The sequence below is a fragment of the Chelonia mydas genome, chromosome 14 (genome assembly GCF_015237465.2).
Source record: "Chelonia mydas isolate rCheMyd1 chromosome 14, rCheMyd1.pri.v2, whole genome shotgun sequence".
NCBI lineage: Eukaryota > Metazoa > Chordata > Testudines > Cheloniidae > Chelonia > Chelonia mydas.
In genome coordinates this window covers 22,961,729-23,249,477 of record NC_051254.2, presented here as the reverse complement: position 1 = coordinate 23,249,477, position 287,749 = coordinate 22,961,729, and the positions used below count along the sequence as shown (strand labels likewise).

At 48.5% G+C, this 287,749-nt stretch overlaps 4 protein-coding genes and 1 long non-coding RNA gene across 9 annotated transcripts; 1 reads left to right on the top strand and 4 right to left on the bottom strand.

The window, feature by feature from the left end:
* The first annotated feature begins 14,519 nt into the window (after nt 1-14,519).
* Nucleotides 14,520-17,510, top strand: LOC122462827. The gene is made up of 2 exons (XR_006285652.1): nt 14,520-14,652; nt 17,085-17,510. It is a non-coding gene; the product is annotated as an uncharacterized LOC122462827 (long non-coding RNA).
* A 39,497-nt stretch (nt 17,511-57,007) lies between these two features.
* On the bottom strand, nt 57,008-63,473 carry CCDC42 (coiled-coil domain containing 42). The gene is made up of 7 exons (XM_037915131.1): nt 63,397-63,473; nt 62,269-62,374; nt 61,900-62,004; nt 60,385-60,582; nt 59,606-59,827; nt 57,785-57,943; nt 57,008-57,211 (listed from the first exon to the last, which is right to left on the bottom strand). Exons 1-7 carry the CDS (start codon nt 63,471-63,473, stop codon nt 57,113-57,115), a joined length of 966 nt encoding a protein of 321 aa, XP_037771059.1. The 3' UTR covers nt 57,008-57,112.
* Nucleotides 63,474-106,407: 42,934 nt separating this feature from the next.
* On the bottom strand, nt 106,408-168,281 carry LOC102930909 (bMERB domain-containing protein 1). Of its 2 annotated transcripts, none has more exons than XM_037914237.2 (7): nt 166,845-168,281; nt 148,870-148,987; nt 125,225-125,298; nt 121,020-121,134; nt 115,937-116,010; nt 114,978-115,136; nt 106,408-113,441 (listed from the first exon to the last, which is right to left on the bottom strand). In XM_037914237.2, the coding sequence occupies exons 1-6, from the start codon at nt 166,921-166,923 to the stop codon at nt 115,018-115,020; spliced, it is 579 nt and encodes a 192-aa protein (XP_037770165.1). In that variant the 5' UTR covers nt 166,924-168,281; the 3' UTR covers nt 106,408-113,441; nt 114,978-115,017. The 2 variants fall into 2 exon arrangements, with proteins under 2 accessions (XP_037770165.1, XP_037770164.1); XM_037914236.2 differs by having other exon boundaries at nt 106,408-113,438.
* Nucleotides 168,282-177,720: 9,439 nt separating this feature from the next.
* Nucleotides 177,721-189,815, bottom strand: MFSD6L (major facilitator superfamily domain containing 6 like). 2 transcript variants are annotated; one of them, XM_037914550.2, is made up of 3 exons: nt 189,594-189,815; nt 186,291-186,351; nt 177,721-184,209 (listed from the first exon to the last, which is right to left on the bottom strand). In XM_037914550.2, the coding sequence occupies exon 3, from the start codon at nt 184,177-184,179 to the stop codon at nt 182,218-182,220; it is 1,962 nt and encodes a 653-aa protein (XP_037770478.1). In that variant the 5' UTR covers nt 184,180-184,209; nt 186,291-186,351; nt 189,594-189,815; the 3' UTR covers nt 177,721-182,217. The 2 variants fall into 2 exon arrangements, with proteins under 2 accessions (XP_037770478.1, XP_007072638.3); XM_007072576.4 differs by lacking the exon at nt 189,594-189,815 and having other exon boundaries at nt 186,291-186,665.
* Nucleotides 189,816-199,287: 9,472 nt separating this feature from the next.
* Nucleotides 199,288-260,648, bottom strand: PIK3R6 (phosphoinositide-3-kinase regulatory subunit 6). 3 transcript variants are annotated; one of them, XM_037914253.2, is made up of 20 exons: nt 260,198-260,648; nt 240,258-240,378; nt 232,211-232,294; nt 228,412-228,503; nt 224,027-224,095; nt 222,722-222,854; nt 220,992-221,061; nt 219,767-219,950; nt 218,146-218,293; nt 217,200-217,286; nt 215,579-216,035; nt 214,287-214,386; nt 212,098-212,220; nt 211,195-211,305; nt 209,672-209,762; nt 208,675-208,745; nt 207,179-207,269; nt 206,355-206,425; nt 204,148-204,260; nt 199,288-202,450 (listed from the first exon to the last, which is right to left on the bottom strand). In XM_037914253.2, the coding sequence occupies exons 2-20, from the start codon at nt 240,268-240,270 to the stop codon at nt 202,294-202,296; spliced, it is 2,265 nt and encodes a 754-aa protein (XP_037770181.1). In that variant the 5' UTR covers nt 240,271-240,378; nt 260,198-260,648; the 3' UTR covers nt 199,288-202,293. The 3 variants fall into 3 exon arrangements, with proteins under 3 accessions (XP_037770181.1, XP_037770180.1, XP_043383679.1); XM_037914252.2 differs by lacking the exon at nt 260,198-260,648 and adding an exon at nt 256,634-256,981; XM_043527744.1 differs by lacking the exons at nt 232,211-232,294; nt 260,198-260,648 and adding an exon at nt 256,634-256,963.
* Nucleotides 260,649-287,749: the final 27,101 nt, after the last annotated feature.

Genomic DNA, 287,749 nt, shown 5'->3' with positions numbered 1-287,749 from the left:
TCGTGTAACAATCCGAGCTCTTTGCCATGGTGGAGAGCGGTGGGAGGGAGCGTCATGGTCCCTGTTTTAAAGGTGGGGAAAGTGCAGCACATCTGTAAATGGGGGGCTAATGCTCCTGATCTGCTTTGGAGGGTGCTCTGAGCTCAGGGGGTGGAACGTGCTAGGTAAGAGGTAGGAATTGGTATTATTATTATTCAGAATTAAAGTGGCCACCCAGCCTGCAGGGATGAAGACAGGTTGTGACGTTCTAGCCTCAGCTACTCCACGGACTCCCTGAGCAGGTTTTTCCAGAAGGGCTCAGTGGCAAGGCCTATTGACTTTCAGTGTGATTTAGCACCTAAATGACTTAGGAGCCCTTTGAAAACCCCTCCCCTTGCCACAATGTGCCTCAGTTTCCCCATGTAATAAACAGAGCAGATGAAACCTACCATGAGGATAATGGCATGGGATGGAGCCACCTGTGTGCTAGGAGTGAAATCATCAGCTCATTTCACGTAGCTGTCATGTTGTGCTACCACAAAAACAATCCGTGTGCTTACAGCTGTCCATGGTCTGATGTAATGGCTGATTGCCCCAGGATCTTACAGCCTCACAGCTTTTACCTTGGGAATCACAGCCCCAGTCAGGCGCATCTAATGCAACATGAACTTAGGACCCGAGCCTGTACGGTGCTGAGGATTGGGCCCTTGAGGCTTCCAAAGGCATCTTCAGCCTGGCTGAGGGGTGGCTGCCTGCATGTCCTGGCTGGAGTGCTGGCTGAGCATAACAGACTGGGATTCTGGAGGTCGCTGTTTGCTGGAAGTGGTGGTCACCCTTGTGAATTACACCCAAAGGAGCTGCTGGCTCAACAGGAGCTGACTTTTGCAGAGAGTCTGCATGCCAAGGACACACCCCGGTGCCCCAGAACCAGACAGACAGCAAAAGGGGGCTGTGCCAGCCCATGGGGGATTGAACCGGTTCGCTAGTGCCAATAGCATGAGCAACTCCAGCTCCAACTAAAGGTCCCAAGCTGGGGCTGTAATCGACTCATAGCATCCCTGGACCCGGAACAGAGGGGACCTGGAACAGACACTAAGCAGTGGATTTCATCGACCAAAGCAATTAAAGGGCCCTCGAGCTGCATTAATTGGGGGTTCAGATCTAGGAGGACAATGGGGGGATGCTGCCACCTGCCAGTGTGCTTTGATGACACGTTTCAGCTCTCGGGAGCTGGTCTCGGCATTTGGCTTTCAGGAGACAAATGTACAGAGAAAAGGTGGGCAATGAGAAGGGCATTCACCAGCCTGCTCCTGGGGGAGGCTCCCTGCCGCCCATCAGAGGGGCTGTTTGGTCCATCGAGGGCAGCAGAACTCACCTAATGACGATTCTGTGTATTCCAGTAGCACGTAGAGCTGGACCCCGTGCGGAGTGCTGCACAGATGCACACACACAGATGGCCCTTGCCCAGAAGAGCGTGCCGTCCGAACAGACAAAGGGCGGGAAGAGAATCAGAGGTCCCCAAAGGGGAAGTGTAATGCGCCCCAGTGGATGGATGATCTTCCAGAGCAATGGAGCTGACACAGGGGCTGTAATGCCACTCCCCGCATCACTGCTGTAGCGGGGAAAAGAGGACAGGGCTAGAGAAACGGGGCCTGGCCAACAGCACCAAATGGATTGTGCAACATGTGCCTGATGCACCAGGGAGCCAGTCCTGCAAGGTGCTGAGCACCCTCCCATCACACCAGGGACGAGGTGCTCAGCATCTTACATGATGAGGCCCCAGGCTCACAATCATGCTGCCTTGTGCAAACTCCATTCTATGACTGGCAATATTCCTGTCTTGGGTGTAAGGAAAACTGCCCTGCACCTCTGTTGTGCACTTACACGAATTTGCAGTTGGGAAGAAAATCTCTGGCTCGCTTGCTCTCTCATGGCCTCCCTTGATCATTATTTTAGGCCAGACCCCCCACATACACTTGTTTGGTTTAACCTGGAGTTTCCTATTATCCAGACTGACTGATATGTGTGATGACAGAATTTCTGCTGTTGGGTGAATTAATTTCCCTTGGGCTCCCGGTCTAATATAAAACCAACATGATTTTACTCAGCTGAAAATAAAATAGCTCCAGCTCAAGTTTTTTCCCTGTGTTTCCATGAGATAACGTGGCAGCTGGAGTGTGAAGTCCCGGGTGGATCCCATTGTTTCCCACAGTCCCTGTGGGGGTGTGAGGCCTGGGCTGTGCAATATCAGCTTCTGATTAGCTCTAGTCATCCTTAATGCATGGTCAGGCCAAATCAGCTGGGTGGCTTTGGGAACAGGGAGAATTCTCTGCTGGGAGTCCTAGTGCCAGTAACTGGCATGGTCCTGCCCTGTCACCAAGAGAGGCAAGCTGTGAAAGCAAGCCAAGGCATAGTCCTGCTGCTGCCCCCTCTGTTGGCTTTGGTCTCACTCGAGCAAGTAGCTGCAGTACCACAAGAGAGGGACAGGTGCAGTTCCTAGGCTCAGGCAGGCGAGGGAAGCAGGATGGCAGAAGCTGCATGCTGAATCCCTCGCTGTGATATGGGATTAACGACTAGCTGCTCACCCCTGAGGAGAAACCACCTCCTGAGTAGGTGGCAAGTGACACGTGTCTCCTTGCTCCATTGGATGGACTGGTGAGACAATGGTTTGGGGAATGGTTTTCTATACTCCTGTCTGGTGGCTAGAGCAGAAGTCGAGGGGTCAGGATCCATGTCCTACCTCTGTGTGAGCTGGTCTAATCCACCCCTGCTGCCCTAAGGCACTTTGGTGTCCAAATACCCAAGACAGGCAAGGATGTAACCCCAAGCTACCAGAGTGCCTCGCAGTTGCTCTCTAGTGGCTACGCAATGTATGGAAGTTTGATTCTGGTACTGCCTGGGACATTGGCGACAAGGACCTATTAGCTCGTGCCATAGAGGCTTGTGTGTTCTATCCTGAGGGCCTGGGTTCAGTCCTATAAATCATCCAGCCAGGGCATGGACTTCTCTCCCTGGTGTTTTGCCCTGTAGAAGGGGATGCCAAGAGCTATTTAATCAGTGAGGTGGAGTTGGCCAGACCCCTTGTCTCTAGCCCTGCCCCCTTCCTCCTGGTGCAAGGACAGCAGTGATAGTGAGTGGCACCATTGCTCTGGAAGATTGTCCTTGCTCTGCGGTGATCCTCTATGGCCTCACTAAGCCAGTTGTATGTCGAGCAGGGGCACTGCGCTTGATAAGTTTATGGAGGGGATGGGATGATGAGACTGCCTACAGTGGCATGTGGCCCATCGGTAACTGCTAGCAGCAAATATCTCCAACGGCCAGTTTTGGGACACTAGATGGGGAGGTCTCTGAGTTACTACAGAGAATTCTTTCCCAGGTATCTGCCTGGCAGGTCTTGCCCACATGCTCAGCGTCTGACTGATCACCATATTTGGGGTTGGGAAGGGATTTTCCCTCAGGTCAGATTGGCAGAGACGTGGTGGGGGTGGGGGTTTTGCTTTCCTCTACAGCTAGAGTGACCAGATGTCCCGATTTTATAGGGACAGTCCCGATTTTTGGGTCTTTTTCTTATATAGGCTCCTATTACCCCCCTACTCCCTGTCCCGATTTTTCACTCTTGCTGTCTGGTCACCCTATCTGCAGCATGGGGCACTAGTTACTTGCTGGTAAATGGTGTGTAAATGGTGGATTACTTACTAGTGTAAATGGCGGATTCTCTGTAACCTGAAGTCTTAAAATCATGATTTGAGAATGTCAGTAACTCAGCCAGAGGTTAGAGGTCTATGACGGGAGTGGGTGGGTGAGGTTCTATGGCCTGTGATGTGAAGGAGATCAGACTAGATGACCATGATGGTTCCGTCTGACCTTAAAGTCGATGAGTCTAATTATGCTGATGGGGTGAGACAAAGCAGCCTCAATGCCCTGGAGAATCTGGCCCTTGCATTTCCCAAGTCTGCTCTGCTGAAATCCAGTCCCCATTCTGCATTTCCAGAAGCTGAGTTATCAGCCCACGGGAGCATGTCTAGCACGGCATATGGATCTATCTACCTAGCTAGTATCTGAGCCTCTCCCAGACATTAATGGATTTTTCCTCACTTCACCACTGTGAGGCAGGGCAGTGCTGTTACCCTCATTGCACAGATGGGGAAACTGAGGCACAGGCAGCCCAAGTGATTTGCCCGAGGTCACACAGGCAGTCTGTGGCAGAGCAGGGAATAGACTCCAGAATCTGTATCTGAAACCATCCTTCCTGGTGTCCGGGGTAAGAACCTACCGGCCTTGGCTTGCCCATGAGTCAATTTACTCACAAAAGACACCTAGAAGAAACAGCCATTTTCCTTAATATGTTTTATCTGCCTGATATCAGCTATGGGATTTCTATCAATAGTTTTTGTTACAGTAGCACAGAGGCCCATGAAATGTCAGGGTCCCATTACGCCAGGTGCTGCACAAACACAGAGTGAAAGAGAGTCCCCACCCCAACGAGGTTACAGTGGAAGTAGATAAAGCAACTTGCCTAAGGTCACACAGCTGGTCAGTGCTTGGAACAGAACCCAGGGCTCATGCAGACTAGATAAACATCCGATCCCCTAGGGTACGTGGACATCCTGGAGCGCATGCAGCACCCTTAGTCTCTTTGTGTTTGTGAGTTGGGTAAACTTTCCCTAATCCATAATGGGAGTATTTTAAAGCTTGGGGAGAAAGGCATACCTAGAGTCCAAAGAGGGAAGCTCAAGCCAGGCAAATTCCAATTAGAAATAAGGCACACATTTCTGACAGTGAGCGACAGGAACTATTGCAACATCCCCCTCCCCAAGACTGGGGGCCTTTTTGGAATGTGTGCTTTAATCAGACACATATTATTGGACTTAATATAGGGGGAACTGGGTGAAATGTAAAGGCCTGTGTTATATAGGAGATCAGACTGGATAATCTTATGGTCCGTTCTTGAATGAAAACCTATGAATCTGTACTAAAGCTGAAGAGCTCAATCTACAAATGTGGAGTAGACCCAATTTCTTTACAGTATCTTGATTGCCTGGAAAGTCTCTGGGGTACGTTACTTTGCCTTCAATTTGTTCTTCAGCTCCTCTCTTAGGCCTCGTCTACACTACTGGAATGATGGGATAGAAAAAACTGCATCATGGGATGTTGAGCACGCACCCATGATGCACTGCCATCCACTCCGCCTTCCCACAACTCCTAGTTTCAGAAGGTGCCATGTAGCACAGTGGGATAGCTACCCACAGTGCACTGCTCTCTCCGTCAATGCTAGAGTACCAACTGTGGACGCGCTCTGCCAACAGAAGGAGCATTGTGTAAACATGCACAAGTGATGTAATTATAGCGGGTTTTGATCATCGGTGTAACTTGCTTCAGCAAAACTCTGTCATGTAGACAGGGCCTTAGAGAGAGAAGGTGGGTAAGGTAATATATTTTACTGCACCAACTTCTGTTGGGGAGAGATAGGAGCTTTCAGGCTACACAGAGCTCTTCTTCAGGGGGGTTATGGGTTACAGATTGTTGTAATGTAATGGCATATTACAACAACCTGTAACCCACCTACCCCTCCTTTTGTCCTATGACTACAGGGGTGTTAATGGGCCACTTCCCCTTGAATGGTCCCTTAGAATAGGGGTTCTCAAACTGGGGGTCGGGACCCCTCAGGGGGTCATGAGGTTATTACATTGGGGGTCGCAAAGTGTAAGCCTCCACCCTAAACCCCACTTTACCTCCAGCATTTATAATGGTGTTAAGTATATAAAAAAGTGTTTTTAATTTATAAAAGGGGTGCTCTCAGAGGCTAGCTATGTGAAAGGGGTCACTAATACAAAAGTTTGAGAACTACTTATGCTAAACCAGGGGTTCTCAAACTTCATTGCACAAAGATCCCCTTTTGACAATCAAAATTAGTACATGACCCCAGGAGGGGGGACCAAAGCCTAAGCCCACCCAAGCTCCGCAGCCCCGGTGCGGGGGCCAAAGGTCCTGGGCAGCAGGGTCCTGTAACTTGCGCCTCGCCACCCATGGCCAAAGCTGAAGCCCTCGGACTTTGGCTTCAGCCAAAGGTGGTGGGGCTCAGGCTTTGGCTTCAGCCCCGTGCCCTAGCAAGTCTAAACCAACCCTGGTGACCCCATTAAAACAGGGAACCGCTGTACTAAACTATCTGTTCCATCTTGTATTTAGCTGTCACTGTGAATACCTTTCCTAGGACCCAGACCTGTAGAAAAGGTCTGTGTAGCTTGAAAGCTTGTCTCTCTCCCCAACAGAAGTTGGTCCAATAAACCCACGTTGTGTCTCTAAATATATATATATATATATATTGACAGAAAATGCTTTTTTCACCAAAATGATTTTTTGCAAACTTTTTGCCTCTCTGATTTTTCTGTTTTTCAGTGAAAAATTTTGATTTTGGGGGGGAATATTTTGGGAAAATATCACTTTTGCTTCCCCCTCCCCCCATCTTTTTCCCCAGTGGAAAATACATTTTAAAAAATGAGAGGGTTTTGTGTTTTGTTTTTTAATTTACCGCTGAAACAAACATTTGATTTTTTTAAAAAACCTAGAAAATATCCAACATTTTTATATTTTTTAGACATTTCATCAAAAACAAATGAAAATATTTCATGGAAAAATTTGAACACAAGAAAAACTCCTTTTCTTTGTAAATGGTTCCCAAAATACAGTTACTTTTCTTTTGTGGGGGGGCCAGTTACAGTTAAATAAGTGCCTGTCTCAGAGCCTGTAGGATCCAAGCGCACTTTTAGCAAGTAACTGACTGAAGAGGGAGAGGCTGTGAGCCAGCATTTGAGGTGTATGGAGAAGTAGGAAAGAAGAAGACAAAGGTGGGGTTCAAGGCTAATGGAGCTGAAGGGGAGGGGAAAGATTGTAAAAAGAGTCCAGAGTACTGATGGAGGGCAAGGGGTGTCCTGATGTGAAGGGCTCTGATGGTTTTGAGCATCCGTAGCTGTTATTTGGCTTGTTCTCTGCTGTGGCATACCTCAAACAGTATAAGAGAGTTCCAATCTGATTGACATTGCATCCAAACTGTATTCATCTATGCTCATCCAAAGTCTCCACTCACCTGTTAAGAAGATCTGCACTTCAGTCTGTTTGCCAGAAGCTGGGAATGGGCGACAGGGGATGGATTGCTTGATGATTACCTGTTCTGTTCATTTCCTTTGAAGCACCTGGCATTGGCCACTGTTGGAAGACCGGATACTGGGCTTGGTGGCTTTTTGGTCTGACCCGGTATGGCCGCTCTTATGTTCAGTGAAAGCAGTCACTGCAGCTCAGAGCCCTGGGTACGTGTTGCTAGTCCAGGCCGGATTCCGTGCTGCTGTGTCTTCACTGCTACTTTTAGCCATGTTAGCTAGATTATGCCTACCTGATCTGCAGTCACACCTCCGATTACAGCGTGGACAGACCCTGCATGTCCAGCTTTATATAATGCCACTGGTGTAGCCCAGTTGTATAGTGAATGCTTTGGGATTTCAATGTAATGTTCAGCAGGTGTGTTGGATTCTTGCTCATATTTCACATTGAGCAGGTAGGGTGTTATTCAAGACTGTATAAGATTTGTATTGTAGTTTTCTTCATCTGTTAGCTGTAACTGCTGGCAACTAAGGTTCTGGCTACACTAGAAAGTTGTATGGCTTTAACTATACTGGTGTACAATGCCTCTAGTGCACTGGTATAAAGATGCTTATACTAGCATGGCCTACTCCCATATGGGAATGGGAATAAGATATCCCACTATAACTGCATCTTCAGTAGGGTTGTACCACTCTGTGAGGAGCTCTGTTGATTCCAATGGGTGTTTGTGTAAAGTAAGATGCTGTTTACTTTGAGGAGGGTTCTGGAGTCTAGGCCTAAATGATTACACTCAGCCACCATGAGCTGGCAAGCTAGGAGAAACTAGCTTTTTAAAATAATAGATTAATTGCAAATAATATTTGTTGTGAATTTTGCCCTTTTTCAATTTGTGGGTGGACCCTGAATTTTTTTTTAGGTGCGCTCATTTATTTGTAATTATTCATTTTGTAGTTTGGGGGAAGAATATTCAGCCTTTGGGCTGTTCATATTGACTGTTGTTTGCAGTGTCTGATTGGCCAGCTGTGTCACATGGTATTGACTATGCTCTCCAACTGGATGAAAAAAATTTTTAAACGGAAGGTTTGGTTAATGGCAAACAATGAATAACACGCTTTCTGGTGTACCTTTCTGGCATAATAAAGATTCATTCTCAAATATATGAAACGGTCATGAATACTCCATTGTCATCCCAATGATATGAAGCCGTGGACTGAAGTTCATAGAATCACAGAAAATTAGAGTTGGAAGAGACCTCAGGAGGTCATCTAGTCCAATCCCTTGCTCAAAGCAGGACCAACACCAATTAAATCATCCCAGCCAGGGCTTTGTCAAGCCAGGCCTTAAAAACCAATAAGGATGGAGATTCCACCACCTCCCTAGGTAGCCCATTCCAGTGCTTCACCACCCTCCTAGTGAAATAGTTTTTCCTAATATCCAACCTAGACCTCCGTCCCTGCAATTTGAGACCATTTCTCCTTGTTCTGTCATCTGCCACCACTGAGAACACCCTAGCTCCATCCTCTTTGGAACTTCTCTTCAGGTAGTTGAAGGCTGCTGTCAAATCCCTCCTCACTCTTCTCTTCTGCAGACTAAACAAGCCCAGTTCCCTCAGCCTCTCCTCATAAGTCATGTGCTCCAGCCCCCTAATCATTTTCATTGCCCTCTGCAGGACTCTTTCCAGTTTATCCACATCCTTTCTGTAGTGGGGGGTCCAAAACTGGATGTAATACTCCAGATTTGGCCTCACCAATGCTGAATAGAGGGGAATAATCACTTCCCTCGATCTGCTGGCAGTGCTCCTACTAATGCAGCCCAATATGCCGTTAGCCTTCTTGGCAACAAGGGCACACTGTTGACTCATATCCAACTTCTCGTCTACTGTAATCCCTAGGTACTTTTCTGCAGAACTTCCGCTTAGCCAGTTGGTCCCCAGCCTGTAGCAGTGCATGGGATTCTTCCGTCCTAAGTGCAGGACTCTGCACTTTTCCTTGTTGAACCTCATCAGATTTCTTTTGGCCCAATCCTCCAATTTCTCTAGGTCACTCTGGACCCTATCCCTACCCTCCAGCATATCTACCTCTCCCCCCAGCTTAGTGTCATTCACAAACTTGCTTGCTGCTGCGGGTGCAGTCCATCCCATCATCCAGATAATTAATAAAGATGTTGAACAAAACCGGCCCCAGGACAGACCCCTGGGGCACTCTGCTTGATACTGGCTGCCAACTAGACATTGAGCCAGTGATCACTACCCATTGAGCCCGACGATCTAGCCAGCTTTCTATCCACCTTATAGTCCATTCATCCAATCCATACTTCTTTAACTTGCTGACAAGAATACTGTGGGAGACCATGTCAAAAGCTTTGCTAAAGTCAAGGTATATCACATTCACCACTTTCCCCATATCCACAGATCCAGTTATCTCACCATAGAAGGCAATCAGGTTGGTCAGGCATGACTTGCCCTTGGTGAATCCATGTTGACTGTTCCTGATCACCTTCCTTTCCTCCAAGTGCTTCAAAATGGATTCCTTGAGGACCTGCTGCATGATTTTTCTGGGGACTGAGGTGAGGCTGACCAGTCTGTAGTTCCCCGGATTTTCCTTCTTCCCCTTTTTAAAGATGGGCACTATATTTGCCTTTTTCCAATCGTCCGGGACCTCCCCCAATTGCCACGAGTTTTCAGAGTTTTCAGCCAACTCCCTTGGCACCCTCAGATGCATTAGATCCGGCCCCATAGATTTGTGCATGTCCAGCTTTTCTAAATAGTCCTTAACCTGTTCTTTCACCACTGAGGGCTGCTCACCTCCTCCCCATATTGTGCTGCCCAGTATTTAGCTTTCTCGAGTAAAACCTGTTTTCTTCCAACATTATGTTAAATGTAGAACTCAAAAGATTTTGCAATGAAACAACAACTTAATTGAATATAGAAGAAGAAGAACAATAGCTACTCCGAGAAGCCAGTAAATAGTCATTTACTACAGAGAGTCCAGTCAGGGCCTAATTCTCCACCCCATTACACCGGTGTAACTCCATTGCAGTTAATAGAATTGCATTGGTATAAACCTGGGGTGACAGGGTGCAGTATCAAGTTCACATTATGTAGTTTTTGTAGTGGACCCATTATGAATCACCTAGGCCCAATCCTCAAAGATTTTCACGCACCTAACTCCCATTGACTTCAGTGGGAATTAGGTGCCTAAATTCCTTTGAGGATTCAGGCCTCAGGGACAGGCTGGGACTGACTACACCAGTGCTGACCCAAATGGATGCATTCTGGGGTGATTCTAGTGAAGGAGGATTTCAGAGTGGACCAGCAGTTCTCTAAAAAAGCTAAATTTTTAAACTAGACCCTGTCTGAGCAAATCATTCATAACCAGTCATTTGCTCTGTGAATTTCAGCCTGTTCTGTCCATGAACAGAGTGTGACTTTTCTCACATTTATTCAATATTCAGAATTACTGACCAGATCTCTTCTGTAGATAATTCTTGGTTTGCATGTTGCTTGTACCATTGGGCATATTTGCATGCTTCCCTTCTCTCCTCCTTCCCCATCCCACCTCTCTCTGCCGTTCCCCGGCCTTTCACTTTTCCCTCCCCTTCCTTTCCTGCATGTCCCTAGATAGTGTGAGTAGGTGACTGATGGATAGGAAAGCTGATTATAGAATTGCTAACCCCAAACACTCAGAAATCATGAGGCAGGCCCCAAAACCATTTTGCTTATAAAACATGAGATTTTGTTTAGAGGTAATAAAATTGGCAGTCTGTTTATTTGTCTTTGGTATCTGAGCCTTTATGGTGCATTCACTTTGTGTTTTCAAGATGTTCTCTGTAACCATGAGGGCTAGAAACTTACTCTTTTTAAATTGAAACTGAGAGTCTCATGCCATCTCTTTATTCCAGAAGTTGGGCTTTAAGAAAAACACCAAATATTGTTGAGGGACACATGTTAAAATTGCGAGAGCTATGACTGGATGATGATAGACAGACAGACAGATGAGGTAATCAGATTATAGTTATCCCCAAACCGGGTGCCATAAACCCAGCTAAGGTTACATTTAAAAGAAATCCAAACTTGTTAAATGCACAGATAGGGCACCCAAACAACCTTAACTCTGCCCTGTAGTTACACCACAAGAAATTAAAAGGAAAAAAAAAAGAAAAAAGAAAAATCAAATATGTCTTTAGAAATCAGTATAATCTACAAACAGTAAAATACTCGAAACAGAATAATGTGGTTATTGCAAAGTGCCACTACACAGCAGAGTTAAGGTTTCTGATGGAGGAAAAACTTTCAATTTTGAAGAATATAGGGAATCACGACCGGCACATCCATAATATTACTACTGATTTTATAAGCTGCAAACAGCAGCCCTAGTGGGCTGACTCAGTTGTGTCCTAAACAGCCAGAATGCAGAGATTTGTGGCTGGCCCTTTAAACAGCCTGTGATTTATGGGGAAAATATCTGAAGGACAGTTGAGCCCAGGGCACAGCATTTGGGATCCAGATCTGAAGTTCCAGCACTCTCCAGTTTGGGTAAGTTTGGATGTAGCATTTTGATTCAGAGGAACATCCTCATCACGCCCCCAATTCTGCTTCCTAGTGAAGCCAATGGGAGCGTGGCTGGGACCGGACCATAATGGTATAACAAGACAGCAGACAGAAGAATATGGTGTCGGAGAAGAGGAATGCAGCTTCAAGCAGGGCAAGAGGAGGGCTCGAATGAACATCTGGCTCAGAATCTGTTTAAGCGGCTCTGCGGCTTGAGAGTGTATTTAGGGTAACAGCAGAGCCAGCCAAGACTTCCAGAGTTTTGTAAACTAGCTAAAACAAGGCAATATCGTGGCATCAACTGTGGAGAAGAAAGGAATGTTGAAGGAAACAGAGTTTATTGATCTGACATCCTGCCTGTCAGGGATGGCAAAACAATTCTGCTTCCGCCATAAATCACAGGCTATTTAAAGGGTCTGACCCAAATATATACATTGCATTCCGCCTGTGTAGGACACAGCTGAGCCGAGAGGAAACTCGAGCAAGAGCAGTTGGGGGTTAATTGGAGATTAAAGCCAGCTAGTTTCTCAATTCGTCCCCTTTGAAGAGCCTGGCCTTCTGGATGGAGCTCCGAGGACCAGCCTGCCTTGCTTTAGGCTTTGCTTCTATTGTTACCTGAGCTGGTTCAGGTCGGTCTACACGTGCTGCCATCACACAAAGGACTTGCCCAAACTTAGACAGGAAGCCTGGGGCAGAGGAGGGAATTGAACCCAGGTCTCCCACAGCATCTAACCCCTGGGCCATCCTTCTACACCAATGTCAAGCACTTGGGCTCTGTGGAAATCACAAATCCCAGTATGGTCTGCTCACCCCTTCATCCTTCTGAGGTAGGGCACCTGGGCCAAAGCCAGAAGCAATGTGTAGGTTACAGCCCTTTAACTCAGTGGCTCTCAACCTTTCCAGACAACTGTACCTCTTTCAGGAGTCTGATTTGTCTTGCGTACCTCAAGTTTCACCTCACTTAAAACTTACAGAATCAGACATAAAAATACAAAAGTATCACAGCACACTATTAGTGACAAATTGCTGACTTTCTCATTTTTACCATATAATTATAAAATAAATCAACTGGAATATAAATATTGTACTTACGTTTTGGTGTACAGTCTATAGAGCAGTATAAACATGTCATTGTCGTATGAACTTTTAGTTTGTACTGACTTCGCTAGTGCTTTTTCTGTAGCCTTTTGTAAAACTAGGCAAATATCTAGATGAGTTGATGTATCCCCTGGACGACCTCTGCGTACCCTCAGGGATACACATACTCCTGGTTGAGAACCACTGCTTTAGCCCTATTTATACTTGCTTACTGGTACCGTGAGAGTATCAGGGAGCCTAAAATGTATAATATACTCCTAGAGAAGACCAGAAGAACCTGTAAATTATGTCAATTTAGCCTCACTTCTGAAGCTGACCCACTGACTTCCAGAGACAAGGTGGGTGAGGTAATAGCTTTCATTGGACCAGCTGCTGTTGGTGAGAGAGACAGGTTTGGAGCCCCACAGAGCTCTTCTACAGGTCTGGGAAGTTTACCCGGAGTGTCACAGCTAAATACCAGATCAAACAGATTATTGAGCATAAGAAGTTAGCACATATTCTATGGGACCATTCAAGGTGAAATGACCTGTTAACACTCCTGTACTCATAGGACAAAAGGGGTGTGGGTGGGTTACAGGTTGCTGTAATAAGCCATAAATCTAGTGTCTTTATTAAGACAATTTTTTTTTAGTGTCTAGCAGAGCGATGAATTTAAGCTCCCAAGCTCGTCTTTTGAATGTGTTGTGCAGGTTTCCTTTGAGGATGGGGACTGATGGACCTTCTCTCACTGATATCCTGGGACCCAAACGGCTACAACAACAGGGCATGCAACCGCTGAGTTCACTGTGTGAGCCTCCCTGATGAGCCCTAAAGAATCCACCATCTTGTGCACTGTGCCTGGCCCCTGAAGAGACTGGGGCATTTCTTCATCGAAACAGAGCTTTGCTTGGACATCGTCCCCCAAAACATCCCCTGCTGGCGCTGTGTGGTGGTTCTGTGTGGTAGCTCCCTCCCCCGGAGAAGCTGTGTGCGTGTGGACATAGGCAGAGGAACTAAGGGTGCAGGGGGTCCTGGTCACTGGCCTCACATGCCCAGGGTCCTGGACTCAGCTCTGGGGAGGGGGGATGGACAGAGGGGGGCTGGCTTTCAGCACCCCCACTATTAAAAATTTTCCAGCGCCACTACATGAGGAGCAATCTGGGCTCTTTGAGAGGCATACAACCTCACTGGGCTCAAAGGGATGAAAAGGCAATTGTGGGCACAGATAGCCCTGCCCCTCTGACTGGCGAAAGCCCAGGCAAAGGGTGGTGGCCAGGCTGCAGGGGAGAGGAGTTCTTTGCTGGCCAGACAGAGGGCTGAGCCTGAGGGGGGAGCATAGGGGGTGAGGCCCAGATATGGGTGAAAAGCTGAAAATTCCTGATTGAGGGACAGGAACAGGCACCTCTACCGCCCTGACAGAGAGGCAAGGGACTGGAAGCCAGGTCTACTACCCACTAGGCCTCCCAGCACCGTATCGCAGGGTCTTTCGAGGTGAAACTCACGTTGGAATTGTAAAGCAAGCCTGGAGAACAGGACATGAGTTAGATCTACAGCCCGAGCTAGGCTCCTAACAGGGCAGAGACCCCTTGCAGCAGCATTTTACAGCACATCCGGTGAGCTCTGATGAATCCAGCAAAGCCCATCGCAGCTAAACAGCCAAGCCAGCTGTCTGGGCAGGTTACAAAAAGCAGCACTGTGTGTGATTCCCTCCAGCTGATGGGAGGAGCCAGAGGCCAGGGAAGTCATGATCAGCTGCCAATTAGCAAAAGCACTGGGAAAGCCCTCCAGCCAAAGGTTAAGTGCAAGGTGAGAAGATCAGGGCTAGACTGCCTGTGTTGACACAGGTGTGCTGTGGGGGTCTTCCCCCTTAATGAGCCCATCTATGAGCCTGGCAGAACAGCAGTTACACATTTGGGGGTATGGCAAGGCTGCTATGGCCCAGATCCTCAAAGGTATTTAAGCTCCTAACTCCTCCTTTGAGGATCTGGCATATGTTCCTATCCTGCCAAGGGCACATGGTCCCCCAATGGGGTTGCGGGGGAGGCAGGGCCAGGGTTCAGCCTTCATGCACCTGCAGAGCTGGCTGCTTGTGTGTGGAAGCTCTGTAGTGGGAGCTGCTGGAGGCCCAGTGTTTCCCTCCAGCACCTCCCAAGAGGCCCCTTCCCATGGTACAGCTGAGCCTGTCCCCTGGAGGAGGAAGTGAGGGGCTGGTTCCAGGACCCCAGGAGAACCTGTGCAATCAGGGCAGCAGTGCAGAGTGCCCTGGGGTTCAGTGGCATGGTGCTGAGCTTTACTCAGAGCAAGGGCAAGCACAGTGGTAATGGGAAAGGCTGGCACCACTGCGAGCACTTGTGAGTGGTGGTGTGGGGCTGGATAGGCGTACCCAGGGGATCCAACTACCTCTGTAATGTAGACCAGCCTGTAGGCAGTTGTGTTACGGTACGACTTCTTTTTGAAAACCAGACGCTCTGCTCCACCTCTGGCCCCATTGCCTGCTCGGCCTCTTCCCTTGAAGCCCCACCCCCACTTGCTCATCTCCCCCCTTCCCCCTCCCTGGATCCTCTCCACTCCCACCCTTCCCCCCCCCCCCCCCATGCCCCCCTTGCTGGGCTCCCTCTCCTCCAGGGCTGGAATGGGAGCTGCAGCCTGACGCGGAGCCTGCCTGCAGGTAGCAGGCGGCCCCAGCTGAGCATGGGATGGTGTGGGTTGATGACCCAACACCTTCCCCAACCTGCGATAATGAGACTTCTGGTGTCCAGTCAGTATGTCTGACCGGACACTGTCAGGTCCCTTTTACGACTGGACTTTCCAGTTGAAAACTGGGCATCTGGCAACCCTATGAATGGTATTAAATAAGCCCACAGTGTTATTGCAGTGGTCCCCTATGGATCACAGCCTTCACCCAAGGAACTCAACTAGGGTTGGGTGTCCGCTGTTCGACCAGAACGCCTGGTCAAAAAGGGACTCTGGTGGCTCCGGTCAGCACTGCTGACTGGGCCACTAAAAGTCTGGTTGCTGGTGCAGCGGGTCCAAGGCAGGCTAGTCCCTACCTGTCCTGGCACCGTGCTGTGCCCCGGAAGCAGCTAGCAGGTCTGGCTCCTAGGCGGGGGGCACGGGGCTCTACGCGCTGCCCCTGCCCGGACCACCAGCTCTGCACTCCCATTGGCCAGGAACCACAGCCAATGGGAGCTGGGGCGGTGCTGGCGGGCGAGAGTGGACCCGCTGGCTGCTTCCAGGGCGCAGCACGGAGCCAGGACAGGTAGGGACTAGCCTGCCTTAGCCCCGCTGCACCGCTGATTGGGAGCTACCTGAAGTAAAACCCGTGCCCCAATCCCTTGCCCCAGCCCTGAGCCCCCCCCAACCCGGAGCCCCCTCCTGCACCCCAAACGTCACATCCCTAGCCCCACTCCAAGCCCACACCCCCAGCTGGAGCTCTCACTCCGTCCTGCACCCCAACCCCCTGCCCCAACCCAGAGCCCCCTCCCACACCCTGAACCCCTCATTTCTGGCCCCATGCCAGAGCCCACACCCCCCAGTCATAGCCCGATACCCCTCCTGAACCCCAACCCCTGCCCCAACCAGTGAAAGTGAGTGAGGGTGGGAGAGAGTGAGCCACCGAGGGAGGGGAAATGTAGTGAGCAGGGGTGGAGCCGTGGGGCAGGGGCAGGGCCTTGGGGCACGGGCGGGGCTAGGGTGTTCAGTTTGTGCGATTAGAAAGTTGGCAACCCTACACTCAACCAGCTTTGTAACCTGATTGTGCTTCCTTATTGCTGCTGGGCCTGAGTCAAGGGTCCCGGCTGTGCTGCATCTCGAAATACCTGGGGAGTGGGAGAGGCTGAACAGGGCTGGTTGGGTTCCTGGTGCGAGTCAGAGCTGCCTGAGGGCTGGTACAGCTGATGGGCCTGGCCAGAGCATAGAGACACCCCTATGCTTTCCCTGCCCTGGGGGATGGGAAGGGTGGTGCAGGGCCACAATACCAGCTCCCCACTAGTCAGGGTGCCCCCGCCCCCTACTCTGGAAGAGCTCCCACCTGGGCATCAGGTTTCCAGCCCTTGCGCACGGGGGGAGCAGCACAGGCTCTGCAAAGAGTGGGGTCCTTTGAAATCAGGGGAGTTAGATGTGCAGTGAGGCAGCAGAACAAGCCCCAATTAATTAACTTTCAAAACACCCCACTGAATTTAAAACAATTATCCCTCTTACAGAAGGGTAAACGGAGGCACAGAGCAGAGCAGTGCAATGACTTGCCCAGTGTCATACGGGGGTTGGCAGAGCCAGGAGTAGGTCTCAGGATCTGCTGGTCCCATACTCTAACCACTAGACCGTCTCACACGAGCAAAGAAAAGGGCTGTGCTGCCTCTCACCATCCTTTTCTTTTTTTCCCAAGGGATGAAACCCGCAAGAGGGGGCTGTAGCAACACCACAGCACATGGATCCTTTCGGATCCCACACGCGGACTGGCTTTCACGGCACTGCCAAACCCACCCGGTCCCAGCTCCGGCCTCCAGCAGGGCCTGCAGCCCTGTCAACGCACCCATCTGAGTTTGTTGCTAAAAAGAGACACTCCCTGCCCCACTTCCCTGCCCTTCCCTGGGACAGCAGCGGGGCTGGGGCACCCCGACAGCCAGGGTGAGGACAGCGGGGCTCCGGTGATCTGAGGGTGTGTCACCCAGGCACTCTGCTTTATAACCATATATGTAGAGAATTACGGTACCTGACATGAGAATTTCTATGGGTGTTTGCTGTGTTTGATCTAGTATCTTGGCATTAGTCAATTTGTTCTAATATCCTGGCACAAAGGCATGTGCATTAGCTATTGAGTACTGTCTTGGGCAAAGCAGATCATTAAAAGTTACTGATTGCTGGAATCAATTATGACATTAACTTTTCAAGGTAAATTTGCTTTTTCCCCTCCTTCTTTTTCCATTGTTAAGAGGCTGTCACGCTAGCAGCCCTGGAAATTGGAGTTATTTGTCCTCCGAAGAGGTACAATATGGGCACTAATGGGGGAGAGACATGCACCCTGCACTGGACTTGCTGCCCCTAAGGGAGAGGAGGAGTTCATTTGCCATGGTCCGTTCAATTACTTGGCGTCGTTGCTGAGATTGCTAAGGCAGGTGGAAGTGGGCTCTTGTGATGTGGACATCTGTCATTCTGGAGTAGCAACACCCATGTTGGCCACCAGGCCCCCTATAGACAGCGATGACGCTAGGGCCCAACCCTGCAAAATTCGGCGCTCTCTCAAATCCGGAGTCCAGGGCACTCAGAATATAACAGGAGATGCTCAGCACCACACAGAATTGGATCCTGAATCACCGCTAGGTCAGAATTAACCCACTGGGCCTGATTCTCCCTTGCCTTGGAGTTTGTGCAGCCATGACACTGACACAGCATGAGTGTGAAGTGGATGTGCAATGTCACCCCTGTGGTGCGAGTGAGTGGAGAATTCTGACCGGGTGGCCATTTTACACCCACTTGGGACAGGTGTGTGTAGCACATGAGTTGTAAGGCAGGAGGCCATCGGGTCTGTTGGGTTTTGACTGAGGTTTGTGCTGATCCTCATGGCAAATCCTGGTGAAACGAGCATGCCGTGCCACGTTCCCAGAACTCTGTGCTGGCCCCAGGGCCAGTGGCACGCTGTATCCCTGCCAGCAGGAAGAGAGAGGAAATATCTTGTTTGATGATTGCATCCTGTGTTTCTAGAGGGCTTGCCATCTATGATAATCCAGATGTTTCCTGTCTCCCTGCAGTTGGGAGCAGCTATTTGCTGACTGGCTGGAAGTACTTCCTAATCCTAATGTGTCAGTGGGGATTTCCCTATGGAATCCGAGGGAAATTAACTTCCAGGCAGATTCTCTTCCCAAAGCCCTGATGACCATTTCCCCCTCTCCCTGAGGATGAGTGCCTTCTGAAGGTCACGTAGCCCAGCACCTTTGGTTGGGAGTGGAGCCTGAGGCCTCTAGTTCTGAAAGCACAAACCTCTACTGCCCGAGCTGCAAGATCCAGTTCCGTTAGGAGAGGCTGTAGCCAGCTGACCAACCTGTCTGTGAGCCCACCGCCACTAGCGGGGACAGAGCGCTGCACTGAGTGGGTCCCAGTTATTGAGCAGTGAGGGCCCCACGGGCGCACGTCCAGTGGATTCAAAATGCACCTCCCATGCCAATGTGTCTGGGGGCTTCCTGGTGTGTGAATGAGACATTTCCTAGGATGCTACCCTAGGCCATGACCCCTTGCATTTCATTCAGTGCCTGAGCTCAGGTCTGGCTGGTTAGTAAGGAGTCTGGACACCAGAGTGACAAAAGGATCCAAAATCTATAAACAAAAAGGCAAGAGGTGTGTGCCTAGATTTACTGAACCTGGCACAGGTGGTAGAGAGCAGCCAAGTGAGGCACTGACTGTTAGATACTACCCGAGGAGCCATGACAAGGCTTTGTCTGCTTCTCCTCTTCCTTACACCGGTAAAAGAAGTGGTTCTTGTAGTGCAAAGGGGCAGTAAAGGTGCTCAAACCAAGAAGCTGAAGATTGCCCCAGGGGCATGTCAGAGGGTATGGATAGGGGCCAGAGAGCTGCTCTGCTCTCGTGATTCCTGGCAAGTGGAAAGGCCCTGTGGGGGTTGTGACTAGCTTGCATAAATTAGCGCAGCCCCAAAAGATGCCCCATAGAACTCAAATTCATCCCCATCAAACTCGTATGCTATAGCTTGCATCTGTGTGTACCTCTGAATGTTAGGCATGGCACTGTGCTGCTATGGTGCACTGGCTGTGTGCCTGCCTCACATATTCACATGGAGCAGGGGGCGGCTGTGCTGCTCTCCGCATCTCTCCTGCATCCAGGCATCTGTGTCTACCACATCGAGCAGGCAGCACTGCCCCGAGCCCCGTGCAGCTTGCCACCTGCTGCCAGGAGGGACAGCGTGGGGAGGTCAAGAGGACAACTGGCATCTCCGGGTGCACTGTAGCTGGGGTGACCTCGGGGGCTCTGTGTCAAGAACAGCTGAGGGATTTCTTGAAATAAATAGTTTGAATGACTTAGAAAAGACGACGTTACATTGTAACCAGGGCTGCTTATAGCACCCCAAGCCCAGTGCTTTAAAATGAAGGGAATTAAAGCTAAGGTTCTTCATAAATCACCATTTGAAAAACCCAATCTGCACATTTCCCCCTCCCACCCCCCAGGATTCCAAGAAGTGAAATGAGGTGATCTAGAGTAAAATATTCAAAAATGCCTCAGTGACTTAGGAACCTATGTCCCATTTTCAAAAGCGTTTTAGCACTTGGAACCAGATTTTCAAAGCTATTTAGGCATCTAAAGATGTAGCTAGGGGCCTAGTGGTGCTGTCAAAAGCAACTAGGAACCTAAGTCCTATTGAATTAGGTGTCTAAGTACTTTTGAAGGTCTGCACCATAGGCACTCTTGAAAATTTTATCCACTAAAAATGTAATCCATGCCTCAGGCTGCTTAATCTCTCATATACAGCCTTAAGTACCACTACAATAACAGATAAAACAATTCCCTTTATCTGTAATGTTACACAAACACGCTGTGTTTGCTATAGGGAAAAATGCATTCATTTACGGTATCTTGTGTATTGTTTGTTGGAAAGAACCTTACGTAGTCAATGTAGTTGTTTATGGTCTTGCATTTTTTAAACACATTCACTTTTCTTAAACTTTTGACATTAATTTGATAAAAACCTAATTATTAAATATGTGGTTCTGTGCTAGTGTAACCCACACACCTCCTGGGTGTGGTGTGAGTGAGTGAGAGAGAGGGATTGGATTGGTTTGAGATTATAAATCTGCTCTACAGCCGTAGCTAACAGCCATATGGCTTTTAGCTCATGTGGTAGAGGCTCATGCACTAAACTCCAGAGGCCCCAGGTTCAATCCCACCAACTGACGTCCGCGGTCCATCGACATTTCACTAGTAAGAAATGTAAGTGAATGTCGATAGACTTCATTTCATCCATTTACTTTATTGTGTAGTCTGTGGTATGTATATCACATACAAATTTTGCTTTTCAATAAAATAAGTGGTCATAATTAAGGCTGTATAGGACAATTTAACACCATAGTAGAGAAATTAATTACAGTTTTAATAGAAAAATGTGATTATGTCAACTTAAGTCTTTACCTTTTTTCCCAAAAAGGATTCAATTTTCCAAATGAATAGTTATGAAAAACTTTAACTTTTAATTTCTTTCATTTTTAAAGCATTGAGTTTGTGGTTTTATAAGCAAACTTAACAGTAATTTCACATAGTTTCTTGTAAATCATGTTTCATATTTTCATTCATGTTGATCTTTTCATTCAAAGTAATTTTTTGGTCTACAATCAGATTGAAGGAAATAGACCATACACTCATGTTTCTTAGAGAAAGTTGTCTCTATTCTTCGATAGATTTTGTAAAGGGGGTATGTAAACATTTGCAAATTCTGCAGCACTGGATGGAGTATATACATTTGTTCATTCTGTGGTTGTACTTCAGAGACTATCAATTGCTTGAGATATATATGTTTTATTTCTATCTGTCACACTTATAAGGACCCATTACAGTAGTATCTGAGGACCTCACCAGCTGAAATTTGCTCATTGTTTTCCTTTACTCATTTGAACTCCAAGGAAATGTGCTTGCATTAAATAAATATGGAAACTATTAATAACTTCTATGCAACATTATATAACTTCTGTATCATATATAATATTATTAAACGAAAACACTTACTTTACCTTCAGTGGACTCACACTGATCCTCTGCTGATGTGTGCCCTTTTTCAATATATTTCTATTCAGATCTGCCTGCAGTGCCTCATGGGAGTTGTAGTTTGATGGCTTTATGCCCTCATTCTCTCTTACAGGCAGCTCAACTACATTTCTCATGATGCACTGCAGCCTCCCTCTGACTCAGCCATGTGGTGCATCATGGAAGATATAGTACAGCCAGTGAGCCCCTCCTGAAGCATCTGAGCTACAGCTCCCAGGAGGTACCGCGGCATCTGAGGCATTTGCAGTTTAATAGCGAACTGATTCAAAAACAAATGTTTTAATGTTTCCAAATCAAAATGTATTAGAACTTTTGCATTCTGTACAGAAGTCAGTATTTTGACTTTTTGTCCCAATTCAGGATGAAAACAGAGAAATGTCAGACTTTTTTCTCATGGGATGCAGATTCCAACATTTGCTCAGCTCTAGTTCCCAGCTAAGCTGCCTGCCCATATTTTATAGCATGAAGTGAATGCCCTTGAGTCTCCAACCTTCCCCCTTCCCTTCCCCTCTCACATCTATCCAGCAGAGCTGAAACCCCTCTGCAGCTCCAGCAGGGTTTCCTTCTTTGCCAGGGAGACTGGGGTTGGCAAGTGGTCCCCTCTGCAACTGCAGAATCACTGGCCTGGGCACCATGGTGCTGTGAATCCCTTGACAGTGTTTTATCTTCCTTCAGGGTCACCATATGGAATTCATTCAGAGGAGGCATGTGCAGAGCAGAGGATGGGGAGGCGGGGGTGGGGGGTGGCTCTCTTCCAATAGTCACTGCTCTATCTAGGTTTGTCAAAGGGACACTAGGGGAGAGCGGGCACCTGGCAGCCTGCTGGGAAGAAGAGCCTGGGTTCAGCTGATGTTTCAGTGAAATTGCTTAAGAACAGCTCATCCGTGGAAGAGTCTGATCGCGGCCAAGCTGCCGAGGCCTGGGTAGACGTGCTGCAGAAGTGCTGGTAATATGAGTCCCAAGTGTCTGTAAGCTGCTTTCCCTGGCTCCACTGTTCTCTCTCTGATTTCAGAGAGTCTGGGAATGGGGGGGAGGGGGGCTCACTCTCAGCAGAGCCAGTTTCCCTACTCCTCCCTTTTTTCAGTGCAAAGGTGGCTCAGAGCTAGAGCCTGGAGAGTGTGAAATCGGCCTATGCCTCCATCATCCTCAATCCAAGCAAAGAACAGTGGACACTGGCTAGTTACTGAGCTGGCTCTCAACACCTTGGTATCAGAGCGCTTCCCCAGTGGTTCTAAAGAGACAGACAGTGCCGAGAAACTCTCTATTCCTCCCCCAATTTGTGGGAGGAAAGTAGGATGGTGGATTGTTTCCTTACGTCTTGTTTCTCTCTCTCTCTCTCTTCTTGTCACAAATGCTGAAGGATCATTAGAAACAGCTACATTGTGGCACACGATCAAGCTGTCTGAACAGCGGGCAACAACACATTTATTTGGTAAGGTTCACCCCGCTTCCTGCTGGGGAATTGTCTGAACACGTGCCAAGAGTGCCATATTGCTGTGCTATTCAAGGGGGCTGCATGATTTGGGGAGAACAAATAGCCCCTGCTTTGTGTCCGAGCCAGGAAGTGCAGGGAGGCAGGAAAGGAGAACAAAGGAGGGACCCAGACTGTTTCCAACTGGTAAAGAGAATCCGCCAGGGGCTAAGTTTTGGGTGATGGTTCCATTCCCATGGGTTTGGCCAGCCCCAGGTCTCACTGATCAGCCTTTGGCACGTGAGAGAGGAAGGATGTTAGAGGTTGTCTCTGCCACAAAGAGCTTGCAGTTATGCTTTATTGCTTGGATCATGCAAATGCCACAGTCTTCCCGTATCCTTTGCAGGGGGTTAGTCAGGGAAAAGGAGCCGCCTCTCTCACTCTCTCCCTCTGACTACATGGTCTCTGGGTGCACAACGTGGGCAGTGGGAGACAGTAGGATTCTGGGGTACACTGGGAGCTATGGGTGACATCAGATGCATCCCTCTCCAGCTCCAAGGGCTCTAGTAGTATTAGACACGGGCCTTCTTACTGACCAAATCCCATTGGGAGCCTCCCTGGATGGGCTAAACCTGATTCTCCAGCTATACTCTGCAGCCTTGGGACAGAGAACATGGCCAGTCACTGGAGCAATAAAGGTACAACCGAGACTGCTGCACATCAGACTGTCCTCCTAGCTCAAAGGAAGGCAATCCTACCAGTATGGGAATGGTTGGCGAGGGTTATGGAGAAGCTCCTGACCTTTCAGAGAGGAACCTTGGTAGGTTTCTTTGGCAACCTGTTAGCTGGTGGGTTCTCAAAAAGCACTTACTAAAAGGGGAGAAGGGAGCTGGAATGCGGTGGACCCCCCGGGACAGTTTTTGAGAGGCAGGTGCCCTCTGAGTGTCTGGTCATAGGCCTGCTGGGAATTCAGAGCTAGGATAGCCGGCCTGTGAGATTGGTGATATACCAGTCATATATTTATGACATCTTATTTTGCAAGCAGTCGCACTGATTCTAGGGAGACTGGCCTAGAGAGAAGGAAGCTGGAGAAAGCACTCCTGGGTCCAGAGCTGAGAGTCGAGGCTGTCGTATGGTGGGGGTTGGAGAATCAGTCAGACCCGCCAGAGCAAGCCCAGGCTGGTAACACCAACCTGGGTGCTGTGAGATATTAGTACGTAATGTGCTGATTGCCCCACTGCCCCAATTAGCCTTCTTCTGTCCCAGAACTAACCCATCTGATCTTTCAAATGCCAGCACCTAGAAACCAGCACAGTCCTCACCAACTCTCCTGCAAAGGGGCTGCTTCTCCACCTGCCCCAAGAAGCAGGACAGCTTCTTTCTCCTCCTCTAATCTCAACGGAGGGGAAATGCTTCTCCCATCCGTAGCACGCCCAAACCTCTGTAAACAGCAGAAAGATCATGGAGAGAGATACTGGTTCTCAGCGCAGGCTGGTGCTGCCTCTTGCCAACCAGGGTGTTAGAGCTAAAGCTGGGGGAGAGGAGAGCTGGCTGTAGCACAGGCTCAGCATATAGCCGTGAGCCAATTATTTATCCTTTCTGTGACTCAGTTTCTCCACTAGATTTGGGAAGGAGAAATGAGGGAATGCTCATAAAGCACGTCGCGAACCTCTCCTGGACAGTGCTGGAGGGGGCAAAGTTTTATTATTATTAAGGGCGACAATCAGTTCAGTTTCATTCCACAGTTAAGCCCACCACGGTCTCACCTGAGATGCACAGCATGGATCTCACCTGAAGGCCAGTCAGATGACCTCTTTGGCTTGATTTCTTTTTAAAACGTCTGGAATAAAAGGAGAAAAAATACTATCCTCCTACATCATGTCTGGTAACACACTCGGGATGGGAAAGTGGCACAGCGCCACCTACAGGAGCAATTCAGACAGAAACAGTAGGTCCAACTTATAGGCCCGAGGAAGGATTTTCTGCAATGGGTTTGCTTGTGACAGCATCAGGGGGTGGCAGATGCGCTCACTGAAAGGATGAATTGCGCTGGGGAGAGTGGGAAGTGGTGGGGCTGCAGCTGGTCTTGGGTTCTGAGGAGGAACTAGGGAGAGATGCAGTCTCTGACTGAAGTGTTTCCTAGTCATTCCCCGACCCCAGAGTGAAAAGGGCGAGCCGTCAAGGGGTCTCGTCAGAATCTGAAGCGATTTCTCTCTTACAAAGGGCTTGATTCTCCTCTCATGCCATTCACATGGGCACATAGCTCCCTCAGGGGCTTGACTCCTGATTTACACTGGGGTAAAGAGAAGGATCACACCTCAAACCATTATCCTGACCAGTCTCCTACCTTCCTACTGCATTTGCTCCAATCCCTCAGACAGAGACAAACACCTACAAGATCTCTATCAAGCATTCTTAAAACTACAATAGCCGCCTGCTGAAGTGAAAAAACAGATTGACAGAGCCAGAAGAATACCCAGAAGTCACCTACTACAGGACAGGCCCAACAAAGAAAATAACAGAACGCCACTAGCCATCGACCTTCAGCCCCCAACTAAAACCTCTCCAGCGCATCATCAAAGATCTACAACCTATCCTGAAAAATGATCCCTTGCTCTCACAGATCTTGGGAGACAGACCTTGCTTACAGACAGCCCCCCAACCTGAAGCAAATACTCTCCAGCAACCACACACCACACAACAAAAACACTAACCCAGGAACCTATCCTTGCAACAAAGCCCGATGCCAAATCTGTCCACATATTTATTCAAGTGACACCATCATAGGACCTAATCACATTAGCTACGCCATCAGGGGCTCGTTCACCTGCAGATCTACCAATGTGATATATGCCATCATGTGCCAGCAATGCCCCTCTTCCATGTACATTGGCCAAACCAGACCTTCTCTACCCAGAAGAATAAATGGACACAAATCTGACATCAGGAATCATAACATTCAAAAACCGGTAGAACACTTCAACCTCTCTGGCCACTCAGACTTAAGGGTAGCAATTTTGCAACAGAAAAGCTTCAAAAACAGACTCCAACGAGAAACTGCTGAGCTTGAATTCATATGCCAGCTAGATACCATTAACTTGGGTTTGAATAGAGACTGGGAGTGGCTGGGTCATTACACATATTGAATCTATTTCCCCATGTTAAGTATCCTCACACCTTCTTGTCAGCTGTCTAAATGGGCCATCTTGATTATCACTACAAAAGTTTTTTTTCTCCTGCTGATAATAGCTCATCTTAATTAATTAGCCTCTTACAGTTGGTATGGCTACTTCCACCTTTTCATGTTCTCTGTATGTGTATATATATATATCTTCTTACTATATGTTCCATTCTATGCATCTGATGAAGTGGGCTGTAGCCCACAAAAGCTTATGCTCAAATAAATTTGTTAGTCTCTAAGGTGCCACAAGTACTCCTGTTCTTCTTCCTTAGCTGCGGTGCTTCTTCCGAAAAACCAGCCATCCCCAACAGCAGGTGACCCTGGTCTGATGCGTGGAGAGCTGGCATGGCCTAGTGCTTGAAACCCTGGCCTAGCACCCAGCTGTGGCAGCCTCAGAACTGGCTAGGAGGAAGATGCCTCCTCCCTACCCGTCTTTGCATGAACGTTTGTGGCAGCAGCTGACAATCAAAATTGTTGCCATTGCTGACTGTGCCACCCCCAGAGCCCCAGTTCCCGCTGCCCTCTGACAGCTGGTCACTCCACACTGGGACTAGGGCTCAGACCTTGGCCTTACCTGCCCTGTGGATAAAGAGCCCCCTCTGTTCCATATCCCCAGCCGTGCAAAGGGGAAAACAACCAACATCAGCATCGTGACCGTGCAAAACTAAAAATGAGCCTCTCAGAAAAAAGGGGCTTCAATGCCAGAGCCAAGGCCACAAACAAGCAAACACCACGAAAGCCATCTGGAAGGAGAAGCGGGAGTGCTGTGCTGGGAATGTCCTCTGATCTATTAGGAGGGGTCTGGCAGCACATACCCCTCGGGGAACAGAGCAGAGAGAGTTTACAGCCAGCTGCTGTTTCATGATAGGCCAGCCATGAGTGTGGCTGCTAAAAGTCCTGTGCCCTGAATGCCATGGTATGCTATTCGCAATGGCCGTGGGAGGGCAGTATTGCTTGTGCATGTAGCTATGGAACTGTGGTGGTTTTGTTCTCTGGGTACACTGCCTTTAAATTTCAAAGCCCTCCTCCAGTAGGCAGAGGCAGCAGCTGATTGGTGATTGGTTGCCATTTACAAAGGAGCTGCACATGCTGTGCTCTCTCCTGGTGACTTGACACGCTTCCATAGTCTAAAGCAACAATTGTAGGCGGGAGTAGATGCTACTGAGACTCGCTGGTGAGTGTATCCCAGAAGCCCCTTTGGGGATGATCCACAGAGGTTATGAGTTGGTTACAGTCCCGCCTAGGGAGAGTTGGCATTTTAGCTCAAGCTGCAGTAGATTGTGAGTTTAGCTCTGGAAGTTGCTGGCCCAATTCCTGGGGCGTCAGCCAAGGGTAGTAGCTCCCACCTTTGCTTGTTGCAGAGAGGAAAAGATGTGCCTTTTGGCAGTGGGATGCTTTGATGCTCTCCTCCATGCAACTCTTATTGACAAGCTGCTTGGTGGCCAGATCAGGCCACATCCCGATTCCACAGGGAATTTTTTCATTTGAAAATGTCAAAACGAACCATTTTGGCAATTTCCAAACTTTTCTCTTGACTCTTGTGAGTTGGGCAGTTCATCAAACCCAGCCCCGTGTCACTCACTCTTTCACTTCTGACACATCGGCATTTTCTGATGACGAAACAATTTGTCGGCACATTCCTTGCCAGTTCCAGTTACAGACAAACGACCTTCCGTGGCTGCATGTGCAAACTATCCCAGGCACCAGGGGAACACAGCAACCCTGGATCAATTCAAGTGCAGAGCCAGAGCCTTGGTGCTAATCTTTGGCGTCCAGGTGAGCCCAGTAAAAGCAAGGCTCAGATATTTCCGAATGGTACTCAGCACCCCAGGCAGGGAATCTCCTGCCCTGTATGTTGTATGGGCTAGATGGGATGGACGTGGTATGTCAGCTCCTAACACAGGACGCCGTCCTGCTCCTGTTTGAGTCAGTGGGAACTCTGCCAGTGCCTTCAGTAGGACCGGGGAACTAGATCCTGTGATTTTCATGCTGCTGCAGTGCCCTATTCACAGGGGGTGCCTGGGCTTTTCTGTAGTCCCTGTGTGCATCCCAGCGTTGCAGCTCAGTGAGTTGCATCTGCCACTGGCTTTGCTTGCTGGTGGTGCATTAGCAACTGCACCAAATGGCAGAATCTGCACAAGCAATGGTAATCTGAGCCCACCACCCCGCACAGTGTTCGGCTAACGTGCCTTGCCCTTCCGCTGCCTTTGGGTTTCCTGCCGAGGTTCGCCACAAAGGGGCCGACTGGTGTCAATCGACAGTGGCTTTTGTGATGTGGACACAACTGGACCGAGACCCGTCATCTCCCGTTCAGAGGCCAGCAAACAATCCTGTGCTGGCACGAATTGGTGATGTCAATATCATGATCAGTTCTCTGATTCCTCCAGTTCCTCTTGCTCAATCGTCTTTCAAAGACAAACTTTAAGCGTCTGTTTAAGTTTTGCCCCTTAGGAGACATAAGCCAGTCAAAGCCAAGAGGCCAGGGGAGAATTTATTTCCAGGAGATGTAGCATCTACTCCCAGTCTATAACATTCTCTGTTCCTCCAGGGAGCTGAAACATGCATGCCGTGGGCTAATTCAGCGCTTTGGCAAGTCCAACGCCCCCTTTCCATATGGCTCTTGTTCTGCTGCTGTCATGTTAGTTGGTGGGGCTGAGATGAGTCGGAGCCAATTCAAAGAACAAGCATATTTGAAATGTCACTGTCTTGGTCTCTGGGGAAATAAGAAACGTTGACTCAAAGCCCGTAAACAACATTCCAGATTAAAAATGTATTAGCTTGCTGTTTCCTTGCTCCCATCAACAACTCAGAGTCGTGTGTCTGTTTGGACAGGCTCCCAGTCACCCCTCAGCACAGGAGAAAGCAACTCACTCATGGGACAGCTGCTGCCTTTGAGGGAACTTTCAGCCCTCCAAGGATTTTAGGACTTTTTAAAAATTTTGGCTGCTTCTCTGATCCCCTCCCCTTTTCCCAGAGTCCCAGATACCGAAGAGCTGGCAGCTGGGTCACTGCTAAAGAACGTGGGAACGAGCAAAGAGCTGGTGTGATCTACTGGACCATTGGTGCCTTTGTCTTGTAGCGAGACAAACCTCAAGTGGTTTGGATGGGATCAGCACCCCAGCACATCCCTGCTTCTCCTAATCTTAGCTGATTAGTCCATAGGCGCCGACTCCGTGAGTGCTCCAGGGCTGGAGCACCCACAGAAAATAATTATCGGGTGCTCAGCACCCACTGGCAGCCAGCTTCCCCCTTCCCCCCAGCGCCCCCGCCTGCCTGCTACCCCACCGATCAGCGCCTCCCCCTCCCTCCCAGTGCCTACCGCCTGCCGCAATCAGCTGTTTTGCAGCATGCCGAAGACTCTGGGAGGGAAGGAGGGAGGGAGGGAGGAGGAGTGGGGATGGGTCATGCTGGGGGGAGGGGGCAGAACTGGGCAGGAATGAGGCAGAGCATCATGAGAAGAGGCGGGGTGGGAGTGGGGACTTGGGGGAAGGGGTCGGGTGGGGGCAGGGCCGGGGCCTACTTTTCGGGCGGTGGGGGCGGGCAGAGGTCAGCACTTCCAGAAAATCAGGTTTCTTTCAGGTGGCCCTGCTTGAAATCACTGGGCATTTTAAAAAGTCTTGCCCCAGGAGAGCAGCCTCCATGGTGTTTCAGCCTGATTGGGGCCTAGCCCATGGCGGGGAAAGCACATGAAAAGGAGGTAGAAGTTGACCAGACTTGTTCTAACCCCAGAACAAAGCGGGACCCAGGTTGTGGGGAGAGCTTTTGGGTAGCGTCTTCTCTTGTTCAAACTGCTTCACTCGTTCCTACGAGTAACGGCGAGAGCGTCTGTGACTCTGACGTGGGGACTGGGCCTTAGGACTCATGGGCTTGGTTCCCAGCTCTGCTCCTCATCATGCTATCTTGGGCAAGGCCCTGCTCTGTGCCTAAGTTCGTAAAGTGCTTTGAGACCCTCCTGTGAAAGGCGCGAGAGAATGCGACGCGCTGTCCTGAGCGGCATGACGCAGAAGGCGCAGCGTTGGGAACCTTGGGCATGTTCAGATTTAAGAGGCCAAACATAAGCTCATCTCGGTCCATGTGCCCCTCCCTCCCCCGTTCGGAGTCTTGTTCTGATGAGCAGTGCTCTGCTATGTTGTCACCGAGAGCCATCCCCCTAGTCCTGTGTAGGTCTGCCCTGCAAACTGCAAGACCAGCGCATTTTGGGGACAAAGGAATGTGTCGTCGGGGGGCAGGCTGGTGGGATGAGAGTGAAGGATGTGGAGTTAGCCGGCAGTCGGGCCTGGCTGGGTCCCTGCACTGTTCGTTCCAGACTCTCTACCTTCGGCTCTTTGAGATGCATGGAATTATCTAGAGGAAGTGCCACATTGGGCCGGCACAAGCGGGGCCCTGGACTCTTTTGGAACAGAACAGTTTTGCTTTGGGAGTGGCCTGTCTCCAAAGTCCCTACCGCTCTTAGGGGGCACAATATATGGAATCAATCACCAGATTTAACAATATGTGAGGAGCCGGGGCAGGGGCACTAGGGCCTATTGGAGGGCCATGACAGGAACGACAGCCTATTGGAGACGGCACAGTGGGGAGCAACAGCCGTGCTCCCTTGTTCTGACCCCATTGGGAGACTGGGGGAGAAGTGGGAGGGCGTCCTCGGATTCTAGCCCATCCCTGGCTTTTTGCCCTGCCCCCATACATACCCGGAGGCGGCAGTGCTGGATCATACACATGGCTCTTGCGACAGGATCAGCGATGCTAGAACCAGGATTTAGAAGTAGCCTGGAGTTTATTACTGGAAATACAATCGCCTTCTTTATTCTCCTAAATTCCTGGCCCCTTTATGCTGCTGAAATCCTGGATGTACATTAGCACTCAGCAAGGTGAAGGTGCAGTTTTCTTCCTTTGCCTGAGCTAGTCTCTCCCTGGTATGCACATTTGGGAGGCACAATCCCCAGGGCGCTCAAAGGTTCATTTTCTTAGCCGCTTGGTGGAGAGCGCTGCTGTTCCAGGGACTATTTTCTTGTATAATTACCAACGTTTTCCAGCTGTAAATACGCCCAGGGGCTTCCAGCTCTGGGAGCTTGTTTGTTAAATAAAAAGAAAAGGAGGACTTGTGGCACCTTAGAGACTAACCAATTTATTTGAGCATAAGCTTTCGTGAGCTACAGCTCACTTCATCGGATGCATGCTTCCGATGAAGTGAGCTGTAGCTCACGAAAGCTTATGCTCAAATAAATTGGTTAGTCTCTAAGGTGCCACAAGTCCTCCTTTTCTTTTTGCGCATACAGACTAACACGGCTGTTACTCTGAAACCTGTTTGTTAAATGTGGCTGTAAATCAATAAGTGCGCACAAAGTTGGGTTGCATGACAGCTTGGAGATCACCCCCCTCACCTGGGATTGTGAAAGGCAGGGGTTTGTGTTGATGTCCAGGAGAACAAGGCTCTGGCAATCGCACCAGCAGCTGGCTGGCGAAAATGGCCTGATTTAGGTGCCTTTTTCTGTGCCATTGCACGGTTTGGCTGGCCCGGAGGGGAGTGGGCAGCTATCTGGTCGATCCAAAGGGGAGTGGGGCTTAGCTTCCCAAGGAGAAAGGGGGTGTGACAAGCCTGCTGAGCAGTGATAATGTCACACCCTAGGTGGGTTGTCACCAGCTGGGACTGAACCTGGGACCTCTTGATCTTACTGTGGGGCCATCTGCTGCCTGAAATAAAAGGCCCAGCTCTGTTAGCTTAGGCTGTAGTGGCTCATCCACCTCTATACGTGGCCCAGCCACCGAGTTCTCAATGTAACTCTTGGCCCCCTCCCCATGATGGGTCGAAAGAAACTCCTAGGTCCAGGCAGCCTAGGGTTTTGGCAGCATTTAGAGGGAGTCAGAGCGCCACCCGGAGTGGGTGGAGGTTCCTGCACCATAGGGCAGCAGCGGGGAGGGGCTCTGTGGCACTTGGGAGGATGCTGGGGTTCGAGAGTGTCAGGCCACCTTCGGGGAGCAGGCATTTGGAGGTTGCTGGGTTACACAAGCTGGCATGACGACGGAACAGCTGCCCTGGGGTGACGTTGTAACACTGGAGGGTTGAACCCATGGAGGGTTGAACCCATGGCCTCTATGAATGGCTGAGCCTCTTCTGCCTGAGCTAAACGACCCACCTCTGTCAGCTGAGGCTGTAGCAGGCTCGTCATCCTGTGTCTGTGGCCCAGCCACCTCCAGGGCACAGAGCGCGACCCGGAGTGGGTTATGCATGCACAGCTGAATCAGCTGCTAATGGCAGCCACTGCCTCCGGGCAGGAAGACAGTGCAGGGGGGCCCCGATGAGGCATACCGTGGAACTGAACTGTGGCCAGTGGGACCGGCAGGGATCCCCAACTATTCCTAGGCAAGGGGACCACCCAGGGACCAGGGGAGGGGAACACTAGCCAGAAATACCCCCCAGGGCCAAACTAGGGCAGACTCCATCATTGTAGTTGGTTAAAGGAGGGAGCATTTTACCTGTGCTGTGTGTAGCTATGAAACTGTCTTGTATGACCGCTACAAAGCCTTTTGTTTTCTGGGGGCTGCATCTTTGAATGTCTAAGGCAGGGGTAGTCAATAGGTGGATGGTGGGCCAAATCTGGACTGCCAGATGCTTTTGAACAGATCCCTGTGACACTCTGCACCCCATATTCACCATAGTGATATGAGTATGATATGATTATGATGCATCTTGTACAAAATATGTCATAGAATAGAATATCAGTGTTGGAAGGGACCTCAGGAGGTCATCTAGTCCAACCCCCTGCTCAAAGCAGGACCAATCCCCAATTTTTGGCCCAGATCCCTAAATGGCCCCCTCAAGGATTGAACTCACAACCCTGGGTTTAGCAGGCCAATGCTCAAACCACTGAGCTATCCCTCCCCCCTTGTCATGTGAGGTGTCAATGGGAAAGTTGTAGATTACTGAATACGATTATCCTATTTGTGAGCATGTATCATTTTTGTATCTGGAGTTATGAATATTGACTTTGCATCTGTATTTCAAATGTGTTTGCTCCTGGATAACTCCCACAAAGTACAGTCAAGCAAGCACATTATGAATGAACTATTCAAGATAATGACCCATCAGAGAAAACAGTGGGCCATGGGAACAGCTTATCCTCACCTAATGGTCTTTCCTGTGAACATTCTAGCCAGAAAATAGGTAATGGCCCCTGCCATGACTCATTGAAGCATGCAAGGGCATGTGACTAAGTCATGTGATACTGGACTCCTGTACTTTTTCCACAAACGGTGCTGGGGACTTTGCTTGGAACAATGAAGTTCCCACCACATACAAGAAGCTATAAAAGGGGAACGTGACATCACCACAGGGCCTCACTCCTCCTCCAACACAACACCTAGGAACACCTTAGGAACAAAGACTGAACTAGGGGAGGTGGTCCCAGGTGGGAAAAAAAGGAAGCCCAGCCTGTTTATGGAAGATTGGTGGACTCTTTGTACCATCAGGGTGAGACACTGCTTGGTTCAAATCCTGTCTGGTTTATAGAATTTAGATTGCAATTTTGTTTATTTCTTAGGTTACCCAACTTTGGTCTGTACGCTGTCACTTATAATCGCTTAAAATCTATCTTTCTGTAGTTAATAAATTTGTTATCTATTTTTTCCCTAAAACAGTGTGCTGTTTGAAATGCATGAGAAATCTACTCAGTGAACAAAAACTGGTGCATGTCCTCTCCACATTGAGGGAGTGGTGGACTGGGTAATAAACATACACTGGTCAGGCTTTTGACCAGGGCGGGACGGTACAGTTCCGGGGTCCTAGGCTGGGAAGCTGGGGGGGAATTGGCTGGAGCCTCTCTATTGTTAGTTCACGAGTGGCTAAAGGAAGCATTCATGTAACTGCAACTGGACATGTCCATGTTTGTGTTCAGCTGTGTGAGTGCAAGTCCTGGAGAGGACTGCAGTTTGTCACAGCCTCACAGTGTGAGAGAGGACCCAGACTGGTATGCCAGAGGGCTCAGTGGTATCCCAGTTCCAGGTTGCACCCCGGGGAAGTCTGTCACAACCCTGAAATCTTTTAATTTACTTATTATCATTATTGTTATTATTTGTATTATTATTTACTCTGGAGTCTGGACCTTGACTATACCTTGACCGAGAAATTTGGACCTTGACAAAAAATAATTGACTACCCCTGGTCTAATGACCAGTGTGACCTCAGAGCTTCTGCAGATTGTCACAGAGGCCATGCACATTTTGCGCTTGCTCTCGGGCGTGCTCTCTTGGAGGCTTTACTTTTGTTCTTTCTTGTTGTTTGTCCTTCATCCAAAATTCAGATTGAAGTACCTGTTTGCTCTTTGTGTGTGTGGCAAAGCAACACTAGGAAAACAGTGCGCAAAAGGGATGTGCTACCTGCCTAGCACAAGACAGACATCCATCTGGCCAAAACTCCTTACATTGCAGGGTTGGGAGGTCTGGATGGCCAAGGGACTAGCCAAGACAGAAGGTGATGGATGGATGCACCATGAATCCCAGTTGCCAACAGCGGGCACCTGTGGGCCAGGGGGAAGCAAACACCAGCCTGCAGTGAGAGGGAGAAACATAGGTTTTTGATTCCAGACATCAGCTCAGCACCGCTGGGATGTCTGCCAACCACAGTTGTATTCCCTGCTGCTTCCCACTGGGTCACCTGCATGGTGAGTTAGGTTGATGATCTCTATCCTACCTAGCCCATCCCCGATGAACTTTCCCTGCCTGTTTCCATTTCCTCCTGCCCGGCCCTGTGGCATAGCTCCGTCCCCCACTGATCACTGCTTGGCTGATTCCTGAGGTTGTGGTTTTGCAAGAGCCTCTAGCTGGCCATCGACCTTCACATGCTGCACCTGCTGGTGCCTCTTCCCTGGCAGGTTGGGCACCCCCCATGTGGCAGAGGGAAGGGATTGATGGGTCATGTCCTGGGTGCACACTGTTCTCGTGTGTTTTTTCTTAGCATATTTTCCCTCCTTGGAACCATGGGGCTCCATAGCAATCCAGCAGCAGTAGGAGAGGGGAGGGCTAAAAACAGGACAACTCATCGCTTCACACCCCTTTTTTAGTATTCAGCAGCTGATTTGTTTTGAAACAATAAAAGTCCATTTCCCTCTAGTGCCCAGCAGAGGGCAGCACATGCATGGTATTGCAGGCGGCAGAGCCCTGTACCTATGGCTGTAACAATAGGGGTGTTTCATATCGCGATAGCTATTGCAAGTTAGAATCCTAGTGGAGACACGGCTCTGGAGAATTTACCCCAAGGGAGCTAGCTGAGGGCTGACCTCGACTAGCTACATCAAGGTCAGATTACCTGCACTAGGCCTCTTCGGGGGTTGTACATTGTCCTAGCTATCTTGGGGTAAGAACACACCTCTTTTTTGCAGTGAAGGTGTAACCTAAGAAAGTGGCAGAACAAGGGGAGCGTGTGGGGATGGGGAGGTCAAACCTTGGGGAAATCACCCTTCTTTCGGCTAAGGATGGAAGAAGCAGCCTGGGTACAGCCTGAGCCAGCCGGAACCGTGAGTTTCTCTACTGAAGTGCAAAGTCCATTGAGTCACTTTTCCTTTCCTGGTTTTGATCACGGTCTCTGCACATGTGTGCTCCAGCTGGGAACAGAGAGTGGAAAAGAAAACCAGATCCACACATAAACTTCTCCATTTCAGCACCCTGCTCCTCTGAGTATGGGGCCATACATCAGTCACGAGGACGGGGTGGGCATCCGAATGCACGGAAAGCTCCCCAGCGACCATCAGCCATTCCATTCGGAAGGGCCTTGTTCACTCTTTGCGCTTTCTGACGTTGCTGTTTTACATAGTTCCCTTCATCAAATCAGGAACGAGGCAAAAGGCCGTGTGATCAACCACGCACAGCCGACAACGGAGCTGGTCGCAACATTTCAAAATCTGACATTTCGATGGAAAGCACAGGATGAACTTTGACGAGAACGTTCATGAAAATTTGGACCTGTTTTTCAACCAGCTCCAGCAGGTGGCTGGTGGGAACTTTCCAAGGCGGCGAGGGGGGCAGAGGGAGTTGACTTTGACCCCAGCGTTTCGGACAGTTTTGGGGTGGGGGGATGGGGAGTTGTGAAGCAGGAAGCCAGGGCCAGAACAGGAGGTAGCAATGCAGGCAGAAGAGGGTCTGGGGAGCATAACAACGGCCGTCCTGGGTCACACCAAAGGTCCAGCTAGCCCAGTGTCCTGTCTTCCGACAGTGGCCAGTGCCAGGTGCCCCAGAGGGAATGAACAGAACAGGTTAATCAAGTGATCCGTCCCGTCGCCCATTCCCAGCAGGGTGAAGTTTGAGCAGGGGGACAGCGAGGAAAGGGTGGGTTCTGGGGATTTAAGAGGACAGACGTGACTGGGTGTGCAGTGCCAGGAAGGGGGAGCAGAGCCGGAGCTGGCGGTGAGAGTGCAGGCCTAGGTGGCTTGCCATGGTGATGGCTGGAGCGAGCCAACGTTCTGCATGAGCATCGAGCTCTTCCTTGGGGTTCGTCACTTGCTGAAGGGATTTTCTTGCCTTGTCTTGGCCTGACTTTACCAACAGGCTGGGGACTTGGATTCCTGCTGTGCTCCTAAACCCAGCGTATCGTTTGCACTTCCTCCCTGTGATGCAGGGGACAGGCCGAACCTGGCACAAACCTTGAGACCTTGGGCACACAGGCCAATGGCTAAAGCAGCACCTCCCCTGAACCCCCACTTTCTGAGGTGGGTATGGACAGAGTCACCAGTCGGCTGCGTCAGCTCTGCATGCAGCCGCTTTGCACTGCCAGAGCATCACCAAGCTGATGGCACTTTTTGGGGAATCTGGCCTGCTGATGACAGTCAGCCTGCATCACCCTGCTCAGACTCCATTGCGGCCACATCTGTTTCCTCACCACGTGGGTCTCCATTGCAACGTGCGTGAATGTCAGGTGCCCCCTTGCCAGGGCCCCGCACTGTGACCCCAGATTTGTTAGTTATACCCAACTGCTGTGAGAATGAGGCTCTTGCTTTTATTATTATTACACATTATTATTCATATTACGGCCCTTGCGCTAGGCGCTGGACAAACACTGACCCAAACGAGTTCTATTTCATTCATTTATTTGTTTCTTAAATGGCTTTTTAGGCAAAATGGAAAATTTTTTTTTTGTGAGAAACTGCCCTTCTCATTGAAAATGGTCGGGTTTTTTGTCCAAAAAACTGACGATCTTTTCCTTTGGATTTTGTTGAAAAAAGAAGGTTTTTATGAAAAGTGTCATTGAAAATGAACTTTTTTCCTTTTGGTTTTGGTCAGAAGTTTTCATGGGGATGGAAGTCATTGCCTGGCCAGCTCCGTCTGTGTGCACAGAAAGAGACAGTGATGCTTGGGGTTAGCTCTGGGGGGCAGGAAAGGAAGAGCTCCCCCCTCAATGAGCTGCCACATCTCCAAGGAGATGTGTGCGGCACCCTCTGCCCCCACCCTTCCTTTATGTGAGAGCAGACAGATGGGGTGCCCCCTGTAGGCAGCGCACGTCCTCTCCCATTGCACAGTGAGATCACATTGATTTCTCTGCACCAACAGACCAGCGGGGGAAATGGACCAGCAATGCATCAGTTTCTTCTTCCAGTTTCTTATTCTCCTCTCTGCCTGATCGGGGTCATTTTTCACCCTGATCCTGCCGTGCTCAGGTCAGAAAAACAGCTCTGGCTGCTTCCAGCAGGCGAGGGCTGGTGGATTGGGCCCTTTTGGCTTCCTGTCATGGGAACATTCTGCTTTTGGGAAAGAATTTCCCACTCGCCCATCTCACAGATAATTCAAGTCTCCAAATTGGGAAACCTCTCATGGGGAGAGGAGAGGGGAGCTGAGGCCAGAACACTGAGGATTGAAGCAGAGTCTCCGTTTAATCTGCTTAGAGATTAGACAAATACAGATTTTGACATCAGAGCCAGAGGGGTGATGAAAGACTCCTGCGTTCTCACTGCAGAGGAGCCAGATGTTCCATGGGAGCTGCTTGGACGGGTCCAAAGTACACGGCTCCTTTGTGCAGCCGGCCCTGGGGCTGCAGCCTGGGGTGGGAGAGGGGATTGACAAGTTCACGTCACTGGCTGTAAGGAAAAGGATTTCTGCAGCTTTCCTCTCTGCCCTGAGGAAACAGACATGGCATCTGCCCTGGGGGTGTCAGGCTGGCTCTGAAACTGACTGGCGCTTGTCAGTGCTACTTTGTGCCATCATGCCATTGTGAGTCGGGCCCAGCTGAGACTGTCCCAATGATCCCAGCTGAAATGCCCGCACTGAGGGCCAGACGCCTTGCTGCGTTTCTCCAGTGTGACGCTGCTGAAATGCTGCTGGATGTTGAGATCACTGGGGCTGCAGGGTCTAAAGCTGAAGAACAGCGGTGGGGATTCAAGCACAGGGCATGAGCACAGAATCAGCGCTGGGACTCCCCCTGTTCTAACCCTCCCTCTGCCTCAGGCATGTTTCTTCGTCTGCCTGCACCATGCCTTCCCCCTCTGCAAATGAGGCTACTGGGCCAAATTTGGCTGTTACAATGATGTAAATGTGGAGTAAGTAGAGTGGGCTTGAACTCCAGCTGCACTGATCACAAGGGGCAGGAGGCAATGGTGGGTCTTAGGCACCTTTCTGCTGGGAGCCTAACTGGTCCCTGGCATACGTTAGAGTAGCCACAGGGCTGCTCTAACTTACAATAGGTGGAATGATCCCCTTGGCAGCATGTCCCCAGAACACAGCATGCTCTAGCCCCAACCCCATCACACTCCCTCCCTGCCCCCAGCCAGCCCCAGAATGGGGGGGTGGGCAGATGGTGTAAACCTGACTGTGCCCCTCAGGGATTCTCCAGCAGCACAAAAGGGACTGACCCTGGGCCAAGGATCTGGTCCATTGCTTCCGACTGGCTGACTTTGGATTTATAATGGTGTAAATGAGTTTAAAATGTCATACAAATGTAGGGCTGGAAGGGACCTCGGGAGGTCATCTGGTCCAGACCCCTGCACTGAGGCAGGACCAAGACAACCTAGACCATCCCTGATGGGTGTTTGTCCAACCGGTTCTTAAAATCCAGTGACGGTGATGCCCCAGTGGTCCAACACAACCTCTGACTTTCCTACATTAGCTCAGCATACAGGCAGATCTCTGGGCTGGTCAGCCAGCCGCAGCTGCAGTCTCCATGCTACCGTTTTACGAGGAAGGGCCATGGCCCCAGTCAGCAGAGAGCAGCCCCCCACCCCAGCGTACCTCCATTGTGCAGTAGGGAACTCAGGAGAGGTCTGTATGGCTTGTCTTCTCCGCCCCATGCAGAGCTGTGTCTGCCCCACATGAGGTAACCTTGTGTTATAAGCCTCTGATCCCGATCCTATTGAAATCAGTGGAAAGAGAAGATTCCCCTTGACTTTGACAGGCCCTAGATCAGCCCCTGAAGCTCTGGACCTCTCCGCTGACGGCCTCCTTTTCAGTTTTATGGATTGGAACCGTCTCATTGTACTGTAGCGCAAGAGCCATGCTGCTATTTAATTAAATTTCAGCTCTCAGCATGAGCGCCCATAAAGCCGCATTAATGGAGTTAGAGCTCATGCTCACACTGCTAAAGAAACCGTTGTAATGTCTTTAGCGAGAGAGGAAAACATCTTGCACACAGCACACCGGGGTGGAGGTTTTTACTCCGTAAAGATGTTTAAATTGTTCCTTTAATATTCAGTAAAATTAAGTCATGTTGGGAATTATTGGCTCTACACTACTGATCTGAACTCAGCCGCACATATCCAGGATCACATCTGCAGCTGAAGGAAACTGATTTGTCGTCTAAGCTGATACAAGCCACGTCAGCTGAGCATTTGGTCTGTAGAGAGGAGCTGGAAACAATAAACCCCAATTCTCAGCTGGTGTAAATTCGTGTGTATCCACTGACATCAACAGAGCGACATCAATTTATACTGATTGCACCGGGCTATAGTGCTGCAGCTTCAGCAAGGGACATGAGCACCATTTGATTAATGGTCTAGTTCTCTTAACAGGTCCCCAGTACGGACATGCTACGCAAGAACTCATGAGTATGCCAGTGTGCGTGGGGGGGGCGGAGGGGAACTGATGTAAGTGCATCTTCCATGTGTATCTTTCGTGAACAGCAAGTGATTTCACTCTCTGGCTCACAGGCACACTCGGTAGTACACACAGCAGTACAAGATGCAACATGATGTAGCCAAGGAACAAGTGTGTGATGACATGAAGGCGATGGACCGTGCTGTCAGCAGTGTCGAAGGGCCAGATTTCCAAAGGTAGCGAGGCACCTGGAGACTCAGAGAGGGGCCCAGTGGGATGGTCAGACGTGCCCAGACACTAGCCCCTATCGATTTCAGCTGGGTGAGGCACCTGGGCACATCTGACCATCCCACTGGGTGCCCACCTTTCAAAATCCAGCCCTAAGCGCCTAACTCACTTGTGGAAATGGGGCTTTTAAAAATCGCATCCTGTATTCTGAATCCACAGAACCACGCGGCGGGGACGCAGTGCGGGCTGCTATGCACACAGCATGCCAGATGCCGAACCGCAAAAGGAAGGTAAAGTTAAGGCACCTAACTGTACATACCCTCGTCTCCACTGAGACACACACCTTACTATCCCCTCAGTTACCGTACACCACATTCTCAACGCTGCCCCCATCTCACCCATCGGCACACACCCCTGTACCAGGTGACTTCCCCCCACTGCTAGCCGTTGTGGATGTTTGGAGCAGTAGTGGATTGTGCTGGGAGAGGGTCAGTGGTGGAGCCAGGTTTTGCCACTGGGAGGGTGATGGGTCATTGGTGGCAGGCAGCAGTGGCTCCTGTCCCCTGGGGCTGGGCCGGTTCCCTGCTTCAGGCATTTCAACCTGGCATGGGGGGTCGCAGCACCATTCACATTTGGCCCAGCTGCCCCTCCATCATGACAGAGGGGCAGCTGAGTCAAACCTGAGTGGTACTGCGACCTGGCACATGGGGTCACAGTGCCACATGACCCTGTGTGCCAGGTCACAAGGCCTGGAGCAGGGTGCCGGGCCCAGTCACCACTGGCAGGTAACAGCGGGGTGGGCTCGCTTTCCAGCCTCATGGGAAAACTCATGTCATGCACCTCCTAGGGTCAGCTGCATAATATGCTAGAACAGACACCACACAGAGACCTAATGGCTGGGTGCAAGGGAGGCACTAGCCCCCGCAGTTCCCTTATTAGCTAAGCCATTGGATAAGGTAGCGTAAGGCCATGATGGAAGGATGGTACCCTTAGGGGCCAGAGTATTTGCACCTGCCCACCCCCATCAATTACACACACGTCCAATCAATTATGCACCTGTACATCCAGCCCCATCACTTAGTTTTGTGTGCACCCAGCCCCCTCCCCCATCCATCAGGTTTCTGTGCACCTAGCCCCAATCAATCAGGTTTGCATGTAACTGGCATCAATCAGACTTGTGACAGATTTCCTGCAATTTCCTGCAGTATCCTGGACAAGCCTTATTGAATTAAGTGTAAGGATCTTGGGAGTTCACTGTATTAAAAATGCAAATATTTCTGTATTGTTGTTGGGAGGCTGGCAAACCCAGAGGGGGGGAGCCAGGAACGTAGGACAAGGCTCAGGTGGAAAGCAGCAAGGTGTGCAGTAGGCCAAACCTTGGTTGCTGATGAGAGGGCCCCTGAGCCGGGACTTGGAGTAGAGGGTAGGCCCAGGTCCCCTGCCAGTCACTGGCGAAGTAGCACCGGCAGGGCAGTGAGCAGGCAGACTGCCAGAGCCCATTTGTCAAGAGGGACTTTGATACCCTGGAAGGGTGGAACAGCTATGGTGACCTGGCCAGAGACCGAGTCACGAAGAGGAGGCTGTGGTTCCTGGAGTGAGATCAGCAGGGCAAGAGGGTGACGGGAGAGATGCAGGGAGGGCACAGTGCCTGGCCAGAGCTAATGCCCAGGATGGCCAGCAGGAGGCACCACCAGTGGGGTGTGAGCCCCATGACATGGACGTACAGCCAGCTGAGTATGTGTGCGTGTTTGCTCTGTGCATGCAAAGGTGTGTGTGTGTGTGTGCACGGGGTGAGTTTGCACTATCTGAACGTGTGCATGCACACTCTGTGAGCGCATCTGGGTGAGCATTGGTGTGTGCGCACTGTGAGTGCATACCTGTGAGTGTGTGTGTGTGTGTGTGTGTGAGAGAGCATGTGTGTACTGTGAGCCGGTACAGGTGAGCACGTGTGCACACAGCCTGCATGACCACGTACAGCTGAGCGAGTTGTACAGGTGCGCACGTGCTGAGCCTAGGTACAGGCACGTTGTGTGGGCACGTACATGTGAGCCTGCACATATGAAGGCATGTGTGTGAGCACGCAGGGGTGAGCATGTGTGCATGAGCGTGCACTGGGTAAGTGCATAGGGAGGATCACCTGGGGATTTGCATGCACATGAATCAGTGTTTACTGAAGAAGCAGGGGTGTGCACAGGAATACAAATTTGGCTGCTTTTGGAGGGGCACTTTCTGTGGCCCCCTGCAGCCGGAGGCGCTGCCTCTCCCCTCCCCTCAACCGCAGCCGGAGGAGCTGCCTCTCCCCTTCCCCCACTCCCCCTGGCTGGAGTAGCTGCCTCTCCCCCCTGCAGCCCCAGCAGAGCTGGCTCTCCCCCAGCAGCTGGAGGAGCTGGATCTCCCCCCACAGCTCCAGGGTCAGAGGAGCTGTCATCTTCTCTTCCCCCCACAACACCCCCCCGCCCCCGGTCCTGCCCCAGGGCCAGAGGAGCTGGCTCCCTGACCCCCTTCCCCAGAGCCGGTGGAGATCGCTCTCCCCTGACGCCCGGAGGAGATGGCTCTCCCTCTGTGGCCCCGGGGCCGGAGGAGACCAAGCCCCTGCTTGCCCCCCTTGCGCACATCCCTGTGAAGAAGCCAATTTCACCAGAATATTCCCAACCAGCTGTAGTCACATGTCCTAAAACACAAAGGAGGGTCAGAAAAACATTTGCTGAAGTGCTGATAAAGCGATCAGTCGGTGCACAGGGCCCAGAATGCAGAGCTGGGCAGGCAGAGCAAAGGAAAGACTGGGGTACACATCGAACTCTCATTTAAAATATGACTGTCTGCAATTTCTCAAGTCAGAGCAGATTCTGTTAGTGAACAGGGAATTTAGCATATCCTCAGCTGATGTAAACCGGAGTTTGATTCCATTGGCACTACATCCATTTACACTAGCCCTAGTTTTCTCTAGGTAAACCTAATCTCTTTGCCTTCTACTCACTCACTCTGAGACAGACCCGCTGATATGAATGACTGTAGCTCCATTGAAGTTAATGCAGCTCTCTGACTGTGGGGCTGGTGCTATGCCAGCCCCAAGTAGATTAGAGCAACTTTGAGGCTGCTCTACCTTGTGCCAGCTGGTAACAGCCCCCAGTGGTCTGTCTGCCAGCTAGAAATTGCCAGTGCATAGTAATACTCCAGCAGCCCCCAACACAATCCGCACATGCCCCTTTAGGTGGGGGACCATGGCGGGAAGTGGCGTGGAAGCTGCCTACGCTGGCTTTATTCCCTGCCAAGGGAATGCACTGCCAGAGCAGTGCCGAGAGACCAGAATGCATTAGAGAACCTGGCCCCATACTCAGCACCTGAACTCTGTTCACTGTAGAGATGGGTTTGAACCAAACTTCCAGATCCAAACGCCCTCAGACTTGGGAAGAATCAGGATCAGGAGCTGGATGGGAGAGTTGCACTTCGGACCCATCTCTACTTTACTCCCCGTATCGTTGTCCATTTAGGATGGGCACCGTGGGCTCAGGGCTGCTGAGATATTGGGGCATCTGGCAGAGACATGTGAAAGAGAACAGATAAACTGAACCCAGCTACTCCTGTCATTTAGGCTGTAATGAGGATTAGCATTCCAGCTCCCCCAAAGTCTTTAATTTAAAAATAAACACTGCAGCAATTAGTTTAGCAGCATGGTCCCCAGAAGTCAGCTCACAACTGCGGAGCACAAGAAACATCAAAGCTTGTGCCAGTGACTGGTTTTGAAGAGCTGCCGTAATTGGATGACTGCAGTGCGATCAGGGGGAGCTGCTGACGCAGGTTCATTGAGGACCAGCGGAGCAATAAAAATGTCTGCTCTCTGGAGGCTGCGATGAGTCATCCCGGCCTGCCGCGTTGGATCGGGAGATGCAGGGGCTCTGCACTCTTGGCACTGCTCATGGGGAAGGAAATACACAGTGGCAGCTGCTGAACGGGCTGAATTCTGAGTCTGCAGTGAGGCTGTGGGGAACGGGAGGGAAATCTTTCCCATTGCTACAGCACCATGCGCCCTAGGGACCCCAATGAGCTTTGCAAGCCCTTATACAGGGCCTGCTTCGCTCACCACTGAAAGGGGCAGGAGACTGAAATCTAGCCCAAGGATGCTTCCTTGACAACTGATGTAGCCTTCATCAAGGATTTGGAAGGGATCTAAGCCCTCAAACTGTCCCTTGGAGCAAGTTATCCTATAACAGCCTCCTATGGCGTTTCCTGCACTGTCCTTTAAAGCTGACTACTGGACTAGATGGAGCACAGGTCTGCTCCAGGCTGGCGGTTCCTACATTCTCACTTGCATTCTCATTTTCTGCTTTCCTTAGCTCTTCAGAAACCAAGGAAATTCCCCACCAGTGACTCTGTCAGTGACCTGCTAAGGTGGCAGAGTCCTTTGCATTTCCTATGCAGTTGTTGTCTGGTTTCTCTTTATATATTTTTGACAGGCATTCTCTGGATCTGTGCTCTGGCTGTGCCCGTGAACCTGACTGACGAGCCTCCATCAGCCTTGTCACAGTTCAGGGCACCTGCCCGGCATCCCCCTGGGTAGCCCTGGGCAGAGACCTGCATCTGTCTCCTGACTGGTGTTTTTCCTGCCTACGCTGTGTTATTCCCCAGCAAGGCAGATGGCCTTACCTGGCCAGCGTCTGCACTTTGCTTTCTCTCCAAGACTCTGAACAGCGTCATTACCCACAGTTATGTTACCACCCAGCTCCTCCCCACAGAGCTGTGACTAAGCATTTTAGTGCCCAGGGCGAGCAATCATATTTGTGCCCCCTAGAGATGACGTGGGGGTGGGAAAAGTTACATGCCCCTCCAGATTTCTGCATCCCATTTAGCACAGAGGTTTTCAAACTGTGGGGCACACCTCCCTAGGGAAATGCACCTCACAGTTTGAAAACCATTGCTTCCTGCCAGGAGTCGGGTCCCTGATTCTCCGCACCATGGGATGGGGGGAGCTGGATGGCTTCCAAACACACCTCCCTTCACCCAGGGAGCGACTGCAGACTTCTTCCCTGCAGACCCCTCTGTTGACAGCTTCCTGGCTTATATAGGCTTCACCTGTTCCTGCTGTGCTGAGCCTGTTCAGTGGAAATCCCTGCTCCCTGTCTCCTTCTCCAGGTGTAGCCTGGGCAGTTAATTGGCCCACTTAGCCATCTTCCCCCCTCCAAGCCTTGTGTGGGGTGAATGCCCCATCACAGTACACACGCAGGGCACATACATCCACATGCTCACCCATACGAGCATAGGGAACACCCCCCATGTTCACCTGTATGCGCATGCGCACACACACACACACTGTGCACACACACACTGAGCACACATGCTCACACACACACACTGAGCACGCACACACACTCACGCTTATGCACACAAACACAGCGCACACATACCCATGCTCACATATGCCTGCATACACATACAAGCTCACACACACTATATAAGCATGGCGTTGCAGTCCTGGGGGAAGATGGGGTGGGGGTTGGGGGTGGGGGTGGGGGAGACAGGTTGCTTTACTCTCCATAGCTGCACCCAGCATCAGCCTCTGTCTGCTAGAAGAGAATCACTAGTCTCCCAACCCATCCAAAGCCATCCGGCTGCGTGATCACCAATACAGACGGATCAGCCTGCTCATATGAAGGATGGTCAGGATCGGGGTGCTCAGCAGTGTGCCCGCCAGGCTGCCTGACAATGATTGGACAATGGCGCCAGCTCTCAAAAACCAGCTGGGGTGGCTGGAGAGAAGTCATGGGACTTGTTTAGTTTGACCCAAAGTCCCAAAATTCCAGTCAGTTCCAGTAGGCATCCCACCATGTACTGTGAGAAAGCCCCAGAATGCATAGGGCCTCATGGTGGAACCGTGCACCATGGGATAGCTGCGCAGAATGCTGCTCGGCAATGATTGCCAAGGGAAGTAGCTTTAACCGGCAGAAACAATGCGGAGTGGATGCACTGCTTTAGGACTTTCTCCCTCATTACTTACAGCAGAAAAACATGGTCTGAAAACACTTTCGTATGCAGCCAATCTGCTGCTTCTCTCCCCAGCTGCTGGCCACTAGCAGCACTGCAGGACGCTGCTGCCTGTATTCTCCTTCCCTTGCCTTCAAACCTTTTGCTATTTTCCCTGGAGGCTGAGGATGGCATTACTGCCCCATTTATGTGGCTTTGGGGCGAGGAACCCGCCGCACACGCAGAAGCTCACAAAACTGAGGGTGCTGTTTTCAGCTGAATATCCTGATGGCTCTTTTGATGCAATACAGGGATGTATGGCTCGCAGGGTCCCATTCAGATCTGTTTATTATTAGTCATTCTGTTCAGAGTAGCAGATAATTGCTTTATAAAACCCAGAACCAGCCCATGGCCCTCACCCTGCAAATAATCACAGTGTAACTCAGACACACATAGCACACGAGGCAACAGTTCAGTGTCTGATCCCAACTCCCTGAGCTGAAATTCAGGGTATTCACAGCTCAAACCCCCCATTTTATAAAGGGACCGAACCAAACTCCGGATCCGAACTGCCCAGAACTTTGTGGTGCTTGAAAACTGGATCCAGAGTTTGTGGCTTGTGCCCATGCCTGGTTTGAAGAAAGTTTCACCTTAATCAGAGAGGAGGCCAGTGCAAGGGGTGTGCTGGGGGAAGTGTAGCCAAAGGAGGGCTTTGAACAGGAGTGGTTGTGCACTAGTCACATGTTGAGTGGGACACCGTTATTGACAAAAACGTGTAGCCAGTTGTTGTTTGACTCCACTCGCGGCTCATTCTCAGAAGTGTTCGAGAGCCCATATAACCAAATGTAGCCAAATTTATTGTTTAAAGAGAAAGCAGGACAATATGAAAAGGAGACACACATTTCCCCCTTCTGGGAAGCAATGCTTAGCACACAGCATGGTCACCTGGCACAGAAGGTGTGCTTCAAAGACACGCGTTTCATCCAGCCATATTTACAGGATGATTTTACAAAATACAAAACTCTTTACCCATCACTAAAGTCCAACCCCCCAGTTCGTTACAGTTCTGTAACTGGTTGTTTTGTTCTGTACCTTTTTTACCGTAGGTTTCTCTATGTTCAGGCCATTCCCAGCCTGTGCGAGGCCTCACCAGTTATGTATCTTGGTTTTGACAGGCTTCTGTTTTCTACTGCCAAAATGTTGTGGGATACTTGGCGTGGGTGAACGGACTAGTGGGGAGAGCCTAATACATGCAGGTGACAATCCCAACACTTTATCTATCTATAATGCATTTTATGATGTTAATTCCATGCCCATAGCACTCATTCATGTGGCGTATACAACCCCAACATGTATGTATTGGCCAACACGGTTCACTGCAATAACATACATGTTATTGTACAGCCAGCACATTCAGGGCCTGATCCTGAAGGGTGCTGAGCACCAACAACATACAGTTCCTGGGAATTAGTGGGAGCTGTGGGAGTTCATCTCCTCAGGATCAGGTCCTGAGGGCTCTGGATCAACCTCTGGAGGAGTGAATAATGCATCCAACTTGTGAGTGGGAGCCATGATCGCACCAGGGTGAGTGACAAGTGAAAATAGGTTTGCTGGCCTTCACTTATGGTAATTCCTATCAAGCCTCATCCCTACCACACATTTCAGCACCTGAATCCCTCCTACCCTTCAGATCCCCTCCTGGGCCCCTTACACTCTGTTTCCGACCCCCCCTTGCCTCCCAAACTACTGCAGCGGGACCTCACCTGCATCAGGAACTCAGGGTCTGGCCCATTAGTAAGTCCCCTCTGTCCTTCAGTTTACCCACCTGTAAGATTACTGAGCCTCACCCCAAAGTCCATGCTCAGCGTTTCCTCCAGCAAATCCCCCATTGTTGTCAATGAGATTTTTGCCCAAGTAAGGAGTGAGTAAATACTATTGAGGATTGGGCCTATGATCATGTAGGAGTGAATGCTGAGAGTCACAGGGGGACTAGCTCCTGTAAGAGAGAGTCGCAGCATGGCTGGGACTTCTCAGCTGCCTCCCAACTGGGCTTAAGGGAAGGCACCTGGGCCACAGGAAAAGGGAGGCAGGAAAAGGGCAGGTGAGAGCTGCCTGAGGAAGAAGGGAGAGACTCAGAGAGAAACAGCAGCAGTAGCAGCAGCAGAGCTGCGCTGGACCAGGGAGCTGTTGGGAAGAGCACACGGTGAAGATACTTGTTGGCGAGGAATGGCCAGAGCGGCTGAGATACAGGAGAGCTGGTGCAGAGGCCCTGAGGAGCCAGGAGAACCAGCCTGGGGTGGGGAAGCGGAGCCCAGAACAAGAGGGTTGATGCTGGAGGGTGGATCCCAGGAGCAGGGGTCAGAGTCACGGGCAGGGGTCCTGTGGAATAGAACACTGTGGGGAGAGGCCTTGTGGCGGAGGAGGACTGTGAGAAGCTGAGCCCAGGGCCCGTGGGGTGGTTGTGGTGGGATGTTCCCCGAGCAGGGGAGGACTCACAGGCGAGGAGGCCTATGGAGTGGAACACTGTGGGGGCCCCTCTCATGGGAGACCTGACTTGGGGCTCCCAGAGAAGTGCTGTGATAGAGAAGCGAATCTGGGATCTCTTGGGCAGATGGCCTGGAGGGCAGAGCCCTTGAACAAAAGCAAAAAGAGGTGGGGAGCAGGCAGGAGATGGCCTGTGGGGAGAATGAGTGGAGATGAGGTCCCTGGAGCGGGATGGGAATTGCTGTGATCTGTGGCACTTTAGGGTGTGGGGAAGAACATTTTTATCACGAGGGCTCTGCATATTATTTCACATGCTCGTGAATAAATTATCCCCAAAGATGGGGCTTTGAATGGACCCTGGGAGAGACTGTGTTCCCTTTTCTAGGGAAACTGAGGCAGGCATACTGGTTGTGCCACGGCCTGCTGCAGCTGGGGTGCTTGAGGTGGGGGCTACCCTGTTACAGTGAGGTCCCTATTGCTGGCCTCCTGGAGCCACTCCATAAGCGGCATTCTTAATAATAAAAATACCCAGGCTCCTGAGTAGCTGCTACCTCACTGCCGGAGCTCGGGCCTCTGACCTCTGCTAGGCCCACACCTTGCGTGGCCTCCTGGCATATGATCTTTGTCAAGCCTGAGTTACCAATAAGGTAGCGCTGCAGAAAGAGCATCGCTGGCAACTCACTTCACCCTGGGGCTCAGATTCACTCTTCCTAGAGTCATATCAACAGTAAATGCTACTGCTGAACATCGCCAGGAGCACGCTGGGCCCAGCAACCTTTTCTTCTTGGGCTAATGCACACTGTCAAATGCACCGATTGTTGCCTTAATTTCACTAGCAATACTCTTCTTCTCCTGAGCAGGCCGATTCCACTTGCAGAGATAGACCCTTCCCTCCCCCCACTCTCCCTTCCCTGCAATCGCTACACCAGGAACTGCAAGAGAACAGCTTGATGTTGTGTTTTAAACCAAGGACCTATTGATGTTGATTCTGGGGACATGGTACAAGCCAAGGGCCAGGTTGTGATCTCGCTTGCACCGAGGTAAATCTCCAAGGGTGTCACACCAGTGCAAATCCCACACAAGTGTGATCTGAATCGGGGCCTCGGCAGGTGAAAAGAGAAAATATGCACTATACATGCGCACGGATAGCAACATACAGACATTGATTTAACTACATTAAACCCAAAGACAGGGGCCAGATTCCAAGATCAGACTCCCAGGACATGTAACAGTCCTAACAGACAACCCTACACTAACAATCCCTTGTGGGTGGACGTATGCATGAAGGCAGAAGTGTTGTGGGCAAAGCATTGTTAGAAGCAGCTGGGGAAGTCCCATGTTCTCCCCTCCCCTTGCACTATGTGAATCCTGTTGATCTTAAAACCTCACAGCTCCAACAATCTCAGGGCAGTCACCCTGCACCCAAGGACCTGCTCCCTCCATCATCGTCCTGGTTCCCCAACCACCTTGGAACACTCTGTCCCCCTTTGCACACTAGCAGCATTAGTGTCCTTCACCAGCCCAAGCTCCCTGGGCTCTCTACCTATGAGACGCCAGGTCCAAAGAGACAAGGGATGGATGTGGTGGGGAGACACACATAGGAAAGACATGGGATGGAGGTAGTGAGGAGACACAAATAGAAGAGACAAGAGATCGACTGGAATTTGTTGTCCACTACAGCGGCTGGGAACATTTTAGATGAAATGAAATTTTGCCGACGCCACCATGTTTCGTGGAGACACAGCAGTTGCAATGACCGTTTTGTTGGGAAGAGGGCATGCTCTTCTCGTACTCCATAGCCTGGTTGTTGGTGCAGTGGCCTGGGATGTTCCAAAGTCCCTGCTTTGTCTGAATCATGCTGATCTGGGATGGAAAAACTCTGCTATGGAGCAGGGATTTAAACCTGGGTCTCCTACATCCCAGTCCGGTGTCCCGGCCACCTGCCCCAAATTGAAAAGCTCAGGTTTTGATATAAAAAAAATCCACCCCAGACATTTTGACACAATCCCATTTGGGTGAACATGTTCAAAAGGCTTTGGTTTGTTCCCATCCGAACAAAAACAAGTTTGGAAACCTCGAACGGTGCCACAAAACCAGGCTTGTCCCACGGCCGGCTCTAGTGGCCACGCATCCCCGTTTGGGACCAAACTTGCTATGCCATGTGCTGGGCTGGCCCAAGCTGGCTGTGGAGGGCGAAGCAGCTCTGTGCACCGGGGCGGGGGAGAAGAGGAGCAATACTGAAAAGGCCCTGGGAGGCTTTTCTTGACTGTCGCTGGGCCCCAGCCCCCATTGTCCGGCCAGCAGCTTGGGGGCGTTCAGAGAGGAAAATGACATCGGATAATTTGTAATTAGGCCAGTCCTGTGTCCCAAGCTTTTGAATGAAATCAGGACAATGCTGGGGCTCGAGGAGGATCTTTACTTTGGTCTGCTTGGACTTGCGTCTATTGCTCCTCTTTTCTAGTCAGGGTCATTATCACAGCTGTGGTGCCTGTGAATGTGGCATCCCCAGTCAAAACTCCAGAGATTTCAGGGGACAGTCCTGAAGCGACCTGAAGCCCCCCAAAGTCTGAGATGAGGCAGGCAGGGAGAGCAAGAACTGGATTGCTCTTCAGTGCCACCCTGTGCCTGACTCAGGAAGCGCCATTGACTGGACAGAGGAACCCTTGCCCTCAGCCGCCAGTGTGATGCCAGGACCTGTATTTAACTAGGGGTGGGGAACAGCAGAAGAAGGGAAGTGGGGTGATCCTGCCCTATTAAGAGGAAGAGCAGAGACTAGGAAAGAAAGAAATGCAGAAACAAAGGGAAGGGATGAGGAGACTGGCAAATATCAAGGGGTGCAGAAAAGTGACGCAGAACGGAGTAGATGAAAAAGGAGCCCCGGGACTGAGAAGTGAATGAATGATTTGGGGTTGTGTCTGAGTTTCTCTTGGTTACCACCTGCATGGGCTGGGAGCTGAAAGCATCTCCAATAAGTGTCCCATTCTACAGCTTTGTAATGATGCTGGTGTGTAGCAGGGGCAGCAGGCAAACCCTGGAAAGGGAAGGCAAGAGCTTATCAGGGACTATTTGAAACCAGATGCCTTTGAATTAGAAGAAGGCATGATCCAGCTCATTACTTCAGCAAACAGTTCGATCCCCTGAGGGTCGGCTGATTTTTATAACTGGATCAAGTGATTATTTGGCGTTTGTTTATAAAAACTCATTCCGGTGCTGAGCCTTTCTGCAGTTATAAACACTTTGAAATGTGCCCATCCCTAGTGTCTGCAGGACCTTAACTCACCTGTTACTGGCTATCTCAGGGCACAGGGGAGCTCCCGAACTCGAGACTAGTTCGCGGTTAGCTGCATGACTAAACCTCAGTCATCATGTCTGCACTGTAGGAGTAGCCACACAGTGCTCATTAAACTCCTAAAGTCCCCTCCCAGCTTGCATGGGTTCTGTGTAAAAACTAGGGCCCCGATCCTGCAAACACTTATGCATGCAAATATTTTTAAGCATCCGAGCAATCAGGCAGCCTGCAGTGGCGCTCCTCACGTGCTGAAAGGTACTCACCTGTTAGTATCTGCAGGCTCAGGGCTTAGGATGGATCCTCTGAGGCTGGTCTGTACCATGGTTGGCCCAAAGCCCTGGACAGGAATCTGGAGGCAGTAACCCAGGTACATAGATACTGCCCTCGTGTCTCACTGTCCACACACCCACGCGCCCTACCCCCACCCCAATTTTAATAACTGTTTCAGAGTGGTGTAAATGAGGCCACAGGGCTTGTTTTATCACTGGTTCATGTGCTGTTGTTGCAAGGCAGGCATGGATCACACACACAATGCAGCCCCTCCCCAGCCCACCAGCCCAGGGCTCACACAGTGAGCTGTTTGTTAGTATTCCACCTTAAAAACCAAAAAGGAAGAACACATGAGGTGCTTTCCTTTCCCTGTGGGGGTTTGCCGTCTCTGATCGATTCTCTGACATTATCCAAAGAGTAGGCTCGCCGCCTTTCTAAAAGCTTCTCTCGAAAATAAAGATTCATTTAATTCCCCCTGTTACTGCTAGGACTTGAGTTTAAAGCACTCCCATTACGAGAGCTAAACCAGTACTGATTTCAGCTCAGGCTGATTTCAGTTGATTGGATCCCACACACCTCCGTCTCCCTTACTCCTGGCAGACTGATCTGAATTCCAGGGCCTCAGCACAATGGTTACCAATGCCTAGAACAGGGAGTGAAGAGCCAGGCTTGCCTACACAGGAACATTATACAAGTATAAGCTAAGGTGTGCACCCTGCTCAATGGTATCAGAGGCCTTTATTCACTTTAGCTGATGTCACTTGGGAAGGAGTGTAAGCTAAAATGAAAAAAAGCCAATCTTATACCAGAATAAGGTGTCCACACGGAGGCTATACTGGCACAGCTAGATTGGTTTAACTTCAGTGTAACTAGTAAAATGTTCCTGTGTAGACAAGCCCGCAGGCTGTTGCTCTGAAGAGATCATCGTCTGAGGCCAGTGAAGTCTGAATGGAAAGTGCGAATGATAAACAACTTGTTAATCCTTGGCAATGTTTCACAGCTGATGGGGAGCCAAGTCCCTATGTTCTCTTTCCTGCCACATGTCTGCCTTGCCTGGAGCGCCCCCTGCCCCCTTTGGCCTAGATTGGTCTGCCCATACCTTGGCAATTATGGTCCCTGCTCCCACCTCCCTCCCTTGTCTCTTTCACTCACCATGTCCCATATTAACACTTTCCCTGGTGTCTCCTATCCAGCTCCAGCCTCAGGCCTTGTAGCCAATTATTTCATTTAATAGAGGTGTTGTTGTGGTTAAGTATAATTAAGTCAGGTGTGATGGAGAGGTTTACGTAGGATAGTATTGTAGGAGTATAACATTAGGTATATCAGTAAGTACTGCAAGGCCTAGAGGATGAAGCCTGTCAAATTTCAGTTTAGCCATGTTAGGTCTCAGGCGTATAGAGGGTTGACATAAGTGACCCAGGAATAACTGTGGATCAGTAAAGGTACAAGATTCCTGTAAAGAATGTGCCCATGGGTGATGTTCAGGAAAATATGCCACAATGTCTAGACTGCAAGATATTAATGTAACATCATGGGAACTTTTGCAGGAACCTCAGGTCACCATGGGGATGTGTTTACATAGATGCATAATGGAAATAAAGTAGGGTTGCCAAGCCTCCAGGGTTGGCCTAGAGTCTCCAAGAATTAAAATTAATCTTTAATTAAAGATTATGTCATGTGATGAAATCTCCAGGAATACATCCAACCAAAATTGGCAACCCTAGAATAAGGGGAACTAAGAGGGTAACCTGTGGAAAGCAGGGCACCCCAACCTTCATGGGGTGCAGAAGTACAGATAAGGAAAAGGGGATTGGAATTCTTGTACGTATGCATAAGGTGGTGGGTTTGGTTATAACCCAGGATAAAAGGGTTTCCTGCCCTGGTATGGATAAGGTGGGAAGGCCCCATCAGGAGACCCCCCCCACACCAAAGGATGGCCACCTGTTGAGAGAGCCGTGAAGCTCTCTGATATCGCTGGGTATGTGAGTACACGCTGCTGGGTATTGCACGGGTTAGCTTGGTGTTGTTTGTGATTGTGACATTGATTGTCTGTGGAGTGGAACTTGTAGTAAAGACACAATAGCTCACTTGTAGCTGTGTTTGTGGTTGCTGTGTTCGTTCTTCATCTGCTCCTAGAACCTCCAGGGTAAGTCTCACCCCGCTGATTGTAAAACTGGAGCAGCCTGGGAACAGACTTGCTCTCTAGGGACAGTGCGCTTTAACACAGAACTATTAAGATGCCAACTCAAACTGAAATAGGGCAATAGCCTCAAGCCATTGTTCCTTACTTTGCCCTCTCCAGAGGCTTGGAATAATCCCCCTCCTTTATTTAGATTGGACGATGGTGGGTATTTGTCAAGAAAGACCCCATACCAGCCCAGCAGCCCCGCTCCCCCAAAACCTCCATGCCAGCCCGGGAGATTGTGACCCAGCGATCTCTTGGTGCCACCTGGCAGAGGGCATGGAGTGCCTAAGGGTTAGAGGGATCCCCTGGGTCTGGGATCTGCATACTAGTTCACTCATGAATGTCATGTCTACTGAAAGCTTGTGTCACACTGATCATCACCATCATTGCAAGACGTATACAGGAAAACTATGCGAGGAGTTATGTGTATAGTGTAAAAACAGTGCTCGGTAGGATTGTGTTTTAAGGCAGGTCACCAAAGGGTGATGCACATGCTTCTCCCAGGCAGGGGGCAGAGATGCTTCTCTCTTTGGCTGGCCACGGGCAAACAGAATATTGTATAGTTCTCAACAGATGCCCATCTACAGTCAGAGCCAAATGCGAATCAGTCAATTGCTGGAGCTGCAGGAAAATATTAAACCAGCAGGGGGTAGCCTGTTTAGGAGTTAAGATGATGAACGTTTGAAACTATATCTGGGGAACAGAGGAATCCCCAAGGATTCCCTGAGGAAGTGGCCTGACAGTGGGATTTGCTTCAGGACAGAGGGACAGCCAGGTTTGGCTGAACATGCTGGGAAGAAAGTTGGGTGAGAGAAACTTCTCTAGGTATGAGGATAACTTGGGGGGTAAGCTTAGGTCTAGTAAGCACATGGTGATTTTATTTTCTATGTAACCATTTGTTTCCAATAGTCTTACTTGGTATCATTTGAATCTCTGTCCTTTGATAACAAACTTACTCTTGCTTTCACTAGAAATATGGCTAAGTGCTGTGTGCTGAGCGGATCTGTGGAAAGGTAAAACTTGTAAGCTGTGGTGCACCGTTCCTTTGGGAACGGTGGGCTGCGTAATTCTGGGGATAGGGGCCTGCGACACTACAGGGGACACGTGGAGGACCCAGAGGCTAATGTGTGCCTATCGCTAACCTGTACAGAAAAAGCCGAGCCCACAGCAGCCAAGGGGGAATGTTTGTGTTGCCAGTAACTGGTGGTGTCATGGAACTGAGCCCGGGCAGCTACGGACAAGGCTCCCTCACGCTAAGGGCAGGTGGTAGCGAGGTGCCTCACAAAGATGGGTACTCCTGGGCAGCATCACAGAGACCTGCTCCTCCCGCAATCCCTCCTGCCATCCCAGAAGACTCTCTCTCTTCCCCCCAACCTCTCACACCAGCCTGGGACACCAACTCCCCCAAACATCCCCCCAACCTGGGAGACACTCTCCTCCCCCAGCCCCTCAAATCTGCCCCTGCACCCACTCCCCTCCCTGAATTCCTCACCCCAGCCTGGGGGACCTGTGCCCCTCCCTCAGCCCCTCAAACCAGCCCAGGCACATGCTCCCCCCTCTCAATCTCTCACACCAACCCAGGGCACCCGCTCTCCTCCCCAGGCCTCCTGCCAGACTGGGAGAGCTGCTCCATTCCCTCCATATCAGCCTGGGGGAATTTTTACCTCAGGAAAGTGACCTATCCCTGAGTGAAGTGAAAACGCTGTAACCAGTCCCTGGGTGCAGGGGGAGGTTCAGGGAATCAGATAGAGGGGGATGCATAACAGTCAGAGCAGTCTCTGCCCTAGCCAGAATGAGGTGTTGCTGGGAATGAGACACAGACAAACCCAGTGGGTTGACCAGTCTCTGGCCCAGCCTTCTCATTAGTGCCTTTCTGGGGCTGGGTTCGCTGGGATGTTCTTTCTCCATGCAGAACATCCCACTCTCTCAGTACCGAAGAGGATTCGTGGCTGTGATACTGGGGGAGCGATCATCCCCCCTGGGAGAGCTGGGCAAATAACTGGTTTCTTTAGTCGTCTACCAATTCCGAAAAATCAGATCACATATTAGTTTTGGGTCAAGTTGATAACTAAATTCCCAAAATTTTTCCACAAATCAAAGAGTTCACTTGGTGTCGAACTAAGCATTTTGTCTGACCCAAAATGGAACATTTAACTTTGGTTTTGAGCTTTTTTTTTTTTTAACATTTAAAAAAAATAATAAAATGGAAGGAAACGTCTCATGGAAACAGCATGTTTTGAATCAAAAGAAATGCTTTGGTCAGAAAATGTTGAAATGAAACGTTTGGAGTTTTGGGAGATTTTTGGGGAATTCAGGAAGAGTTTGCGAAATATCTTGGTTGAGCCAAATCTATAGTTTTCAGCAACAACGTGTAAGTGGAGAAATGCCCCCAGCTCTATGTCAGGGCGCTGTGGGGTGGTTTTTAATGTAATGTGAGGAACAAACTCCATGAAAATGACGTGGCATCTTAGAATACATTGTCTTTATAACACAGACAGTCTCCGTTTGCCCAGGAGCTCAGAGCCAGGAGGACGGAGAGCACCGAAGTACAGTCTGCAGCATCCATGGGAGACCCTTTCCTTTCCTGTCTCAGCTGGCCAAGCCTTCCCTTGGCAGAACAGGGGCAGCTGGTGTTTCCCTTACACGTCCTTGACCACAACTATCATTGATCGGCTTTGGATGTCCTTCTTTCTCACCTCTGCCCAGATATCGGAGAGGTCCTGGATGAACTGCTGGATCTGGGGTAGAGAAGAGAGATGGCAGGGCTGGAGGTTTAGGACTGCTTGGAATGGCTTTTGCAGCGTGAATAGCAGCTGTTTGTCTCCTCTGAAAGGCACATTTCCCATGGCTTTAAATTGGTCTGCAGAGGAGGAGGACTGGACATTTGCATCCCCAGCTCAGAGCAAGTGGGATGGCTCTTTGGGGGCCAGTCTTTGAGGGCAGGGAGCCAGCTAATGGAAGCGTGGAGTGATGGCCCAGATACACAAGGGATTTGTAGCCAGTTCAGTCACCCGTGGTCCCAATTCATCCAGCCTTCTGCCTCCACAAATAGACCCTCCCTCTCCTGCCCTGGCCCCTCTCTGGAGCGAGAGGGGGCAAGGATCAACTCAGACACCATGCTCATTTATTGCTGGTGTTCACCCCCCTCTGCTCTGCCAACAGCACCCCAGCTCTGTCCTAAAGAGTCCCCTCCAGGGTGGGGTGAGGTGCCTGATACACTCTGTTTTCTCCAGGCCTCTCCTGCAGCTGGGGCAGGTGCTGCTCTCCTTCCCTGATCTGGGGGTGAGGGGTGGGCATCACCCTGGCTGTACCATGTCCAGCTGCTTGTGGGTGTCCTCCACGGGCACGCTCAAGGTCTCCTTCAGTTGCTTGCTCACACTCTGGAAGAGGTTCAGGGTGGCCATCTTGATGGTGCCCAGCATGAGGGTTTTCTTGGCGGCTGTGTTCTGAATGTGGGCCCAGCGAGACTCCTGCGGAGAGAGGAGAGGAAGGCAGAGAGCATGGAAATACGGTGCTCAGCAGAGAGGGTGGCAAAGCACTAGAGATACCAACTTGATAGCGGCCCATCTGCCACCTGGGCAGTACCCACCCTCCCCCTGGACACTACACAGCACGGATCTGTCCTTTCACTTCCATTCACACCTGGAAAAGTCTCGGCTCGGCTCGGGATCATGAGCCATAGCTGGTGATCATCATTATGAGAAATCAGCAGAGTAATGGCAAGTTCCCAGAATGCACCTGCACAAGCAGGTCAGAGTTCACAAGAGCTGGTTTGGGGAGCTAAGTCTAGTGAGCATGGTGCAGAGGGAAGAGGTATGGACAGTCCGGGAGCACTGGAAAAGGCCGGGGGAAACTTAAAAAACACCCTGCTAAAGGGGCAGCACATTGTAATGCCGCTGGGAAAGAAAAACAATTCACACCAGCAGCAGCAGCCAGCGTGCCTTCATCAGGGAATGTTCAAAGAGGTAATGATATAAATACTGTATAACAGTACTAGAAATGGGGAAGGAACCAGAACCAAACAATAAGACAGGATGCGTCGCATTTGGAAGGTTTTCTTCACTTTTCTTGTGATTTTAAATGAAAGCTTGGATTGCAGAGCACAGTTCTGCGGCCACTTCTAAAACAGGGGGAATTATGCAGCTATTTACACAGTCGGGTCATCCCATCATTCACAGGACCCTGGCTACCAACCATGAACCAGGAGGACCATGACAACTATCTGCAAATCTCTGAAGGGTATAAACAGAAAAGAGGGGTGAATCAAGGGGTATAAGGGGTATAATTTGGAGTCATGGATTACAAAAGGACAAAGCAAAGGCTGAACAGCTGCAAAACCATAGCCATGCTGAGGTTTCTGAACCCCTGGGATCCTCATCCCAGGGACTGGGGAAAGCCCCAAGACTTGAGGCCTATACAGCTACATTAGACAAAGCCATGGAGGCCCTCCTGTGGGGAACAATCCAGCCCTGGCCCTTGGGGATAGATTGGATATGACCAAATAGGTCTCTTGTATCCCAACAGTCTGGTCTAAATGAGAAAAAATGCACCCACGTCATGCCATTGCTTTATTGTCACCCCCAGGCACCTCCTAGCGTAGATGCAAGGTGACCCTGACTCAGCAAGCTATTCACACCTGTGCCTAACATGACGCGTGGGCAGAGTCCCACTGGTCCCCAGTTCAGTACTCCGATGAATCACGGCCTTACGCTGGGTTAGGCCTCTCTTAAATCAGTCTAGCTTCGGTCGCCATGCAGAACCAACTCAGGCGAGACTTAAATTGTGGCAAGGGCAGCGGCATTTGGGGTTTTCCCTGGTATAGACAGACAGATTTGAAATCGACCGAAAGGAACTCTCCTGCTATGCACAAGGGCTAACGTCTATGATTCTGTGACCCACCAGTGCCCTGAAACCCAGGGTCTGTCCTTGGCCCAGTGCAGTCACAGATTGAACCCTGGGATGACCCACTGGGTCAGGGGTGAGGCACCCACCCAGCAAACAGGGTGGCAGTATCCTGCTGCCTTGCCAGCCTCCTGTCCCACCACTGCCCAGCAAGCTGGGAGAGTCCCCCGCCTGTGTCTGCGGAGAGGAAGAGGGCTTCCCTGGGGCACGTGTATGGGGATCCCCCTTACCCAGACGATGACATCACTGCGGGCTTGGTCAAAGCGCGTCTGCAGGCGCGCCAGCTGGTTGTTGTGCTGCAGGATCTCGTCGTCCTTCTCCTCCGTGTAGTGCGACAGGCGCATCTTCGCCTGCTCGATCATCTCCAGCCCCTCCTGCGCCGACTGCATGAGGTCCTGGTGCATGCCCACCAGCGTCTTGTACCGGCCAATGACTTCCCGTATCTCCTCAAACTGCAGCACAGTGCACTGGGCGTTACTGCCCCGTAGCCCTGCACGGCGCACGGGAGCCTGTCACACTGCCACTTGGTGGCACTGATACCCAGCCCAGGCAGGGAAGGACATCCCCTCCCCTCTAACAGGGGAGAATAGCACATCTGTCCCAGAGTATCCTTACCACACCAGCACTCTCCTGTGACCCAGCTTCGTCATCACCCCTGCCCCAGGAAAATATCACACCTCCCCCTGGCCTGAGCCTCCCACGCACGCATGGGAGGGCCATGCTCATCCCAGCCTCACCCTCTGTTCCCTGGGCCAAATCCCTGGAGTCCCACCTCCACTTTGCTAAAACCTCCAGTCCCTTCCCTAGGTCCCTGCCACACAGCCCTGCTCCTTTCTCTGGGTCCTTTCTAGCACAAGGGAAACCCATCTCACCTCCTCTACACTCTCTGCACCCAGCTGCAGGGAACCCTGGGCCCTGCCTCATCTCTCCCTGAGACTTTTGCCCCTGCCCATGGTCCCATCTCAGCTCCCCATCTCAGCATGTGGGAGCCCCTAGGGTCCAGGCTCACCTCCGACACCTCAACCACCGTCTCCAGGTACTTGTTGAAGATGGAGTACTGCTGCAGCTTGTTGGAGAGCTGCTGGTGCTCCTGTTTTAGAACCGCCATGTCCAGCTTGGCCTTGGCCAGCTCCTTCACCCTCTGTTTCTTCAGCTCTTTCTCCTTGTTGGCTTTCTTCAGGGCCCTGATTCGCTTCAGGTCATTTTCCTAGCAATCCCCCCCCGCCACCACCCCAGAAAGGAAACCCCAGACAAGAGATGTGGGAGGTTAGCGATGTGACCACATCATAAGGAGATGCCTCCTATCCAGCCCCACGCCCCTCCAACATCAACAGTACTTGGAAAAGGAGAGAGACTATGGCGGCATGGAGGAGGGGAGGGGAGAAGAACCCTGAATGAGCCATGATCACGCCAATGGGCAGCAATCGAGCTAGACAGTCACCAGCAGCTGGCATGGGGTCCCATAGCTTCCACAGCCATTGGCACCTGGTCCTAAGGAGGACTGCAGAGAACACCCTGCTACCAGCACTAAGGGAAGATGTTGGCTGAGACTTTGGGATGGATGCCACTTAAACTGAGCACGACAAAGCTGGTGTTGAAGGCTCATGGCAACATAGAGCAACTCACCCCTGGCCAGCCCCTCCTGAAACCTTCTCTGGCAGAGATACAGAGAGAAGAGGCTCTGGGGGAGGAGCCCTGGCAGATAACATCATGGCTACTGCCCTGCAATGTTCATTCCTGTTCTATGCTGAGAAGAGAGTTGAGAGGGAGGGAGTCATGGGTGTGTGCAGGTGTATCATGGAGGAGCCCTCTACACATAATGGGAACAGGCGGCTGTGTTACAGCTCAGGGGGGTGTGCGGGTGTACCACACAGGAGACGTTCACATGGAATGGGAACAGGCGGCTGTGTTACAGCTCAGGGGTGTGTGCGGGTGTACCACACAGGAGACGTTCACATGGAATGGGAACAGGCGGCTGTGTTACAGCTCAGGGGTGTGTGCGGGTGTACCACACAGGAGACGTTCACATGGAATGGGAACAGGCGGCTGTGTTACAGCTCAGGGGTGTGTGCGGGTGTACCACACAGGAGACGTTCACATGAAATGGAAACAGGCGGCTGTGTTACAGCTCAGGGGTGTGTGCGGGTGTACCACACAGGAGACGTTCACATGGAATGGGAACAGGCGGCAGTGTTACAGCTCAGGGGTGTGTGCGGGTGTACCACACAGGAGACGTTCACATGGAATGGGAACAGGCGGCTGTGTTACAGCTCAGGGGTGTGTGCGGGTGTACCACAGAGGAGACGTTCACGTGGAATGGGAACAGGCAGCAGTGTTACAGCTCAGGGGTGTCTGCGGGTGTACCACACAGGAGACGTTCACATGGAATGGGAACAGGCGGCAGTGTTACAGCTCAGGGGTGTGTGCGGGTATACCACACAGGAGACGTTCACATGGAATGGGAACAGGCGGCTGTGTTACAGCTCAGGGGTGTGTTATGTGAGTGCCGCTGGACTGGTTGTACCTGTATGAACTGCTCAAATTTCTTTATATAAGCCTTCAGCTGAATCTCCTTGGCCCCGAGCTCCTCCCATCGGTTATTCAGGGCTTCCATCCTCGTCCGGAAAGCCTACAGGGATCATGGAGAAAGGCAAAAGGTGAGCCAGCTGTTCTGACTCAGTGAGCCCCCCTTCCGGTGCCAATAGTCGGTGCTCCCCGACCCTGACCCTCCAAAGCAGGGCGAGAGGCCAGTGGGACAGATTTTGCACTGTGCCTCTCAGGGGGTGCCTGAGGAGACTGGACCCAGCAGGAGGTGGAGGGTGTGCAAGAAGCCTAGCTGGTGTTGTGGGTCATAGCAGTCATGGCGGGGCTCCCTCATGCACGCCTCTCTCACCTCCTTCTGAGCCTCCATAGCCCTGTGCACCAGTGTGGCCTCTTTCTTCTTCTCCAGCAGCCGAATGGATGGTGATGGGGATTGCTCCTCCGCCACTGGGAATTTCCTGCCGCAAAGATACAAAAGCGTTCCCTGTGGGGCTGCCTGTGGCTGCGCCCATGAGCTCAGTGCTGCCTGCCCATCACAAGGGAGACGGCCTCGCCGTTCGGTCGGCCTGTGCCCTGTTGGCTCTGAGCTACAGGGCTAGGGCTGGGGTGCCATGGCAGAGCACCACGTGTGGATGAAGCCCAGGGCTCCATGAGCATGGAGACTGAATTCTACTTGTGCCCAGGGAGAAAGGCAGGATGGGAGGGAGATCGAGGGATGTGATCATTCCCCTCTATTCGGCATTGGTGAGGTCTCATCTGGAGTACTGTGTCCAGCTTTGGGCCCCTCACTACAAGAAGGATGTGGAAAAATTGGAAAGAGTCCAGCAGAGGGCAACAAAAATTATTAGGGGGCTGGAGTACATGACTTAGGAGGAGAGACTGAGAGAACTGGGATTGTTTAGTCTGTAGAAGAGAAGAATGAGGGGGGATTTGATAGCTGCTTTCCACTACCTGAAAGGGGGTTCTGAAGACAATGGATCTAGGCTGTTTTCAGTGATAGCAGATGACAGAACAAGCTGTAATAGTCTCAAGTTGCAGTGGAGGAGGTTTAGGTTGGATATTAGGAAAAACTTTTTCACTAGGAGGGTGGTGAAGCACTGGAATGGGTTACATAGGGAGGTGGTGGAATCTCCTTCCTTATTGGTTTTTAAGGTCAGGCTTGACAAAGCCCTGGCTGGGATGATTTAGTTGTGGATTGGTCCTGCTTTGAGCAGGGGGCTGGACTAGATGACCTCCTGAGGTCCCTTCCAACCCTGATATTCTATGATATTCTATGAGGGGAAAGGTGGAGGGAGGGCAAGGGAAGGTGGGAGAGGGAGAGATGGTGGAGAGACAAGAAGGCAGAAGGGATGTGGGAGAAGGACTGGATGTGGGGGAAAGGAGAGAAGGAGGTGGGTGTATGGGACAGAGGAGAGTGAAACAGTGGAAGGCCATAGAAGGCGGGGGACGGATGGGATGGGGAGGGGAGCGTGTTACTCACATCAGCAGCTTCAGGAGCTTCTGCCCATACTGCATGCGGAAATACTCCGACAGGTCCTCTTCCTCCATGGTGGCCATTGTGTCTGCTCCCCCCGGCGAGCCCTGCTCTGGCCCCACCTGTGCAGCCTCTCCCTGGGGCCCAGCTCAGCTGCCCTATGTAGGAGTTAGCGGGCTGGCGTGGGACGCACCCACAATCCTTGAGTACCTCCCTCCTGCTCTTCCCAAGGCCCTCTCTTCCCCTCCCTCCTTGTCAGAGCCCCCAGCAGACAGAGGCTTGGTGGCTGGCTCCATGTACCGTTGGAATCCATGGAACCCCAGCAGCCAGGGTTGGACAATGCCAGGTGGTTACTTAGCAACCTTAAAGCTCCTGTCCCTTAAGGGGAAATTTGTTCCTATCTGGCTGGGCTGCAGGGAGCCATCGCCCCAGGCCCCAGCTCCACTGCTGCATCCTCCCCTTCCCTTCCACGTCCCCTCTGGGAAGGGAGGAATTGGATGAGCCCCTCGGGAGGTCCAGGTCAGCAGGGCTGAAAGCCCGGTGCACAGCTTGTGCTCCTCCTGCTGGCCCCCGTGCACCGTGCCGCTAAGCCGATTGAGTTGGCAGTGGCCATGACATGAGAAAGGGGAGGAAGAGGGAAAGCTGTCAAAGGTTTAGCCATAACATACATGGCATCTTTGTAAAGACGGAGCATTATTGCTGCCAGGGTTCGGGGGACGGCAGGGGGTTCCCTCATGCTGCACAGGTGACAATTCTCCAGGGTCACCTCTCTCTGTTTCCTTCGCAACCATTGCAGTATTCCCAGCAGGAAAGGCAGCTCCTGCGTGTAGGCAGGTGTGTCCAGGAGGAGGTGAGCATCAGATCGTTATAAAATTCGATATATGTATGTGTATGTTAGTCACAGTTACAAGCCATAGCACCTCAGTCTTTTAGTTCTGGAGGTTCCCAGTTCAATCTGTGTTGGCCAACATGGGGGCAATCACACACACAGAGTAGATCTAAGATATTTGTTCAGAACAAAACATAGAGAAGCCCTGTGAAGACTCATGCTGTGATAAATAATAACATCCCAATGAGATCCGAGCCATGCAAATGGAGCATTCTACTCCCTGACCGGAGAACTGTAATCCCCAGGTCCTTTTCTGCAGAACTGCTGCTTAGCCAGTCAGTCCCCAGCCTGTAGCAGTGCATGGGATTCTTCCGTCCTAAGTGCAGGACTCTGCACTTGTCCTTGTTGAACCTCCTCAGATTTCTTTTGGCCCAATCCTCTAATTTGTCAATGTCCGTCTATATCCTATCCCTACCCACCAGCGTATCTACCCCTCCTCCCGGTTTAGTGTCATCTGCAAACTTGCTGAGGGTACAATCCACGCCATCCTCCAGATCATTAATCTGGGGTATACACTGAGTTTGCCTTGCAAGATGTATTTACAGCAGCTAAGCTGCAGTTAGTTACATTTGTGCCCTTCTCAGTGCAGCTTGAGTGACCTGATCCCTTATATCAACTAGGGAGGTTTCCTGCCCTTCACATGCTGCCCAAAGGAAAGAGGCAGGCTCAGGCTTATTCCTAGTGAATGAACAGAGAACTGGCTTGGATAAACAGTCTTTAGGGCTGGATTTCAGGCTTCAGGCTCTCCGAGGTTTGGTTCTCTCTGATACAGGTTGGAGATGGACGTCTCTTCCTGACAGTCTGTTGCACTTTGGCCTTGTCTACACTGAAAACTATTGTACCCCTTCCCAGCCAGTGGCTCAGCAGTGCAGTTTAAGTGCCAGTGTTCACATGGCTCAGGCATCTTTACTAGAGCTCGGCAAAAAGTTTTGACTAAAACGTTTGTTCAGCAAAAAAATGCAGATTCAGTGACACTGAAATCTCTTGCAAATTTGTGTCAATTTTGCCAAATTGTTTCAACTGAAAAAAAATCCCCCAACTAAAATTCTGAAAAAAATGACACATTTCATTTTGACATTTTCAAAATGACTTTTTGTTTCAAAATGTCCTTTAATTTTATTTACGTTTTTTTAAACGTTAAAAAATGTTCAAAGTCAAAACAAAATGATTAATTTGGGGTCGAACCAAACACTTCAATTGACCCGAAATGTTGGTTTTTTACTTTTTGATTTGCCAAAAATGTTGAAACCCAAAATGATTTCTTTCAGTTGTTCAGAATTGTCTGTGAACCAAAAAATCCATTCTTTGCCCAGCTCTAGTCTTTGCCACCTGAGAGCTCTTTGTCCCCCTCTAGTGGCTAGAGCTCGGGTGGCGGGTTGTGAACCTGCTATTGCCACTCATCTACCAGGCCAGGCCATTCAGCTGAAACAGTAGAGATCTCTGCTTGTACAGCCAGAGGAACTGAGGCCAGTCCTCAGGGCCGTCCTTAGGATTTATGGGGCCCTACACAGTATTATTAAACTGGTGCCCCTATGCCCGACGGTAGCCTGGGCTTGCAGCCCGGGGCGGGAAGGGACGAGGCAGCAAGGATACCGAGTCACCCGGCCCACCTCACGGTGGCGGAGAGTCACAGTTCCCCGCAGAGATCCCCGTACCTTCTGCCTCATGCAGAATGCGCCACACTAGCGCATTTGGTTCTGTGAATACGGCCCCTGCCTAAGGAGACTGCAGCGCATGCTGGGTGTGTGGAAGCCGACCTGCTCTTACCTGCTGTCATGGGCGGTGGGTGAAGCTGCCGTTTGGGGAGGCTATAGGGTGACCAGATAGCAAGTGTAAAAAATTGTGACTGGGGGTGGGGCGTAATAGGTGCCTATATAAGAAAAAGCCCCAAAATTGGGACTATCCCTATAAAATCAGGACAGCTGGTGACCCTAGGAGGCTAGCTCCCCAGCCAACCTCTTCCGCCTGTGGCCCCGCCCATATTCCACCCCTAGTCTGCCCAGGCCCCACCCTCTCCCCACGGTCTCCCTCCTCTTCCCTCCCACTCCCTAGTCCCTGCTCACCCCCTTCCAGCCAAATCCCTGAACCCAAATGAAGCAAATGATATTAGAAAGAAATTGCAGAAGAGTGGTTTTTTTTTTTTTAAAAAAAATGGAGCATGTTTTACACTCCATGCCAGATGGTAAAGACTGGACATGCAGAAGGTAAGGAGTAATGGTCTCAAGTTGCAGTGGGGGAGATTTAGGTTGGATATTAGGAAAAACTTTTTCACTAGGAGGGTGGTGAAACACTGGAATGCGTTACCTAGGGAGGTGGTGGAATCTCCTTCCTTAGCAGTTTTTAAGGTCAGGCTTGACAAAGCCCTGGCTGGGATGATTTAATTGGGGATCGGTCCTGCTTTGAGCAGGGGGTTGGACTAGATGACCTCCTGAGGTCCCTTCCAACCCTGATATTCTATGATTCTATGATTCTAAGGTACCTAATTAAAAGCACTAAACTTGGGAATAAAAATGTCAGTCACGGGGATTTTGATATACCCTGAAGTTTGTCAGAAATTTATTTGCAAAAACTTTGTAGTAAGGGCAAGTCAGCTGTCCTGCTGAATACAACATTAAATATTATGAAATATATGATGCAGCTCTTCTCTGTTTTACATTTTCTTAATCAGTATTTCTACGCTGATTTTATATTTTAAATGTACTCTTAAGCCTTCATAAAGTAATCATTCCATATTACTACACATGTAACTCACTGAAACAAAGACATTATTGTAATCAGTCACAGAGGTTTAGTGTGTTCATAACAATATTCATTGCTTTTAGAAAAAGGGAATATTAATTTACTTTGTGTGATCTCCACAACAATAGACATGTTTATGAAATTTCATCAACTTTAAAAAAATGTTTCCAAAGATTTTAGGCATAACAAAGGATTTTACATCTTACTAAGGTACTGATTTTGCTAGAGGGTTCTCTTAAAACTAGTTCATCAAATAGTCGGAAGTAAAGAAAGGGAAACTCGTTTGTCCAGCTATCTGGAACAAAAGGGGTGTTGTCCCTTTAAGAACTCTCTTCAACAGGGGGCTGAAGGGAGAAAGGGATGGACAGAAAGGACAGGAAGACTTTGGAAGCAAGTTTTTTGCACTACAGTAATTAAAATTAAAATGTGTATTTTAGATAAGGGTGGTCTTTTGAAGGATTTGTTTAAAAAATTATATGTCTGAAGATCCAAGCATTTAAGGCTAAAGATGAATACTCAAATTGTGCATCTAAAATATGCAAGGATTTTTTAGCGATGTGATTTTATAGTCTTCAGCAACACACTAATGAAACATTTTAAAGCAAATTTTAAACTAAGGTGCTGTAGACTAACATGTTCTGAGTAAATATTACAGTAATGCACAATTGGTTTTGTCAGTAAATTCAGAAACTGACAGTATATACCTAGGTTTCAGAGTAGCAGCCGTGTTAGTCTGTATTCGCAAAAAAAAAAAGGAGGACTTGTGGCACCTTAGAGGCTAACAAATTTATTTGCGCATAAGCTTTCCTGAGCTACAGCTCACTTCATCCGATGCATTCAGTATATACCTAGGAGTTGGCAAATGCCTGTGAAATGGCTTCATTACCACTTGAAAGGCTCTTTAACAGTTTCAGTGTTGTGCGGGCTGGAAGGCTTTTTCACTTTTAAGTTACTAGATCCCCTCCTGAGGAAGACTCCCCAGGCTGCAGCAGCTAGCTGTGGGAGCCTGCAGGAAGGGTCAGAACAGGGATAGGAAGAGGTGGGAGGGTGGACACTAAGAACCAGTTGGAGAACACTTCAGTCTCTCTGGTCACTCGATTACAGACCTAAAAGTGGCAATACTTCAACAAAAAAACTTCAAAAACAGATTCCAACGAGAGACTGCTGAATTGGAATTAATTTGCAAACTGGATACAATTAACTTAGGCTTGAATAGAGACTGGGAGTGGATGGGTCATTACACAAAGTAAAACTATTTCCCCATGTTTATCCCCCATCCCCAACCCCACACTGTTCCTCAGACGTTCTTGTCAACTGCTGGAAATGGCCCACCTTGATTATCACTTCAAAAGGTTCCCCCTCCACCACCACCCCCCACCCCCCGCTCTCCTGCTGGTAATAGCTCACCTTAAGTGATCACTCTGGTTACAGTGTGTATGGTAACACCCATTGTTTCATGTTCTCTATGTATATAAATCTCCCCACTGTATTTTCCACTGAATGCATCCGATGAAGTGAGCTGTAGCTCACGAAAGCTTATGCTCAAATAAATTGGTTAGTCTCTAAGGTGCCACAAGTCCTCCTTTTCTTTTTGCGAATACAGACTAACACGGCTGCTACTCTGAAACCTGTCATTATGCAAGGCATTGAATTTAGCCGTATGGAGTGGAAATCTATCGACTTCATGAAAAAACTCATACAGATATAGACAGACATCATCTTCCTTTCCAAATGCAAACAGATGGACATCGTACCTAAAGGACTGAAGGTAAAAAATCCATGACGATCTACATACCACACAGACTATGCTGACAGCTTGTGCCACACGCTCTCAAAGAAACTGTGGAACCACCTAATAAACATCCTCTACAGCAAACAGGGAAAGATTAAGAATGAGCTCTCAAAACTGGATACTCTCATAAAAAACCAATCTTCCACACAAACTTCCTCGTGGCTGGACTTTACAAAAACTAGACAAGCCATTTACAACACACACTTTGCTTCTCTACAAAAGAAAAAGGACACTAAACTATCTAAACTACTACATGCCACAAGGGGCCACAGCAGTGGTTCCCTTAACCCACCCAGCAATATTGTTAATCTATCCAACTATACTCTTAGCCCAGCAGAAGAATCTGTCCTATCTTCGGTCCTCTCCTTCTGCCCCTCCACCCCCCATGAACATGATACAGTTCTGTGGTGACCTAGAATCCTATTTTCGACGTCTCCAACTCAAGGAATATTTCCAACACACCTCTGAACAACATACTAATCCACAGAGACCTTCCTACCAACACTACAAAAAGAAGGATTCTGGGTGGACTCCTCCTGAAGGTCGAAACAACAGACTGGACTTCTACATAGAGTGCTTCCGCCGACGTGCACGGGCTGAAATTGTGGAAAAGCAGCATCACTTGCCGCATAACCTCAGCCGTGCAGAACACAATGCCATCCACAGCCCCAGAAACAACTCTGACATCATAATCAAAAAGGCTGAAAAAGGAGGTGCTGTTGTCATCATGAATAGATCGGAATATGAACAAGAGGCTGCTAGGCAGCTCTCCAACACCACTTTCTACAAGCATTACCCTCTGATCCCACTGAGGGTTACCAAAAGAGACTACAGCATTTGCTCAAGAAACTCCCTGAAAAAACACAAGAACAAATCCGCACAGACACACCCCTGGAACCCTGACTGGGGGTATTCTATCTGCTACCCAAGATCCATAAACCTGGAAATCCTGGACGCCCCATCATCTCAGGCATTGGCACCCTGACAGCAGGATTGTCTGGCTATGTAGACTCCCTCCTCAGGCCCTACGCTACCAGCACTCCCAGCTATCTTCGAGACACCACTGACTTCCTGAGGAAACTACAATCCATCGGTGATCTTCCTGAAAACACCATCCTGGCCACTATGGATGTAGAAGCCCTCTACACCAACATTCCACACAAAGATGGACTACTAGCCAACAGGAACACTATCCCCCATAATGTCATGGCAAACCTGGTGGCTGAACTTTGTGACTTTGTCCTCACCCACAACTATTTCACATTTGGGGACAATGTATACCTTCAAATCAGTGGCACTGCTATGGGTACCCGCATGGCCCCACAGTATGCAAACATTTTTATGGCTGACTTAGAACAACGCTTCCTCAGCTCTCGTCCCCTAACGGTCCTACTCTACTTGCGCTATATTGATGACATCTTCATCATCTGGACCCATGGAAAAGAAGCCCTTGAGGAATTCCACCATGATTTCAACAATTTCCATCCCACCATCAACCTCAGCCTGGACCAGTCCACACAAGAGATCCACTTCCTGGACACTACGGTGCTAATAAGCGATGGTCACATAAACACCACCCTATACTGGAAACCTACTGACCGCTATTCCTACCTACATGCCTCCAGCTTTCATCCAGACCACACCACACAATCCATTGTCTACAGCCAAGCTCTACGACACAACCGCATTTGCTCCAACCCCTCAGACAGAGACAAACACCTACAAGATCTCTATTGAGCATTCTTACAACTACAATACCCACCTGATGAAGTGAAGAAACAGATTGACAAAGCCAGAAGAGTACACAGAAGTCACCTACTACAGGGCAGGCCCAACAAGGAAAATAACAGAACGCCACTAGCCATCACCTTCAGCCCCCAACTAAAACCTCTCCAACGCATCATCAAGGATCTACAACCTATCCTGAAGGATGACCCATCACTCTCACATATCTTGGGAGACAGGCCAGTCCTTGCTTACAGACAGCCCCCCAGCCTGAAGCAAATACTCACCAGCAACCACACACCACACAACAGAACCACTAACCCAGGAACCTATCCTTGCAACAAAGCCCATTGCCAACTGTGTCCACATATCTATTCAGGGGACACCATCATAGGGTCTAATCACATCAGCCATACCATCAGAGGCTCGTTCACCTGCACATCTACCAATGTGATATATGCCATCATGCCATAAGCTGGGAAGCGAACGGTCACATCCTTACATTCCAACCTAGTCACATTGAAAGAAGGTGCTATTGGGCTGTTAGGAATACAGTCCTGTCCTGATAATGCCCATCGCCTCCAGAGAAAGGGAAGTGCCTAGAAAATGTAAAAGGAAACTTAGTTTGATAGCATCCTGTCTGGCAAGAACTCATTTATCAATAGCTGGGATGTGAAATCCCCATTTCTGTGTTGTTCTATCATTGTAGTCCCCATTTCCCTATTGTTTGTCTGTATAATCTCTGTCTGGTTCTGTGATTGTTTCTGTCTGCTGTATAATTAATTTTGCTGGGTGTAAACTAATTAAGAAAAATTGGAAAAGTCCAGCGGAGGGCAACAAAAATGATTCGGGGATGGAACATATGTCTTATGAGGAGCGGCTGAGGGAACTGGGATTGTTTAGTCTGCGGAAGAGAAGAATGAGGGGGGATTTGATAGCTGCTTTCAACTACCTGAAAGGGGGTTCCAAAGAGGATGGATCTAGACTGTTCTCAGTGTTAGCGGATGACAGAACAAGGAGTAATGGTCTCAAGTTGCAGTGGGGGAGGTTTAGGTTGGATATTAGGAAAAACTTTTTCACTAGGAGGGTGGTGAAGCCCTGGAATGGGTTACCTTGGGAGGTGGTGGAATTTCCTTTCTTTGAAGTTTTTAAGGTCAGGCTTGACAAAGCCCTGGCTGGGATGATTTAGCTGGGGATTAGTCCTGCTTTGAGCAGGGGGTTGGACTAGATGACCTCCTGAGGGCCCTTCCAACCCTGATATTCTATGATTCTATGATTCTATGTGCCAGCAATGCCCCTCTGCCATGTACGTTGGTCAAACTGGACAGCCTCTACGTAAAAGAATAAATGGACACAATTCAGATATCAAGAATTATAACATTCAAAAACCAGTTGGAGAACACTTCAACCTCTCTGGTCACTCGATTACAGACCTAAAAGTGGCAATACTTCAACAAAAAAACTTCAAAAACAGATTCCAACGAGAGACTGCTGAATTGGAATTAATTTGCAAACTGGATACAATTAACTTAGGCTTGAATAGAGACTGGGAGTGGATGGGTCATTACACAAAGTAAAACTATTTCCCCATGTTTATCCCCCACCCCCCACCCCCCACTGTTCCTCAGACGTTCTTGTCAACTGCTGGAAATGGCCCATCTTGATTATCACTGCAAAAGGTTTTTTTCCCTCCAGCTCTCCTGCTGGTAATAGCTCACCTTAAGTGATCACTCTGGTTACAGTGTGTATGGTAACACCCATTGTTTCACGTTCTCTATGTATATAAATCTCGCCACTGTATTTTCTACTTTATGCATCCGATGAAATGAGCTGTAGCTCACGAAAGCTTATGCTCAAATAAATTTGTTAGTCTCTAAGGTACCACAAATACTCCTTTTCTTTTTGCGAATACAGACTAACACAGCTGCTAGTCTGATAACTAAGAACCAGGGGTGCCCCAAATTTTCGGGTGCCCTACACAGTGGCGTATGCTGCGTATGCCTAAGGACAACCCTGCTAGTCCTTACAAATGTTTGCACCTACACTAGCACGTAAGCTCTGATGAGCAGTGCAACGTACAGTTGCTGGAAAATTGACACATAGCAACAAGCTATTAATGAAAATCATTCAAGCTTAAGCAGAGCATGTCTTCTTTCCTGTCCTAATTCAGCTCCGTTCCCTGCTGCCAGCTGTCTGAGATGACAGCTAACGTGTGTGTGTGGGGAGGGGGGGAATACCAAAAACAATCTACTGTCAACAGCACACTGGGAGCCTTAGCTAGACTAATTAAGCCCTGACTGTGCTTGGTGCTAGAAGAGACGTAAAAACGTCTCGGGTTAGAAGCGCTGGTGGGGGAGGTGAAAGTTAGTGGACTTTTAATTTTGTCAGAAAAATACCATCAGAGCAACCAAACAAGTTGCTTTGCATGGCCAATGCCCATGGTTGGCATAGGTGATTCTGGAGCATCTGGAGGTTGGGGGTTCATAGTTCCTTTCCAATGACTAAGTCTGTTTTGAAAATCCAGGGGTGCTTTAAACTCTGAGATGGTTCCTCATTTGCAAAGTCCTGTCCATGAGTAACTAAAGCCAAGACGGCCGGAGGCGGGGGGGGGGGGGGAAATGGGCCCAATTCTTGGAAAATTTCATTTTCATTTTTGACACGAGTCCAGCTTTCGTTAGGAAATCTTTTATGGTCACATCCTTGCGACCCTCTTTCACTGTAAACGGGAGTGAGATGGGAGAGCCGGCCAGGCATTCCAAACCAAGAGCAGACTGATGGGCTCGTTTGTTATTATGAGATGGCTCATTTAGAGACAAGCGACCCAAGCAAAGCAGAAGAAGTGCCTGGCTTTTATCACTGGCATTCAGACTAGTCATGTCAGCAAACAGCCATTTGCTTCAGGGTCAGCAGAAACTGCTGTCTAGTCCTTTCAGGCTCCGGGGGTCCAAGCAGAAGAAGAGCACCTGAGATATTCCTAGGGGGGTGTTTGGCAGCAACAGGGTTTCTTTTAGCTCAGGGGCCTTGGCTCGTGTCTGTCTTTATAACCCACCTGAAGTGGGTTTGGTGGCCTCAGGGGTCCAGGTCCCCTTTAGAAATGCCCTGCAAAGCGTCCTGTCCCACTGGGAGGTAGTGCTCAGGAGTAATCAGGGTGCAAAAAGAATTGCTTTCCAAGAATGACAGCTAGGAGTTAGGTCCCTGCCGGAGCAGTGTGTGTGTGTCGAGGGGTGGGGGGGGGGGGGGCATGTTCAGCAGCATGGGACCCTCACACCCTTCGGGGGCAGGACTTTTCCCAGTGATGCCACCTGAAAGAGCACAGAGATTCATCCCAGGAACAAAGACCGGAGGAAACAGCAAGGAAGCTCCCGTAGGTCCGTGGTGATGTTTGTAGCTATGTAAACGTGGGGGAGATGTTCCCATTCTGCTCTCTGTGTCCATCCAGCACCTGTAACTATAGAGGGATGGATGCTCCGCTGCCCTGCGCCTTGTGCCATCAGTTAGAACAATGCACAGTGAGCATGTCCAGCGTGGCTAGACCGAAGTGGGAGTGCTGCTTTCCCTGCAGTGTGCACTGGGGTAAATGGCTGCGTGAGGTGCAGGGCTTTTGTGACTCAGGCACAAAGAATCTCCCTGCCCCTCCTGGGGAGCCCAGAGGGAGAAGTGCTGTCTGAGTCAGTCCAAGATGAGTGTCACAGTCTGTGCTCTTTCTCATTGAGACTTTACATTTGTTCTTACTTGGTTGTTTTCCTTTATTTCCCCAGACTGGACAAGTGTTTTACTCTCTGTGAGCCTGATCCAAACCCGCTGCAGCCAATGCAAAGACTCCCGTTGTTCTCAGTGGGCTTTGGGTCAGGGCCTGTGCAGACGCACTCCCTCACACTCATACACACCCGGGGGAAGATACTGCAATTTCTCCTTCACCTGTTGCATCCTTAGCCCCTTCCCCAGGCGAGCGCCTCTGCCCGGAGCGCTGGGTACAGATACTGGTGTCCTAGAGATACACCCTTTCCCCTTTTCCCAGAACAGCAGGTGAAAGTGCAGGACAGAGAGCCTGGCCTCTGCGGAGGAAGCACGGGAAGGATCCTGGAGCACATCTGACAAGAAAGCCCCCAGCCCAGCTGCCTCCCCCTTAAGAGTGAGGGGGAAGCATCCCCATGTAAATGAGTGTGCACATCTCTCTCAGGCCACCTGGCCAGTCTCCAATTCATTACTGAGCCAGAGGGTTTTATGGATCCCGTTGAGACAAGGCTCCCTACTTCCAGCTAATCACAGCCGGAGTCCTGCAGCTGCCAGCGTGTCACCTCCTATCAAGGCTTCATCTGTCTCTGCTTCTCCATGCTGGGCTCCTGGACCTTTCTCATTACTGAGGATATGGGCATCTTCTATTGCTTTCCCAGCACTGCAGAGGAAAATACAAACAGCAATCGTAGCAGCCAAAAGAAAGCTCTCCCCCCACCCCCGAGGGAATGAACCCGGGCGGCAGCTCATGGGCAAATCCCTCTCGCTGTCTGCTGGGCACCCATCAGCATCTGCTACAGCACAGGAATAGCCAGGCTGGATCAGAACCGAGGTCCAGCTGCTACCGTATCCTGTCTCTGACAATAGCCAGCACCAGATGCTTCAGCAAAGGGTCCAATAAACCCCACAACAGACAGATATGGGATAATCTTCCCCTGTAAAGTCTCATCCAAATCCCTAGTGGTTAGAGATTGGTTAATGCCCTGAAGCATGAGGCTTTATGTTCCTTCCAAAACACTTCTTTTAGCATGAACTGTTGTGACTCTGGAAATTTCTGTTATCCATATAACCATTCAATGCCTCATTGAATCTTGCTAGATACTTGGCCGCGATGACTTCACCTGGCAGCAGGTTCCACAGTCACTTTTCCCACATGGTGTGTAATTAATTTCCTTTCTCAGTTTTGAATTTGCCACCCTTCAGTTTCATGGAAAGTGCCCTTGTTCATGTGCAATGAGGCAGGGGTGAACAGAAGCTACAGATCGCCCTTCTCTAGACCAGTCTGAATTTTATATTCTTTTACTTTATAACATTGATTAGCCCTGGAATTTGTGCTTCTGCTCTCATAAATAAAGGCTCACTGAATGTTTGTGAATACCAGGGGCCAGGAAACTCAGGGAAGTGGGCTGTGCATTGCACTCAGGAGGATATTCACAAATACGGGTTTGTTGTAGAGCAGTGGTTCTCAACCAAGGGTACGTGTGCCCCTAGAGGTTCTCCGAGGTCTTCCAGGGGATACATCAACTCATCTAGATATTTGCCTAGTTTTACAATAGGCTACATAAAAAGCACTAGCAAATTCAGTACAAACTAAAAGTTCATACAGACAATGATTTTTGACAGTGACAGTGACAGTGTTTATACTGCTCTATATACTATACACCAAAATGTAAGTACAATATTTATATTCCAGTTGATTTATTTTCTAATTATATGGTAAAAATGAGAAAGTCAGCAATTTGTCACAGTCAGCTGGGACACTTTTGTATTTTTATGTCTGATTCTGTAAGTTTTTAAGTGAGGTGAAACTTGGGGGTACACAAATCAGACTCCTGAAAGAGGTTCAGTAATCTGGAAAGGGTGAGAGCCATTGGTGTAGAGGCCTGGTTCCCTGTGTTCTGGGAAATGGGGAAAGGATGTCTCTTTAGGACAGGGGTATCTGTACCCAGTGGTGCAAGTAGAAGTCATTTCTTGCTAGTACTGCACTCATGGGAGGGACAGAAGGGGAGGCATGTGACCTCCCCATGTGACCCTCCATGTGACTCCTTACTGCCCCACCCCCAGCCTGGGACTCCACCCTCTGCCTGTCCCCTCTGATACCCCTCTTTGTATATACAAACATCAACATGCTTAACTACTCACTTTCCCCCCAAAAATGTAGTAGTATTCGGTCTGTTTATATGGAATATGGGAGTTGGGTGAGGAGCCATTTCAGCATATGTATGACTTATTAAAAGACAAATTTTAAGTAGAACTGTATCCTAAACTGCTTTACGGTATTGTACCCAAACACTGCATTGCAATGGGGGATTCAACTTGCTTTACAGGAACAAACTCCTGAAACTCTTACCAGCCCAGAAAGGTGGTCCATACTCTTGCAAATAGTCCCATTGTCTTCAATGGGATTGATCAAATGATTAAGGGTTTACAGAATTAGGTTCCAAGTTTGTAAATTGTTCTGGATTAAACGCCTGAGCTGTCAGATCAGAAGGAGCTTCATTCAAATAAAGGTGATAAGTCTTAGCTCCATTGCTAAGATGAGGAACATATTTTCAGCAAAGTTCTTGGCAGATTCCTGAGGCAGCTGGTTTAAGGCTGTCAGTGTCCGGCATTATAATCTTCGCTTATAGTTCTCTCACCGACGAAGCTGGAAAATGAGACAATTGTTTTCTTTGTTTTGCTGCTCCAGTTCCAGTTAACAAAATGCATGTTAGGCTAGTTTGGCTGCAAAGAAGAATTCTAGGTACACTGGGGACAATACCTGATTCCCATCAGGCTGCAGAACTGGGCTGACATCAGAATCCAGACACCCTCTGGTCAGTGCAAGCAGAGGCATTCCTCTAATGATTTGGACTTGATGTGCTGCAGTATGGATGTCATGGATAATTCAGACCAATGGGGAGAAACAGAATCAAAAACACTGTTTAGACACCTTCTGTCCCCCCCCCCCCCGCCCCACACACCCCCCACACCCTATCTCTCTTGAGGACTCCTGACCAATGTAACAGCATAATACATACGCTAACAAACTTAAACAAAGCCTTTGTTTAAATTTGTTAGCATATGTATTGTGCTGTTAAAGCCATATAAAGAATGAATGTCCTCCCTCACCACATTCTGCTCCTTTAAGGAGCAGAGTACAGCCCCCACCCCCGGAGGGGAGGGGTTAGCCCCAAGTCTTTCCGGTACCCCATACCCGCTAAAAATCTCTTGCCGGTACTGCGTACTGGAGGGTACCGTCCTACTTGCACCCCTGTCTGTACCCAGCACACATAGCAGAGACACTCACCTGGAACGGATGAAGGAGCGATTGCTGTACCTTCTTCTGGGTGTGTATGAGTGTGAGGGAGTGTGCACAGCTCTGTGGGCATGAAAAATTTCAGCCTGAACAGATAGTTTGTCAAAGTTTTACACAACTGAAAACAGGGTCTTATAATGGGAAGCAGAGGACAACCTTAATAACAGGCAATTTTTAGCAGCCCCACCTATAATGACAGTAAGAATAGTAAGAACTTGTAATATAAATGACAGACACAGTCTAAAGGACAGAGGATGCCTGAACTTTACAGCCTCTTAGATCACTGACTGTATGTTTGTTCTTAGTCACTGGAACCGACACACCTACAGCCACACTGCATACTCTTTAACAAAAACCCATCGAAGAAACTTCATCTCCTGTTGCATTTGGCTTTGCTGTAGTTCTGCTGGTCCCTAGGATTTGTTCATGCCAACCTGAGCATTGCAAGCACGGCCTGTAATGGAATGCCAGCTGTTTCCATTTCTTGCTAAAATACCCTCCGGGAGCTGTTAGCTCAGTGTTCACGTTCAGCTCAGTCCATGCTGAATATTTTCAGCGATGTTCTTGCTCACTGCAAATTTATGAATGAATGAGAATTCATTGTAGTGGATTTTATCCATACTGATCAAAGTAAGTTGCCCCAGGGTCACGGTTACTGGCATCCTGGTTTGCTCTTTCACAGGTCTGTTTGAGTGGGAATGTGATACAGTGGTAAGGTTACCAAGTAGTGACTCAGGACACTTGCATTCTAGTCCTGGCCCCGTGCCTCAGTTTCCCCATCTGTAAAATGAGGGTACCTGCTTTTTTAGCCTGTTTGAGATCCAGGCTCTAAGGATGTTGCTATCCCTGGCTCTGCCACCGGTGTGTTGTGTGTGAGATCAGGAACAGCACTTCAGTTCTCTGTGCATCAGTTTCTCCTTGTGGAAAATGAATCTAGTGATACTTAACTGCCTCCCAACCCCTTACTGTCCCCCAGCTCCTTCCCCATTTACATTTCACAGGGAGGTTGTTGTGAGGTTTAATTCACCATATCCCTAAAGGTTCTTGAGACCCTGGGATGTACAATGCCATAGACATGTGAAGAGTCCCTCTCTCCGTCAGAGCATTGAGGGCTAGAGGCCCTGAGGGAGAACCTATGGGCACTAGCCTTCCGAGCTGACGGACTGAGGAGCGTCACCTCCAATGCAAGTAGCGATCGTCTGGGTATTTCATACTCTATTTAAATATCTGAGATGCAGCACTGGCAGCAAACACACGGAGATGGGGTTCTCTGCGGCCTTTCCTGGGTGTGTTGAAGCACAGCTTAGGACTGGTCTCCTTCGGCTCTTGGGGGCTACTAAGAAATAGCTCTCGCTGTCCCTTATAACATTCTGTTCATGTGACATCGGAGCTGGTGAAAGGTGCTAGACAGGCAGGGCTGGGATTGCTGAACTCTTTATCTACAGGGCAGGGGCAGCAGCCATGGGAGCTTCCTATGCCCCACCAACATGCTTCAGCCTTCTGTCTTTCCCTGCCCCCACTGCCAGCAGACACCCATCATCCATACCCTCCTGTCCTGGCCCCCACCTCCCAGAACAGGCCCCCTGACGTTCTCCTTTCCCACAGCCAGGTGACAGCCCCTCTACCATATCTTGCATCCTGGTCCCCAGCCTCCCAGATCTTCCCCCACTACATCCCTGCCCCTTCTGCCCCCCAAAGCCTTCTCCCAAATCCCCCCACCTCTTTACCCTTTACACCCCATGGGATCTGTGTGGGTGGGAGTGATTTTGGGGAGCTATCAACTTCCCATCCCTCCCTTGGACCCCTCTGCCCCATATCTCCTCCCAGGCCTCCACAACCCTCCCCCTCCCCAATGACTCCAAACCCCACCCCTGAAATCCTGCTCCAAATCCTGCAGTCCTTATTCAACTACCCCAGCGGCCGCTCTGAATATATACAGGGTAACTGAGCTCAGAACTGAGCTTGGGGGCACTTTGAATGGGTGGACACCAAGAAGGCCTCAGGGTATGGCTCTGCAGTATGACGGGACAGACTGGGATCTCACTTACGGTGGCACAAATCAGTGGAGTTACAGCGGATGGGAGAGCCAAGGCAGCACTTGCAAGGGGAGGAAGAGGCTGCTGATGGGGGCAGTTTTGGTGTTTTTTACAGTTGCCGTGAAGGAAGAAGGAAAGAAAGAGCTAGACTTGGTAAAAAGGAAAAGCGAAAGTGAAGAAAACTGCTATGCTCCAGGTATGCCATGTGCCACAGAGCCTCCATCTTGATAACCCCGTCTCCAGCACCACACTAGGCTGGATCTGATTGAGACAGTGATGCTGGCCCCTGTAAGGCACCGCTAATCATGCCAGGTGCTTGTCTGGTGTGCGCTAGGTTTAAAATCCCCTGTAAAATAGCTCTTAAGTTCCCAAGATGCAGACGCAACAGACGGTGATGCTGAGAGTTTTGCTGCCTGGTAGGGAAGAGATTCCCTTCAGCGATTTATTTCGTGGAGCTGCGGCTCATGCTGCCCTCCATACGTGATGCAAATTGAGCACAGGGCTTTACTGACTCTGCTGATGTTCTGTTTGGTGGGCAGGAACGGGGCAGGGATGTAAAGCCCTCTGAATCCAGCCTGATCCTGGGCTCCCCAGTCAGGAGTAAGTCAAGAGTGTAAGTAAGATCAGGCCCCTGATTTCTGCTCCGCTGCTGTGAGGGAGAGGAGGGTTTTCTTGGACTGTCCCTAGTCACCATTTGCTTCTTTCATCCGCACACTGTGGCTTTCGCTCTGCTCCTTTGTCAAGCGCTTTCCTCCTCAATAGACTGAAGATTTCTTTTTAAAAGGGTTTCTATCATGCTCTCCATAGCAACTGCATCAGCTTGCCATGAATAAATTACCTCTGACGTGACATGGCTTATTAGAATATCGAAAATATCATTTCTGAGTCAGATCTTTCTAGTGGGAACATTTTCAGTTCACCCTCCCCTCATCCAACCCGGCCTCCACTCTCTCTTTCTAAAGAAAACTGCATTTTTAAATCCCCTCTGCAGGCTGAAGCTGCCAAGGGCTGATTAAAAGCCAGGGTAAAGTTTCCTTTCCTGGCCTTCGGGGGCTGCTGGAGCACCGGAGAACATCTATGTAGGTGGATAGCTTGTCAGAACAGCAGAGCTAGGGCTCAGCGTTGGCATTAACCTTGAAGTCTGTTGTCCTGGCATCTCCTCTTCGCACTGTTGTTTCATGTATTTTTTCAGTTACCAGCCTCCCCTCCACATTCGCTGTCTTGGCTGCTGCAAGTTGAAAGGACGTGGGACGAATTCTTCTCACCTTTACGTTGGCTGTAGCCCTTTGACTCTGGATTTACCCCAGCGTGGATGAGAATGAGATTTGGCCCTTTGGAATCTGTTTATTTCAATTCAGATAGTTTCCAGTGGGGAAATCCACATTCACTTTCTTTCAAATGAACTGGTGTCTCTAATGCCACAGTCATAGCTCGGATGTTAAGGCTGTGCCGTTCGAATGAGGTGCGGGGTGTAATGAGTTGGGTACAGATGGGCTTCAGGTTTGCAGCTCAACCCAAGCAAGTGCTGAAGTCTTGCAAGCTTGGATCCCACACACTGCACGTCTCCTGCCCTGCACCTCTCCCGAGATCAGCTGTTCTCCTGAGATCAGCTGTTCTTGCAGGAGACTGCTTCTATAAGCTGCACCCAAAGCAGATCAGGATAACAGGGCCTGGTCCCTTTAAGGGGGCATGAGTCCAGTTCACCTGTAACTAATTAGCCACCTCCCAATGCGGCCAGGTCGAAGGCAGGTTATATATAAAACCCCAGGCAGTGGGGAGGAAGACAAGGCAAGATGAGGGAGGGAACTGTGTGAAATCCCCCTCCCCCCAGGGAGCAGGAGCTGCTGTGGGGAAGAGCTGGCACAGAGGAAGAGCTGTCAAGAGCTGGTGGGACAGGACTGTCTGGAGCTGGGGGACCCTACTGAGCTGAAGGCTCATGTGGTAGCCCCTGAGCAATGGGGAAGATGCAGATCAGCCAGAGGCCGGCTGATCCCAAGAGAAGAGGTCGTCTGGAGGAGCTGCCAGGAGTGTAGGACTTGCAGGTAGACAGCCCTGAGGTGAGGGTTGTGGGGGAAGAGTTGTAAGGAGCTTGGAGAATGGCCAGCAGGGTGGGGGCCCTGGAATGGGAGGGGGCACAGGGATTACTCTCTCTCAGGGAGGTAACTTGCAGAACGTGTGTCCTGCAAAGGGGAAAGCAGAACTGGAGAACTGCTGCCTTTTTAACTTTGGGGTTGGTGACCTGTTCCACTCTGAGGTACCTGTGAATAGAGGCACTTGTGTTAACCTATAAACAGGACTTTTATTAAACTCTGGGAGGGACATTGTTCCTTTCCTGGACCAGTCAGATGACTGCTGGCCTGGATGCCTCAGGGGACTGAAGGGGAAATTGAGACAAGGTGCATCTATTGCTCTGTGGATGGCCACTTGAGGGGGTTCTGGTGGGGTGAGCCCTATGACAGGGCCTCTGTTGCTTGGGATCTGACCCAGCCTCCAAGGCACAGGGGCAGCTTTGGATCAGGGGGTTCACATCTGGGCTTTCACTTTAGGTCCATCTCTCATTTTGATTCCAGATGAGCTTAGAAAGCTGGGTGTGGGTTTCGCAGAATCTCCTCAGAACCAAACCCGTCCCAAAGCCTGGGGCAGTTGAACACTGGTTCCACTGTGTCCAAATTGCTGAATTTCTGGAAAGTTCAAGATAAAGGTTTGGTCTGGGGCCATTTGAACATTTCTATTTGACTGAAGAGCTTGTGTGCAAAGCCTTGAGTTTGCTGAGTTCTCTATTGTCACGCACAGGCTGAAAGGGATCTTTCCCACCCTGTGGCCATCCATGGAAATCTAGAACTCTTTGGAGCTCCACTACTTGGTGATTGCAAGGGAACGATGGGCCAGCCGCAGGAGGTCCAGAGCTTTGGATGGGTTTGGAAAAGCACCTAAAGCCAGATCCTCAGCTGGGGTCAATTGGCATAGGTCCATTGACTCCAATGGAGCTACGGCAATTTGAATCAGTTTAGAATCTGGCCCCTAGACTTTTGGGTGCTTCTCCAAACTATCTACATTCCTTGGGCCTGCAACATTCAGTTGGACTCTGAAGATAACATGCTCTCTCCTTGCATTTCTGATACTTCCTGTTGCTGTGCCAGGCAAGTAAGTATCACAGGATCAGCCTCTTCGACTCTTGGCCTGAAGCAGGCCATGCACAGTCCGCTGTGGAAGTGGAACATACTGGGCTGGAGGGGTGAGACAGTTAGCTGAAGTCATTTCCCCCCTGAAAAAGGGAGGGGCTCAGACAGAGTTTGTTGCAGGTTTGTGGGTCAGTGGCGGGGAAGGAGAGCAGCCTCTTAACCTAGCTGCTAGGGTTAAGGATCTAAAAGTTCTGCTGGTTTTCTGGGAGTTATTTGAAAATTCCTCAGACTCTGAAAATCCTGGGATACTTCTGGTCTTCCCTGGCTTATCTTCACTGCAGTGTTAGCTCGAGTGTAACTTGAGTGTTGCCCTAACTCAGATCCCTGCCCAAATCTCTGGCTCCAGTTAAGTGCTCTTTTAAACTCAAGCTAGCTGGCCCAGCGGCACCATGGGTTAGACTTGCTTGCTGCTGATGCTCCAGCTAGTAATGCAGCGGGGATGCGGCTACAGACTGCAGCGTAACTCGTCAGCTGCTAATGCAGTGCCTCTGGGCAGCTCAAGTGCTGTTTCGCTGTGTGGATGCTCTAACTTAAGGGGACTAAGCTGAGCTCGCTGTTGCAGTGCAGACAAGCCTGTGTCGTCACTTCTGTTCACGTCCCAGCCTGACCTTGGAAGTCACCGGTGCAGTATTACTATTATGTACGTTCTGGTAGCACAGTTGGCCTAGCTGAGGCCAGGATCCTGTTGTGGTGGGCTCTCTAGCTGTAGAAGGTAGCCCCAGCCTCAAAGACCTTTCAGTCTCAGTAGACCAAACCAAGGGTGGGAGGGAAAGTGGGGAAGTGACTTTTCCAGGGTCACAGAGTTGACCAGTAACAGGACTGGGAACGGAACCCAGCACTCCTGATCCCCAGCCTGTATCTGAGCCACTAGGCCACACTGCACCTGCCTCTCTGGTGCAGGGCAATGAATTAAAAAGTTAAAGGGATGTCTTCCTGCCTCAGATCCAGTGTAAGTGGGTGATGAGTTTGGTTTTCTCCAGACCAGCTCCCCACACCCCAGTCTCTTGCTTCAGTCTGGAGACGAGCCTGAAACAAACCCCCAAGTTTGAGCAGCCTCAACTCAAACTTTGGGTCAGGATCTGGTTACGAATGTCCTGGCAAACCCCTGTATCTGTGATGGGCCAACCCAGAACGCTGACTCTAACCCCCGAAACTTTGACGGGGAGCCACTGGGGATGGGGTGGAAGAAGAGGATTAGGAAGATGGGAGCTGAGTGACTTGGCTGCCATCCCTTGCCTGGGAATCTTCAGGCTGAATATTCTTGTTCTCAGGAGTTTTAAGGGTTAAAGGAAAATTCCGCAGTGCTCCAATGGCTCAGTGTTGTACATGTCAGGGGAGCACAGTGAGCGCATCAGAGCCTGGGGAGGGAGACGTTGTACAGATTAGTGGTGACGCAGGGCCGGCCTTGCTCTCCAGCTCTGCAAGATCGTATCGCTTTCATTTCACTTTGCCACTGTAGAACAATAGCGCAGACACGCAATACAGCAACAGAAAGGGTTCTTCTGTTGCTGTAGTTAATCCACCTCTCCGAGCAGTGGTAGCTAGGCTGTGGGAAGAATTCTTCCATTGACCTAGCAGTGTCTACAGCAGCGCTTCGGTTGGCTTAACTATGTTGCTAAAGGCTTGATATTTTTCACAGCCCTGAGCAGAAAAGTTAGGGCGACCTAGCTTTGTCGTGTAGACCAGCCCCAAATATCTTTCTGAAGGTAAGCCTTTTATCCAGCTTCAGGGGAAATTTTGTGGTTGTGTTGGGTGGTTGTGGTGGTCCCTTCTGGCTTTGTTCATCCCCTTCCTTCATGGGCCAGGGGGAGCAAGGTATCACCTTTATTGCCCTCAGCATGCTCCTAACACCTGCCTCTCTGCATTAAGCTAACGATGACTTATCAAATCTCATGCTTCAGGACTTCAGCTGCAGGGGTCAGGAAGGACACACCACACCAGAGCACAATTGGTCAGATATATTCTGGGCACAAGGGGGTGTTTCACCTTCCTCTGAAGCATCAGAGATTGGCCATGGATGGAGACAGGCTGTCAGATGGGATGGAGTGGTGTTCTGAGGTGATACAAGGAATCCTTTCTGCATGCCTGGCTGGTGGATCTTGCTCACGTGCTCAGGGTCACCAGATTTAGCGTGAGGAAGGAATTTCCCCCCCATGTCAGACTGGCAGGGACCCTGGGATTTTTTTCATCTTCCTCTGTAGCATTGGGCATGGGTTGCTTGCTGGCATCAGCTGGGTATGGCTCATCTGATCAGTTCCATGCCTTTACAGGGGTACATGGGTCACCTCACTCTGAGAGTGGCACACAACACTGTAGCTTCCTGAATACTGAAATGTTCAGGTCTAACTAAAGGCTTTGGGTGTAATACAGAGGTCTCTAGGTGAAATCTCCTGGCCAGTGGTTAGAGGAGGTTACAGGAGATTAGAACAAATGAGCTGATGGCCTTAAACTCTATGAAAAGTGCTGGGCTTCCTGGTGAGCCTGATTCACGAGTGTTCACTAAACAGTGCATTCCCTGCATGGCTGAACTACCCTTTACAGCCTTCCCTTCCACCCCAAACAAAACAACTTGTGTTTCTTGGCGAAATAAGTTCCAGGGCCTGCTTTCGATGAATATTCAGACAAACAAAACCGTGCTCAGACAAGCATTCACCAAGAAGGAAAGAAGAGGGGCTGCAAACAGAGAGAATCTATGGCTTTTATTTGAATGAACAGCCATTCATATATTTTAACATGCCCCCAAACAACAACCACTATCCCACGGGAGATGGTGAGGACCAGTGGACAGCACATTGGACTTGGACCCAGGAGACCTGGGTCTTATTTCTGGCTCTGCCACTGGCCTGCTAAGTGACCTTGGGCAAATTATTTTCCCCTCTCTGCACCTCAGTTTCCCCATCTGTTAAATGGAAATAATAAAACTGACAACCTTCACAAACCACTCTGAGATCTACAGATGAAAAGCAGTAGGTTTTTGGAATCTGATACTAATTTATAATTTATTGAATAATATTTTTCAATAGTTTGGTAACCATTTCTTTAACGTTAATTAATTCATTAGTTAATTAGACTCAGACTATCATGGGACCATCATGATTATCTAGTCTGATGTCCTGCACATCGCAGGCCACAGAACCTCACCCACAAACTCCTGTCAGACCCCCTAACCTCTGCCTGAGTTACTGAAGTCCTCAAATCCTGATTTAAAGACTCCGCCATTTACACTAGTTTAAAGCTGCAAGTGGTCCATGCCCCATGCTGCAGAGGAAGGCCCTGAGTGAGGTCATCCACATGGGGGTTTAACAGGGTTTAACTTATGCACAGCAACTTCACATCTTTAGCTGATTCACCCTAACTTTCCTGAGTGACCCTGTGTAGACGTGGGCTCAGTTCCTTTTAATGCTGAAGCAGCTGAGTCTGAGTGCAAAGTTGCCATCCGGGTGCGGAGTTTCGGCTGTCACCCTAGGAGACTTCAGAACTATTACTACATTAGCCAATTAGTTATAGGCATGGGTAAAATGGCTGTTTGCATCTCTGATGGCTTCCCATCCAACTTGCCACTGGGACAATGCCCTAAATGTTTTAGGGAGTTTCCACTAGAGGCTTGAGCTACACTTCTAGCTATGCTAATACAGGTTTTGTCAGTCAGGGGCATGAAAAAGCCAGCCCCCAGCTGACAGAGCTATGCTGACAGAAGAGCGCTTCCTTGGGCATAGCTAATGTCAGTCAGAGGGGTGGTGGTCCTACACCGGCAGAAACACTCCTGGCAGCATAGACTGTATCTAACTTAGGGGGCTATGCTGCCCTAGCTGTGCCAACAGTCTATGCTCCGGAGCCTGTCTTTGTCTACACTGGCACTTTAATCACTAAAACTTTTGTCACTCGTGGGTGTGAAAAAACACATCCCAAATGACAAAAGTTTTAGCAGCAAAAAGCACCAGCGTGGACAGCACTTTGTTGGTGGGACCTGCGCTCCCGGGGATGAAGCTACCTCCCCTTGTTGGAGGTGGTTTTATTTTGTCACTAGGAGAGCTCTCTCCCGGTGACAAAGAGTGACCACACAGCACACCTTACAATGGTGCAGTTGCAGTGGAGCAGCTGAGCCGTTGTAAAGTGGACAGTGTAGACGGAGCCTATAGCCTGAGAGTATTGCAAAGTGGTTTACAAGCATTCCTGTATTCGGCTTTGTCTACACTAGAAGGTTGTACGTCTTTAACTATGCTGGCACCATTTCTAGCCTCGCTGCCCCCTCCCAAAAGAAGGCAATAGATCCTGGACTTAACAGAGCTATTGAACCAAGGCTTTTAATCCTCCCTAAAGTCAGGGGATAAGTATCTGAATGCACAGAAGGAGCAGATCTGCTGTGCAAGAAGGTGTCAATTTACGTAGTCACTGTTAGACCAGAATCCCACTCAGGGCATTAGACATTGTTAATATTTTTCAAACACACACACACACACACACCCCGCCCCAACCCATTCACTTTCCTGAACCTCCAAGATTTGGAGCTTTGCTTTGGTTGTGTGATTGTACCCCACCAGTTCCCCCATCCCTGCATTGCCCTGCATAGCTGCTGCGTTAACTCGTGTGAAATTGTCACCGCACTGGTCATAGCATGGGAGTGAAAGCAAAGCTGAATGGTTACTGCAATGGAAATTGTAATAACAATAGGAAGATCTTTGATCGGCTCTGCCAAGACAGCATGGGAGGTAATCCAGGCCCAGCCGAGCCTGCAGAAACAGCCTGAGGCATCCAGACTGCACAGGTGATGCAGAGCCAGGGGATCTTCTATAAACCCTGTTTTAATTTTCAATTTGGCAGCTCATTTTCCCACCCGGCTTTCATCTCTTGTGAATTTCCTGCCATTAATGCCAGCCGCTGACCTCCATGGCCTGTCTCTTTCTCACATCCTCCTCCAGCAGCACCACGGAATCTCTTTCTTGTTATAATTGGGGTGAGCAGCCAGTTCAAGAACATTTTATTTTTAAAGTACAAAGAAGACCCTTGCCCCCGCCTCCTTGCTCCAGTCAGAAGGATCACAAATTGGAGCCGTGCTGGAGATAATCGAGCGTCTGATAGGAAACTCACGAGCGCTAGGCAGCGCTCCCACAACAGCAGGCACCTCTGCACCGCATGCCTGGCGCTGAGTGTCTCCTTCAGGAGGCATTTCCTGAAGGGACACTTGGTTCAATGCAGCACGAGCACAAGCAGGGACAGAGTAGCTTGATTGTTTGTTAGTTTCTTTTGGAGCTGACTGCAGAGGCTCAAGGATCTGCTTTACAATGGGTCAGTTATTCGGGCAGCAGCAGCTGCTGTGCCGGGTAATGAGCGCGGCAGGGAACGGGTATTTTATTTTCTGAATACCCTAGTGGGTCCGAGCCTGCTGCCCTCAAAGACAACGGCAATGCTCCTGCTTGGCAAGCGTGGGACCAGGGGTGGGCCACGGCGGCTGAATAGTGTGGGCTAAGTTCAGCCAAGGTGCTGCAGGGAGGTTTGTCAGTGGCACCTGTAACTGACCCCACTTCAGGCCGTGGCCATTGGATGCCCAGAGGGGCTCAGTGCCCACACATGGAGCCGCAGTTTCAGCTTGCCGTGTGCGCGTTGAGGGCTGAGCACAATGGGAAACCCAGCTCTTACGTGAGGTGCCTAGAGGGAACCCCCTGGGGGCGGGAGGGGGGCGAAGAGCTGCTCTCTGCACCACAAGCTCGGAGGCCAGCGCTGTGGGCACCCCCAGCCCAGGTCTCTATGGGCTCCAGCCCTCGGGGGGGGGGGCATTAGCACTCGCACACTCTGGGTAACAACCGGCTGCTTCACCAGGGCTGCCAGCAACAAAGGATCAAAGACCCTCAACACAGCAGTTTCACCGCTTACAGCAAAATGTACCTGCCCAGCCCCTGGGGAGCCCAGCCGAGGGTACGGGGGTCCCTGTGTCTCTGCATTGTCCTCCTGCCAGCAGCCACTGCCCTCGGTCCTTCCACTTCAGCTACTGCAGCCCTGCCAGCAGCAGGGTGCATCTGCTCAGCTCCCTGGCTCCTGCCCTGCTGCTCTCACGCTGCCTCTGGCTCCCTCCCCAGCCTGGTCCCCTCTGGGCTCAGCATGTTCTTGCCATGTGGTGGGCACCATGGAGCCCTCCACTGGTTGGGTGTGGAGCTGGGTAACGCAATCCCCCTGCTGGCTAGATCCATCCCTCCAGCTCATTTGGGGAGGGGGACGGTACCCAGGAATGCTCCAGCAGGTTCATTACAGGCCTTGCTCTGCCGGGCAGGAGCCCTGTGCCTAAGGGGAACCGACCCCCATGGAGGGAATGTGCTACCCTCCCCCCACTCCCTCAGGGTCTCTGTTAAAGGAGGGAGCATCACTTCACAAGCAGGGCCCATAGCCGCTCGGGGGCCAAGGGTGCTCAGAGAGCTGGGGCAGAGACGCTCACTCTCTCCAGCTGAGAAAGCTCCCAGCCCACATCTCGAAGGCCTCCAAGGAGTTCTCTGACAAAGGAGGAAGGGCAAGACTTGCCGCTCCTCCTCCCTCGGTAATGCCAATGCCCTGGGTGAGTCATCAAGAGGGATTGAACCTGGCACCTCTGCACCTCTAGTGCCTGAACTAACCAATCTGGTTCCATTAGCCACAGCTGTAACAAGCTTATTAATGTCTGTATGGCCCAGCCACCACTAGACGGGGACAGAGCCTCCTCCCCCCCACCTTGAGTGCGTGGGGCATGTGCTTCCAAACCAGATAACAGAATCCCTCTTCATGCCGGGAAACGTAACAATCGGAACAAAGCTACCAGACTTCTGGTTTCAAGATCAGCATCATGCTTTGCAACAGACCTGTAATATCCTAAACAAACCTTATGGAATTAAGATAAAACGTTACTGAATTAAGTTAAACCTTACTGAAATAGCGGTAATACCTTTGGGGAACGTGTGTATGTGGCATAGTTCTCTAGTAGGGAAAGGGGGATGCTGATGAACTTCCTCTATTTTCAGCCTCTGAAGCTACCCATCTCCTGGGAGAGATATGCATATACTAGTTCAAACTGGATTCTCCAGCAGAGACCAACAGACAGTGAAAAGTCTTTTGGATAAATAGCCTGAGTTTAAGCTGATTTGGGACCTTCTTCTTAATCCAGCCAGTGGACTGGACCCTGGTCCACAGAGGGCCCCAGTCCTTAGGGGAGGATTGGAAGGACTGGGCCCACTGAGGCCCCATGAGACAGGGTGTTTGTTCTGAGCTGAAGTGATGAGCTTGTAACCACAAGGAAACCCCTTAGGGTGGGGTGTTGAAAGATGGCTCCTGCCAGAGCCCATGTGAGAGTTGGAATGAACTCTAGTGAGCTTGTTACCACGTGTATAGGTTCTTTTACTGTTTCTAACATGTTTCCTCTGGAATGCTTGTCACCGTAAGAATAAAGTAGGCTTGGTTAGAAAGAGCTGTGTGATAACTTACAGCTGTAGCAATCTCTGGTATCAGTCTCGGAAGCGAAAGCAGGCAGGTCTGTTTAGGCAGATTGTCTTTGCTGGGAATAACACAGTGAAGGCAGGGAACTGTTCAGCCTGGAAATACCCTAGTCAGAAAGAAAAGAGAGGCAGATCTCCACCCAGAAAGGCAAGGGCTGGGGAGCTGGAAGCTGGGAGTGGGTGCACTTGCCGAACCACTATGGGGAAGTACAGGTGCAATTGCCCTGAACTGTGACATGCTTTTCATCAGGCAAAAGCCACAGTGACATAACTCCATCTCCTCCTCTGTTAACTCTCAGTATTACGCAGTCCATTCAACTTCAGCCACCCAGGGCCACATTTGGTGCAACTCCACAGATTCGTGCCTGGTCTGACACTGGGCGTTCTGCCTTACCCTGCAGGTTTCTGTATGTCATACAGCTGATTGCTCAGAATTATATTTCATTTTTTGCAGCACCAAAAAGCAAGCAGGTAACTTATTGCAAGTGTGTGGTCGAATGAAGTTATTAGAGCAACCGTGGAGCCTGTTGTTCCCCTTTGCATCCAGATAACAAGAAAACATGTGACAGCAACACAAAGAGGCAGGGCTGACGTTCAGAGACGCCACAATGCTGAATAGCGTTTACCTTGAAAATATGCCAGCCATTCTTTGGCACTAATGTACACAAATGTAAAAGCACAGAACTGATAGGCCAGCAGATATTCCCGTTCTGTGCTGTAGCTATTCACAGACTTCAGTCGCCAAGGCTGTCTAGCCAGAGCCAAGTATTTGGCTTTACACAGGTGTTAACTGGAGTTATTCCTGCTTTAACCCAATGAGATAGGAGAATCAGGCCCAAATGGCACTCAGGGCTCAGATTTGAGGTCAGCGCTGAGTGATAGAGCAGATACAATGTTCACTAATGGCCTCGTAACTAACCCCATCAATTCTCTTCCATTTCCTAGGGAGATAGGGGGTGGGGGTCCTTAAGCTGATTCCCCTCCTCCCATTTACCACAGTAAATCAGATGCAGCTCCGTTAAAGTCAGCAGAGTTAGGTGTGAAAAGTGAGCTCAGAAAGGCAGGGTACCCTCTCCTACACACATGCACAGGAAGGTGGTGGAGCTCAATCATCAAAGACAGCCCAACATATACAATATAATCTTTTTTTCCATAATCACATGAATTTGGGGCAATCTTATGATCTTTGGGTTAGCAACATTGGGGATCCCTAAAGCTTCTGTCTCTCAGCTGCACTGCAGAGACTTTGTCTAGAGCCTTCCCCAGGCCTATCATCCCTAGGACAGGATTAAAGACAGAGTACACCCGATACTACCAGTTCCTTTGCTATTCCCAGTCTGTCAAGCCCCACCTCACTCCTTTGCAGAGCATCACTGCCAACTGTTAGCCTTTATGTACACTAATGTGGGGCCAAACATTTCCAAAATTTCAGTCTTGACAAAAAGTTTCAGCCACATGTTGCCCAGAATTTTTGAAAAATCTTTCAACCAGCTGTAATAAATGTGACCATTGCACTGCGGCAATTCCCCAGCCAGTCCAAGCTGTGATGGCTTGCAGTTCCCCTAGCGTTTGTAAGGGAGGAAAGAGGGTTTTCCTTGCGAAGTTCCTATCATTGCAGACAGAATCATGGAGGAAGCTGATTTTGCCATGACTTCCTTCCTTCCATAGTCTGCTGTAGATAATATCTATAAAACTGACCGCTGGCGTGCTGACACCACTGGCTATCACACTAGGCAGTATTATCTCATTATTTCCTTGTGCTCCCTCTCTCTGTGTCCATAGCCCTCTGTTGTCTCTGGTTTTATACTTGAAATTTAAACTTTTTGAGGCAGGGTCTTGCATTGTGTTCTGTGTTTGTACAGCACCTAGCACACTGGGGGCCTGGCCCATGAATGGGACTCCTAAGAGCTACCACAATACAAATAATTAATACATTATTAATAATAATAATAGTGACAGACCTTCACCTGGTGTGTGGAGTCAATGGAGCTACACCTACTGAGAACCAAGCCCATAGCAACTATTCAGTGGGGCCAGTTGTGCTCAGCCAGGGAGATGGAGTACATGCAGTCCAGTAGGACTTGTACCTCTCTAACTCCTGGAGGTCTTGTGACAAATGACAGAGATGCCGGCCACACACATGCTGAGCCAGATTCAGCTCTGATGGAGCAGCTGTAACCCCATTGATTCAATCTGGAGTTAAACCCACCTGGGACTTGACTATCTTGAATAGTTTTGTATCATCTGCAAATTTTGCCATCTCACTGTGTACTCCTTTTTCCAGATCATTTATGAATATGTTGACTAGGACTGGTCTCAGTACAGACCCCTGGGGGACAGCACTGTTTACCTCTCTCCATTCTGAAAACTGACCATTTATTCCTACCCTTTGTTTCCTATCGTTTAACCAGTTACTGATTCATGAGAGGACCTACCCTTTTATCCCATGACAGCTTACTTTGCTTAAAAGCCTTTGGTGAGGGACCTTGTCAAAGGCTTTCTGAAAATCTAAGTACACTATATCCACTGCGTACCCTTTGTCCACATTCTTGTTGACCCCGTCAGAGAATTCTAGTAGATTGGTGAGGCATGATTTCCCTTTACAAAAACCATGTTGACTCTTCCCCAACAAATTATGTTCATCTATGTGTCTGACAATTTTGTTCTTTACTATAGTTTCAACCTGTTTGCCTGGTACTGAAGTCAGGCTTACCGGCCTCTAATTGCCAGGATCACCTCTGGAGCAATCCTGAACTCTGCAGCTGTGTCAGTCTGGAGCTGTCTGGATCCATTAGAGCAGGTGACACTAAGAGGTCAGAGTGCCTGGGCTGGAGGGGGTTGGAAAGGCAGCCCTGGAATGGACTGGGTAGATTTATGGCTCAATTCCTAGCCCACTGGGTTACAGCTACTATCCCTGTCAGGGGAGGGATCCTGCAAAGCTGCACACCTGCGAGGATTCCCTCTGACTGCTCACACAATTCAGGGTTTGCAGGCACAGGCCCAGTTCAGAGCCCTGGCCTCAGGCCTAGTGAGAATTTCTACTAGCTCACAGCTAGTTTCCACTCAAATAATGCATCTGAGCCAGTACAGATACTGGGTGCCCAGAGGGATCACACATTCCCAGCATGCACTGGAGGGGCGGGGGGGTTGGCATGTGTCCCCACCCCATACAACCAGAGATGTTAGTTAGAAATGTAAAATATTCTTGCTGGAAGGTTGCAACATAACTTCATTTCATAGAATTCAGAATAAGAAAATACACAAAACAGACAAAGCAGGCTGCTCCCCGAGACAACAAGGCATAACCGTAGGTGCCAAATCCATGGGTGCTCCATGAGCACCCACGGGGAAAAATTAATGGGTGCTCTGCACCCACTGGCAACCAAGATCCCCTCCCCGCCCCACCTCACCTCACCTCCGCCTCCTCCCCTGAGCGTGCTGCGTCCCCACTCCTCCGCCTACCTCTCAGCACTTGCCACTGCAAAATAGCTGTTTTGCAGTGTAACAAGCCCCGGGAGGGACTGGGGAGGAGCGGGATCACAGCGCGCTCAGGGAAGGAGGCGGGGCTGGGGCAGGGATTTGGGGAAGGAGTAGAATAGGGGCAGGGAGGGGGCAGAATGGGGGCGGGGACTTTGGGAAAGGGGTTGGAATGGGAGCGAGGCAGGGGCGGGAGGGGGCGGGGTAGGGGTGGAGTCAGGGCGGGGCTGGGGGCAGCGGTGGGTCAAGCACTCACTGGTGCCAGCAGAAGTCAGCGCCTATGAGCACAACCCACCTCACCTAACTCTAGGCTGTCTGTCTGCAGACTGACTTTGATTGCATGCTTCCCTACAGAATGCCCTGCCTTCAAGCAGGACCAGGAAAACCACTGAGAATTTAAAGTGATAAATCACATTTTTAACACAGTTTTCAATATACCACATCTATAAACAGGAAGATAAATGGAGTCTGATGAAAGGAAGAGCTGAAACTTTCCTATGAAGACATCAGAGAATATTCATTGACCATTGACTACAGATAGCTTTCCATTTTTAAAACCTTTTTTATTGAACAAATAAATGTAACAAATGTATTGTAACAAATAAGTTACAGAGGACGTAATGTACAGTTTGTTCATGCACAAGCTTAGAGTGGTATGTGGAACAAAAGGATAAGAAAAAACAGCAGGGACCAAAAGCAAAGTACAATCGGCACCCAGAGATCCTGACGGCAGAAATAATCCTTGGAGTATATTAGAATTTATATACACGTTTTCACCTAGACAGACAATAGATTCAGCTCTGCTTAGAGAAACATGAAGATGGCTGATGTAGTTTATTAAGGGTGAATCTGAATCAAAACTTTGGATGTTGAACAAAGTCAAACTTTAAAAGCTAAATTGGCTCTGGCTCTGAATTCTAAGACTGCCCTTTATACAGAATATTTGTAAGACGCAATCAAGCTCTTTTAAGGAATCAGGTAGCTGAAACAATAGGAGCCTCCTCCTAAAACATAGGCACATGGCAAGACTTGAATAGAAGCTGGACCATGTGGCCCAAAGGATTTCCCTGGAGAATGGCATAGCAAACACTGGGGCTGGGACATTGGTTGGTGGAGCTGTGTGTGTCTGTGTATGGGTGAGAAGCAGCAGAAGGATACAGAGAATGAGGAGAGAAGCCCCAGACACAGCCAGGCAAGTACTGCAGTGTGACTCTGGGAAAAAAGTTAAGAGAGATTTTGGGTAAAGTGCTGGCTGAGAAAAGACTTAGAACTGTGAGCAAAGAAACAATCTCCTGTTGTTTGATTCCTACTGTGTCCAGGGAAACTGGACTTTGTACATTATTTCTTTGCAAATTAACAGGATTGCCTCAAAGAAATGCCTGACTCCATCATCAATTTCTCCTACCCACATTCCCTGAAAATTGGCTAACCGCTTGGGTCAAAAAGGAATAATGATAGAAATAGAATATAATGCCATTGCTTTGTTTGTTAACAGAGCTGATTGACTAGTACAAAAAATGATTCACAGATGTTTTCAGGAATAAGAGCACTCAAGTTTGACTGCTCCTGCTAGGGTCTTTATTCAAGAACCTACACACAGCCAGGGAGAGGTGTACATGACAAAATTCACAAGTCTTCAGTGTTTCATGAATTCTCGCACAAATGTTTCATCAAAAACTTTGAAGATGAAAGCTTGTTATTTGCTATTCCTTAAATGTTTCATCCATCCAATCAGGGAGCAGAAACAACAGCATGTGTCATAGGTGACCAATGGGAATAATGAATAGTCGCTGAAGGTCAATCAGTGAAGACTTAACAAGCAACCCAGAGTCATGGGTAGTGCGTGACTCCTGGATTTGGGGAGGCTGGAAGCAAGTGCCGGAAGCTCCCTAGACGTGGGGAGGGCCACAGGTGCACAGACAGTAGCCCTTCCCCCCTGCTCTGTCCTGAGACCCGCCCCTGCTCAGCCTCCTGTCCCCCGAGACCCCACGCACACTCCACCCCAGGCCCCGCTCCGCCCCCTCCTCCGAGCCCCCCCCAAACCCTCCTCTCCATCCCTTCCTCTGAGGTCCCCCCCGTCCACTGCTTACTCCTCAGAGAGGGGGTGGAAAGGAGCGAGTGGCGGGCGGGGGGTTCTCGGGGGAAGAGGCGGAGCAGGGATGGGAAGAGGAGCAGCGCAAGTGGGGACACGGGGGAAGAGGATGAGCGGGAGCAGGGCCTTGGGGCAGGACCACAGCTCAGGTGCCCTTTCCTGGTTTCCCAGGTGTGCTGCATCCTGTTTGGGGAGGCTTAGCCTCTCCAGCCTCTTATACCTGCCGCCCATGCCCAGAATCTGGAAATGGTTCATCTCTCCCCCATTCAGTGAATGCTTACAACCAATGAGCATGTTGGTCCCTCCTGTTGGTCTAGCGCAGGGGGCTGGACTTGATGACCTCTTGAGGTCACTTCCAGGCCTACATTTCTATAAGTCTGTGTTAAATGAAAATCAGGATGGTTTGCAAAAGATTCAGTTACAGGGAAAGGGGCTAAATTGATAGTGAATGTTGTACATCATGAATAGACTGGTAAGTTTTCTCACTGTAGCTTTTTGTGTGCAGTGATCAAGGAGCTCTTTTCTAAGTGGAGTACAAAAGCAACATCACCATTCTGGTGGTTGTTAGGTCTTTCCTGCAGTGGTTATAAGGAACCCAGGTTGTCTGATACTGCACCCTGATCTTTCAATACTGCAACCCATATGAAAGAGAATTTAAAGTCATGCCTGTGACAGAGATGGCAATTTCCTGCAGATTCTTGGGAGACCTTATTGAATGAAGATTAAGTATTTTTGCAGTCCATTGCATTAAATGCAAAGTTTATGTATTATTGTGGGCAAGGATTGTATGTAAGCTGTCCGGGGCTGGTGGGGGGAGATGTGATCTGAGGCCTGAGAATTCAAAGAACTGTATTGAAATTGTGCCATATGAGAATGGAGTTTTGGGACAGTAAGTGTGAAGTGGATTTCTTGGAGAATCCCTAGTGGAAATTCCCACTGCTGATTAGGCAAAAACCCAGTCATTTGAAGCTATGTCCTTATTAGAGGGGATTTGTCTGCTGATTACATGTATCTGGAGACTGGAGATCAAAAGCCAGAGCTGTATAATGAAATAGCTGAATTGCCCATGCTTCCCAAACGTAAATTGTCCAAAAATCCCCTTGCACCAGAACTTTGGGAAGACTCAACTTCCCTCCCAGGCATTGTGTCCTGGGGAATCCTCATTTGAGAATTTCAGTACACAGCAAATATTCACCATTCTGTGGTGGTTAAAGTCAGGATTTGGGTTGATGTCTGCAGAGCACATTTAATGAGAATGAAAAGTCAGACTCAGGCTTTTGTGTTTCACATGTTTGTGTGCAGCATGGATTTGTCTCATTATCCAGAGATTTGTCATCATTATTCACCGCCTGTGAATTTGGAGGTTTGATGAATGCCAGGGGAAAATGTACAGCATAGTGGGTGAGGGAATGAACCCTTCAGAAGTTGTCTACACAGTGTACAGCCAATGTGTGTAACTCTACTCACTGGTGCCTGTGGTTTTCTTTGAACAGAATCCCGCCCTGTACACCCAACCTCCTTACCTCCCCCCATCCTAATGAAAAGTGCATGGGACTAAGAAGGGTGAACTGGTTAAGGTAAATGAACCTAATGCTCAGCCATTCTGCCACCAGTGTTAACTACCGTGTATCACAACGTGACTAAAAAGTCGGGTGTTGACGTCGCCATGGCGTCTCCGAATAGGCTGGCTTAATGGGTCACTCACAGCTCTTGGATGGAGCACTGTCACGCTGGCCAAAGAAGCAGACGTATAATCAATAGATTCTAAGGCCAGAAGGGACCATTAAATCACCCAGTCTGACCGCCTGCCTAACACAGGCCTGAAAATTTAACCCGTGTACTCTTGTGTTGAGACCAATAACTTGTGTCTGACTAAAGGGGGAGGGATAGCTCAGTAGTTTGAGCATTGGCCTGTTAAACCCAGGGTTGTGAGTTCAATCCTTGAGGGGGCCGTTTAGGGGTCTAGGGCAAAAATTGGGGATTGGTCCTGCTTTGAGCAGGGGGTTGGACTAGATGACCTGAGGTCCCTTCCAACCCTGATATTCTATGAAAGCGTCTCTTCCAACCTGGATGTGAAGACTACAAGAGATGGGGAATCCGCTATAATGGCTCACTGTCATCATGCAGAGGTTACCTCAGTCGGTCTGGCACCCTGCTGGGGCAGTGGCAGGGAGTGAGTCTGAGAGACAGGCCAAAATCCAAAAGACTGTACAGAGTTTTTGGGATGGAGCCCACACACCAGGGCTGGAGACAGACTAGGTGCTTGGAGAGCAAAGAGCGAAAAAGCTGGGGTGGAACCCTGTATGGTATTTGAAAATACAATGATCATTGTGAATGTTTGCTCTTGCCATATCTGAGACTGTAAATATGTGAATAAACTTGACTAGGAATACGGTATCCCAAGTGCGGTTTGGCACCTCCCTACAAAGCAAGAACTCATCCCAGAAGTCCAACTCCTCTTCAGCCATCAGCATAAGGGCAATAATTACTCCTCAGCTACTGCATGTGGAAGGAGAATACCCTGTCGTCTGAAAACTTAACGTCTGAGAGGCCATGTACTCGTTCTGCTACATTACCATTGTTCTGGGAGGTGAATGGCAGTTTTCAATTGAGCTGGCTCGTAAAAGAAAAAGGAAGCGAAGCTTTATACATATGTGCACACGCACATTTTCCATCATTAAGTTAGCTCTGCTTCAGTTGGTTCTCTCTTCTGTAAAGTGGGGATAACAATACCTACTTCACCTGGGCTTGGGAACCTTCATTCATTAATGGTTGTAAAGAGCCTTGAGATGCTTCAAAGGAAGTGCTACCTTAAGACACAAAGAACAGATAGACCCCCCTGAAAGAGCTTACTCAGTCTAAACAAGACAGACACAGAGTAGGTAGGCAGTTTAGAGGATACAAGAAGAAAGGGGCATTTGATTAAATGCAAAAGTGAGGAATTCAAAGCAGCTAAAAGGAGATACTTTTTCACACAGTGCAATAATTACTTTAGACTGTGGAACTCATTGCCACAGGAAATCATCGAGACCAAGAATATAACAAGATTGAAAAAAGGGGCTGGATCATTATCAAGAAGATCCAGAGTTACCATAATTAATGACAACACAAATTTTGGAAGAGATAGTAAACCTTGCCCTTCAAGGCTTGATCCGATCTCTTTTAGAGGCCAGGATGAGACCTATGCAGGGATAGATTATCCCACATGTGCTACTGCAGGAATCTTACATTTTCTTCTGAAGCATCTGCCACTGGCCACCGTCTGAGACAGGATACTGGGCTAGATGGACCAGGGGTCTGATCCAGTCTGGCAGTTGCTGTGTTCCTGTGTGGAAGCATAGCACTATGATTTCTATTCTAAAAATTATTATTCATGTTATTGTTGACTCACTTATTATAATGTGTTAGGGCAGCCCCAATAGAAATCAGGGACTCACCATTCTAGGTGCTGCAGCTACTCCTAGAAAAAGCCAGTCCCTGCCCCAAGGAGCCTACAAGCTAAACATACAAGTGGTGAGAGGAGTAGCAGGGGACACAGGCACGAAGAGGGGATGCAAACCTGCCCAAGGACACACAGCAGGTAAATGGCAGAGGCAGCAAAGGCCTGGTCTCCCGACTCCTAGCCTGGTTCCCTATCTACTGGAGCACACAGCCTCCCTCTGCACCGCAGACAGCCTAGAAGTGAGTGGTTAGGAGGGGTTTTAATGAAGTCAGGCTGTAGGCAGGGGGTATCTCACATCTGGGGAGGGGAGACAGAGGTGAGTACAGCAGACGACCTGGGCACCAAGGAGGGTGTGGTGGAAGGTGTGAGCGGAGACCCGACATACTAGGGCAGTAAATGGGAGGCTGTCTGTCGACTTCAGCAGGATTTGGATTGGGCCCTAGGCTGGAGCTGTGACGGCAGAGCTGTGTATGGCCTCATAGGTCATAAGGGGCCATGTAGGCACAGGAAATAATGTGCTGTGGCCATGCCATAGTACTCATCCCCAGCTCTTTTCTAGCACGTCTCCTCAGTAGATTCCAGGCCTCATTTTCTGTGCAACCGCCCCACACACACAGACGCACACACCCCCGCCCTGCACTGCTGTCTCCTGAGGAGGCGGGGAGGGCAGGGCGGTGATGAGAGACTCAGTAGCTGTGAAGCACTTTAAGCCAAGGAAATCTGATTCCCTTTGTAATGAGATTCACTGAGCAGCGTTTGTTTTCATTTTGATGGAGTGACTCACTTATTGGCCCAGAGACAAGCAGCCCCGGGACTGGCCTTCATGGTGAGTCTGGAAATGCTCGCTGGTTTGAGAGTTTCCTAGGGAAACAACAGCAGGTGCAAACTGGCAGAGCTGCATTAAAGACCATGGAGCGTCCCTGATTTCTTGTTCCGCTAGAGCCAAACACACAGAAACAAGAGCAATGGCCATGACTGGGTCTCTCTGGGCCAGGTGTTCTGGGGGTGCTGTTGGCTCAGAAATGTAGCATTGCAGAATTAGCAACAACAGCAATGGAGCGCCAATCTGATGTCCGCCCGCCTGCCTCCTGGCTCATCCGAGCTGCTGGAGATGGCATCGGGCATTTTGGCACTGCCCGTGTCCCTACATCCTGTCAGGGCATTGACATTTCCAAAGGGGCCAGGCACATTTGCATTCAGCAGGGGAAAGACAGACAGGGGATTCAGCCATTCCCCACTGCCTGTGTTCGCTTGGAGGCTCCAAGAGCACACTGCTACAGATAACAGGGAAAGGATGGATTCTGATCAGCAAATAGCAGAACGGGAATGATTCTGAGCCCCTGAGCTCGTGGCTCAATGTCTGACGTGTCTGAGTCAGCGAGTGAGGCTGTCCTCCAGGGATCGGGCCTAGAGAAAGGGACAGCATAGGCCAGATTTTCAAAAGGCCCCTCAGCATGTTGGGTGCTGCTGCTCTGTTTTGGAGGCTGGCACTTGTTTCGGTGCCTAAAGCCTGAGCTCTTTTGAAATTCTGACCCTGATTACCGGTGTTGAGTGCTTGAAAATCTCCCCTGAGCTCTTTTGGAAAGCTGGCTCCTAGCTGTCACTGTGACCGAAGAGAGCTCTTCTTAAGGTGTAGTGGAAAAAGCCTGTGGTTTGGGACCTAACGACCAGCATTTGAGTGCTAGCTTCTGTGTGTGTGCACTAGACAGCAATTGTGTCTGTTCTCGTTAGCGCCTGGATTCTTGTCAGCCGCTGGAAGGGCTCTCCCAAAGACTAATGCGCAGTGGAGTTGCTGCGGGGTAATTTAGAAGCTGATGACAAGCATGTGATGTGTCAGAGTAAACCGTTCTCCTTGTTTCTGTATAATATGCTGTCTCAGGCATTCAGCCTTTCGGCTGTGATGCAACATCATTCCCCCATCCCCTTCCCATGGGCTGTGTGTGTGTCCTCTGCAGCTTTCTGAGCCCTGCATGCCACAAGAGCACGTGTACTGTTTCTTTAACAGTGTAGTAGGAAGCCAGGTGGGAAAGGGACTCAGGAAGGCCCTAGGCAAGCTGAGATGGAAGGCCCTGTGCTGCAGCTAAAGTTAACTGACCTTAGCGGGGTGAGTTAATGCAGCGCATGCCAAGATACCAGGAGTGGTCAGGGTAGAAAATGTTTTTGCATGTGTAACGCCAACAGACCCTGGTCATCGGCGGGTGGGATCAAACCTGAGGAGCCAAATGCATGAGCCTCTACTTAATGCCATATGGCTCTTAGCTAAGGCTGTAGAGTAGACTCATTAACTCTCTCTAACTGGTCTTGATGCCACTTAACGGGACAAAACACTACACCCAGGAGGCACGTGCGTTATATACTTCCCTCAGCTGAGGAAGCGCGTCCCGAGCTTCAGAGACTTCCCAGTTGATATCCTGGATGAGCGCCCACTTGTAATGCCAACAGACCCTGGTTGTTGGTGGGCAGGATCGAATCTGGGATCTCTGGAGCTAAATACATGAGCCTCTACTGCATGAGCTAAAAGCCACATGGCTCTTAGCTAAGGCTCTGGAGCAGACTCATTTTCTCTCTCTAAGTGGTTTCGGTGCCACTAGATGGGACAGAGCACCACACCCAGGAGATGTGTGTGTTACACATGCACGCACAGACACCCCACTCCCCCGCAAGGAGCCAAGCAAAAGGCTGGCCAAGCAGCACAACAAATAATGGCCCGCCAATGAGAACAGAGCCAAAAAAAAAGCCGAGCAGTGCAGCAGTAAGGTCCCTGCCTACCTGCTTCTAGGACTGGCCCTGGTGCATACTTGAGAACACTAGATGGGACCTTCAGTGAGGGGAAGGGGAAGCAAGATGGTGGCGCGGCTCGTTTCTTTTGAGTGAGCTAGGTACTGTAAACTAGCTAGAGTAGCCAGATTAAAGCTAGCACGGGTAGGCCTACCCAAGCTCCCATTGCACCTCTGCCTGCAGTGTAGACATACCCTTAGTGCTATGCTGGGAGAGCTGTCAATCAGAAGGCGTTTCCTTCTAGCTTTTCTATCCGTTAGCCCTAGTCTCATCACACGGCTTGGTATGGAAGCTTGCAGAAGAGCTTGTACTCTGGATTTTTGTCGTCTGCTCTCAAATTCAAGAGCACATTTGAAGGAGGCTGGGCAGTGTGGTTGCCCATAGCAACGGCAGCCTCTGAAGTTGGATGAGTCTCCCGCACTGGTAGGCACCCATCAGTTCACCCAGCCTGCTGCCGTCTTTCTCGTTGTCAAGAACTTTCCCTTTTGTTTTGTAAGCCTTGCAGAAAGAAATCTGGGTGGTGATTTGCAGCTGACATCAGCGAGTGAGAGGAGAGAAAGGAGTGACTGCAAGGGTCTGACATTAATGGCTGTCCTTGTTTTTGATATTGCCTTGAGGCAATTCTTGGGGGAATCTTCTGCTTGGTTTTCCCTTTTTCCTCCCTCTGGCTGCAGGGAACCCTTTACACTAGACTTTTCTGAGTGGTTGTGTAGTTAGCTTCTGGTATGGTGTTCGGTGGCACTTTTGGATTCCACTGAAAACTAGGAATTTCCCCATTTCCACTGGTGGAGGTACCTGCCTGAGGAACCTGGGCAGATCATTGTGACATTGAAGGGCTGGGTCAGAAGCCATCCCTTCCAGCTCCACTTTCCACGGGTGTTCTAGGGAAAAAGTCTACACACAGGAATGCTTGTGGGACATTTTAAGCAAATGTTTGCCAATAAATATATGCTAGGCATAGAATCCACCGCAATAATACGTACTCCGTGCATGGTGTTAATATAAAATACATTATATATTAGTGTTGGGAAGTGACAGTAACTGAATGTATTATGCTCTCCACACAGTTCTGTTCACCCTCGTCAAGTATCCCACAACACTTTGCAAAGCTGAAGTCAGCTTTGGCAGTAGAAACTGGGAAACTTGTCAAAGGCAAAATATATGAATGTCCTGCCCTGGTACAAGCTGGGGTGTTACCTTCACTGACCAGTATCTGGAATGCTGGTATCCGAAACAAAGATAAGGAAGGTCCAGAACAGTATGTTAAGGAAGTGGTGGGAACTGGTGGGTTGGATTTTAGTCACGTATAAAGAGTTTTGTAACTTGTAAAATCATGCTATAAATACTCCTGGATGAAATGCATATCTCTGAAGCACACCTGCAAAGGTGACCACGCTGTGAGAACTGGCTTCCCTGAAGGAAGCTGTGCATGTTTCCTTTTCATCTTGTACTGTTTTGTCTTTAAATTTGGCTACGTTTGGTTATTTGGTCTCTTGACAAGTTCTAAGACCAAGTTGTGAGTGTAGTCAAACAATTGGCTATCCCCATATAATCAATACAAATATAGGAGAATATTTCCCCAAATTGTGGCACCTGATTCTGATTTACCCTCATGCACTCATGGATCAGAGGCCCAGACTGTCAAAGGCGACTAAATCCCTTTGAGGATCTGGGCCATAAACAATGCTATGACTATTGCAAGCCAACATGACTTATACTGAAGCTTCTGGAGGCTGAATCCTTGCAGTGAGCAGCCCACGACTGACTTGGAGGCTGAGAACGACTTGACAAATGCAGCAAATAAATGAGCAGGACCTGCAAATTGCTCATGAGCAGCTGAAGGAGGAAAAGAGGAGAAAGTAAGTCAGGGAATAAATTATTTGCTTTGAATCGTTCACTCTGCTTTGTCATCTGCACAGGGCCACCTTCGGCTCCGACCAGCCTAGGAGGGATTTCTGCTTGACCATTTTACTTGCTTCTCGGATCCCCAGAGTGGACAGGATGGATTTGCTTGGCTGTGGATTAGTTCTGGCTTTAATAAAGGGACTGAGCTGTTTAGCACCTCTAGGATTTCCTTACTTTTATCACTACTTTCCTCCCCAAAAGAGAGGGGAAGAAATACTTCCCTTGGGAAAACAAGGACCTGCCTCTGATAGGGCTCTGAGGACTCACTCATCCGGCATGGCTGTCAGTGACCTTTGCCTGAATTGAATTGCCTGGGGCATGAGGGAGGGCACTCGCTGGCTGCTCCAACCTGGGCTGGGGCAGGGAATCAGGGAGCCATAAAAAGCTGTTAGTTCTCATGGCTTCCCCTTTTCCCCTCTCCGGGGCTGTAGGAGAGGGGAGCCGTCCTGTGCCAGGGACGGCCCTAGCTCAGGCAGAGCCAGTTGAGCAGGGAAGCAGAGGATGCTCTCTCATCCCTCCCCTGTGATACGGAAAGCAGCTAGTTGGGGAGCTTCTCTGACCCTAAAGTCCCCCTCCATCTCTCACCCAATATGCTCCGTCCAGCCCCACTTCCCTCCTCCCCCATGCACAGACCTGAGGGAACCGCATGGAGCTGTGAAGCCTGCCATGAAGGGGTATGTACCCCCAACTCCTACCGCCCACTCCCCTGCTCAGCAGAGACAACCCAGGTCTGCTGCCTGGGAGACCCCCAGAGGATGCAGCAGGATTGATGCCCTTCAAGCAAGTGATTGTTGATTGTCATGAAGATGTAATTTCCTGTAATGTTTCCTACCAGTGATTCCTATTTCTGGTGCTGAGTGAAAACAAAGGCTTTAAGCAGCATGATTCATTTAGCCATGAGAAATGAACTGTGGGCTAAGATTACTTAATCAGGCACCTAGGTTAAGGATCTATGCTGCTGCATATAATAAATAGCTGTGTGTTTTAATTGCCTGCCCCCTCCTTGGGAAATTGTAGGGTTTTTACAGATTTCTTTCTTTTGGCAGTGAGACGAGATGGTTAAAGAACTAAAATAAACCTACAGTTTGTTTTGTCTTATGTTAACAAAAAATCCCCAATATTTTGAAGTGTTGCATATTGGTTAAAGCTGGAATCTGTCAACATCTATTCTGAAGGGTCCTATTATTCCATCAGCTGTGGGCTTTAACTCATCCAATACAGTCTACACAATTCTCACCTCTGCTATTATCTAGGATTGCTGCTGAGAGCTAGTGAAGTGACCTGACGTGTTTCACAGCAATGTTTTTGTGTGTTAGTCTATAGTGTCATGAACTAGCTAGGGAATATGTGGTGCACCCTCACCCTCTACTGAGTGAATCAGAATTGCTTGATTGTGTGTCATAGCCCCTGTGACACAGGCAGTGACTCTCCTCTAGCTCATGTGGTAGACAGAGGCTTGTGCTGATAGAGCAGCAGGGTGTGGATTCTATCTCTGGTGACACCATCAAATGCTGCGTGGCCACGATGGGAAACATAAACCATAAAGCACTGATGGCTGGATTTGCTGCAGCATCTATTGTGAGGATTAGAGGTCCATTTGAAAGACTAGCTGCACTGAGCGTTTGCTATATGCTACATGTTTATTGGTAAACAGATGTACAGAAGAGTTCAGACACCTGCGTTTATAACCATCTGATGGTACGGAGCTATGCTGACGAGCCACAAGTCCATGACACTACTATCAGCTGGGGGAGAGGGGGCAGACCCTCTGGTTGCTTGTGCGGACAACAGCGAGGTTGGTGAAGAAATACAGCAGCCCAATGACAATACTGTGTCTGCTACCAATCACTCTACCTGGCCTGGCCTACATGTGTCCGAGCTCTGGGACTGGCTCTCATTTAGGATTCAGGAGGTCCCTCTGTCCCACATTAGACCTCTTCCTAGGAAGTAGAATATGGAGGTTCTGGGCTGGGGGCGGAGGATCAAAAATTATTTTTACAGTGTTAAGCTGAATTTCCTGCTGGTGGCAGGTGCTGGCTTGACAGCCCTACAGTTTGAAGTCCTCTGTTGATCTGCACAATGGAGATAGCACGGGCAGGAGCAATTTACATCCCCCGCCCTCCATTCTTCTTGCCCTCAATATGTCTCAACTCCAACCTGGAGGACCAGAATTAAGCTTCTCATTCTTTTTCTGGCATCTCTGCTACAACTGCTACCAATGTGGCCAGCTGGTCCCAGTCAGGTGGCCTTCATGCTGCAGATACCCCTCCACTATGGAATGAGCTGAGAACCTACCCATTCATTGACCTGGAATCATGGGCTGTCAGTTGGCAATGACTTTCTCTGTCTACTAGCCTGGGCTGGATTGCATAAACTATAGATACAAAGTTCTCTATCCCGTTATCAATGACCTGAGCCATCTGCTCCCTAAAATCAGTGTATTGCCATTGAAGAAGAAACTTTCACACTTCACTGAACGTTTGCTTTTTATTTTGACATCAATAAATTGTCCCCATTAGGTTATTTATTTACAGCTTTTGGGAGCAGGGTCCAATGTGTGATCTGGAGAGAGAGCAAAGTCTATCACGAATCTGCATTTGCAACAAAGTGGAAGTGAGCTCTAGACTTGGTGGAGAATGGACATGGTGGAGAGTGCATTCTCCATCTCTGTTTTCTTGGATATAATCATCTTTAAGTGGAAGGGACAGATCCTCAGCTGGAGTATAGTAGTGTAGCCTCACTGACGTCAATGGCGCTACACCGATTTATGTCAGTTAAGGACATGGTCCAGTGTTTTAAGTTGAAATAATTGCAGAGACCACTGGAAAGCCCAAGAACAGCTACTTGATTTTTACTGATATCAGACATAGAAGCCCTGCATGGAACGCTGAATGTTGAGACGATATCTGCTCTCAGTTTAGTCCCAAACGTTTTTCGTATGTTTGAAGTCATTGGCTCTGTAATAAACGATCCCCCCGCGTTTATCATTGCAGCTCCCAGCAACACATGTGCAGTGGCAAAATGATTATACCCAGAGCAAATTATCATAGAGGGCTGGATTCTCCACCCTGCTTGGGCGCTGCTTGGGCACAATGGTGGGGTGGTGGGCCAAGATGTTGGTCAGAATTCTGAGACCGTGTCATCAGGCCCCAGCATAACACAGAGCTTTTGACGAGCACTTCCAATTTAGATCACTGGCATAAGGGCCCCCAGTGACTGTATACCTATGGCGGATCAGGCATCACAGAGATCTACCTGCCATCCCTCCCCCATGCCCTCTCTCTCCCCTTATGCAGAGGGCAGGGGGGTGTTGGTACAGGAGCAGGGTCTGCTTCCTCCAACTTTCTGCCAGGGAGAGCTCCCCCATTCAAGGGAGTCTCTGCTGGTCATTCCTGGTTAGTTTAAGCCCCCTTTGCATGGCAGGAGTGGACCAGTGAATCCGGCCCATATGGTGTGCAGTGCAATTGGATCCTGGATAGCAGATGGAGTGTTTGGCCACAGGCACTTCAGTGAACGGCTCAGTATCAGGACCCAGGGTGACAGCTCCATTCCTTAGAGCACTGGGAAATTTTTCCAGTCCCCCAGAGAAAAAAACCCTAGCCTTTGTGACAATGCAGGAGGATCTCACACCTGTCTATGGTGGGACCCACATCTAACTAGAGACATTGTCTCTTGCAAAACTCCCCTCCCATTCACTATCAGAAAGAACACCTGTCCTCTCATTCGCTATCAACATGGCCCCATCTCCCCTCCCACCGGCTACCACAGGGATTACTTGCCTTCCTATTGACCAATGCAGGGACCACATCCCTTCCCATTTGCTATCATAAAGAACACCTTGCCTCTCATTCGCTATCATGAAGACCACCTCCTCTCTCATTGGCTATCACAGGGACCACCTACCTTCCTATTTCACACTGAAGGGACCACGTCCCCACCCATTGGCTTTTGTATACGATCCCTTGGACACCTTCAGCCATTGCACACATGGCACAGTAGTCTTAGGGGAGTGTTTAATGTATTCATTGCTGTCTTTCATGCCATGCAGCTGGAACAAGAGGGAGGCACCCCCACTGCAGGACCAGCCAGCTCTCCAGGGCCCACTAGCAAGCACATAGGGAGCAGTGATGTGCTGCGAGCCCCAGATTGGGAACCACTGACATAGCACAAGAGGTATTCAAATGACCTTGGTTCCTGTAGGGTCTGAATAGTAGATCACGCTTAATGCAGTTAGGGTTGCCAACCCTCCAGGATTGTCCTGGAGTCTCCAGGCATTAAAGCTCAATTTTTAATGAAAGATTAAGTCATATGGTGAAACCTCCAGGAATAGGTCCAACTGAACTTGGCAACCAATTGATCTTGCGTGGGAATTTGGGGACACATAGTGAGTGACTGGCACCTGGCGGTAGCTTTCTGCTGTATGCTAACAGTTCCGATCAGCTGCTGAGCCAGATACGTGCCCTGCCCGAGGTGCTCCAGAACTCAGAGGTGCCTGCGTGTTCCTAGTGCTCCCGCCATCGGTATCAATGCTGAGACGGCGATGCCAGCTCTCCACACTCGCATTTCTGAGGCCTAGCTATGTGCTGGGCCGTCACATCCTGTGCAGTGTTCGCTTGTTTGACAATAGTAGTCAAAGATCATCACCTTTAAACCCTAACACTGAAGACCTTGACAGTACTTCCTACAAGTGCCCAGTAAGGTAGGGCAGGGTTATGGGTTAGGTGTTACCACCCTGTTCTCTGTCCCTTTGCACAGCCTGATCCAGGCCCTGCAAGTGCATGATGTAGCTATCATCTGGAGGCTGCACACAAGGCTTACAGTGGGCCGGGCAGGGTCTCCAGCCCCTCTAAAATATTAGACAGCTTGGAGGTGGGGCAGAGTAGGCCATCGCTGATTTCCCAGCTGGCTACTGAGCAGCGCCCCGCACTGGCAGACGGGGAGTGCGGGATCGGGCAGTGCTCCAGGTTATGTCTGCACTAGCTGTGCGTGTGTCTCCATACTCGCGGATACATACTCATGCTAGTTCCATGAGCATCATGCTTTGGTGCCTCAGCACCCTCTGCTTTGCCAGTCCATGCCCCTGCACCTCTCCGCCATTGCCCTTCAGGCTTGACCAATGGCCTCCCTGCTAGCCCGTCCTGGGCATGGCATCTGCACAGCTCTGCCAATACACCTCAGTGACCCTCAGCACCCCTGCTACCCTAATCCAGGCTGCCACATAGCTCTGCCAATGCACCTCAAGCCCGACTCACAGCAACCCCAGCCACTGCATTAATGATCCGTCATACAGCTCTGCCAAAGGGCTCAGTCTGAGCTCGAGCACCCTGGCTCACGCCCTGAAACTCGGGTTCAGAAACCCAGCAGCTCCCATTGCTCTTAAAAAATGTTTTGCCCCCCAGGAAGGGGTTAAAGCAGATTGAAATAGGAGGCAGGGCTCATTTGGTGCTGGTGGCTGCCACCCTCTGTATGGAGGGGGCTGTGTTATCAGCTGATGATGGGCAGAAGCAAGAACAAGAGAAGGGGGAGCTCAGTCCCCGCTTCCCCCCCACACCTCTCCCAAGCAAAAGTGTAAGTGCCCTGTGCAGGGTTGGGGGGGGCATCCCCAGCATCTCCACCCCCTCACCTATAAACGGCACCATTTAGACATGCTGAGGACAGAGAATGCAAGATCAACAAATCAAAATGGAGACTCTGGGACTTCTTGCCCTGGAAAAAATGTAAACCCTGGAGGCAATTTCCTGCGTTTGAAGCCATTTCAAGACTATTTCAAAAGAAAAAATTATGCAAAGGAAAGTGAACAAAGGGACTTGAGCTGATATTTAACTGTGACTGCTGGAGGCTTTCTCTGTCCTCCTGTGCTATCAAGCCAGTGGATGACACCAGAGCAGGTTCCCCACTGTCTGTATGGATGTTGGGAGCCCAGCCTTAGCTGCCATCTCAAATCCCTGCTCCTACACAGCCACGTCCCCGGCATCGCTGTGGGTAGGGCTGTCAGATTTCGGCACCAGGCTTCCCAGATATGTGTATTTGTTTGGGTTTAAATAGAGCCACAGAAAAGCAGGGTGCTCCTTTATGCGAGATCATACTGCACCGTTAGTTCAAATTACACTACACAGCCAAACCAGCAACATATTGCCCTCCTCCCCACCCCCAAACATAGTAAAACCACAGGAAGAAAACACAGATTACAAAACAGATCAAAATCCCCCCAGCCTCCACCTAATCCAGCCACCTCAGCCCTCCTCAGATGCCTGCCCAAAGAGCCAGACAGCACTGGGGGGCCCTGAAGGACCACACATTTGGGGCATTTCAGACCAGGTTTGGGCGTGAGCAGCAAATTGAATGTCTCTTACAGAGACCGCCCTCCCTTGGCGACCAAGGGCCAATGACTCAAGCAGCTCTACTGAGCCCAACTGCAGCACTGTGGCATGGGGAGCGGAGCGGTCTCTCAGGTCCCAATCATTTCGGGCTTTACAGGTGACGACCAACACCTAAATTCAAGAAGGTGTATGACAGGAGAGCAGCCCGGGGCCCTTTGGCCACAGCACTCCAGGGATCACAGAGCAGCTGGGAAGCAGCCAGATCAGGCCTGGATACCGTAGCTCATGGCCTGAGACGTTATCCTACTTTGCTATGGCCTGGGCCATAGCTCAGCGAGCCCAGAGACACGGCAGCTCGGCGACAGAGTGTTGCATACTCTAGGAAGTGCCAAGCTGCCATTGTTGCAGGCACTAATCTATGGGAATGAACCAGCCAATAAGTAATTAATGCAGGCACTAGGCTGAGACCACTGAACTCATCCCTTAGGTGAGCCTGTATTGTCTGGCTGCAAACACAGGCAAAGCACTGAATAAACCAGCTGGAGAGGAATTTAAGCAAGACGGAAAAGCCAACGGGATGCCCGCTGGCAAGGTGAGGAAGCCGGGCTGATACGCTCTGTGTTTTGGCAGTGCTGATTAACTGACATGCAAGGGACTCAGAGCTGGTTCCGGACGGGATGGAGAGGAGATTACTGTCTGGGCGGGGCATAGTTGGGATAAAAATGGCACCAAGTGCATGGAGCAGGAAATGCATGGAGGCTTGAAGCGGTATGTGACCACGCAGGTTCCTCAGCTCAGTGTAAGACACGCCACCAGCCAGCCCGCAATTGACACACTGACAGGCAAAAGCAGACAGGAGCTTCAGCGCATTGCTGGGAAGGCTTTGCTGCAGAGCTGCAGGGCCAGCCTGTCAGGCAAAGAGCTCGTAGGCCACCGTGTGCATGGGAGAGGATGCTCCAAAACGTCTGCCAGAGAAAACCTTTGCCAGTACGAACGGCAGAACACAGGCAGGGTAGAAACGCTCTGAATGAAGTCAAATGGCAGTGACCTCAACCTCCACTAGCAATGATGGACAGAGCAATGCAGCCCCAGCCCTGCAGGACACATGGCCAGAAAAGGAAGAGGGCATCTGTCCTGCTGAGCTACTGCAATAATGGCTCTGACTGTGATGGCAGCACATTGGCGTGGGATAGGAAGGGTTAAAATGAGGCCTGGATTAATCCGGTGCAGCTCTGGCCTTTCTGACCCTCTCAGATGATGTTTCCAGGTCATCTAAGTTCCTTGTCCAAAGGGTGAGTCAATGAAAAGAATCAACACGGGTTCCTAGCCACAGGGCAGCCAGCTACCAGGCAGAAGAATCCCAAGGCTAGACTGGCACAAGTGGGTGCTACAACTAGGCCAGATATTCTCCTCTCAGTCACCCCACTGATTCCCATAGGGCTGTGCTGGTGTAGCCGAGGGCAGCAGCTGAGCCACTGTACCGAGGCTGTCAGTAGGAGTTTCTTGCTGTGCCTTTCCCCATCCCTCTCACCCCACCATCGCTTTCTATGTGTTTTTCACTCTGCTCTTTGCTCTGTTTTTCTCTCCTTCCTCTCTGCTCCGTCACCTGTTCTCCTCTTCAGATCACGGACCCAGTAACACTGGGGTTGGGACAGAACCCACAGTGCTCCACTGAGTTTAAAACCAGTTTGCCCCACCCCAGTTTGAACACAGCAGGGCCGTACTCAGGACGTAAGCTGTTGAGAACGTGGGTGGTGTGGCATAGTAGACAGAGCAGTGCACTGGGAGTCCGGACACCTGATTTCTATTCCCAGCTCTACTGCTGGGTCTCCTTGCCAAAGTCACTTCCTGCCTCAGTTTCCCCACCCCTAAAATGGGGCGAATAGTACTGACCTCCTTTGGAAATCACTGAGAGCTGCTGAGGAAAAGCTCTGTATAAAAGCTAGGTATTATTATATTATCATTCAAACCCATACGGACATCCCTCCTGGACTTGAACTCTGACCTTTCTCCGAGCATTACCCAAAACCAGGACTACAGGTTTGGCATGGTGAGAAAAATGTCCCAGATACCAAGATCTTCCTTGTCCGTGACTTATCTTTTTGTCTGTGGTTTTAATAAACTCAACCCACAGCAGCAGCTCCTGCCCCATGGGGCTGGGCCTGGCTCTCCGCTCGGGGCATTGTGACCAGGCGCATGGGTCACAGCACTGCTCAGGTTTGGCCTGGCTGCCCCTCCATTATCATGATGGAGGCGTGGCCAAGTCCAACCTGAGCAACGCTGAGACCACATGTACCAAGTAGCAGTGTGGGGAGCAGGGCCCAGCGCCATGGGACAGGGAGGGATGGCTCAGTGGTTTGAGCATTGGCCTGCTAAACCCAGGGTTGTGAGTTCAATCCTTGAGGGGGCCCTTTAGGGATCTGGGGCAAAAATTAGGGCTTGGTCCTGCTTTGAGCAGGGGGTTGGACTCGATGACCTTCTGAGGTCCCTTCCAACCCTATGATTCTATGACAGGAGTCACCACTGACTGAGGGATAAAGGTGGGGTGGGCTCACACTCCACCTGGGACCTTCCTCCTCGTTTGTCATGGCAATTTTTATCCACAATCCCAAACCAGTGACTTTTATAAATTGACCATGCCTGAATTGTGACTTCTGATACAAGATGCTGTGACAAATCTGCAGCCTTACCCATAACCACAAAGCCCGTGACAATCAAGCAGAGTGCAGATATGTCTAAAATCAAGGCTTTCCTGGAACGTGTCCTTTGGAGGCAGCCCATAGAACAAAAGAGCCATGAAATGGTATGAAGCTAGAGGCGTGCTTGACACCCAGCTGCAGCATCACAGTATTTCAGGTGGGTGGGGAGGGGCGGGGCCGACGGTCACTGAATGTAAACTTTCCAAGGTCTTTTTTGATCCTGTTCAGTTAAGAACAAGAAGCAAACCCACTTCAATTGCACCTGATCTGCTGCTGGATAAGCCCCGTCCATGCTGAGATCAGACGGAATTTGATTTTAATGTCATGAAGGCGACTCCCACTTAAGTGGCATCAAGAAAACAAGCCAACGTCCAAGCTTGCACCAGCCCTCTTGGAAATGTCTTTCCATCTTTGTGCTGCTGTGGGAAGCATGAGGAATGAAGGGAGGTTGAAGCTGTCAGGAGCCACAGACTCTGCCTGCAGGCCTGCTGGGAAAGGAGCAGAGAGAGCAAATGGATGTGACACAGGAGTCAAACCACCCCCCACACACCCGACTGAAGGGCTGATCCCACGTGGGCAGTGCCCTCCCCTCCAGGCTCTAGAGTTGTCCTCATGCACTTTCCCTGTCTCAGTGACTATTCATCATTCACAGCGGCAATTCGTAGACATTCATAATGACAGCAACTAGTCATTGGGCCAGGGAACACAAGCGAGAATGACAGGACAGCCTGGTGTCTAGGGATCGATGTGGCATGGGAGTGACTCAGGCTAGCTACCCGAGTCTCGGCTCAAGCTAGCTACCCCTGCGTCTGAGCTCTGGTGGCTAGCCCAAGGGCCCCAATCCTGATCAAAGCTTCTGGGCACTTCCTAAACAAAAATAATCAAAGTTTGAAAGTATGGTGTTTGGACAGCTAGTTTGCTAGTCTCCTTAGCATATCAGTCTCTTGACAGCATCAGTAGGAGTTATGCATATACATTCCCTGGGGTAGAGTAGTGTTACGGAGCATTGCTTTTATTCTGTCCTTAAGAAACTCTGTTTGTAAAATAAGGTCTTACGGTTGTGCGCTCTGTTGTTGCCAATGCTAGGTAACTCCTGTAGATCTTGGTGGCTTATAGGTAACCTGCTAATGAGAGGAAGATGGGAGGGACAGGCTAGAGTCGTTTTTGGGCTGGACAGAAGGACCTACTGGACAGAAAGACCGGCTGATTTCTCAAGCTTTCAGCGTGTTAGGTGAAAAAGACAGAGGGCCAGTTACATCTGTGCTGTAATGCCATCGACCTCAGTTACACCACGCGCGAGATCAGTTTGACCCAGGGATCCTTCCTTTCATAGGTGCTGAAAATAGGGGTGCGGCAGCACCTCCTGGCTTGAAATGGGTTTCCATTATATCTAGAGTTTACAGTTTGGTTCAGTGGCTCTCAGCACCCCCAGTATACAAATTGTTCCAGCACCCAAGCTTTCTTTAAACACAAATAAGTCCAGTGGCATCTAAGCAGGTGGAGGTGGGAGTGTACTGAAGAGGAAAGGTCAGGACAGCCCAGGCCTTCCCTTGCTTAGCTGGTCGGGGATTTTTCCATCAGAAACTGCCAAGTCGTCAACACCACAACTTTTCATGAGGTGGTTTTGATGAAGTTTTTCAAATTTTGGGGGGGGAAATATTTTTTGGAAATTGTTGAAACATTTCATGTCAAAACTGTAAAACTCTGGTTGGTGTTTAGAAATGCAAGCTAATTTAAGTTAAATTTTTTTTTTCATTCTCAAATTTTAAGCTAATTATAGTTTTAAAAAGTTTTTTAAAACATAGAAATGTTTCCATCAATTCAAGTTTGCAAAAAATTTAGAGATTTTGCATTTTGGTTCCCGATTCAGGAATATTTGTTGATCTCTCAAAATATTTCAACAGGCAGGAAACCCATTTCCTGCCCCACGGGGCTCCCCAAAGAACGACGGTAAGGGCGGGACCATGAGGAAATTTTGCTGGCTTCATGGTTGGCTTCTCTGAGAGCAGGGAGGTCTACGTTACCCATGATCTTGTCCTGTGCAGAGGAGACCAGGGAGTGAGTCTACATAATGGAACAGGTGAAACCGCAGCATTCCTTGAGCAGGGTGAGGCCTGTTTTGGTCATGTATGGTGTGGAGGTTTGCTGTCCTCTGGACGTCATCTTCTTCTCTTTGACAGGGGCTGTTAAAAACATCTTGTTATCGTAATGGTCAACAGCAAAAGACCAGAAGGAGGGCTAGTGTCAGTGTCACCTCGTAGGGCTTCCCTCACTGGATGGGACCTGGGTCCCAAGAGGTCAGGGCTGGGATGTACCTCCCAAATGACCAGGGCTGAGACATATGTCCTTAGGAGTCATGACACATGTCCCATGTGATCTCAGATGCGATCGAGTGGGCCCAGACTGGACTTGCCTCCCAAACAGTCATGGATGGAAAATGCCTCTATTATTGCCAAGGATGTGCACATCACACTTGGCCAGTGATCTGCCTCCTCTGTGGATAAGGAAGAGTCCCAGAAGAAGGAGATCTGCTCTGAATGACCCTAGATGGAACATGGGAGACAGACTATCACTATTTTTATTTTTGAGGATCTGGGAGTGCTCAGATAACAGGATGATGGGGGCCACATAAGTAGCTGGGTAGAATAGCAGACACGTTAAATACCTGAACCACAGAGGGGACAGCCACCCCAACCAGCCCCCAAAGCATCTTTGTGGAAAATCCAGGCAAGAAGCAGAACCGTGACATGTATATCAACCTGACATCTTCCTGGGATATGACACTTAGGCATCAGAGACGGGCAATAGCCCCTCTGTTGAGTTGCAACTCCCCTCCCCCTCTTTCTTCTGGTGGCATATGGTCCCAGTGTAAAAATCGCTGGTCTGTTTATAGCAATTAATTCTTGGGACTAGCCAGCTTTGTAAACAAGATAAAGTGCCAAAGAGATGTCTGTGTGATGAATAATATGAATCAGGCACCTACTTGCTTTCTGGAGGCAGCTTTTGGAGAGCTTCGTTTGCAGGAATTCAGCCATTTCTTTGTCTTCTTCTCTTTCCCTGCGACAGGAGGAAATTGGTTCTTGCTTAATAAATGGGCCAGTGAACCACGCAGGGTACACAGCAAAATAACCCCACGGCAGCCAGTCTCAGACACCAGGTCAACTGACATGGGCTTGAGGGGTTTGCGCTTCTGGGCTGGAAGTGGCAGTGTAGCCGTTCCCTCTCAGACTGGAGCCTAGCTCTGAGCTCCTCCCCTAGGTGGGTCTCAGAGCCTGGGGTCCAGCCTGCACGGGAATGTCTACACTGCTGTTTTTAGTGCAAGTCCAAGTCAATTGACCCTGGCTCTGAGATTCACTGCCGTGGGTGTGTTTTTTCCCATATAGACGTACCCGCAGATGCTCGTTTTGAGCAGGGTGACCATATTTCTCAAAGGGAAAACGGGACACCACGCGGGGCTAGTCCACCCCCAACCCTCCGCCCCTGCGCAGGGCTGGCCCAAGCCGCTTTCCCGAGCTCCCGCCTCCCCTCCCCGCACAGGACTGGTCTGAGCCATTAGCCTGAGCTCTGCCTCCTCTCCCCGCTCCCCCGCCGCATGAGGCTGGGGTCGCTGATTGCCCAAGCCCTGCCTGTCCCCTGCCCGAGCCCTGACTCCCCCCCTGCGCAGGGCTGGCATCACCACTCGCCCCCCCCATTCCACATCCCACTTTTTTGACAAAAGTGGGCATTTGTCCCATTTGTTTTTGCCAACTGATCAAGTGGACAAGAGCAAACAGGACAAATACCCATTTTTGCCAAAGAAGTCGGGATGGGACAGGACAGGGCTTAAAATATAGTCACCCCAGTTTTGAGCCAGAGAGGCATTGTCTGATTGGAGCACAGGACTGGGAGCCAGGAGATCTTGAGTTTTGATCCCATCTCACCATCTGATTTCCTTTGCAATCACAGGCAAGTCTCTTCACGTCTCTGTGGAGTGAGTGTATGGGAGAAGGGGGCCGATTTCAACTTGTACCACTGGCACCAGTCAGTGTGCTACTGTCTGGGACATTCAGTGGGGACTGGCACCTTTGAAAATCCCAGCTTTTGTGACAGCTGCCATCTTGGCCAATGCACTGGGGATCGAACCGGGGACCTCCAGAGCGAAAAGCAGGAGCTGCTACATAGCTTGAGCTAAAGCCTGTGTGGATCAGCTCAGAGGGGCACCTGTGACTCACATGACCAGTGGATTACACTTTGAAGATGGCGACTGACCTCCAAGTGCTAAGAGCTATTGTTTCCCCAGTGTATCATAAAACCCTTTCCTGTTGACCCAGCATGGACCTAAGTGGTAAGCCATCTAGCCTCTGTTCTCTCCAGGTGACCCCCTCTTCTCGTGTGAGATATTGGTGTCAGCACATTAGAATTAGCCACGTTACTTTAACATCTTCAGTTGGTTTCCTTTCTGCACTCACAGTGTGTTCAATAGTGCAGGGCTCTCTGCCTGTCTGGCATTTCGGGGTGGGGCCTGGCCCAGCAGAACTGGATGTCAGCTGGACCGCCTGATCAGACAGCTTTAGGACTTGCCCCTCCATGCAGGGATGGGGATTAATGACTGGATCTCCACTTAGCTATGATAGATCGGCAATACACCTAACAGTGCACAGAGAAGAGAATCGGATGCTAAAGCTCAGAACTCTGCCCTGCACCAACGTGGGTTAGCTTTGTCCGCTAAACCTCAAAAGCAAGGTCCTTGTGTGGAGGGGGTGTCTTGTCTTGTGCTTCCCTGTCTTGCAATCCTTCATTTCTGCCTAGTGCCAAGAAACCTCCACATTCCCCAACCTCTAATGTTTCCTAGCTGACGTCTCAGACACTGAAAACCAGCCTGCAGCATAACCCCTCTGGACTCTTGGGGTGTCATTCTCCCTCACCCCACTTCCTAGCCATCCGCCCGCTCCCACAATAATCCAACAACGTCCCAGCCCTGGACCTCTTAAACATTTTCCACTTGGCAGGGAGCTCTCCAAAGCTGAGCCCAGTGTTCATGTCTGTGTATAGTACTGGTGGATAGAGCACTGGATTGGGACTCAGAAGACCTGGGCTCTGTTCCTGGCTGACCAGCTGTATGAATGTAAGGAAGTCACTTCACCTCTCCTTGTGTCTATTTCCCTTCCCACTCTTTGTTTCATCTAGTTAGATTGTCGGCTCTTGGGGCGGGGCCTGTCTCTCACTATGTTTGTATAGGTCCTAGCACCAAGGGGGCCCTGAGTTTGGTTAGGGCACCTCCGTTCGACATTATACAAATAATAAACCAACCCTCGTGCATACCACCTGCAGTAAAAGGAAACACCTTCCTCTCAGAGTCTACCCATCAGCTCACCTCTTGTGGCAGGTCACCAGTGAAATCTGACCAGGTCACAGGCCCCTGCTATGCATTGTGATCTGGTCAGATTTCACAAGCTAGGCAGAGCTGGAGCTGGTGAGCTCTGGGCTGAGAGCACGCCACAGTCCTGCCACAATGATGTCAGCACAGTATCAGGCATCCTGGCTTACCAGACTTAGTGCATGAGACTGTGGATTTCCACTGGCCCTATACACTCTGGGACATGGCAGCTTTAGAGCTCTGTAACTGCTAACTGGCAGGGAGGCTAGAAGGGTGTTCTGGGGAAAGGGACAGATAGGCTGCCCCTAAAATCCAGCCAGTAAAGGGTTTATAGGAAACTGGCCACTCCACAAAGACTCTGGGAAAATTAGCCCAGCAATCTGGCTCCTACGGGAAGAAATCAGCCTGGGTTTTAGTTAAGTGCTCAGTGCAGACCTCATCTTTCCACAGAAGCCTGCTTGCAGTAACTGAAGCTGAAGAATGACAATGTGGGACGGGGAACCAGCAAAACAAAATAACTCCCCTCCTCCCCACAAATATTTCTCCAAGCAAAAAGCCCCAGCCCCTATGATGGCATCAGCCGAGGCCATGTCAGATTACATGGTGATGGTTAGCTTGGAAAATGAATTTGATGCCAAGATACAGTGCCCAGCACTATACATGTGGTAGACAGACAGACAGAGATACACTGCCTCGCAGAAGCACGGTGCGGGGAAAGCAGAAAATATAGAGGCCATTTTGTGATCTAAATCTCCATGGAGGGAGATGGGGGGGCGGGTGTCAGTTAGCTGAACATTTCAGGATCTTTAAAAATGGTTGCTTGGCAGGGCAGGGCAGGGTAGGGCAGGGCATGGGGTCATCTCCTAACTGGTTCCCCTGTCCCTGATTATCACTCTGCAGTTACTGCACCCCACAGCGAAGGAAGCAGTCCCACCACCCGCAGCGTAACTCCTGCGGGAGCCACCTCCAGCGCTGTCTGTCCCCAGGAGTTACCTGCAGCACCTCGCCACGTCGCACACACACCTGAGCAACAGTCTGGCCCTCCCTTCATTTCTCACGTCCCCCCGGGTTAACTGGGGCCAGCAGTAACAACGAGCGACCACAGCCCCCCAAGCCCCGGCGAACAGATCCAGCGGGGTGGAGGCGCCAGCCCGAGGAGGCATGCACCGTAGGTGGCAGAATTAAGGAGACATCTTAGTTTGCCCAACAGGTGGCAGAGCACGGCTCAGCAGCGTGCAAGCGAGGGGCTGCAATGTGCTGTCCAGATGGCATGATGAACAGGAATGCCCCGGGCCCCCAGCACAACACCCGTGGGCAACTACGTGCGACGGCAGAGCTCAGGTGATTGGTGTCTGCAAGTAGAGACGTGTTCCAAAAACCGTATTACATTCCGCTTGAATCCTCAGCGAAGGCTTGCAGGGGTGCCGTGCTTGCTGGGGAGAACACAGAGCCCTGGGGAAAGCCAGAGGCACATGCTGCCTCAGCTTTGAACAGGCCTGAATGGTTTCGTTCTGCAGCGGCTGACTGGGCCCTGACTGCCCTTGCTTCCTGCCTGCTGCGGCATGACTGAGGGCTCTGCAGCAACTTACGAAGCCCTCGTGCAGACAGACCTGGCTTGGAGTTACCCCACCCTTTGCATTTCAGGACATCTTCTTGCCCAGACTTGGCATGTCATAGAATCATAGAAGCTACGGGTTGGAAGAGACCTCAGGAGGTCATCTAGTCCAACCCCCTGCTCAACTCCCATAGCTAGCAGCTGCCCCTTTGCTTAAAGCCACGTCCTGCTCAGCCTGTTTGCCAGAAGCTGGGAATGGGCGACAGGGGCTGGATCATGGATGATTACCTGTTCTGTTCATTCCCTCTGCGGCACCTGGTGTTGGCCACTGTCGGAAGACAGGACTCTGGGCGAGATGGGCCTTTGGTCTGACCCAGTATGGCCGCTCTTATGTTCCTTCTATCACCACCAGTGCACGCTGCCTTTCCCCTGCTTCTGCCCCATTCTACACCTCTAGGCCGGCTTATGGCATAAGCACTGCAGACCGTATACCTGTGGTCCCAGTTCCTAGTCATGCGATTACATCGGAATCTCAGCTTTCATTTTAATAAGGAGTCTGAAGAAAAGCTCAAAAATGTGACCCGAGTGTAATCAATGCTGCATGGTCTGCCTGAGTCTGCAGACAGCCTGAAACAATAGCTCTGAGAGGTGTGAACTGCCCCATACCAGCTCAATGGGGTATTGGCTCCAGGACCCACCGCTTTGGGGATCCCCTTCCAAAACCTTGCCAACAGAAGACTCAGCACGTGGCAAGAGGAGAAGAGTGCAGTGGGGCTGGCCCACCCAAACAGATACACCTGGCTGCTGGAGTGAGTCCAGGGGAGCCGCTTTACTGCCCCCCTGCCACTCTGGGGAAGGATAAGGGTATGCCACTGTCCCTACCTCTCTGGAAGGTGTCCCCTTGACACAGCCACTCCATGTGGGGGATGGAGCCACAGTGTGCGGAGGCTGGGCTGCGAAGGTAGTGCCCTGGGGGGCAGTGTTATGATGTGTCTAGTGTCCCGGGCTGCCTGAATCCGACCCTGCACAGCTCCCTAGCCGCTGAGCTGTTCTGTGCATTTCCTGCCCCCAGTGCAGACGCTGGGAGTTTGACATGCTGGAGCTCTGCCAGCCCCTGCAAGTTTCAAACACACTTGAGTTGGCTCATCCAGGTACCTCAGTCTTTCAAATTCAACGTCATCCACCAGGAAATCCCGGGTTTCCACCAGCTTGTGTATCTGCTGCACCAGCTCCTCCTCCCTCTGCTTCTCCTCGTTGGACTTTTCTTTCTCTGCAGCACGGAGAACACAAACCACTGTTTGTTCTAATGCACCGAAACATAGAAACCTGCGATCCTAACTGTGCTGCAGGCAGGGCTGGCTTCTTAGGGTACGTCTGCCCTGCAGGTGGAGGTGTGACTGCAACACATGATGTAGACCTGCCCAAGCTGGCTTTGGTCTAGCTAGCTTGACGAACAATAGCAGCGCACCATTTGTTCAGCCTGGGCTGCCTCCCACACTGAACAAGTCCCACTGACTTTCTGTGAAAATCCACAGATTCAAAGATACTAAGGCCAGAATGATCCATTATAATTAGTCTGGTCTCCGTCCTGCGTAATGCAGGCCATCGAATCTCTCTCAGTTGATCCCAGATTTTCAGTGGTGCTAAAGGGATCTGGATGCCCCATCTCCCATTAGAATCAACAGGGACTGGGTATGTCCATCTCCGAGGCAGTTTTGAAAGTTTTAGCTAAAATCCTCACTGAAATCCCAAGGGGTGGCCTAACCCTCAGCAGCCTGGATAACCTCCTGCGTCCCTTTCCACTGTGCACAAAATCTGGGCAACCTTCAAGTCCCATGTACATAAAACTCTGGTAAATACACAGAAATGTGGAGATGATTTAAGCAGCATTAAAGATAAATTACTGAAAGACTGAGATTGTCTGTGTATGCAGCTGTGTTTTTTAAAACCACCCCAGAGTTCAGGCAACCACTTCCAAACTCAATCCAGCACCATGTGGCTTTCCATCGGCAGTCCTCCTCCAGCTAAGTAAATACACAGTGCAATCTGCGATGTGGAACAAACCTGTAGGCTGGATCTCAGCGGCGCCTAACTGGGTATTGACTTGCAGTTTAAAGCCTTCTATATATCGACCCGAGACACCGCTGCTAGGGGCTGAATGGGAGGAATTGTCATCATTATTCTACAGTGTTAGCAGCCTCCGTAGGCCACAGAAGTTTCTCCTGCTTCTCGGGTGAAATTTACCCATCAGCACAGGCCTCTCTTACATCCTACTTCAGTTCAACGGGTAAACCACAAATGTGTGTCCTGGAGGAAACATATGTGGGGTTTCCAGATTAGCATGTCTCTACAGAAAAAGGGTTGTCCAGTGAGTAGGGCACTAGCCTGGTTGTTGGGAGGTCTCCAGTCAACTCTCTGCTCCGCCACAGACTTCTTGTGTGGCCTTGGGCAAGTCATTTAGTCTCTGAGCCTTAGTTCCCCATCTGTACAGTGGAGTTAATAGCACTGCCCTACTTCACAGGGATGTTGTGCATATAAATAATTCAAGTTCGTAAGATGCTCAGATACTCCAGTAATGGGGGCCATATTAGTACCATAGATAGATGTCCAAACATGTTAGTTAATCTGAGTTAATTGACAGTCAATTAACTTGAGTTAAAAGCTCTAGTGAGGCATATTCACTTTTAAAAATATGCTTCTCGTTTGTAGTTTGAACTTTGCTGGCTTCAGATTCCATCTCGACCTTGATATGCCTTTGTATGTCAAAGATATCCTGGCCATGTGAGCTTTCTAGCCTAGAGAGGTTTGGTTAAGCCCTGGGCAAGCACCCATATGTTTGGGGTTCTTATCTGAACCTAACCTCTGCTGGATCTGTCTTTTGAAGCGCTACTGCGAGTCTCACAAGTTCAGTGTTTCTCATGAGATTTGCAGCATGTCCTGAGTTGACTCGCTGGATCCAAATTTTGCAAATGGCTCCGGCCTTTATAATGGGCAGACCTGCTATCCCCCTGCCCCGGTCGGAACATCCCTCAGTTATAGGATCAGGTTCAAAATCTGAATCGGGACCTACATTTTGTGGATTGAGCCCATCTCTAACCTGAATCAATCTGCACGTTCCTGGTTTATAGCCATACCTGAAGCAGCAGTGATATGGCACAAGAAAGACTCAGGCTTCAAGTCATCCTAGATCTCGAGATGCCCTCCAGGCAGAGAACAAACAGAGTCTTGTAAATGAGCTGAGATGCTGTTCTAGGAGACGAATGTATAGACCCTTCCTGCTTCAGGGATTCAAACAGCACAGCACTGCGCTCTCTAATGCTTCATTGCAGCTCCTGGGACCTGTCAGATCTGCAGAGTGAGACTAGTGGCTGGAACAAACTTAAGCCCAGACCCTACTGTTTATGGCCCCAATACAGGGAAACACTTCAGCACGTATTAGGCTCATTCCCATCCAGGAAAGCGTATGATTAAGTGGTTTCCTTAATTGGGACCTGAATTAGGAACGCCTGACAGGAGCCATTTCCTTAATGACACTGACGTGACCAGCTCTGCGATGAAGTTATTTTTACTCATTATTATTTAAGCACTGACAGTGAGCTGCTGCTGTTTGTAGCCTAGAAGACCTGGCTGCTGTCCAAAGAGGATTCAGTCGAAAGAGATGGGCAACACACACAACACACTGGGAGACGCAGGGGAAGGTCCTGCCTTTGGACCTTTTTCCCGTTTACTTCAATGGGCTTTGGAGACACCCTTTAGAGAGTGGGGTGTGGCTTTGTCTTGCTTTGTTTCTCCCCCAATGCTTTTTTTCCCTCTGTGGAAGGATGGTGCATCTGCCAGAAGTCAACATTTGAAGGAAAGATTTGAAAGGGGGAAATCTGGGCACCCGGGGGTTGGATAAGGAGTTCCAGACGGAACGGCAGAAAGCTTGAAGACCAGAGTGAGAGAAGAGGTGAAGGAAGAGGTGGAGTGCAACTCGGCAGAGTGATGGGGGCAGGGAGAGGACACCGTTTTAAGGTGCTGCATGATATAGGGAGGAAAGGGCAGAATTTCCTTTCCGAGGATGTTTTGATTTTCTGTTTGGCTGGTTTTTCTCTCTCCAAAGGGCACCTGAATGTTGGGTATGTCCATATCAGGGATCTCTCCACACTGTCTGGACTGGATCCTCACACACGTTAAGGCCCCGGTACTGCACTCTGCCAGTGTAAACAGGCCTTGGTGTAAAGGAATATGAGGCCCTCTCCTTTCAGTGGACGTACTTACTCCAGTTACCCAGTGAGAGGCTTTCTGAAATTGTCAAGCTATGACTATGAATCCATTAGCCGTAACCCTTATTTACAAAGAGACTAGCTACATTCCCAGTACATACCTGCCACAATGTGGGCTCTGGTGGTTCCGCTATCTCCGCCTCTCTGAACTCGGGCTGGACAAGAGCTTTTAGGTGCTGAAATGCACAGCCCTCCCCAGGACAGAAGGGTGTATGACGCTCCTCGCACATGCCAAGCTGCTCGCTGTCTCTAGCCCCCTGTGATTTCTGGCAGGCTTCCTCCACCAGGGCCTGCAGCATTTCCTATGAACTCAAGGCCAGCCTGCCATCTGCCCCATCTCCTCGCTGTCAAAAGGCTGGTGTTAAATTTCTGCTGTGTTTTGTGGTAACACACGAAGAAGAGGAGAGTTTTCCCCAGCCACACCGACATCTGATGACTCTAGATGCTTGGTCCTGCCTTTAAAGGCCTCACTCCCCTCCCACCACCAATAGAAAACTTCCAAAGGGGCCCTCTACCAAGGGATTCCAAGAATTCTCCTCCTTCTGCTCCTGGGGTGCCATTTGGAGTGGTTGGGGTTAACTAGAAACCCTGCACAATGTGAGAGGGTAGCTGGGCCTGTAACAGACTTGTGTCCTCTGTGGATTGGGCACAGAAGAGGATCCTGTAACATACACTCACCAATGGCTTACAAAAAGATTTGGGTAACAATTTTTATTTCCTTATTTCTTTTCCTTTTCTTGTTTCTTGACGCTTCCTTGTTTGGACCAGGACAAGCAGTGGAAGAGGCAAACAACCACAGAAAGAGATGATCTAGTGACAATTCCCGCCTAGCCAGGAAAAGAAAGTCCCAGCAATATTGCAAGAAGAGCTGCTTTTGTGAAAGAGCCCCAGGCCAACTTTGCAGACTCGAGAGGTACAGAGTTGGATCCAAATGTCTGGTTGCTCATCTGACTTGATCGCCTGAACTTTTGGAGTCCTGCCTGTTACCTTGTGTGAGCACATCCAGGAATAAAGGGCCTGATCAAAAGCACTCCCATCAACTTCAAGGGCTTTGGGATCAAGCCACAGAAGCTTTCCAAAGTATCTGGGCCTTACCTGGGAGTGCGATGAGTTTCTGGAGCTCCTTTTTCAGCCGACTGATCTCTTTGCAAAGCTGAATGTCATCCATCCTGCAGAGACACAAACAAAACCACTTAGGGCTGGTCTACACTACACAGGCCAACGTAAGGCAGCTTATGTCGATCTAATTATGTCAGTGCAATGACGCTGGAACACTTTTACTCGTGGGGGTGCTGAAACCCAGCCCTCTTACCCCTGTCCTACCCTGTCCCCCCCGATCTGAGGCCAGAAGCAGGGCCGTGTCTACGGGAGGGGGGAGGGGCCTGGACAGGGCAAGGGGGCCGAGGCTGGGGATGAGTGTAGGGCCAGCAGCCAGGACCACATGTGTGGGGCTGGGACTCTGTGTGTGCGGCTGGGAGCAGAGCCCCATGTGCAGGGCAGAAGCCAGGACCCTGCATGTGGGGCCAGAAGCAGAGCTTTGGGTTCAGGGCTGGCAGCTGGGACCCCGTGTGTGGGTCTGGGAGCAGAGCCTGGGGCACGGGGCCAGCAGCTGGGATCCTATGTGCAGGGCCTGGAGCAAAACCCTGGGCATGGGACGGGACCTTGCTTGTATTGGGCCAGAAGCAGAACCCCAGGCAAAGGGCCTGGACCCCGCATGTGGGGCTGGGAGCAGAGCCGGGGTGGCAGCTGGGACCCTACATTGGGGGCCAGAAGCAGAGCCCCAGGCATGGGGCTGGGAGCCCGCATGCAGGGCCAGGAGTGGAGCCCTGCATAAAATCTGGGGGTGCTGGAGCTCCCCCCGCAAACCCCTAGTTCCCGCGCCTATTTGTCAGTGTCTAAGCTACAGCCTTCCTCCTGCCGATGTAAGTGCCCTACAACACCAACACAATAACTCCACCTCCACGGAGGCATAAGGCTTATGTTGGTGTAGTTAGGGCAACCCAGTGTCTGTGAAGACACCAAGTCCCTTATATCAGCTGTTGGCTGTCTTGTCAATTTCACCGAAGGCACCCTGAAATTAACAAGAAAACTGGGCAGCTAGAGTCCTGCTTCCGCCCCCCCCCCCCGCCCCGCCCTTGGAGAGCTGGGCAGCTGGACCCCGCTCCCGGCTGGAAGGAGAATGGACCCCACTCCTGGTTGGGAGGAGAATGGACCCCGCTTCCAGCTGGGAGCCAGAGCGAGAAGCCCTGATGGCTTCAGACCCTGCTCCCCGTCAATTTGACAAGGCTGCCCAGCTCCCGGAAGGGAGAAGGCAGGGGTGTGTGGGAGAAGCTGGCGCAGTTGGACCCTGCTGCCCGGGGATGAGACGCCCCAGGCAGCTTCCCCTGCTCCCCACACTGCTCCTCTTAAGTAGGTGGAAGAACTGCTGGTGAGGATGCGCACTGCCGACCCAAGAAGGGTAGTGTGGACATGCACCGCCACAATAATTACTGCAGAGATTGTAAGTTGACCTATTATAGCTTTTGTGAGTATTAAATGGTTTGCATCATTGGTCATGTCAAAGCAATCATTGCATCATTCTAATGGGACCTAACAATGGAGCTTTATTAAAGCCTGGCTTATTCTCTCTGTCCTGACAGTTGTGGACAGCTTCCAAAACATCGTGTCAAAGGGATTCCTTTTTCTTTGTACTTATTTAGAAATTTTAAAGCATTCAAAATAGAAAGTAAGACAGTAGAATCCTTGCGGAATTAAAAAATGTAACAGAATTCATATTTTAAAAAACAGGACATTTGTAGGTTTCTAATAAGAAGCCTGCAGGTTTAAGCAAGAAAAAAGAAAAATCATCCAGTCTGCACACAATATAATGTCACAACCTAATCCTGTCTGCAGAATTCCATTTCAATGCCCTACTAAAACGACCAGCACACCGTTAATCAGCGAGGGTGATGGTGATAAGATAGCCAAGAATCAGGCACAAACCAATGGAATGATATCAAGATTCCAATCCAAATGTACCTGAAGCGCCAAGTTGGGATCCAGATTCAAAGTGCCCCAGTGCTTGGGGGTGCCTGCCACTAGCGCTTAGCTTGGGAATTGTTTCTAGTTAAAAGGAATAGTCTTTAGTTAATGATAGCTCCCGAAGATGAAATTTCTCAGCAGCTTGAGCCCCAACTTGTGAGCATTTCAGCTGGAGCATCATTAGCTGCTGGCTTCTCACCTGGGTTTGCTATCTGGAAAGGAGCAGCGTAGAAATGAGCATTCATTTATCTAAATGAAAAGGGAGCTCGTTAGCCCATGCGTTTGCTACAATCCAATTGTACGATCACCAAAGAAAACAAAAGAAATAACAATTGTTTGACAAAACCCTGGAGAGATGTTGGTATCTTCATTTAAGGGCCCAATCCAGCAAACCGTTTTTCACTTAACTTCAGTAGGGCTACTCACATGAGTGAAGTCTACCCATGAATGAGTGCTCCTTCTGAGGGATTGAATAGATGGGGGTTTCCATAAGCCCCTTGCTATGTACCTGGTAGACCTTGTGCACCTTCAAAACTGGATCAAACTTAGATCCCCCATCCCAGATACAATGCCAGTTCTCCCCATGCCATCCGTAACACCAACAGCCTGAGGTTTTTGCTGATTACTTGATTTCCAGTTTTTTGTTTAGAATCACCCTCCTTTTCACTGAAACAGCACTGGGATATTTCATGCTGTCCAGCCCGAGGGCCAAATGATCGAATCAATTGCTTATAGTTTCAATGATTTTTCTCACACACAGATCCATAGATTATGCAGCCAGAAGGGACCATTGTGATCATCTAGTCTGACCTCCTGTATCACACAGGCCAGAGAACTTCCCTGAATTAATTCCAGTTTCAACTAGAGCAGATCTTTTAGAAAAACAACCCATCTTGTTTTTAAAATGTCCCCTGATGGAGAATTCGCCACACCCCCTGGTAAGTTGTTCCAGTGGTTAGTTATGGTCACCGGTAAACATGTACTCTTTATTTCTAGTCTAAATTTGTCTAGTTTCAACTTCCAGACATTGGCTCTTGTGTGGGGTGGGGCTTTCTACACAGGTTTTGGTTTTTCTCAGTTCCTTGGCAAACACCCAAATTTTCATTGTGAAGCTGAAAATTTATGGATCAAACACAAGAAAGAGCAAGAAATTAAAACAAGCATTTATATTGAAACTGATACTGAATGATTGTTTGTTTTGCACAATCAAAATCTGTCAGGTGTTTCTCCTTTTGGAGGCAAAATATCAGAGTCTTTTATTTTCAGAAAAACCTTCATTGGATGAAAAGGAAAGTGGGTTAATTTTAGTTTCAGTCCTGATGGGTGAAAGGTATTTACTTCTCCTGTTTCTAACAGAGACACTCACACAAAAGGTGAAGGAGAGATAGGATAGAAAATGTGGCGGAAATACAGCTTTTGTTGATGTCTTTGGAACACTGGACAGCAGGTCGGTTACAAATGGATGCTTTGGCTAGCAGGTCAACCGCAGCACCTGTTGCTTAGACCCTGGTTCCCCTTCAGGCCAGGGATGTCATCCCATTGGGTTTTTTTCTCCTTAGGGCAGGATTGTAGTAATCTCATCTTGCTGTGCTGATGCAATGCAGCTGCTTTCAGGATTGGATGGAAAGTCGAGAGAATGAGAGACAGGATAGGAGGAAGGAAAGAGCATGAAAAGCAGCCCAAAAGGAAGGGAACAGAACTCTGCAGTGCTGGCAATTAGGTATCCCCACTGATGGGCTGAGGACAGGATGTCATGATGATGTGATGATTTTCGGAACTTATGAATGAAAAACAAAGTTCTTTGAACAAGAGCAAGGCTTAATGACTTCCCTGTCAGAGGAAGAAAGCCTTTCAGTCTGGTCTGTTCCTTCTATTCTGGGATCAGAGAAAATGAGACAAGATGAGGAGAGATGCCAGCTGGGACGGGAGATGGGAGATAAAAATGTGGTTTTTTTCAAAGTCTCTTTTTAAGAAAACCAGAAAGGGAAAACGTGGACAGCATAGTTCAGCCCCTCAGTATTTTGTCCATCATGCCAATTTTGGTCCATTAACTTCTGGTTCCATGTCTTCTGCTTTTACCAAGCATGATTTCAACAGTTCTTGAACGATATCAGCAGGTCCTTTTTGTTTGCACTAATCCAGCTTCTCTGTCTGTCTCTTGCCCTTGTTCATAATATCCATTTATTAAAAACAGCCTGACCATATTTTCCATGGTTGATTTCCAAATCAAAAAGTTTTAGATTATTGGGACATCTTATGAACTTGCACATATTTATTACATTGAAGCTTACAATTGGGGTGAATTTTAAAGTCCAATAATCAGAACAGCGCTCTTCCAGTGCCCCCAGCTTCTGCTTTCTCAAGACTACATCTCTTCATTGCCTGATCCACAGCCCACAGAAATCAACGGGAGTCTTTTTGTTGATTTCAATTGGCCTTTGCATCAGGCCCTATCTGTCCCAATGGTATTTCTAAGGCAAAATTTCTTTCTTGGCATCTAAGCTCCATGGCATCTAAATCCATGAGTTGGAGACTTTCACTGTACATTTATTTGTATGGATTTTTCAAATCTGCAAATATAGATCTATACTGGAAAATGTGAATCCTTCTTACAGTGCTTCCAAATTACAGGGCAGTGACTCTTCTGATCGGCACGTAACTCATGGTTCGGGATCGGCACGCAGGCCTGAGAGCCAGGTGTCTTGGCTTTGTTTCCTAGGTCTGTGACTGGCCGTTTGTTACCTTGGCCCAATCACTTAGCTTCTCTGTACCTCAATTTCCACGCATGAGGCGTCAAAACCGAGCAGCATCTAATTTCCTCCATGTTTTGCATGTAAAGTGCTGTCCCAAACGGTACACTGTGTTTTTCATTTTTATGATAACAAATTAAGGAATAACAAGTTACAGTTCATTTGGAGCCCAGCTCCCCTGGGAATTTCCTTGGCCAAGCAGCAGTGATGCCAACTGCTTGAAGATTTGGCTGGGTTTCCACGCCAATGTGAAGATGTGCTTCCAAAGACATTTTCCTTTAATTAAGAACTAGTTGATGGACTTTGACAATTAGAGGGTTATTTCTAATTCCACACTGAACTCTTGCTGAATGACAGTGGAATTCCCCAGGGTTGGTTAGTTCCATATTCACAGAGCTTCAGGCCTGATTTCCCATCAGAGCAACTGTCAGGTTTTTTCTTGCATAGCTCCATCTGCCATATTATCAGTTCTTTCTCTGAGGCCAGACTGGGTTCAGCATCAGAGAAGGTGATTGCAGGGGAATGGGAGAGCTGTGGAAGAGGGAGGGGTGGCATTCTGGTGTGACAGGTGTCACAACACACATGCACACCAGGGACTGGATTGTGCGTCTTGTTCCTGGAGTGCCTCAAGGAGTAGGTCCCTTCCCCCACAGGCCACTGCATAACTTGGTTCTTGTGCTCTTGATGTATGTGGCCTGAGTAGTCCTGAGCTGATAAAGGGACTAGAAAGCCCACTACAGGCAGGGAGGGGTTGCTCAAACCCTGAGCAGAGAACAAGTCCGTCGGCAGAAGGAATGCAGTCCTGGGCGACCCCAGGACCAGATATGGTTCTACTCTAACAGAAGCCGTCACTGTATATTCCCCCAGGGCTCCCAGCCTCGCCAGCCAGGCAGTTGCTCATAGCCACAATCTATCACAATCTATCACTATGGCCAGATGGCCAGTTTGATTAGCAGAAGAGCTGACTTAGACATTCACCTGGGGCTGGGGAGGTGAATGGAGCCTAGCTGCCTCCGCATTGGGGTTGGGAGTTTTCTGCTGTTTGGAGTGTTTTTAAAAATTGTATCCATGTCCCCGCACTACATCCTCGCTTCATGCAGGACAGGAAATGAACATATCCAGGTATAATGGTGATGCTTCTCTCGGGGTACTCAGAACTGTGTGCCACTGTCTTCCAGCTCTCGGCCTCAGCAAGGGAGAGCTTTGCTGCACACAGCAGTTATTAAGTACATAGTACACACACCAGCCTATTAGGTTAGCTGAGAACTCACTCTCCACTTTATACATTTTATAATAAAACAAGAATCAGTCTATTAGCAAAGGAGAGAGATGTAAGGGATAATAGGTACAGGTGAAAGAGATATGGTTCCAAGTAAGACAAAACAAAACAAGCTTTCTAGTGACTAAAACCATTTCAGCAAGTTACAATCTCTGTCTAAGCAGGTTTCTCACTTATAGTCAGTTTACAACTACTTTTGCCTCCCTGTCCAAGAGGATCCACTTTTCACGAACTCAAAGGGGGCTGCTCCCCTTTGTACCGTAGGTGATGGATGACCCAAATGTCTCTTTGCTCCCCCTTAATATTACCCCAAAGTTCACTGTTTCTGTTTCAAGAGCCTGGAAGGCTTCCTGGGGGTGCAGACTCCATCCCCCGTTGAGGCTGTTAAGCATTCATCTCCCCCACTTGCTAGCTTGATGGCTTTGTTTACCTGATATGTCCTCTGCGATCAAGCTGCTCAGATAGGTAAACAGACATGCCTTTGTCTAGGCCAGACTGTGCTTTATGCACTGCCGGCCAAACACATTTTAAGAACATCTATAACTCTTTGTACACACCCCGTACATATGTCACGCAAGTGTGTTACCAGTGTGCATAGGATATTTTACACAACACCTTTTACGTACGGATTATGAGAACAGTGAGTTGGGGCACTGAATGTGTCAGGCCTGATGTGAGGTATGGTCTGGTGTGTCCTCTGCCAGTTGGTACTGAGGGGCTCCTGGGGACACAATGAACTACGTGGTATTGCTGACCTGGCCAGCGTCTGGAATAATTGCTAGTAACAGTATGGTGTGGCTGCTCTTCTGCTGCCATTGTTTCTACTGTGCTGTTGGTACGCGCGGCATTTCACTGACACGTGAAGAGTAGATATGAGCCCAAACTAAAACTCATGATCTGAAGATACACAGCCTTTGGGCAACCTTTAGAGGTCAGACTAGATGATCACAATGGTCCCTTCTGGCCTAGCAATCTATGAATCCAGGTCTAAAGTTTGTGTCTCATGCTTGTCTGTAACAAAGCAGTCCTTGCAAGGTTCATGCCCCAAGAAGCATACAATGTAAGGGCCTTATCCTCAGAAGTGCTAAGCACCTGCAATTCTTGTTCATTTAACAAGTCCACCATCACCTCAGATACAACTTGTCACCAGGGCCCACCTCTGCCTCAGAGACACCTGAGGCCTGGGCCCACCTCCACCTCAAAGTCTCCTTGCACTGGGGCCCACCTCAGAGACCATCATGATCAGGGCCCACCTCTTCTGCAGCTACACCCAGGTCAGGGCCAGGGCCCACCTCATAAACACCTGAGCTGAGGACCCAACTCTTGACACAGAGGAACCTGAACCTGAGGCTCGCTCCTTCCTCCACGGCTTTGCTCAAATTGGGCAGATGATGTGTGTTAGAAAACATGTTAACTAAAATATTTTAATTAGCAGGCTGTTAACCACCACCCAACACCTAGGATAGTTAATCCAGTCCAGACAGCTGTCTTTGGATGCACTACAAAGTTGAGTGATGTTAAACAGTGCTAATAAAAGGGTGTGAGCTGACAAGTTTACTAACACAGCTCATTTTCCCAGTCTAGACTAAACCTGAACATTGTAAATTTTGCAAAGCCCTACTGATGCCGTAGAATCCTATCATGGTTCGGACTCACTGGAATGTGCTCAAGCCCATTAAATGTTTTGCAAGTCCCCCAGAAAAGCCTTCAATCTGTGAGAATGCTGTTGACATTTCTAGGTATCCAGGCCCAGTGGTCTGAGTGACAAGCAGCTGTATAGATTCCGCTACTTATTAGCTTGTGCTGCCTTCAGCTGATATGTCTTTAGTTCACTTTAAAGTGTGGGTTGCTAAGCATCCATTCTGCAGTTCAAACAATCCTGTGATTCACCATCCTTTCACCCCTTTGGGAATGAGTCATGTTTGGACAGAGCTGCCTAAAGCTGCAGCATTGTCAGCTGAGCGGAGAACATCAAAATGTTAATTAGGGAAGGGAAAATAAACAAATAGAAAGGAGAAGAGCATTAGTGGTGCTCCTGGAGTGACCGGGACCTGCATGGCTCTGCTGTACAAGCAAAATATACCAGCTGCAGGAGCTGCTCAAGCAAAATATACCAGCTGCAGGACATATATATATTTCCTCTGGACTCTGTCATCTTCTGCTGAGTCCAGCAGCCCGTTGACTTCTTTGGATGGCAACAAGCTCAAAGAAAATAATGAGGGTGTGTGTTGGGGGGGGGGGGGGAAGTTTAGCTTGTTTTAAAGAGTATTCTCCAGCTGCTGTGCTAGCCATTGACTAGCTGCAGAGGTGCTAATTTCAGAATTGTGCATAGGTTGAGCAGGAAGCCAGCTCTCTATCATCTCTCCATCCCATCCCACTCATTTGCGTACTAGCTAAGCACAGAGTTCGGGTTGCATGAAAAAAGTTTGCATTGCCATGACCACTTAATGATGACAGGTGCCTTCAAAATACTGTCAATAGACAGATCAAAATGCACAAAAAATAATTGCTGCTAGACTAGGGAAAAACGAAGAAGCAAACCACCGGAGGTGGGGGTGGGAAGGAGGACATTGTGCAGAGCTACCTTAACATAGGAACTGCCAGAATGGATCAGATCCGGGCCCAGCAGCCTGTCTCCGTCAGAAACCGGTACCAGATGCTTCAGAGGCAGGTGCAAGGTAGTAGGCAGACATGTGATAACCTGCCTCCAGGGAAAATTTATTCCCCATTAGAGAGGAGCTTGTGCCCTGAATCTGGTGTGTTTATACCCCTTCTAAAATTCTTGTTTTTATTATTCCTTACTACCATAACCCAGGATGTTCACACTACAGTATTTATATAAATTCTGTGTTTGAATCCTGCTAAGCTAAGGCCTGGTCTGCACTAGGAAATTAGGTTGGTATAACTGCATCACTCAGGGGTGTGAAAAATCCAAGCGACGCAGTTAAACCAACCCCAACCCCCGGTGCAGACAGCATTAGGTCAACAGGAGAATTCCCCCATCAACCTAGCTTCTGCCTCTCGGGGAGGTGGAGTAGCTATGCCAACGGGAGAAGCCCTCTGGTTGGCATAAGTAGCATCTTCACTGAAGTGCTACAGTGGCACCACTGCAGCGTTTTAAGTGTAGACAAGCCCTACGTAGCTCATAACCTTATTTCTCTACCCCTGGCCCTCCTTTCCTATGTTTCCCCAAGCCTCATTGTTTGCGTTCCACTTCTTGTCACATAGTAACTTTTATTTAGGTTGCAAGCTGTAGCGCCAGCTGGCAAAAGGGTTCACTGTTCTTTACGAGCAACTCTTGGCTCAGACCCGACAAACTCACTACAACCAATACACCATTTGCGTGGTATTTATCCATGATGGGTAGCATGTGAGGGCTCTGCTAAATGCTATATTTTCATTGCAAAACAGGATGAAAAGCTGAAATTTCAAAAGTTTCCTTGGTACAGAAATTCTGAAGTATTTCGATTCAGAAATGTTGAAAAGTGTCGTTCTGACATTTTCACATAAACATAACATTTTGGCATTGCAGGAATCAAGGTTTTTCATTTGGGTTTGTTGAAACGACCCGAAATGTTTCATTTTCAGTCATGTCAACATTAAACTCCATCTTTGTATGGTGATGCATCATGGGAGTCACATAAGTCTGAAGCCTTATGGGAGTTGTCAGGACCCTGACGCCTCCAGTTTCCCCTATGGGCCAGCCCCCAGTCAGACTACAAATCCCATAATGCACCCAGAGTCATGTGATACCAATGATTCACCACACAACACTGTCAGAATGAAATCAGCACATAGCCTTATGGGAGTTGTAGACCTACAGGGAGCCTGGCCCATAGGAGAGAATGGGGGCCAGAACTACAACTCCCATAAGGCAATGCACCATGAACAGTAAAATGCAATTTAAAGTTTTTTAAACTTGATTAGAAACTAAACATTTTGGGTCAGGTCAAAAAGTAAAATATTCTGATTTGGGTCAAACCAACGCATGAAAATGAAAAATTTCATTTGGATTTCATAATTTTTCAGCAAAATCAAAATTTTTCTGTGGAATATTTTGACTTTGCAGAAGTTTCGTTCGCCACCAGAAAATCATTCTATCATAAAAGTCCCACCAGCTCAAGTTACACACACATTGTAGTACGGTCCTGCTCAACGTCCCATATTCTATGTCTGAGCCAGGAATAGAGCTCAGCTTTTCTGGGTCCCAGTCCAGTGCCTTAAACACAGACAACAGCCTTTGACTTCTTGCAATCCTCTGACTCATTCACTGACCATCCTGTGCCATGAATGAATAAGGACTCCTGTAGAATAAATAGCGCACAGTCATGTAATAAAAGACTGTAGGCAGGATTAAAAAGAACCTTAAGTGACTCGAGAGCCGAAGTTCCACTGACTTGCCATGAGAGTTGTGCTTTTCAATAATTTATGCACTTTTGAAAATCCAACCTTATATCATAATGCACAAGGACAAATAAGTCAAATGAACAGGTTGCACAGGCAACCTTAATTCTGGCATTCCCTAATTTTGGAGTGTTTGAGGTTACAATCTTAACATGCTTTAATGTAGTTTTTTGTTTGTAATTTCCTATGTTTTTTAAAAAAAGAAAACTGAAAAAAAAAACAAAACCCAGAGAGTGGCATTTTCAAAAGCACTAGAGGATTTAGGTCTCTGTCCTCCACTGAAAGCCAATGGGAGCTGGACACTTAATTTCCTTAGGTGCTTTTGAATATCCCATCCTGAAATTCCATTTTGTGGAATCGTGCCAATCCCCCTGCATAGGCCATCAGCGTGGCTAAAACCCCAAGCCTTTAGATCCACAGCAAAGCCCTCTATCAGTTGAGATAAAGGATTTATTTGTGCAGCAATAGGTTGTTTCCTCCATGTGGACCAGTCACTAGAAGGAGACATGACGCACACTTTGCCAGTGGTTTACACAACTAATTGCTAAACAGCAGAGCAGTGTTGGGACTCAGGAGCCCTGGGTCTTTACTGTCCTATTCTTGCCTCCGGAGGGCAGTGTCCAGTGGTTACCCACAGCAAGCCAGTCACATGGATTTGGCACATTGGTTCCGATAGGCAGTGTGGCTGGGTGGATGAGATTTGCCTTCTGAGGGCGCCCAGATGAATGAATTAAAGCTGGGAAGTTAATGCACATAAATTCAAGTGCATGAACTCCCTCCGCCGCCCATGTGACAGTAAAGTAGCCTTAGTTTGCTGTAGCTTAAGTATCAGAAGATGAAGCCACAGCAAAGTAAGGCCATTTTATTTCTGAGGGAGAGCTTCCACATGGGGGGGTTTAATGTGCTTTAATTTTCGCAGATTAACTGCACACCTTTAGGTAATCTACATAGTAAAATTCCAGGATTGTCACACTGAAGCCTATTGTGTATGAAGAGTCAGTGTGAAGTGTTGGAAACAGCTACAAGCATGGCTGAGAGCTCTAAATATCACCAGGTTGAACTATCGCTGGGTTTCACTGTCTGTTACCAGCCAATTTTTAAGTTCCCAGCCATTTTGCCTTTACGAATTACGGTGAAGTGGCCAGCTACAGTAAGGCATGTATCTATGACATGCCAAGACTCCTGGACCATTGTGATATCATAGGTGAGTCAACCAATCGTGACCCTTACCTTACACCTAATTTGCACACAGCAATTTCATTGGTTGTAAGAGAGAGACTGCACAGATGGTGGATTACTTGGCCCAACTGCCACGCCCATACACCCAACTGCCACCTGCATACATCAACAATCTCCCACCACAACCCGCCCTAGACACAAATCCACACAACTACCACACAGCAACACAACCAGTAGACAATAACCACAAACACAAGTAGCCCCTCACCACAGCACACATTCCTCATTCGCCACCTGCACAAATCAAGACAACTCTCCCAGCAACACACAACCCACGCACAAATCAACACAACCACCCACACAACGCAACCAGCAGACACAGTAACCCCAGACATTACTTGGTAGCCATTCTAGTCCTCTAAGTCAGAGTGAAGCAATGGAAACAGCTGCAAGCCGGCTGAGAGCTCTTTTTGTTCAGAATAGCACCACATTCAGGCCTCACGGGGATTCATGTTCTCTTACCGACCAATTTTTTAAGTTCTTCACCATTTTTGGCTGCATGACTTTATGAATTACACCCGTGTGCCAGCACAGACTTTCATTTGAACTTTCCCGAGCATCCCTGCATAGAAATGCCCGTAAGATCTAAGGTCAATGCCCAGCTCTGTCAGAAGTGACCTTGTCGAACCTCTCATTACCTTATTTGTAGACGGGATGAATGATACCTTCAGGGCTGGGACGGGCACACATTTATCAATACCAGCCAGTTGAGGAGCTGCGATTTGAAATCACAGTTCCCTACTGAATCCCAGTACAGTGGTGGCTGCTGCTGGTACATGCTCCCATCCGGAGCTCTCGTGCTATGCCTACCATGTGTGAGTCTCCATGGGGGCTCAGATTCCTGTCTTTGATCTTCCACAAAACTTATAGGAAACCCTAAAGGGCATCCGCACAAACCATGGCAGATGTGGCTACTTGATGCATCAATGGAAAATTAAAAACTCTCCAGTGTGCAACTGTGGTCACCCAGAACAGATCATGGAACATATAACGACTCAATGCGCAATTCACAAATAGGAAGGATCATTTCACTCCACTACTCCTGACGCGATTATCTGGCTTACCCACCTAAACGTAAAATTATAGTTCTTGCTCTACATCTCCATCAACCAGAAGAAGAAGAAGAAATGGGGCAGGCTGTGGGGCTGGAGCACGCTCAGTGCAGCCTTTTTAATTTTTAGAATCATGTATTTACAGTGGGAGGGAATTATAGACATTTATCGTCCCCCATAAATGAATCCTTCCAGCCCTTTAAACATTTTCCTTGCTCTTTTCTCGGTTCTCTTTCATTAGTTTATATATGTCTAGTGATGAGGACCCAGATCCTCAAATGAATGGGCAAGGCATTGAAATATCTTTGAGGATCTGTCTGTTGCTGAAGATGATTTCCCAGGGGCAGTCTCAGCAGAGCTAAACAGATTGGCGCTATTTCCTCCTTCCTCCATGATTCTGTGTCTAGCATACGTGGCCCAATGTCATACTGGCTTTTTTATGACTTTATGTAAGGGGACTGTTGCCCCCTTACTAACATTCAGTGGGGGTGTTTTAGTTGGCTAGCTCCCAGTACTAAAAGGGGAAGCGTCTATGGGAAATCAGGACTCTGAGACTGACAGTCCCCAGGAACAATGGGGAGAGGCCAATGCTCCAGGTCAGCCTGAATGACAGGCCGGGCAGGCTAATCAGAGAGTCAGGAGGCCAGGGAGGTGCCGTCCTCCACGTGAGCTGGATTTGCCTGGGACAGACGGAGTGGGGCCGAGCGAAGGAGAAAGCAGGGACCCCGCTGAGCTGTGCCAGATCCAGAGAGAGCAGACCCTGTCCTGGGAGCAGAGCTGCAGCCCCAAAGCCAGAGGCACAGCCCAGAGAGAGCAGACTTGCCCTGGGAGCAGAGCTGCAGCAACCAGAGCCAGAGGGGCCAGAAAAGCAGCCCAGGAAGCAGGTCCGTGCTGGGAGCAGAGTCACAGAAGCAGCCTGCAGAGCAGACCTGTCCCGGGAGCAGAGCTGCAGCAACCAGAGGCAGAGGGGCCAAAGAAGCAGCCCAGGGAGCTGGAGGCAGAGCAGCAGCAGCAGTGCAGAGACAGAGTGGTGGAGCTGGGGCTGGAGCAGTCTGGAGCTGGGTGCAGTGGAGTGCTGGGGAAAGCGAGGGGGGACCCTGGGCAGCGGGCCCAGCACAGGGAGACGCCTCAGCCAAGAGGCTCTGCAGGCCAGGCTTGAATCGTAACCCCGACAGTGCAGGGGCGACACTGGGAAGAAGGGTCCTACCACTTAGAGCCTGAGAGCGTGTGGCCCCTCCAGAGCAAGTGTCCAACCCACAGCATCCCTGCTGCGCAGCCAGGGCCTGAAAAGGAGGCCTGGGACTTACCAGGAAGAGACTGTGAACTGCCCTGACGTTCCAGAGACACTGTTTGTGATGTTCCCGGCCACAGAGCGGGTTGATATGTTTCCTTTAACCTTTCCCATTTTTCCTTATTCTTTTTAAAATTGATTGTTGATTAAATAACTTGCATTTGCTTTAACTTGTATGTAATGGTCAGTGGATCAGAGAAGTGCCCAGTGCAGAGAGAGTACCCGGAGTGGGGACACCCTAGCCCCTGTCCTAGGTGACCACAGCAGGGTTGGGGGTCGAGCCCCCCAGGAATCCTGGGCCCAGCCTTGTTGGGGTTACAAGGACTCTGCCAGACAGGAGAATGGAAGGGGAGTCCTCAAGGGCAGGGAGGCCACTGGGTAAAGGAAGTGGGAGCGAGGACTCAGATCCTTTCGCTAGCCCACTTCACCGGGGTAGTGCAGAAACCTGGAAAGTTCCCCACAAGAGCGGGACTATTCCCCCGCTTACATTTAAGCAGGGTCCCTGTAGCCCACATGCTGTTCCCAGTCTCTGTGCCACACCGGTAGAGGTGACCTTGGGCTCTTAATCTTATTATAGCAAAATTAAGTCGAAGAGAAGGTGACTATTGATGGAAATTCTCCTGTGTTCTGCATCGCTGTATTTAGTCCTTTAGAATCAGAAAGGTAAGTGCTCAGTGAGATTATTTCTGTCCGTAATGTGGCATTAAGGAGATTAAATTACTTTCTCACAAAAGTTGTTTTGTACCATTGGCTGACCCCTTATAGGAACATGAAGGCCAAAGAACTAATGATATTCTGGGAGCACAATGAAGGGAAAAGCGCTTTTATCTTTTATGTACAATAAATAACAAAAGAATGGCTCAGTGTATAATGTGTAATTGTAGGCACAGTTTCTGAGACTGTGCAGGAAGATCAGACCCCCAAGGTGCTTTTCAACATATCTATGAAAAATGTTCTTCTGTCATTCTAGGGACTGTCAATTTCTTTTCTGATCAGTGATGCATTAACGCTTTCAGTTCTGCAGGATGTAAATGGGCATGGCCAGGAAACGTTCTCCCATCCCACCCCCAGCAAACGTGACTGGAATTTAATTTGTCACCTTAAGAAGTCCATGTGTAAACTTCTGATGATTTCTAGTGTGATTTGCAATCAAGGACCAATGAGCATGACCTGGTCTCTCACTCACACTTGTGCAAATCAGGAATAACTGCCTGGAAGTTGATGGACATTTGGGTTGAGGGGGAAGCCAGGCCCCAGTCATCCGTATAAAAGGAGCACATCCAATGCATGCAGTTGAATGTACCCCTGTGTCCACACCCTACACATTATTGTAATAATCTTTGTACAAAGTAGGCCTGGTGAGGTATCATTTGAAAACTCATAATTTGCTGGTCATTATTGTCCTGATAAAATGCATGCGGCAACATTGTATGTGAAGTTTTAAGATTCCCCCGTACGGTGTTGTAAACACATGTTCCTAACTGCGTCTGGCAAACAGGTCTGTCTCAAACAAAGGAATGTGTGCTCTGCTTAAACTGCACTTAAGCAGTAAGCTTAGGGCTTGTCTACACTGGCAAGTTTCTGTGCAGTAAAGCAGCTTTTTGTGCTCAAACTGCAGACGTGTACACACTGCCAGCCACTTCGTGCGCAGAAACTCCTCAGTTGCAGCGCTGCAAAACACCCACCTCGGCGAGAGTCGTAAGGCTATTTGCGCAGAGACTCCAGTGCTCTATTGCCAGTGTAGACACCTGATTGCATTCTGTGCTGTAATTGGCCTCCAAGGCTGTCCCATAATGCCTCGAGTGACCGCTCTGCTCATTGTTTTGAACTCGGCTGCCCTGGAGACATGTGCCTCTCCCTTTTCAAAGCACCATTTTGACAGCCATTGTCATGCTGTTGAACACAGAGGCAGGTGTGTGTGAGAGATAGAGAGAGAGCAAGCGAGAGAGAGATTGCCGGCAGAGAGCCCAGGGAGGGAGGTGGGGGATGATGTCGCGGTTTCCCCCTCCCCCTGCCTCAGGACTGGTTGCTTCCTGCCACCATCTGAACTTACAAGACAGCATGCTGACACACGCTCTGTCCCCCAAAACACACTGTCTCTCCCCCTCTCCATACACACACACACTCCCCGTCACACACTCTCCCCCCCCACACACACACTTCAGCTGAAAAGCAGCTGGTAATGTAGTAGGATGCCCATGGAACAATGGAATTGGGAAAGCTGCTCAGTGCCCTAATTCATGCCAAACCCGGGTGGGATTCAGACCCTAGCACTCTGCCTATCTCGCCTGGAGGGCCTGCTCCGATCAGCGTGCTCTGAGCACACAGGACAGCTGCGGGTGCGCAGGTCAGGAATTTGGAGGGCAGGCTGGGTGTGGGTCTCCTACAATAGCCAGTGGCCAGGGCACTCACCTGGGAGGTGGGAGAACTAGATTCAAGTCCCTGCTCCACTGAATAGTTATTTATGCAAAGTGGAACAGCTCCAATAGGAGAGATTGAGAGAGCCCAGCCCGGAATACCCAGCACTCTGGTGGTTTGAGTGCTCCCCTAGAAGAGGGGAGAGCTGGGTTCAGGGTTCAAGTCCTTGCTCCAAACTAGGGCTTTGTACCCAGGTCTTCCACCTCCCAGCTGAGTCCCCAAACCACCAGGCTACTGGCTCTGGCCTGCCTTAGTCTAACTCCAGGAGAGGGTTCCTGGCTGTGAATCCCGAGTGGAGGGAGGCACCTCCCTTCAGCCCAGATGTAGGCACCCAGCTACCTCTGAGGGGCAGGGTTTAGGCCACTCTTCTTTCCTTGGCACTTCACTCCTGGCTAATTTAGCCCACACCCCCCCCACACACACACACCCCTCCACTTGCCAGCTTCTGTGAATCCCATTCCTCGTGACTGACTCCCCAGGCCTGGGGACCTAACTTGGGGCTATGAATTCCACTGGGCAGCAGGAATCACGCCGTGGAGCCCCACTTTCCGTTGGTCTCAGCTGCTTTAGAGTGTAGCCAATGAAGGACGCTGAGATGCCACACCCTGTTTACCAGGTAATCTCTGATTTTAGGAGCAATCGTCTGTGCTGAAATTAACAACAGAAATAGAGACACTAGGAGAAAGGCCCATTCTCTGGCTGTCTTTTCCTTCCTTCCTCACTCACAGGCCAATTAGCATAGCAATAACCAGCTCCCACTCACCCTGGCTGTTGTGAAGCGAGGGCTGTCAGCTCTGCTTTGGGTCACAGACATACGTGCAAAGGAAACCTCCTGGGCTGAGTGGAAGAAATGTTTCATTGCCTCTTCGCTTAGGGTGGAGATGAGGGATGCTGCAATGGCAGCCTCGTGCAACCAACTCCATGGGTGCTCTGGGGCTCAAGCACCCATGGTTCAAGCCCCAGGACTGGCGGCCGATCAGCTGCTCGGGGAGCGGAGAGGAGAGAGTGGCAGGTGGGCAGGGGCTGCCTCGAGGGAGGAGCAGGATTGAGAAGACGCGGCGCACCCACCGGGAAAAATGCAAGTCAGGGTCTGTGACCCCTTCCCTCGCTGCCAATACAAGCATGGTCATGTCCTTCATTTGGCACATCCTGCTGGTGGCAGGTGCTTGTCAGGCTCCTTCAGCACTTTGTTTAATGATCTGTCCACAGGGTGTAGAACAAATCCCATGTCAAGTGGATTTCAGGTATCCAAAGAAACTGCAGCTCCTCTGATCCTGCCTGAAGCATTCAACTAGAGACTAGTGTGAGCTGCAAAGTGGCTATGGAGTGCACTGGGCAACATGATTCGTATGGCTGATAGACCGCACCATTAACGGGGCACTCGTGAGCTGAGTGGCAGGTGTTTGCAATGAGGATTCTGAGTTCACCTCTTAGTCCAGTCAAATTGCAGGGCTAAATGGGTGGTGTCTGCACCCCTAGAACTCTGCCTCACACCGGCACATAAGCAAATAAAGTCACCATGAAATGCATTGACCTTCGTCCCATTCATAGCCATGTACCATTCATAGCTGATACTTCAGTGATTCCTGAATGAACATACGGTTATTTTCTACTGGATCTAGGGCCCAATGCTGCAATCTTCCACCAGCAGGATGAGCCAGTCTGTTAGAATTTGGATAGTGAGTAATTCTCAGACTTATTTACATCCCTGAGATAGCAGAGAAACCACACAGGAGATGCCACTGTTTCTTGGGGAGTTAATTCAAGTTTTAAAACCCACCGACGAAGGGAGTATATTTACTGGTTAGAGCAGAGGACTTGGATCTAGGACTCACTTGAGTTCTATTTCTGACTGTCATTGACATGCAGGTTACCGGGGTAAGTCACATCACCTCTCTGTGACTCAATTTCCCCATCTGTAAAATAGGGAGAATTATACCTATCCTACACAAGAGTGTAGGACGGCATAACTAGATTGATCATTTGTAATGATATAGTTTGTAGAGTGCTTTGAGATCCTTGGATGAAATGTGCTGCAGAAAAGCAAAGCAAACGAACATAAAGCTAAACTACAGTGAAATAACCAGCTTTGACACAAGCCATCAAAACCTGAGTAGTTCAGACTGAGGGGCTGGTATCCTTCCGTGACTCCAAATTGTGCTTACTCAGTTCCTGTGCTTGGGGCAGAGATGGAGTTAAGATGGGGGGGTTAAGGTGGCTTCAAACCACTTTTGTGCTCCCCATATCCTGGGGCCATGCAGGGCCATGCTCAGCCTTTGGTATAAGTTAGAACACCCTAAAGGCTGCTCTAACATATAGTCTATTTTCCATGGCCCTCTATGAGTGGGGAATAAATGCAGGGCAGCACAAACTAACTACAACCCCTCCCTAACCCTGCTCACTGCCTCCCACTTCCCACCTCCAATACCCATTCCGTGTGAGCGGTGGGGAGCAGGGCTGACACAGAGCCCATATGCCAGCTCTAGCGTAGCTGGGGAAGCCTTTTTCTTAGGGAACTGTTTCTGACCTCTGTAAGGCCCCTGTACACTGCTCAGCTCAAGATGGAGCATTGCATGCTGGGACCTGCAGTTTGTATAGGCCACACCTCTCTATTAAAGATGTGGGCAGCTCCCGAACTATGTGCATTGCAGTTCAGCTGTCTCAGTCACTGTGTGACTCAGGATTTTGTTCTAACACAGACTGTTGAGTCCAGCAGTGAAATCAGTCCCAGGGAAAATCCCCTTCCTTGGCTTCTGGCTGCAAAGGCTGCAGCAGTCACTGTGCTGAATCAGGGAGGAAAAGGCGATGGCGCAGGTGGGGATCAGGCACTGATGCTAATCAAGCCTTTCATGTGCAGTGTTTCCCCTTTGTCTTGATTTGATCAGAGAGGATTCCCCAAGGAGGCCCTGGGAAGGGGAAGCATAGGAGAGTTTTAGGAAGAGGCTTTACAGTGATGCTACAGTTCAGTGCAGAAACAGGTATGTCCAAGACATGCGGCTATATGACAGCAACATGTAGACAGACACGGATATCTGGGAGTGCCTCTTTCTTGGCGGACCACTAATGTGCTGCGCTAGATTCAGGTTCCCATCCCAAGCCCCAGTTCATGCTCCCCAAACGACAGCAGCCAGGGTCACTGTGGACATGCCAACAGGGTGGGGGCATTTAGTCCCTCATCACCGGCCAGTTCAGAATATCTTTCTGCATCCCATGGGGCCTCATTGAAAGCTCCCTCCACTGGGGAAGGACTTGAAGAAAGGGGAAATTATACTCTGAAGCACTGAGGAGACGAGTGGAGGGGGGAGAAGGGGGAAATACCAAATATACTTACCTACCCTTGTACATGTCCCCATGACCCTTTGCTGCTGTAAAAGTCCATGCACCCCAGTAAGGGGTTAAGGCCTGTCTACATGAGAAAGTTATACCGAAATAACATGAATTGGCCTTTAAACTGATAGTGTTAAACCAAAAGCTGCATGCACACTCTTATTTTGGTGTAAGAATGGCTTATATTGGTTTAATTAAACTTGTTCCAAATCAACTTAAGCTAAATAGAATCCCCTCTTACAGCAAAATAGGTAGAGTTTGTGGAAATTTTTTCAGTCTGAAAATGCAGTTTGTTAAAATCAAAACATTTTGCAAGAACATGTCAAATTTCACTGAAATTTTCAAAGGGAACACTTTTGACTTTCTTGTTTTGTTTCAGTGATGTCAACCATGTCATTCCAATAAAGTGAAAACGGTTTGTTTTATTACAGTAAAACATTTGGTTTAATATTAAATTTCATACCCCACATAATCTATTAGATTTAATGTTTCAATACAACATAAAAGTCTAAATTCAGTGGTCTGACATTACTGAAACAAAACATTTCAATGATACCAAATGGAAATTTTGGGATTTTTTTTCATTCCATGGGAAATTTCAAGATTTTGGCTTTTTGTTCCAATTTGGAATTATATTTTTTAAATTTCGGAATTTCCCATGCGATGGAAATTCTGCCTTCTGACAAGCTCGAGAAATAAGCGTGTCTCCTCAGCCTTTTGCACAGCTTTAACTATATTGGTTTAAATTCTCAACTCACGCTATAGCAATGCAACTCTCTTGTGTAGTTAAGATCCTGTCATGTGAGTCATGGTTCTGAAGTGAAGGGAAGGCTCATCCCTGCTGTTAGCCAAGCCACATCTCAGCTTCCCGCTGTTGTATCGCTGATGCTGGCAGTTTAAATTCCCCCTTTAGTGCTCAGACAGCAAGCGATTGCATGAGTCATAGTTACAAATAAAGTTGCGGGGAATCTCAGCAAATCTTCCAGTGACCTTGGGCTGGGTAATGGCTTCATTGTCATTTCAGGTTCTGAAACAAATACTTCTCGTTGCTCTAGTCACAGCCTGCTGGGTTCAGTTGGATCCTTGAGTATCAAGGCCTTGGGGCCCTCAGCAGAAGCAGCCTTAGCGTTTTGAGAGGTGGCCAGAAAAATTGTGTTGTTTACCATCCTTCACCTCCACCAGTCAAAACCGAATCCTGGCCACCTTGATCACACTGCTCTGCACAGGCCTGGTGTCAGGATTCTGGGCCTGGTCACCCCAAATTTAGCTGATTCCATTTACATATGAACTGTGTGTGTGAATCCTTCATTCCCCCCACCAGCCTCTTGCTGCAGAAATAGATCCCAGCTGTTTATTCCTTTCAGTTCTAGTGACTGGTCTACATTGCTTTGTGTCAATGACATGCTGAAGAATCTTCACAAGAGGAAGGGCTACAAACTTATGTAAGCAGAGTCTGAATGAGCTCTCCCCTGACATCTAGTGGTGAGCTGTGGAAAAGGACTTCAGGAGCTGATCTCATTTGCATGGACACACCCACCCTGCCTAGATGCTCAGCATGATGGGATTGCTTGCCCAAATGATCAGTTGTGGCTGGTGTGGGATCCCCAGTCTCCTTGTTATTGAGGCAGGAGTAATACAGTGTTGTTATCTTTGTTTTGTGAACCAACGGCAGCAGAACTCTACCTGGCAGACCCCGATGGAGGGACTCACCCTCAACGTAAGTGCTGTCGTTAGGTAGGGGACATGGGTTCCAAAGCCCAATGAGTTGAGAGGGGGTGGGATAGTTGTACTTGGTGGTGTGGGCTTTGTTTAACGGTTGTAAGCACCATTTGTCTCTTTCTACAGTAAAATAAAAAAGCTAATTTAGGCTGAGTTGAGAGACTTGTTACGTGTTGCAGAGCTGAAATCACTGATATCTAGGTCTAAGTATTAGGCCTACTTTGGGACTGTGTCTCTATAGCAAGAAACTGCCCAGTATGCACCAGCAGTGAGGCTCCCCCACTAACAGCTGAAATCATTGAGAGCTCTTTTAAGTGGGGGGGCCCTGAAGACATCTTGGTGAGTGGCCAGCTGGTGGAGAGGCACGGCCCGCAAGGCGCTTGGTGGAAAGAAGTGGCCAGCACGGCAGCTGGCGGAGAGGGCCAGAGCAAAGCCCCACAGAGAGGTATGGCAATCGGCCACTGGGGCGACGAGCGAGTGCCCGAGCAGCAGAGCATGTATTGTGCCTCCTTACCCCCTGTTCTATCCAGGGTGGGAGGTGAACTCTGCAGATGAACCTCTGAACTCTGGGGCTGCACTGGCCAAGGACAACAACTGTGAGTGGGGTGCATAGAAGGTACAGGCATGTTAAAGGAACTTTTGGGTTGCTGGACTTAAGACCCTAAGGGGAAAAGGACACTGCCCAACTTACTTGGGGGTGAGTCTTGTGTTCATGGTTTATGTTTATGAATCCTAGTTGTGTTGTTTCCCCAAATGAATGCTAAAAGAAAAGGAGGACTTGTGGCACCTTAGAGAAATTTGAAAATTTATTTGAGCATAAGCTTTCGTGAGCTACAGCTCACTTCATCGGATGCATTCAGTGGAAAATACAGTGGGGAGATTTATATACACAGAGAAAATGAAACAATGGGTGTTACCATACACACTGTAACAAGAGTGATCAGGTAAGGTGAGCTATTACCAGCAGGAGAGCGGGGGGGAAAAAACCTTTTGTAGTGATAATCAAGGTGGGCCATTTCCAGCAGTTGACAAGAACGTCTGAGGAACAGCAGGGGGCTGGGATAAACATGGGGAAATAATTTTACTTTGTGTAATGACCCATCCACTCCCAGTCTTTATTCAAGCCTAAGTTAATTGTATCCAGTTTGCAAATTAATTCCAATTCAGCAGTCTCTCGTTGGAGCAAATTAATGCTGTTTTACTTCCCTCCTTTTATTAAAAGGTTTTGCTTCACACAGACTCTGTGCTTATGAGAGGGGAAGTATTGCGTCTTAGAGGCACCCAGGGGGTGTAATTGTCCCAGGTCACTAGGTGGGGGCTCGAGTCAGTTTTGTGTTGTATTATTGAAAAGGAACCCCTAGATACTGAACCCAGCCCTTGTTGCTGCTGGCTCCACCTGGCAGAAGGGTTACACTTAAAAATGAAAGATGAAACTCCCCTTTACACTCCTTGCTCCGAATGAATGGCTCTAGCCACCAATACTGTGATGTATGAGTGGTGGCAGAAACAAAAGCATCCAAAACACAAAACGGCTAGTCTCATGGGGATCCTAGAGTTTGTGTCTGGAAGCCAAAATTCACCCCTAACTTGCCAGTTTGGATGGCCTATGGTGGATGCACACCCTCAATCAAAGGGCTGATATGACTATGGCCTTCTCTGGCTGCTTTCCCCCAACCCACCACCATCACCTCACCAGGGATGTGGTGTTTTCTCCATCAATTGACGTCTTTAAAACAAGATTGGGTTTCTCTTTCTAAAAGACATGCTCTACCTCAACCTGAAGTGGTGGCCCTGATGCCTGGATTACTAGGTAAAATTCTACAGCCTGTGTTATGCAGGAGGAAACCTCAGTCACATCTGGGTTGAGCTCCAGACAACTTATTTTCACTCCTGCCCCAGTCTGCATCAGGCACTGGCTATGGCACTGAACCAGTCACACGAGACACTGGTGGGAGAATTTCTCAGTGACATTTTTCACCAACTCCACTGGCTGTTTTTCACAATGCAGGAATCTTGTTAATTTTGACAAAATGGCTGGTTTTGCTCACAAGTCCTGAATGTCGAGCCAGATTCGCTCCCAGGTGGGCTCCTTTTCAAATGGGAAAACCCCCCTGAGCTGAGACCCATTCTGCAGTTCCCTAAGGATGCTTTTCACTCTAATGGCTGATGCACCACCCAGGGGCCAGAAGAACTCACAGGAAAATCCAAAGGAGGAGACAGGAAGCTGGCAACCTACTCACATGTATCTCAGCTCTGATTCCCTTCTCACCAGGACCTCTCTTATCCTCTCGATTTTAAAGAGCTCCCCTTCTATGTCATCCACGGTTGTAGTCGAATCGGCCATGGAAACAATTTCTTCTGCAAATGAAACGTGAAATGAATTGGGTTAGAAAGCAGGAGACAAGAGATAAAAGTGGCTTGTTGATCTAGGGGTTTGATTCTTGCTTTGGACACAAACAGGTTTCTTGTTCAAATCCCAGAGAAGCCCGTGCAAAAGCCAGGAATGGTCCTGTACCTTTGTTTAGCTTAATAAAGAGAAAGTTAAGGTGCGACTTGATCACAGTCTGGAAGTACCTGCATGGGGAAGAAATATTTGAAAATGGGCTCTTCAATCTCGCAGACAAAGGTATAACCAGATCCAGTGGCGGGAAATTGAAGTGAGTCAAATTCAGACTGGAAATGAGGTGCATTTTTTTTACAGTGAGGGTAATTAACCTTTGGAACAACTTACTGAGGGTCGTGGTAGAGTCTCCATCACCTGCAAGTTTTAAATCCAGATTGGCTGTGTTTCTAAAAGATCTGCTCTAGTTCAAACAGGAATTAATTCGGGGAAGTTCTCTGGCCTGTGCTACACAGGAAGTCAGACTAGATGATCACAATGGTCCCTTCTGGCCATATTGTCTATGAACCTATAGATGTATGAAAACAACTCATGGAGAGACTGGGTCAGACATTGATCCCAGGACACCCAGGCTCAATCCTGCAAACTGCAGGATTCCCCAAGCCAGCACAGCACACGTATGCACATGCTTACTTCAGGCTCATTGGGCCCAATTCTCATTGACACTAAGGCCCCTTTGCAACATTCTGAAAGCATAAAGGGGCCTTGCAGTGATGTCAATAGAATATATTGCCTTTGGAAGCCCCCTTTGCCCTGGCACGGTGTTGCAAAAGAGACCAACCCTGGCTTCGCACCAGCATTTAAATGGGGAAGTGACAACAGTCAACTTGACCCCAGTACAGTGGAAGGCACACATGTGAACAGCCTGGCCGGTCCTGGCCTCATGCAAAGCAGAGTGGGATAGCTGTTGGAGGACTGCCAAGCGAGCATGAACAAGCAGTGTGTACACACAAACATGAGTCCACACTAACTCAGCACACAATGAATTTTCTACACTTTTAAAGTGGACTAAAGAAGGTGTATCATAGTGCACAATAAACCCCCTGTGTAGACAAGCCCATTGCTTTCAGTGGAGTTCTTCATGGCTTCAGGTTCATTGCTGGATTGGGGCAAGAGAGTTCTGCAGCTTGCAAGCCAGAGCCCTAAATCTGGTGCTACTTCAGTGGTGCCACTCTAGATCGTGATCAGATTCAAGATCAACGTATCCATGGAAAGCTGCTGGGGGGCTGGATTTCTCCTTTATTTCTATTTCCTAGACTTTGCCTGATGTGCCCCTCATTGGAACGGATCTGCTCAGCACCCACATTACCATCGAGGCTGACTCAGGTAGCTATTCTCTCCTCCTAACTAGTATGCAATATGCATGAAGGGCCCACTGTGACGGCATGCTTCTGAAGCAGGCAAGCCAGAGAGGCCGAGCATTAAGGAAGCTCTGTCATTTTCCCTTCTTTCATTAGATTCGCTAATTATTCTTTCAAAGCCAATGAGTCACCAGACTTTATTCTGACGGCAAATACTAAAAACACCAGAGACCTCATCCTCCATAAAGCAGCAAGACAATTAATGAGATAAAAACTGCTGGAGGGGGGAAATGAATCTGCATCTCTGAGTCTTCTGATAATCCTAAAGTGCTTGTGTTTTGCCTGCTGGAGATGAGGAAGGCACATAGACCATGTTTTTTGCCATGAAACATGGTAAGAGCAGGGACACACCCGGCCTTCAGTTATCCTGCTTAGGGTATGTCTACACTACGAAATTAGGTTGAATTTATAGAAGTCGGTTTTTTAGAAATCGTTTTTATATATTCGAGTGTGTGTGTCCCCACAGAAAATGCTCTAAGTGCATTAAGTGCATTAATTCGGCGGAGTGCTTCCACAGTACCGAGGCAAGTGTCGACTTCCGGAGTGTTGCACTGTGGGTAACTATCCCACAGTTCCCGCGGTCTCCGCTGCCCATTGGAATTCTGGGTTGAGATCCCAGTGCCTGATGGGGCTAAAACATTGTCGCGGGTGGTTCTGGGTACATATCGTCAGGCCCCTGTTCCCTCCCTCCCTCTGTGAAAGCAGCAGCAGACAATCGTTTCGCGCCTTTTTTCTTGAGGTACCTGTGCAGATGCCATACCACGGCAAGCATGGAGCCCGCTCAGATAATCGTCACCGTATGTCTCCTGGGTGCTGGCAGACGTGGTACTGCATTGCTACACAGCAGCAGCAACCCATTGCCTTGTGGCAGCAGAAGGTACAGTAGGACTGGTAGCCATCATTGTCATGTCTGAGGTGTTCCTGGTCGCCTCTGTGAGGTTGATCAGGAGCGCCTGGGCAGACATGTGCGCAGGGACTAAATTTGGAGTGACTTGACCAGGTCATTCTCTTTAGTCCTGCAGTCAGTCCTATTGAACCATCTTATGGTGAGCAGGCAGGTGATACGGATTGCTAGCAGTCCTATTGTACCATCTTCTGCCGGGCAGGCAAGAGATGAGGATGGCTAGCAGTCCTATTGTACCATCTTCTGCCGAGCAGCCATGAGATGTGGATGGCATGCAGTCCTTCTGCACCGTCTGCTGCCAGCCAAAGATGTAAAAGATAGATGGAGTGGATCAAAACAAGAAATAGACCAGATTTGTTTTGTACTCATTTGCTCTCCCCCCCACCCTGTCTAGGGGACTCATTCCTCTAGGTCACACTGCAGTCACTCACAGAGAAGGTGCAGTGAGGTAAATCTAGCCATGTATCAATCAGAGGCCAAACCAATCTGCTTGTTCCAATAAGAACAATTACTTAGGTGCACCATTTCTTATTGGAACCCTCCATGAAGTCCTGCCTGAAATACTCCTTGATGTAAAGCCACTCCCTTTGTTGATTTTAATTCCCTGTAAGCCAGCCCTGTAAGCCATGTCATCAGTCGCCCCTCCCTCCATCAGAGCAACGGCAGACAATCGTTCCACGCCTTTCTTCTGTGCAGACGCCATACCAAGGCAAGCATGGAGGCCGCTCAGCTCACTTTGGCAATTAGGAGCACATTAAACACCACACGCATTATCCAGCAGTATATGCAGCACCAGAACCTGGCAGAGCGATACCGGGCTAGGAGGCGATGTCAGCGCGGTCACGTGAGTGATCAGGACATGGACACAGATTTCTCTGAAAGCATGGGCCCTGCCAATGCATGCATCATGGTGCTAATGGGGCAGGTTCATGCGGTGGAACGCCGATTCTGGGCTCAGGAAACAAGCCCAGACTGGTGGGACCGCATAGTGTTGCAGGTCTGGGACAATTCCCAGTGGCTGCGAAACTTTCGCATGCGTAAGGGCACTTTCATGGAACTTTGTGACTTGCTTTCCCCTGCCCTGAGGTGCAAGAATACCAAGATGAGAGCAGCCCTCACAGTTGAGAAGCGAGTGGCAATAGCCCTGTGTAAGCTTGGAACGCCAGACAGCTACCGGTCAGTTGGGAATCAATTTGGAGTGGGCAAATCTACTGTGGGGGCTGCTGTGATGCAAGTAGCCCACGCAATCAAAGATCTGTTGATATCAAGGGTAGTGACCCTGGGAAATGTGCAGGTCATAGTGGATGGCTTTGCTGCAATGGGATTCCCTAACTGTGGTGGGTCCATAGACAGAACCCATATCCCTATTTTGGCACCGAAGCACCAAGCCGGCGAGTACATAAACCACAAGGGGTACTTTTCAATAGTGCTGCAAGCTCTGGTGGATCACAAGGGACGTTTCACCAACATCAACGTGGGATGGCTGGGAAAGGTACATGACGCTCGCATCTTCAGGAACTCTGGTCTGTTTCAAAAGCTGCAGGAAGGGACTTTATTCCCAGACCAGAAAATAACTGTTGGGGATGTTTAAATGCCTATAGTTATCCTTGGGGACCCAGCCTGCCCCTTAATGCCATGGCTCATGAAGCCGTACACAGGCAGCCTGGACAGTAGTCAGGAGCTGTTCAACTACAGGCTGAGCAAATGCAGAACGGTGGTAGAATGTGCATTTGGATGTTTAAAGGCGCGCTGGCGCAGTTTACTGACTCGGTTAGACCTCAGCGAAACCAATATTCCCACTGTTATTACTGCTTGCTGTGCGCTCCACAATATCTGTGAGAGTAAGGGGGAGACGTTTATGGCGGGGTGGGAGATTGAGGCAAATTGCCTGGCTGCTGGTTACACACAGCCAGACACCAGGGCGGTTAGAAGAGCACAGGAGGGCGCGGTACGCATCAGAGAAGCTTTGAAAACCAGTTTCATGACTGGGCAGGCTACGGTGTGAAAGTTCTATTTGTTTCTCCTTGATGAAACCCCCTGCCCCTTGGTTCACTCTACTTCCCTGTAAGCTAACCACCCTCCCCTCCTCCCTTCAATCATCGCTGTCAGAGGCAATAAAGTCATTGTTGCTTCACATTCATGCATTCTTTATTCATTCATCACACAAATAGGGGGATAACTAACAAGGTAGCCCAGGAGGGGTGGTGGAGGTGGGAAGGAAAATGCCACACAGCACTTTAAAAGTTTACAACTTTAACATTTATTGAATGCCAGCCTTCTGTTTTTTGGGCAATCCTCTGTGGTGGAGTGGCTGGTTGGCCGGAGGCCCCCCCACCGCGTTCTTGGGCGTCTGGGTGAGGAGGCTATGGAACTTGGGGAGGAGGGTGGTTGGTTACACAGGGGCTGTATCGGCAGTCTGTGCTCCAGCTGCCTTTGCTGCAGCTCAACCATACACTGGAGCATATTGGTCTGATCCTCCAGCAGCCTCAGCATTGAATCCTGCTTCCTCTCATCACGCTGCCGCCACATTTGAGCTTCAGCCCTGTCTTCAGCCCGCCACTTACTCTCTTCAGCCCGCCACCTCTCCTCCTGGTCATTTTGTGCTTTCCTGAACTCTGACATTATTTGCCTCCACGCATTCGTCTGTGCTCTGTCAGTGTGGGACAGCATGAGCTCAGAGAACATTTCATCACAAGTGCGTTTTTTTTTCTTTCTAATCTTCACTAGCCTCTGGGAAGGAGAAGATCCTGTGATCATTGAAACACATGCAGCTGGTGGAGAAAAAAAAAGGGACAGCGGTATTTAAAAAGACACATTTTATAAAACAATGGCTACACTCTTTCAGGGTAAACCTTGCTGTTAACATTACATACATAGCATATGTGCTTTCGTTACAAGGTCGCATTTTGCCTCCCCCCACCGTGTGGCTACCCCCTCAACCCTCCCCGTGGCTAACAGTGGGGAACATTTCTGTTCAGCCACAGGCAAACAGCCCAGCAGGAACGGGCACCTGTGAGAGTCCCCTGAAGAAAAACACCCTATTTCAACCAGGTGACCATGAGTGATATCTCACTCTCCTGAGGATAACACAGAGAGATAAAGAACGGATGTTGTTTGAACGCAAGCAAACATACACTGCAATGCTTTGTTGTACAATGATTCCCGAATACGTACTACTGTCCTGGAGTAGTAAAGTGTCCTACCATGGAGGACGCAATAAGGCTGCCCTCCCCAGAAACCTTTTGCAAAGGCTTTGGGAGTACATCCAGGAGAGCCGCGAATGCCAGGGCAAATTAATCCTTTCACATGCTTGTTTTTAAACCATGTATAGTATTTTAAAAGGTACACTCACCGGAGGTCCCTTCTCCGCCTGCCGGGTCCAGGAGGCAGCCTTGGGTGGGTTCGGGGGGTACTGGCTCCAGGTCCAGGGTGAGAAACAGTTCCTGGCTGTCGGGAAAACCGGTTTCTCCGCTTGCTTGCTGTGAGCTGTCTACAACCTCATCATCATCATCATCATCTTCATCCTCAAAACCTGCTTCCATGTTGCCTCCATCTCCATTGAAGAAGTCAAACAACACGGCTGGGGTAGTGGTGGCTGAACCCCCTAAAATGGCATGCAGCTCATCATAGAAGCGGCATGTTTGGGGCTCGGACCCGGAGTGGCCGTTCGCCTCTCTGGTTTTCTGGTAGGCTTGCCTCAGCTCCTTAAGTTTCACGCGGCACTGCTTCGAGTCCCTGTTATGGGCTCTGTCCTTCATGCCCTGGGAGATTTTGACAAAGGTTTTGGCATTTCGAAAACTGGAACGGAGTTCTGATAGCACGGATTCCTCTCTTCATAAGTGAGAATGAGGGACGTTTCCCTCTGGTGCCTGAGGCAGACAGGCTAAAGCACCTGTCTGTAGAGCCAGGTAAAGGAGGGCTGGCATGGTAAAGGCTTGATTTGTCAGACCTTCAGGACAATGGTTCTAGTCTCACATCCCCACGTATGTGAGCTCTGTGGTGATAGATCTGTTGCCTGCAACACTGGGTACATATACACTCTGTAATAAAAGAACCATGGCACAGCTGTGGCTGGCCTAGATCAGCTGACTAGGGCTTGGGCTGCAGGGCTAAAAATTGCAGTGTAGATGTTGAAGTCCAGACTCTGAAACCCTGTGAAGGGGGTGGTCTCAGAGCCCAAACATCTACACTGCCATTTTTAGCCTGAGTCAGCTGAGCTGGGCTCTGAGACGCAGTGCTGTGGGGTGTTATTGCAGTGCAGATAGACCCACTGAGATCAGCCAGTCCCCTGGTTCTTCAGATCTTTCTCACAGCCCTAATATATCAGCTGCCTCATTATAATTCGCCTTCATTATCAGAAAATCTAAATGAGACTGGTGAGTGGCTAGGAAACAGATGTCTCCCAGGACAAAAGGGCACCAACATGATGCTAGCTCTCCCTCGGGGATCATTGAAATGAATCCTTATTTGAATTGCAGGAGCGACTAGCAGCCCCATTCAGAGCACCATTGTGCTAGTGTTGTACAAACAGAACAAAAGGCCATCTCTGCCCTGAAGAGCCTATAATCTGATACTTCATATGGTTCATCCAAGGATCTCAAAGCACTTTATAAACATTCATTGAGCCTCACAATGCTCCTCTGGGATATGTGCGTTTTATTATTCACATTTCCCGGAGGGTGAAGTGTCTTCCTCAGCCATTCGGCTGCAGATTTTCTCAGCCCTCCTTGTGTATTCACAATTATTCAGTGAATAACCTACAAGGATAATTCTTGGGGTGTGGACCAGCAGCTGGCAGGGCTGGATATCATAGAATTATAGGGTTGGAAGGGACCTCAGGAGGTCATCTAGTCCAACTCCCTGCTCAAAGCAGGGGCAATCCCCAATTTTTGCCCCAATCCCTAAATGGCCCCCTCGAGGATTGAACTCACAACCCTGGGTTTAGCAGGCCAATGCTTAAACCACTGAGCTATCCCTCCCCCCACAATGGGTCAGAAGTGGGATTTGAACCCATGCCTCCATACGAAGACCAGAACACCCAGTCCTCAAGAGAGGAAGGCACTTTAAGCTTTGTGCCTTAGACCACTCAGCCATCCTAACATTGATATCTGCAATGTGATCAGCCTGGGTTGGTCTGAATGGACACGTGGCTCACATGCTGTTGTCCCTGTTCCCTGGGACCATTCCAAAGCCTAGTCATGTTAATGGGAATCTTTCTACTGGCTTCAGTGGTCTTTGGATAAGGTCTTAATTGAGAACGACTCTCATTCTTCAGCTCTGCGATGTGTGCGCGGAGGGCAATAGCACGGCTGCATTGCGAGTGAGTGTGCTAGACATGGGCCTCGCCAGAATCAAAATCTGCTCAACCCCATGGAAGGCTTTCCATGGACTCCAATGGGCTCTAGGTCATGCCCTTATTCTGGAGTGTCATGATGAGGGTGGGCTAAAACCTGGAGATTGGCATTGTGTTGGCTGCGAGTGATTTCCTGGCCTTTTACCGCCTGGGTGGCTGTGGGGAAGTACACTTGAGCAGCCTCAAGTGTAAATTAACAAAGGGTTTGGTGTGGGTACCTCCAGCACATGTACAATCTGCTGAGGTTTCACCTTTAATCTCACTCCTGATTCATAAATACAAAGTGCCGCAGGAGAGCCCCATTCAGTGTGGAACGGAGCTGGTTTGTTAGACAGATCATGGGCTAAAGTCGCCCTGTACCAACAGGAGTCCTCGTTTCCAGTTCCCCTGTTCCTCCTTAGTCACCCTCAGGCTCTGGTCGGTCACACAGCTGTCTGCTAACATCACCTCCCTAGGAGTTGATTGCTCAGTCCTGGGATTGGGGCACAACCAGGGTTATTTCTCTGGTTCCTTTAGTGTGTCTTGGCTTTGCTAATAGTGTAAAATGAGCTACAGCCTTAACAGCTTTTCCCTGCACTGTGTTTCAAGGGTACTGGCCCTAGGCAGCCTCTGAAAGGCACATTACCACAGCAATGGGTGTCAGACACTGGGATCTGGGTGGTCATCCCTAGTGGTTAGTGCAGGAGTCAAGCCCAGTGGTTAGCACAGAAGTCAGGAATAGGAGCCCAGGATCAGAGCCAGGTTACCTGGAGTGAGGCAAGGCAGGCGCTATCACAAACATGAGCAAACGCTTTGAGCATTCACCAAACCGCTGCTGGGTTTAAGAGCCGGTCTGCTGACTCTTCCCACCAATCAGGCTGTGTGGCCAATCAGGCAGCCTGCTACAGGCCAGCTGTGCTCATTAGGTTGCTTAGAGGCTGGCTCTGCTACTGGGCATGATTCCTGACAGTGGGCAAACCCATCAGCCCTAAGTATCTGGGGCAAAGAGGAGATTGTCTTAATCCTGCTACATTTCACCAGCAACTGGGCACAGGATTCCTCATCACTTCCTGCCCTAACGTGCTGCTCAGCGCTGTTAGTGTATAATGACTGCTACATTTCCGCTTGGAGACGAGTGTGCCAATGTGCTGTAAAGGAATTGGCTAGTGTGTCTGTGAGCCGTTGTCCTCTACCGGATGGAATCAGAAATGCTCCACTGTGTACAACGGGCCCTCTACCACTAATTCCTAAAGGAGATCTTCCTTTAGCTCAGTTGCTAGGGGCCTTCTGCCCATGGTGTTAGGATTACTGACCACCGCAAAGTGATAAGTGACTACCGGTTTGTTACAATGCAGTACACCTGCAGACCCAGTCACCCTGGGGTCTTGTTCTTTGCCGGACATGTGCTATCTAAATGTGATTACTCTTATTATGACGCTCCGGCCGAGCCTGCTGCTGATTTGTTCTGCTTTCACCAAATGTGTTTCACTGCACTGCCAGATAACGGGGCGAGTAATGAAAATAATGGTCTGAATGGCTTATCCACTTCAGCGCCTCATTCACTCATATTATAGATTTTAAATGCAGCCCTGAAACAGCCATGAAATTGTGCATTTATTTACGTCTCACTTCTGGCACCAGACTTAAAGGACTAGGCTGATGGTTTTATAGCTGCTCTGATAAGTAACAACTGGGACTTAATGCAGGTTTCATTAGCTGAGGACACAGGTGTCATGGCCAGAAAACGGAGCTACTTCTAGAGTGTAAAGTTTCAAGCTCCAACGTCCATGAAAGTCCATGGGAGCTAGGCTTCTAAGTCACCCAGGTGCTTTTGAAAATCTTACCTATGGTCTGTTGGTCTGAACAGAGCACTGGATGGCAGAAACTCCTGGAAAAAGAATCCCCTGCTGTGATGAAAACTCCCTCTGTAACCTTGGGCAAGTCCCACTGATTTCAATGGGAGACAGATGCCTAAATAGCTTTGAGGATCTGGCTCTTAGCCACAATTTTTCCAAACTGCCCTCTGGTTTGGTTGCAGAGTTACAGTTGTCTGACTGTTGTGGTAATGGATGGGCGGCGGAGAGAGGTGGGGTGATGCATGTAGCTGTATGGCTTTTTCCTGGTTGTTGTGGTTGAGTTGGGCATTATTTGCCTTTAGCAACCTCCACTGCATTTAAGAATATGTACACTGCAGTACTGGTCTGAGAGTACCAGTGATTTTGCATCCAGCAATGTAGCATGGCTGGCAGGTGCATGGTTTTTTTTAGTACGTTTCATTTTGTTCCTATATGGTGCTTCGTCCACCCTCTGATTCTCTGTTATTTACTGACAGGTTTCAGAGGAGCAGCCGTGTTAGTCTGTATTCGCAAAAAGAAAAGGAGTACTTGTGGCACCTTAGAGACTAACAGATTTATTTGAGCATGAAAGCTTATGCTCAAATAAATTTCTTAGTCTCTAAGGTGCCACAAGTACTCCTTTTCTTTTTGTTATTTACTGTACCTGGAAAATACAGAGGTGACATTCACTGGCGATGACATACGGAGGAACAGGGCTGCTTCATGGAGCTCCAGACACAAGAATAGCCCATTTCTCACCTCATTTGAAAACACTTGTTCCAGTGAAAATTGTTCCAGTCAACCCCCAACCTGTCACTCCTGGCTCCTGTGAGCATTAGATAAGGACCAAGGGATTGAAAGTTGCCTTTGAGTTGTGCCAGTGCTCTTTGGACAATAAGGGACACAGAGAAAATAATTGTCCAGCAAGATTGTCCGTTACATGGAATTGCAAGCGAAGAATTTCCTTTGGCTCAGAATGATGGGAAGGAGGGACCCATCCCAGAGGAGTGGAGAGTAGAGCTGTGGATGAGAGGACATAGACCCCTGTTATTCCACAAAAGTCTCCTTGTGCCATTTAATTCTGATTCAGTCAGGAGAAGCCAGTGAATATGTATGGAGGTTTAAAAGTACTGGCCATGGTCTAGGCCAGGACACTGGACTGGAGGGACCCTGGTCTGATCCTACCTGGAAGTTTCTGTGTTCCATTTCTGATGGGAAAAAAGATGGCCCCATCAGTGGGCCTATGATCACACTGTCCTGCTCAGACAGCCAGGCATCCCAAGGCATTTTGCACATGACAACTGAGCTAGACAACAGGATCAATAATGTATTACTGGAGCAAAATGACCTCTCCACAGGCCCCATTTCAACCATGCAACCCAAAGAAGAGAGCAGAGTGTTGATTTAAACCCAAAGGCAATCTGATCATCACACACTGTCCTGGGGAAGAGAACATCACTAATGAGGAGTGTAATAGCTACAGATTTTCACTGCATACAGCTTTGGTGGAAACATTTAGACAGCCATCAGCCAGCTGGGTATGACTCACAATAGCGCTTGGAGCAGATCTGTTTCTAGTGAGCTACATCATAGAATCATAGGACTGGAAGGGACCTCGAGAGGTCATGTAGTCCAGTCCCCTGCACTCATGGCAAGACTAAGTAATATCTAGCCCATCCCTGGCAGGTGTTTGTCAAACGTGCTCTTAAAAATCTCCAATGATAGAGATTCCGCAACCTCCTTAGACAATTTATTCCAATGCTTAACCACCCTGACAGTTAGGAAGTTTTTCCTAATGTCCAATCTAAACCTCCCTTGCTGCAATTTAAGCCCACTGCTTCTTGTCTCCCTCCTGCTTGTAACAACCTTTTATGTACTTGAAAACTGTTATGTCCCCTCTCAGTCTTCTCTTCTCCAGACTAAACAAACCCAGTTTTTCAATCTTCCCTCATAGGTCATGTTTTCTAGACCTTTAATCATTTTTGTTGCTCTTCTCTGGACTTTCTGCAGTTTCTTCACATCTTTTCTGAAATGTGGCACCCAGAACTGGACAAAATACTCTAGCTGAGGCCTAATCAGCATGGAGTAGAGTGGAAGAATTACTTCTCGTGTCTTGCTTACAACACTCCTGTTAATACATCCCAGAATGACTTTTGCTTTTTTTGCAACAGCATTACAGTTAACTCATATTTAGCTTGTGATCCACTATGACCCACAGATCCCTTTCCACAGTACTCCTTCCTAGGCAGTCATTTCCCATTGTGTATGTGTGTATCTGATTGTGAGTACTTTGCATTTGTCCTTATTGAATTTCTTCCTATTTACTTGAGACCGTTTCTCCAACTTGTCCGGATCATTTTGAATTTTAATCCTGTGCTCCAAAGCACTTGCAACACCTCCCAGCTTGGTATCGTCCGCAAACTTTATAAGTGTACTCTCTATGCCATTATCTAAATCATTGATGAAGATATTGAACAGAACCAGACCCAGAACCGATCCCTGTGGGACCCCTCTCATTATGCCCTTCCAGCTTGACTGTGAATCAATGATAACTCCTCTCTGGGAATGGTTTTCCCACCAGTTATGCACTCATCTTATAATAGGTTGTGTTTCCCTAGTTTGTTTATGAGAAGGTCATGTGAGACATTGTCAAAAGCCTTACTAAAGTCATGATACATCACGTCTACTGCTTCCACAAGCCTTGTTACTCTGTCAAAGAAAACTACTAGGTTGGTTTGACATGATTTGTTCTTGACAAATCCATGCTGACTGTTACTGCTACTGGGGTCATGATGAAAGACGCCTGATTGATTGGCAGTCCCAGGGACTGAGGTTCTCTCCACACTGTGAGCTGCCGGGAGTTGCTGAGTGCTTTCAATTCCTATTGCAATCAGTGGGAGTGGAGACCTGGCGGAATCAGCCCTTTAGCCACATCCACAGGGTGCACGTAGCATGAGCGGCATATATTCCCCTTCCCCTACAGTGTTGTGCCACAGCCTTGCCCTAGAGGAACCCAGAATTGCCCACAGTATTCAAGATGTGGGCGCATCATGGCTGTACATAGTGTCTTATTATCTATGCCTTTGCTAATGGGTCCTAACATTGTTAGCATATTGAGCAGATGTTTTCAGAGAATGCTCCACGATGACTCCGAGATCTCTTTCTCGGGGGGGTAACAGCTAATTTAGACCCCATCATTTTGTATGTGTGGTGGGGTGATGTTTTCCAATGTGCATTACTTTGCATTTATCAACATTAAATTTCACTGGTGTCCAGTCACCCAGTTTTGTGAGATCCCTTTGTAACTCTTCCCAGTCTGCTTTGGACTTATCTTGAGTAATTTTGTATAGTCTGCAAACTTTGCCACCTCACTGTTTACCCCTTGTTCCAGATCATTTATGAATATGTTGAGCATCCCTAGTCCCAGTACAGATCCCCACTATTTACCTCTCTCCACCATAGGCATAATTTGACTGCTATATTTGGGGGAGGGGGGGCAGCACACACGCACGTGTGCACTGAAGCCATTTCCCTGGCTCACTCCCCCTGCCTGGAGTGGTAACTGAGCTGCCAGTGCTAGTGGTGGGAGGAGGGGATGGGCCGACTTAACAGCTGCTTCTACTGCCAAGGGGACACTGCATGCCGGGCTCCTGTTTCCCCCTCCCGCATTCTTGTGTCCCCTTCTCTTCCCCATCCCATCCCCCTTCCACTCCCACTGTCCCCTGCCCCGATCCCCATTCTCCTGCCCCATTCCCCATCCCCTTCTCTTCACCCTGCCCCATCCCATCCCCCTTCCTTTTCCACTGCCTGTTCCTCCCACCCCATCCCTTTTCCACTGCCTGTTCCTCCCACCCCATCCCTCTTCCTCAAGTATTTCTTGTGAGTGCTGTGGGTAGAAATAGAGGGGTGTGCAAAGGGAATATGAATAAAATCATAAGCAGCCTGACCTTGAAACTCCCATTGACCCAGGGAATGGGAAAGGGCTGTCTACCTACCTATCTACCTTAGGGTTTAGTACTGCTGCCCATCACCATAGTATCTGGGTGCCTTCCGTAGAAAATCAATTGCAAAGTCCCTAATGGACTTCATGGCCCCTCTGGCTCTTCTCTCTTTCATGGCAAGAGCTCTGCTGTATTGGGTCAAAGGGGGGGTCAGTGTTGGGGTTTGGGGTATAAGGGGGTCAGTGTTTAAGGTTGGGGTGTAAGGGAAGGTCAGTGTTGGGTGGAAGGGGGTCAGTGTTGGGGTGTGGGGTAGAAGGGGGGTCAGTGTTGAAGGTTGGGGGTGGAAGGGAAGGTCAGTGTTGGGTGGCAGGCGGTCAGTGTTGGGGTGTGAGGTGGAAGGGGGGTCAGTGTTGGGGTGTGGGGGTCAGTGTTGGGTAGAAGAGGGTCAGTGTTGGGGTGTGGGGTGGAAGGGGGGTCAGTGTTGAAGGTCGGGGGTGGAATGAAAGGTCAGTGTTGGGTGGAAGGGGGTCAGTGTTGGGGTGTGAAGTGGAAGGGGGGTCAGTGTTGGGTAGAAGAGGGTCAGTGTTGGGGTGTGGGGTGGAAGGGGGGTCAGTGCTGGGTAGAAGAGGGTCAGTGTTGGGGTGTGGGGTGGAAGGGGGGTCAGTGTTGAAGGTCGGGGGTGGAAGGAAAGGTCAGTGTTGGGTGGAAGGGGGTCAGTGTTGGGGTGTGAAGTGGAAGGGGGGTCAGTGTTGGGTAGAAGAGGGTCAGTGTTGGGGTGTGGGATGGAAGGGAGGTCAGTGTTGAAGGTCGGGGGTGGAAGGGAAGGTCAGTGTTGGGTGGAAGGGGGGTCAGTATTGGGGTGTGAAGTGGAAGGGGGATCAGTGTTGGGGTGTGGGGTGGAAGGGGGGTCAGTGTTGAAGGTCGGGGGTGGAAGGGAAGGTCAGTGTTAAGGTTTGGGGGTGGAAGGGGATATCTGTATGTGAGTGTTGGTCTCACGGTGCAAAGGCTTTGTTGAGGAAGAAGGTTTCACAGCGTTTTTTGAAGCTGCTCAACCTCTGGATTCACGTGATCTTCGTCGGGTACTCGTAGCACAGCTGGATCCTACGGTCTCTGCAACAGAGTGCTAGCTGTAGAACCCTGGTCACTTGTGTCACAGAGAAGATATACTGGCTTAATTGGGAGCAATTAACCTCTTATGGTGGAGATTGTTGACACTTGGGGACAATGGCTGGGCTAAGGAGGTAATTAGTGCAATAAGGGAAGATATGTAATTGGCAGAAGGCGGAAGCTCAAAGAATGGCTGGATGGAAGGCTCAGGAGAAAGGAGCAAAGTGTGAGCCAGGTATGATGTCAGGCTTGTGAGAGGGGACATTAAGATGAAACTAGAGTCCGTCAGGAATTTTGGAATGTTACATTTTTTGTTGGAAAATGCTGATTCATCAAACCAAAACTTGTTCAAGGAAATATATTGGTTGCGATGCCACTTTGGTCAGGAAAGGTTTCTCAGAACCAGGGTGGAACTTACTGTCAAAACAAGACAGACACCTGCCCCAGAGCAGCCTGGTGGCGTGGGAACTCATCTGGGATGTGGGAAACCCAGATTCATGTCTCTGCTCCAGATCAGGGACTTGATCCGGGCTCTCCCACATCCCAGGTGACAGCTCTTGCACTGGGCTATTGGCTGTTCTTGAGTGGGTTTCTCTGACTCATGAAACATTTCAAAAGGTCTCTGTTTTGTTCTAATTGGACCTGAAACAAATGTCAAAACCTCCACATTTTCCGCAAATCAGAATTCTTGTTTTCTGGTCAGCCCTAGATTTGGGCTCCACTCCCTGCCCATTGCTGAGATGGAGAAAGCACAATATGAACAGTACAGCATTACCTCTGTATGATTTCACTGCCTTCCATACAAAGAAAGCATGAATTAATTAAGCCTCACAAGCCCATCTGTGCCCCTGGGGAGGTAAGATTTCGGACACAGTCCCACATGACATTCTCATAGGCAAACTAGGGAAATGTTGTCCAGATTAAATTACTATAAAGTGGGTGCAAACCAGGCTGACAGACTGTACTTAAAGAGTAGTTAACGATTTGCATCAAACTGGGAGGGTGTGTCTAGTGGGGTCCTGCAGAGGTCGATCCTGGGTCCGGTACTATTCAATATTTTCATTAACGAGTTGGATGATGGAGTGGAGAGTATGCTTTTAAAATCTGCAGAGGACACCAAGATGGGAGGGGTTGCAAGCACTTTGGAGGACAGGATTAGCATTCAAAATGATCTCAACAAATTAGAGAATTGGTCTGAAATTCAATAAAGAGAAGTGCAAAGTACTTCACGTAGGAAGGAAAAATCAAATACACAACTACAAAATGGGGAATAACTGGCTAAGTGGTAGAACTGCTGAAAAGGATCTGGGGGTCAAAGTGGATCACACATTGAATATGAGTCAATGTGATGCTGTTGCAAAAGAGGCTAATGTCATTGTGGGATGTATTAACAGGTGTGTTGTGTGCAAGACCTGGGAGGTAATTGTCCCACTCAACTCAGCACTGGTGAGGCCTCAGCTGAAGTACTGTGTCCCAGTTCCGGCTGCCACACTTCAGGAAAGATGTGGACAAATTGGAGAACGTGAAGAGGAGAGCAACAACGGTAAAATGTTTAGAAAACATGACCTATCAGGAAAGGTTAAAACAACTCGGCACATTTAGTCATGAGAAGAGAAGAGCTCATAACAGCCTTCAAATATGTTAAGGGCTGTTATAAAGAGGACAGCAATCCGTTGTTCTCCACATCTGCTGAAGGTAGGACAAGCAGTAATGGGCTTAATCTGTAGCATACAGATTTAGGTTAGATATTAGGAAAAATTTTCTAACTCTAAGGGTAGCTAAGTTCTGGAACAGGCTCCCAAGGGAGATTGTAGAATCCCCGTCATCGGAGGTTTTTAAGAACAGATCGGACAAAAACCTGTCAGGGATGGTCTGGGTTTACTTGGTCCTGCCTCAGTGCAAGAGGCCAGACTTGATGACCTCTCGAGGTCCCTTCCAGCCCTACAGTTCTGTGATCATCCCCATTTCACAGGGGGAGAAACAGATACAGAGCGGGAAAATGAGGTGCCCGAGAAAACAGAGCAAACGAGCAGCTGCATCTGGAAGAGAACCTTGAAGTCCTTGGCTCACTGCTCTAACCACTAGCCCACACTCCCCATGCTGTTACGTAGCAGCTGCTAAAACAGCTGCTGCTGTGTGTCTGAAGACACCATATACTCGGCATAAATAGTCTGGATAAATGGATAACCATCAATCTCCCCACCACAGCTGTTGCCGGAACCACCAGCCCTGCGATGCTCACTTGGGGAACCGTAAAGCAGAAACTAATAATATTTAGTAGCGTGGTGAATGTGTAAATTCCTGAATCTTACCCTCATCTTCATTATTCACCATGACGGTCTCAAGAATCAAATTAACAATGGGCCATTGGAGCCAGGAGGGGATCATTTTTCAAAGGTAGTCACAGCTTCAGGAGGCTCTGGGGATTGATGTGTTATCTTTTAATAAAAAGAAAAGGAGTACTTGTGGCACCTTAGAGACTAACCAATTTATTTGAGCATAAGCTTTCATGAGCTACAGCTCACTTCATCGGATGGCTTATGCTCAAATAAATTGGTTAGTCTCTAAGGTGCCACAAGTCCTCCTTTTCTTTTTGTGAATACAGACTAACACGGTTGCTACTCTGAAAGCTATCTTTTAATACTTTCTCCACCCAGAGAGACAAGCTAGGACATTTCTCATTTACTCTAACCCAGTCATCCACCCCTTCCCTCATCTGCATCCCCAAAGGCGCTGGAGTTTTGCCACCTCTGTGCTCCCGCCTGGAAGAGCTGGTGTGAGTTGATTTTGTGAATGAACAGAGAACTCTTGGTTCCCAGCCAGGTTTTCCTACTCATAAGCCTGATCACCTGCTTCCTCCAGTGCCTGCCACTATTACGTCCCTACTGCTGAGCAGAAAAGGACTGCTTTGAAAATTCCTATTGCCTTCACCCTGCCAATGAGCTATGCAGGCACCCAGAGACCCCCCCCCCCAGTGCCACCAACAACCCCCTAGCTCTAGGGGAGGAAGATGGGAAAGCCCCTGACTTACCCTTGTGAAACTTTCAAGGTGATGAGAAAAACCATCAGAGGCACTGAATATTTCTAAACACCCATCCCCCTCTGATTGCTATGTACCCCCATCATAGTCACTAGCGGGGATGGGCATAGAGAAGGGAGCTAGGAGACCAGTCCAACTGAGGTCCCGCTCAGACCGCATGTTATTCATCAGCAGGCTCTGCAGGCATTGAGTGCGGATTTGAGTCCGTTGCCTGGAGAGGTGGCTGAGCTCTCTCATCAGGCTGGGATCTCAGGGGATGCCTGGCTGCTCCACATGCATGCAAAGCGCTCTCACCTTTGGCTGGGTCTGCAGCTGTCCACTTGGTTGACTCCAACGATCCATAGCGGGTAGGCGTCCTGCTCTCCTTTTCCATCCTAGTCCCTTTCTTATTTTTAATAAGACCCTAAGAAAGGTGTTGTAAAAAAAAAAAAAGAAAAGAAAGAAAGAAGAAGAAAGCAAATCCTCCTGAGCCCAGAATTCCTCAGGCAGATGCACTTCTTAGGAGCCGGTTCCAGAGGGAAGCCAGAGCCCACCCTTTGAAAAGAAATGTATTAAAAGAGAGAGAGAGATCAAACCAAAAAGAAAAGAGAAGCCTGACACCTGCTATCTGATGATTAGTCCTTGAGATGCTTTTGCAAAGCTGCACGGATATGAAATAGACCAGAAGCAGCAGGAGGCGAGATGTAAGTGTTCATTATTGGACAGAGGGGCGCCCTCTGGTGGAAGCAAGGACAAGAAGCTTTCTTGAACACCGTTAGTCCTTTCTAAACTTACAGGACGGCCCCCTGTTACTATGATGCTGTGCCTCACAATCTTTAACATACCTGTCCTCATAACATCCCTGTGAAGTTGAGCAGTGGTATTATCCCATACTTTAAAGAGGGGGAATTGAGGCACAGAGAGACAAAGAGGGAGATTTTTTAAGGCACAAATGGCACTTGCTGTCCATTGAAAGTCAATGGGAATTTAGTGCTTAAATGACTTTGAAAATCTTCCCCCCATGTGGCTTTCTCAAGGTAGCATAGGAACCCTGTAGAAGAGCAAGGAATTGAACCCAGGTCTCCCAATATGCCAGCTAACCTAACCACTGGGTCAGCCTGTGCTCCTACACTTCTACCACTCACCTCAAGACACATCCAACAGAGGCCGAGTTGAAGGAGTAACCATTCTGCTATCAACTCCAGAGTTATCTCCTCCCTGGACAAGACCACACTAAATATGGGAAAGTCATTCAAGCTGTCTGTCTCTCTGACCAGAAATTCCATCCCGACTTGAGGAAATTTTTATCAAAACTGGTATGACAAATCAGCACTTTCCAACCAAAAAAAAAAAAAAAAGTTTTGCCCAAGAATTCCCAACCAGCTCTTCCAAGGAGGCAATAGAAAACACAGTTGGTTCTTAGTCTAGTGCTGATGTGCAGGAAAGCCAGGCAGTACTGTGTGGAGAGTCAGGCTGACAAACAAACAGGGATTTTTGTAAAAGGCAGAAGGAAACCAGAGAAATCCCACCACTAAATCATCTGTTCTCTGTTACTGTACAGTAACACTCCAGTCAGAGACAACGAGTTCATTTGCCCCACCCATCACCCTATGGCATCGAGGTCTCTCTGTGACACTTCCCACCCCAACTGCTCCTCACACTATGGCGACCTTCATTTATTGTTAATAATTAATCAGCGCCTCAGCCACAGACCAACCTCACTGCACTAGGTGCTATACCGACACAAAACAGTCCCTGTTGTGAAATTCCTGTATATCCGTTAAGTGCCCAGTGCCCCTCATGTACGCTCCCCAAAAGCCTTGTGTAACGAATACCCTAAGGGTGCTGGCTTCTGTACCCATGCCTGTTGACTACTCCTTCCATCTGCAGCTCACAATCCTTCCAATCCAGCGTTTCTGAAACTGGGGTCAGAGGACCTCTGGGGGTCCCCGAGGGTACTCCAGGGGGTCCACAGGCCCGGCTGATCAACTCCTCCTAGCAAGTCCAGCGGCACTGCAGGGCTAAGGCAGGCTTCCTACCTGCTCTGGCTCCGCGCCGCTGCCAGAAGTGGATGGCACATCCCTGCGGCCCCTGGGGGGAGCAGGGGGTCTCCGCACGCTGCCCCTTCCCCGAGCGCCAACTTCACATTGGCCGGAAACTGCGGCATGGCCTGTGACCTCCCTCTTGGGGCCTCTCTTTCTCCTTCATTCTCCTGGAGATCCAGTGCCTTCAGCAGGTGACCAGCTTCTGATGCCTCTCTGGTTTGCAGAGCATAAGACTCAGGCTAACTTAAAGATTGGCTGCCTCCCTGCAGATTCCTATTTAACTTGCTGCTCCCAGGCCAGATTCTTACACTTGTAAGTTTCCCAGCATATCCCCACAGATTTCCCATTTGAGTTCTCTGGCCCCAGGCTTCCTGCTGGTTCCGAATGGGATCTCTAGGTAGTGAGCGTGCTGCCCAGTTCCTCCCCATGCCTTTACAGCAAGGAAGGCTCGTGCCACTTACAGTCCCACCCCTGAGCCCATCATGTGTTTTGTGTGATAGAACTATGGGCCTGTTAGGATTTTAGCACACAACACCTTTATAAACCTCCTCTAAGTCCTTAAACCTCACTGTGCCTGGATCCTGTGGGACATGGTAGGCATTAGTGGCTACCAAAAGCACCTTTCCCAGCACAGTTAAAAAAACTGATCTTTTCATGCCACTGTCTTCAACAGCATCTGCATGGAAAGACAGCACAACTCTAGCCAGATTCTTCTTTTGCATTAAATTGGAGGCCCTTCACAGACCCATAAGTGGCCATTTTGCCATTCATCTGCTTTTAAGTTCTCTTCTCAGAGCACCAACACGAAAACTCTGGTTATGCTTTAACACGAAAGAAAGAAGTCCCTAGTGTGTGGGTCTCCTGTGGCACATGCATCTGAACTGAAAACAAAATGGCAGGTGCCTCCTGAAGACAATGGATTCCTAGAAATGTAAAGGAGTGTTACACAGAAAACAAAGTAGCAACAGGTACATACCCCGCTGCTTGGACCTCAGCCTCTCTATCTGGATGCCCTGTTGCTTCAAGCTACCACACATGTGAGCTAAGAAACTTCAATGAGAGTCCCTGAGGACTTCAGTTCTCCACCTCTCATCATACACAAGGATAATCATCCTGGCTAGAGTTGGTGTGATGAACACAGGAGAAATTTGTATTATATTTTATAAATATTGTGTGTATTTCTGCCTCTGTGATTACTATTGTGCTGTCTGGTGCATGCTGGCAAAGAGTTACCTCAATTGTGGGTTGTTTTACACCTCTCCAGAGAAGTGAGAGAAAAACAAATATTCTGGAACTTTGCAGCGTAACACTACTGGATTTTGTAAAATTCAGAATGATAACAAACATAGACCCCATACCACAGAGAGAAAACAAGCTGCTTCCTAAGGCAGAGCTTAATTGATTTAAGCTAACTCTTTCCAGACTGATGCTGCTCACACACTTTGATACAGAACCCCCTGGCCTGCAAGAAGGATCAGGAAACCTCCCCACTCTTAAAGTGATAGCTTGCAATCCAGGACTGCAGATAGTGATTCTCTCTCAATTGCAGGTCTTAACAGACAAATCCACTGCTGGAAGGCTGCCTCTGATCCCCTTGGAGAGATGCATAAATCAGATTGACCAGGTTCAGGGGTCCCAGGACAGGCAAAGGAATTTTGATATGGATCAAAAGATGGTGTTGTAACTCAGTGGGTGAGACACAGACAGAGAATCACACTGAGCCCACGGCAGCCGCTGCAGGGGCACAGTCTGCCTTGCCCAGCTCCAGTGCTGTGGGATGCCTAGGACAAGTGGACCTACTGAAACTGGAAAAGGTTCAGGTTTAGGTAAGGTAATGGGTGTATAGGCCTTTTGTTGTTTTAACCCTTTCATCCCTATGTTCTTATGGATAAATAAATACTTTATTTCGAAGAGACTGCATTTTCATACTGCAGAAAGGAAGTCTAGAACAGGGCCCAAAACCCAGAGGACACAGCACAGGTGAATATGGGTGCTGTGACTTAGGGACTCAGCCTAAGGTGCGCTGAATCATGGAATTCGACCCTGAAAGAAATACAGGTGTAGGTCCTAGTCAGTTGGAAGGGTGCCCATGGAGAGAGGGAATGAGAGTTCAGTGGTAAAACTTACGCTGGAACCATAACAGCTGGTCAAAAATTTTCCAGCAAAACTGTTTTTCTGTAGAAAAAGGGGCTTTCTACTAAATTAGTTTTTTGGCAATAAGCATTGGCTTGTTGGAAAATTCTTTTGATTTTTTTTTTTTTTTTTTTTGGAAAACTGAACACCTGATAACCAGAAAAATGGTGGTTTTTTGGCCCAAACCCAAAATATTTTTATTCCAAAATCCCATGGCAGTGCCTCATTCCCCCATTCTCTATAGGCTGGGCTCCCAAGCTGAACTCCACGTTCCCTGATGCATGCCAGCCACATGATGGGAATGATGCACTACCTCCCCTCACCAAGAGGGAAACCCATGGTGTATCAGGAGAAATGTAGGCCAAGTGGGGAGCCCAGTATAAGGAGGAGAATGGGAACATGAGGTACCCAAACTACAACTCCAATGAGGCATCACAGCAGGATTTCAGAATCAAGACTAGCGTTTGATTTTTTGCCCAAAATTTTTTTCTACAAGGGGAAAAAAAACATTTTTCAACCAGTTCTAATTCTGGTAGAGCTGTGTTCCTACACTTTCAGAGAGCAATGAGAAAGACCAATTTCCTGTGTAGACTAATAGAGGCAGCCTGACACATATTTACAATTTAACTCTGGGTTTTTAGACTACAAAATGAAAGCTTGCACTTTGCATTGCCACAGTTAGACTGGACTTTGCCTTGCAGAGGAATGGTTAGGAATTAATTGTGATACAGAAAAGAGTTGATTAGAAATATGGATGTGACAGTCTGCACTCTTATGTTCACCCCTTTTGCAGGACTATGATAAATTGTGTACAAAGTATGCCTTGTGAGGTATCATTTGAAAACTCATAATTTGCTGATCATTACTGTCCTGGTAAAATATGTGTGGAAATATTGCATGTAAAGTTATAAGATTCCTCTGTATGGTATTACTAAGACATGTTTCTAGTCTGGGGAAGCAGCCACAAACCAGGTTCCCAGAAACAAAAGTCTAGCCAATGCTTCTGCCAGGTGTCAACAAAATCAAATGGACCATCACCCAATTAAGTGGCCATTCTTTGGCAGGAAATAGGATATGGGCAAAAATCTACATCTTGACAAAGAAACAGCTGCGGGTTCCCATTCACACAGACTCGCTGCCTCCTGAACCTCAGATGGAGATGATTCTCGAACTATAAGAAGGGAGAGCAGGCAACCCAAATTCTCTCTCCCTTTCTCTCTACCCACTGCATCAATAACACTTGAAGATCAAAGGAAGCAGTACTGGACTGGGGGAGGGATTGAAAATGAAAGAAATTCAGCCAGTAAGACTTCTGAAACATGTGGTGAGAGAGATCTTTGCTTTGAATTCACTTCGCTTGTTAAGTTAGGTATTAGTTACACTTTATTTTTATTCTCTTGGAACTAATTCTGACTTTTATGCCTCATTACTTGTAGTCACTTAAAATCTATCTTTTGTAGTTAATAAATTAGTTTTATTGTTTTATCTAAACCTGTTTGTTTGGATGAAGTGTTTGGGAAACTCCATTTGGGATAAGAAGATTTCTGCATATCACTTTCTATTAATAAAATGACAGACTTTATATGAGCTTGCATTGTCCAGGAGAGAGCCGGGCAGTACAAGATGTACATTTCTGGGGGAAATCTGGGACTGGGAATTTATTGGTGTTGCTCTGCAGTGTAATTCATGAGTGGCTGGCCACAGCACTCATACAACATAGCTGGGAGTAACTTACATGCTGTGTGAAAGCAAAGCAGTGTAAAAGGCACCCCAGGGTGGAGAACTGAGGGGGGAAAGCCGTTCTTTGGTCCAGCTCATACCCTAAGTCAGTGGTCGGCAACCTTTCAGAAGTGGTGTGCTGAGTCTTCATTTATTCACTTTAATTTGTTTCGCATGCCAGTAATACACGTTAACAGTTTTTAGAAGTCTCTCTCTCTATATATATATGTATATATTATATAACTAAACTATTGTCGTATGTAAAGTAAACAAGGTTTTCAAAATGTTTAAGAAGCTCCATTTAAAATTAAATTAAAATGCTGATCTTACGCCGCCGGCCCGCTCAGGCTGCTGCCGGCCTGGGGTTCCATTCACCTAGGCCGACAGCAGGCTGAGCGGCGCCTGCGGCCGGGACCCCGGCTGGCAAGGGACCGGCAGCCAGAACCCCAGACCAGCAGCAGGCTGAGCGGGGCCGGTGGCTGGGACCCCAGACTGACAGTGGGCTGAGTGGCTCAGCCCGCTGCCGGTCTGGGGTTCCATCCACTGGCTGCTGCCAGCCAGGGTCCCGGCTGCCGGCCCTACTAAGCCCGCTGCCGGTCTGGGAGCCCGGCCCTGCCCACATAGAGTGGATACCTACCTTCTCCCTGGTTCTAACCCATTCTCTTCCTCTCTCTCTCTGCACTGAGCTGAGGGTGGGAGTGCACTGAGCACAGGGCTGGGGGTGAAGGAGCAGGCTGGGGGTTGGGGTGTACGGTCTGGCCAGGAGCTAGAATGAGGGAGGGGGCTTAGGGTTGGGGCAGGAGGTTTGGGTGTGGAGTGCTTACCTGGGCAGCTCCCATTTGGTACGAGGGGTGCAAGTGGGAATGTGATGGGGGTGGTGCTGGAGCTCCTGTTTGGTGCTCAGGGTGGGAATGTGGGGGGTGCAAGAGTCAGGGCTTGGGGGGGCTGGGTATGTGTGGGGGGTGTAGGAGTCAGGGCAGAGGGCTGGGGGCATGTGAGGGGGTGCAGGAGTCAGGGCATGGGGTGTGGGGTTCTGGGTATGTGTGGGGGGTGCTGGAGTCAGGGCTGGAGTCGTGGGGGGGGTGCAAGGATCAGGGCAGGAGGCTGGGGTGTGTGTGAGGGGGTGCAGGGGTCAGGGCAGAGGGCTGGGGGTGTGGGCTAGGGTCATGGGGCTGCTCCCAGCCCCCTGCCCAGAGCGGCTTACGGCAGGGGGCTGGAGGGGATACGCCCTGATTCCACTCCCCTTCCCCAAGGCCCCGTCCCCACCTCGTCTCCACCTCCTCCCCAGAGCAGCGAGCGCGCTGCAGCTCCGCTTCTCCCCCTCCCTCACAAGGGCCATCAGTTGATTGGTGGCAGGGAGGGAGAGGAGAAGGGGCAGGGATCCAGCATGCTGGGGGAAGAGGCCAGGGAGAGGGGACCTTGCCTGTCCTGCAGCAGCAGCCAGCAGGACCAAGCTTCTTCCTCCTACCCCCGCGGGGGTGGGGGGGGGCACGTGGAGAAGAGTGGGCCAGGGCAGGCAGGATTTTTAAAGGCACGCTGCTGCCTGTCAGGGTCCCGGCCGCCGGCCCTGCTCAGCCTGCTGCTGGCCTGGGTTCAGCAGCGGGCTGAGCGGGGCCAGCGGCTGGGACCAAGCAGGCAGCAGCGTGCCATTAAAAATCAGCTCGCGTGCCGTCTTTGGCACGTGTGCCATAGGTTGCCGACCCCCGCCCTAGGTAATGCCACACTGGAAAGGATTTTTTCTTACACTAACTTAGAGTTTAGGAAAGACCCAACATTCTGTTTGGACAAGGGAGGATAAAGCCCAAAAGATGTATTTAAAATGAAGGCACTTTATTATTATTAAAAACAGGAAACAAGGGAATTCTGCTTCTGTGTCCCAGCCAAGTTCAACAAGGAAGGCTCTTATAATCAAATGCTGGTGTTAACATTTACAGTGTACCTCAAAGGTAGGTGTGTGTATGGGGAGTATCAATAGGTAAGCTGGTGTTCCGGGAACCATTCCTTCCCAGAGGCGCATGACCCTCAGTACAAGAAACAGAGATGTGCAAAAAGAAGATGTGTTAGCATTTTATAAATATTCTCTAACTTAAGAGTGAGGGAAGGATGATCTGGTACTGGACTGGATCTCACAAGACGTGGGTTTAATTCCAGGCTTTTCCAGAGATTCCTTGTGTGGCCTTGGTTTAATTGCTTCACCTCTGTGTGTCTCACTTCCCCTCTGTAAAGCACAGAGAATACTGACCTAGTTCTCAAGAATATTGTGAAGCTAAATCCATTACTGTTTGAGAGGACTAAAAGCTTGAGTGAATAAATCGGTAGATGTAGACAAGAAAACATCCATTACAGCTAAATTTCAGGCATTTAGTATCAAACTCTTTTTTATTCCAAGAAATACTTTTGTTTAGTTGAATATAAATTGAATTGTAATGGATTGTTTCATCTGGAGAAACCATTGGATGGAGGCTCTTGAGGAAAGAGACCGCCATTCTCTTAAGGGAGGCAGAGAAAGATGAACACGACAACAGCAAATGTGCAGGTGAAGGGGAAAGAGAAGGCAGTGTGGTCTCCCCTCTGAAGCAGTGCCGCAGAAGGTGCTGCAGGTACTGCTGAGGCACAAGAGGGTGAAATGATCTGTCCTACAGCTACAAGGCCCCATCATAGGAATAGATTCAGTGATCCCGATGCAATGTTACCAAGTTAGGACCAATATTTTTAAACCCAAGTGCCCAAAAGTCACATACCTAAATACATATTTAGACACATAGATAAGTGTCTATATTCTCAGGGGTGCTGCACGCCCATCCGTGCCAATAGGAGCTGCAGGGGGCTTGAGACCTCCTAGTTAGTTGCCTACATTTGAAAACACTGACCACAGTTGCCATTGGCTGCAGTGAGATTTTGAAGATGAGAGCTGGCATGGGCTGGGATTTTAAAAAGCATCTTAAATGACTCAGGTGTACTATTCCTGTTGACTTTCTCTTGACAGTGAAAGTCATGTAGGTGCTTTTGATAATCCCACCCAGGAGCCATACGGCTCAGTATGGGATGGAGTGGTGCCCAGTGCCAGCACAGCACTGACCCTCTGCTCAGCTGGAAAGATGGATTTTTTAATTATTTTAAATACTACTGTGGTTGACTCCAAAATACCATGAGTGAACTTCACCCACAGAGAAAACACAACCCTATGGCTGCAATGATAACCATTAGAAGTCATGAGGTGGTCACAGGTTCCAAGGGCACAAGTCATGGAAGTAAACCAGAAATACCAAGTCACCCATAACTAAGAGCAAAGAGAAACAGCCTAGTCTTAAGTCAGTCAAGGATTTTAAACAATACAACATTTCTGATTAGTTAAAAAGGTATTTATTCTGCTTGTAAACTCAGTGCAAATATATACAGATGACAAATGAGGAAGTGTTTATGAAAGGCAGAGGATTCTGGAAATGTTGATTTCAAATTGAAAGACAGCAGCAGAACCCAGCATGGATGACCTGTGATTATTCACAGCAGTTGACGTGAATACCCTTTCCCCCTCTTAATAATCAATGATTTGCAAATACAGTACCATCACTTGCCCTGTATTAATGCAGTAATTTAGGGCATTAAGGAATGCAATATCTGGCAGTTGACGAGATTGTGTTTTTTGGAAAATATATAACCTCAGTATTTTCATGAGCTGTTCAGCCCCAGGAGTACCTTGGGCTTCCTAGTTCATGCACTAAAAGTTTTTAGGAGTTGCACTGTACTTTTCAACTTTTCGTCAAATCATTTATTGTTAATGAGGCAAACAAAATCTCTGCAGAGGCAGGAAACGGCTGTTTCCTGTACAAGTACAAACACCTGTTGGTTTATTTATACTTCAATTTGTTTTTAAAATCAAGCTGCTAATTATTGTACCTCAATTAGACATGTAAAATGTAAAAGAATCCCAGCATCTGCCTGTGACTCAACTCATTTAATGAAGATCATCTGCCATAAAACCCATTTGTGAGCTCTCAGTGAGAATCACCTCAGATTTGTTTTCACTGCTCTGCATTGCAGGGAAAAACAACAGTGTAAACTGTTTGATCAACAGAAGAGTTGAATATTTACAGGGATATTCTCTTCTTCAGGAATGTAAATCAGTATTGGCCAAAATGAGAATGTTTTAGACATTTATACTGTGCTACTAAAAATACAGGATTTAATCTAGCAACAGTTAAAGAATCACATGGCTGAGTTTATGATCCAATTAAAGCATGAAGGTCAGTTTGCTCCACAGTACACGCTATCATCATCAAATAAAATCACTTTGCAAAATGGACGGCAGAAGTAATTTCAAATGAAAAAGTTACATTCAGATGTGTTGGACGTTCCACATGGTAAGGTTGGAAGTCAAGTAGCAAGCAGGCCAGCACATTTATGTTCCAGTCAGCATGCCCTGTGCAAATCAATTCTCAAGTATAAAGGTGTAAGTCTGACTACAGGCACAGCCTTCCTAAGTCCTAGAATTCAAGGCTAAAAGTCTTTAATGGACCTGGTTCTAAAAGGATTTTAACATTAGGCTGCATAAGAACTGATTTACTAATAGCAACACTTCCAGTGTAACTGAATAATATGTCTTAAAAGCCCAACTATTTCTCTGTACATAGTTATTTCTATAAAAAGCCAAAAGGTGCATGTACATTGATATCCAGTAGAAAGGGTACATATATTAAAGTGCATTGCCCAGTTCAAGAAAACAGTAACACAATCTCTATGGTATTTGAGATATGCTGACAAATGCCAAAAAGAATAAACTGCAGGTGGGAAAACATTAAGACAGACATGGTGATTTAGAGCTCTTTAAAAGGCAATTATTTGAGCAGACAATAAGAAATTTTCATATAGAGTCAAGGCGTACACAACAAAATACACAAGAATCAAAGCCTTCAAAAATGCTTCCATGATGAAGCAAGGGCCATGTACTGTCAATTAACCACCACATTATTAAACTTCTGCCTATGATCACATTCAAATATATCACTGGGCAACACAAGGCAGTGATGGTTACCTGCAAAATCTAGGTTCCTACATCCAGGTTTTACCAGCTCTGTTCAGTTTGGTGAACCTGAAATCCTATTCTTGTGGAAGAACTATAAAATAAATGTTTGGCTCCTGATTACTTGACAAGTCATGTGATAATTCAGCTGTTTTCTATTGCTTAACTCCATAGGAATCAACAGTAGGGAACTCTGGAATCATCATTAATAAGTAGATTGCATATGCAAACAACAGTAACATGACTGGCTCAGAGGTCAATTACAAGATGTTTCTGAATTCATTCTATGTCCAATCAAACCACATACACAAAGTTCTGTTACCTGGCTGGCTGGATCACAGGACTATACTTTTTCACTAGCCATCTAACATTATCTCCCCGTTAGACTGGGAGGGAGTAGTTTTAGATACTAGAGTGATCGTCACTATAGAAACCCTAGAAGAAGGAAGTTAGAATAAATGAAGAAAGCAAACTGTTATACTAGAAATCCATAGCCATAGCAGAAAAATTTCTAAATATTACAAATGAAGCCATTAAGATTAAATTTGTAAAGGTGCCTCAATCTAGCCTCTATTTTTGGGTCACAAACTACTAGCATTTTAGGCATTTCTTTACCTAATTTGTATGCATCATTGACTTTGGGCACAGTAACAGTATTTGTATTACAGTAGTGCCCAGAGGTCCCAATGAGGATTGAGGCCAGTTAAGCTATGCAATGTACACACACACATAGGAAGACTTAGTCTCTGCCCCTGAACAAGTAGAAACTGGGTCTTTAAAAATATGTCTTTTTGAATGAATGTAGCAATATATACTGTATGCCGACTTCATGTTTAATAAGCTCCAAGAATTCTCAGGGTAAATATTGATATCTGTCTCAGTCAATATTTATCTCTTGGGTTAGTTCCCTATATGTTCACCTATTCAAGAGTCAATACTTGCTTAATATCTCGAAGTGTGTACAAGGTATCTTCAATTATAAAGTCTACAGAAGGTACCATCTGGAGAATTTGCAACATTAGCAATTCAATATCGAGTTCCAATCTTATTTCACTCTTCCAAGAGCTTAAATCTGATTTGGAGCACACCATTCACACAGCCCTCAGAACAGCGTATATTTCAGAGAAAGGCAAAAAGAATGAGCAGCATTTTTACTGGTAAAGTAATATGGAAAGTCTTAGTGCTGAAAGGCAGCATATTCCATGATAAAAGAGGGCAGATTCAGGAGAGCTCCAGATTTTAAGTTTTGGAACATGCAAATATTCCTATTTGTAATAGAACATTGCTGAAAATATCTGACATTTTTGTGAAGTTACAGCTAACTGGAGCCACCCTAAGGTAATGGACTAGAAGAGATCTATTTGTTACAAGCAGAGCTGGGGCAAGTGTTCATTACAAAACCTGAAATCCTTTCTAGAAACTCACCTGGCTTTATATTTCATTACAAACTCAAGTGAAAAAAGCTTTGTGGAAAGGTTTCCTGAGTCCACTGAATCATTTTGGAGCACCCAGGACAATTCTTACAATTCTGAATCAAAAGCCTGAAAAATTTACAATTTCACCTGAGTTTTGCTTTGAGATTGTAGTTCTGTTGGAACGTGCAACTTTAAGGAAATCTCAGAAAATGTGAACCACACATGAATAGAAACTAAAGGAAAAGTTTCAGCGTCACACTGTGAAATGAAGCCACCCTGCTGCACACAGCTCTGGTTACAAGGTTTGTATAGGACACAGATGAAAAAGCTAGAACTTAGAATGGTGAAGAAGGTAATTTTCTTAGGTTTCAGTGATAAAAATCAAAACATAAGATGATGCAACCAGTTATTCAAATTCTGGCTATTTGAATCAGAGTTGTGTAATGTTCTGCAGAGTTTAAAGATTAGTTATAGTCAGCAAAGTGACTATGTTGACACCTTCTTACACAACCAATTTGCTGATTTTAGTGACTGAGGCCTTGCCTACCAAAATCAATCTAATCTGCTCTTGAAACCTCAAAAAACAAGGATTCCATAATCTCCCTTGGAAGACTATTCCAGAACTTAACTATGCTTACTGTTCGAATTTTTTTCTTAATATCTAACCTAAATCTCCCTTACTGCAGATTAGGCTCATTACTTCCTGTCCTACCTTCAGTTGCCATGGAGAACAATTGTTCACCATCCTCTTTTAACAACCTTTTACATATTTGAAGACTTATCAGGTCCCCCCAGCGACCGCCCCCAAGTCTTCTTTTCTCAAGACTAAACACATCCAGTTTTTTTAGCCTTTCCCCATACGTCAGGTTTTCTAAAGCTTTTATAATTTTTGTTGCTCTCCTCTGGACTCTCTCTAATTTGTCCACATCTTTCTTAAAGTGTGGTGCCCTGAACTGGACATAGTACTGGACTTGGCCTCTCCAGTGCCAAGTAGAGCATGACAGTTAGCTCCCATATCTTACATATGACACTCCTATTAATAACAATAAATGATAGTGAAACAGGAAAACATCCAAACAGGAATTTCAATAATAATTTTGGGCTATTAGTAGTGATCTAAGTACATGTTGTTGATGCGGGTGTATTTCTAAATCCACCAAGCGTACCCATTCGTCACTTATTTTACGAGAGTGAATACGTACTCTACACGATGGCAGTTTAGTTGACATGGGGTTGTTGTTTTTTGAGTCCTAATATCATTAAAAGCCTTGACAAGGTTCATAGTGGTTCAAAGAATGCTAGGGATATGACAGAAGCCAACTAAAGCAAATGGAATTACAGCTAAAAAAAACCAACTAAAAGGTGTTAAGTGAATGTCAAGGACAATTAAATTTTGTCCCTTGCTTTGGTGGGTGGAAGGGCCTGGGGATGCTGTCGAACCAGCAAGTTGAGCCTCTGAAGGGCAGGAGAATCACCTATTATTCTGCACACTGCCCTCACTGTTCATTGCTGGGGCAGGGAGTACTGGAGAGATAGACACAGCCTCAAGCAGAGAAAGGGACGGGAAGTGTCTACACAAAGGTGTTGCACAGATTTAAGTAGAAACAGACGTAGTTAATGTCTGTTGTAGACGAGCCCTGAGTCAGCTTCACTTCCAGATTTTTTGTGCTGTAAAATCTAGAGTTTCAACCACTGAAGGCGATTGTTTCTGATTAAAAAAAACTGTTTTCACTGGACTTTAAAAATGTACATTTCCATTGGTCTGAGGTTTTACAAAAGCCTGTTTTTACTAAATTTTGGGCCAAATTTAAGTTCTCTCTACTTATCTAAACATCCCCGTGTATCAGAGTGTCTAACAGATGCTGTCCCTTTAAATACTGTACTCACAATTTCTTTATTTTACTTATGGCTGCTGTCAGATACTTTTTTTTAAAAGTTAAAAGGTAATTAGTGCTAAGTACTACTGACCACCACTTGCTGATGAGGTATCACGCAATAATAGGGCTGAGATGCAAACTATTTTGACACTAAAATTGTTCCCAGCTTGTTTGGTTTGAATTCCTATAAGATAGTAACATTTTTTTTTCCTTCTGATGGACAAGATAACGTAAGTTTTGTAGCTATTCTTGGCACTAAGACAATTCTCTATATAAAGCATTTCTAGTAGAGTATGCTGCAAGGCAAAGTGGATTTGTGCCAGCAAGTTGAAGGCAGCTTGTTGGGTTGAAATGACTGACATACAGATCAGTAGTTATTGATGTGTAACTAGCAACAAAATACCACTCAATGGTATCCCCTTTTCTTGCTGATCACTTCTGTACCACTTCCTACTGAATTAGGAAGGTGTTAGGTCAAACATTAATTAAGCCAAGTGCATATTATTTTATTTACAGCTCTTTTATGAGCCCTGCTTCTATTGCATGTTAAATGTGCCAAAATATTTAGTTTGCTTGCAGCTACCACTCTCATGGTTTGTAAAACTTTAAGCGTGAACTAGCAAACTATATCTAAACACCCACTAAGTATTAAACCTCATCCGTCTGCAAAGGAAGAATGTAAACTTTTGAAAGACAAGATAACTACTACACTGGCACTACACTCAACCTTAGCCTGAAGGGCAAAAAGACTCATGGCCCATTTTTAATGAAGTCTAATATGGACATTTTGGTGAGGTCAGCCAAATCATTTTTATTTTGTAGGTGCCTATGAAGAAAACTATGCTGGCATTTGCATGCTTTTGAGATTATAATTGGACAAATCTCAGGGGTTCTTTAAAGTTACTCATTTACCAGCCCCTGAGAACTGCAGATATATTCCTGTCCAAAGGCACTGAATAACGTACTTTAAAAACACACGTTGCCCAAACTGACCCCAATCAAAGGGGTGTAAAAAGTGCCATGTTTAATTTGCACAAAATAAAGCAGGTAGCAGCTATCTTTTGAAAGATATAAAAGATGGGGCTCTATCCATCTCTACCCTTAATATGGAGATGCAGTCTGCACAGAGTCCAGGTAGAGGAAGGATAGCACTGTGGTTACAGCAGTGTCCTGGGACTTAGGAGATCTATTTATTTTAGCAAATGCATATCTCAAAAGGCCTTCCACTTGGATTTGGGAAACATAATGATTAAGTTAAAAAATGCTACAAATATTTACTATAAATTAATCTTAAGAAAATAAAAGATTTATAAAACATAGTTTTTATACATGGCTTTCCAAGCAAATATGTACACTGTATATTCCACCACTTAGGAATTATTAGTCATTCCTGGGCATTTCCTTCCCTCTTGCCTAATAATTTCACCTTTACACTCTGAATCTGTTCTACTGCAGATTAGCTGATCAAATGTGATTATGTTACCAATTCCTATTGAAGTTCTCATCTTTCATAGCTTTCACTAGCCAGTCCCTTTCCTTCTCCTCGTCTGAGTCACTCTCATCACTAGGATCTGCAGCCAGGAGACGAGAATAATTAATTTTTTTCTGCCGAGGCAACTTAGACTGGACAATCAGGAACAAGATTAACCACAGTGCCAAACTTATAGAGCATGCCCTGTACAGAACTGCCAAGCCAAAGTTGCTCACAACAAATCCCCCTGCAAAGCTTCCCACGGTAGCTCCACAACCATATGAGAGGCCCTGGAGGACAATGTGCAGAGCTCTCTCCGTCCCAGGACTGGCTACATCGTCAACCAACATATTAACTGCCCACCATAAGGCACCGTTGCTGAAGGCACACAGCATCTGAATAGGCAGTACTGACCACGCATTCCACAGGAACGAATAGTACAGAAGCTGTGCTGAAAGGCAGCTTAAACTCAATGCAACAGTACCACTACTTGAGAGAGCCCTTAGTAACTTGCTTTTGAAGATATAAAGCAGAATTTCGGCAATCAGTCCAATAGCCACCGAGAGACCCATGTATAATTCACTACTGCCTCGGTCCTGCATTTGCCAGAAGAGAAAATTCTGCACAGTAGATCCAATGACTCCTGTAAGGAAGACGGTGACAGCAGAGAGAATTGTTCGGCCATCACTTCCAATGAGGTTCAGAGCTTTGACAGTTTTGTTCACATGCTCTGTTTTCTTGGAAACATGGATAGGGAGAAAGACACTGATGAGCAATGTGAGTGTGATCAGTACAGCATAGCCATAGAAGTGCACAGAGAGACGAGAGATTTTAGCACTGAGGAAGCAGTTCAGCTGATCCACAAATATGGTGATACTGCAGGCTCCTCCAGATGCACCCAAATAACTCCAAACCCAAAGCTTCCCATATCTGTCAGTTGCGTCAACAAAGTCAAGATATTCATAAAGACTGTCATCAACCATCCATTCGAGAGGAGCAGCCAACAGCTCCCAAAACACAACAGCACCTAGCACCATGAGAAAAATCTGGTGCTCACGGTCAAGAAAGCTAATATCTTGTAGGAGCTCAAAGTTGACATCCCGAACTTTCTCAGAGTGACTCGACAGATTCTCAAAAACATAAGAAGCTCGACCAGCAGGGTGAGGGTTTGTTTGAAATAAAGAAAATTCAGTACTTCCACCAACAGAAAGGTTTTTCTCAGGGTTACCATTCACATTCAGCAGCTCAACCTCTGGAGTTTTGGTTTCCTTCTCAAGCCTACGGATTTGTGTTTCATTTGAAGCGAGTGTCTCAAGTTCTTGTATCATCTGGTTAATTGCATTCATAGAAGCTATCTTGCCAGAAGGCCTATTATGGTAATGGTCTGCAGTTGTGCCCACTTCACCAGTTCTTTCACCATTCTTCTTTTGTGCATCCATAAAGGTAAACAATTCTTGGAAAGCTGAACTTGTTAGCGGTGGCTTTCCACTCATCACCAAAACATTTGTAGCTGTTCTTAGTGTTTCTGCAGATACCATTTCTTTATTGGTAACAGTATTGGGATTTACAGCACTCAGATTGTTCAGACTCATGTCAGGCACCTCTATTGCATTCAATAAGCTACTTGATTGCTGGCTTATATTACAATATTTGTACATGACATCCTTGCTCAAGGGTGGGACAAGTGTAAGCAGCAAACCAGTTCCCACTGAACACAGCAATGATCCAGTAATGAGAACTTTCCTTTTACTGTGGCTCTTTGCAAAGTAGGAGCATAGTGGAGCCCAGAGAGATGATATCAAGTGCTTAATTCCTATGATAATACCTACTAAAGGGGCTGTCAACCCCAGCTGCCGGAAGTAAAGAGTTAAAAATGGAATGACACAGGCGTTTCCTGCACTGTAAAGAAAATGGAAGAGGCTGGCAACAGCCAGCGCTTTGTTAACATCCCACTGTTTATTTGTACTCATGGCTTCAGTTGCATGCTTTTCGAATGGGACCTGAAAAGGAAGAAGACACAAAAACAAACCCTTTTTGAGTATTTCATAAATAATAAGTTAGAAGAGAAACAGGCTTTTTAGAAAGTGTCAAATATTTCACTACTTATAAGCCTGGCAGTTCAAATGCCAAGCTCTGAAATGTTTAAATTGAAAAGTTTAAAAATGAAGCGAGCTCACAAAAAGAGGGTTGACTCATAGACTAAGGTCAGAAGGGACCATTGTGATCATCTAGCTCTAGTCTGAGCTCCTGCACATTGCAGGCCACAGAATCTCCCCCCTCCCCCACGTAATAGACCCCTAGCGTCTGGCTGAGTTACTGAAGTCCTCAAATCATAGTTTAAAGACTTCAAATTACAGACATAAGAGATATTAGTCCAAATGAAAAGGCTGAACATAAGAAGAGTCATACTGGGTCCATCTAGCCCAGTATCCTGTCGTCCAACAGTGGCCAATGCCAGGAGCTTCAGAGGTGAACAAATAAAACAGGCAACCATCGAGTGATCCGTCCACTCCCCGCTTCTGGGGGTCAGAGGCTAGGGACACCCAGAGCATGGGGCTGTATCCATGACCATCTTATCCAATAGTTGGGCCCCACCAAATCCACGACTGTGAAAAATGAGTCACGGACCATGAAATCAAATCTCCTCCGTAAAATCTAGCTATTGGAGGGGAGGGGCAGGGCTGGGGACACCCCAGCCGGGGACTCCTACCAGGCTCTAGCTGCTAGTCCGAGCAAGGCTGCGGAGGGACAGGATTTCCTCTTCCCCTGCATAGCCGCTCTCGGGGGGAGATCAGACCCAGCTCTGGGTACCTCCCCCAGCTGCAGGAAGCTCCATGGTGCCAGCCTTCAGAACCCAGCTCTGAAGGAAATGCACAAGTGAGGGTGGCAATCCAGTGACCCTCCCCTACAACAGCTTTGTGACCCCCTATGGCCCCCTTTTGGGTCAGGATCCCAATGGTTACAACACAGTGGAATTTCAGATGTAAACATCTGAAACTATGGAATTTACTGATTTTAAAATCCTAGGACTATGAAATTGACCAAAATGGACCTTGAATTTGGTAAGGCCCTAATAGCCACTGATGGACCTGTCCTCCATGAACTTATCTAATTCTTTTTTTAACACCATTGTAGTTTTGGCCTTCACAACCTCCCCTGGCAAGCAGTTTCACTGGTTGACTGTGCGTTGTGTGAAGAAGAAACTGCTTTTGTTAGTTAGTTAGTTAGTTAGTTAGTTACAAACCTGCTGCCTATTAATTTCATTGGGTGACTCCTGGTCCTTGTGGTACGTGAAGGAATAAATAATACTTCCTTATTCACTTTCTCCACATCATTCAAGATTTTATAAACCTCTATCATATCCCCCCTTGGTTGTCACTTTTCCAAGCTGAAAGTCCCAGTCTTTTTAATCTCTCCGTATATGGAAGTGGTTCCATATACTTAAATCATTTCTGTTGCCTTTCTATGTACCTTTTCCAATTCTAACAAAACAAATGGTAACAAAACAGCACAAAGTTCAGATACTGTCCCCATTCCTCAGTTTATTGTAATAGAGCTAAAAGACACTTAAGAAATGCTATCATCATTTCTAGTATTTGTGATCTAGCCAGTTTTGCAGCTACACTTTTGAAAAACTCCACTAACTGTACTTTGTTCTACATCAGTGAGGAGGAAAATCATCTCAAATTCATTGTATTTTGTGCCAGAAGCACTTTTCAAACTGTTTATAGATTTATGATACCTGGCGCTCCATGTAAACTCTGAAATTTCCTTTAACAAATCCTCACCGTACACACATTTGAATTTTCCTAAAAAAGGAGACAACATATTTCTGTAGCTCTGCTGGGGATTAGATGCATCTGGAAATGTTTTAAATTCTCCACACCCAGCAGCTAGCAGGGCAGAATGATACTGTAGAAGGAGGTATACTTAGATTTCAGAGTACAGAGAATTATTAACATAGTATATACTATTTGTTTAACAGTGGCAGCATGAAGGTTTCCAAGTCAAAATGGTAAATGAATGGTACAAAGACTCTGTACTGGTAAGTGATAAGAATGCATGTGAGTAAGCAACTTACACAATATTTCTGTGGTGCTGGGATCAGGAAGCAGTGTGTGAATCTGGTCACACTTACATCACTGTGAATCAGAAATAATTCCATTAATCAAAGAGTTATACAGTTGTGTGCAAAAGAGAGACCAGACTCGGGCCCAGACGTACTCCAAGACTATTGCTGCTGGATACTGGGAACACAAGTCCCTAATCAGTTTCCTGTTCTACGGAGAATTATACAGGGATATGGCACACAGGTAAGCACCGGACCAGGGCTCCCTACGGAGGCTGGGGGATCATAGAATATCAGGGTTGGAAGGGACCTCGGGAGGTCGTCTAGTCCAACCTCCTGCTCAAAGCAGGACCAATCCCCAACTAAATCATCCCAGCCAGGGCTTTGTCAAGCCTGACCTTAAAAACTTCTAAGGAAGGAGATTCCATCACCTCCCTAGGTAACACATTCCAGTGTTTCACCACCCTCCTAGTGAAAAAGTTTTTCCTAATATCCAACCTAAACCTCCCCCACTGCAACTTGAGACCATTACTCCTTGTTCTGTCACCTGCTACCACTGAGAACAGTCTAGATCCATCCTCTTTGGAACCCCCTTTCAGGTAGTTGAAAGCAGCTATCAAATCCCCCCTCATTCTTCTCTTCCGCAGACTAAATAATCCCAGTTCCCTCAGCCTCTTCTCATAAATCATGTGTTCCAGTCGCCTAATCATTTTTGTTGCCCTCCGCTGGACTCTTTCCAATTTTTCCACATCCTTCTTGTAGTGTGGGGCCCAAAACTGGACACAGTACTCCAGATGAGGCCTCAGCAATGTCAAATAGAGTGGAACGATCACATCCCTCGATCTGCTGGCAATGCCCCTACTTATACAGCCCAAAACGCCATTGGCCTTCTTGGCAACAAGGGCACACTGACGACTCATATCCAGCTTCTCGTCCACTGTAACCCCTACGTCCTTTTCTGCAGAACTGCTGCCGAGCCATTCGGTCCCTAGTCTGTAGCGGTGCATGGGATTCTTCCATCCTAAGTGCAGGACTCTGCACTTGTCCTTATTGAACCTCATCAGACTTCTTTTGGCCCAGTCCTCCAATTTGTCTAGGTCCCTCAGTATCCTATCCCTACCCTCCAGCGTATCTAGCTCTCCTCCCAGTTTAGTGTCATCTGCAAACTTGCTGAGGCTGCAATCCACACCATCCTCCAGATCATTTATGAAGATATTGAACAAAACCGGCCCCAGGACCAACCCTTGGGACACTCCACTTGATACTGGCTGCCAACTAGACATGGCACTAGTCTATTGGCACTAGGCTGCCAACTAGCCATTGATCACTACCTGTTGAGCCCGACAATCTAGCCAACTTTCTATCCACTTTATAGTCCGTTCATCCAGCCCATACTTCTTTAACTTGCTGGCAAGAATACTGTGGGAGACCGTGTCAAAAGCTTTGCTAAAGTCAAGGAACAACATGTCCACTGCTTTCCCCTCATCCACAGAGCCAGTTATCTCGTCATAGAAGGCAATTAGATTAGTCAGGCATGACTTGCCCTTGGTGAATCCATGCTGACTGTTCCTGATCACTTTCCTCTCCTCTAAGTGCTTCAGAATTGATTCCTTGAGGACCTGCTAGGTCATCTAGTCCAACCCCCTGCTCAAAGCAGGACCAATCCCAGTTTTTTCCCCCAATTCCTAAATGGTCCCCTCAAGGATTGAACTCACAACCCTGTGTTTAGCAGGCCAATGCTCAAACCACTGAGCTACCCCGCCCCCCGAAAAAAAAAAAAATCCGCAGCCACATGCAGACCGACCCCCCGACAACGCCCCAGCCCTTTCCGCCCTCCCCTCGCAGAGCGTGGGGTGGGAGTCCAGGTGGGTGGAGGCGGGAAGAGGCAAGACGGGCCCCGGCCTTTCAGCCCCAACGCAGAGAGGGAGGCAGGGTAGCTCCTCTCCGTCCTGGGCTTCCCATGGACCGGGGGAGGGGGGTTGGGGCGGGGGGGCTGGCATGGGGGTACCAAGGGGGGCATTGGCATCCTCAGACGTCCTTCCCTCCTCGGCGGTCCCCCTTCCGCCCTCCCCGGGGCCCCCTCATGGGCGCCCATGGGCCATCTCAAGCCACACAAGTCTTTGAACCACCACCTTCCACGGGCCGTGAGGCTCGTGGAGAGCGCTAGATACCTGGCTCCTGGGTGAGGGAAACGGTTCCAATCCCTCTGGGGCGTCCCCCTCCCCTCCCCCCCGCCGCCACTTCCAGCCTACGGGGTAGGCAGGCGAGCGACGGACGGCACGCGGAGTGGTGCCCGGCACCCGCCAACCAGCTCCGCATTACCTCGGGGGGGGCATCTCGCCCCACTCCCAGGGATCCGGGGTTTCCCTCTGTTCCCAGCGTGCCTGGGAGGCAGACGTGACTGGGGCCACCGCCGTTTTTGCGTCCACCCCGCATGTGCCATCCCGGCCGCACACCCCACGTTGAGCTCCCTGTCCAGTGTTGGTCGCCCACGGCCCGGTCCCCGTCATTCCCCACACGCCGAAGCGGTGTGGAGGACTATCCCAGCGACCGGGGGCAGACCGCACGGGCGGACAGCATCTCCGAGAGGGCGGGCAGCTCGGGTATGCGCACAGAGGGGATAGTGTGACGGTGGCCCGGCAGCGGACCAGCACGGATGGAGGAGACCCCCTCCGCCGACCTCAGCCCCGGCCCCTCCCAGCTGCCTGGGAGGGGGGCACAGAGCAAGTGCGGAGGGGGCGCCCGGCCCTCCCCGCGCTCAGGACCCCGCCGCCGGGGTCCCATCCTGCACACGGGGAGGCATCCGAGGCCTCGGTCGTCAAGCTGCGACGCCGTCGGGGGACCCCGAGCCTCTCTGGAGCCGGATCTCTGGAGGTTTCTTAGAACAGGTTGGACAAACACCATCAGGGATGGTCCAGGGTCACTAGGTCCGGCTCGGCGGGGGGGGCTAGACGAGATGACTTCTCGAGGCCCCCTCCAGCCCCCTATTCCTGGTTGTAAGATGCGGAGCGATGGCGGCTCTTCCACCCACCCATGGGGCGGGGCAGGGCGGGGCAGGGCACCACGGCTGCCCCCCATGTCCCTGCTCTGCAGGGACAAATGCCCATTGTCAACCCGGCCACTGGGCCACCAGGGAGAGCCCCGCCAGCCAGCCAGGGCCACCAGGGGCCTACTCTGGGCTAGGAACAGGGGGCCCTGCCAGCCAGGTCCCACGGGTGGGGGCGGGGGCTCCCCCCACGGCTCCTCATCCGTGGGCGACCTCCCCTCCCGCCGGGCAGGCACCTGCAGACCAGCCCCCCGCCCCTGGTCCTGTACCTGGGGGTTGGCGCCTCACGCGCTGCGCCGTACGGGCTCACCCCGGCCACGCACTGCGCACGCGTCACCTGCGCGGGCGTGGCCCCGCCTCCTGCACCTGCGGAGGGCGGGCCCTCGCTCGCGCCCCTCCCGACACCTACCCAGGGGCCGGGCTCGGCTGCCGCCCGACCCCACGGACCACGCGCGGCGGCCTCGGCAGCGAGGGGGCTGCTGCTAGGAGACGGCCAGCGACGATCGAGCGGCCCTGCTCCCGCGGGCTAGAGGGGCCTGTAGCGGGAGGGGCAGGGGGAGAGCGCAGCGCCCCCTGCTGGAGGGGAGAGCGAACTGCAGCCCGGACCCGCCCGACTCCTTCTGTCCTCCCCCTGTTCTGCCCCACTTCCCCCTCAGGCCCTTCTCCCCTCACATCACCCCTCCCCCTTCCTCCACAGGACTTTCCCCTCCCTATCACATTGCCCATCCCCCTTCCCTTACCTTCCCCCACAGGACCTTCCCGTGCCCATCACATCACCCTTCCCCCTTCTCCTCAGGACCTTCCCCCCACACACCACTCTTCCCCTCTTCCCTTCCCCCCTCACATCACCCCTCCTCCTTCCCCCACAGGACCTTCCCATCACATCACCCCTCCCCTTTCCTTTTCCCTTCCCCTCCCCCACAGGACTTTCCCCTCCCCCTCCCATCACTCTTCCCCTCCCCATCACATCACCCCTTCAGCCACAGCCCTTCCCCTCCCACCTCCCCACCCTTCTCTCAGTCCAGCTGAGGCCTGGCAGAGGATGGGGTGTTGCAGGCCATCACCACCACCACCCCTCCAAGACAGTTCAGAGGATGGTGTTTGCCCCTCTCTCTCTACTGGGCCACCTGTGTTAGGACCAAGGGCAAGCACCAAGGGCAGGAGTGGTGCCACTGCCAGGTCAGTAGTAGCATTAACCCCCTTTGAACTGGGACTGTCCCACTGGCTTCAAGCAGGGGCAAGGCCAGGATCTAGCCTGGCCTATGCTAAGGGATGACAGGGAACCATACCAAGCACCGGGGAGAGCAGCAGGCACCCACCTCTGGGGTATGGCAGGGTAGCCCGAGTGATGATAGGCCCAGTGGTCACTTGCAGCCTTCGTGTGGGGTCAGCAGGTGGCCCCTGTCCACGGGTGGAGATGACAGGCTCACCAGTGCAGTGTGGCCGGTGCTAAAAGTGGGATGCCTGTCAAAATCTAGGAGCAGCAGCTTTGGTAAGATAGTGCTTACAGTGCAACCCTCAGCAACCTGGCTCAGTTAAAAACATTTTTTTTGCTGGGTTTGTCACCCTTTATGCCCCTTCCCTCCTATTCTACACACATATTAAGCACTGAGCGTGGCCTCTTCAGAGACAGCAGCTTTGTGTACTCCACAGAGACAACAGGTCCGAGCACTCACTGAGACCTTGTGATCCATACTATATGTTTAATAAATGAGGGTAGCCCATAGGTGATAGCACGCAGTAGACCATCACGTGCAAGAACCCGCTGTCTCTGCATGGATCAACATGTATTCTTGCATGGTGGGACCTCTAGCGACTGTAGATTCTACTTCTGTGTTAAAGAAGAGGGGCATCTCTGTAGGGCCCTTTCTACAGTTTTGATGACTATAGGTTAGCCACCCCTACAATAGACAAACCCATCATTTTAGACAAGCAACGCTGGGGGGAGACCCTGCTAATCTTACTTATTTACCTCCTTATCTTTTGATCTCTCCATTTTCCCATTGCTAGAATTTAGCTCTAGTAAATTATATTCTTGTTTAGCAGCACGTGACCAAAATCTGGGATTCTAGTGGCATTAGGCTGTCTTTGGTTTGGGAACATTTTCTCTAGAGCTGGTCAAAATTGTTCATTTTCTAAATGAAAAATTTTGACCCTTTTTTTGCTTTTTAATTTTATCATTTAAGACGAAAAGTTGATTTTCAAAAACAAGATTGAATCTGAATTTTTTAACAATACTTATAATTTTCTGATCAGCTTGTTTTGAGGCTGTATTAGGCTGGCTTGCTGGATAAGGCCCAGGACTGGTCAGAAAACTGGATGGCCTTTGGCAAGTCACTTAATCTTTCCATGCCTCAGTTTCCTGAACTGTATAAATGGGGATAATGACACTTATTCAACACAGTTAAACACATTAAGATCTTATTTGAAGCAGTGCAAATAGCGATGCCTATAGTTAAAGGCGGTTTGAAGCATTTGATTATAAAACCCCGTTTTCTGTTGCTTATAACTTTGCCCAACCTTAACCATTTAGCTGAAATTGTGAGCTGACTTTTTCCATGCTAGCTGTCTGCCTAAGGCTGAAGATTTTTTGGAAATTTTTAGCAAAAATAGTTCTCCTATTTCTCAGAAAGAATTTAGGGAAAAGTATTATTTTGCCCATGTTGAAAAATTCTGAAAACTATTTTGTTGAGAAATCCTAATGCTTCTATTCTTTGGAGCAGGGAGATGAAATTTGTCCAGAGGGTCATCTTGGTGTCAGGGGGATGTTCCTTTTGCTGTCCCCCTGAAAAAACGCCCAAGTTTGGCAAGAAGCACACATGCACAAACATGTTCCAACAAGCAATTTTTTTTCCTTTGGAACTTGAACTGAGTCACATATGCTGTGCGAGTTCATGTCAAGGCCAAAAACCCTAAAACCCTACATTTTATTTGTTGTGTGAATATGAACAAAACTATTCTGCTAGCTCCTACAAGCCTGATTCTGTTCTCACAGGATTTACATTTCCCCTCTCACTCACCTTTTCACAAAACCATTGTAAAGTTCCAACACCCTCGGTTTGCTTTAGGTTCTATACTAGTCCTCTCCTCCACAGAGCCTGAGATGCTTTGACACAGATATGTCTGCTGTACACAGCAATCACAAACGGAGATTGCTGAACAGAACACAAAGTTCATCAGCTATAGGCCAGGGATTCTAATCTTATGACAAGGCAGACTGGGCTTTGATTTTACCTGACTCCCTGAAAATCTCTCACACTCTCAATCTCCTCCCCTCCTGGATGAGGATCAAAAAACCCACAAAAGCCAGTATTGCTTTGGCCAACAGAGGGTAATTCTGAAATCAAATTAAATACTTGGCTTAGGATAATTGTGGAAATGATGTAACAGATTGGCTGGATGTGCAGCAAACCTCTTTCAGCTTGAAGGTATGGGCGGTGGGCTTCCATCAGAGCCACTTACCCCTCTATGCCCTGATTCACGATTCACCCCCACCCCCACACACGGTGTTTGCAATGTAAAGAAATCTCAGATAAATGGAATTATAATAAATTTCACCCAAAGACACTTGTATCTTTTTTTTTTTATTTAAGAGAGTGTATTTGCAACCCTGGAAAATACTTTTCATATAGGAGTCTTATTTTTGCTACTATACATTGCATATTAAGAAAGTGATCTTGCATTTTTACAGTGCTTTCCATCCAATTGGACCCCTAAGTGCTTTGCATATTGTGCTGTTTACACAAAACTGTATTTGCAAGAGTAACTTTATCCGCTATTGAAATGCAGTTACCTCTAGGATAGAATTTCAGCTACTGTTAAAAACCACAAAGCAACACAATCTAGCTGTTTAAGACAGGAAACAAGGAATAGCCTATCCAATTGAAATTACAGAGGGAATTAAGACAGACAGAATATGGCTACTCCAAGCTGAAATTTGACCAGCATACCAGGTTTAGTACTATGGAATTTTCAGTTATCACAAAGAGTCACAGAACAGCATTCCGTAACAGCTTGCCGGTGTTTTGGACCAGCACTGACTCAGAGGGAAGTACCTGTCATCTTCTTAAAAAGAAAAACCACAAAAATCACACACCATCCCTCATCATTGAATTGCAGCTTAGAACCCATCAGAATTGATTGAGTTGGAAATGAGGCTGTGGTGGCATTACACTTTCACTCATTTTGAGAGACCATTATTAGCTTCTGTTCTCTTTAGGTCTTATACTGAGCTCATCACCATAGTATTTAACTGTTTTAAGGTGCCTGTCGAATGGATAGGCGCAAAATTGTCTGATTTGGGTGGTGTATGTACGTAGCAAGTTCAGGCAGCTTCCCTGAAATAGGAAGGAGAGTTCTGGCTGAGTAGGAGGGAGCTGAGCATCATTTCAGTGGGAGTATTAAATATTGATGGGTTTTTTTTTAACATTGATGTCACTGATTTATTTAAGGAGCTGTGCAGTATGCTGCTGGTGATAAATCTTTCAGAGGCCAACCTCATCCAGTTGTAACTGTGTTCTGGATCTGCAAAGTCTTTTACTACATGTATTTCTGCTGTTAAGTCCAGTTCACATGTGGAATGTCACAGCTGATGGAAAACATGGGGAAGACTTGAATTCTCCACCTCCGCTGTGAAAATGTTCTACACAATAATTTGTATTGCCTTGTGTAATTTCTAACATGACTGCCTCAGTGATTAGCTTCTCTCAGGAGTAAGGCTTTTTGGGGCAGGATGTTCTATGAGAAAGAGATGATTCTTTCATATGTTGTTTAATAATTCACAGTTGATGAGCCTGTGCTTTTTGTCTTTCAACCAACCAAATCTGCCCTGTCTTAAAGAAGGCGCAGGTAGTTTTTATGAAATAATTACAGAAGGAATATTCAGATTCCAGACTAATTGTTCCGATGGACAGCAGGGGATCCTACTCGTGGGAGGTGAAATAAAAATCACAATACTGATGTAACTGTTCTATTTATTGAATAATCCACTCGGAATGAACAACAAGGAGTACTTGTGGCACCTTAGAGACTAACAAATTTATTTGGGCATAAGCTTTCGTGGGCTAAAACCCACTTCATCAGATGCATGGAGTGGAAAATACAGTAGGCAGGTATATATACACAGCACATGAAAAGATGGGAGTTACCTTACCAAGTGGGGGGGTCAGTGCTAACAAAACAATTCAATTAAAGTGAAAGTGGGCTATTCTCAACAGTAGAATACCCAAGGGTGGAAAAAATCACTTTTGTAGTGTTAATGAGGCCAATGTAATCAGTGTGGCCCATTTCAAACAGTTGATAAGAAGGTGTGAGTAACAGTAGGGGGAGACGTCAAGAATTATAACATTAAAAAACCAGTCGGAGAACACTTCAATCTGCCTGGACACTCAATAGCAGACTTAAAAGTGGCAATTCTTCAACAAAAAACACATTAAAAACAGACTCCAACGAGAAACTGCAGAACTGGAATTAATTTGCAAACTGGACACCATCAAATTAGGCCTGAATAAAAACTGGGAGCAGATGGGTCACTGCAAAAACTTATTTCCCCATACTAATTTTCCCCTACTGTTACTCACACCTTCTTATCAACTGTTTGAAATGGGCCACACTGATTACATTAGCCTCATTAACACTACAAAAGTGATTTTTTCCTCCCTTGGGTATTCTACTGTTGAGAATAGCCCACTTCCACTTTAACTGAATTGTCTTGTTAGCACTGACCTCCCACTTGGTAAGGCAACTCCCATCTTTTCATGTACTGTGTATATATATTCTGCCTACTGTATTTTCCACTCCATGCATCTGATGAAGTGGGTTTTAGCCCACAAAAGCTTATGCCCAAAATAAATTTGTTAGTCTCTAAGGTGCCACAAGGACTCCTTGTTGTTTTTGCTGACACAGACTAACACGGCTACCACTCTGAAACCTGTCACCACTCTGAATGGTGGATATCAGGTTTCAAGATGCAGTGTGGAGGTGCTGACTCATCCTGGAAGCCAGACAAAATAGGGTTAATCTTCATCTCCAGTGGTGAGCATGGTATAAAGTTCTAAGCAGATAGGTAGGAGTATAAAAGGCTGTTTCCCTCCAGCTAGAATGAAGGAATGATAGGAACTCTTGCTAGGTGAAACTCTAGGATCAGCCATCTCAAGCAGTAATGCACTGAGAGGTTTATGTTTGTAAGTACAATCCTGCCTCAGGGCTTTATTACATATCTGGTCCATTAACCAAGTGTGTGTGTTCACCATTTGTTCCTGCTCACCCTCCAGTAATCTGGTCAGATTCCCATCTGATACTAGAAGACAAGTAGTTGCAATAGCTAGGATTATGCTCTACAATGAGCCTTGCAACAGTCATCCATGACTTTGTCACCATGCACTGTGCTCCATGTTGGTCTTCACCTTAACACTGCCTGGAAACTGAAGTTGGTTCAGAAGGCAGCATCTTGCTTGCTAAGCAGAGTATATTGCCATGAGCATCTATGGTACTGTTGCTCCAGGATCTGCGCTGGCTGGCTGTGGTTTCCAGGCAAAATTTAACCTATAACTCCCTGAATGGATTAGGAGTAAAGGTGGTCAATAATCTTCTGACAGAACAGTTTTCCATTAGAAAATGCTGATTCAACAGAATCAAAATATTTTGTGGGAATGTATTAATTTCATTAACATTTTTAATGAGAAATTATCAATATGTGTCATTTCTAAAAAAGTGAAAGTGACAAGGTCAAAGTGAAGTATTTTCAGTAAGGAGCTCGCTGTCTCTCACACTTCCCTAACACACACACACTGTCTCTCACACACAGACTGGCTCTTACACTCACATACACTCTGCCTCTCACAAGTCAGTCTCCCAACACAGATTGTCACAAACACACACACACAGAGTCTCACACTCCCCAACACACACTATCACACAGTCCCCCAACACACAGTCACACACACACACTGGCTCTCTCTTTCTCTCACACGCACACACGTGTATTATTGTTGGTACTTCCTGTCAAAATGCTTGTGGTAAGCCAGGAGTGGATAGGGGCTGCAAGAGGGCCGTGGGCTCTGGCAAGATGCAGCCCCCCCTGTAACAGTGCAAAGCCTGCCTTGAGCTACTCCATCTGCTGTGTATAAAGCTCGGTGTGTGTCAGCAATGGGGGAGGGGGAGAATTTTGGGGGTCCACGGGCAGGGGTGGTGGCTGTGCCCCCTCAACACACTGGGGCAGTGGCGCCAGCTGGGGACTGCCTTCAGCGAAGCATAGGGGCACCAGTGTAAAAATACTGTATAGGGCCCCATAAATCCCAAGGATGGCCCTGTTCAGTATATTTTGTTTAGTGAAAAATGCTGAGATTGACGATTTGGAACAAAACAAAATTTTGAAATCTCAGCATTTCCCTCAGGACAGAAGTTCCATTTTTCATCCACTGTTAATTAGGAGCTATGTACCTGAGAGTCGTTTCTTTCTGCAGTGTTACCACAGTTGAGATCAGCAGAGGCACTTGAGCTAAAGCCCTGTTTAAATGAGAGGGGGCTACTAACAGGATGTTCTCTTTGGTTGCCCTGTGAGTGTGTAAATAAATTAAATATATGAGTGAGTTGACACTATAATCCATTGTATGTGTGTGCTGCATTGGGAGCAGGATAAGGACTCACTCATTTACATCTTGGTATTTCCAGGGCACCAGTCTCCAAGATATCGAGACATTACAGAAGGCTGTAAGATTGCAGAAGGGAACATTTGAGGCCACTTGTAGAGAGACCCCTTAGACATAACTGAAAGTCTTCATATGTAGCCTGGTCCTTCTTTGGCAGTGTAGTCTTCGCTGCCTGCATGTTGCAGAATTTGCAAGTAAAGATGTTGAGCAATATTTTCAAAACTACTTAAGGCATAGATTCACCAAAGGACTTAGGTGCCTAACTCCCACCTTAGGTGCTGAAATCCCAGAATCAGCCCCCATTGGAATTCCCCCCCTCCCCCGACACACACACACACACACACACACACACACTCAGCGGCTGCCACATCTGTAGGTACCTAAACTTGCTTGGCACCTCCATTTTTGCAGTAAAAGATCCCTAGGCACTTACGTTTGTGCCTCTGTGCATGCGCAGGCATCTGGATGTCTAAATTCTAGAGCGAAGCAAAACCCAGGGGAAATATAGGCATTCCTCCACTTAGCTCGCCTGCAGGGCCCTAGCCAGTAAGCATTCTTAGAGCTCACCTACTGGATCAACCCCCTAGCGCCGAGAGGGGCGGGGGAAGCTCTCATAACTTTTAGCCCAGTGGTTAGAGTACTCACCTGGGATGTGGGAAGTACCCAGTTCTCCCTCCCTGTGGGGGAAGAAGGTATTTGAACAGGAGTCTGCCACCTCTCAGGTGAGTGCCCAAGCCACTGGGCTATGGGATATTCTGGTGTGGGGTCCCTCAGTCTCTCCTGTTGAAGCTTTGTCACGCTGAATAAATTTCAGAAATTCATTGGAGCAGGGGGCCTGGATCCTGGGTTCCCAGTTGAGTGCTCTAACCACTAGGCTCCAGAATCACTCATGCTTGTGTTCTTTCTCCAAATCATTCTTTCATTATTTACCCACGGTGGAACAGCTTCAACAGGAAAGCTTGAGGGAGCCCCACATGGGAATATCCCATAGCTCAGTGGTTAGGTCATCCTCCTCCTTCACCGCCCCCCCCCCCCCCCGGCTTCTTGCAAAAACAGCCTAGGCACCTAGCCCCAAGAGAGGGTTGAGAATCCCAAGCAGAGGGAGGTGCCCCCCCTGCAGCCCAGATTTAGGTGCTGAACTTCATGAGAGCAGCAATACTTAGCACATACCCCCTGGCTTGGCATCTCCCATTTAGGCAGGAAGCCACCTAGCATGCTGGCTTTTGTGAATCCCTTTCTGAGGCACCTCCCTCTCCCCATTCATTGCAGAGGAAGAGGAGGTGCCGAACTCAGGCTTTGTGGATCCCAGTGAATTTCTGGACACGTAAAAGGTAGGTGTGGCAAAGCTCAGCATCACCAGGCCTACATTTCTTTGTGGATCTATCCTAAGTGATTTAGAAGGGGGAGTCACACTGAAAATCAATAGGCTCTTAAGTCACTTTTGAAAATGGCACTTAAGCTTCTAAGTCACTTAGGCATTTTTGAAGGAGTTACCTGTTAGCTTTGTTTATCCAGCATCCATTATCAGACAAGTCTGCTCACTCTGACCCCTTGCCACTTCCCCAGATTTCTTTCTACCTTGGCTTGCCTCTAGCAGGCCCTTTCCCCCAGCACCTTTCCAGGCTCTGTAGAGTCCTCTCCAGCTCTGGTAGCAAGCAAACACTTTCCTCGTGGAGATCCAGCACCAGCCCTGTGATCTCTCCATGGCTCTGCTGGCATATTAGCAGAGTTCTCTCTCAGGAGAGGCTCCCAAGGCCAAGTAGCCTCTCCCCCTGGGCTTTTTTCCTCCTTCTGCCCTGAAACCCTTCCTTTATGTTAATTAGCCACCCAGTTCCTCCCACTGAGTCTCATCCTTAATTGAGCCTGACACATGCTTTAGTTGCCACCAGCTGCCACAAGTGACCTCTTCAGCTCCCCTTAAGCCTTTCAGTGCCTGTGTGGGGTATGCAACCCATTATACCAACCCCAACCCCCCCTCAGCTCTCTACTTTGGAGATTTAACAGAGATGCCCAGAATTAAAGAGAAACTAGGGGGCTGGGGACTTCCCACTTGGCTTCTAACATATTGGCACACAGGGACTTATGTGTACTCCTCTAATTGCTTACTGCTTGGAAATGGAGTCCATCTCCTAATGCAGGCTGTACAATCTCACAATAGGGACAGCAAAGGGAAGACATGGAGAACAAAACTTACTTGGCCACTTTGATAAGTAACCTCTTTCGACCCGGACCATCTCCCCTTTCACACACATGCGCACGTGCCCACACACATTGGCACCCATTTGGGTTTTTTTAATGCCATTTTAATCAAATAGGTAAAAAGATTGCACTTTCCAATATATATAATCCATTAAACCTATACAAATAATTTATAATCCATCTACATCATATACAACTATACATAGTTAATACCTATATACATCAGTACAAATTCAAAGCTATCGTACAAGTCTCTGGTTATGTCTAGCGTGCCAGGCGAAGTGAACCTATAGTTAAATCCCAAGGCAGGCGGACATGTGAGGAGCTGTTTGTCAGCCTCTCAAATTACTGCCCTACATAGCAGCTCATAGGAAGAGAAGTGCTGGCTTCATCCAGGCATTTCTTGACCTCCTTTTCCATCATTAGTCATGGGGTCTCCCTTGTATGTGTCTCCCTCTGGGGCAAAATCCATCTCTTTTCCACATAAATTTTATGTTGTTGCTTGTCAATAATTTACAATAAACCATGAGTAAACTGAGGTTAAAGACGATGCTGTTTATGCTGAAGACACGAAAGCCCTGTTGCTGAATGCTTCTGGCTTTGTTTATCTTGTATCCCCTAGTTAGGACTCAGGAGGCTGAGGTTAGCTGAACTTGGAATGAGGTGGCTAAATCTCCTAGCATAACAAAAATATCATTTCCTTCAGGGGCTCTGGTGAGATCCGAATACAAGGAAGTGCAGTGCAGTAGGGGGAAGGAAATTCCCTGGATTAAACTTTTGGATTATTTTTGTAACCCCAGTGATTATGGGACAACAATAGGACTTGGCTTTTTTTTCCCTCTAGAGGAAAAAGTGCAATATACAGTTTTCATAAATGGAATAACAGACTTTGGGGAGCATAGCTCTTCGTGAAATCACAGTTCTCGAGTACTTGAGTCACTTGGCAGTACAGTGAATGTCTCAATACACACCCAAGCCATGAGTGTCTCACAATGAGGATGCCCCATGGTGTGTGAGAGATTCTCACACACACGTTTACTTTTTTTGTAATTAAATGATTTGGGGGGCTGCCAGGTTCTCCTGTTGCTAGGGAGCCTCTCACCTGCCATCAGCTTTAAAGGTGATTTGCCAGCAGGCAGTATATTTCAATAGCACTTGCTGGGGAATTGTTTTCATTGTAATAGTTTTATGCAATATGCTAAGATGGGAGTTTGTAAAACTTTGGCTAGAAAGTAAAAGATAAAAATTTTGCAGTGAGGAGCGAGAGTAAATGGTTGTTTCATCTTAAAAATCGCAGAGCAGGGCAGCGATGGGAGCTGCAGGAGGGCTGAGACAATCTTTAAAGCCTACATGGGGGGAAATTTAACCCAAACTTCCCAAATGTCCACAGGGCCTAAATGTCCAAGAAATCCTAATGTCATCAAAATATTTGGGCCTTAATCAAGGCAGTTCTGTGAAGGGTTATTTAGAGGGGCCCGATCTAAACATTGCAGTCCAACATTTCAAACTTGGATACCTAAAGTTTGGTTGGATACATTCTGATTCCACATTTAGGCACTAAATTAAGTAGCCCCTGACTGTCAGAGGAACAGTTCCCATTGGCCAGACACAAATCACATCCCAGCCTGGCCACCTGTTCCATGGCAGGAGTGTGGAGTCACCTCTGGGGGGAAGGGGGGATGTTGTTTTCCCTGCCATAGTCCTGTAGGGATTCTGCTGCGGGGTGCAGCCTAAAGTTCCACCAGCAGCTCTTGTGGGAGTCTTGCTGGCTTAACCCTCAGCTGGGACGCACTGACTCAGCACTCCCCTACGGTCACCTTCATCAAGCAGCACCATCCCCTGTTCGGGCTGCTTTGGCTATGAGCAGAATCTCTTGGGGAGCATGTGCTGCACTTGAGACCTTACAGAACCGCAAATTAACCTGGCCCAATATGCACTACACTACAATGCATTACCACCTGTAAACTGCTCTGGGCTCTCAGGCACTCTTCACCAGTCTATAGCATGTGAACCAAAGAGAAAGCACATGAAGGCCAAGAAACTAGAGTAGCCACTGATGGGTTCTTTGGGTAGCTGTTTCTTGCATCCCTGTGACAAATCAACACTGGCAATGAGGTGTGGAAGCAGAGAACAATTTGGGGTTTGTGTAACCCAGTGTTTAGGAGCAGACACTGATAGTCTCACGCAAGGAAGGTTTAATGATCACATCTATCAGGATTTAAGGGAAGCTTTGTTAGCGCTGTCCTGGATGTTTGGGATTAGATCTGACAAGTTAATGAATCTACACTTGGTATCTGAAATGACTTCAGCTGGCAATGAGCAGGAATGAAGATAGGAACTTGTGCACCTGCTACTATGGGAGCTTTGTTCGTTGCTAGCCAAAGTCACTAGCATGGAAGTCCATGGCAGTTTTTCCCACAGACCTCAGTGAGAGCTGGGCAGACCCTAGTGATGCACATGTTCTGCTCAATTCCAATCAGCCCTTACAAGCCTTCTTCTTTGCTGAGTGAATGTTTTGAGGCAATTGCCTGTGTCCCCAAGGTGACTCAAATATATTGCTTTGGAACAGAGACCGTAGCTTCAGGTGTATCTGTGCAGCACCCAGCACAATGGGGCACTGATCCCTGATTAGGGGTTTCAGACACTACTGTAACATAAAATATTAAATCATAATAATTGCACCTTGTGCCACACCTAAAGCAAGCAGAAGCCAAACTCTGCCAGCTTGTTTCCAATCCTTCTACCGAAGCAGCCCCTCCTCCCCTCCCAAGGTATTTTACAGACACACACAGGAGAATAATAATCTGACTCCTGCTTATCTCCCTCTGTGCTCAATTCCCCAGCCCAGCCGCACTCTCCAGCATTACAGGAACTCCCTGCTCTTCCACCTTCCCCGGGGCTCTGTTCCTTGGCTCAGCCCTAAGCCATGGCATTAAAACAGTTTGCCTGATTTTTACTTTCTTCGTTGAGCCCTAACTTCCCGCAGAGTTGAAGCTTTACAAGAGAAATTGTTGTGAAGTCACTGGAGGGGGCTTTTAGTGTGTTCTCTGGTCCCCATTCGATTGTGACCCAACCAGGGATTCTTACAAATGCCTCTCACGCCAATTTTTTCTTATCTTCTTCACTGGATGATGCCTGCAAAGGTGTTGATGGGCAACAGCAAAGATTTGGGCATGTATTTGGCCAGTCCCACACCCTCCGGTTCATGCAGGCTGAATTTCATTGTCCTAGTCTTTTGCAAGCAATAGCTGGGTTCCAGGCAAGGAGAAACTTCCACACTGCAAGAGAAGAAAGATACTTTCACTAAACATGCTGAATCATGGGCCAAATGCTGCTCTCAGTTACACCAGTGTGTATCCAGAGTAACTCCATTGGCTTTGGCTGTTGCTTTGGATTTACATCCATGGAACTAAGATGTATAATCTGTTTGTAATCTTGAACTGGTTTTTGCTAGAAAGATTATCTAATTCATATTATTGTTATTATTTGATTTACACAGTGCCTTAGGCTAGCCTTAGTTTGATTCGGGGGAATGCCCAGTGTATGTACTACAGATGGGCCTGAATCAAAACACCACCTTCAAACTCCCCCGAACTTTGAAGGCATTTGAAATCCATGCACTAATACCAGTTTGCACACCCAGCTATCAGAGCTGCATATGCATTTATGTGCACAGTTATGTGAGCATGTGTAATGCTCTGGTCTAGTGTATGATCCCACCTCCTCTAAGTGGCTGGTTTGTGACCGTACAGCCAACTTTTGTCACACAAAGGGCTTTTCCTTCAACTCAATTGTTGAGCCAGTTTAAAAAAGGGACACATTTTCATCCACAAAAAAGAATCTTCCTTTTCTTCGTCAAATAATTTTGACTGTTGACATTTTTCAACCAACTCTACTCGAGTGGTCGCTTGCGTTTTTGTGCTTAGAGTCCTGGGTTCAAACCCCTGCAGATGACTGTGGTGGCTGCATGTGAATTGGTACATGATACATTTTTGTTGTGGATGCTACTTGGGCAAAATTATGAAATTGTGGTTTTTAAAATACAAAGCCAACCTGCACAAATTCTTGAAAAAATCCTCATTTTTTGCTGCTATAGTATCAAAGCTGCTCACACAGACTACCCACTCCCACCTTCAGATTTCTACAGTGCCTTTTATCCTGAAGGATCCAAAATCACTCCACAAGCTGTAGAGAAGAATCATTTCCACCACCACGGAAATGCTGCCACTGCTGGGGTAGAACTCAAGCAGCTCTTTAACAGTAAACAACATTATACGACGGTTTCAAGCAAGAAATGAAGATTACTGTATCCATATCCAGTGCATCATGTGCAAACACGCACTTGGATAATGCTTTCTATCCATGAATCTTAAAGAAAAGCTCTGTGGAGCTTGAAAGCTTGTCTCTTTCACCAACAGAAGCTGGCCCAATAAAATATATTTGCTCACTCACCTTGTCTCTTACAAGCAGAAATGAGTTAGGCTTCAGAACCCCCCTATGGGAGGTAGAAGAGTATAATCTGCACCTTACAAATGGGAAGGTGGGAATACAGAGATATTGAGGAAGTTTGTGGCAGTGTTGGGAAATGAGCCAGATCTCCTGGCCCCCAGCCCTCTGCTTGAGCCACTCTCTTTTAACATTTACTATATATGATAAAATAGTTTGCACTGACATAGTGTTTTCCAGGCAAAGATCTCAAAACATTTTACAAAGGAAGGTCAATATCACTGGTTTTACCCTGGTGATAGCAGGCACAGGGAGGCCATGTGACTCACCCAAGACCTCTCATCAAGTTAGCAGCAGAGTCAGGACTAGAACCCATAGCTCCTGACTTCCAGGCCTGGGCACTAGCCAACATCACCTCCTCTGTAGTCCTGATGACCCTCGTGAAAAGACATGTTGTGTCTCCGGGGGCGTCTAACTTTAAATCAATAGCTTGTTGCTTGTTAAAAGCCTTGCAGCAAAGTGGCCTTACCTGACCACGTTCGTGTAGGTCCTTCTGAAGTCCTTGTCCAGGCACAAGTTGAAGGTCCTTTGTTCCATGCACTGGATTTTGATATTGCGTGTTCTGATCTTGTTTGTTGCTGACTGGAACAAGAGGGAAGAAAAAGCCCTGCTGAATTTTTCACTTACCTTCTCAAGGCTGCACCGAGACAGATGGTGAGTGTGTGTGCATACGCACATCTATTTTTGAACCTTGGACCACAAGACATGACTGCTGGAATAAAGAGGGAACTGGCTCCTTCCTTTTATTTCCCCCGACACAAACTGGCCAATATTTTCAAAAGCAGCCAGTGATTTGGGTGCCTAACTTGAGGCTCCTTAAAGGGGCCTAGTTTTCAAAGGTGTTGAACACCCACAGCCCCAGTTGAAGTCAGTGAGAGATGCACAGGCTCAACAATTCTGAAAATCAGGCCCCCTTAAGGTGTCCCAAAATAGGCTTCCAGAATCACTGGCCAGAGTCTTCACAGTAACTGGGGAGGCCTGGTGCTCAAGCAGCCTTACACGGGATTGCTAGTGTTAGAGTCTTGGGGTGAGATCTCCCACCCCCAACTCTAGACCTTTATACCAGCGTGGGAAGGTTTCCCCTGACACAGGCACTGCAAAGCTGCTTTCTGAGGACCCCTTTGCAAGCCCTGGTGTAGCCTGTGGTCACGCTGGAGGTGGGGCAGGGGCAGGAAGGGTGAGTCGGGGCAGGGCTACAGAGCCCAGTGCTGCAGTGATTCTAGGCAACACTGTGACTCAGTGGAGATGGGGGAGGCTGCCATAACTTTGACAGGCCCCTAGGGCTGTTTAAGGTACACTGAAGGCCCCAGAGCAGCCCAGGTTTGGGAGGGCACAAAGGTGGCTTATAGCTGCCCTTCCCTTGGGCTGTGAGTCACTGAATCTCACCCAGGCTGCCTGAAATACATGGGAATAGGTGATAAAGAAACAGGCCTTTGGTCCATTTGGCCCTAAAGGACCTGATTCTCAGGATATGTCTACACTGCAACTGGGGGTGTGATTGCCACTCACGTAGGCACACCCAAACTAGCTTTAAGCTAGCTGGCTGTACAAGCCCGCGTCCCTAGCTCACAACAGGGTCTGTGCTGCCGCAGCTGCACTGCTAGATTAGAGCTAGCACCGGCGAGCCCAAACAAGCTGCCCTCATACCTTCAGTTATACTAAACCCTCTTTGCACCATTCTTGCAGGGCAAAGGGGCCTGTAAACAAGGATCAAACCCTGTATCTAGTGGCTGTTTGTCCTCTGGATCATAATATCTACTATACACCAAGGCACGCTGCTCCAAGGGCAGTCTTGCAGAGGAGAAATGCTGATGCGCGGTGTTCCGTCCAGGCAGTATTGAGGGACAGTGACAGAACTGCTTGGGTTTCCAGCAAAAAGCTGAAATTTGCCAGGGGAGAAAACAAACTGAAACCACTTTCTGACCAGCTGTGTGCAATATCTCCTCCCACTTTTGCAGAGCAATGGGGGATTTCCTTCTTCAGTCTTTGCAGTGGCAATAAGTAAAATCTCTAATAATCATGCTTCTAATTACATTTCTCCAGCTACATCATTCATTCATTCCAAAGGATCCTGAGCAATGGGCCAGATCCTGCAAACCCTGCTGAGCGCACTATTCCTATAGTGAGTAGCTTCCTGGCCAATAATAGGCTGTTCGTGGTAGTAAGCAGTAGCTTCAGTAGCATCTGTGGGGTCAGGCACTCTAAGCATCCCAGGTGGACCCATCCCTGAGAGGACTGGGAGTTTGGGGTGCTGTCTTCCTTTTTTAACACCCTTATTCTGCAGTGTGGACAGGACCCTTACACCATGTCTGTGTAACCAGGTTGGCTGGCCCTCCTTCCTCCCACTCTGCAGCAGTCTGGGATTTCCTGGGAGAGCTCTCATTCAAGCACTGACCTGGCCCAACATTGCTCAGCTTGTGATTCTGAATCACCACCTCCAAGGGACAGGGGTGCCGGGGGTCCCCCACACTTTTTATAGGCCATAAGGGCGAGCGACGGGGGGGGGGGAGAGGAAGGGGCAGAGAGGAGTGAGCGGAGGGCATGGCCTTGGGGAGAAGGGGTGGGGCCTCAGGGGGAAGGGACAGCATGGGGGCGGGGCCATGGTTCAGGTGCCTGTGACCCCCCACACTTTTAGGGTGCTTCCACCGCTCCTGCCAAGCGGCCACGCCTACTTACAGAAAACGATCTTCCAGACAGGTTGGAGGTTTTGACGACTTCAGCAATATTTACATCCAAGCACACCAGATCTGCAACAGAATCGGGGCGTTAGACTGAGACTAGAGCACAGGTCAGCCCAGCTTGCCTTGCCTTGGCTGGGTGAGGTCTTCTGGGACCCTCCACTGCTAACCCTTGTTGGTGTGCCCCCCATCATCTCCAAAGGTACTCTGTTAGAAGGAGTGTCTGTCTGCCTGGGGTGCCTGGGTCCAGCTCCTCGCATCAGCCCGAGGGGGCCCCGGAGAGCAACCCAAGCTACTCCCGTCCTATTCCCTTGCACTACATAAGGCTGAGAGCGTGGCCTTTGCAGTGACTCTGTCCTCTGTCACCCCAAGAGGGTATCTCCACTGGGGCTCATGGGGCAGATGCAAAGGAGGAGCTATGACAGTCTACACCAGCTGAAGGTCTATCCCCCAAAGGCATTGCTTCCTCCCTTCATCCCCGGTCAGGCAAATGCAGAAGAGGTGGGATATAATGGCACAAAGAAGCATAACTGAGTCCAGTGCTGCAGCCTCAGTTATTGGGAGCTCCTTAAAAGTGGGGCATGAGACTCAACAGCCAGATACGTGACCATGAGCTGTAGTGATCATGTCTGCAGCACATGGGTCTGGACGCAGCGGGGACTCAGCTCCCCAAGCCCAGCCAAAGCACGCACTGAGCATGCTGGGATGGATTCTCTGGGAGCCAGCCTCTTCTTTGGCTTTTCCAAGGTCCAGCTCAGGAATCCCCAAAACGCTGAAGAGCTGGCAGCTCAGCAAACAGTGCCCCACCTGGAGAATCCTCACCTTCTGTTTCACTGGAGGGAATGGCTTTCACCACCAGGCCAGTAGATCGCAGCAGGACATCTACCTCCTTCTTCCGATCGCTCACCAAAACCTGCACAAAAGGCTCGTTTCACTCAGTTACATTCATGGTGATTAACATGTTAGGCCTGCATGAAACCAACTGGGTTCCTGATCCAGAGCACACTGGGACAGGCTAAATTTGTTTTTTCATTTGATTTCTCTCCCCACCCCCTCCCTCTCTGCTCCTACTTTCACAGTCTTCCACTGTTTTTCACTCTGCTCCACTTTTCACCCCACTGGATTTCCTCCCTCTGTGGCTTTTCTCACAGCCTCTCCTAAGCAAACCTGATAGCATTCATGTTCCAGCTGAGCTTTCAAACCCACAATATTTGAGTGGGTTCGAAACGAGGCAAGACGCGGTCACCCAGCCCCTGCTTAAACCCAGAAAGACACCCTGCCAGCCCCTCTTAATGACAGAAAGAGCATAAGATTAGGAGTGGGGAAAACCCATCCAAACTGAGAGGAAAAAAGGTGGGGACAATGATAAATATAAAGGGCCATGTTAAAAAAACAACAACAGAGTCTAAGCTGCTCAGGCAGAACAGGGAATCATAGAATCGTAGGACATGAAGGGACCTCGAGAGGTCATCTTCTAGTCCCGTCCCCTGCACTCAAGGCAGGACTAAGTATTATCTAGACCAGCCCTGACACGTGTTTGTCCAACCTGCTCTTAAAAATCTCCAGTAACGGAGATTCGACAACCTCCCTGGGCAATGTATTCCAGCGCTTGCACATGTGTCTTACTCAGGGAGTAGCATCACTGATTTCAGTGAGACTGGTCGCTGAGTAAAGCACTACACAGTCTAAATAAGGGTGGCAGAACTGGGCCTGTAGGCTTTGTCTAGACTAGGAAAAAGATGTGTGTTCTGAAAAAAGTGTTCGCTAATGTGATTTTAAACACTGCTTAAGGGCTAGTGTAAATGGGGCTGAACCCCTTTACAAACACATTAGCTGGACACAGGCAATGCTCAGGGACTCAAAACAAAGGGAAACGACAACTACAATAGATGATCAAGGTGTTCATTGAAAAGTGCCCCTCCTCTGTAGATGTGCAATAGGAGGAGAAAAGAGGGCCCATTAGAAATCATAATCACACAGGCTAGACTTTACAGTTAACCAGTAAGGGGTCTTGTGCTTCCTAATCAAGATTTCCAGGACAGGGGGGACCAGATGTCGCAGCAACAGCTGGCTCATTATTACAAAGGTTGATCCAGGAGCTGACATCTCTTTTCAGGTAAGATAATACCCTGGCACATTCAGCCTGCAAGCAATGCATGTGCTGAAAGGAGCACAGCCATGTTCGCAGGGGCAAAAGCAAAGGCAGTTTTCCCTTGCTGCAGCGATCTGCCCCAGAGCCCTGCATGCAGAGAGCTCCCAGATCCACCAAAAGGAGTCCTGCGAGCAGTGAGGCCATGGGACAAAGAGTCGCCTCTTACCTTGCTATATGTTACTGTGAGATCTGCCCCAGGGACTTCCAGCGTTGTTTTCTTCTTTGTTGGCGTATGGTCTGGAAGAGGGAAATCAATGGGAAGTGAGGGTCCGAATGGCAACACTGTTCATTCAGGGTATACATTCAGCTGCAATGCAAAGGCACCCATTGACTCCCATGGGAGCAGGATTGGGCTGTATTGCTGTAGGTTAGTTCTAACGGCAGCATTAGGAGCCAGGAGGTTTCCTTGCCTGTTCTTTTACCAAGTGTCCCCAACCTACCAACAATACTTGGAGGCAGAACGTCCTGCAAATGTTTTTTTTCAAATTTCCCCCTCTCCCCACCCCCCCAAAAAAATTCTACATTTTTCAAATTCCGACCTTGCTTGGAAATACTTTCATGAAAGCACCTGGAAGTTTCAGCTACTGGGATGGAGCACTACAAACATATAATGCCCATGCATGAAGCTTTGCACTAGCTATCCATGTGCTTCCAAGAGCAATTCAAGGCATTAGCCACAATCTATAAAGCCCTATATAGAATGGGAGCACGTTATCTGAGGGATCACTCTTCAGGCTGTATCCTGCCAGGGGAGTTGTATCCACATGCATCCAAGTACTTGACTCTGAGATGCACCTGGGAGGTGCTATACCACATCACAGCATCACTATGGTGCATTTTCTAAGCCTGCAGGGCAAGTGCCTATGAATGGGTATTCTGCGCAGCCCTGATTTCAGACTTGAAAAGCCAGTCTTTCCACAGGTGCACTGACATGATGGCTAATGATTTCCAGCTTGTGAATCATACGGAGACACATGCACGAGCTGAAATCCTCATCAGCCATTAGATTATTGCCTCACTCCGGGGCCTTGTGGCTTCGGTTACTGTGTGTGGAAGGACCCAGGGGCGATGGAGGTGAGTGTGACTGCTTACTAAAGAGAGAGGCAAGCAGGGATGAAGGGGAATTCCTGGTGGCAGAGGAGATGCTGAAACCCACTACGCACCTTTGGGGGCTTTGCAATCTTGCACCTTGGCACTCAGCTCGGTGAGGAACACGTCCTCTGCTGGCTCCTGAGCCGCATTGCTGAAGAGAATCTGAAAGAGGAAAAGACCTCTGGGAACAGCTCCTGATTGGTCCCCACATAGTGACCCTCTGTGACATCACAGTCATCTCTGCAGCAACCAGTTGTGATATCACAAAGGGGCTGTAACTTCATACGTGGAACAAGCAACCAGAGGCAAGGTACACGCCAGGAATAAAAGTGATTTCATGCACATCTCCTTCGTCACAGAGGACAGCTAAGCTCTGGAAGAAAGGACAGTCCTGCAAAGAGTCTGGGAAAACCTCCCTAGAGTTGCCTGGTTCCATATTTCATCACAGAATCTACACACAGTATCAGGGAGCTCGAGAACTTCCAGAACGAGAACATGGAATTGGCCAGTAATGTAAACAAGGGGGATTTCTCCTGGGGCACTGTACACCTCACCATCAGGTGTCATCTTGACTGAAGTGAGGGCTCCCACGCAAGACCCTCAGTCCCTGTACCAGTATGCTGATTAGCTCTGAGGCATGTAAATTCCTGTTTGTGGCACCTGAGTGCTGACAGAAATGCCCAGAGAGTCACCTGGCCATGAGTCTGCAACACGGAGGAGAAAAACTGGGAAATAAAAATAATTTAAAAATAACAAGATCACCAGCCATATGACACGAGCATCAAGTGAGGTGGGGGCTGGAACAATGCCAGAGTGATAGGAAGGAGATAAAGTCCTGTGAGGCACTGACAAGATGAGTTACTGGCTCCCCTCTGCGGCTGACCCGCAGAAGATAGTGAGATATCTGGTTCTGTTCCCAGCTGATGAATCTAGTCCTTGAAGCAAAGTGGAAAAGGCAGCTCAAGTGTTTGGAGCTAGAGGCCCTGGATCAGTTCCTGCTAATGATCTAACCAGGTGGTCTCATTAAAGTCCTTTGGTAATTGTTTTTGTCTCATGTTGAATGTCAGGTCTGACACTGATTCTGTTTCAGAGAAGATGGCAGGAAATACATGAAAGGTTTCAGGAAATCCAGATACCCTGCAGCAATGAGGTAGAGTCTGGCAAAACCTCCCATGAGTCACCTGATTCCATATTTCATCACAGAATCTAAGCACAGAATCTGAACAAAGGGAACTTGCGCACCTCATGAGCAAACCTGGGTCCAGTTAAACAGGAACCTGGGACCGATTTATGGTTCAGTGCCAAAAATCACATGAAATTAGCTCTTCTGCATGGCCCTGAGGTGACCCAGAGGGAGCCCAATGGCTCCATCTCAGCTTCCCTATGAGATTTGGAGGATCACTAGAACCAGGAGCTCAGAGGGAACACTGGGGGCTGGAGACCATGTAGATTAAAGCTGATATTTGCATGAAAACCTGGGAGCTTTGCACAGCTGGGCCAGCAAGCACTCCTCCATATCGGGGATGTGAACTAGGGTGTGGTTTGGGGCTGTTGCTGGTGTGTTATGTTAAAGGATGACAGACAAGGCACTGACCTTAACAGCATAGACCTGGAAATAGACTGGCTGGATGCCCAGGCGCACGTAGTAAGCGATCACATCAATAATGAATGGGTCAGACCTGGGGTACGTGCTCAGGGAGGAGGGCTGTGTGGAAAGCACAGTTTGCATCACCTGCAGTCACTTCTCTGAAATCATCACTCAGATCTTTATCCCTCTTGGTAAATTACCACAATGAGGCACCCCCCCGCCGCACACACTGAGAGTGTTCCATTTCTACATGGAGATCAGTCAGAGCACGACCACAGGGGAGGAGAGTCTCTACCCTTTGCCATCCCACCCAACCGCCCCTGTTTAAAGCAGATCTGACAATGTTTTGAAGAAGCCAGGCAATGAGAGCTGCAAATCCCCTTCACAGACAGGCTTTTCAGCAAACACCTCATTTTGCTATTTCGCTTCCCCCACCCCAGTTACTAAGTTTGCAACACTGAGCCTTGACCAAAGACAATCTGCTGCAGTGAAGTGCCCCAGCATGGATACAGCTCTTCATCCTTCCATCCCATCTGCTTCAGAGCATGGAGTCTACTCACTGGGTGGGGGCAATGTGAGCCCATTTCCACCCCCTCCCCACCACCAATTCAGCCATCCCGCACGACTGCTCTTGGAATATTGTTACAGGAATAAAAATGATGAAAAACCTGAACAAATCATTAAATATTGGGAAATCACAGCCCTGCAGACCACACAAGCACAACCGTGCACCCCAAAATGTGTGACGCTGCCACTCTGTATTTTCCACATGACTGAGAAAGTACAGAACTCAGCGAGAAACATGAGGTGGGCGCTTTTAGCCTCTGAGAAGTTCATTCAGAGGCCCCATTGTGGTTTCTGAGGCACCTGGCACGAGCAGTGCACAAAAGGAAGGGTTCCCCCTCGTACCATGGTGGCCAGCTTGGGGATCATGTGACACAGTGTGTTGATGTTGCTCTCATACCAAGGGTCAGCTTTGCCCAGATACACAGCCAGCTCGCAGAGCTCCATCTGGCCAGGCGTAGTATGATCCTGGAGGAGGAGAAACACACAGCACAGGACAGTCAGCTCTTGCACCTGCTTGTTATGCACGGAATAATATCCCCCAAGGAAAGGGTTAAAGACACCAGAAGCTAAGCAAATGACTGCTTTGACTGGGATGCAATCTTGCTATTAACCCAACCTTCTCCCTCGGTGGGTATGTCTAGTCTGCAATCCGAGGTGTGACAGCAGCTCGGATGGACACGCATGCTAGCTCTGCCTGTGCTAGCATCGCTAAAAAAATAGCAGTGTAGATATAGTGGCTTCAGCAACGCTAGGACATACCCTGTGTCCTCTGTATGCTTGTAGAGCCCGCGTGGAAGCCCATGCCACCGCATCTAAACTGCTATTTTTAGCTGTACCAGAGTGGGTAATACAATGCAAGTGTGGTTCACACCTGATGGAGGGCATGTCTACACACTGCAACTGGGAAGTGTGATTGCAGCATGTGTAGACGTTCCCAAGCAAGCTTTGATCTGGCTGGATCAAAGCTAGCTCAAGTCTAGCTAGATCAAAGCTAGATCAGGTAACTACAGCGGTGAAGCCGTGCCAACACGGACAGCTTGTTGGGCTAACCCTGCCCACACAGGACCCTGAGTGCATATCTGAGTGGCTGCTGCGCATACCGCCGCAGCTTCGCGGTTATTGTTACCAGAGCTAGCTTTGAACTAGCCAGATGAAAGCCAGCTCCAGGTACGTCTACACATGCTGCAGTCACACCTTCCAAACACAGTGTAGACAGACCCTCAGTAACCTCCCAATCTTACCCCCTCTCCACTGTGCACTCTCACTGGTCGGTTTATGATCCTCATGGAGTCGTGTCAAGTTTTGATGGTCAGCTTTTGGGGGCAGGGTCTGGGTCTTTGCTTGCTGGTGTGGAGCAGCTAGAACATTTTCTGCAGCTCTGGGTGCTCCAGAATAAAGACAGTTGATGAATTAAGTTAATTAATAATACTTGCACATGCTGTCAGGATATACTGCCATTTCTGGGGCACATTTAGACTGCCAGGAGCTGTAAATGTTCATTGGTTTCTAATAGGGACCATGATAGCATCTCAGCCTTGTGCTGATCCAAACGGTATCCTCCCTGTTTCTGGCTGTCCCAACTTCTAACCTCATTTAGACCTTGATCCTGCCCTGAACTCCATGCCGAAAGACCCATGAGTCTCCATGTGGGCATACTGATGTCAATGGAGTCTGTGGGGACACAGGGGTTCAGTGCGTGGAACTCGTTGCAGGATCTGGCCTTCAGTAAATAATGCTGTTCACTTATAGCAATTTTCAACCAAAGAACTCAAAGCACTTCACAAACATGGAGCTCATTAGACTGACAGGTCTTTGGATAGAGACCATCTGTGTGTTCTGTATTTGTACAGCATCTGATGCACTGAGGTCCTGATCCATGACTGGAGCTCCTAGGTGCTACACATAATAATACTACCACCATTTTACAGATGGGGAAACCGAGGCACAGTGAAGTGAGGTGATTTGCCCATGGCCACGCAACATGTCAGTGGCAGAGCAAGAAACAGGTCCCATGTCTCTGATGCCACATATCTCCCTAGTACAGGCACAGACTCAGAAGGAAAATAGACTCATTTTCACTGCCGTAGTGTTTGATTGGAAGCACGGATCAGCCAAAACGAAAAACTGTTTCTCTGCAAAGGCCCTATGCATGATCCTAAGCTCCTTCTACAGTCCCAGAGTAGCTGGATGCATCTGTTAAAATGACCAGCAATAAAATAAGTCATGTTGAGATCTTAAATATCATCACTAGGTTTCATAGTCAACACCCCATTTGGACAAACTGAACCATTGATACCTTGCTCAGAGCTATGGTTTCAGGTTGTCTGCAGACTCAGCCAGACAGCCCTGCATTGGGTCCCATTTGGTAGGTTTTTTCAGAGCCATAAGGGCTAGACACAAAATCTTAAATCCTACAGAAACCTGGTGGGCCCCCAGAAAAACATTCCAACCAGCTCAATCCAAGCCCTGGTAACCCCTCTGCAAGGCTGTGAGGTGAAAGAGGGTACAGGCCCCCCTATGTGATCGCTCACCTGAGTGGGCCAGCTGTCTGGCTGCCTCTCCACAACAGGGATGTAATAGAACTGCAGGTTCAGCCTCGGTGTCAGAAAAACACGTCTGGTCTCTCGTTTCCTTGAAATAAAAAACAAAATACATTTGTTTTTAAAGTTACAATGTTTGCTATAAGCCAACCACAGCCGACTGCTTCTGCGGAATGAGAGCCCACAGCTGCATCCTGGTAGGGCCCTGAAGTTCAACAGCATTGCTCCCTCAGTGTGGGGACAATTTCCACCACTAATCCCCTCAGGGCTCTGTGCTCTTCACACTCCTTTCCTATGTGTCTGGGCTGCATTACCATAGTGTCTGAGCAGGTCACAATCTTTATTTACCCTTACAGCAGCCCTGTGAGGCAGGGCAGTGCAGTCATCAAAAAAACAGACCTGGAAATGGGGTACAGCCCAAGATCCCTTAGGATGTCTCCGGGGAGGAGGAGGGGACCAGGGTCATGAGTCCCAGGTAAGTGCCCTAACCATGGTACTATCCTTCCTCCCGCTCTTCCCACCAGCTCTGTTCTTTAGGCTCACCGACGGCTGGCATGTCGGGCCTTACCACACGTTAATGTAAATCCACGCTCACCATGCAGTGCTTTGGCCTTCTCTAGTGTGTGTGTAAAGGGGCAGGGGGGGGGTGTCACAGAGAGGTCTGTGAGCTGGAAAATATTTCATTTGTCCCCATTGGAAAATTTCAACTTTTCATAAAAAAAAATTAAAACGCCAGGAGTGAAAACTTTTCAGTTGTTGCTGCCTCCAAAACCCAATTTTCCATCGAAGAAAAGTTTTCACATGGAAATGTTTGATCAGCCCCATTTACATTTTTGCTGCAGCCTTTGAGCTAACAGCACTGAGCCTGTCACCTCAGGCAGCTGTGGTTCCTGCTTTTAACGCCAGAGGTTCAATCCTGGCTCCCTGGGGCATGTGATACTTTAACACTAGAATCCCACCACATCCCTTCCTGCTGCTCCCGGATCATCCTTCACCTTCCAGGCTGCAGCCCACCACAGATCTGGTGCCTCTGAGACCTGAGCCTTCGGTGTTACCTAGCGGGAGAGGCGACTTCCATGAAGCTCTCATATCAGCCCAACCCCCCACCCATTCCATTCTGGGCTCCCTCTTTCCTTTCCCCTCTTAACCCCACAGCATGACAGGTGGTGGCGTGAGGTGGAAGCAGCCTGTTGCAGAGCCTGTGCCGGACAATCCTCCCCAGTATTAGCCATCACTGCACCCTGCATAGAAACGCCTCCCCTCAGAGGAGGCTGTAGACTTACCTCAGTGAGTAATAGGCTTGGGCCAGTCGCCCCAAAACCCTGTCATCCCCCAGAACCACAATCCGGGCAGTGTACAGTCTGTGGAAGTGAGGCATGGGCACCAAGTTGCTGTCAGACTTCCTGTGCAGCTTCCCAGATTGCTTTGCCCCTGGGCCATTGCAGCTGCTCTGCAGCAAGGCCATGCTCTCCAAAAGGCATGCCTTTTTCTTAATGCCGCCCTTCCTCTGGAGCCTGGCATGCTCCACGTCAGTGCCACCGGGCGGCAGCAGCTCCTCGCTTGCCGCAGGCAGGTCCCGTTCAATGCCACTATCGGTGGAGAGCACGGAGAAGCGGGTCTGCTCGCAGTAGTCGCAGTCAGACACGATGTCCTGGATCTCAAAGTTGTCCAGTTCCTGGCTCAGGCAGTCCTGCTCACAAGTCTGTGACAGCGGGCGGACGAATAGCACCAGCTCCTTCCCTGCGCAGGGGAGGAAAGCCCGTAAGTGATGAAGGCCAGGTACGCAGGTGGGAGTCATCCCCAGGCCGGGCCAGTGGGAGCTGCAGGTGCTCAGGCCACTGGTTTTGGTGCCAACTGCTGGATTTAGATGCCTAACTTTAGGCTCTACATCTTCGATCCAAAGCCCAGTGACGTCTGCGGAGTCTTTCCATTCGCTCCAGTGGGCTTTGGGCCAGGCCAAACAATCTGAACATTGGCCCCTCTGTCTTCTGAAATTCCACTATAACAAACACTAACCCCATTGCCTCCCTGCATTTCACATCTGGAGTGTGCCCTTTCATTGGTCATGGAAGAGAGGCCAAAAGAAACGGGGGAGCCCCATACCACACAGGCAGGCACTGGGCAAGTGGGGGTCATACCAGCTACCCCTACAGAGGCATGACAATGCACCTCAGTCCTGATCTGTAGCTGCTCCTGCTACTCCAGCCCTGGGACCTCAGACACCTCTCCCAATAGAGCTAAGTCTGGCCCTGCGGATCTTCACTGCTATCCCACTTGTGGGCCTTTCCCAAACAGAATCTGCCAGTCAAATCAACGATCCAATAGCCTCTCACCAAATCCTCAACAAGGAAATAGAGCAAGGCCACCCCAAACCCAGCACAGGACTCTGCCTCTGCCTCAGTTACCACACTCATGTGCAAGCCAGCCCAGTGTGTCAGTGACTCTCCATCAGTGTCAATATTTCAGTCCCTTTCTCCAGGGATACCTTTACCTTTACACACACAGTTCAGCATCAAAGCAGGTAAACCTGGCCCATCCTACTGCCTACTGCCCGTATCTCCAGCCAGGTCTTCCACCTAGGTGGCTAGACCCCGCTTCTGCATCCTCCCCTGACCCTGGCTCTTCTGCAGGAGCCTCTCTACTCCCGGCAGCCCCCACCTTAAGTGAGCTGCTTGTTGGCCTCCTCTGCTCAGCCCAGTTCCCTTAAAAGGCCACCCCGCCCTGTGACAGGAAACCTTAGTGCATTAACGCAACACACTGTGCTGCCGATCCCCTGCTCTGGAACCAGGAGAAATAAAACTTGCCTCGCAACCATCTGAGACAATTTGCAACCCATTATTTGACAAACACTTCTCAGACTTAGACACCATCAGAGTTTCATTTCAGTCACTTAAGGGCACTCACAAAGCTGGTCTTCGTCGGTCCACAAGTGGAAGCTGATATTTGGGTTGGGCAGCGGGCTGCCGTGGAGCCCTCCTGGTGATCTGCCTCCTACAGGAAGGGGAAGCACTCGGTTAACAGGGGTCCTTATCTGCACCTAGTACAGCTCAGCCAGCAATTTGGTAGATGAAAAGAAACTGCCCATTAAACGTGAGGGAGCAACCAATTTTCCCACACACCTGCACTGGAAAAACCCTCCAATGATTTGCTCGAGGTTGAGTTCTTCTAAGTCCCAACCTGCCCAGGGGCCCAGCTCATAAATGGGAAGAGCGGCTTAACCCTCTCACCCGTTCCATAAAGCTTTAGACCAGGCTCAAAACAGCAGAGCGTCCCATGGCATCGGGGGCTTAAATAAGACTTTCTTTTAAAAAATATTACTCATCAATGCATCAGAAATGCGGCACTGTGCATGCACAGCAATTAATCAACTGCAATTCAAATATATGTCCCTACAGTTCATCAGAGCCCCATGTACATCCTGGAACCCTCCAGGTATGGCCTAATGGTATTAACGTGCCTTATACCAGTATATCTTATTCCCTGTCCTATACGGGGATAAGCTATACTAGTTGTAAATGCCTTTATACCCCAGTTGTAAATGCCTGTATAACGCCTTTATACCGAGTTGTAAATGCCCGTATAACTGCATCCGCACTAGAAGGGCTGTAGGCTTTAACTGTACTGGCGTAGTTAGAGTAGTGCCACTTGAGTGTGTACACAAGGCCTTTGCATCCCAGTCGCTCTGGAAATGGTGAACATGCACTGCTAGGATTCAGGAAAGCTTAGTCAACCGCAGAGACTGCTCAGATTGCCCTGAATTCAGTAGCCACAGCTGTTCCTGGGACTGGTGCCCTCATTGGACATTCCAGCCCCTTGATTCCTATGCTTTTGGTGTAGACAGCGTACTTACCTCCTGCTGAGGAGTTCAACACCATGCTGTAGATCTTCTCCAGCCTCTCAGCGTGCCGGCCACGGTCTGCATTCATCTCACTTCCTGTACACTCGACGGCTGCCACCACTTGCCGGAAACAGTGCTCTAGTTCATCTGTGGGCTTATTCTGTCACAGAGAGGTGCTATTAATAACTCAAGGGTATGAATATTAGATACACTACACGGGCAAGGCATATGGAAGGGGGAGACTAAAAAACATCCACTACGTTTTGATGGACTGAAGTCCAACCCCATCATTTCACAGCTGCTGAAATAAAAGAGACCATTAAATAGCATTAAACTTTCAGGGTGCATCTACACAGCACAAACAGACCTATGGCAGCAAGTCTTAGAGCCCAGCTCAGATGACTTGGGCTCACACTACGGGGCTAAAAATAGCAGTGTAGACAGGACCCTCTGCCCTTCCAGTGTCCCACAGTTTGGACTCCAGTCTGAGCCTGTCTAAATAGCAAATTTTTCTGTCTCAGAGCATGAGTCCTGGGAGCCTGAGTCAGCTGACCCAGGCCAGCTGCAGGTTTTTTATCTCCATGTAGACGTACCCTCTGACACACTGTCGCCCTAACACTGGGGCCAGTTCTGGCAGGCTGCACAGACCAATGCAGCAGAGGTGCCAAGTTGGGAGGAAGACAGACTAACTATTCGGTCCTACTCTAAGCCAGCTATGCGCTCCATCGGCTGCAAGGCAGAGGCTGCTGCTGAAGTTCATGCTGGAGGCCTTAGTGAGGGCAAGATACTCAACGGCAGAGCAAATGGGCTCTTGAAACAGCTCCCAACGGGACATGAAGGGAAGAGGGTTCTGTAGGGGATGATGGTGCCCCTAAGCGAGAGACCTTCTCCAGGTTTATGTTAGATGGAGGGCTCAAAATAAACAGTGCTTGCTGGGCTCCATTAACGGGCCTGAACTGGCCACGCCTATCATGCTTGGTCCCCAGTGCTCCCTTAAAAAGGCTACTCAGGAGAGTAGGACATTTTCCCATTGAGACATATTTTTCACAAGAAAATGGCTTTTCATCTCAAACAAAAAGTTGCAGGGAAAATTGTTCATTTCAAGTCAATTGCCTGGTTTTTCAAGGCAAACCTGGAAATGGAAAACCAAATATTTTTAATGAAAAGTGGACTTTTAACCTGAACAGTTTTCAAAAACTGAAAAAAAAAATTCAATTTTGGGTTTCAGTTTTTGTCAAATGTGGGAAATTTCAATGAAAATGAAAAAAAGCCTCCCTAAAATTTATTTTTTGCAAGTGTCCTGCAAAAATAATTAGTTTGTGTTTTGACCAACTCTATTGTCCAACTTTCAAATGCACAATGGAAGTGCTCACAGCTACCAAAGTACACTAAACCGCGCACACATGTACTGTATATTTGTATGAAATCACGCATCTTCACTGGAACTACAATATGTGTAAAGGTAGCAAAATCTGCTTTCTATGTCAGTGGAAGCTAGTGGGGGCTGAGTGCTTCTGAGAAATTGTTCACTTCATTGAGTTGCCTAAATGAGAGCAGAGCTCTTTTGAGAATCTGGCCCCACATAAACGTGGGTCAAGTTCATGGTGATATGAAGTTGCAGGTAAGCCATTACCTGAAGGATCCTCTGGAAACTTTCAACATCACAGTCCTCACCCAGAGCTGCCTGCACAGCACGTGTTATCACATAGCACATGCATGATCTGGGATTCTGATACATCTGAGCAGCTTTGACTTCAGTGACTAGTGAATTGCATACAGCCTTGGAGAGCAAATCTGGATCTGCAAATATGAAAACTCTGTGGAAATGAAGGGTTGAAAAAATAGATGCATAAAATAAATGAATATGGTTATCAAAGCAGAGTATGCAAAAAGGTAGGAGTCAATGAAGACTGGGAGGGCAGGTAAGGCATGCCATTGTACATCTAAAATGCAAGGTGATGGCTGCCACTTTAATGCTTCAGGGCTTATGCTGTCAACCAGCCAGTGTCAGGAAGAAATTCATCCTGTGGTGTAACACTGCACAATGAAGGGATTAAAACCTGCTGAAGAAGCCAGCATTGTTCCCCATCTGGAGCAAGGTACTAGATTAGATGGATCATCGGCTTTTTCTGGTATGGCTGGGTCTATTCCCATGTTGGGTCTAATCTTTCAGGCAGAGGTTCAGAGAAGAAAATTGTCTGCCACTGGGCCAGGTTCAACCCTGGTGTACATGGATACAACATGTGGGGAGGGATAGCTCAGTGATTTGAGCATTGACCTGCTAAACCCAGGGTTGTGAGTTCAATCCTTGAGGGGGCCATTTAGGGATCTGGGGCAAAAATTGGGGATTGGTCCTGCTTTGAGTAGGGGGTTGGACTAGTTGACCTCCTGAGGTCCCTTCCAACCCTGATATTCTATGATTCTAACTCAAGTGAAGCCAGTGGAGATGCACCCTCTTACCCAAGAGTTGAATTTGGCTCATAGTAATTATTCGCACTCTCAGACTGGAATGAATATTTTGGGTCAGCATCATTCTGCTCAATTAAACAGAGCTGCTGCAGATACTTCCTGTGCTTCTATACCTGTCTAGGGGAAGCTCCCTGCTCCTGGGGCGTGGAAAAACAGCTGGAATAGTCAGTAAAACACCGGCATCCTGACACCAAGCTTGTTTTAAGAAACCTGAGATGCCACTGACATCTATTGTATTCTGCTTTGTAATACCACTAGCAGGGCTTTGATTTTGCTCCAGTTCTGTGCTAGATTTTTGATAGTATTGCCCAGTGCCATTAAATGCTGTGTCCAGTATGCAGTAAAGGGACAAATTTTGTTGCAAGATTAAAATGCCAGGCAGTACGTACCTTTCCTGATAAGGATATGGGTCGGTCTTCAGACTTTGTTCAGAAATAATCATTCGTTGGTATAACACTCCTAACAAATAAAAATATGCATATGCAACAGATAGTAACAAGAGAGTGGCCTGATCCTGCTCTCACCCCGGCATGAGTTAGGAGTAACTTTGCTAAATCAGTGGAGCTACACGATGATAAAGCAGGTGTGAGAGGAGAATCAAGCATGCGTATATATAGCCCAGAATAAAGAAGGAAAAATCTAAAGGGAATTCTGCTAGAACACATGAAAACACCTTCTGTTTAGGGATAATCCCAGGTACACACTGCCTGTATTTCATGTCTTTTGCTGACTAGATTACAAATTAGGGGGTGGACTCTGAAGCAGATGCAGGAGAAAGGGCCTGATTCGCTGCTGACTTTTACCCTGTGTCATCATTTGTGTCAACACAAAGTCACAGCAAACTGCTGCCACATCGGAATCGTGGTGCTTTCCACTCCCATTGCTGCAGTGTCCATGATGACCCAAGGTACAAGGCAATGGAGAAACTGCCCCAAAGATCCTCGTCCCATTCAGCTGTTGCCAAGGGAGAGTGGTCATGTGGTTAAAGTAGTGCTCTGGGAGATCTGTGTTCTCTTCCCAACTCTTCAGCAGAGACTGTGCCGCAGCTAAAACGGGAATAATACATCTCTACGTGGTGGGAAGGCCTGTTTGGTGCTCTAATGTGACGGTGATGGAAGCCATAGGAAAAAACCCATAAATAAGAATTTTAACAAATAAGGCAGAGAAAACTGAAAATACAGGATTTCAACAGTATTGTTTCTAAACACACCTATTCTCCAGAAGACACTAACTGGCTCTTTAGTATTTAGCATCTGCTTTTCATAAAAAGAGATGATGAGAGAGCAAACGTTGGGAAGGCTGCAGGATTAGGTTTGATGGAGATTTCTCATGGCAGGATACAGATCTAAGGAGAATGGGTTTACTGTGTGGTTTTATAACAGTCTGTCACTAGTAACTGTTGTAGAGCACTGGACTGGCCCCGCTGGGCCCATTGTATTTCCACTGCAGACCAATTTCCATTGTTGATTTTTGGTTTTAGGGGATGGGACTCAGAAGTTCTGGGTTCCATTCCTGGCTCTGCTCCAGACTCCGTGTGCGTAACCTCAGGGAAACCACTTCATCTTGTCTATTGGAATTGTGAACTCTTTGGGGCAAGGACTCTCTTTTTGTTCTGGGCTTGTACAGCGCCTAGCGCAACAGGATCCTGGTTCATGACTGGAGCTCTCAGGCCCTACTGGTAATACAATAGTAAATAACTTAGCAAAATGCGGCTCTAATCTCAGTGAATGCCTCTGCGCACAACTGTAATCCCCATAATAGTGATAGCACAGGGGTGGTGAGTCTCCTTGAGATCTGGGCACAGAGGGTCTCTTCTAAGCACAATTCTCCTCCTTTCTGTGAAGAAGGAACTTTTGCTTCCTTCCCCACATCACTCAAAGTGAGGCTGAGGTCTCCAGGAGAAGAGAGCATGGTGTGACAGTCTCTTGTGCTGCAGCCATTCAGAGAACAGAATGGGAGCACTCGCTGCCTACAAGAGGACCTCTTAGACATTTAAAGACACAGTGAAAAGAAAATACCCATCACCCTTCTGGGGACGTAAATAATTACTAAAGCAAAGACATCACCATTTCATAGCTACACCCCACGCCACGGGAGAGATGCCATGAATTCCACAAACCTGGTGCCACTCTTTCTGTTTTTAACCGGAACGCGTAGTCCAAGCCAATGGTACAGTAAGGTTTCGGCAGGGTTAGTAGCTTTTTACAGAAGTCATACACTCTTTCATAGAGATCGTCTGAAATGCAGGGAGCCTGGAATGGGAAAGGAACAGTTAACAAGATCCCAGCTGAGATGGAGCAGCCTAAACGTAGGCTCCCTGTGGGGGAAGCTCTTCACCATATGTGAGAGCCATAAGAAACAAGCAGCTCAGGGATGCAAGGACTCAAGATTAAGGACAGGTTTCAGAGTAGCAGCCGTGTTAGTCTGTATTCACAAAAAGAAAAGGAGGACTTGTGGCACCTTAGAGACTAACAAATTTATTTGAGCATAAGCTTTCGTGAGCTACAGTACAGCTCACTTCATCGGATGCATTCAGTGGAACCACTGAATGCATCCGATGAAGTGAGCTGTAGCTCACGAAAGCTTATGCTCAAATAAATTTGTTAGTCTCTAAGGTGCCACAAGTCCTCCTTTTTGTTTTAAGATTAAGGACCAACTTCATCTTTGGTTTAAAGGATGCAACTCTAGCTGAAGTCGATAGGCCTGCATCTGACCCTAAGACTAGACAAAGTAATGGAAATTCTGCAGAGATCTAGAAATACCCTCTTGCAAGGCTGCAGGGGCCAGATGTCTAAAGGCATTTAGGTGCCTAAGCACATAAGAAAATCCCATTATGTACCTATTTGCATTTTTATACCTTTGCATCTAAATACCTTTAAAAATCTGGCTCGAGGTGACCGGTTTAAACCCTATTTATTTCACATCCCATGTCGTTCAAGCTGAGAATTCAAATGCACAAAATTAGGAAATTTAAGGTTCTTGCAGAAAAACTGATCCAGCCATATTACACAGGCAACATTTTTGAAAATATTCTATGTAGTTATACATGTATCTGAACACTATAAATAGGTACAACATGGCTGACTGAATGGTGGGTCTGATTTTAAGTTCACCTAGTAATAACACCTAGCTCTTATATAGTGCTTGTCATCTGCAGATCTCAAAGTGCGTTACAAAGGAGGTCAGCATGATTATTCCCATTTTACAGGTTGAGAAACTGAGGCACAGAGAAGGAAATGACTTGCCCAAAGTCACCTATTAGCAGAGCCAGGAACTGAACCTAGGTTTCTTGTACCCTCTACTAATACACTGTCCACATGGCTACACTACCTATTCTGCTATAAATTGGGTGCAAGTGATCTCAGGGCCAGGCCCCATAGCTTTGAATTTCCCTGAACTGTTAAATACCATCTGCAGATCTTACCTTTATTAGCGTGTACATTAATGTATGAAGCAGGGGGATGATGTAATGTCTATAATCTCCTTTTTCTGCCTGCAAAATCAAGCCAAACAGTTAACTTAAGCTCATGCTGCTTAATGACTTGCTGACTGGTGAAGCAATTGAGTGGTATTTGCATCAGAGGAAGGAAACCCAAATGAAATGCTGAGCACACCCTGCTCTTTTAAGGCACAAAGCATGAATTTCAGCAAGACAGAAATGCAGGGGCCTGCCAGCTTGGTCCAAGTTCTCAGTCCAAATAGATGCGTAGATAATGTCTGAGGAGACACACAACACAGTGTGTGTGTTACAGTCTTTCCTATATCGTTTAAGAGTCTTTCCTATATCGTTTAAGGGGGTTTCAAGTGCCAGGTCTGTAACTGCCCAGTGACAGAACTCTCTTTGTTTGCAACACAGTACAGTAACTCCTCACTTAACGTCATCCCGGTTAACGTTGTTACTTGCTGATCAATTAGAGAACGTGCTTGTTTAAAGTTGCGCAATGCTCCCTTATAATGTTGTTTGGTAGCTACCTGCTTTGTCCACTGCTTGCAGGAAGAGCAGCCCGTTGGAGCGAGCTGGTGGGGGCTTGGAACCAGGGTGGGCCGGCAGCCCCCCATCAGCTCCCCGCTCCCCTAAGTTCCCTGTGAGGCAGCCGCCCAGCAGGCTACCAATTGCTGGGCAGTTCAGCTGCCCCTCCCCCACTGCCATGTGCTGCTCCTGCCCTCTGCCTTGGAGCTGCTCCCGGGAGCCTCCTGCTTGCTGGGAGGGGGGGTTGGGGGGGCGGAAGAAGGGTGCTAATGTCAGGATGTCCCACTCCCCCCACACTCCTACCACACACACCCACACACACCCGCTCCTTTACCCGATCTCCATGGGGGGGAGGGGACACGGGAGGGCTCAGGACCAAGGGAGCTTGCTGGCAGCAGCTGCTGTCTCAACTTGCTGATCTACTTTAAAAGGCAATGTACTTAGAGTAGGGTCAGTGTACTTAAAGGGGCAATGCGCATCTCTCTCTCACACACAAACATGGTGTGTGTCTCTGTCTCTCTCTGCCATGCTGTCTCCCCTCCCTCCCTTCCTGCTGCCTTGTAGAGTGTGAGGCTATATTAACAATGTGTTAACACTTGTGGGCTCAGCCGAGCTGAGCGCTAGTTCACCATTCAGCAGTGAGGCATTCCCTGGGAAATATCCCACCCTCTTCCACCCTCTGACTCCATCACCTCAACCAAGCTTCACAATCATCATTGCTTTGTACAGTATTAAACTGTTTGTTTAAAACTTATACTGTAGTCTTCCCCTCCCCCCATTTACATTAATTCTTATGGGGAAATTGGATTTGCTTAACATCGTTTCGCTTAAAGTAGCATTTTTCAGGAACATAACTACAACGTTAAGCTACTGGAGTAGCAGTAGCTTCTATGCAGCAATGCTGAACAGCCAATGCCAGGGCTGCCAACCGTCAGGGGTTCAAAAGAGAAAATTCCCCAGAAAAAAAACAGGAGATTTATTTCCCCTAGAAAGGCTCACAGACCCTAGTGCCCAATGCAAGTATAACACCCTGGCCTAGTGTGAGTGCTAATGTCTCTGGCTAGTAGCCTGCCACAGCAACCATCCAGTCTGCTACTATGGGCTAGCTACAGGCATTCTGCCTTTGGTCAGACAGCAGGGGCTTGTGCTTTTCCACACTGGAGAGCCAGGTTTGATCCTTGTGGCAAACTCCGGTAGCTGTGCTTTGCAGCACTAGTGCAAATGGCTTAACAACCTGGAAGGAGCAGTGACTCTGTGTGTCAGTGAAGAAGCACAAAATCAGCTGCAGCCACATCACCAGTCAGGTGTACAACAAATCCAGCTGACCCCTCTCGCTTTACACTTCCCCAGCTCTCAGACATTTCTACACCTTTTCATTCTCTGCTTTCCCCTGCCTGCTATTTTCCCTGCCAGCCATCCTTTGGGAGATCAACTCAGCAATGGTGGTGGAGGGGAACAGGAAGCACACCTAGCCTCTGCTAACGGAGAGGGCTCACTGTATCTGCTCTGATCACTGAGATAAGGTGCCTGCTGCATTCACTCTGGCAAGCAGCATGCGGTGGTTTGTGTTTCAGACCGAGACCTTTATTTTATAAGCAGAGAGCCAGAACCCAACCCTTGCTAAAGAGATGGCATCAAGTGTCAGTCAGCCAGCTTAAGCGGCTGCAGCAGTGGCAAATCAGATGCCAGTGCCACCGCAACGTGACCATGGCACGGAAATCTGAGATCATTATACACAGAGATAAACACTTGGAGCCAGACTGCGGGTGTTTGTGTGGGTGGGTGTAGGCGGACAAGCAGATGCAAAGAATTTCTGCCCCCTCCTTCCCCTGCCTAAGGCCTTGTGGCTGTCAGAAGGGCAACAAAGAGAAGGGATCTGTGGCCTCATTCCATCACTGCACCAGCCTGCAGAGCAGACAGAACACCATGGGGAGCAGCCTGCACTGCCACCCAGCTCAGGGAGAATAGCCCTAGAGCACTGCCCCCCAGCCATGCTCCTAGCACCCTGGGGCCCCCAAGCCAGGGCCTGGGAGCAGCTCTGTACTGGCTGGGGAGAGCTCCGTCAGGGAGAGTAACCTAGGGGGCATTTCCACCCATTTAAGGACCCTTGACACTGGTCACACACATTTATTACCAGTTTAGCTATTTCAATTAGTGGGGTGACTTTTTAGCAATACACATTTTCTGGTACAGTCCCTAGTGCGGATGCAGTTATACTAGTATAAAGGTACCTTATACTGATATAGCTTATTGCTCTTCCCTACAGAAATAAGCTAGATCAGTATAAGGCACCTTTATAGCAGTTTAGCTGCACCCGCACTGGGGCAAGTCGTACTGCTTTAACTGCCCTGGTCTAGTTAGAGCAGTACACCTTTTGTGTGTAGACTAGGCCTCAGTGTTACTGAGAATCTGGCCCATAGGCTTCAGCACTACACAGACTGGGCAGGCCAGGCCCTGGAGCTGGAGGTGGGTTATCTGAGTAACATAAGGAGAGAGGAAAATGGCTGCGTAGTAGTGCAGCATTCCAGGACCAAGCAGTCCTGGGAAGGGCAGGCAGGGCAGACGGGGTTCGCTCTAGGGGTACAGGAGGGTATAGAGCAGCTAAATTATAAACGGGGGACGCAGTGTCAGTTGTTATAGGTATGCTGGGCTTTGTGCCAGAAGATGAACATAAGAATGGCCATACTGGGTCAGACCAAGGTCCATCTAGCCCAGTGTCTTCCGACAGTGGCCAGTGCCAGGTGCCCAAGGAAATGAACAGAACACGTAAACATCAAGTGACCCTGTCGCTCATTCCCAGCTTCTGGCAAACAGAGGCTAGGGACACCATTCCTGCCCACCCTGGCTAATAGCCATTGATGGACCTATCCTCCATGAATTTATCTAGTTCTTTTTTGAACGCCCAAAAAACAGGAGGTGAGAAAAACAGGAGGTGAGATATTGGGGTTTCTCAGCCTCAACAGGACAGGGAACTGGCCTACAGTTTGTGATCTGATCAGCGGCCTGCTTGTGGGGAGAGGTGGTGATGTGTAGGTCAGATGGGTGGAGAAGAAGGTCTATGATCTAGGCATAGGTGGGCCCTGACACAGAGTAGTCATACAGCTTCTTGTAGCACCTTAATTCTAAGCTACCAGACATTCAGACATTTGTCCTTAACCACAGCACTGTATTTCCTAATTCAGGTGACACCAAACAAATCAGGTCCTTGTGATAAACCCACTGAGCAGCTGGAGGCCAGGATGGAGCAGTGTGGTGAATCTGCTAAGGGTGACTCTCCTGCTGCTCTCCTCCTCCAGGCATGGAGGGAGATAGGTCATGGGGGCTGGGGAGGAGGTTCCATGGCAATTGAGAGGGCAGCTGGGGTCCCTGGGAGGAGTGTGATGGAAGGCAGTTGGTGGATTGCTATCTGGACCCACCCACCCACTGAAGTACTTACACAGCTTCCCCAAATTGTGGTGTTCACAGCATGCCACCAAATTACAGGAATGAGGCTGGTGACCACACTCTCTCCCTGGCGACAGAGGAAATATTGCAGAGCAGAAACACAGATCAGCCCCCACAATAATTCCAGCCTCCAATGCCCCCTGGTTCGGCCATCACAGGCACTGAGCTGTGCAGTTAACATCTCTGTGCTCAGAGTCAGAGCTCCAGAGATGGCTGAGATCTTCCTTCCCAGCAACATCCATAACAGCAGGAAGAGGCCACTGAGGGCACTGGCCTAGCGACCCAGTCAGAGATGCCATGCTAAGGAAGGCCATATAAAGCCATGAGATGGGTATGCTAGACCTGGACTGATTTGGTACCAGGCACCAATGGCAGACATTGCTCTCTCTTCTTACCCTTTCCAGCTCTTTCACCAGGATTTTAACCAAGATGGCGTTGTTGAGGGGATTCCGATCAATTTTCTTATGCAAGGTCCAGCGCAGCATCCCTGTAAGACCAGGAACAAGGGAAAGGTCATCCAGCAGAAAACAGTGCTAAGGAGGGAGTGCACCAGGATATCTAGGGGTGGGAACTAAGCCATGAGACCTGAGTTCTATGTCTGGCTCCACCACTGACTTAGGGCACGTGCATTCTTGGTCCTGCCACAGCGAAGAGGGCTGGACTCAATTCCTTCTCAAGGGCCCCTTCCAGCCCTATGTTTATATGATTCTGTGATTTTTGCTGGTATAAACTGCATCTCCTCTAGGGGTTATAGTTACAAGCTGTAAGCTGACAAAAACCCTTTTAAGTGTAGACAGGGCCTCCAGGGGGAAGTTTACTGGCATACATATACTGGTACAATTATACCGCAATAGCTATACTGGTAGAACCCATCATGTGGACACTTATTCTGGAATAAGTGTGTCCGCATGGGGGCGCTATACTGCTGTAATTACAGTGGTGAGTTTCCCCAGGCAGACAACAAACCTTTAGTTACAGCAGTGCAGTTTCTGTGCATGGATAAGTCTTACCTCCCGGAGCACTCTGACGGGCAGTTATAGCCCCAGGGCTTCAACGGAAGCCTCCCACACTTAACACTGCACACATTTTTCAATGGCGAGAGATGCTATCTCTGAGCCATCGCCTTAGCCTTGGCAGCGCTGTCAGTACTCGTGCACATGAGAGAGCTGGTAGCAGTGCAGAGTCTCATGCCAAGGACAGTATCATCAACCCCAAGCAATCAAAAATCATCAGAAAGTCCGTTTGTTTTTTTTTAATCGCATAATTTTTCAGCCAGGTATAAATAGTGGATTCTTTTTATTTGCTTGCTGGGTTTTGAGCCTTTAGCTCGTAGTGGGGTTACATTTTCACCCTTGTCTCTGCCACTGTAATGGCTGGAAGCAGACTGTTTTAAAACAATTGTAGCAGAGAGTCTCAAGGCCATTTCCTGATCCCAGGAGCTGGGGCTCTAAGGAAAACAACAGATATCGTGAGACTGGAAGCAGAATCATGGGAGTTGGCAACACCTAGAGTGTAAGCGCCTGGGGCAGGGACAGTCATTTTTATTTCCCATGGTTTGTGCAGCACCTAGCATAATGGGGCCCTGGGCCATGACTGGGGCTCACAGGTGCTACAGATACACAAAATAACAACAACAACACTGCAGTGATGAAGAGATGACTATGCACAAACACTTCGCCTTGGTTACAGCTGGTCTGGTCTTGGTTTTTAAATGAAGGCTGAGGCGCCCCAGTGAGAGAAACCAAGAAAGAGCAGGCTGCCTCCATGCATTAATTCTAATCTCCGAGTGACCGGGGCCAAGGCACAAAGTGTGTGTGTATGTGGGGGGGGTTTGACGAGTCCCCCTCTCACTACTACCCCTCTGGAGCTATGTGTGCCTTGCTTTGTAAAAATTGTAATTAAATCCCTGAAACGGGATTGGATAAATCCATGAATATAAGAATGGCCACACTGGGTCAGATCAAAGGTCCATCTAGCCCAGTATCATGTCTTCCGACAGTGGCCAATGCCAGGTGCTTCAGAGGAAATGAACAGAACAGGTAATCATCAAGTGATCCAGCCCCTGTCACCCATTCTGAGCTTCTTGTAAACAGAGGCTAGGGGCACTATCCCTGCCCACCCTGACTAATAGCCATTGATGGACCTATCCTCCATGAATTTATCTTCAAGGGTTCTGGAACAATTTGTATAGTGTGGGTGCTGAGAGCCATTGAACCAAACTGTAAACCATGTATATAATGGAAACCACTTCAAGCCAGGGGTTGTGGCAGCACCCCCCACACCCTTAGTTCCAGCACCTATGTTTATCTAGTTCTTTTTTGAACCCTGTTATAGTCTTGGCCTTCATGAAACATGCTCCATGTGGCTGGCCAAACGAAACTGCTTCCTCACGGCTCCAAGGCAGAAGCCACTGCACAGCAAAGATGTGGGTTTGGTCAGCAACAATGGGATGGCTCAACAGCAGCCTGCCTGCCAGGCTCTCCCCATGACGTTACAGAACACAGCACTCCCTGGCAGTCCTGGTCTGTAACTGGCAGCAGCATCCAAGAAGACAAAAGGTCACAGCACATGAGGGCTCCGTCTTGATCCCAGCAGAATGCCACCTGGACCCAGCTGCAACACTGCATGCTGGGACCTACGGTTTCCATTACAGAGATGAGGGCAATGGGAATATGCTCCGTGGTAAGAAAATGAGGCTGCTGGAATATTATCAATAAGGCACCGGATAGGGCAGTGGTTGGGCCCCTCTGGCTCAGACTGCCGGCTCGAGATGTGACGGCGTCCTTTATGCACCTTCCCAAGCAGCAGCTGGGAATGCCTGCCCCATGCGTCATCTAGTGGCAGAATTCCACGTACCCGTTTTGATTGACAAACACTAACAGACAGACTCCTGGGGACACACTGTGAAAGCTGCAAGCGGAGATTGTTATGGTCTTCATTTTCCAAGCAGCTGACAACAATTAGTCATGGAGCCAGATTCTACGCTCAGTTACGTTAACACCAATCTGGAGTAATTGTGCTGACTTCTGGTACGACCAGAGTAACAGATTAGACTTTGGCCCGTGGCCTAGTGGTTACGGCAGGGCACTGTGAATCAGGACTCCTGGGTTCTATACTTGATTCTGTCTCTTACAGCAAACAAGGTGCTCTGGCTCTAAGCTTCATTTTACCCTGGTATAAAACAGAGATGACAACACAGGCCCGCGTCCCAGAGGAGATGGGGTGTGTAATGATTTCACGGTAAAAAGCCCTTTGAGATCTTTGGAAGGAAGGGGCTACAGAAGGGCAGAGGAGTATTATTATTATCATCATCACATCTCTATACAGATTCACTGTCTATTGAGCATTCAGATTACTGCGGTTGCCGTCACAGACTTTGAAATGCTCGCTGCTGATAACGTACAATAGTAACAAGGATAAAATCCACATATTTCAGTTTTGCAGAGATTGAGGATTCATTCAGGATCAGATCTAATTTTAATTAACGGTAACATATTCTGTGCATCCCCAGCAAGATCTATTTTAATTTTAATTCAGGCTGCTAAGGCTCTGGAACCAGTTATTTGACTGACAGTGCAAGGTTTCAACTCTCCATAACTGGGGCATGTAAATAGCCCCATTCAGCTGAGGAGCTCAAAACATTTTACAAAAAAGGGTTTTGTTCCCATGTTACAGACGGGGAAAAAGAGGCACAGAGAAGTTCCGCGAGTTGCCCAAAGCCATGCAGTGACTCAGCGACGTATCTGGGAATGAAACCTATGACCTCCGTCTCTCAATGTTCTGGTCTAATCATCCAGCCCTGCAGATTAATGAAGGTTATTGGAGACCTTGTGCTGAAGGAGGATGGAGGAGGCTGGCTAGAGCTGCTTTGGAAGCATCATACAGAGTAGCTATAGTAAGAAGATTTCACAGTAGGAGAAATGGGTGCCCAGAACCAAAAGTTGGTTGAAAATTTTAGTCCCTCTGGGACCAGCCTTGCAAGCCAAGTGCACACATCAAGGAGATGAGAACAATGTAGAGCATCTGCCAGTGATTCAGTCTGAGTGCGGTGGGAGAATACTCCACCAACAATGTCCTGGGGCCTTCTGATCCCAACAAAATCAGAACAAACAGCCAGGGCAGTCTCTGACACTGACCTTGTCTAAGGCACAGAGAACAGGAGAGAGACAGTGCCAGGCAGCTGAGAGAGCTTACCTCGCTCACCCTGGAAGGCATGATGGTGTCCGTCAAGTTCTCGAAGGAGGGCACGCACGCTGCGCAGAATGTCCGACTCCACCTCTGGCGCAAAGGGAGGAAAAGGATATGAGCAACCAGCACAACTCTGCCATACGTGGGTAAATACTGGCATGTGGCTCGCTGCATAGGCATAAGGCGCCTACTTTGTATCACCTTCATTTAGGGTAGGTAGAAAGTGCCACAATTTTACAAAGGTTACGGAACTGGGGAACCCCAGAGATGGTCTCAATAGACTAAGGCCAAAATGTTCAGACATGGTTACTACAGCTAAACTGCTAAATCCACACTATGAATTCCCTGAGCCACACAGCAGGATAAGAAGCAAAGGGTCTATACAGAGTTTTTGCAACAGAAATTCTTCAAAGAATTTTTGAGGGTCTGCAGGGAAAAAAATGATTTGGTGACAGACCATCTGTAAACAAAGAACAGAAACATCTTCACATTCGGGTGTAGCTTCTATGGAGCAATGCTGATTGGCACCAGCTGAGGAGCCGGCCAGCAATAGGAAGTATGGTCATCATGACAACTGCTCAGAATTTGGGGGTGGGGTGGAACGAAGCAAAACAATCTTGTTCAGACTGAGTTCAGGTTGTAATACATTGTAGGGAACCTTGTCAAAACGGTGTCGTTAACACATTTGATATTTGAGAGTCAGGAAATTTAGAGTTAAGGTTATTTCAGAAATCTTAACTCTGTTCTCCTCACCCTACCTTTATGCCTATGTCCTTCAGGCACTGTGTAGCCACTACACTTCAAATAAAAGACATATCCTCCTCACGTAGATTGGACGCTTTCTGCAGGTAGGACTATCTTTCTCTTCTGAGTTTGCACAGCCCCTAAAACAACAGGACTCTGCTCCATGACGGGCTAGCACTGCTAGGCAATAATACAAATAATAATAACCACTGTACTGCCCCACTCTACTGAGTGAAGTACACACTCTCTCGCCCACAATATAGGAGCCAGTGGCATTCAGCATATTGCCTGTTTCCTTCCATTTATGAGCCAACCTGCAGACCCGCCTTCCGACTGAGGTCAAGAAACCTGCCACATATTACCCTCTATGTACAAATAGCTCCCTCCCACATTCACAATTCCACAAAGCCTGTCTCAGCCCCTCAGTCACCCTTCCATATAAATCACAAACTGCCTTCCGCTCTAAAAACGAGAAACATCTTAGTCGCCTTCCTGACACAGTTCTGAGACCACAACACTCATCGATAGCTATACGTTGTGCTCAGCTTGGCACCATCCACCCTTCACATACTGGTCTCAGACCTTCAGAGCACCCCATTTTCCTAGGCAGGTTATAAACACAGAGGAGCCATAGGGAAGCAATGAATTCCCCTTGGACATCTCTCTGACACATAGGGAACTAAGAGCCATGATAGAGGGGGCTCTGTAGGGAGCAACCCACAAAACAGCTAAGTACAGGAGAAATACTAGGCAGGAAATCTAGTAATCAAGTTAATAATCAAGGAACTTCCAGGAGGACAGTAAGTTTGGACCAGCTGTTCTGTGTAAATGTGTAAAAGTAATAGGGTGGGCCAGGTGTCTGATTCAAAGCTCATTGGAGTTAATGGAAAGACTCCCATTCATTTCAGTGAACTTTGGATCAGGCCCTATAGCATCATAAATTCAATCAAAACCCAAGGTCTCTGCTGTTCTAAAATCAGTACGTCAGTCTGACAACCACAGACCAGCTTCCAGGGACTTAGTGAATGTCATTAATATCTAGATCCAATTGGCTGAGAGCTGGGAGAAGGCAGGCATAGAGAAAGAAGAGAAATAATCTTCAGATGAAACAATTAAAGCTCATTTATTCCATAGCTGTAAAAATCCTGCTCCAGGACCCCAGAGGCATCTTGCCTTTCTCTTCATTAAAATAATCCATTAATTAATTAAAAAGAGATAATGCATTAAGATAATGAAAGATAATTCAGATTTGCATTGTTTAATTCTTTGCAAAGGGCCTTTGTACTTTCTCTCTCTACAGGAAGATGCAGAATGGAGTTTGCAAAACATTCCTTGACTCAGAATACAACAGTTTCATTCTCTTAACCTGGGCCATAACATGCATCCAGTTCCACTGATATGGACTGAACTGCAGCCTGGAGGTCTGTATTTTACATTATGGGACTGAAAGCAAGTAGCATTCTCACCTTCTTCCCAACAGAATTATACACACAACCTGGCCAAAATTTACCATCCTCTTGGGATTTCCTTTATTATTAATTTAATTACCAAATTTCCTGCCAAATGTGCAGAGTGGATTTTGGGAGGCTGAGCACAGTGTGTAAGTGTAGGTGTCACGGTCTCAGAACCATGTTAGGAAGACGACTAAGATGACGGTGACAGTGGTGTTTCTAATTTTTAGAGCAGAAGGCGCTTTGTGGTTTATGTGGAATGAATGGTGACTGAGTGTCCGGGACAGGCTTTGTGAAAGAAGGGTCGGCGTGGTGGAATTGTGAATGGGGAGGGAACTATTTGTGGACTGTATGTGCGGGAAAATGCTATGGTTTCCTGACCTCAGTTGGAAAGTGTGATGGCTCGTAAATGGAAGCAATGAGGCAAAATGCTAAATGTAGCTGGCTCCTATGTGGTGGGGAAGAGAATCTGTACTTCATTCAGCAGAGTGTGGTGCTGTACATTGAGGACTGCATCATAGGCCTTGTCAACTCACACACTGTCATCAGTTTAAGATATGTTTACACTACAGCACTGCAGCTATGCCACTGTATGCTGTATGGTAGACACTTGCTATAGTGATAGAAAGAGTTTTTCCATCGATGCAGTAAATCCACCTCCTTGAGAGGTGGTAGCTAGGTCGAAGAAAGAAATCTTCAGTTGACCTAGTGGTGTCTGCATCAGGGCGTAGGTCGGCTTAACTACATCTCTCAAGGGGGAGAATTTTTCACCCTCCTGAGTGGCATAACTAGGTTAACTAAAATTTAGGTAAAAGGAAAAGGAGTACTTGTAGCACCTTAGAGACTAACAAATTTATTTGAGCATAAGCTTTCGTGAGCTACAGCTCACTTCATCAGATGTAGCTCATGAAAGCTTATGCTAAAACAAATTTGTTAGTCTCTAAGGTGCCACAAGTCCTCCTTTTCTTTTTGCGAATACAGACTAACACGGCTGCTACTCTGAATCCTAAAATTTAGGTGTATACCTCAGTTAGCCCTGGGCAGATTCTAATTTCAGTTTAAGAGTGGCTTATTCAGAGAGAACCAGTGCCAATTTTTGCAAGTATTTCCATATAATCTGGAGAAATTTGAGATCCTCTTACTAGAGAGTGCATATAGATTGCTGTCCCTGTCAGTATCCGCCAATGCTCAAGGTAAGGAGGAGAAGCTGTTTCTACCCTAACCCTCTGTTTTCAGTGGCTCGTAACTTTTCTGAAGCAGATTTTGGGGGGGAGAACTGAAGGTTTTCTTATTCTTAGCCCCAACCCAAAGGTGAATGTTTGAGGGAATTCCAGTAAAATCGGTTCAGTTGCTAATACGCAAGTTAAAAAAGTAATAGTGTTTGTCCAAAAGTTCCAGTTGAAATATTGTATGCAGTGTAGTTGTAGCCGTGTCAGTCCCAGATTATTAGAGAGACAAGGTGGGTGAGGTTAATGGGCCATTCTACCTCGAATGGTCTCTTATAATATGTGCTAAATACTTATGCCAAACAATCTGTTCCCCCTGGCATTTTGCTGTGACATTAGGAGTACCTTTCCCAGACCCGAAGAAGAGCTCTGTGTGGCTTGAAAGCTTGTCTCTGTCACCAACAGAAGTTGGTCCAATAAAAGATATTACCTCACTTACCCTGTCTTACTAATTGAAATATTTGCATTCTGACCCATAAAAAATGGCTAATGCTAGGGGGCTAGGTTCTCATGTACACTAAGGTCCCTTTACTCCACTCTGGCAGCTTAGAGGGGTTGGTGGTTATGTCTACACGACAGACTTCTGACAGCATAGCTATGTCGGTCAAGGATGTGAGGAAAAGTGATCCCTGACTGACAGATCTGTGCCGGCAAAAGCCCCTAAAACAGATGCAGTTATACCGACACAATTTTGTTTTTGCCAGGATAGCTGCATTTGGAGTGGTGGCGGAATAAGCTCTACCGAGAAAAGCAGCTTTGCCAATGTAGCTGCATCCACACTAGGAACTCTTTTCCAGTACAGTATACTGGTATAGCTATCCCGGTAAAGCACTTTTAATGTAGGCATGGCCTTAGTATTAATGAGAATCTGGCCTAGAATAATCTATGGCAGTAGTGCCTATGTGCTATACAGATACAGAACAAAGAGACAGCGCTGGCTCTAAAGAGCTTATTATATTCCTCCATTAGAGGAAGGCCAAACTACTCAGGTTGGAGGAAAACGCATTCAGTATTTTTACAAATATGGCTTGATTCCCTTCTCGCAGACGCTGGTGTAAATCAGAAGCGAGCCCAGTTCAGTCAGTGGAGTCAGATCCCTGGACATTTTGGGCTGAGTTTTTCGAAAGCTCTCTAACGGGATCTGGTGCCCAAGTCCCATTGAAAAGAAAATGTCTGGGAATCGGGTGTCCCAGTCCCACACTGGCAGCTGGCAAACATTCCCATTCTCCTTTCCCCATACATTTACCCCAGAGTTGCTACAGGGCACCTCAGTTAAGGATGCTTCTGTGAATGAAGGCCTCTTGAATTAAGGAGTTGGTTTATAAGGCCACTTGAGCTAAGAGAGATAAGGTGGGTGAGGTAGTATCTGTTACTGGACCAAGAGACTGTCTCTTTCACTAACAGAAGTTGGCTCATTAAACATGTGCTGTGATATGATTAAAATATGACCATGTAGATCATTGTTGCTACCACTGTTATATAATTGCAACAAGTCTTGTACAAAGTATGTCACGTAAGATGTCAATGAAAAGGTTATTGTTTGCTGAATATGATTATCCTATTTGTATGCATGTATACTTTTTATATCTAAAGTTATGAATATTGCCTGTACACCTCTATTTCAAATGTGTTCACTTCTGTGGTCACACCCACAAGGCAGCTTACTTCTAGTTTGGCCAGCACATTGTGAAGGGACTATTCAAGCTGAATGGCCCATCAAAGAGCGCTTAACTCACACTGGACCTTACAAGAGGCTTATCCCTACCTGATGGACCTTCCTGTGGAAGTTCTAGCTAGAATATGGGTAACAGCCTCTGCTATGACTCAGCGAAGCATGCAAGGGCATGTGACTAGATCATGTGACACTAAATTCCATCTTGTTACCTGTATTTTCCCCCAAACTGTGCTGAGGGCTTTGTTTGGGACAGTGAAGTTCCCTCCACATGGCAAAAGCTATAAGAGGCCCTGGAAACATCTCCATTTTATCTCTTTCCTGCTCTGAGCTCTGGACTATGGACTTAGACTAATGGGAGCATTCTAACCAAGGGACTGAGGACCTTCCAAATCATTTGGAAGCAACCAGAGACTTAACAAGCCAGCAGTTTATTCCATCACTGCTCCAAGCCTGATCCAAGAACTTTGCAATTATTGTACGTATTTGATTCCTTTAATCAATATTAACTCTCACCTCTTTCTTTCTTTTTATAAATAAACCTTTAGATATTAGATACTAAAGGATTGGCTGTAAGCATGTATTTGGGTAGGATTTGAAATATTCATTAACTTGGTGGGTAATGTGTCTGATCCTTTGGGATTAGTAGAACTTGTTATATGATGAACAAGATTTTTGGTAATCCCTATCATATTTGACTTGGCTGTCTGGGAGGAAGCTCAAGGCTGCATTGCTTTAAGGCAAGGGTGGGGAACCTCCGACCCGTGGGCCTGATCTGGCCCCCTGGCTAGGTGCAGGGGCAATCAGGGAAGCTCTGAGTTTGCGTGCGCCTACCCGCGCCCGCAGGCGCCACCCCCGCAGCTCTCATTGGCTGGGAACCGCAGCCAATGGGAGCTGTGTGGGCGGTGCCTGCGGGCGCGCTGCTGGCTGGCAGTGCACACAGCACAAAGCCGCCTGGCCACATTGTGGCCACTTCCAGGAGTGGCAAGGGGCCAGGGCAGCGGGGGAGCCTACCTTAGCCCCACTGCACTGCCGACCAGGAGCTGCCCGAGGTAAGCAGCGCCCGGCCAGAGCCCACACCCCTCACCCGCTCCTCCACCCCAACCCACTCCCAGAGAAAGCACACCCACTCCCAAACCCCATACCCAAGGTCGGAACCCCCTCCTGCACCCCAACCCCTTCCCAGAGCCTGCATCCCAAACCCCCTATCCCAGCCCTGAGCCCGCTCCCGCATTCCAAACCCCTCAGCCCCAGCCCGGAGCTCCCTCCCACACCCTGAACCCCTCATTTCTGGCCCCACCCTAGAGCCTAGGGGAAACCCCAAGCCACCGCCCCCCACTCCCTGCGAGGCTGTGTGTGGCCTGCAACTGATTTTTTTCTGTGGGTCAGTGGCCCCCGATAGAAAAAAGGGTTCCCCACCCCTGCTTTAAAGGAACTGTGTTTTGGCTTCTGTGTAGCCAATTGTAGAAGCTGTTTTGTTACTGGCTTGGTGAAACTAAGTATTGGAATATCTACCAGTTTTGGGAATTGTCTGTTCCATTCTTTGAAGTTTGCCCGAATTGAGCAACCTCAGCTTGGCCCCCCCGGGACCCCGAACGATTTTGCCTCTCTCTCATATCCTGGGACCAACAGGGCTACAACAACACTGCAACCAAATTTAGCTAAGGATATGTTTGCTAAGGAGTTCTGCATTGAGGACACCTCGATTAAGGAAGATGAGTAAGGTTGCTACACCTCTTAGGATGACCTGGGGTGTACTCCTTGCTTTCCAGTTAATCATAAGGATGTGCCAGTAATGAACCAGCTGGCTCTATGCAGCATTTTCTATCCCTCTTTTCCTTGTCCTAGCTACAGCACTGATCGATAGCTAAACACTCACTTCACCGTACCATGTTACTGTAACTGAATTACAGATGTTGCGTGGAGCGACGCCTATCCTGGAATTAAGGCTGCATTTTCCATTCTAAAGGGCCTTTCCCAGATGCTTATAACTTTGTCAAACGTTTACTTCTCAGGCTGAAATTTTCCATGTTTGGTCTTGGGCCCAAAGCAAATTTTCTCAGGAAGCCGAAGCGAAAATGGTCAAGCCATTTCTGAATGCCCAGAGATTTTTGTCATTATAAACAAATATCCATGTTTGCAATCTTTGTGTGATCAGCTCTAGCACTGGGTGGAACCAGTGTCATAAAATCTGAATGGCGAATCTAAGCTGGAGGCTCAAACAGCCCTGTGCAGAGAGCCAGCAAAAGGCCCTTGAATTACTTAAGTCCCACTTAGATACTCTTTTGAGGATGTAAGTGGGACTTGTAAAGACACTGAGCTGGCCTCAGGAGACCTGCGGTCAATCCCTTGCTCGGCCACAGGCTTCCTGCATGACCTTGGGCAAGTTACTTAGTCTCTCTGTGCCTCTGTTCCCCCATCTGTACAATGGGGACAATAATCTTTCCTTTGTCTGTCTTGTCTATTTCACTGTGAGGTCTCAGGGCAGAGGCTCCTTCTCACTGTGTGTGTGTGTGGTGCCTAGCACAATGGGGTCCTGATCTCGACTGGGGCCTCTAGGTGCTACGGCCACACAGATAGTAACAGCTTACGCAGTGTATTAATACCTGTGAGGTAGATAGGTAAATGTCATCTCCACTTTACACAGGGGGAAACTGAGGTACAATGAAAGGAAGTAAAATGGCACTAGAACCCAGTCCTACAAGCAGCCTTTCTCCTAGACTGCCAACCCTCCACCTTAGTCATACCACCATCTTTCCTCCCTGGGCCTACTGGAGAGAGTTACTGCTGAGCTACCCACCGCAGTACCAGCTCAGCAGGACAATCTCCCTAGTCATTAGATGGACTTATTTCTCACCCAGCCTCTCGCTCTGCTGAAGCGCATAGGGCTGCCTTGGCCAGCTTGCCTTTCCCTGCTGCCTCAGCCCACCCGCTCAGGGACATTGCTGGCAATCACAGACCTGTGTTCTCCATGAATGGGCAGGGAGCAGACGTGTCTGTCTCAGCACTTCTCGAACAACAGGGCAAGCAGGTGGCAGCTTCTCACTCAGCACTTGCATGGCCTTGCGTCCTGGTTCTCGCCTGCAAAACAAGAGAGATGTAGGTGAAACCTTAAGAGGAAGGTGGGATCAGACCGGCCCAGGTGTGAAAATGAGAGAGGGAGCGGGGCACAAATAGGGAGATGCCACTGAAATGGGCAGCCACAATGGGCACCGAGGGTCAGGTTCCCAGGAGAGCTCAGCATCCACCAGGGAGCCCACGGGCCCTAACTGCCCTCTTGTTCCAGGCTCAGCAAGGGCCAAGGATTGAATGAGCCATGGAGGATTCTTGCTGCCCATGCTGCCCCTGTTCTCAGGACAGAGAGAGGCCTTTAGTCTCCGGGGCATTCAATCTGCACTGCTCACCATGAGAGGTCTAGTATAGGCCCCACTGAGCTGCCTGTCTCTTACTAGAATCTCCTCAGGACCTGCAAGCTTGTCTCCATGACCAGGCCTGTGGCAGCCTCCTGGAGGGGGTCAGGAGAAGACCTGCTGACACCCCTGCTGCACAATCCCCAGCTCCCTGTGCAGGTGCAGCAGAGATTGGCCCTGGCTGGTGTCACCAGGACCAGAGACCTCCTGGGCTCCATCTGAAAGGACTGGCTGAACCCTGGGTGCTTGCCTGCACGTGGGGCTGCTCACACCATCTGCTCCATGAGGTGAGGGCTGCCTGCCCCTGCCTCTCTTACTTATCTCGAGCAGGCCCTGCAAGAGGGTGCACCCAATCTGCCCCATCCCCTCACCCTCCAGAGCTCACCATTGTGCCCCTGCTCCGCAAGCCCTAGCAGCCATGCCCAGTGCGCTACCTGAGCATGCCAAATGATATCCAGTCAGTCCATCTCTGAACCATGCCTACGGAACATCTCCATGCTCTCATGCCCCATACCATGCATTTCCTCACCCTCACGTCCACCCCGACCCAGCTGCAAGATGTCCTACCGCGGGCCAGTCTTTATTCCACCCCGGTACCTCGGCCTACTGGGGATATTAGTTGGAGCTGCATGGAGCTGTGAGCATGGGCGTGGTTCACAGGTGCCGACACCTGTCCCTTCTGCAGCGAGAGGGAGACCCTGGCGAATACCTGGCACCAGTGCACAGCCCCTTTTCTGGCTCCTCCAGAACCTCCTGCTGAGGCACTGGCTGCATTTCTCCTCACAGCTATTTCTGTGCATGCAGCTCCCCCTCTGTGGTCCCACAAGGGAACGAGAGCTCCTCGTTAGTCTCCTCCTGGCGCTACCCATACTGGCCGCCCACCAGCCCAAGAGCGGGAGGAGGGGGCTGCTCTACGACCACAGGGCCTTTTCCCATTTCCTGGTTGTATCACGCACCCAGACAGAGTTCCTCTGGGCAACATCCACTGACTCCCTGGACACTTTCACCAAGCAGCGGGCACTGCCTAGGGCTCTCTGCTGGGTCCCCCTCTGCTACCCTGGTTTTACCCCTTTCATCTGCACTCCCCTTCCCATGTTTTCAACTTTTGTTCCAAGCGATCAGTTGGCTCCTGGGTCCTGTGGCCCCTCCCCCACCTGGGGGGTGGGCCTTTTATCTTACCCCTCCCCCCAGAATTCAGATAGGCTGCACTGCCCCCCAACAGGGCATTCACTGGGAACGAGCCAGGGGAACTGCCAGGAGGGTTGGAAAAGGAGAATGGGGACTCCCCAATAAAAGTGGGTAAGGATTTAACTCAGGCAAGCTGGCACCTGTCGGGGAAGCAGGTTTGATGGAACAGAAAGTGCCAGGGAGATGACACAGGGAAAGGCCTCTTGGCCTTTCCCTGGGCACGGCCGGGAGATTTGCCAGGGCAGCGGCATAGCTGCTGCAGCTGAAGCAGTCTTGACTAGCGGGAAAGCACATGCCTAGCTTGGACTCCCTGCTGCCAGCGCACAGCAAATGGAAGTGTAAAAGGTACACGCTGTCTCCTGCACCCCCTTGCAGCAGGCACAGAACTACAGGGAGATCCTGCCTTAATTTCCCAGATGCGGCCATCTGTAAGGTCAGCAAGGTTGATACGTATTGAACTGTGCCCCCCTTCTGAGGTCTTGGTCATTAGCAGAAAATTCAGCAGCACCACAAGAAAGCCCCTCACCCAGGCTTCTTAGCAAGGAGGCAGACTCCAGCTGAGCATGTCAGTCCCATGTTTACAAGGCCGCCCCAACCTGGATTCCCTCCTGGAGCCAAAGCCTTCCTGCCCACCCCCCTCAGAGGCTGGGCCTCCTGCAGCTCTCTGGGAGCTCCTTCCTCCGGGAGCACTGCTCCTGGGCAGCTCCCTCTCCCCACCAGCAACCCTGCCGCAGCAGAGCTCTGGCAGCCTTTCATCAGGTCCAGGTGCTCTTCAGCTAATTAGCTGCCAAGCAGTCACCTAGGCAATTAGCTGCTCAAAGGTGGGCTGAGATGGGCTCGTTCGCCTCAATGAAACCCATCAGCCTGACTCTCCTCACAGGGGCCAGCCACCCCATGGCAGGCCGACAAAGCAGAGACTGGTACCTAGTACTTTTCACGTCTAAAGCAGCTTCACAGAGATGCTAATGGAAGAGCTCGCTCAGTGAGTCACTGATGCGCTGGTGCTGGGCTGTCCCATGTTCTCCAGCCAAACTGAAGGGAAGGTTGGGAGGGGCGGTCCCCCTGACTAGGATGGCATGACGGGTGCCATTGCAGCCCTTTGGAGAGGCCTTCTTGTAGAAACACACTGCAGAGCAGATCTGGGCCTTCGGAAGGTGCCTGGTGGCACCAAGGGTCAGGGATTCTCCCAAAACAGCCCTTGGTAAATAGAACGCCCAATCCCCCCCCCAGGATCTTTAATCCCCCTCCATAACACACACACACATACACACACTGTGAATGGCACAAGCTGAGCTGTACATGGTCATCCAGATCTCACCGATTATCCTGGTGTCAATCGGGCATCACACCAGTGAAGTCCATGGGGCTGACTCCCTTTCGCCCTGCAGCTTGCCAAGTCTTTTACACTAGTGCAAAGCGGGTAAGATGTTACTGCCCTGCTCTGCTAGTGCTTTCCATCCAGTTGGCACTGGTGCAAATGATGGTAGTGGGCAATGGTGAGTGGGGCCCGGTGGAGCTATCCTGGTGCACAAGCTTGTCTGGGTTAGAGGAGAACCTGTTCCATGCACATCTCAGAAGCACAGTATAAACATCTCCAGCCAGTGTCACTCACTTCTAGTCTGTTTGCCACAGGGCTCTGCCTTGCTCCTTGACTGAGGGAGAAGAAATGGACAGATCCCCACTGGACACTAGATTTCCCTCAGGGGAAGTGGCGGTGGGGTATTGCTGTGAGAACCCCATGTTAAAATATTAGCAGCCCATCCTTGAGGTGAATATCGTTATTTCTGCTTTATACGTGGGGAAAAAGAAACCCAAAGAGATTAACTGCGCTGCCCAGGAAGTAAGTGCTAGAGCCAGGCATTGAACCCAAGCGTTCAGTCACACAGAGTTTGTTCTTCAGCTGACTCTGAAAAGTAGAATTGCTTTACTTTAGCTCCTCCTAGTGCTTCTCTCCCCCTGGATTTGGGCTCAGGGATGTAAATGACTTGATTTGAGGGATGAAACCCGCCCTGTCCCCACCCCACTGCCTATGCTTCCTTCTCAACAAGACACGCTGTCCTGCAGCCAGCCAGGTGCGCAATGTACAAATCAGGTACATGAGTGTCACAGCACAGCACTGGGCAGCCTCGCCTATACTGGCCTCTGCCAGGGCAGACTTAACTCACTGGCTGTCCCGCTACCTAGGGAGAAGCAACACCACAGCCATCCCCACATCAAACCCCTCCTAATCACAAACCAGTGGCTCAGAGAATCAGCAGCCACAAGGCAATCTCCCGCACAGCTCTGTCAGGGTCTTTGAAGGGCACCAAGAGAGGAGCCAGCCAGGAACCTGATGGCTTCCCCTGGCGCTGAGACCTCATTGTTCTCTTCAGAGACAGGGGAAAAAAACAAGAAGTGGAATAGGAAGGAAGGGAGATTTGGCAGCGTCACACCACCATGCTCACTCTGGCATGGCTGGGACCTGGCCATCACTGCTCAGGAAGGCCAAGGACTGGTTAGCGGTTCATGCTGCAGAGCATGGAGCACTGGCAGAGCTGTGTGCAGGAACAGGACTGGAGTAGCAGGGAGGCTGTGGGTTGGGACTGAGGGGAATTCAGAGAGCTGGGTGTGGGGAGCCCAAGACTGGCATGGTGGGGAGTTCTGCGGGTCGAGATTGAGGAGCACTGGGAGAGCTGTGTGCATGAGGAAGGTGAGCCCAGGAATGGATAGCAGGGGAGACGGGTCAGGATTGAGGGGCATCAGTAGAGCTGTATGAGGCTCGATCACGGTACACTCAGCTTTAGCGAGTGCTGTCAGCCACTCACTTACAAATGGACATGCTCAGATTGGCGGCAGGGAATGGGAGAAAAGAAGGAATTCATCTGGCAGCTTATCCATCAGCCAGCCAGCCTGTCACAGGACAGCGAGTGACAGGGAGTGCCAAGGGAGGAGGAAGAGAGGTGGGTACTGGAGGAAGTTACAGATGAGCATCGGGCAGGTTCTTCGTGCAGTCACAAGCTCCAGAACTTCCAAACTCTTCAGCAGCAAGCCAGGCAGCATGGACAGTGACTGGGTGGGCTCTGTCTGTGTCCGAGTAGGAAGGCTGTCTTGCTGTATTTGTGGAGCCTGCATACACTCAAAGACAGCCTGTTGTAATGCCCTCCAGACAGCTGCCCTGCCCAGAAAAGGTCTGACACACCTCACTGAAGGACTAAGAGCCATCCAGACCGCAGCCTGGGGCCAACCACTTCGACTGTCTCTCAACTACTGGCCCATGCTCATGAAAAATGGGTTTCTCCACAGGGGCCCATGGGGGGGAAGAGGCAAGCGTGACTGGTGGGTCTGTAGCTTCTCAGTCATGGCTCAGAGATGGGATCCTGTTCTGTGCTGGGGGCCAGCCATCGTCACGGGGTCAGAGCAGGAGTGAAAAGGCAGGAGGAACTGACCAGCCTGGAATGTTGGTGAACTACAGACTCCCAGATGGAGTGAGATCAGACCAGAGGATGGGGCATCTAAGGACTTTTGTTGTTTCCAAAGATCTGTAACCCTCAAGTATTTCAAGAGTCAAGTTTCCATGGTTAGGAATCCCATTGCTAGGCTTGTGTCCCTTGTTTTTCTGCCTTGCTGTCCCTAAAGGGGATAGTTAACGAGAAGGCCAGAGTGCCCACAGCCCTGGCGGAGCTCTGGGGTGCATGTGTCACTTATGGGGGGGCTCGGGAGGCCTGAGTTACTGGTTTCAGGGTCTAAGGTGACGGGGTGGCCATGCCCCTGGACAAGTGTCAGACAAGAGGTCTCAGCCCAGGAGTGTGCCCTACAGATCCTAGACTCTGCCCAGACCCAGCTAACTTGAAAGCATATGGGACCCAGTGTTCGGGTGGACTCACAACAGACTGGTGACGGCACAGAGGGGGACTGTGCCAGGCTATAATGCCAATGACTAGCACTGGTTAGGAACTTGCTGGTGAAACAATTTTTTGACAAAAAATGGAAACAAAATATTTCATCTTGGGTTGGTCCGACATTAAACTATATCTGCCTTGGCTACTGCAATGCCTTGTGGGAGCTGTATTCAAGGTGAATCATGTTCCCATTTTCCCACGGGCTCCTGGTCCAGATTACATCTCCCATAATGCAATGCAGTCACCCCTCTGCCTGAGCTACGTGCTGCATTATGGGAGTCACATGACTGTGGGGAGAGCAGATTGGTTCCTGCTGAGAGTGGCGGGAGCACAAATTAAAGGTTCGCCTCCTGGACCAGCTTGAGTTACTCCCCCGCACCCCCTGGGCACGTCTCCCCTCCCTTACCCTTAGTGGCCCTCCCTGCAGCTCCCAGCTGTTTGCTGCTGGCTCTCCCCAGGACCGCAGCTTGCAGCTCACCGGCTCCAGGAGCTGCCGCACGTGGAGGGGGCCTGGTCAGCAAACTGTGGCAGAAATCTGGGGGGGTACGTGACCCCCCATGACCCCCATATGTCACCTCTGATTGTGAGTGCATGTGATTTAACATCAAATAGACCTGATCCAAAATGTTTCGACATTTCCAAATCTAAATTTTTCAAAAATTTTCACTCTGCTAAAAATTTTGACTTTTTGTCCTGCTTCAGGATGAAAACAAACGTCGAAATGTCAGATTTTTCCACAGGATGGAAACTCTGATTTTTGCTTAACTCAGCTGATGACACTTTAAGTGGCACAGGTGGCAGGCGGGCATTGGGGATTGTGCCTTCTAGTGCCAAATGGTACAGCAGGGTGCAGAGAAGGAACGTGTGTCCCACATCAGTGGTTCCCAGCTTGTTCCATACTGGGACCCTGCGCCCTCCTAGCAATATAGGAAAGGCAGCATGCCTGCAGCCCCCTGACACCTGTCTGCGACCCCCAGGCTGAGAACCTCTGTCCTACAGCCTTGCACATTCATCTACAGGAACAACCAGGAGGGAAACAGAACAGGCCAAGCAGTGTCAGCGTCAGAGAAATAACATCAGGCAGCTACCCAGCTGTAACACTTGAGCTAAGGAGAGAGAGCCTTAGTGGCTAGTCATTGAAATCTGATGGTTTAAGAGCCCACTATCCAAGGGCAGAAAGAGAGAAACAGCCATGGTATCCTGGAGGCAGTGGTGTAGATCACCCAGTTCTCATTCGGGCAGCAGGAGGGTGACTTGAACCCGATCTCAGGTTGATAACCTTGGGGGAATAAACAGAGCCCTGAAAATCTGCTTCATATCTGTGGACCATTTTTGCAGATGGTGGATTGGATGCAGATAGAACCGCGCAGGGCTCTACTCACCGACGGTGCCTGACCCGCGGTGTCCGGCTCGGGCAGCCCGGAGGGCACAGTGCGCTCGGGGCTGGCAGCCAGCAGCTAGTGGTTGGGGCTGGATGGCCGGTCGGAGTCGGGGGCTGTCCAGCAGCTCAGGCCCCTCCAGCAGCGCCAGTGTCCCCACCATGGCCCGGCCTAGCAGCACTGGCCATGCTCCCAGTCCCGGGCCCAGCCCGCTGGCTCCTGAGCAGCAGGGCCTGCCCCCGGGCATGGGGATTGGAGTAGGCGGGGCCCCTCTGCCCCACCCCTGTGCCCCACTGTGATGCAACAAGCACAGCTGCTGCCGTCGCTCACAAGCCCCCGGGAGCAGCACATGATGCAATGTCCCTTCCCCCTAACCCACCTCAGCACTGCCCCTTCTCCTTGAGACCCCCACCTGTGCGCTGCCCCTTACCCCAGTCCCCACCCTCGCGCTGCGTCTTCCCTGCAAGACCCCACACCCCCACTCTCCCGCCCCAGGTCGCTAGTCCTTGTGAGACAGCTTGCTGGGGCAGTGCAGATGCGGATACAGGTAAAAGACAGCTAGCAGATCGCAGGTTGATCCTGGCAGATGTAGATCCACAATTTTGTATCCACGCAGGGCTCAATAAATTCACAGCATTTGCTCTCTGGAGACTGTGATAACTGCTCAGTTCTCAATGCAGTGTCACCGCTGGACTGGGGAGGGGGACAAAGGGGGAAGACAGACAGACGGACATCACCAAGAGATTGAACTTGGAGAGATCCAGCCAGCCAAGGGAACTGGGTAGCGGGAGAATTATAGTAGAGGGCCCAATCCTGTGAATAATTACTACCAAGCCAAGTGCTTACTGCCATTGTGGGATTGCCCATGTAGTGAGCCCCATGCAGGACAGGGCCCTTCTAGATCAGTGTGCATGACTCACTGAGAGTGTGCTGCTGTTCAATTAATAAAATGTTTCCTGAAAAATCTGCAGGTTGCAGAACCTATCCCTCCCCCTCCAGTATTTATTTCTGGCTCCAGGCACCGGTAACCAGACCTGGCTCTCTGCCATTCATGCTGACTTCCACTACTCTCTCGGCAGCAGCCTGCTCCCAGTTAGCACAGCTTTGGAAGCGCACCGCATTGGGGTGGGGGAGCTTCCAGTCCTGATGGCAGCATGCACTGTTCCAGCAGCTGATGGAAGAGCAGAGGCAAGAGCCAGAGAGAATAAGAGGCAAAAGCTCCACACAACCTTCCTGGGATCCATTTCTAAGAAGCCCCCTCCCTCTCCACGCAGCCTGGGTGGTAGCTCAGTCTAGGAACTACAGCAGGGAGTGATTCTGTCCCTGACTTGGCATTGACACAGTGTCGCTTTGAGGGAGTCACTTTGCTTTTATGTGCCTCAGTTTCCCAATCAGCATAGTGGGGGACAACACTATTCCCCCCACATATGGGGAGTTGCTTGGCTTAGTTAATTCATGTCTGGAAAGTGCTTTCAGATCCTCAGAGGGAAGGCAAATGGCTAATTATTATTATTATTGAGTCAATCCCTCGCCTCTCCCGAGCTCTGAGTGGGAGGAGGGCTCCGACTACAACAGCGCTTCCTGAGAGCGCACAGTGCTGTTCTGTTCAGATTTCTCGAGAGCATTGCCACACATCCGCCCAGCCTCCTTATCTCGCTCAGGCTAGAGTTCACCTTGACGGCAGCAGAGCACACTTCACTTTTTCTACTTCTCTCTTTCCTTCTTTGGACAGTGTGATCAAGCAACTTGAGAGCGGCCCCTTGCCAAAAGATTACACAGCAGCCTTGCAAGCGGTGTTACTGAAGGCATTTGGTAATAAATAGCTCAACAATTGGAGACACTGCCTACCAGCAACACACACAAGAGTGCTGCAATCCGGTTGCGAGCTCACCCCTGGCAGAGGCCAGGCTAATGGCCGGCACTTAATCCTCAAAACAGGGGCAGAAGCTCATGGGGGCATTTTCAGAGTCACTTCTCTGGCTATATCAGTGTCTCAGAGTTAAAAATAAATGTCCAGTGAGTCAGTCATTAACCAGAAGACACGTGGGCTTACACCAATGACAAGTGCTCAGGGACTCTCGCTCTCTTGATGTTTTCCTCTGTTCTATTTTTAAGGTGTATGTCAAGTACCTATAATGAATACAGCCGTCTCCACTTCCTCTTTGCTACCTCTTATTTTGACCACAGAGGCAACAAATACCCTCAGCCTCCTGAGCTCATGCGGCTCAGCTCCGTCTAGAAAACTGCTGCTCATAGACTAAATATCCACTGGCTTCACACTTCTCTCCCTCCCCTCAATACACATTACTACGGTACAGAAAAGCAGCAAACTTTCCTTGGGCCCATCCCATGGAAGCCATCTTGAGGCCCAAAACCACCCCTTCCTCTCCACTGCCTGGAAACGGTCAGAGGCCTCTTGGGGGAACGAGCTAGCTTGCCCTGGTCACCCAAAGATCCGTCTTCTATAGCCTAGCTCCAAGTTTGTGGGGCTGCCCTGCAGGGGTAGGCACCCCACTGCCAGGAGAGACTCTCAAACTCTGTCCAAAGAACAAGTTCCCATTTCTTATTAAATACATGGTTCTGCATCTAGGCACACAGATGGGACCTAGCTCTAGAGGCCCTGGGCTCTGGACAGTAGTGAAAGAACCTTATATAGTGCTTCCAATATCACCAAATCCTAGCCTTCCAAAATCACTTGAGTCACATTTTCAGGCTTTTCTGTGCAACCACGAGGACTAGAAACTTACTCACTTTATTTTTAAGTGGAGATTCTCCCATAGTCACATGGCTCCAGGAACTGGAGCTTCAGGAAAAACACCAGACTTTGCAGAATTTGTGAGAAAATCTCCAGAGTTAGCAACACCACTCGTCCTGTCAATTTCTGTATGATTCTATTTTTAAAAAGTGAATTTACTGCTGGAAAAGGTACCAGCCCACCTGCCCTGGAGACTGGAATGTTCTCATTATCCACAGAACAGGTACAGAGTGGGGAAGCCTCCTTCAGATTGCCACAATGACAGACTGCACCACTGATCTCTACCTCCTCTAACCCCTGGAGGTTTTTCGAGGCCATGGGGTGCTCATGGACAGTGTCTCTTAAGCATCACAATTATTGTTAATGTTGCTGGTGGTTTTCCACATTCAAAGCTCACCTCCAGAAGTTGGACGGGTGAGCTTGTTTGGCCAAATTTAGAACCCAGTCACAAACCATGGGCTTTTAGATTTAGAAACGAGCTCCAAAAAACCTTATAGATAGGAATTCCCCTTCATTCTGAGCAAATGCACTAATTTAAAACTTTGGACTCCCCCGGCTGTTGTAGAAGCAAGAAAACAAATCCTTAGCCTTTGCACAGCAGAAGCTGAAATTTAGTTAGCAATCCCTGTTTCTTTTAAAGTGGTGTTTCCCAAACTTGGGATGCCCCTTGTTCAGTGAAACCCCCTGGCGGGCCAGGCCAGTTTGTTTACCTGCCGCGTCCACAGGTTCGACCGATCGCGGCTCCCACTGACTGCGGTTCGCTGCTCCAGGCCAATGGAGGCTGCGGGAAGGACGGACGGCACATCACTCAGCCCGCGCCACTTCCTGCAGCCCCCATTGGCCAAGAACAGTGAACCGCGGCCAGTGGGAGCCGCGATCGGCCGAACCTGTGGACGCGGCAGGTAAACAAACCGGCCCGGCCCGCCAGGGGCTTTTTCTGAACAAGCGCATCCCAAGTTTGGGAAACACTGTTCTAAAGTAAAGCATTGTTTTTTCCAAAGGAAATTTAATTTAAAGTGCAGCTCCACTTTGAAAGATTACCCTCCCCCTCCATGTATTTAGTTGTATGTTAATTTAGACAGATTAGAGACACAGGAAAAACATGGAGGACCTGTGGCACCTTAGAGACTAACAAATTTATTTGGGCATAAGCTTTCATGGGCTAAAACCCACTTCATCGGATGCATGCAGTGGAAAATACAGTAGGAAGATATATATATACACACAGAGAACATAAAAAAATGGGTGTTGCCATACCAACTGTGATGAGCCCAATTAATTAAGGTGGGCTATTATCAGCAGGAGAAAAAAAAAACTTTTGTAGTGATAATCAGGATGGCCACTCACTACAAAAGGTTTTTTTTCTCCAGTGCTGATGAACACACCCAGAGCCAGCAAACATGGAACTCTCAGATGCCCTTTGGACACCATCACTTTTTGGTGGACCCACTTATTAAAGGGAAAGATTCTTTGGCAAAGCAGCAAAATGTGTGTGGAACCCAAGGCAGCACCCAGCTTACCCGATCTTCGTTGTTATAGATGTGGGCCAGATCCTCAGCTGGGATGAGCTTCACTGACATCAATGGAGCTGCACTGATTTACACCAGCTCAAGAGCTAGTGGCTAGCTGGTGAAACAGAACATTGCAGGAGGCAGAGAACCAACCCACAGGGTTGCTGTGCTTAGCCTTAGAAAGCAAACACCAGCATATGGCCCTGATCCTGCAGACTCAGGTACATGCTCCACTTTCTGCCCTGTAAGGGAATCCCAGTGAAGCAAACAGGACTACTCAGCTGCACAAAATCATAAAGGTTTGTAGCATGGGAGCCTAGGGCCTGGTCCACACTAGGGGCTTCTGTTGGCACAGCTCGGTTGGCCAGGGGTGTGAGGAAGTGTGATCCTTGCCTGATATAGCTGTGCCGGCAGAAGCCCCTAGTGTCGAGGCAGCTATTCTGGTAAAACTGTGCTTTCACTGGTGCTGCTTATTTTGCATGTGGGAGCAGGCAGAATAAGCTATACCAGCAAAATCGCAGTTTTGCCAGTATAAGCCAAGTCCACACTAGGAGCACTTTGTTGCTCCAGCAGATGTAGCCTTAGAATGTTGCTCCCTCGGGCATCCACTGGGTAGCAGCCCCAATGGGAAAGCAAGTCACTGCAGAAATACGGCAATCATCTACAATTTGCTATCGTCTCCCATAACAATCCAATGAAAGCTACCGACGTGGGCCACATCTACATTAGGAGCACTTTGTGGGTATAAGAATGGTGGTACACGCTATACCAGCAAAGGTCTCCTAGAGCAGCTGCCCTCTGGACCCGTATAATAAAACTGTCCCCACAAGCAAATCAAATTATGCCAGTCAAAGCCCAGCTTTGCTGGGTATAACTGCATCTATATTAGGGGCTCTGATGGCATGGCTCTGTTGGTCAGGGATCACATCTCATCACAACCCCTGACCAACAGAGCTGTAGTGGCAAAAGTCTGTAGTGTAGACCTGGCCTTGGTATAGACAGTTTAAAAACAAATGGAGCTAGACCCCCAGCATGAAACAAAGAGATATGCCAGCAGCAGCACCTGATGGCTAATGATTCAGGCTCTGTTCAGTTTTTTCATGACAAATGCCTATTTTGGAAGGGTTGGTAACTTGTGCAGGACTGGAACCAGGCACATGTTACGGAAGCAGGGTCTTCGCAGGCTAGACTATTACTAATAAAAAAGAAATTCTACAGGAAAAATGGCTCCGGAGGGGGAAAAAAGGAATTATTTCCAAAAAGAGACAAGTCTGAGGAATAATTCCTAGAAGCACCATCTCAAATGAACTCAGTCTCCTGGGCAATAAAAAACATCAGAGTCCAAGAGGACAGAGACTCTGAGTCATGCCATTGCACTGTATGAATACTGCAGAACCAACAGAGCGATGGAGAGGTGGAAATGGTCAACCACAGAAACAGAGAACTCTGGAGACTAATGGGATCCAAAGAGTGAAAGGCAGCAACTATGTATAATGCTAATTTCCAGAAGGAGAATGGGGTGCGCTATTTGGAATTAATAGCTTTGAGTATTCCAGTATCTTTCTCACCAATGTCCTACACAGAGGTAAAATCATCATCTCCCTCTTCCTACACCCCAGCATTGCATTGGGTGCTCAGGTTGAGTTGTTTGTCCATTATGACCCTTAGATCCTTTTTCAGAGTCACTGCTGTCCAGAATACAGTCCTCCACTCTGTGGCTATAGCCTGCATTCCTTGTTCCTAGAGGCATATCTCTGCATTTGGCTGTATCGAAAAGGCAGTTGGTTTCAAAGGGCCCAGCTTCCCCAGCGATCCAGATTGCTCTGGGTGACTGCCCAGTCCTCATCATTATTTCCTGCTCTGCCAATCTTTGTTTCCATTTGCTGCTGCTTAGCTGACAATTCGTGGCTTGGTGTCATGTAGTATTTCCATTTCCACCACAATGCCCACGTGCATTGTCTGCTTTGCTGGGGGCGCAATTCTCGTCGTAGGGATGTCTGAGAGTGAAGCCGGAGGGTGGGCTCAGAATGGGCACAATGAACCCAAACTAGGCATTACATTCCCTGACTGCTGTATGAGACATCTGCCTCATCCCTTGCCTAGTCCTGCCTAGGGTCTGAGAGGGATTACCCTGACTCCAAATCACAGGGTCAAGATCCCACATAATGCTGCACCCACACAGCTGGGTGGGTCAATAGCAGCAGGAATGGAATCTGGGACCTCTGGATCTGAAACCAGGAGCATCTGCAGCATGAGCTAAACGACGCAGCTCTAGATGTGGCGCAGTCACCACTAGAGGGGACAGGGTGCCATACGGTGTGGGGTGACACATACAGGTGACCAATCTCACCACCCCATCACTGCTCTCTGGCAGCTTGAGGTCCCCTACAATAGGGGCCAAAGCAAAAGTCCTTCTCTGTTGGGCTGATCTGATCTGATCGACGGGCTCCACATCCTAGCAGGAAGCAGCCACTCTGCCCCACCCTAGGGAGGTCAGGTGCAGCACATGGGGACAGAGGGAAGTTGGGCTTTTCTCCCTAAACCAGCTGCAGTGGGGAGGCAATCACCAAGTGCTGCTGAAATCAGAGGGTGAGCCAGCTCCCTCCCGAGAGAGGATGTAGGCAGAGATGCTCTCCCAGCAGAAGAATAAGGGAGGCAGCAGCAGGGCAGGGTCCACTCCTACCTGACTCCTCCTGTCACCACCCCTGATCCCGTCTGTCCCCAGCTAGGTGTGATGGTTTATTTTCAGTTAGAGGCTGGTGTCTGAGCAGCTGCCAGGCCAAGGGCTACAGCTGGTTGGAAATTTCTCATTCAAACAGTTTTCTGCCAGAAAATGCCATTTTGACCTTAGTCAAATTTTCAAGAAATCATGTTGGTTTGAATGAAATTGCACACAAAAAGACAGTTTTGAAATGGAAAGACTTCAGAATTTGGAATGAAAACAATGTTTGAAATGTTGAAACAGAAATTCTGCATTTCGACCAGCTCTTCCAAGGGCGCTAGTTCCAGCAGCATCTCAACTCTCTTTGTAGAGGACCTGCCCCAGCCTGTCCATTCATCACATGCGCCCGGGTAGAGCCCTGCACGGGACTATATTTATTTTGAATCCCGCTCCCATCCTGACCCACAATACTCACTCCCAGTCCCACCCGCTCCTGCATTGTTTCTTGAATTTTTAATCTCGCTCCCACCTGAAAAAATCTTAGATCCTGCAAATCCCGCAAGAGGGACAGATTCCCTCATGCTACTAAAATAATAATAATAATAATAATAATAAAAAAATGGTTGGTTAATATATCGTATACATATGGGAAAGAAAAGCTCAGACAAAATAATTTCTTGAACAGGCTACTCTTGGTAAACTGACGAGAGATTTAGTGTTTTCCCGCAAATTACCACAATCTGGTTTTTTTGCCCACCTAATTCAGCCCGCAACAAAGTACATTTTACCCGCTCCTGCTATTATTTCAGTGGGTCCTGCGGATCCGTGGGATACCAGTCCCGCTGCAGGGCTCTGACTTTGGGTGCTGTTTGCTAGGAGTGACTCTTCTCTTTGAGCTGGAGGCAGATGCCTTCCCCTGCTGTTGGATTGGGACTACAGGGCTGCTCTTGTTTACTAGTTATTCATTCATTAACTCAGAGATTGCTTTAGTGCAGTGGTTTTCAAACTGCGGGTTGCGACCCAGTACTGGGTCTTGGAATGTAAGGCACTGGGCCGCGGCGGCTCTGGTCAGCACCGCCGACTGGGCCATTAAAAGTCCCGTCGCGGTGCTGCCCAGCTAAGGCAGGCTAGTCCCTACCTGTTCTGACACTGCGCTGCACCTCGGAAGCACCCAGCAGCAGGTCTGGCTCCTAGGCAGAGGGGCCATGGGGCTGCGTGCACTGACCCCCTCCCCCCGAACACCGGCTCCGCACTCCCACTGGCTGGTTCCCTGACCTTCTCCCACACCCCAACCCCCTGCCCCAGCCCTGAGCCCCCCCCAAACCCGGAGCCCCCTCCTTCACGCAAACCCCTCATCCCTGGCCCCAGCCCAGAACCTGCACCCCCAGCCCAGAGCCCTGACCCCCTCCCGCACCCCAACCCCCTGCCCCAGCCCAGAGCCAATCCCACACCCTGAACCTCTCATTCCCAGCCGCACCCTACAGCCTTCACCCCAACCCTCTGCCCCAGCTCTGAGCCCCTCCCACACCCCAAACCCCTCATCCCCAGCTCCGCTGGGTCGTGGGCATCAACAATTTTCTTCAACCGGGTCACCAGAAAAAAAGTCTGAAAACCACTGCTTTAGTGTGAGTATGCGCTTGTAGATGTGTGTGTGAGTGACATGTATGCATGTCCATATGTGTGCATGTATGAGTGTGTGTATATTCATATGCATGCATGTTCATATGTGCACACACTTGTGCATATGCACGCACATATATGTTTATACGTATGTGCATATGCATGTTCATATGTGTGCCTGTGTGAGTGTGCAAGCACATGCAAGCATGCATGTGCATGTAGGTGTGCTGCCTCACCGATGGTTTGCTAGTGACACTACTGGTTACTCTGCTCTTCTTGCTGTCTAATTAAACACATGCAGAGGAATGTGCAAACTGCAACCCAGTCCCCATCACTTAGGGAGCAAAACAGCAAACCAGGCTCTCTCCACTGGCCCCTGCCAAACATAGCAGTGTACAGCTGAGTGCATGTCTCTGGACTGGGGCAACATCTCCAGAGTCTGACCAAAGGAACATAACTGTGTCCCCTGTACCAGGCCCTTATAAATAACTGTCTCAAACTCTCTCTGAGCACGAAGTGTTCTCCAGGGAGGATCTAAAGCAGGGAAGACCCTGCTCATTCTCCAGAGCCCGAAGAGAAGAGAAGCAGCAGAAAAGTTTACTACAGCGTAATACACCAAACAGGGAGGCAGAGTTGCTGAGAGACAGCCTCTGCACGATCACAAGCAAAAGCCAACAAGACAGCAGGAGAATCCAGCAGGGCCCATTTATTCCTCCTTCCCACCAAGAAACTTACACATGGGGATGCTTGTGGGTGGGGGGCGGAGGGGGAGTCCCCATAATTCTGGAGATGAATCCAAGTTGCCCCGCTTTCTAGGGGCCAGTCCATTTATAGGAGCTCCCACATTCTGCCAAATGTAACCAGTGGCCCACATCCTGGGGGTAAAATCTCTCTCCCCTCTGTCTCATCCCCTCCACATCAGACTGCCCTTACCTTCCCTTGGATCCTTCTGGCTTGTAGGTGCAAAGCTCTCCCCAGAGCACAGAGCTCCCCCAGCATGTGCATCGCAGGGAAAATAGAGAGGAGCAGGAGCCTGTGGATGAGGCAGACCTCAGCAATGCATGCTGTGCAGGCCACGGTCCATGTTAGTCCAGAGATCAGCCATAGGAGGAATGGGCTATGCTGAAGAGCTGCAAGTCCCCTCTAGCCTTTGCATCAGCAGCCAAGTGAAAAGTGTTGCAGAGCCTGAAAGGGTTTCGCTTCTGGATTTTCTGTCGGTGAGCTCTAAACTCACTGCTCACCACGACCACAAGCCTTCCGTCCAAGAGCAGGAAGGGCCCGTAGACCCCCGTAAGAGCACATGACTTACGGGGAAATGACGGCTGAGTCGACGGGGAAAATGTGACACACAACAGCAGAAGCAGAGGTGGCGCCCCAAATACAGGACAGTCTCGTTCCCACCAGTGAGAGCCTTGCCCCTAGCACCTCGCCTGTCACGCATACCCCGGTTCAATTCGTAAATCCTCTTTTAGTAATCAGATGGGAGCCATGTTTTTAAATGTTGTAGCTTTTTTTTTTTTTTCCTAACTGGGTGATTCTCCTTTGTGGCACAAATGGGGATTAGATTTTCTTCTCCATTACACTCCCTTTTCTGCCAGGAGTGCAGCCTTCTGTGACTCATCAGCTGGGCAGGTGCAGCGTCCCTCGAAGAGAGCCTCCAGAGGGGAAGTCCAATCGAGAACTGCTTGAAAAAATGCCAGGTTTTCTTGAGGGGCAGGGATGGGGGGCGGGGGGGGACAATTGCAGGAAACTTTGGTGAAAAAAATGTTTTTTCTTCAATTTTCAGTAAATATGCTGGATTCTCACTGATAAAAAACCCCTCTATTTTAGAAAACTGAAAGCCAATTTTCCCAGCAATTGCAGGCATATTTATGGGTCCGTTTGGCGGCTCGGAAGGCAATGCAATTAATGCAGATCAGCATGGGTTTATGGAAAACAGATTCTGTCAAACTAACGATATCTTTTTTTTGAGGAGATTACAAGTTTGACTGCAAAAAGTAATAGTGTTTTCAGGGCCATCCCGGGGTGGGGGAAGGCCCGGGACATAGACGATAAATTTCTAATCTGCCAGGGGGTGCTCCGCCCAGGCCCTGCCCCCACTCCACCTCTTCCCCCCCTCTTCCTGCCCCCACCCCACCTCTTCCCTGCCCAGTTCCACCCCCTCCCCTGAGCACGCTGCACCCTCGCTCCTCTTTCCTCCCCCCACCAGCACCAAAAGAAATCTGATGAGGTTCAGCAAGGACAAGTGCAGAGTCCTGCACTTAGGACGGAAGAATCCCATGCACTGCTACAGGCTAGGGACCGACTGGCTAAGTGGCAGTTCTGCAGAAAAGGACCTGGAGATTACAGTGGACGACAAGCTGGATACAAGTCAACAGAATCCTGATCCCCATCAGTTGGCTAGTGCCTGGAAGTGAAGATGACCAGCCCTTACCAGCTCTCCTGTGTGTCAGGGCGCCTGTCACTCCTAACCAGCCACACTTATTGATGTGGCACCTTAGAGACTAACAAATTTTTTTGGGCATAAGCTTTCGTGGGCTAAAACCCACTTAATCAGATACATGGAGTGAAAAATACAGTAAGCAGTATATACATACACAGCACATGAAAAGATGGGAGTTGCCTTACCAAGTGGGGGGTCAGTGCTAATGAGGCCAATTCATTTAAGGTGGAAGTGGCCTATTCTCAACAGTTGACAAGAAGGGGTAAATATCAATAGAAGGAAAATTACTTTTGTAGTGCTAATAAGGCCAATATAATCAAGGTGGACGTCGGCCATTTCCAGCTGTTCAACTTTCAACTGGACTCATAGACTCATAGAACTGGAAAGGATCTTGAGAGGACACTAGTCCAGTCCCCTGCACTCAAGGCAGGACTAAGTATTATCTAGACCATCCCTGACAGCTGTTTGTTCAACCTGCTCTTAAAAATCCCCAATGATGGAGATTCCACAACCTCCCAAGGCAATTTATTCCAGTGCTTAACCATCCTGACAGTTAGGAAGTTTTTCCCTAATGTCCAACCTAAACCGCCCCCACTGCAGTTTAAGCCCATTGTTTCTTGTCCTATCCTCAGAGGTTAGGAAGAACAATTTTTCTCCCTCCTCCTTGTAAGAACCTTTTATGTACTTGAAAACTGTTATCATGTCCCGTCTCAATCTTCTCTTCTCCAGACTAAACAAACCCAATTTTTTCAATCTTCCCTCATAGGTCACGTTTTCTAGACCTTTAATCATTTTTGTTGCTCTTCTCTGGACTTTCTCCAATTTGTCCACATCCTTCCTGAAATGTGACACCCAGAACTGGACACACTACTCCAGTTGAGGCCTAATCTGCGCAGAGTAGAGCGGATGAATTACTTCTCGTGTCTTGCTTACAATACTCCTGCTAATGCGTCCCAGAATGATGTTTGCTTTTTTTGCAACAGCGTTACACTGTTGACTCACATTTAGCTTGTGATCCACTATGACCCCCAGATCCCTTTCCACAGTACTCCTTCCTAGACAGTCATTTCCCATTTTGTATGTGTGCAACTGATTGTTCCTTCCTAATGGTGTACTTTGCATTTGTCCTTATTGGATTTCACCCTATTTACTTCAGACCATTTCTCCAGTTTGTCCAGATCATTTTGAATTTTAATCCTGTCCTCCAAAACCCTTGCAACCCCTCCCAGCTTGGTATCGTCCGGAAACTTTATAAGTCTACTCTCTATGCCACTATCTAAATCATTGATGAAGATATTGAACAGAACCGTCCCCTTAGAAGTCCGTGGCAAAACTCCCACTGGTTTCTATGTAGGAAGAATTTCATCCTCAGAGCTGCTGCAAAGTTGCAGCACTGCAGTCATTACTCCCCCAAAGTCCCTGGTATCGCTGTCGGTATCAGAGCTGTGAATTTGGGGATTTCTTCTGGAGTGTGGCCTTCACAGTCTCACCCTTCAACTCCCTAACTCAAGCAACTGCCTTTCTTTCACCGGCCACATGTCTAGTCTGTGAAAGGGACATGTGATGAGAAGAGTTTTCACAGCATTGGATGTCAAATTATGAGTCAAAAACTACACATCCTGGAGGGTGCCTGGAACAGTCAAGTGCCAAAAACCTAAAGAAAATAATGACAAAACCAGGAAAATATTCTCTCTCCTAAAACCCCCTCTATTAACCAACGTGTAGAGTTGGGTCATACACTGCCAGAGAAATGCGCACACAACTTTTAGGAGAGTTATATATAGTCCAGCTGCAAAGCCAGGCTCTCAGGTCTTGGACATTGGTCTATTTACACAAATTCAGTAAGCTAAGTACATTCCATTTATCTTGATTACCAGCACAAGCGGCTACATTTGCAAGGGAAATTTAATTGGGAACAGAGTGTGAACGACACCCTCCCCCCCCCCCCCCGCTTCCTCCCTGTCAATCACTGCTCCAATCCAAAGCACTCATCACATTGCAGAAATCAATACCCTGGCTTGCTACCAATGTGAAGAATGAATTCGTACAAATACCGTCACAGGTGATCGGTCCCGAGCCGTCCTGCATGGTGAGGAGGTGAGTCTGCAGCCGTGGGGCAACATGCAGAAGCATGTATCCGTGCTGGCTCGCCACGCTATGACAGGTGTCCCTTGGACCGGATCAAAATTCACACCCCCCACCCCACCGCCCCGCACTGCACGGCTGCACCCTGCTCTCTCACAGCCACTTCAGAGCGAGATCAGTTGTGAAAGTAACACATGAAGCGCTTTACTCTAAAGTTACAGAGCTCTCGCTCCGTGCTTGCCCAGCTGGAGTTTCCTTTTAGCTCCAGTGAAAGCTGCAGGAGCAGAGAGTATCAAATGGGACCCTTTGTTTACTGGAAGGGAGCAGGGCAGCTGTGGAAAGGCAGATCCACCCCCCTCGCTGGGTTTCAGAGCTTGGTTCCAGCCCCAGTCCAAACATCTACACTGAGTCAGTTGATCTGGGCTCTGAGACAGTTTGCCATGGGAGTCTTTTTTTTTGCAGCACTTCTCCCTCTCTCTCTTTCCTAGACCTTAGCCATTCCATGCCACTCACCGCTGCTGCTTTGCAGCCCCTTATGATTCTGTGCTGGGTGCATGGGACTCTGCCCTTGCAAACAACAAGGAGTCTGATTCTACACACTGCAACTTGTGCCATCAGTTACACCGGTGCAAAGGGTAGATAAAATACTATGTCCACTCACTGACACCAGAGGTAGCATTTCATGCCCATTTTGCACTCACTGGGCAGATTCTCTTCTCACACCGGTTTTACACTCATTGACTCCAATGGAGTTACTCCTGATTTAGGGCCAGATCCTGGGGTCTGGTCGAACTGGATGCAGCACAAGTTGGGGTGTGTGTACAAAGGTGGCATAAAGCATACATTGTATTCTCCAATCCTGGAGCCACTGTGTGCAGCGTTACTTTCCATGCAATAATTTATAGCAGTCCAAGGGCTGTTCTAATGTATGCCTCCTGCTAACGGACCCAAGGATCAAAACCACAGCCAGGGATAAAGACTGTATAAGGCCTTTCCCCATTTGGCTGCAGCAGGAAGAGGGTGACATAAAAACCCAAAGATACTGAACAATAGTTCAGGAAAAGGAAGATGCAGAGAGACATTGGTGTGGTGCGGCCATGAGCCCTTTATGTTCACTGCTGCTTGAGTCTGAAGTCACAACTAAAACTGAGTAAAACTTTCATTATGAAACCCCAAAACCACATAAAATTCAGGTAGGTCCAGGTTTCATTTTACAGATTCAAGTAGGTTACTGGGGTGCAGGAGACTCTAAAGAAAGGGAGAGAGAGCCTGGGTCCAGTTTAAAGCAAGTTTGGGCTGATTTATGATTTCACCTCAAACCTGGCTGAACTTGTGGTTTTGGCTGGTTCTGATATGAAACCAGATGCCCTCACTCTGACACCACTCCTAGGCATGTAGATGACAAGCTCAGACTTTGCTTTCAGGCAGGATCTGCTTCATGTTCACTGCTCTTATGAGGATCATTCCTGCCAGGGGACTCATATTTGCAGAGAGCAAATACAGGGGGAACCCAAACACAGAGGAAGCCAATTCATTACAGAATTCAAAGGGACTTATTCACAGCCTTCACTCCACTCCCATTAGCAGCTTCTACTGTGTCTGTCAGTGTCTCAGAGTCCATAGGCTCAAAACTCTTTTGCTAAATCTGGACTGGGAAGTGCAGGCTAGTTCCTGGATACTAATGACTCTTTGGGGAATTCCTCATTCACGTCACCTTCAACTACTTCTAGGGGAAGAAAATTATTTTCAGGAAGCATCGGTTCTTTAAATTTAGCATCTCTACTTCCATTCCCAAAGTCAGCTTCAGAAAAACAATTCGGGGGGAAAAAATAAAATAATTCCCAAATCCACTGCCAAACATACTCAGAAAAAACAACCAAGCAAAGCCCTTCCACCTGACGGGGAAGTCAGAGCAACTGGTGCCCAGTTCAGCATAGCAGTCCTGGATGATCCTGGAAAGGGGGAAACTTTGCCTGGAAAACACAGGTATATTTCTGGGCTGCAAAGAGCTCTGCAATAGGCTGATTGCAGGGATTCTCCATACAAACTGTCAAGAACAGTATCCCCAATGAGGCCACGGCACACCTGGTGGCTGAGCTTTGTGCTTTGTCCTCACCCACAACCATTTCAGATTTGGGGACAACTTATACCTTCAAGTCAGTGGCACTACTATGAGTACCCGCATGGCCCCACAGTATGCCAACATTTTTATGGATGACTTAGAACAACGCTTCCTCAGTTCCCGTCCCCTAGTGCCCCTCCTCTACTTGCGCTACATTGATGACATCTTCATCATATGGACCCACGGGAAGGAGGCCCTTGAAGAATTCCACCTGGATTTCAACAATTTCCACCCCACCATCAACCTCAGCCTGGACCAGTCCACACAAGAGATCCACTTCCTGGACACTACAGTGCAAATAAGTGATGGTCACATAAACACCACCCTATACCGGAAACCTACTGACCGCTATACTTACCTACATGCCTCCAGCTTTCATCCAGGACACATCACACGATCTATTGTCTACAGCCAAGCCCTAAAATACAACCGAATTTGCTCCAATCCCTCAGACAGAGACTAACACTTAGAAGATCTTTATCAAGCATTCTTAAAACTACAATACCCACCTGGGGAAGTGAAGAAACAGGTTGACAGAGCGAGACAGGTACCCAGAAGTCACCTACTACAGGACAGACCCAACAAGGAAAATAACAGAACACCACTGGCCATCACATACAGCCCCCAGCTAAAACCTCTCCAGCACATCATCAAGGATCTACAACCTATCCTGGAAAACGATCCCTCACTCTTCCAGATCTTCGGAGGAAGGCCAGTTCTCGCTTACAGACAGCCCCCCAACCTGAAGCAAATACTCACCAGCAACTGCACACCACACCACAGAAACACTAACCCAGGAACCAATCTCTGTAACAAACTTCGTTGCCTACTCTGTCCCCATATCTACTGTAGCGACACCATCAGAGGACCCAATCACATCAGCCACACCATCAGGGACTCATTCACCTGCACATCTACTAATGTTATATATGCCATCATGTGCAAGCAATGCCCCTCTGCCATGTACATTGACCCAACCAGACAGTCTCTACGTAAAAGAATAAATGGACACAAATCGGACATCAGGAATGGTAACACACAAAAGCCAGTCGGAGAACACTTCAATCTTCCTGGACATTCTATAACAGATTTAAAAGTAGCCATACTTGAACAAATAAACTTCAGAAACAGACTTTAAAGAGAAACTGTAGAACTAAAATTCATTTGCAAATTTAACACCATTAATTTGGGCTTGAATAGGGACTGGGAGTGGCTGGCTCACTACAAAAGCAGCTTTGCCTCTTCTGGACTTGACACCTCCTCATCAATTATTGGGAGTTGACTACATCCACCCTGATCGAATTGGCCCTGTCAACACTGGTTCTCCACTTGTGAGGTAACTCCCCTCTCTTCATGTGTCAGTATATAATGCCTGCATATATAATTTTCACTCCATGCATCTGAAGAAGTGGGTTTTTTACTCATGAAAGCTTATGCCCAAATAAATCTGTTACTCTCTAAGGTGTCACCGAATTCTTTGTTGTTTTTGTGGATACAGCTACCCCCTGATACTTGACTCCATACAAGGGTGTGCAATACTGTGACTTGCTTTAAGGGACTTGCTTTGAGGGGGAAAGCAACATTTCACAGATTTAAGGTTCGATACGTCAAGCTGCATAGGGATTATAAAATACCTTTCCACAGACATAATTAAAAATGGTTCAGTCTCCCCTCCCTATTAATTATTAGCTTGCAATAATATTTGTGCATTAGGGATGAGTGAATGCCACCAAAGAAATTCAGGGTCAGCATTTAGGGTCAAATTTCAGGGAACCTCTAACTGTCGATGACAGAGGACATTATAGTATGATAGTGTGCTTATGCATAGAATAACCTCTTGGAACTCAGAGCCCTCAACTGTCAGAAAATGCTTGATGAGAGAGGACAGTACATGTGGTAGAAGGAATAAAAGCTGAATGTTGCACCATCTTACCTCTCTGTTTCATTACGTTTGAACACTGAACACAGGCCCTTCTCAGTTTCTATCTCGGAAGGACTTTACTGATTTTCTTCTATCCATCTCTTTATCATTATTATCATTATTTATTAGTTGTGCTATCCACAGTGTTTGCAGGCCCTCATTCAGGGATCAGGGCCCCAGCGTGCGAGGCACTGCACACACTGCAGAGTGAGATACCCTCCCAAGAACTGACAGACAGAAATTAAGAGGAGACTCAACCAGCGGGCTGAGTTGGCGAAGAGAGGATTACGGTAGTGGTGATGAGGGCATGTGACCCTTTCGACTCGCTGAGAGCAGAAGGTGCAGGTTTGGAGTCAGTTGTATAAAGGTTATAAATGAACAAGAGATATTGATGAGATACAAGAAACTTTGTGGTGAGAATAATTTCACTGGAATTCACTGATCAAACTCCAGCCATGGTGGGAAGAAATTGCAAGTGGTTACTATCTGTCAGCTGTTTCGGGGGCCTGTGTGCAATGATCTGGTGGGTGTCAGCAGCACTGTGCATCCACAGCACAAAAAATACCAGCTGTCCCCCTCGTTAGCAGTTATAGCAGAGACCACTGAATGGGCTGCACAGACTGAAATAGCCACTGGCCCAAGGGGCGGTCACTTCAGGTCATGGCTCAAGCGCAATGACTGGGAAGCGTGGGGGAAGCTCACACTGCTGCTGCCTGTGATGTTCCAGCTCTGTGGATAAGCAGGGAGTTTCATTCTCCAGGGCTGGCAGTCCCCCACCTAGCCCCAGCATGAAATTCACTTAGAAAAAGGAAACCATGTATATCCTGTTAGGACAATTTCCAGGGCCTTTTTTTTTTTTTTTTACCAGGGACGGAGTTTTCTCTCTTTCTCTCTCTATCTCACATCCCCCCCCGCCCCAAGGTTTCTAATTTCTAAAATCTGCAACAATCCCAAATGTGACAAGCACACATTAGCGACACAATGTCATTTTTGTGCATCCCCTGCCCACCATTCCAAAAAAGTTTCCAGTCAAGGACCTGATAAGAGAACCACCTATTGAATGATGCACTGGTCTAAGAGGCAGACCCCCTCCGAAAGAGCTGAGAAAGCAACAGGAATATGACAAGACTACCATTTCAGTGCAACCAAAGCTATGCATTCAGCAGCAGCCTGCTATATGATAGACGAATCTACTTCTTCTAGAACAGCCACTGGGGCAATCTGCCAGTGTCATGTGCACCTGAGGTCCCATCCCAAACAAAGGCAGCAGGGCGCAGTTCTTGACAAGATTGTGCAGCCAGGCAACCTAATCCAGCTGCTGCCTTTCTAGGGGCTGTGTTGCATGCTTCAAAGTCTGAAAAGGTCTCAGTAAAAAGGGAAGTGCCTGTGTTATTTCAAGATGACTTCCGCTTTGATGCAAGATGTCTCCCAAGGAGAGAGCCTTGTTGTTCGCTATCTCCTTGGCAATCTCGCAGGGCCCGGGGTGGGAGAGGAAGGGCCAAGCATTGCGAGACTATTCTACTCTTCAGAAAACAAATGAATGTTCAGGTCAGGTGGAGACCGTATAAAACTTGGGGTGAGCCAAAACTAACAGTAGGTGGCATGAGTCACTTAGCTGGCATTACCACCTCAGCCACAGCTCCAGCGGGGTGGCGTGTGTTGGCTCACCCCACCAAGAAACCATGCATGGAACTTCTGTCATGATGCCAGCCTGCTAGGAGGCAGTGTCTGAGAAAAACAAGCCTTGCTAAATATACAGGGCACACACATAAACAATGTTGCTAAGAGCGACAGGGAGGCATCTGGCTAATGCATGGCTACTTTTCTAACTCTGCAGTCTAGCTTTGCATTTCTTCTGATAACAGTGCCACTGTGCATTTCTATAGGGCCTTTCATCCCTGGCAGGTCTCAGAGCACTTCACAAGCATTGAAGTGTCTGGGTGTCTGGCTGGTGAGTCTTGCCCACATGTTCAGGGTTTAGTTGATCGCCATATTTGGGATCGGGAAGGAATTTTCCCCCAGGGCAGATTGGCAGAGGCCCTGGGGGTTTTTTGCCTTCCCCTGCAGCGTGGGACACGGGTCACCTGCTGGAGGATTGTCTGCACCTTGAAGTCTTTAAACCATGATTTGAGGACTTCAGTAGCTCAGACATAGGTGAGAGGTTTATTGCATTAGTGGGTGGGTGAGATTCTGTGGCCTGCATTGTGCAGGTCAGACTAGATGATCATAATGGTCCCTTCTGACCTTGATATCTATGATTCTATGATTCATTCTTCTTCACAGGAAGATCAGTACTGCCCTCATTTCACAGACAGGGAAACTGAGGCACCAGGAAGGGAAGTGATGTGCCCAAGGTCACACGGCAAATCCGTGGCAAAGCTAGGAACAGACTCCGCAAATCTTGACTCTCAGTCACATTGTCTCACCATGGGAGAACGCTCCAGCCTGAGATATAATTGCTTGACTGTCAGTCCTCTCCTGCTTATACTGCGATGTCAGAAGGAACCGTTCCCTGTATAGCTCACGCTCCACCCAGAGTGTGAACCAGGGACTTGGTGTCCTAGCTGTTTAGTTGTATTGCACGAAGTCCAGCTCACTGTATTGCACGAAATCCAGCTCCCAGGCTTTCTGGGCTTCCCTGGGATTTTATGACTGAGGTAGGATGATGTAGGATTGGCCAGGTAATTCCCAGGAACACTGGCTGCAGGTAGACAGCAATCCTGATCAGTGGTGAGTCAAGCTATCACCATCCATGATTTGTTAAGGGACGAGGCCCCTGAGTTTGCATGTACAGCCAAAGACTTGGCAGCAGGAACATTATCCGCACAGCCTGCTCTGGCCAGATATTTCAGCATGAATTGAGAGGTGACCAGAGAGTAATTATGGGCAGCTACTCACCTGCCTTTCCCCCCGGTTCAATGTATATCTGAGCTATGCCAGGTACTGTGGATAACACTCAAGTCTGAGTGTCCAGTTCACCCAAGCTGGCTGCTGAGTGGCGCAGATATGCAGAGTTTCTGCTTGACACTAGAGCTTGATTTAACGCCAGCTAGCTGAAGCTCAGTAGGGATGACTGAGGTCTTGTTGGTAGGTTGTGGGAAGCATCCAGAAGGGCTGGCAAATATTCAGTCAGCATGCCCGACTGAGGGAATGCAACTCCCAACAGGGTTACAGATTTATAACTCGGGGGGAGAAGGGTGAACTGGACCACCTAACTTTGTTAGATGCCCAAGCGTCAGCCATAGATAGGAGCCCTTTTTCCTGCCCATGCTGGGGTAAGATGAGTGTGACGGGGATTTTTTGGATGCTGACCTTGCCACACTTATTCACGCTCTTGTCACGGTGATACTAGCCTACTGTGATGCATCCACTCCACAGGTTACATCCTGAGCCCTTTTAGACACTCAGGCTAGTGCAGCTGGTCTACAGAGCAGGACATCACCAGGCATTCGCGTGGTACTTTTGTAGCCAGCCTTGCAAGGTATGTACATGACAGATATGCTAAATATTCGTATGCCCCTTCACGCTTTGGACACCATTCCAGAGGACATGCTTCCATGCTGATGATGCTCATTAGAAAAATAATGTGTTAATTAAATTTGCGAATGAACTCCTTGGGGGAGAATTGTATGCCTTCTGCTCTGTTTTGCCTGCATTCTGCCATATAGTTCATGTTATAGCAGTCTTGGATGATGACCCAGCACATGTTCATTTTAACACTTTCACTGCAGATTTGACAAAATGCAAAGAAGACACCAATGTGAGATTTCTAAGGATAGATATAGCACTCGACCCAAGGTTTAAGAATCTGACATGCCTTCCAAAATCTGAAAGGGACGAGTTGTGAAGCATGCTTTCAGATGTCTTAAAAGAGCAACACTCCGATGCAGAAACTACAGAACCTGAACCACCAAAAAAAGAAAATCAGCCTTCTGCTGGTGGTATCTGACTCAGATGTTGAAAATGAACATGCATTGGTCCGCACTGTTTTGAATCGTTATTGAGCAGAACCCATCATCAGCATGGATGCATGTCCTCTGGAATGGTGCTTGAAGCATGAAGGGACATATGAATCTTTAGCGCATCTGGCATGTAAGTATCTTGCAGCACCGGCTACGACACTGCCATGTGAACACCTGTTCCCACTTTCAGGTGACATTGTAAACAAGAAGCGGGCAGCGTTATCGCCTGCAAATGTAAACAAACTTGTTTGTCTGAGAAATTGGCTGAACAAGAAGTAGGACTGTGTGGACTTGTAGACTCTAAAGTTTTACATTGTTTTATTTTTGATGGCAGGTTTTTTTTGTACATAATTCTACATTTGTAAGTTCAACTTTCATGCTAAAGAGATTGCACTACAGTATTTGTAATGGGGGAATTGAAAAACACTATTTCTTTTATTTTTTTAAAGTGCAAATATTTGTACTAAAAAATAAATATAAAGTGAGCACTGTAAATTTTGTATTCTGCGTTGTAACTGAAATCAATATATTTGAAAAGGTAGAAAACATCCAAAAATATTTAAATAAATGGTATTCTATTATTAACAGCACGATTAATTGCATGATTATTTTTTTTAATCGCGCGATTAATTGAGATAAAAAAATTTTATTGCCTGACAGCCCTACTAAAAACATATGGCACCGGAGTTCTGTGAGTTAAGCTGGCTGGAGTTTGTTGTTTTAACCCATGTAAGTGGTATAGCACAAAGTTACTTAATATTCAGGTTGATGGAGACAGGACTTGCTTTATCTATCAATGGTCTTACTGATCAGTGGTTTGGTGCCAAGTACAATGAAATGCACGGGTGGAGCAGTTCATGATGTCTGTGTGGGCTATAAACATGTATGATATGAATTTGACATTTTGTAAGAGTGCCCAAGAGCATGGGATGATTGTTGCTAGGTGACACATCTAAACAAATAAATAAAAAACAGTTTCTTCTAGATCTGGTTCAATTCTTTGTAGCTAATAGTTTATCTGGTTAATTTAGCACATTCTTCTGCTTGCCAAGTAACCACAAAAAAGGACACAGCTTTCATGGTTATTATTCATGATTATTCACTGGCTCATTTATAAAATAGATTCCTGCCTTGTGAAATAGGCAACATGATTATTTGCTGATCAGGATTCATGGCTAGAGATGAATGATTGTTCTCCTAACTCACATGGTATTTTTGTTGTTCTTTGACTGGATGACTTAAGTGACCAAACCAGCCACTGAAGCTTTGATTTTCTCAGGAAGAGGATGGAATGGGGAAAGAAGGCAGAGCTATCAGGTGATGAGCAGGTCAATGGAACAGCACTCCATGTTACATTTTGTTCTGTCCTCATTTGCTCTAGAAAGTGTAATATATTTGGTTACATACAGTGGACTCCAGAGTTAAAAATAGATGGTTTCCTTCCTGACTGAGGGAGGAAGACAAAGATTAGGTTTATGGGCTGTCTTACACATTAGCTTGTCACATTAACACCAAGTAATTGTGTGTGGATGTTCATGGTCCACTTTATAAAACTGTGTTCTGATTCTTGCCTAGTTCATTTAATTGTCTGAGTGCCAGTCACTTAGGCAGGGGTGTTTAGAAGAAAATTATATATACAACCACACAAATTGTCTGTCAAGGGCATGGATTGAAATTTACTGCTATCATTTTCTGGCCATGCTTTCACTCCCAATCTATTCTCTATGAGTACCTGTGCATTGCTGTTTGCAAACAGTGCTTTCATGTACCCTGGCCCTTCTCGATGTATAACCCACATTAGTGCCAAGTCTCTAACACTTTTTTCACTACTGTCACTGACAGCCCCCCAAGCAATTTTAATTATTGCTTATGCTTTTGCGCTCCTGTCTGCAAAGGATAAAGTCATGCACCCTAGTCAGTGTCATGGGAATAACTATATTTAGGATGCCAGGTCTCTGGCCTCAGGTTTTGGGAACTGCTGTGTCACTGTTTAACGATCCCCTCATCTTTCCATAAATACAGCAATATTTCATGGAGTACCTGTCTCCACCAAGACTTACACTATTTGCAAACACTTTAGTGAATAAATCATTTGTTACCCAAATGCTGGTGCAAAATGGAGCTGAGAAGCAGACTCACTGGCTTTATTTTTGATGTGTTAGCCACCACGCTGGTTGATTCAAAGCCAACAACCCATTCTTTTCACAGAAAGAGCCAAAACACAAGGCGTGGTAGTAATGGGGAACTTTAACTACCCAAACTTCTGTTGGAAAAGTAATAGAGCAAAATATAAAATTTCCAGTAAGTTTTGGAATGTGTTGGGGACAACTTTTTGTTTCAGAAAATGGCGGAAGTAGCCAAAAGGGCAGCCATTTTACACTTGATTTTGACCAACAGGAGGAATTGGTTGCAAAAATGTGAAGATGGAAGGCAATTTGGGTGAAAGTGATAATTAAATGAGAGGTTTCATGATTCTAAGGAAGGGAGGAAGTGAGAGCAGCAGAATAAAGACAATGGACATCAAAAAAGCAAACTTTAACTTAGAGAGCTGGCAGGTAAGGTCCCATGGGAAGAAAATCTACAGGATAAAGGAGTTCAGGAGAGTTGGCAGTTTCTCAAGGAAACAATATTAGAGGCACAACTCTGTAAGCTATCCTTATGTAAAGGAAAGATGGGAAGAATAGTAGGAGGCCAGTATGGCTCCATTAAGGGCTTTTTAATGACCTGAAAATCAAAAAGTGCAAACGTGGACAAACTGTTAAGTACAAAAGAATAGTGCAAAGTAGTTGGGGTCAAATGAGAAAGGCTAAGATACAACACAAGGGACATAAAAGGTAATAAGAAGAGGTTCTGTAAATACATTAGGAGCAAGAGAAAGATAAAAGTGTACATGCTCTACTTAGCTGTGAAGGAGAGCTAAAAACTGATGATACCAAGAAGGCTGAGGTGTTTAATGCCTATTTTGCTTCATTATCTTCGCTAAAACTGTTAATGGTGGCCAGATACTCAGCACAATTAATATTAACAGCAAGGTGGAAGGAACAGAAGTAGGGAACAAGCTGGTTAAAGAATATTTAGATAAATTGGATGTAGTCAAGTCAGCAGGATGTGATGAAATTCACCCTAGGGTACTTAAGGAACTAGTTGAAGCAATCTCTGAACTGTTAGCAATTGTCTTTGCAAATTCATGAAGGACGGGTGAGGTCCCAGAGAACAAGAGAAGGGCAAACCTAGTACCTATCTTTAAAAAGCGGGGAAAGGAGGACCTGGCCAATTATAGGCCAGTCAGCCTAACTTTGATACCTGGAAAGATACTGGGACAATCAATTCGTATGCACCTGGAGGATAATTGGTTTATAAAGAATAGCCAGCATTGATTTGTCAAGAACAAATCATGCCAAACTAACTTAATTTCCTTCTTTCACAGGCTTAGTGGCCTAGTGGAAGGGACGGGGAAGGGAAGCTGTAGAAATGATATATCGGGTAGAAATGATATATCTTGACTTTAGTAAGGCTTTTGACATAGTCCCACATGACATTCTCATAAACAAACATAGGGAAATGTGGTCTAGATTAAATTACTATACAGTGGGTGCACAACTGTTGAAAGACCACTCTCAAAGAGTAATTTTCAATGGTTTGCTGTTCACCTAGGATGGTTGAGGGGCCCTGCAGGGGTCAGTCATGGGTCCATTACTATTCAATATTTTCATTAATCACTTGGAGTATGCTTATAAAATTTGCAGGTGACAACAAGCTGGGAGGGATTGCAAGAATTTTGGAGGACAGGGTTAAAATTCAAAACCACCTGGACAAATTAGACAATTGTTTGGAATCAGTAAGATGAAATTCAAAAAAGAGAAGTGCAAAGTATAACACTTAGGAAGGAAAACTCAAATTCACACCTACAAAATTGGGAATAACTGGCTAGGCAGTAGTACTGCTGAAAAGAATCTGCGGATTATAGTGGATTGCAAATGGAATATGACTCAACAACACAATGCTGTTGCAAAAAAGACTAATATTGTTCTAGGGTGTATTAACAGGAGAATTGTATGTATGACACGGGAGGTAAATGTCCCACTCTACCCGGCACTGGTGAGTATTGTGTCCAGTTCTGAGCACCACACTTCAGGAAAGATGTGGATAAATTGGAGAGAGTCCAGAGGAGAACAACAAAAGGGATAAAAGGTTTACAAAACCTGACCTGTGAGGAAAGATTAAAACAACTGAACATGTTTAGTTTTGAAAAAAGAACACTGAGGTGGGGACCTGAAAACAGTCTTCAAATATGCAAAGAACGGTTGTAAAAGAGGATGGTGCTCAATTGTTCTCCATGTCCACTGAAGGTAAGACAAGTAGTAATGGGCTTAATCTGCAGCAAGGGCGATTTTGGTTAATATTAGGAAAATTTTTCTAATGCTAAGGATAGTTACGCTCTGGAATAGGCTGCAAGGGAGGTTGTGGAGTCCCCATTGTGACGTTATTGACATAATCTGGGACCGTATAGATCATCGTTGCAACCAAGGTTCTGTAATGGCACCAAATCTTATATAAAGGGGGTCAAATGAGGTGTCTAAGACAAGGTTATGGTTCGCTGATTATGATTATGCTGTCTATATGTGTGTATCATTTTTGTAGTTGAAGTTATGAATATTGGCTCTATACTGTCTGTATTTCAAACTTATGCTATGCTTCTGAGTGACACCCCAGACAAGTTGATGTCAGCTCTGCCTAGCCTGCCCATTAAGGACCATCAGCTATACAACTGACCCACTGAGAGAAGGCAGACACACCTTGGGACTCAGCAAGGTGTGCAGGGACATGCCTATGGACAGAACTCTGAGGTTTTTCCAGGCCGTGTGATGTCTTTGGAACCAAGAAAGAAAGACCACATGGCAAGAGAATATAAAAAACTGCTGCAGCTCCTCCATCTTGTCTTCAATCCTGCTTCTGACCTCTGGAGGAACTTCGCTACACTGAAGCTTTGAACCAAGGACTGAAAGACCCGTCCCAGCTATGGATGTACTCCAGAGACTTGATTTGAACCTGCAGTTTATTCCATCACTGCTGCAAGCCTGAACCAAGAACTTTGCCATTACTGTATGTAATTGATTCCATTTAACCAATTCTAGCTCTCATCTGTATCTTTTCCTTTTATGAATAAACCTGTAGATTTTAGATTCTAAAGGATTGGCAACAGCGTGATTTGTGGGTTATTGACCTGGGTCTGGGGCTTGGTCCTTTGGGATCGAGAGAACCTTTTTTCTTTTACTGGGGTATTGGTTTTCATAACCATTTGTCCCCATAATGAGTGGCACTGGTGGGGATACTGGGAAACTGGGAATTGCTTGTGTGACTTGTGGTTAGCCAGTGGGGTAAAACCAAAGTCTTCTCTATTTGGCTGGTTTGGTTTGCCTTGGTTTGCACAGAAACCCCAGCGTTGGGCTGTAACTGCCCTGCTTTAAGCAATTTGTCCTGAATTGGCACTCTCAGTTGGGTCCCGCCAGAACCAGCATTGTTACACCCATCATTGGAGGTTTTGAGGACAGGTTGGACAAACACCTGTCAGGGATGGTCTAGGGCTACTTGGTCATGCCTCAGTGCAGGGGGCTGGAGTTGATAACTTCTTGAGGTCCCTGCTAGCCCTACATTTCTGTGATTCCTTCAAACGTACCTGCCAATTCATTAAATCTCACTCAGCAGATTTCAAGACTTGAGCCTCTGACAAGACGTACCCTGGCCCCTCTCATTCCTTCTAATACCTTTAGAGTTCCTTTTTCACCCACAATTTCCAGTTTCTGAACTTTCATCTTCCCCGTTATTTCCTGTCCAAGGATCAGTTGGCTGCTCAAGGAGCTCAGTCAGAAGAGGAGGAGGACACTGAGTCATCTCACCAGTTTCCTTTGTTATTGACACAACAGCTCCATTCCACGTGTGCATTTCTGACTCATTTTTGCTCACCCTTTGGTTACATGTTGTAGCTCAGCACTGCTATGGTGCTGGAGAATGCTGTGGGCTCAGAATGCAGAAGCAGAGCTTATCGCTTGAGCTAACCTGCCGGCAGATTTCCCCCTTGCTGAAGGGTTCAAATCAGCTTCCTCATGAGCAGCGGAGGTCAGGTCTGCATTTCTTCCTTACAGATCTGAAGTGGCAAATTTTGGCATTTTACAGTCTGAAGGAACTCAGCATTCCCTATCTGCCAGCTCACACTCTGACGCTGACAACCCTGGCTTGCAGATAGTTCCTGTGGAACACTGCAGGACCTATATATGTTGCTGTAGCCATCAGCTGTTCTGGTCTTTGATGCCTCTCCCACCCTGAATTTTACCATCCCTATTCCTGTCAATCCCCAAACTTCTTCCACTATGAAATCTACTTAGATTAAGGAAGCCATATATCTCTTGCTTGGGAGCATTTCCTGGAGGGGGATGACATCTCTGTATACCATAGATTTCTGTTCACTAAAACTAATGGATTTCAGTCTAAGCCTCCACATTATCTGTTTAGCTTAATATTTTTTCTATGGCAGGTGACACACAGCACCAAGTGGAAGGAATTAGCCCCTCCCTGGCCTCTCCGAGGAGACTGCCCATTGGCGCCAGTTGCATGCTGGGTTTTAAGATGGACATTTTTCTCCTGAGAATTGGGCTAAGGGTCATCAAAATCATTTCATACAGTGCAACAAACAGCTCCTAGACAACTCGGACTCACTGCCCGCCTGAGCTGGATTGGAACTGGCAACCCAGAGATGAAAGGCTTTGCTATGACATAAAGCGAAAGCAGGCTGAATTACCTTTAGTTTAGATTAAGAAAGCAAGAAAGAACAAAAGTCAAATCTCCAAGGCTGAGGGCAGAGCCATCCCTTGGGTAGGGCGAATCGGGGCGACCACTCCAGGACCCGCACTTTGGGGGGGCCCCACGCTTCGACATCATGGTGTCAGATGCAATACTTCACACGCACCCATCAGCGTGTGTGTGTGTTGCTCGGGGATCCTGGGGGCCGATCGGGACGGGGGGATCCCGGGGGACCGGTATCAATCCATGGGGGGATCCTGGCGGTGGTTTTATTTAACCTCATTCGTTAGAAATATCTCCACACAGCTCAAGCACAGGTGAAGAGCTCTCCTCTGACATTAGTTCAAACTAAAGGGGAATATGTCAAACAGAACGGGGATTTCCTGCTCTAGAGCAGCGTGCTGTACTTCTTCTGCCGTGATAGACATTGAAGACATGAGGCGCTGTGATTTTGCCAACAATAACACCTCTCCTGACAGCATGCACGCTACAGCTTTGCTAGATCCTGCCCTGCTTAGAAACCAGCCTTGCTGTTCCAGTTCCCTGGTTCCCAGCTATGCTGATTGCAGATTGTTTGCTGTGAGGTGCACACCCTGTTCCTCCTCCCGGTCAGCCCTTAACGCAGTGCCCTTAGCAGCTGACTCAGAGCCTCCCTTAGCAGCAGTACCGCACCAGGAGTGTTTACAGCTGCGCCGAGACTTGCAGCAACCAGGATCTGTTGTCAAAAGCCCTAATAGCAAATAAGGCCAGAAGCCAGAGTGAAATCCACTGAACCTTCCCTCTCTCTACTGCTTGTAGGAGCTCAGTTCCTGTTTTGGTCATAAGCACACTCACACGCACCCACCCCCACACCACCCATGCCCACCCCACACCCTCCCCCACATGCGGTAAAGTAAGAAGGGCTCCTGTCCCAGGGGAAATTCTTCCTGGAATCACATTTGTGCTTCAGCTGCCACTCGTGGGGCGTTTGGTTTCCCCTACCTGCATGTTGTCACTATGTGACTACTTTAATAACAGGCCCCCCAGCTCACTAACTTCGTGATGAGAGCTGAAGGAGCTTGAGGGAGGAAAAGATGCAGCATGAACAGCACTTCCTGGAAGACGTGGGCTGCATCCAGTCCAGAACCAGAAAATAGCCTAGACCAAAGCCTTCATCTTGCACCAGTCAAGTCAATGGGAGTTTTTCTACTGACTTGAAGGGAAGCTGGATCAAGCCCCAAGATCTCAGCAGCCATTTTGGAGCCAGGGCTTTGAATTTATCCCCTGTTCCTCCCTCGGCCACCTGAAATTCAAGGAGATTTGAGTTAAGATTCTTGGTTTTGTCCCATGTCTGGGAAATATGGGCTTGGGAGAGGTGTGGGGGAGGGGAAGCTGGGTAAAGAGACAATTTTGCAGCCTGGAAAATGGACGAATTTTCTGGGTCTGCCTCATACTGAGGAAAATGACCCTCCTATCCAGGGGTGCAAGTAGCTGAAAGGACTTACCTATGCAGGGTGGCCAGGCAATGTGGGGGAGGGGGGGTTGCAGCTCTGGGCTCTGGGAAGGGGCGGGGCCTTGGGCAGAAGGGCAGGGCTGAGGCCAGACTCCCGCAGCCAGCCCTTCAGCGCTGCGCGGGCTGCGCCGCCCGGAGCTCCAGCTGTCCCTTTTGCCCCTCCACCCCGTCAGCGGCCCTGCCGGGACGGTGCTTAAAGCGCTGCCGCAGCAGCGTTTTAACGTCGGCTGTGGACCGGCAGCCACTTTCTTACCAGTACACCGTACCGGCCTGTACCGGCCCACGTTCACCTCTGCTCCTGTCCACAGAGGGCTGGTCCGGAGCACCAGAGCTCTGCTCACAGGATCCTAAATAGCGCAGGGGTTGTCACTGAGGCTCGCATTTCCCCTCACACCATCTGCCACCTCGTTGGGATATGTGTCCCCCTCCACCACCCCCAATGCTTCATCTGACCACATGGAAGCCCTTCTCCAAGAGCGCTGTGGGAATCAGGCTCTGTGGTCTTTTGGAGAGAAAAGGAGAGGAGTAGCTCTCCATGGCATTCTCATCATCTCCTCAGCCCCAAGAGGCTGCATAGATCCCTCCGGCTCACTTGGTAAACTGGGTGCCCAAGCAAACAATATATGTTTTAATATGGCTAAATGTAAATGTGTACCTCTAGGAATAAAGAATACAGGCCATGCTTACAGGATGGGGGACTCTATCCTGGGAAGCAGGGACTCTGAACAAGTTTTGGGGATCGTGGTGGATAGTCAGCTGAACATGAGCTCCCAGTGTGACACTGTGACCAAAAGAGCTGGGATGTATAGCGTGGGAATCTCGTGTAAGAGTAGAGACATTAATTTACATCTGTATTTGACATTGGTGTGACTGCTGCAGGAATCCCATATCCAGTTAGGTGCCCACAATTCAGGAAGGATGTTGATAAATTGGAGAGGGTTCAGGGAAAAGCCAAGAATGATTAAAGGATTAGAAAAATGCCTTATAGTGATAGGGTTAATCTAATTAAAAGTTTAACAAAGAGAAGATTAAGGGGTGATGATTACAGTCTAGAAGTATCTACATGGGGAACAAATATTTGATAATGGGCTCATCAATCTATCAGAGAAAGGTCTGACACAATCCAACAGCTGGAAGTTGAAGCTAGACAAATTCAGACTGGAAATAGGGTGTTCATTTTTAATGGTGAAAGTAATTAACCATTGCAACAATTTACCAGGGGTCCTAGTGAGTCTCTATCACCGCCAAATTTTAAATCAAGATTGGATGTTTTTCTAAAAGATCTGCTCGAGGAATTATTTTGAGGAAGTTCACTGGCCTTTGTGATGCAGGAGCTCAGACCAGATGATCACAATGGTCCCTTCTGGCCAGAGAATCTTTGAAACCCTTTGGAGAACCATATTCTACATCAGGCATTAACTTACACTATGCACTTGCACTCCCTCAGAAAGGAGCTTTGCACAGGTGGCTCCTGTGGGGCTGTTGGACGAAATGAGGAGGTGGTTCTCCATCACAACCACCACCATTGAAGATAGCATTGATATAACTGGCTTTTGATTGGCAGCATCAGCAGAGAAGCCAAGGAGTGAAAGGCAAATGGAGATTCTCCCCCTGTGAGGTTGTCCTTCTGGGGCAGGGAGGAAGGAGCTGTGCCTTACCTGCTCAGGTGAAGAGCTAAAGAATGTGGGTCTTCAGGGCTATTAACTCAGGACATTCCATTGGAGATAGGTGAAAACAGGGATTTGAGTCCCTTTTCCCTGAGGAAGCCATATGTTAGATGCTGTGAAGAGGGTACTCGCTAGTCCTTATGCCCTGAAGTATAGAAAACTCCCTTGATTGCTACATCTTTCATCTTGACAGTGGTATCCAAGCAAGTAGATTGTAGCTGTGCATGACTGTGATATCGTTTATGTCACAAGTGAAACAGGTTCAGAAGAAGGCTGAAGGGCAATAGATTGATGTTTGCAATTCCCATCGTCTTCGTCAGCTGCACCATATTAAGTGGTAGGACAAGATCAGCTACATGGATATTCATAGCCAAACCACCCTCCACACAGTGTGTTCTCCACACAAAATGGCGCTCTCCACACGTTGACCTCGCACATACAGTAGTCACATGTGAGGTCTCACCATGCATGCAAGTGTAGAATTGCATGCCTTACTAAAAATGTCATGGCTCGTCAGTCTTAAAGCAGACATCCAGCCTGGTTTCCTGTATATGAATGCGGATTGGCCAAGATAGGAGAAACAATTCTGAGTAGAACAGGTTGAAAATTTTACATAAGAACGGTCATACTGGGTCAGACCAATGGTCCAGGTAACCGAGTATCCTCTCTTCCAGCAGTGGCCAGTCCCAGAGGCTTCAGAGGGAATGAACAAAACAGGGCAATTATCAAGTGATCCATCCTCTGTTATCCACACCCAGTTTCTGGCAGTCTCCACTGTAACATTTTTTCAACAGAAGATTACTTTCAAGAAAAATGTCCAGTTTGATCAAAAACCAAAAACGTTGCTTTTCATTTACTGAAAAATGAAACGTTTCTGGATTGTGGAAGGTTGTTTGTGTTTTTTTTAAAGCCCCACCCCCAAAAATAAAATAAATAAATGAAAACAACAAACAGTGAAAAATGTTCTGCTGAATTTCTTTTTCAGGCAAAAAAAATCCTACCTAGCGACTTTTGAGAAGAGCTCTGAGAAGAGCATGGGACTCCAGTCACATCACTCACACTGAGGTGAGTGAAAACGTCATGTCCTTTGAAAACTGAATGTACAAGAATTAAAAGCAGGAAACATGGCTGCTTGCCTACAGGCCAATCAAAAGAGGGGCAATCCAAATGAATTGATAGGGATCGATCCAAAGAGGAAGATACCAGGTACAGGATTTCTGGTAAAGGAACCAGCACGGCCTTTAAAGCAAGGGTGGGGAACCTATGGCCCACAGGCCGGATCCAGTCCACTACTTAATTTCATCCACCCTGTGGCAAGTTTCCGCACTGCGGGCCAGAATCTGCAAGCCTCGGCACCCCTCTGTGGGGCTGGAGCCATGAGCGCTGGCTCACGCTACTGCGGAAGGAAGCTAGGTTTGCCAGGCCCTTAAAAGTCCAGTCGGCTCCGCGCAGCGCCAGGAAGCGACCGGCCCCTAGGTGCAGGTGCGATCAGGGAAGCTCCACGTGCTGTCCCTGCCCTCACTCTACAACTGCCATTGGCTGGGAACTGCGACCAACGGGAGCTGTGGGGGCAGTGCCTGTGGGTGCAAGGGCAGAGCCGCTTGGCCATGCCTCCGCCTAAGGGCCGGACACGGTGGCCGCTTCCGGGAGCAGTACAGGGCCAGGGCAGGCAGGAAGCCTGCCTTAACCCCACTGCACCACCAACTGGGAGCTGCCTTAGGTAAGCACCGCCTAGCCAGAGCCTGCACCCCGAACCCTCTGCCCCTGGTTGGAACCCCATCCCGCACACCAACCCCCTACCCCAACCCAGAGCCCCCTTCTGAACCCTAAGTCCCTCCCAGATGCTGCACCCCAAACTCCTGCCCCAGGTCAGCGCCCCAACTCCCTGCCCCAGCTCTGAGCCTGCTCCCACACTCGAAACCCCTTAGCCCCAGCCCCAGCCCCAGCCCCTCCTGCATCCCAATCCCCTGCCCCAGCCTGGAGCCCCCTCCTGGACCACTCATTTCCGGCCCCTCCCCAGAGCCTCGGGAAGCCCCGAGCCTCGGCAGCCCCCACGGGGCTGTGTGTGGTTTGCACCTGATTTTTGCTGTGGGTTAATGGCTCCTGATAGAAGAAAGGTTCCCCACCCCTGCTTTAAAGCTTTTCACTTTAATCTCCAATATTCCCAGCCCTGGTGAATTCAGTCACGTTTGATAATACGCAATCATCTCCAATTAACGAACCACAAATGAGAGGAGATTAAGTAGCTCAAAGAAGAAGAGTACAGGTCTTGGCAATAACTTCCTTAAAGTGGGAGCTCTCGACCGAGAAGCAGAAAGGACCTTGTGTGGTTCTTGGGTCTGCTCTCCAGATACGCTTACATAAATCAAGGACCATATTTTTCAAGTGCCCTCACTGCAAACTCCACCTAGAATCCTTTTCACTGGGAATAAAGACTCTGCTTGTGGTACGTAGGTGGTGATTTTGGAGTGGAGTCAAATCCAACTTGCTCTCCAACCGGTTCTGCAAGAGATAAAATATGCAAAAAACTTGTTCATTTAAAGTAAGTCAGCTCAAGAGACACCCAGGGAGTGGCTTACCTGTGTTGGAAGGGCCATTTTACAGTCACTTTTCAGACTCTGAGTCACCAGCACTTTAGAGATACTGCGTGAATTTCCAACCTGATTTGTAAGACTGAGAAAGCATAAGTTCATTGCTTAAACATAGAGAGATTCCTGCACGTGCCTGATTCATCAGGCAAATTGCATCCATAATGCTGTCCCTTGTGCCAGTTACATCCCCTTAAGATTGTTGCCTGCTGTGTTTATCAATAAACAATTATACCTAGCTCTTATATAGTGTTTTTTATCAGTAGATCTCAAAGCACTTTAGAGAGGAGGTCAATATTTTTATCCCCATTTTACAAATGGGGAAACTGAGTTACAGTGCAGTGAAATGACGTGCCCAAGGTCACCCAACAGGCCAGTGGCAGAGACAGGAATAGCTCCCAGGTCTAGTTTTAAATGATTTGATCTACCTTTCTTCAGGTCAAATCCTTCTTCCATTGGAATCAAAGGGAATTCTGTTGCATCAGCTGAAAGGGCTCTCTTGACCGTGGAACATACAATGCAGGGCCCATAGTTGCTTCTAGTAAAGGCAAGAGTATAGGCTCGCACATAACCTGGGGAAATCTCCCATACTCTTTTGTTTCCATTCATATCAGTCTTGTGAAGAATCCCCTTTTGACACGTTTCCCATCAATGATCATCTCTGAAGGCGCTCACTCCAATATGTCACTGCGTGACCCAGTCACCATTTTACAGACACATTTTTGTCCAATTATGGCTATATAAAAAAAATCTAATTTTTTTTGGCAAAAATTAGTTTGTTTTTCAAAGGTATTTTGCAAAAGTTTTGCAATTTATTTTAACTTTTTCACGTCCCAGTTTTCCTTTTTATTCCCCCTCTTTTCTAGTTTCCCAGTCATTTGCAAGTATGAGGGGAGAGAGAATTAATGATGGGAGAAGGAAAAAAGAAAAGACAACAGTGGAAAGTAAGAAAAGGACAAATGAAAAAAATATTTAAAAAAATTCACACACAAAAAATCAGGAAGTCAAAGACAAAAGGTTCTTTTCAAGCCCAGTGCAACAAAATCAACTTTGCAATCTTTTTTTTTTTTTTTTTTAAATTTTTCAACCAACTTCACTCACTGGCTATTAAGGGCATCTCCTCACCACTGGTAATATGGGACAAACTAACATGCATAGCAGGACATACTAATTCTTTGGTGATGTCTCTCTTACAGAGGTATAGTGAGCTGCACCAGGGGTGCTGAGTGGGTGTTCAGCCTCACATCGCACACCTCTGTAACATCCTGTGTTGTTTACAAACTCTCTCTCCCTTCCCTCCCCCCCTGCCCCCCCCAAAAAACCTGGGGGTAGTGTGTGGAAAGGCTGAAAGGTGTCAAAATGAGAGTGGCTCACTAGCTGTACTTAAAAGGCACTAATGATGTTAAAGAACCAGTGATTCTGAAACTGAATGAAAGCAGCTTGTGAGAGGGTAATCCGTCATTTTACAAGGCTGTTTGGATTTTTATTTGTTAAATTTTTTCCTTAGTAATTCAGGTCGTTTGCTTTTCTGGCTTTTCGTGTTTTGTGGAGGATGAGGGCATGAGCGAAGGGAATGTGGATCACACTTTATTAGGGGAACATTTATAAATAGTGTCCAAAGGGCTAATACAAGACAGAGATTTGATCAATTGTTACAGAGTCCAACAGGTTGCTTATGTTATAACCATCTTTATTACATACTACTCTGTGGCTGTAGCATGCTTCTAAACATCGATTAATCTTTTCAACTATTGGTAAATGTACCCCTAGTATAAAGTGGGAAGAGGATAGGAATGAAGTGTGAAAGGGAGCACAGACCTGTTCGGAAGGCAAAGGCAGCCTCCTGGCTGATGTGTGTTATATATCAGCCTGCACGTCCAATCCATGTATCTGAATTACACAGTCAGGGGAGTAGGGACGTGAACTCAACTCTCCCACATCAGTACCCTAACCACTGAGCTATAGAATCTCTCTTGCTCCACCCCCGCCCCCCCATGAATATTTATTTATACAAAGTGGCACAGCTTCACCAGGTGAGACACAGAGACCCACCAACTGGTTCGGGCACTCACCTGCGAAGCGGGAGACATGAATTCAAAACTCTGCCCCACATGAGGCCGAACAAGGCTTTGAATGTGGGGCTCCCATGTCCCAGGTGAGTGCCTTAGGCACTGGGCTAGGGAGCACGGGGGAGGGGTCCTTCACTTTCACTCCAGGAGCGGGTTCATGGCTGAGACTCCTGGTCAGAGATAGACACCTGCCTCTTGCCTGTCAGCCAAGTGCCTACGGCTCAGATCAACAGTAGTTAGGTGCCTACCTACCTTCTACCATCTGGGCCTGAGCTCCACCCTTTTCCTCTGTATTTCACTCCTGGCCAGCCCAGGCAGCTCCCCGCTCAGCATGCTGCCTTCTGAGAATCCCTGTCGTAGGCACCTCTCTCTCCCCACGCCTTGGGTGCCTCACTCGGGGCTGAGGAGTCCACTAGGTAGCAGGGCTCCTATGAGCTAGGCATTGTGATGCCTGAGTCCCTTTGTGGATCTCGCCGTACAGGGCAGGGACTCTCTCTTGCTATATGCTTGCAGTGGGACCTCAGGGACTACTGGAATACAAGTAGTAAAGCAGTTACACAAGGGCTATCTGGAGTGGGACTATCACCTCTTTTCACTGTGACATGATGTCTCGGCATACACTGTCCAAAGTTACACAGAGGCTAAAGAGTAGCAGCCGTGTTAGTCTGTATTCGCAAAAAGAAAGGGAGGACTTGTAGCACCTTAGAGACTAACCAATTTATTTAAGCATAAGCTTTCGTGAGCTACAGCTCACTGCATTGGATTCAGTGGACTGAATGCATCCGATGAAGTGAGCTGTAGCTCATGAAAGCTTATGCTCAAATAAATTGATTAGTCTCTAAGGTGCCACAAGTACTCCTTTTTTTTTTTTTTTTTTTTTTTTTTTTACAGAGGCTAAAGTTCATGAGAGTTTTTCAGTTCTCATGACTAAGTCTATGTTTTAGTCAGAGGTATTTTTTGTAAAAGTCATGGACAGGTCACGGGCAGTAAACAAAAATTCACAGCCCGTGACCTGTCCATGACTTGTACTATATACCCCTGACTAAATCATGGCTGCTCTGGGGGAGGGGGCGGCCCAGGGGTGCCGCAGGTGCTCAGGGGGGGTGGCCCAAGGGCACCGCGGGTGCTCTGGGGGGGGATGGCAGCATGCAACCCGGGACCCCTGCTGCTGGGGGGGTGGGTGGCATGTGGCCCAGGACCTCTGCTGCTGTGTGTGCGTGTGGGGGGGAGGTGCACAGCTTGGGACCCCCGCTGTTGCTGTGGGGGCGTGGCGGCCCAAGACTGCCCCAGCAGCAGCCGGTGCAGCTGGCCCAGGGGCTGCCCAAGCTGATCAGGCACCCCCTGGGCCAGCCGCACTGGCCGCTGCAGAAGTCACGGAGGTCCCGGAATCCGTGATTTCTGTGACATCCGTGACAGACTTGCAGCCTTGATCATGAGGATATGCCAGTGAAAGGCAAAGGTTCCAGTGGATTCTTTTAATGCTACAGCAACCTGTAGATTGTTTACAACAGGAATGGATGTCGCGAGCTATGACTCCTGACCAGGTCCACTATTACAATTGGGCTAGTCTAGTAGTAGCCAAAAAATCATTCCCCTCTGAGGACTGTTTGAGGGTCTATGATGAAAAGATTGGTAGCATCAGTCCACCTTCAGCAGGGAGTGTCTTACTATGCCAAGTGCTAGTCTGGGCTCATTCCAGACCTGGGCAAATACTGAAAAAAAGTGTTCCATGATAGTGTGAACGTTTCAATTATTTTGTTCTATCTGTGCTCCCACCCTGTGCTTTTCACATAGATTTCCAGTGAGCGTATTTACTGAGAGGAACAGCGAATACCTGAGAATATTCGGGGAAAGCAAATGCTGAATTTCTAATCATGAGTATTCACACAGGAAACCTGATTTGATAGTTATGTTCTTCCAGAACCAAGCATGGCCCCAATCCTTCCGTTGGGTCCATCAGTACGGGGTTTGCCATTGCAGGGTCAGGCTCCTCATGAGCAGTAGACTCCATCAGAACAGCTCCAGCTTCACCTATTGAATGCTCACCACTGCAAAGGGGTTGCGAATGGGTGATGGAGAGATCTGTGTGAACAATGGACTTTTTGGGTCACTGTGAATCCTGAAAAATGTAAAACCATTTTAATTTTGAGCCTTTTGGTAACATTGTTATTTTTAAAATAAAATTAAAGGAAATTTCAAAACTAAGGCATTTCAAACAAAATAAATCTAAAGCTTTCATCGCAACTGTGTCAAAATGCAATGTTTAATTTTTTTTCTGTTTTTTTTTTCCAACCAAAACAATTCAGTGAAACCGACGTGAATTCACAAAATGTTTCAGTGTTGCCAAATCTGCATTTTTTTAATAATTTTTTTTTGTTCCACCCAGCTCTAGTGACAGATAAGAATTATTCCCAGGAATTTCTCAGTATCTTTAATTTCAAACAAATAATTTGAGAAAATGACAAATGGAGCACACAGTAAAAAGGTGATGTTATGTCATGGGTTTATGAATTATTTGTACCAATTATGCATTAATTGGGGGGAGGGATAGCTCAGTGGTTTGAGCATTGGCCTGCTAAACCCAGGGTTGTGAATTCAATCCTTGAGGGGGCCATTTAGGGATGTGGGGCAAAAATTGGGGCTTGGTCCTGCTTTGAGCAGGGGGTTGGACTAGATGACCTCCTGAGGTCCCTTCCAACCCTGATATTCTATGGTTCTGTTAAGATCTAGTTAATTCTAATCCTGTAAACACAAACAATTAAACATTTAACGTGTCTGGAAGTGCTGGGTCATGCTTCTGATAATGGTCCTTACAGTTTAGAGCTGATTAAATATCTGCAAACAATTCCAATACATTATTCCATGAAAAGCAGCAAAACTCAGCTCCATAAAACGTAATTCTGGGAATTAGCCCTGTCAAATTAACACCATGGCTGGGGCACCATCTCCTTCGCTCCCTCTAATAGGCAGAATTTACTTGAATGTCGCCCATTGTATCTTAAAACCACAAACCACCTTGTCTACAAGGAAGCAGAAAGAAAGTACAGAGGACACTTTGCCGTTGTCACTTACAAGAACAACTTGCCTAGCAAAAGGAAATGACTGGAAACATTACATTGAACAAACAAGTGGGCAACAAGAACTACCCACCACTGAGCCAATTACCATTAACCTGGATGGTGGAAAACCCTGACAACATCCTTTTATGCACGTTGCTCCGTCACCTGAACAACATGACAAACACCTCCTGCCCCATCTTGGTTTCCCCAGGTTCACTTATCCAAATCCTGACCTGGCAGATCCCTGCTTAGCTATAAGAGCTGATGAGATGCCCGCAGGTGCTATGACTGAGCTGAGCTTGCAGAACAGAAGGCAAACCCTTGCAATGCCAAGGCTTCCCCACATTGTTCTTGTTAAAAACTGCAACCCATCCCTCCCATAGTCTGCACCCCATGTGTTAAAAGGGCAAGTGGACCCTTGGCAACGGCTTTTATACAGCTGAAGTTTTACATGGTTTTGAACAGTACGCTGGGCACAACAGAAGGAGTATTACATCTATTTCTAAATGGTGATGGGCTGTGAGCTAGAGAGGGAAATGAAGCTGTACTAAGGTACAGGTACTAATATGAAGTTCATTCACCAAGGGCTTCTGTCCCAGGGCCAAAGATTTGGGGGTTTTAAAATTATTATTTAGCCAAGTTTTCCTGGAACTTTGTGGCTTACGGGCTTGTTTACAAAGGGAAAGTTACCGGCAGAGCTATGTAATTGTACCAGTTATACCCATTATGCTCGTAATTTTCCCTGCGTACACAAGCCCTCAAAGTTCCTGTTTTTCAGCCTACTCTGAATGATGGGTGTAATGGTACCCACCTGTGTGTTAAAGTAATTTCTTCTTGCTAGCCAACTGGCAGGGCTACAATATGCTTTTATAGGTATAATTAGGTTGCTGTTTCCTTGTAGGAAGGATCGTGTGTGGTCTGAAGGTACTGGAGTCCCCAGTTAGACAAATCCTGGTTTACAAATGCCATTCAGGTGTATGGGCTGAAAGAAAAGGAATGGATGACTCAGCCATGGCACAAATTTGAGGAAGTTTATGGGGTTCAGTTCCACTAAGCAGCAGAAACAAAGAAGTTGAGATTTTCAAAGAAGTGCAGCGAATTCAGGCCAAGTCTGCAACAGAAATTTTTGTGGGTTAGGAGTGTGATATATGTATCTTTTTGATACATTACTATACAGGCAGAAGTTTCTAGTGTAGATGCAGTTATAGGACTATAAAAGTTTTTTATCCTGGTGTAGGAACTGACAAACTATACTGGCAAAAAGCACTCCCTTACTGGTATAAGCTGCACTTACAATAGGAGGGTTTGCTGGTGTAGCTATACAGGAATTTTCTAGTGTAGACCTTGCATTAGTCCTTTTAATGGCAAATGTTCCTAAATCCCCAAGGAATCTAACTGTGCTTAGGGTATGTCTACACTACGAAATTAGGTCGAATTTATAGAAGTCGGTTTTGAAGAAAGCGTTTTTATACAGTCGATTGTGTCCCCACACAAATGCTCTAAGTGCATGTAGTCAGCGGAGTGTGTCCACAGTACCGAGGCAACCGTCGACTTCCGGAGCGTTGCACTGTGGGTAGCTATCCCACAGTTCCCGCAGTCTCCGCCGCCCATTTGAATTCTGGGTAGAACTCCCAATGCCTGATGGGGCTAAAACATTGTCACGGGTGGTTCTGGGTACATATCGTCAGGCCCCCCTTCCCTCCCTCCTTCCATGAAAGCAAGGGCAGACAATCATTTTGCGCCTTTTTTCTTGAGTTACCTGTGCAGACGCCATACCACGGCAAGCATGGAGCCCGCTCAGCTAACCGTCACCGTATGTCTCCTGGGTGCTGGCAGATGTGGT

Bases quoted from the DNA above. Each gene is read 5' to 3' on its own strand.
- CCDC42 (XM_037915131.1), bottom strand. From the start codon at position 63,473: ATGGCCACCATGGAGGAAGAGGACCTGTCGGAGTATTTCCGCATGCAG. The intron at 57,944-59,605 runs GTAAGGGGGATC...CTCTCTCCGCAG, and splicing joins GCAGTGATGTCATCGTCTGG to GAGTCTCGCTGGGCCCACAT. The intron at 57,212-57,784 runs GTACAGCCAGGG...TCTCTACCCCAG, and splicing joins CCCACAAGCAGCTGGACATG to ATCCAGCAGTTCATCCAGGA.
- LOC102930909 (XM_037914237.2), bottom strand. From the start codon at position 166,923: ATGGAAAAGGAGAGCAGGACGCCTACCCGCTATGGATCGTTGGAGTCA. The intron at 125,299-148,869 runs GTGAGTAGGTTG...GTGTCTCTGCAG, and splicing joins GAATCAGAGCTGAGATACAT to GATGGATGACATTCAGCTTT. The intron at 116,011-121,019 runs GTACCTGGATGA...CTCCTGTCGCAG, and splicing joins GTTGAATTTGAAAGACTGAG to GGAAAGAGAAGAAGACAAAG.
- MFSD6L (XM_007072576.4), bottom strand. From the start codon at position 186,374: ATGGAATTATTTCTGATTCACAGTGATGTAAGTGTGACCAGATTCACA. The intron at 184,210-186,290 runs GTAAGTTGCTTA...CTTCCTTTTCAG, and splicing joins CAGCACCACAGAAATATTGT to GTCCCATTCGAAAAGCATGC.
- PIK3R6 (XM_037914253.2), bottom strand. The intron at 219,951-220,991 runs GTACGTACTGCC...TCATTTCCACAG, and splicing joins CCATATCCTTATCAGGAAAG to AGTTTTCATATTTGCAGATC. The intron at 218,294-219,766 runs GTAATGGCTTAC...TCTCTGTGACAG, and splicing joins GTTTCCAGAGGATCCTTCAG to AATAAGCCCACAGATGAACT.